The sequence below is a fragment of the Pocillopora damicornis genome, chromosome 13 (genome assembly GCF_964200805.1).
Source record: "Pocillopora damicornis chromosome 13, jaPocDami1.2, whole genome shotgun sequence".
In the NCBI taxonomy this organism is placed as follows: domain Eukaryota; kingdom Metazoa; phylum Cnidaria; class Anthozoa; order Scleractinia; family Pocilloporidae; genus Pocillopora; species Pocillopora damicornis.
Genome location: NC_142682.1, coordinates 19,599,215 through 19,878,904, shown reverse-complemented (window position 1 = coordinate 19,878,904; position 279,690 = coordinate 19,599,215). Strand labels below are relative to the sequence as shown.

Sequence of the window (279,690 nt, the reverse complement as noted above, 5' to 3'; positions counted from 1 at the left end):
GCAAACGAAAGCTATCGAAGCAAACCACTACAGATTTCGGTGCAAACACTTAAGACTACATTCCTTTCAATAATAACACTACGAAGCTAAAAATTTATTGCTAACAAAGCGTTAAATTCAAATTGGCGCTAACCACAATTACGCATACCAGCCACATACCTGTTTCGAACGGATTTCTCTCTCCGAACTCCATGATAAGGCAAAAATTTATCTGTTCAGTCTGTAAAACCGACCATACATTAATGCCAAAAATTGTTTCTAGCCGACCGAAATCGAAAATAACGCCAATAAGAGAGGACAACGTGCAGTACTGGTCGCGTCTAGTCCCGTTACAAACCTTCCTACACGCCTTCCTCCATAGAAATAACTCTCGCGAGGCCTGCAGGGAGATATCAATCATCTTTGGCTCCGCCTATTGGTTTTCAAGACCATGACATCATCGTCATTCCAAATTTGGTAATGTGACCAGATGGCTCTTAGCCGCATTGGCGAACTTCATGCCGTCCCACTCAACACAAATTGCGTCTTGAAACTGTCTAAATTTTCCCTCGCCAAAGAAAGCTTCCCTCTTTTATATTTTATTGTACTTTGTTTATTCTGTGTAACTATTATTTTGACTCCTAACTTATCTCAGTCTAGAAAAAACTGCAAAATAAATGTGACAGCAAACTAAGAATTCTCTTTACACGCATTTTCTGCCGTATTTTGTCTGTCAAAAACCTTTTACGATAAAGTAATTATTTCATGCAACACAATCAGAATAAAACAGAGGACTTGTGCTCTCCATCTGGTTCAAAACGAACGGAAAGATAACATCGGGGAGAAAGAACAGACAGAACTTAAAACTGAAATTTAAGACCTCCATGATTGAGACGAGCTCCCTGGTTTTTCCTCAATCGGTCACAAAATGATCCTGGGAAATTGACGGGACTGAGTAAACTAGAATGAACTTTAAACCTTTATTTTCTTCAGTTGTATTTGAATCTTGTACTATAGCTTTTTTAGTATTTAAACTTTTCCCTCTGTATTTCCTGGGGGTTAAATTTCGGTTTCGTGCTGCTGTGATGCGGCTTTCTGAGACAGTCACGAGTTTGCATTTCGTAAGAGTGCACTGAATGTTTTGTACATATTCAACTCTTTTCCTGAGGTTTTCAAGTTTTGTTTTGCCTAGTTTTGAACATTTAATAGTTACCCAGTCCAATTAAATATTTTAAGGTCCTTAAGGTGAGTTTTCTAAACATCCGCAAAATTAAACGCCCACACCTTTAAGACGAATACATAAGTTCTACTGAGTGTCTACTGGACTGTGTCGCGCCGGAGCCTCTCAGATAAATAAAATCCCATATTTGTGACACGCTTCGCCTAATTTTGGCAAAGTAACCTTAATTGAACAAGCCAGGTGAGGCAGATGCCAAAATATTATGAAGACAAATATAACACGATGGATAAAAAAGGTAAATTTCGCGTTTCAAGAAATTATTTCAAACGGATCAAAAGTTAGTATAGGTGGTTGCATCCTAAAATAAATCTTGTACAGCACTTCTTCCCTGGGTTAGCAATGGTTTGAAGATATACCCTGCGGTGAGAGTGCGAGAGCGAGGAAGCGTATCAGTGGGGTTCATGCTAATTTAGTTACGGAACAATTCGTGGCATCGGACTATAGGTGATCAGGTATCATCTAAAGTTACCGAATAACCTCTGAAATCTGAAAGGGCAAACCTTTTCTTCGCCATGTTAGTCGTTCTAATCGAGACGAGCGCGCGTTTTGTCATATATCTTGGAATATTGCGTTGACAACAGAAGAGGGCTGTTTTGATTGTACTTATAATTTATTCAACCACGCAATGATCGCGGTGTCTGACAGCCATATGTAAATTTCCGCCTTGTTCAGCAACCTGAACCGTCACCATAACACAAAGGATTACGCTCCTCTTCGCGAACTTTCGCCACGCGCTCCTGTTAATTTTCGCTTAGATGTGCTCAAAGTATGATACAAAGGAAAAATAGCACAAACATAGTGCACCAGTACGGTTAGAATTTTAATTTATCGTGTCACTGAACGCCGAAGCGAACAAGTACTCATACCTATATCAGTGAAGGCGACTTCATTGTTCATCGGAGCCAGCGACTCGCTAACGGCCGTCGTCTGTTTCATCTGCGGCCAGATTGTGTCGGTTTCCATGGTCAGACCTCTCGTAAAAAGAGTTTAAAACTTGAATTGAAGTTCCTGAAAACCGGTTGGAAAGTCTAGCGAGGAAAATTTTGCTTCGGAATAAACTAGTTTGACCGGTTTCTGTTTGGCGCCGTACGTAAACCTTCGCTTCTTTTGCTTTGACAATTAGAATTCAGTTTCCCACACCTCTATTGAGGTGTTTATATAGACTTTGCCTGCATGTCGCCGCATGATTGGCTAATATTGACAGCTACGTTCTAAATAAGGAATGGATCTCATTGCGCAGCTGTAAGCCACATTGAGCATGCGTATGGTTTCTATTTTGGGTAATTTAATCTTACATAATGTTTGGAATGTGAAACAGGAAATTGCTTTCTATTATTACCGGTTTAACGTCCAGAAGACCAACCACAAAAACAGGTTTTTGACATGACGTTGATTGGCAGGTCAAGTTTAGTCTGTCTGTGAATGATAAGGATGATGTTGCTTTATTTTGCCTCAAACTTGATAACAATAACATGTGTTTTAACCAAGATCAAAATTAATTTTTATCACGTCTCAAAAAAAGTAGGCCTCTTTGGCTTGTACGTTTTGTTTACTTATTTTAGGTCTTATGATGATACTCGAGAAAACTGTTTCTTCCAAATTTTCAAAGATAAAGCTGGGAATTTTCTTCCACTGTCGACGAAATTATTTCTGAAGACGCTTCTGTTTTGGTTGTAAATAGCACGGCAATCATTTATTTTCAAACTCAGCGTAGTGCTGTCATGTAAAATTTGGCAACTGTAACTGAAACTATTAAAATCTTATGAAAAAAAACCGCAGAAGTGCTATGACGTCCAAATATGCGTCAGAAGACTAAATATTCTTCATTACTGCGCTTGAGTGTAAAAAAAAATGTTATTTTCAATTATTTTGCTATTGTTTTCATCAGTTCTCAAGTTTTCTATTGTTTCCCGTACGTTTTTGCGATTTAATGTTTAGTTGTTAGGGAAGATGAACGAGAAAATTCGTAATTTGCGTGGGATTTATTCGTAAAATCGCTTCGACAGTTTTAAGATTTCTTGAACAAAGCTTGCTGCACGTCGGTTCTCTAAGATTACAGTGACCAGATGAACATTTGCTGTTTTAAAATGTCTCCAAACCGATATAGCAACAATTGGGAAAGTAGTCGAATAGTATACGATGCGTTATGAATTTTTTCCGATGATTGATGGAAAATTCATCTGAAGAGAGAATCATATGTATCCTTTCCGTGGATTTGGACATCACAAATAACTACTTAGCAGTGATCCTGTATCTTTTTCCAAAAAAGTTAAATAGTACTTTAGTGATAGGACTAATTAGAACTCGCTTAAGCGGTAACTATAAAAAGCGCGAAGCGAGGCTTTTCCGTGATACCGCACTTCACTAATTCTGCCTAAAAAATTAAAATACTGGAAATCACAAGATGTTGTTTTTTTACCAACGATGTTTCTATACAAGAGGATTCGGAAATATTAACATAATGTGCGCGGTCAACTGGAAAAGAAGGAGTTGGTTCAATTAAAACTGAACAAACCGTGTGAATACATAGGTTGTTACATTTTGAACCTGTTTTGCATAAGAAGGAAAACAGGCGCAAGGAGCGCGCGTGATTCAGGTAAAACAGAGTAAAACGGGAAAAGAAACCTCCATACCTTCATTCAAACTTTTTTAAAGAAAGAAAGGTATTTGAATCAGTGTGAAACTGTGGATATGAAATCCTTAGAGCATCACGCTAGGAATTCAGCAGGGCTAGCTTTTGTATTAGTAACATATTCTAAAGCTGCTTACCTTGGTGGAGGAAGGTGCTTAAAAAGTGCTCCACAATTTGAACGGCGTTATCAAAATTTTCACCGGGGTATATGAACCTTTGGTGCTCTTCTGGCAAGTTTGTTTCGGCAACTAAAATAGCGAAAGATTAATTTACTCAAGTCTTTGCGATCTCAGCAAAACGTGAACTCACCGAGATATTTCATACCTTCGTCAAGGAAGTTAAGTATGTCAGACAAATCTACATCTGTCGCCGTCGGCTGCGATTTCCCTTGGGACAAAATCGAGTAGGAACTAATCATGTTCCCCTTCTTTTTTGAGGGTGACTTTTTCCAGAATAGAAAACTTGATTTGAATTCTTCCAAACCGGTTTTAAAGGTCTAACTGAAAGAACGTCCCGACAAGCTTACTGGTTTGTCCGGTTTGGTATGAGGTCGAAGTTTATATAACCTTCCGTTTCGTCTTGTCATATCATTGGCTACTGATGACCACAGTAATTTAACATTGGGGTATCCCCTATTGCGCAGCGAAAAATTGTCTTAGAGGAAAAAAAATACCCAACTTGTCTGCACGATAAGACGTGAGCCGGAACAAAAGTGAAGCAGCATATTTGGCGTTAATTCAATTAAAGCAAAGTCGTATTTTTCTTTGGTATTAAGATGGATTTGTAAGTCACAGTTGAATGAGTTTCCAGCTTTCAATTTCCGTTTCGTCTTGTCATATGACTGCCTAATGATGACCGAAGTAATTTAAAGTATGTGTTTTCCCTATTGCGTAGCAAAAAAATTGTTCTGCAGGAGAAATACTCGGTTCATTTGCTCGGAAAGGATTTTCAAATACGATAACAGGGATAAAAGGATCCCATACATGTATGACGTTCATTCAATTGACGCAAATTCTGTTTGCGTTTGTCTTTGGTATTACTAGAAACATTTGAAAGCTATTCGATATAGCAGCTTTCGGTCATTTGCCGATGCAAAAGTTAATTGTTAATTTCAAAGTTATAATGATTGTTTTCTGGCTTATAAAGCATCCAGTTTCGTCGAGCACAGATATTTATCGATCAATGCAAATTTTAGTTACTTTTACCAACAAAATTGCAGACTTTCCCGAAAAGATAGACCAGCTATAATAAGCGGAAGAAACACAAACGTCCTCGCAAACATGTGAGCTCTTAAAAAGAAAAAGAACTTTCAATATTTTATGTAAGCCTCACATCTATATTCTATAACGGTTATAGATTATGAAATGAGTCCGCTCTGGAGATCAAATAACATCAACAATTCATTGCTCCCCTAGTAAAGCTTTTCTTTCTTAATGTGGCGACACTCGCTCAATTTGGTAATTTGCTTATAATAGGAGCTCCTGCCTATCATCGACTTCATTGTAACTAAAATAATTTTGACTTAAGCAGTATTAGATCGCTACTTCCAAAGGTTGTATGCTCAGGAGAGACAAGGTCCAAGCATGAAATAAAGAGAAAGATTTCGAAATTGGAGCAGTTGAATATTGAGGAAATGAACACTGAAAATAGCAGTGTATGGCAGGTAACTTGTTTAAGTCCTGAACCCCCACAACCAAAAAAGGCTATTGCACTGTTGGCCAGTCTGTAGCAGTAGATGATTTTCGTACAAAGAGCATTAGCTTGAAGAGATCGTTAGCGCACTCAGTGCTTGTCGAGAGGCATGCCTAGAGCCCTCTGAAGCTTCGTATGAATTATTTTCACCAAAAGCTGAAAACTATCCGTGATAACTTTCTAAATTTATCGCAAACTCTGTTCGGTATGCTTTATTGATGGATGCGACAAGAGTCAAATCAATGTTTACAGTCAGGACGAGCTTCGGTGGGAGGTCCTTTCCATCTAAATTTTACTACCTAGTGTATTGTTCATTTGGGCGGAGTGGAAAGTTTTTCTTCTCGGTAAAACTACTTTCTAGTATCACCATATGTAAGCCAGATTGGAGCGCGACCCAGCTTGGTTTTATCATAAAAAAAATTTACACATTACGAAAGAGCACAAATTGACCCATGATCTTGAACAGGTAACGGAATGTGTCAAGGTGGAGCTTTTGGAATGATTTGTTCAGACTCGCAGCTTCTAAAATATAACCTTCATATACCAAGTGCTAGATGTTATTCCTTGAACAAAAAAGCCGCCGCACCGCCTATAAAACCTAAGAGAGTAATCTGCGTCTAAATCCGGCACAGATCGCCAAAATGTTTCTCCTCAGCCATTTCCTGACTTGATACTATTTACCAGAGAAGCTTGTGCCGCTTATTGCCTCGATTATAAAATTATCAGAGTTTCGGAGATTGAAAATTTAATATTGAGTAGTATGCCAGTGACAGCTGGCTAGAGTAATGACGTTGTAAAAGGCTGCCAGCAAGTGGATATCTAACTATAACACTGAAACTCACTTGATAACGATTGCCCTAAGTAAGGAACAAAAAGAAATAAAGACTTACCTCCAGGAAGCAAATGCATAAAGTGTTCCACAATTCTAATAGCATAATCAATATTTTCTCCATAAACTGGAAAGTGGGTTCCTATGGGTGCTAGGCGGCTTACAGTTGCAGTTGATGGTCCGTTGAGGGTTGAACTGGGTCTAAAAATGGGCATTCTATTCATCTCGGTTGCTTAGGTCTTGTCTTGAAGCCTGAGCCTTGACTTGTCTTCCTGCTTGGGTCTTGTCTTGAAGCCTGAGCCTTGACTTGTCTTCCTGCTTGGGTCTTGTCTTGAAGCTTGTGCCTTGTCTTGAAGCTTGTGCCTTGACCTGATTCCCTGTTTGAGTCCTTCAAAGTTTGTGTCCTGTCAGTTCCTGATTGGCTTTTGTACTTTTCCTTATCGTTTACACTAGTTACCTTTTCTGACCTCTACCTTAAGGTTAGCTTCGTTGTCTTGATCCGGTTCTAATTTTCGGTCTGAACAATTGCCTTTTGTAATGATGCTTTTTTTCAGATATCTTGGTGGCTTAATGTTGCTTATGGATCCATACTCTCCTTAGCCATGGTCGACTCGTCCTTAAGCTGAGTTGCAAACCTCTCAAGGCTCTTTTCGCTACAGCTGTTGTGTATACCAGATGTACGACTTTCTTAGTAAACTTGTATATACTTTGGTGATCGACAACCCGAGATTTGTTTTGCGGTCTATGAAGATGGTCGTTCGCAAAGTTCTCAGCACTTTGTATGATGAGGTCTAAATCGCTCCTCCCAAATCCTTTTGATCAGAGAGTTCTCCCACTATAAATGAACTCGCCCGAGTTTAGTGGAAATATAGTTGTCACTTGTCACTTGATTCACTTGTTGCTCTTTTCAGTATCGCAATTTCTTCTTTTGCTCAACTTAAGTGAACACTGAACTAATCCAGTCTTGGATCCTCCTTAAACTTAGAGGACGAAAGTGAACTTCATTCGTCAGCGGTTGATGCAGAACGAAACTATTGTATCACAACAATAGTTTGAGGTCACAATGAGTAGGCAGATATCATTTAACAAAAACCTTTAAGTTAATTTCAGCAAGATTTACGTTACTGAACCATCTAAACAATGACAGAGTAAATGAGAGGAATGTTCTTCCTGTAGATATCTGACAATCCTGTTAAAGCTTTGCCTTGACCTTTATGGACACAAAATTCCGCTCATGTCTGCATATAGATCACAAGTTTTCCTTTTGTTTTGACTGTGCAGACTATCAAAAAAGCGGAAAGAAAAGAAATGGCGTCAGTGTAACTGTTAAAAATGGTAGGAAGTTATAGAAAGACCCCTTAGTGCGTTGCGGTCACTGTAAAGTATCGCTAATTCTTAACACTTTTGACCTGTATTTTTAATTTGTTGTTATTTATGAGAAAAGTTTCCAAAGTAACGCGATATCACTTGAGGCCAATATTTATTAATACAGATAATTTGACTGGAACATACGAGCTCTTAGGCTAACAGTTGAAACAGGACAGTAAAACGTTTCTGAAGTGAGCTTAATGTTAGCTCTACTCTTGGAGCTTGCAGAGAAACTGTCAAATATAAATGATATACGTTTCCAATATAATTTATCGGTTGCTTCCTCCACACTTACAGAATGTTATTACTAACCATTACTTTAAATTCATCTATTAACGTCATCATGGATTAGCAAACGATTTATAATATCCTTGTGGTTATATTTTCACGGAAGGAAGATTTGACTGTCGTCTATTAGTCTCTGAAACCTGCAAGTCACTGGCATTCGCTACACGCCTGCGAAACTTAGGACCAGAATGAGTGACTAAATTTGTCATAGTTTTTTTGGCACGATTCTTGGAGTTATCAAATGACGAAGTCAGTTGTGAAGCAGGATGTCGGATATTTTTTTGTTGTCATTCCTTATTTTACGCAAGGACTCGTTCGAGTTGACAGCACAGTGATATAACTTTTGTGGCTATTCTTAGATCTGAGTATCCGTAAAGCATCCGGTAACTTTCTGGAAACCTTTTGAACCTAGAGGCAAAAAACTACATAACTGCATACAATGAAATCATTCAAAGAGTGATCCAGATGATTTCATGTCAATTTTTGCATACTCTGCGTAACAGTTCTTCACATCTGCATGGCTGTAATCAATATGCACAGAGAGTCACGTTCGTTATTGCACGGTGTATTGCCTTTTGGTAGTGATCCAATTCTAAATTCCGCATTTATTTTTCAAGTTTATATCACTACACTTTATTACGCACATTAAGATCATACTGGTGTGTCTTAAAATAGAAAAAAGCTAAAGACATGTCTAAACACGGTTCAGAATTAGGCACCGTTGCTTTCCAGGCTAAACTTGATTCCTCGCCTATAAGCGAAGTCCTAGCTTGGCTATCCTAACACGTTTTCTCTTGTGGAACAAGAAAATATCAAACCAGCCAATAAAAAAAAAATCATGGTTCCAATCAAATTTTCCTGAAACATATTGGTTTTAAATAAGAAGTAATTGTGCTCAGCCAAGTTTTAGCATTGCATCGCGCTTGAATAATAATTCTCTGAGGAACACAATAAATTTTCGTTGAGGACCTCACGTTTCTAATAGCGCTAATAAACGTGATTGACGTGATGTGTCTGAGATTCAAACCTCAGAAGTTCCATTGACGCAAACGCATTTAGCTTTTCTTCCTTAACAATGCAGATGCGTCGAATTTGAGGGCCTCAAAGGAGAATGAACTTTATCGTTGATGTGCAGTTACCCGCCAGAAAAAGGGGTTTTCCCTGGGACACGGAACTTAAGTTTGCAGTGTCAACTTCCCGTGTAGATCACAGGAAGTTTTGCTGCTGGGGGGACTGTTACGAAACCTTCTCATTCAAGCATATTTTTCAGTTAATGGAAAAGAAAAGATATCTTTAATTATAGTTTTTCACTATTTTTTCCTGCCCTATTAGGCAATCTAACATACAGACCAGATGAAGACAGAGATTGAACAAGTTTCATCGAGAGACAATCAGTTTCCATTCTAGTAAATAGTACGACTCAATTAAAATTCTTTAAGTGCTAATTTAGCATTCTAGCTACCTGGTAAATAAGCACGACTTTACAAAGTGAACGCTCAAACAAAGAGTCAACGCTCGCAACATCAGCTTTAGAAAATCTTTGCTGTGGCCAATTTTCTTTACAGTTGATAACATCAAATTATCTTGAACGAGAAAAAGAACGAGATGTAAAGTGGTACACAGCTCTTATTATATACATCAGAAAATAGAAATGATGAAACATTTATGCAAATGTAATACCTGTAATTTCCGTTTTTGTGTAAACGGTAACATAATCAATAGAAAGTTACGATAAACGAAATATGATTAGTTTTTCTTTTCGTGACCAATTTTCACTTTTGATAAGCCTCTAATAAGTTATGCGTAAAATTGTCTTGATCTTTATCAGTGATTTCGGGTTTTTTTGTTTTGTTTTGTTTTTTTTGGGGGGGGGGGCGGGCTTTAATCATGGTAAATATTATTCACAAACAGGAGCCCATTTAACTGTCTTCTGTCAGAAGAAATGTTAAAACTTTAAACCAGGGGTTAAATACTTTCTACTATTCCAGAGAATTTCTGATTTATCTCGCGAAGTTTAGCCCGCACTATTTAAAGTACTTGTTTTTTCTCGGTCTTAGGTCTAGTCCGAGGGTCCATTTCACAAGTCCATCCTACACATGACTTCTTTCTTTCCCCGAGCGTCCTCGGGGAAGTCTGGTGTTGACCAATTGCATCCCACAATGCTATGCTGCCTCCATCAAGGCGATCTCTTCAAAGTCGTCCTTGAAGGTCTGTTACTGTGTATTAAGAACCTTAAGATATCCAATCCATCTGACCCAAAGTCCTGTAAATTCTTGTCATTAAAATATGAAATATTTTATTTTAATCCTTCGTTTTTTTATTTTGTAAGATGGCTAAGAAAACCGACAAGAAAAAGGGGCGCTCTGCCATCAATGAAGTTGTGACTCGTGAATACACGATAAACGTACACAAGAGAATCCATGGCATGTAAGTTCGGTGTTTTTGGTTTTTTTTTAAAGGGAATGACTTTTACCTGGAAGGTGACAGCAATTTATTGGTTTAGCTCTTTATATTAGAATCCGACGATTGGCGGGGAAACAATCTGAAGAAAGGATAAGTCTTGAATTAGCAGCGAATTGGTTCTTGCAATAACGACATTCTGAGCTATAGCTCGCCGAGGGGTAGACAAAACTTTTTGGAAAAGGGAAATGTTTTATTGAGACTTGTTATTACCGTTTGCTTATTTTTCCTATTGCTGCAGCCTCTATCAGGGTCAGACTTGAGGCTGGGGGAATTAAGGGTAATGTAATAGAGCACGAGCTCGTCTTTCTGTTTCAATGTGGAAAACTTCGTTCTCTACTTGGATTAAATGACAGTAGATTTTGAGCATAAAATCTAGTTGTGACTTTGTCTATTCTGTGTAATATTTCTTCAAAAATGATACATATATATATATATTTTTTGGACGACTCACTCAGAATTCAAAGCCTGCTTTATTGTTTTTGTGATACCCTAGCTATTTAGTTTAAAATACTTCGAATTTTGAGATGAGTTATAGGAATCAAGCATTCAAACAAAGGGACACAGGCTGACCGGTTCAGCTTTTTTACCATTTACCACATTACCTCCAGAAATTTAATTGTATCTCTTTTACTGTCTAGTATTTAACAAGTGTAAATAGTGGCTGAATGGTCTCTGACATCTAACAAACCTAAAAGTCTTTTATGTTACAATTTCATGATGATATATCAATTGTAAGTTCTCTTTTCTTCCACAACAGTGGCTTCAAGAGACGAGCACCAAGGGCCATCAAGGAAATCAAAAAGTTTGCTGAGAAAATGATGGGAACACCTGATATTCGTGTTGACACCAACCTTAACAAACATGTGTGGTCCAAGGGAATCAGGTATGCCATTATCATCCACTAGAGTGGAGTTTCTGTTAACCTATTCAGTTCCAAGAGTGATCAAGAAGTAATTCTCCTTGCAATATTAAACAGATAGGTGATGAGCATAGAGAAAACTATAAACTGAGAGAAATTATTTCAAATTAAGCCACACTCTTAAAACTCTCATGGAATAAAAGAGTTAAGCAGACTTTTAGAAGAATTACTTTTGACATCAAGGGAGTGCAAAGGTAAAGATTTGAAGATGAACTGTTTCGGGTACATTTTTGGTGTTTTTTTGCAGTCAATTTTATCATCAATGAATTAAGGGGTAAGTTTCTAAAGAAACTGTGGTGCTGCGTTGGTGGGAGAGTGTAGCAGGTAATTTAGTGTTAACAACTGAGTTGAAAACATAAATTAACCATCGTAAAGGGTAAAAAAGCTGATGTTTCAAGCGTTAGCCCTTCGTCTATTGCTCTGATGAAGGGCCAACACTCGAAACATCAGCTTTTTTACCCTTTACGATGGCTAATTTATGTTTTCAACTTAGTTTTTAACACTAAATTACCCAATTTTATCATCATCTAGTCACATTCTGAACTAATGACAATTGTAACCATTTAAATTTTGTAGAGTAATTAATGAAGTTAGCTACCTGCTACTCCCTTTTATCTTGTGGCTCAGTTTTAACGTGGTTTGAATTTTACTTTCATTTGGTTTGAGTTATTTTCATGCTCAACAATATCTACCAGTAGGGAAAATTAAGATTTGAACTATGGATACAAGTGAACTGTAGTATGATGCACTGCCTGTAGATCTGAGGGTAAAAACACTGTTATTGGTTGTCACCCATGAATTTTCAGAACACAGTCATAAAATTGTTTACTAGCATGGTACACATTTTTATATCTTTACACATAAGGAAAAAAAAACTAACATCCCAGAAGTGATGCAGTGAAAAGTTTTGTAGTCTTTCAGTTAATGGCAAAACAAACATTTAAAGGGGTCTCTTACTTTCATATTGTAATCTAACAACAGAATTTTGTCTCAAATAGAAATGTGCCATTCAGGGTCAGGATTCGTTTAGCACGTAAAAGGAACGAAGATGAAGACTCTGTTCACAAGCTGTACACTCTTGTCACTCATGTCCCTGTGGCTTCATTCAAGGGTCAGTGTTGTGTTGTTGAAACAGAAGAACTCCCTTAAAAATTTATAGCTATGTTTATCATACTCTGTATGAGATGAATCTAGGAAAATCTTAAAAAGTATGCAGAATGGTTTCTCTTGTAATCATTTTTACAGCTCTAAAGCTGTTGTGGAAAATATGTATCTGAAGGGTCTAAAAAAGTGTCCCTGCTACTTTGAGAAATTATATTTAAACATGTCTAGGTGGCCATTACTTTTGAGTTGCTAAACTTGTGTGAGCAATTATCAGGAATAAAAGTTGGTCCAAAAGTTTTTATTACCCTTCCATAGCTGTCATTAGTTACTATTTCTCGTTAGCCTGACTCTGAAGCTATTCTGAATCAATTGGATTCTGAAATAATATTTAAATAAGAAAGGGGACTGTGGTCTTTAGTAATAATTAAATGTCTGGTATTTAGACATTTTTGATTGCGAGTTGACAATTTTTTTCTTTTTATGTTTCATAGGTCTGCAAACACAGAAGGTGGAAAGTGAGGATTAAGCCTATGTACAGAAATAAACTTGTCAATTTAATAAAGATCTCACAACTTTAATCATTTCTTACTGATTTTGTCCACTCTACACTTCAGCAGAAAGACCATTGACATTTCTGAATTGCTATTGGTATTGAAAACATGTTTGCCTCTTCTTGCTAGTGTGATGGTATCATCCTCCTGAAATCATCATGCAAATTGGTACTTAATTTTAAAAAAATCAAGGTAGATTTTAGCTGGGATTTTATTTTGAATTTTTCACTGTAAACCAATCAAATTTAAGTAGAGTTGTAGTCATTCCTTTTGAGAGAACTGGATTAAGGGAGAAAGTGACATCCTCTTTAAGAGAACTACAACCAACTCTAAGAAGCACTAATTTAATCCATTATACACAATCAGTTCAATTCACAAAACTCACCAAGTACTGAAGAACATGATGTCCGTTTCCTTCTGAACATGAAGTAATGACGGTGGATAGTAAAAGTGAGGAATGAAAAAAGATCACAAGTGAACAATGATACTTTTTCATCAAAGCTACCTTCTTATCATTCCCAGAGGATTTTGAATTACACCTTGGGAAAGAGAGCTGCTTGTGACCAGATGGCCATCTGTTCTTGCCACATCTTAAACTTGTGCCACATAACAGCTAAAACAAGCCAACACAAAACTGCATTTGACCCACCATTAAGAAAGCGGCAATTTCATATGAATAGCCCTTCAACCAGCTGGCACACACTCAAGTTCAGTACAACTTTAATTCATCAACAGCAACTCTACATATATTTCATAACTTCTTTTCTATTATTCAGAGCACTGATTAACACAACTTCTACTTTACCCTCACTTTTGAGTTAGATGGGAGAAGATGATGATTCCATACTGAGATACTTCAGGCGATACAATTTTTTTTTCTTCCCTACCAGTGGGAAATGAAATATTTCATTCTATACTTTGTGGAATTTAGCACACAGCTCTTATTTTGTAGGAAAACCATGTGCTAAAAGATTTCAAAAAATGAAACAAAAGGACATGCCTTAGCTTTTAATTGTTCAGTGTATAAAGAAACATGCAGTTACTTTCATTTTTCCTGCCAACACAGAATTTTTTCGTTACTAAATTGTACTTGTGATGACTTCTGCTGAATTTGTGGTAACATTAGTAATCACTACCTAGGAGAGGTTATCTCAGGGCTATACTAGTCTCACACAAAACATACAAAAAATTTAATTTAGTTGGGTTTAAAAAAAATCTACCCATAAGCAAAAGATTGCAAACAAAGCCACCAGGAAACTGAGAGTGTTTCCTCTGTAAACAATAATGACTGAAGCCTCTTAACTTTTGTTTCTGACTCAAAAAAAAAACAAAAAAAAATTAAAGAACAATTTTTATCTGTTCTGACTGACCATGCAGTAATTATTTCTCTTTTAAATAATATTGCCATTGATAAAAATTCACATGATTTCATACATGTATGTAAAATAGTATTATGATAATGTTTGTTTCATTAATGAATGTCAAGGCTACAACTTTCAGAGTTAAGGAATAAAGCTTGGTGTAAAAAAACCAAACTTATTCTCACTCTGCCCTTATTCACAAGACAAAAATAATCATAGATATCCCTGAGGGATAAAATAGTATTTTTTCCAGTTCAAAACAAAACAAAAAAAAAATCACAGTATTCATTAAGACTATGTGGTACTCATTGATATTCCCGAGTAAAGGGAGGTACTGGGCATGACACAATGCTTTCACATTGTCTCCCTCCATCTACTAGTAAGAGAGCCAAGGAGCTGTCAAGGGAAGCTAACAAAATGCTGAAGGGTGGGTGGGGGAGGGGGGTGTGTAATGGTAGTGGCCCACAATCAACTAACATCTTATCCAATAGGAATAACAATACTCAGTAGATTGATGCAACAGAAATGGAGATTGGCTCTGGCAGAGAGAGCCACTCTGTCTCTGCTCTGAATTTCACCAAACAGTAGGACAAAAGTTTAAACAGACATTTTCTGATAATGGACAGTGCATGTGTTTTGAAGTCATATTTGAATAAAACATTCAGTTGCAGGATAGGCTAAGATATGCATTCCCTTAGCTTCCCTTACAAATCTGCCCTAAACTGGATTAAAAGTGAAATTAATGTACAAATGTTACAATAATAACAACAATTAATAATGGTAATAGGACTGAGTGGAGTCCAATTTGGTCTGTACTCATGCGAGTGATTAACAAAATCGGACGACCGAAAAGCAGGAGTCCGATTTGTTTATCACGAGTATGATTACAGACAGTATTCAACGACAAGAAGTCCTGTTACCAATTAATCATATAACCATTTCAATTTCTGAAAAAACAAATACACCTAGAACAAATATCCTCCATTTTGGAAATTGCCTTTTTTCCCTTTGGATAAGTGGTTGTTGCTATGGTTATTATGATCAATTCTGTGATTGGTGGATTTAGCTGAGTGGACCTTGTATGATTGGCTGCTTCAACTGTCTGATTACAGGTGTCTAATTACAACCAACCGTCAGATTATACTGTTGGATTATACTGTCGGATTACAACTGCACAGAATGATTACTGAAAAATGAAGCAGCTGATGCACCAATCACATTTGAGGAAATTGTAATGGTTATGATCATGCCAATAATATCAATATCATTATCATTGCTTCAAAAAGCATTGCACTTGAACTTGATCTAACAACAATAACTACAATATCTCTCATATCTATACACTCAGACATGCACTTCCAGTTTTAACCCTTCAACCCCCCAAGAGTTATTGCAAACGAATCTGTCTGAAAAACATTCCTTCACTTTCAAGCAGAAATGTAATTAGAAGGAAGACAAATATCCACAGTGGGATACTGCTAAGTTCTCCAAGCATACTTTAAAAGAAATGTATGCAGACAGTATGGAAAATCTATATTTAGTTCTTGGGAGTAAAAGGGTTCAAGGACAGTGTCACAGCTTTACAGCTGATCACGTTCACAGTATATTGCACACACTGGTACATGAAGGCTCTATTGTTCATTCTTGTATATGGTAGGTATATCTGTTTATTTAGTCAAATTATTCTTGATTTACTCTTCAATAAAAAATGCTGTTAATGCAAATATCAAAAAGACAACTCCACCAATAATTGTAACTGGAAGATAAAAAAATCAAAATTGCATGTCAATATTTTCTTAACACTAACTGTAACATAACTATCTGCTTTTCAGGTCTTTGCACTACAAGACAGTTTGCTTTTTTCAACAAAGAGATAAAAAGGAACGATTTTATTTTACCACAGCAGTGGTGTCTAAGCAAAAAAAAATATGGTTCTAGCCATGAAAAAAATTGAAACTAGAAATGACTTAGTAAACAATGAGAGAAGGATGTCCTAGTTCTTCCAAAATATCATCACCTGCTCCATAGGTCTTGCACTCTTAATTTGTTCTCCACAAATTTAAGCAACAATGTTGATTTTACTTTCAATTCCTTTACTATCTCAGCTCACACAAAAGCACTGTCTCACTGTCTAGTGCCACTTACCACCCTCCAGCCCTACAGCAGAGCTGTCAATCTGTGACACTTGATAGAGGTATTTCCTCCTTCACTACATATTTTCTTAAGTATGAGAATAAGATATGTTTAAAATAGGCACCTGTTCTGACAGATATTCTTTGAGCAATTAGTCTTCCCCCAATCACAGCCAGGCCAGTGCACAGGGCATGTCCTAATGTTCCACCTATCGTCACACCAACTACATTCTGAGGATGAGATATTGTGCAGAAATTCAGTTTAAGTCATCTAAGAAAAGATCACATAAGTAAAGATACATCCTTTTCTCCCATTCATAAGTCCTCTCAATGAAAGGAATTAACTTTTGACCCCTAAGAGCTATTAGAATTTAATTTCTCCTTACATTTTCACCCTTGAATTACACATAAAGGTGACCACAATATAGGTAATGATCACAAACTCAAGAAGCTTTTGATTGTCAAACTAATTTCTCTTATCAGCATGAAATGTATAAACATTGATGTTAGGGTGTAAAGGGTGAATCCATTTATACCTCTCTAGATGCCAGGAGTATAGTAGCCAGTTGTGACCTGTCACCCCACTCAGCAAGGAATGTTAGAGTAAATGCTTGTAGTAATATGGGTGAGCAAAGACCAAAGAACTTTGCAGGCTTCTTTCCTCCTCTTATTATACCAGTTTCTACATCTTGAGTGATGGTGGATGAGTCATCCTTCTCCATCTAAATAAAAATAGACCATAATTTTACTAAAGAACAAGGATAAAATCACTTTTTGTATGCATCATTACATAATGAAATCAGAAACCAAAAAGATGGCCAAAATGAAAAATGAAATTGCTAAAAACTGAAAAAAAGGCAATCACAATTATCTAAATTAAGGTGAAATGTTGAAGTATAAGGACTAGATTTGTAAGCAAGTGAAGAAGACCCAAAAGCCCCGTGTCTTAATTCATAATAATTTAAAACCAACTATTGAAAAAGGAAAACTTGGACACCAAAACAAAACAAGCAAAAATTGTAGACATAAAAATTCCAAAACCCATCTCAAATAAGATCTAAACTGGAAAAAATAAAAACACAAATTCCTCCATATTTGCTCCAAAAAAGGGCTACCACTTGAAATGTCTGCTTTGAAACTCTTTGCAGTGGCCGATTTATGGTATCAACTCAGTTGATAATGCCAAATTACCCTGTACTACAAGATGATTTGGTTTTATCATCTAAGTTGTGAATTGGTCACTGTAAAGAGTTTCTCAAGCTGACTTCCTGAGCATAAACCCTTTGTCATAGTGGAGGTTGGTCAAGCAACACAATTCCTCCATGTGTACGCATGTTATGTGCTGAGCCCTAACAACTATGGTACAAGGAGATTATAGAAAATGGAGTGTTAAGTAATTTTTTTTTTTTTCTGACCAGACCTCAGCTTCCTTCTTTTTAAGTTCTGCTTGTACTTCTTCTAACTCTTCCTGTCCTTCGTTAGGGTCCATATCATAACCTTCTTTTAACATTTTAAGACCGAAAAATACAAACAGTGCTGTTGATATGTACAGTGTGTATTTCCTTGGAATGACAGTTGTTGCATATCCCAGTACCGCTGAGAGAACTGTCATCAAACCAAGGGCAAGCATAGCTCCCGTGAATATAACAAGCCTTGGATGTCTCATTGACATAATGGCAGCAATGAAAAATGTCTTGTCGCCAAGTTCTGAAACAATGATCACAGATAGAGCAGCCACAAAGGCATGAATGAATTCAATACTAGAAACACCCCAGGAACCACCAGAAGCAGATGATTGCTTTGCCAAGGAGCCTTGGAAAATACCATTCTGGAGAAGAAAAGTAGCTCACTGTTACTAGATGATAATGAATTAATCAGCAACACTAACTGAGTCTGAGGTGGATAATTTTGTTTCAGCATAATCATTCAGGTAATCAGGAGAGCAAATGTATCTTCTTTTACTTTCTTTCTATGAAATACCAATAAGTTGTGCAGTGATACTATTATTTGATACAGTGTAATCAAGGTCACATTTCTTCAATATTTATAGCACATGCTGTAATGGATTCAAAATTTTAAAGGACATAATTTTTTGCTTAAATCCATTTCAAATCAATGCAAATGAAGAAAAACTGGATGACAGAGAAATAATAAAAGGTTGTTGTTATATCTCTTTGGTAATTTATCTCTTCTCTTCAGTCTGCTCTATCATTGGCCATAACCCTCCACATGTTCTGTTGAATCAATCTGCCCACCACTCAGGGTTGATAGGGTTTTTATCATGCATTCCAACTTTCTTCTTATGGACATCAACAGGTGGAAAATGGGAAACTGCTTTAGTGATGCTATTGAGAAGGTATCAAGAACGTGGGCTTTCTTTCCATGTTTACATTTAAATAATTGCCAAATTAGTCAATCATGTGACACAAGGAAAACTTAACATCACCCTCCCTAAGTGTTATTGAATTAAATTATAGTTAATTAGAAATTTGTGGCATTTTTGATAAACTAATACATTCAAAACTATGACGAATTGCAATCACGAGTTCAGTTGACCACAAGCTAGATCAATCGCACAGTAGATACTATGTCAACACGCATCACTAGTGTTTCTAAAATAGCCAAGAGGCCATTTTCTTCAGCAAAAAGCCACTTGCGTTCACACTTAAAATACTTTCTTACCACTTCTTCCTCAACAGGCTGCACAAAGGATACAGAATCGGTACCTTTCGGCTTCTCTTTAGGATCATTTGCCTGGACCTCTGATGAAGCCATCAAGACGCGACCGGCAAGACCTTCAAGTTCGTCGGGAACTGCAGCACACGCTACGGTTGCACGACACATTAAAACAATTCCGATGATTAGGAACAAACTTAGACGCCCTTTACAATAAGTCCCCATGTTGAATTAGTCACCAGAATAACACTTTAAACCATTTGCTTTCGTTAACCCGTGTTTATAAAATATGAATTTTTGAGAACTTTCTTCTGTGTTCAGTGCGCTTATTAGAATCAGCGGTTATGCTATGTAACTTATGCGCAAATGTAAGGATTGAGAAAGGGAGGGTGGGGTGGTTGAGTTAACGTGCTCATACCAAATTTTTTCAACCATATATGATCATAACTGCGCTTGCGCGAGCTTTATTGATAGAAAACGACAGGAAACCGACTTACAGACTTAAAATGCTTTATTTTGGTTACATTTATCGAGCTGTTCGATTTGCTACTTCATTACGGAAAATAAACTCGCTACAAGCTATACTATATACTCTTCATCATCGCAGCAATAGTTTTCTATGAATATTTGTCTTTACAGGCCAAGCGAATAATGTGCCCTAGAAACAGACTCCGTCATCTTGTAGCAGCCGCTCATTCCCACACTTCCTCCCGTTACAATGATAACATCTTCACGGAAGTGCGTCATTCCGGCGATATTGCTAAGTAGCGCTAAGGATCCTGATCAGGAAACAGGTGATCCAATTTATAACGGTTGATATTCGCAATTCTTTGCCAGCGTCCTCTTTTCCTTTTCTTTCTCTTTATTTCAACCAAAAATAACAGAAACTAAAGCGTACTGTACAACTATAACCAAGCTGGTAAACTAGCCTTTCTTGTCAGATTTCTACTCATGGGCGAATAGAATAAAGTGACTCTCGACAAAAATTTGCGCACGTCCTCGGCTTCTGCCACATCAACAGGCATTTGTTTATTGCCGTCCAACGCGCGCACATCAGCCTCGCAACGTAACAAATACTTGACGATTTCAAGGTACCCTTCGCTGGCTGCGTAGTGTAAAGGAGTCCATCCTTGTCCATCTTTCTTGTTCACATTCGCTCCAAGTTCTATCAAAGCTTTTACACTCCTGAAATTACCATCAAGAACACACTGTGTAAGCGCAGTCATCCCAGATGCAGTAATGGCGTCCAATTCGACTACTTTTCCAGCTCGACGTAGGAAATCAATAACCTTCTTTCCTTCTGTAAACTCCGAATCTAATGATTCCTTACTGCAAGCGATTTGGAACATTAAATCGAAAGGTTGTGGACACGATCTAACCCTGTGAACTGCTACTTTACCTTTCGGTTTTTGAGCTGTTGAGGTTGTGTCCATGCCTGTTCTGATGTTTTTTTGTATTGACAGGAGGCGTACTCGCTTGACTTACTTTAAACTGCGCTTTCGGTGCCGTTAATCTTCAAGTTAAATGGGTAAACTCGTTTGGGCAATGAAATTAAAGATAAATAGACGTAGTGACCTCTTTATCACTAAGAGTCAAATCCGCATCACGCAATTGAAATCATCCATAATTAATTTAAAACATTCCGCATTTGTTACCACTTATCCTGTATCGGCACAAGTGCGCTGTCAGTGGTTACTGTTGCATTACAAAAATCCTTGACGCTTCATATGTTAAACAGCTGAACAGTTTCGCTCTGAGACATTTGGGTTCAGTAAGAAAACAACTAAAGTTAATGTAGTGTTTATGTTTGTTTATCATAATTGAACGCTATGCCGCTAAAGTAGTCTAAAATGTAAACTTGGCTCTGAGAGTAATTGTTTAAGTTGATCATGAGCTGATCTGAAAACATAAGATAAGGATGGACGATCATTTTCCAAAAAACAAAACTTCCCTTTCAGCTCACGGGAAAGAGGAACTGTCTGCTCGCAAAACATTTTTTTTTTCTATTGATTTTTGATCTTTTTTTAACTTTCATTGCTATATCAGCAAGCTGGTGTAAATATTTAAATCTATGCGAGACAAAACAGTAAAATTGAATACAAGATGAGAACAGAATATGGCCGAGAAAGTACTTTTAAACTAGCGCTGGAAATCTCAGTCACGTTTTTATTACTTAAGTTTGTACTTATACACGTCGAAAAAAAACTGCCTACAAGCATGTACCAGACTAAACAGCTTATCAGACTCCAAAGCTAATCCTATATTTTACTTTCACTGATATCAGGCTTCTTTTATGTCAATTGTTACAGTATCTGCGCACATATAGAAGTAAGTCTTGTTTAAACACAGACGATGTTTTGATAGACATTCATTAGTGCATTGTCATAAAATATTTATGTTGCAAAAAAAAAAGAGCAAACCGCCGGCAACTAAATTCAGAAATTTAGTGAGTGCCTTCAAGCGTCTGAACTGTTCAGAGTAAATTCTTTTAACTGTTAATATTTTTGTGCGGGATAGATTGAATACCAGTATTAGCGGACTAAAAGAGAGCGGTGATCAATTTTGCACTCACTGTGCACCTATTAATTGGGGGCACGAAATTTTTCGGCTGTTGCAATAGCGCAGCCGACTGACCGAATCAATCGAGCAATGCATTCACGTCCCTCGTGGCTTCCCTGTAGCAACGGAAGTTTTAAAAAATTCCGCTAAATATAATCTAACCCCCAGGCAAACCGATCTCAAATCAAAGATTGTCGTTCTAAATGGCTCGTGGATTCCGTGCAAGGCAGCGTCACATTCAAATAGGAAGTATAAAATGATACATGGTCAAATACAAGAAGCATAGCTTTATCGAAAACTTCCAAGTATTGATAAATAATTTTTTACCACTTTCGTTGGCCAGTATCAGAAGTAACGCGTATTGAATTAGATACAAATGAATAAAGGGGTAAGTTTCTAAAGAAACTGTGGTGCTGCGTCGGTGGGAGAGTATAGCAGGTAATTTAGTGTTAACAACTGGGTTGAAAACGTAAATTAGCCACCGTAAAGGGTAAAAAAGCTGACGTTTCGAGCGTTAGCCCTTCGTCAGAGCGATTGGTCTGATCGCTCTGAAGAAGGGCTAACGCTCGAAACGTCAGCTTTTTTACCCTTTACGGTGGCTAATTTACGTTTTCAACCCAGTTGTTAACACTAAATTACTTGAATTAGATACCGCTGCTTTGATAAGTCTTTGTTAACTCGTAGTTAAAAATATTATAAATGGAAGTATCAAATATTGAAATAATGGGCTACTTATTTAGTACAGTATAAGTTTGACTAGGAAAACAGTTTCACTTTCTTACCACGATAAACTTATTTTAAAGTTCCTGTCATTATCGGAAAGGTTATCGTCATTAGGAATCGTTCAAACCTTCTTTGTTATTCGACCGGTCTTCCCTTTTGGTTAGGATAGGATATCTAATCGCTATTTATAACTAGTACACTGGATCACGTGGTGTGGGATTGAAAGCATACCCGTGAAAATTTAGCGATTTTTTCTCGAAACTGCAGTTTTAAAAAATTACAGGCTAGCATAGAATTCTATAACTTCGTCCGAACTGCCACTGGAGGATCAGACCAATATGATGTTTAGGCATACGGCCAGATAAGCGAATTCACTATAAATGCACGACAGAGGAGAGAACAATACTTGAAAACATCTAAGCTAAGAAATGTAGGGAAACAAAGAATTTGCAAATTTTGTAGACCAGCGAAAGAAAAAAATTAAAGGGAGAAGGAATAGTTTACTGTTTTTAACTCCTGTTGTTTTATCGTATAATGGTTACACTGTTTTGATGGAGACTATTCAATACCTTTGTAAAATCTGGCCTCGTTTTCAGCTAATTCATCCTCGTTTCCAGAAGGACCAGGCTAGGATGGACCCTGGGAACGAGATTTGCTGTCCCTCCAAATATGGTGACGTCATTTGGATATGCTTGAGTGACTCCTGGCAAAATGATGTCTGCCTATGGCGGGAATAGTATAGCAAGATGAAAATATAGCTGTTTTTTCCAGGGAAAATGCCTTGGAATTATGTTCAATGTGATTTCAAAACCAATATTGATGTTTAGGTGACACACGTGCAAGATTTGGTATGGATTCGACAGCGAAAAAAGACAGAAAGAGCGCCGACATTGTCGACGGTAAGACCTCGCCTCCATTTGTCGTTTCGACCATTTGTTTTGTAATTTATGCAAGGATGTGGGATCTTTTAGGCTGCCATAAAAGGCGGGATATTGAACGACTTGTTCTTCTCTCTTAGCTGGCTTATAACTGCAGAGATCTAACCTTACATTCGGCAGATTTTTGCCACATTTAGAATTAATCTTATACTAGTACTAGCACACAATTACTCCCCTCTGTTAGCAAGCTTTGGCGCCCTTGAATTCGTGACTAAACCGCTTCCTTGGGAAAATATATTCACCTACCGATATGTCTGTTTCGTTTTTCGTCATTACAAATTAAGTCAAAGGACATCATTTTGAAGAATTCTAAACGTGATGGTTATGAAAATACGCAGTACAAAACGTCGATCGGTGCAATTATACGGTGGGTTGAGCACACCGCACGGTTTTGCATGTTTTGGTATTGTTTGTTATCGGGTTTCAAACCATGTGATTTAACTCGGAAGCGAATGTATTATTTATGAGATTTAGTTTTTGCCCAAAACATTTCCTTTTAGCACAGTAGTGCTTCTAAGAAAACCTGGTGGGTTTATTTTGTGGGAAGATAAACTCAATTTTCTTCTTTTGGTAATGTACATTTGTGACAAAGCTTCACATCTTATTCCGTGTATCGAATTATGTACTTGCGTAATTTTCCGGAGCCAGTAAAATATACGAATTATAACTGATAATGCGGCAATATTTTCAATTGGATGAGTATGTATAGGTTGCATTTAGCCGGTATAACACTCCGTAATGAATTTTTCTATTTTAATACGACTGCAGCCATACTAATCCTGGGGCCTGTTGGTTAAATTAGCATAAAATATTCCAATTTTAACTTCAGTTTCGCTTATTGCGTTGCAGACTGAAATTTTTTTCCCAGCGGTGTTAAAAGGTTTTTGAAGTAAATACTTCTGGAAATTGTGATATTTTCAAATTGATTTGTGTTTGGGGATCATGAAGTTTACCTTTACCAGCTGTGTGATTTGATCAGCAGTGATGATATTGTGCCAAAACATATGCCTGTCTCTGTAAGGTGACCTCATGTAGTTTGGAGGGGGTTCGATACTGTGATCCTGAAACTGCTCTTATCAAGCGATTTCTTCTAACTCATGTGATAGTATCACGAAGAAATGTCACAGCCAATTAGTTTGAGGGGCTGGATTTGAAATATTGATGTATCTCAGGTCCAAATCCTCTATCTGTTCTTTTTCTTGTTTGTGAAAACAAATTCTTCACAGCATAATTTTTAAAAATATGCATGTTATTTTCTCTATTTGTTGTGAATATTTAGCACAGAATTGTTATACGCATCAAGACCAAAACAGAAGCATTTTTGCTTTGTTATGTTTCCTCCATTTTCTAACAGGCACCAGGCACAATAAACTTATTTATAGTATTGTTAAGTAATTTGAGCAATGTTTCAAAGTTTGTGTCTTTTTTGCTCCTAGACATTGATGTGGATATTGAAAAGAACAAAGCAAGCAAGAAAGCCAAGCAAGGAGAAATAAAGGGGTAATTTTTCACAGACAAAAAAACTTGAAACCTCTTTTGGTTTGTTGCATTGTGTTTGAGTAGCCAGTCATCAAGAGAGAAGACCTTAGATGAAAATTTAGTTCAATTATTGGTGCAGTCATCAAACAAAATCAATTTATCATAACTCTTTCCTTTTTATACAGTTTGCTGAGTTCAGTGATTGCTGATGAGATTAAAGGTGAGTTGTACTTGTATGACTAAAACTCACTTCAAAGAGGTAATGTTCCTCAACATGTACCTTAGAGAGCTTGGCCTAAAGTTTTTAAGTTGGTTGAGTACATGAAGAATCAAACCTCTGTTATGTAGTCACCCTCTGGAAAGAACCAGAGATTTGAAATGAATGACTGTTTATTTCTGTCTGTTTGTTATTCTACCCCCATTAAACAATTTGTATTTTAACAGCTGTGTTAGTATGATTTCTTATATGTACTTTTAAACGTACCAATAGGATCCTCTCGTCCTCCTTCTCCTGCCAGCTTTTCACTGGAGGGTCGCAAACCTGCAGAGGTAAGAGGTTAAATGTGTAGTTTTACCTAACTCTGCAAGCACATGTCATTTCCCTGCAAAGTGAGAGTCTACCTTGTCGTTATGATTTGTCAAATTTTAAAGGGAAATTTACTTGGGTGTGACCACACCAAACTGTACTAAATGGTTTAAAAGTGGAGCATGTTCCTTTGAAGACTTATCTTTTTGTAATTTTGCAATGTACTGTTACAGATTTTTCGCACTGATCTGATAAGTGCAATGAAACTGCCAGATCATCAGAATTTAAGTCCAGAGAACTATGTAACCATATCAGATCAATGGAGACAAGAATGGGAGAGGGGTGTACAGGTAATCAAATTATTCAAAATATTTGCTATCTACATGTTGTCGATGTTTTATTTGTATAACCTGGTAGAATGAACTTTTGTATTCTTTTACTTGTGTGTAAAAGATTGTCTCCTATTTCTTTAACTTACTTATTTCTTTGTTTTTGAAAATTGCCAAATGCTTTTTTATTTCTAATCAGGTTCCTGTTTATCCAGAAGGGGTTTTTCAGCCATCATTTAGGTGTGTTTATAATTATTCGTATGGTTTAGTTTGATTGTTGAGATTAATTTGATATCATCCAAGAGATTAAGGAAGTTTGTGTTTCTCTTTTAGGGTAGTTTCTGATTAACCTGTTTTTCTTTAATCCTACAGAATGGTGGAAACTCCTTACAAGAGATCAGGGAACTTCAAGCTGTATGTGATTTTAAATATTTTTAGCTAATTTATTGCTAGAATAAGCAGAGAGAGATAATCACAGTTTAAAGAACCATTTAATTGTTTAAACATGCTGGATACTCTTTCTCTCTCTAAATATTGATAAAAGAAGGATTTATTCAGGTACTAAAGTAATTGATTTTTGTATATATTACACTCAACCTTTCACATCCTAACATCAGTATGTACATTCTCCAAACTGTTTTCTGTGAATTTCTTATATTAAAGACAAGGTGAATATGTGCAACAGTGGGGAGCTTCTTTGGTTGGCAATATTTCCTTTTTCCTTGTGATTTAAATGGTTACTTAAGTGATGTTGCTGTTAGAAGGAACTAGATTCCTGTCACACTTAAGGATTATATGAAAATATTTACTATAATTGAAATTTAACACAGGTGTGTTTTTTCCATTTCTAAAGGCCAGGGAAACTACTTTCAACTCCAAGCAAAACACGAGGTAGACCACCAGGGTCAAGGTGTCCATATGACTTGGGAAGAATGGATGTAGAATGGTTAATAACTTTAAATAGATCTCGGCGGAACAAAGGTTTGATGGAATTAGAGGAGTCAATTATGGAAAAGGCTCTGGCATACATCGAGAACAAGGTAACATCTGGGACTTAAGTCACATCATAAATTGAGAAAATATTAACCAACTGAAATGAAGGGTGAAATGTAGTTTAAACCTTTTTTAACACTCGAAAGTGTCAAACTTGCAACTTCTCCTTACAATATCCATACTTTATCCAGCAAACAGGTAATGAGAATGCTTAATCTTATCTTCTAGAAGTTGTTATCTTCGACCAACGCAAAATTCTCAAAACTAATCTACAAGGAAATGTGTAGCAGCAAGAGGGGAAAATTGACAATCAGATCATGAGAGTTAAAGGGTTAAGATTGTAATTGTTGCTGAAAATTGTGCTGAACTTTATAATATACAGTTATATTACATTTATCAGGCTAGTCAGATAAAATCTAACACTGAATCTTAATTGTAGTGTTATGACAACATGGGACATGCTATAGCCACTCAAGAAGGACTTAGTATTGAGTATGATGAGGATGTCTGCTGTGATATCTGCCAGTCTGTAAGTATCATTCAAGTTTGTACAATATACAACAGATAAAGGTGAAGATGACAGCCAAACTGAAAAGATATTTGTTCAACATGCTTTTCATTTAAATGCTTCATGCATATTAAGTTAGTAAGTGATTATCCTACTCTGACATCTTGAAGGTGAAGTAAAGAGGCCCTTTGCAAAATGCCAAGTTTTTCTTTTAAGTCTCTGGTGTTGTTAGAATCGTTCATTTAAATTCCAGAGGTGATCAAGGATTGACATCTTCATTTCTTAAACAAGTCAACAATTAGGCAATCTTTATAGCTTTAGGGTTTATAGCGGTTAAAAAAAGTAAATTTGAATGAAAGTATATTGCAACAAGAAGGAATAATTTCTATTTTAGTTGTTCAAGGGTTGAGAGTCAAGAATGTTACTAATCAGTGGTATGCTTTTGAAATTACAGCCTGATAGTGAGGAATTAAATGAGATGGTGTTCTGTGATTCTTGTGACATCTGTGTCCATCAGGCGTGTTATGGAATCCAGAACATTCCAGCTGGTAGCTGGCTTTGTTATCCATGCCTTAAGGGTTTCAAGAATTGCCAGTGTATATTCTGCTCTCTCTCTGGTGGTGCTATGAAAAGAACTAAGTAAGCTTATACAGTTCTCAAGTTTATATCTATGTCTCAGAAGCATGATACTATTGACACAAATGTACATTTTTTTTTCTTTCTGCTTGTAGTGGAAAGACAGGCAATGATGTTTCATTATTTAAACATTTTCTTCTCATTTCAATATTTAAAAGAATCCTTTAGCAGATACATTAGGTAAATAGGCATTTATCCATTAGTCAGAGGGTTTGATCTTGATATAACACCAAACTAATTTACAAGTTAATTTATAGCAGGTAGGACATAGAATTACAGATCAGATTTATGGTGTTAAGAGTTTACCTCATTATCTTAACTATCATTTTGCATCAGAAAAAGACCTCTCTCTCTTTGAATAAGAAAGGAAATGAAAGCAATGCAGCAGAGGATAGTGAATTTATTATAGACTAGAGGAAAGTTGAGAATCTTGAGTCTGATGACTACAGGCAGTTTAATTTCTTTTACATTTATTTTGATCACTTGAAAGGAAAAACATGCTATGACTTTGACTTCGTTTACCTTTCTTTCCAGGAATAACAAAGGTTGGGCACATGTTAGTTGTGCCTTATGGATTCCTGAAGTTGGGTTTGGAAATGTTTCCAAAATGGAACCAATCAACAGAATAGAGAACATTCCGGTGAGCTCAGTTCTAATCTATGATTTGTAGTATTTTGTTTCTTCTTTGCATTATTTAAAATAACATTGTTCCATGTATCTAATAATTTCTAGGCCAGCAGATGGAATCTAGTGTGTTCATTGTGCCGTGACAAGGTTGGAGCTTGTATCCAGTGCACAGTAAGTCTGGTTCTCATCATAGCAAACAGTGTAACTTTGTACATGTATGTTTTCAAGTTTCTGTGTAAATGTATGGGCAATGATTGTTAGCTGATCCAATAACAAATTTTCCAAACTAACAACATAAGACAGCAACAAAATTACCACTGCAATCTTGGGAGTGAAAGTAAAGTTATACAGGCCACCCAAAGACAAAAGTTAATCAGCTGTAGCAGCCAAGCCCTACTAGAGCACAGCTACATACAAGTACTGTTTTGTTTCTCAAATTCTATAAGAGATGTAAACTTGTTCAATAGCTAAGCTGTTGGTGTTTTCTTTTCTTTTTGCATTTTTTTGTTAGGTTAAAACTTGTGTGACAGCTTTTCATGTGACATGCGGGTTCAAGCATGGTCTTGAAATGAGGACTGTGTTGGATGACACTGCCACAGATGGTGTCAGACACATTGTGAGTATCCTCTGATTTTGTTTGTCAAGAAATCCAACATGATTGGGAATTTACTGTTTTCATACCTGCTATTTAGTAAAATTATAGTTATCTGATTGTTTGGGATGGCAGCCCACAATTCAAGGGAATTGACAAAATTGATGCCAACCAGATTTCTGCATTTTTGTTGAAAGTTTTCATGTGGTTGATAAAAAAATCTATCCATTGCTTTGCTTTTTCAACCTTTTTTAACCATACTATAATATTAAGGGTGGTAGAATGTTTTGATATTACTTGCCTTTCGTGATATAGGCAATTGTGGGATTCTATGTAACAAGCATTATTTCCACTTAATGACTGAAATCAAATTGTGTTCTGCAGAGTTATTGCACCAAACACAGCCACAAAAGCAAATCACCCAACAAGAAAACTAGGGACGAGGACACAGGAACTCCCTCGACCTCAGAGGATGCAGAGAATTTGAGACAGAAGAGGTAAACCCACTGATTATTTTGTGTGGTTTTATAGAAATGGGGATGAAAAAATGTCCATAGGACAAAAGAGGGTTGTAATAGAAAATTTTGTCGAGAAGAGGATGACTTTTTTTTTTTTTTTTTTTTTTTTTTTTCATTTTGGCATGCACCTTGGGATCACAGTGAATTTAAAACAGAATAACATGGTTACAAAGAATTCTTAGTGTTGTGTGTGATTTGATCACACATTAAAGAGGCCTATGTTTATGTTTTAAGAAGAGTTCCTTGAACTTTGGTTTTCCTACCATGATGGTTGATTCCATAGAGGCAGTATTCAACGAAAAAGATAAACTCATAATAAAAGATATCAGGTAGTGCACTGGTTGAACTGAAAAACCTGTTAAGTCTAGAATAATGTTCACAAATTTTGAATAAAACGAGGAATTTTTATTACTTTTCGTTGTCAACTCCGTTTAGACTAAAGCAGATGGAGGAAGAGTTTTACAAGTTTGTTACCCCTGCCGAGATTGCGAAAGACCTCAACCTTCCCAAAGAATTGGCTACCAAGATACATAAGTACTGGGCGCTCAAGAGAAAGGTATTACTTCTTTCAAAAGTTTATTTTTTTTATTAGGTGTCGTTTAGTGATTATACTCATACAACAAAATTTTGGGGTTTATCAGGCACAAGACGATATTCCTCTTCTGCCACCCACCCTCCAACAACAGGAAAAACTCTCAGGGAAACAGGTGAGAAATAAAGAGATTTACTCAAAATTGTATTAACCCTTCACACGTTAACATCAAGTTAACATCATCATGCAAATTCTTCATGCTGTTCTCCATACATTTCCTAAGTTGCTAACAAAGAGAATTAGTGTAATTTTAGTTATTGATCATTTCCTTTACTCTCGGTACCTTAATGTTTGATTCAGATGCGATATTGTAGGGAGAAATTAGATGCCGGTCACTCTTAGGGTCAAAGGGTTGCTGTGTATCGGAATCTTGTAATAGACTTTTTTTTTTTTTTATGATGTTTAGCCAGCAAGCCGAGAAGCCCCTCATCGGCGCTGAGCACGAGCGTTTTTTGCCCGCGAATAAGTTAAAGACCTGGGCTGGGTTGTTCAAAGCTGGGTTAAGATAACCCAGAGTTAGTGTGAAATCTTATTTTAGATCTGAAAGGTTTCATAGAAAATTCAGTATAATTCTTTTTGTCAACAATTTGATGATTGGATGCTTCATATAGAATGGAGAAAATGATCCCAAAAAGGCTTTCGAACAAAGGAGTAAAGAAACCTAGAATAAAATTTAACCCTGTGTTAGCTCTAATCGGCCTTCGAACAACTGGGCCCTGGAACAGAGCGAGCTCGTGACAAGTCTGCAAGGGATCTGGCACTAATAATCAGTGCCAGACCCACAAAAGTTGAAATCATTGTCATAAATGTCTAATTTGTCCAGCTCGCCTAGTGTCCATTATGTCGATGGAACTTCTAAGTTCTATGTAGAAATGAAGTTCCTTCTTCATTGCTCTTTTTCTCATCAGGGCGCCGTTAATTCCTCCACCAATCTTCAGGCACAGTTAGAGAGGATTCTGAAATTACGGTGCAACCTCGAGAAGGTGAGTAGATTGAATTCATCATCAGCACATGTTGACTTAACTTGAATACTGTAAAATGTTCTCGGTTAAATACCAGCCCCTGCGAATAGCTGTTAGACATCGCCTCGCTTTATGGTTGGTGTGTTTTGGCCTCAGAACTCTCTTACCACTTACCACTTTAAACTTCCTTTTAGAATTCTGACCGCACAGGAAGTTTGACGGTCGGCTGTGCGGGACAACATTCAGTTTACCCTTTGCATACCCTCTTAGGAATATACTGTAGAGCTCTGTTTTCTGGAAACTCCTAAAGACGTATTTGACCTGATATACCAGAGATTTTTTTAGGTGTTAGGAAACAAAGATACACCAGAGAAAAAAATTAAGGAATGCGAGGAAAAGAAAGTCTGGACTGACTACTCAGGGTAGACTGCGACATACTCCTTCCATAATGTCTTCCTGATCTTATCCCTTGCGAAACTCGATAATTTTATTTTGCATCAAAAGTCATTTTAGGCCTTAATCCACGCAACATTTAACGTGTGTCAATTTTGTTCTCTGTGTGTGTGTGTGTGTGTGTGTGTGTGTGTGTGTGTGTGTGTGTGTGTGTGTGTGTGTGTGTGTGTGTGTCAATCTCACACCTTTTCTTTTCCAGTTGCGCAACCTGTGTTACATGGTGACCAAGCGAGAAAAGATGCGGCGCGAGTTGTACCGCGCTCGGGAGGAAGTATTCTGGCAAGAGCATGCGGTGCTGACAGACGACTCCTCTGACCTGGATGACAACGCTGTACAACGGGTGTTAACCATGTGTAAGGATAACTTCAGTGGTGACGGCAGCCTCCCCGCTGCAGTAGAAGGTGGCTGCCCGGCAGAGTCTGCTCTGTCCTTTAGAGTTAGCAGTACGGCGGATTCTTCCAGTACGACCAGCAGCTCGGGAGACTGTTCCAGCACAGAGCATAGGTCCGTGAATGGAGGTGACTCGGGAGGTGAGGCCGCTGATGAAGAAGAAACCGAGGAGAGTGAAACAGAAGAAGATTTGTTCTCGTCACCAGCAAGGAGGACGAGAAGTAACAGTCTTCTTGTCAATCCGTCTTGCTTGTCGATAGATTCTGCAGCTGGCTCCAGTAAAGAACCAGAGAGTATAGCCAGCGGAGTTATCGAAACTCCAACTAGAAAAAGAACTAGAGAAAAGACGCAAACCTCCCCTGAAGCGAGTGCGTCCACGCCAAAGCGTGTTCTTAGGAATACTGTACGAGAATCAGAAGAACCTGCCGTAGAACGCGATAGCGTTGAGTCAGAGACACCACGGAGACGAAAAATTCGACATTTGTCTTTTCCAAATGATGTGACAGACAATATAGAAGCTAGTGATAAAGAGACAATTGAGTCGACCGAGGAAGATGGTGCTGTATCACGGAACTCGCGCGCTAGATTTACTCGAACAGGAAATATATCAGGAAAAACAAAAACAGCTGAGATCAGAAGTGAAGGAGAAATGTCAGAGAAATCGGAAGTGGATGAGGAAAGTCGCAAAGAAAACGATCCGCTTAGACAAGAAAACATGGTTGAATTTGATAGGCCAGTGAGAACAGTGAGGGAAGCGAAACGAAAACGGTCTAAAAGCACAACAGCGATTGACGATGACAGGAGAGGTAAGCAAGCTAGAATAATGGACTTCATGGGGCGAAAATCTCCCAACAGGAAGGATTCGAGTGCTCCAAAATCACCGCGAACACGAGCGAACAGAAGAAAAAGCGATTCTGAAGAAAGCGACCGAGTTGCAACAGACTCTGATGCGGATAATTCCAAACGTGCTCCCTCATCAAGGTCGTTTACTAATGGAAGGAAGACCTCAAGCGCCAACAGTTCATGTCCTCACTGCAAGCTTCAACACGATAAACTTACCAAGTGTAGCTGGCGTTACAAGGAAGGCAGCCACACGGCCGAGTGCGAGGATAACTGGAATAGAAGGGAACTACGGTTAAGAAGCTTCCAGTCGCCCAAATCTCGTGCGCGATGTTCGAGTGTTGTATCACCAAAGCCGCATTGTTGTGGAAGTCTTATGTCAAAGTTTTGTCACGCAACAGTGACATAAAATCGTTATTTCAACTAATTAAGGTCAATATTTGGTTGTGGGTCTTGGAGGAACCTGCGTGTACCATAAATGGTAAAGGTCCGTGAACGGATATCGTGTAACAGGAAGGCCCGATTCAAATGAGCGGTCTTTCGAAAACGCTTTATGAAACCGTCGTCCACGCTCTTCCGCGTTTATGGCGTTCACGCTCATTTTGGCGAGTTAATTAATTTTAGGGGAAGTTGATTGATAAGTTTTCGAAAACATTTCTCACGGAAGGTGTCGTTTTCCAAAGTTTTAATTTTACGCTGTTTCCTTGACCCACACCCAAATAGATAGGGTTTTTTTTTCCTCGTTTAGATCAAGACAATTAATAGAAATACCGGAAGTGATAAGTAAGTGTTATCAGAATTGACTTAGAAGTATTGTAACTTCATTTTTTTTAACTAAAAGCTATAGAAATTGCCAATATTTTTAAAATTTTTCTTGTCAAATACTGTCTGATTGGTGCTGTGGTTTAGAACTTGCGATGTGCCATGTGATCTTAATTAATCACTTAACAAAAAAAATGAGATCTTGGTTTATTATCAAGATGTTGTTCTACAATCTGAAATAGTCCTTTTCGAGAGAACGTTGGAAATCCCAGCTTTTTGGTCATCTCCAGAATTTGCCAAGAGTCTTAACCTATTAAAAGTTTTTTTTTTCCAATTTTTACTTGGAAGTTTCGTCTTGTATCAATCTTTTTTCCCAAGAAGTCAGTTATACCCTGTCTTTTATGAAGCGTTATGCGTGACCCGCGTTACATTCTGGTAGTCAAGATAGGTAGATCACAGGAAACTTTCGTTGCGTTATTATTGGGGTGTTCAAACTTTCGCAACTGGGGTTTGTTCTGTTAGTACGTAATTGTGTGTCAATAAAATTTGCCCTTCGTATTTACTTGGCTCTAACTTGTGGAACTTATTGTTAAATTGTGAAAGAAAAGAGAGAAGTGGATGGGAAAGCCTGCTTTAAAACTGTTCTTGCGTATGTTAGTACACGCATGTTTCTTTCATAAACATGCAGATAAAACGGAGTTAAATTAAATTTACAGATCGGCTAGCTTCAATTTTCAAGACAGAAAAGTTTGGCGCAGGAAATTTCAGGAAATGGAAATTCTACCCCGTGTATGTTTCTAGCAAACCACAGGAATTCCAAACTGTAGCTGTGAGATACGGTCAAATTCTCATTAAAAACACCTTGCCTTACTTCCACAGTACATCGCTCGTTGTCTGGTCGCTTACTATGTTGAAAAGAAGCCATTTTAGCGAGTTCTCCATTTCTGGGTTTACTAATCCTAAGAGAGTTCTTCTCTTAGGAGCACTAGTAAACCTAGAAATGGATAACTGGCTAAAATGGCCTCGTTGCCACAAAGTAAGCGGTCACAAAACAAGCAGTACACTGCGAAAGTAAGGTAAGATATTTTATTGAGAATTTGGCTGCACTCCACGATAAGTTTACTCTTGCAATGTTGCACTATCGAGCTTCCCCGACGAAGAACGCTTGCCACGGTAATTGTCGAGATATTTTAGCTGTATTGTGTGACATTTAGATAAGTGATTAGTGTTAGGTGATCTCTTTTCTTTTGATTTCAATCTAGACAATAGAATCAATCAGCCCATATATCGTCGTTGTCTAGGATTTAGGGTGTGTCGCACGTCAGTGATAAAAAGAATAAATCGGTATGTGATCAAAAAAAAGTGAATAAGAAAAATAAAAACCGTGAAGTTTGCGAAGGACAGCCTGGTGTTTTGGCATTCGCAACACAGGCGGATCGTAGGTTTGACCGACACGAGACATACTCTCCACTGATGGATTGATCATCCTACGCCGACAGTGAAGACCTGTGAGACAAACCAAGAGAATGAATGGTGGTAACGTTTAAAACACAGAAGAACACATTTCAGCTGAAAATATCAATAAGATGAAATGAAATGTCCGTGCACTGCAATTTCTCACTGAAGACCTCGATGTTTTCTTCGTAGGTTTGCCAGGAAACCAGGTAATCAGCGATGAGAGTGTTAATATAAAAACGCTCACTTTAAACGGCCTGGAGAAGCTCAAGTCACCTCTCCATAGTGCACCAGTAATTGGTCGTATTTCAGTTCGCTCTTGAAAGATTTTCAGACTAATGCCCCATTCACACCAAAGCTTAAACATGTTTAAAAGTTGTTTTGTTAAACACAGTTTAATTTTTTTTTTCTTCATAGAAACTATTTAACCGAATATTTTTGACTTGAATGTAGCACATTGGAAATGCAAGTTAGCTAGTACTTGAATCCAATGGAAAATCAAGTTTTTCAGTTCTCTGTTTATAATTTTCATTCAATGAAAACCAGTTTAACAAAACATGTTTTGCTGGTGTGAATGGGGTATAAGACGTGTAAAAAAGTTTTATCGTTATGTGTATTTAATGATTAACGCTTCACATTTCTTCGTTTTTCTCCCCCGATTTTGGTTTCCAGGAAAACCTCTTGTTTCCACCACATGTCAGCGTGTTTTTTAATTACCTAATAATGTTCTTTCTCTTCCTCACTTCATACGTGTGTCTACGCTTGAAATCCAATGCCAATTACAAGGAAAACTGAAAAACGGATGAAAACAAACAACTGACGAAATTTCAGTTTCAATTTCCCACGACAATGGTTAGGATTTTTCCTTCAAAAACAGTCAATGATATCACGGAAAATATCCTTCACTCATATGGACAACGTCGTGTCTAAATCTGATCTTTCTTCCACCAGAAACTTAAGTCAAATGAGACACTTTAACTATACGCAATGGGATTTAATGCGGCTTTTTATTATTGAATTCCTTTACGCTACAAATGTCCGCCAAATTGAACGGAATTGCCAAGGCTTACCGAAAGTGCATATGTATTGTAATAGAACTCAAAACTCCGCTTTCCGTTTTACTATGGAAAATTGTTTGGGAGAATTGATTTCAGATATTAAATGAATGAAAGTTTCATCGATTAATTAAAAAAAACATCTAGTGTTTTAACTTATTGAGTTACTTTTTGTGAATAATAAAATTAATTACAAACGGTTTTTAAGCCGTCAACCCTATTTAATAATGACACATTTATTACCACAAATTCATTTCGAAACCAATTTTTTGCTGGCAACCAAAGTGACATGAAAGAGAGAGAGAGAAAAGGAAGGATTAATAGGTTATTTATCGGCTTGAGGTCGTGACTGACGTCTTTGCTTAAAAATACTGCCCAGCCAGAAAAACGAAAGATATTTATGAAAATATTTTTGATTACTGAAAGCGTTATCGTGCCCGTGGGCAGGGAGAGAAAAATCCGCACCACATTAAGAACCAATCAGATTGCAGAATTTGTACCGCTGATCTCTGAAAAAAAATAACATTCTTTATTTAAACACGTGTTGTCCAGGAGCTATAACTCGTTCAAATTACGAAAAGGAAACCCAACAGAGTTAGAGTTGGTTGGGGTCTAACATCAAGTGAGCACAGGGGACGCAAAACTCGACGTCTCTCTTCACTCTGACCCCAAATAGAATATATTCCTAAATTGAGAGAGGAGGTTTCGTCAACAAGTGATCCTTGCAGAGTGTTTTGTTCAATTTAACATCATGACCTGCAATGTGTATGAAACGGATTCGTGCGGAGAAGGAGGTATTTGCGTTAGCTCTGTGGTAAATGTCAGTTCTTGTTACTGTAGCGAGGGCTATGTTTTCAACGATGGCGGTCTTTGCGAAGTACCAAGAATTCCCATGGCCTATTCTGCAGTGGCTTCTTTTTGCTGGCTGTGTTTTCTGCTCGTTTTGGGAAAGTTCCTTCGTCTCTACGTATGGTTCTTTCAACAGCTTTACCTCCCTGCCTCAGTCATTGGTGGCATCATCGGGCTGGTTGTGCTCCAAGTAGCTCGTCTCGATCAAAGCGTCTCACAATTCATGGCACTGAATTTTACCAGGGGATGGTAAGATATTTATATTTTCTGTTACAGATTAGCAAAGAAGGCTAAAGAATGAATAGCGCGGCTCTCGCTTGTTTACTCGACGAGGCCAAAATGAGAATTAACAAAGATTTGATTTGAGGGCTTTAAAATTGAAACAAAATTCAGTGTTCACCTTTGATATATGAGATATTGGAATTCTGTCCTCTTGAATGAAATAATATTATTTTCTCTTCAAAGGCAAAAGAAACGCTTTACAATCTCAAATTTGAAACAAATATTACAAACAAATCTTGGTATCCCGCAGAGCACTTTTTTCACCCAGTTACCCACCCCGCGCGATAATAAAGGTATGGTCGTGTTGAAAGTATGCGCACTGGGTCCTACTGTTCTCTACTGTCTCTGTCAAGGCGAAAAGGGCGCGCGGTTATAGGACTACAGCTGAAATCACACAAGCTGCATATTGTTCACCCACTGTTGTGTTCTGTTGGGTATGATGCGTGGTAATTACCATTCAACACAAAGGCAATTTTTTTTTTCGATCGTTTCCCGTGAGTGTGAATAAATTTCAGGGCTGTCTCTGTGGGTAACGTTTTTGGAAAAAATAAGAACCAAGGTCACCTTCAATGTGTGTTACTAGGAAAGGTATAGAAATGGCAAATTAAACAGGATAGCTTTATAGGTAATACAGTTTTTCTGATAAAAATCCTTGTAATACATGCAAAATATCGGTGCGTATATTCATAAAAATCTTTAAGAGAAAAGCGACGTAAGAAGTTAATTTCCATCAAAAAAGTAACACAGTAGGAAGCCCCGTACTTGCGGCAACTTAAATTACTGGCATTATTTATTGAAAAAAAAATAATTAAACTGGCTGCTTTTTTCCTGAGTTATGAAAGATTTTGTTAAGAGAAAGGCATTATTCCAGTTTTTCCATTCTTCCGTATTTCAGATGTATTCTTCTGTTTCTACATGCAGACTTTATGCACTACGCAGTCGAAGAGTCGCTATAATAAGCACCTGAAATTTCGCCCTCAGGGTTTCTAGATTGCTCTACTAGTCGAAGACCTGGAGATATATACAAACTCGTAGAATCTACGAATTAGTAAAATATATTCACGCCCAAATAAAACCAACTTTACGGCTTGATTTGAAGTAAGTATTCTACCACTTGGTTGGCGCAATATCGTAGAATCATAGCGATTGTATGTCCTTAACGTCGAGTTTTGAAGGCAGTCGATGTGCATGCGCTAGTCGTGACCAGTGAATAATGATAAGCCTAACAGGGGAGATTGGGCCTGTTTGCCTAACTTTTCTTGCATGGAAACATGGAAAATTATTCATAAAATAAGACGAAAAACTCAACTTGATACAAAAAAAAAAAAAAAAAAAAAAAACGATGAAATTGAAGAGAGAGGTCCTTAAAATTTCTCAGGGTAAGGAAAATTTTTTGGATCCCAGTTAGATATTGACACAGCTACAAGTTTTAGTCTTTTCTTTTCTGTTTTTCAGGTATAATCTGGCAGGATTTCTAATAAACATTGTTTTCTCCTCCTTGTTCCTTGGCACCCAAATCCCTAATGTGAAGGTGATATGGACACAGGCTGGGCCTCAGCTCATGTACGGCATGATTATTGCTTGGGGACAGTGGATTGTGGCACTTGTTGTTACAGGTGCTCTACTGGTGAGGGTGCATGCGGGCAAACCAAAATTGTATGAAGCAAGTTTCTGTCCTCTTTCTTTTCTGTGACTTATGTCTTGTTTTAATCTGTTACCAGGAGAAATTACCTTTGTCTTTTCAATTGATTCTTATTAATTAAATCATTGAGCCATAGTTTAAAAGGTTTCAGCAAAAAGATACTTTGTAAGTGATTGTGTCATTTTCCAAGTTGGAAAACTCTTTCCCAGACCCCTATGGGAACAATGTGTATGTTATTCACTCCCCTCCCCCCACCCCACTACCAGTCTCTATAAATGATCCAAACTCATTCTCAAGGTCTCTCCTTTTGGATGTGATTAGAAAAGAGAGACCCCAAGAAAAAGCAGTCAGTTAAAGGTCCAGCAGTAAAGTTGATGCTCCTTCTGCAGACTGTCAGGGAGTTTAGAGATATAACCATCCAGTACCAACCCTTTATTTTGATCACAAACTTTACTACCTGGCAATAATTATGTTTATTGTCTATTTTAATGCATTGCTGTCAGATGCCTGTTTTTGGTGTCAGTCCATTATTTGCGACCATTCTACCAGTGGGGTTTGCAGGAGGTCATGGGACTGCAGGAGGACTCACACCCACATACAAGACAGTAAGCCATATTCATGCTAATAGCTGCTCTGTATATCACTAAGCACCTGCAATATTTGAAATGATACTTACCTGGCTTTCTTCAAGTTTCGAAATAGGTGCACATTGCTGAAAATCTCCCCAACATTGTTTATCACCAGAAACAAATAACCTAACTCTCTATAGGTTGTATGCTTCTGGTACATGACTTTATCTAGAGTGTCATGACTTGGTGCGATCTTGAATTGTTGCCTGATTGTGGAAGTAGTCAGTAAACACTTACAAAATAAACAGCTTGTCTGCAGCCATTTTGTTTCATACTCTGTCATTCCATTGAGAGCCATGAAATTTCCATACTAAGGATCATTGACTCTGGATTAACCTCACATCACTGCATGGTTCCTTTCCACCTACTGCTACTTTCCTTTGTTTTTATTATTATATTTCTTTCTTAGTTTTTAACAAGTCACTGAAGTCTTGTCTAAATTTTGTATTGGACTGATTGGTGGCTTTAGACTTGGATTGAAAAAAATTAATTTTATGATTATCATTTTCTTTTTATTTTTTAAGCTGGGGTTCCCCAATGGTGGAGATTTTGGTTTAGCCAGTGCTACCCTAGGACTTGTTTTCTCTGTTATCTGTGGTGTTATGTGGGTTAACATTGCTACTCACAGAGGATGGGTCAAGCAGGAAAGAATTGATGCTTCTAAGGAAGTCAAAATATCTATAAGGTTTGTGGATGATATTTTAAATATTTACATAATGTTGTCATTAAAAAACGAAAAGAATTAAATGACCAGACAGACTGATGGATGGCAGGTAATTTAGTGTTAACAACTGGGTTGAAAACGTAAATTAGCCACCATAAAGGGTAAAAAAGCTGACGTTTCGAGCGTTAGCCCTTTGTCAGAGCGATTGACTGATGGATGGTTTGATATGCTGCCTGGCTAACTGAATGTCTGTCTGTCATACCGACTGATGGCTGAATAACTGAATGACCCTACTGAACAACTGACAGACACACTTGATGAGTGATGATTTACCATGTCTGACTGACCAATTGGCAGACAGACAGTTTACTGATACACCATACCAGATAGACATCTGTTTGACTGGTCAACTGAGCAGGTGATTTACCAACTGACCTGATGTTATCTTTGTTTTATAGACCTTTAACCCTTAAACTCCTAAGATATGACTGTCAATTCTTCCCTTTAGCTGCTATCTATATTTTTGTAAATTAGATAGAAGAATTGGGTGTTAGATCAAGATATAAACTTCTAACGGATAAGTTTGATTATTGCCATAACTTGTTTGTCAGATACTGATTGGATATTATAGAGAGAAGTTCAATGTTAATCACTTCTGGAGGTTAAAGGGTTAACACATAAAAAGTGACTGACCTCAGTGAATTGCCTGATCAGTTGACTGACAGACAGAGAATGAATGGATGAATTAATTGCAACAGAGACATCTCCTTTTTTATTCAAATTTTTATAGGGGGGTGTATGCTGTAGAGAGCCGTCCCTCAGCTGGAGTGCAAACTGTGCGAGCAAGCTCCATAGATGTGTTGGCATTCCATCTTGCAGTGCTTGGAATAGCCATGTTGATTGGGTATGGCCTGAAGCAGGTGTTGATTGTTATTGAAAGTACATCACAGAAGCTCAAGGATCTTAACTTTCTCTCTGGTATTCCTCTGTTCCCATTGTGTATGGCTGGGGGAATAATTATCCAGGTTAGGATGGTTAATCTTTGTTCTTAAATGCAATATCTTTGTCCAACAGTCTATAATAGATCTCTTCCCTAGTTACACTTTCAGTAACGCCAAACTGTGAGAGAAGTAAGAAGTAAACTAAACAACTTCTTATAAATCACAATTTATGATTTGGTGTCCAAAAACCAATCAAGGGCATCAAACCATGAAACCTGAACTTAATTATTAATGTGGTTAGGACAAATGTCTTAAGCATAAGAGTTTTGTGGATGGCCCATATATGATAAAGATGAATGGTTTAGTTCCTGAGTAATGATGAATGTCTTTCTCTTTGAAGCTTGTTATTGAGAAAATCCAGAGGATAAATGAATTGATTGATGCATCTCTCATGGAACGCATAGCCTCATCTTCACTGGATTTCCTTGTTACCTCAGCTATTGCTACAGTTGATGTCTCAGCTGTTGCTGTCGACATTGCCCCCTTATTGATCCTGTGCACTTGTGGCTTCATCTGGAACTTTGTTATGCTGGGTTGTGTTTCAAGGTTTCTGTTACCCAACCACTGGTATGTGAAAAATACTAATTAGCTCAAGTTTGATATTTCAGAATTGACAGTCAAAAATAATAGTCAATATAGCAAGGATCTTAGGAAAAATATGCAAAAACAATATCTTTAATCTCCCAGATCTGTACTGAGTAGATTGTTGTTTAATGCTGAGGTTTATCATATCAAAACCATCGATCTTATACCCCATTCACACAAACAAAACATGTTTTGTTAGACTAGGGTTAACTGAATGAAAACCAGAAAGAGAGAGCTGAAAAACTGAACTTTCCATAAATTTTAATTGGTCTCTAATTTGTATGTTCAATTTGCTAAATCTGATGTAGACAAACGTTGGTTTATACAGTTTCTACAAAGAAAACAATTTAAACCATGTTTAAGAAAACAGCTCTAAAATGTGTTTAACCTTTGGTGTGAGGGGAGTATGGAACCGTCAATTATTTGCTTAGTTCCTCTGCCTTTAATTTTAAAAAGATTATCTTAAGATAACTGTCTACGCAAAATCATGTGTTCTCTCCTTCTTCTTTTCTGTTTTCTAATTGGAATTTATGCACTGTGCCAGAAGAAATTTAATTGGATCATTGTACAATTTAACTCTTTAAATGAGCATTATCTAGCTTTACCTTTGAACTTGAGGCAACCAGGCATTATGTTTTAAGGTGTAGCCAACCCCACAGGGACTCCCATGCAGTTGCAGAATGCAAATTCCGCCATATAATACAACAGTATTTACCATATGTGTGCTACATGTGATTATATTACTTCCTCCAACGGGAAAATATAGACAGAAATTATCTGTTGCAAAAAGTGAGGATTAATTTCTTTAAGGAAAGTGGTCTTAAAAGATCTAACTAAAGAATTGGACTCTGTGGTATTTGACAAAAAATTGATACTGGTAAGTTGTTGCTCACAAAGGCTTTACTTTTATTTTTTTGTTTTTGTTTTGTTTCCAGGTTTGAAAGAGCAATTGCAGACTTTGGAATGAATACTGGTGTGATTGCAACAGGGCTAATTCTATTACGAATGGTGGATCCAGAGTGTCGCACTCCAGTTCCTGCTGATTTTGCCTTCAAACAGCTTCTCCACTCTCCATTCATGGGCGGTGGCATCTGGACTTGCTTGGCACTTCCTTTGCTGAGTGTTCTGAAGTAAGAAAAATAGTGCTTGCAAAGACTTGACACTTCAGGTTCAAATTCCCCACCCCTTAAGCACAGGCAATGGTCAAATGTCTGTGGGTTGCTGAATGTTAAAGCTTTGATTTGATCAGCAGGTTTTTGACCACTAAGAGCATGTTCACGTTATCTTTAATGGGTTTTAACATAATCTTTAAATAACACCTCATCACCAGTTAATTTACAAGGAAATGTAAAGCCAGTAGGAGAGCAAATTACCAAATAAACAAGATCTTGGGAGTTTGGATGTCAGATGAAGTCAACTTTGTCTTTTTTTCTTTCCACACAGTATCTGGGTGGTTACAGTCATTGCGGCAGCTGTGTTCAGCTTATGGCTTTTAAGCTTCTTGTGAGTGTTAGATTTGTGTGTATTGGACATGTACTAAAACTTTTGATGATTTTGCTCAATAGAAGAAATTTTGACTTAAATCTTGTTTCAAATGAAAAAATTAAAAAAATAGCTTTCCAAGACTTAAAATAGCTGTATTTGAGATTTGCGGAAACTCTTTAAATCTTTCAGTTTCTACTTTCGCAAGCACTACACTGAAACATGTGGCTGTGGTCTGTGTGCTGAGGAGAAGCCCACATCTTTTTCAAACCAAGTTGGTTATGGTGGTCTACAGGAAGAGAGCAGTCAGGAAATGAATGGCGTATGTGTTGAAGATGAAAATGGCGATAAATAGTCAATCAAAAATGTGAAAAAAGAAGCAAATATTGAGCAGATGCCAGCCCAACTAAACCAGTTTGATTTCTGTTATTTTCTGTAAAACAAAGTTGTTTTAGATGTGAACACCACAAACAAACGTTTCCCTGTAATGTAAGTGCATGTCTTCTTTTGATGTTGTTGTTTAAAAAGAAAATAACAGATGGGGCTGTGAATATTAACATGACATAAAATTGAGTGGCATTGGTATGTTATTTATCTGGAGATTTTATAATGTAAAGGTTGAATGCTTTTTAGCTAATTAACCCTTTCGCACTTTCAAGAGTGGTTTTAAGCAATTATTGGATGAGGTTTAACATAATATCATAAATTATTAATGCCAAGATCTGAGTTATCTGTCGAATCTGAAGGTTAAAGTTTGATAATTCTTGATATCATACCAACAACAGATTCAACCTTAATTTATTATACATTTTTTAAACAATCTGCAAAAGAAATCACCTCTCTTTGAGTTTCCACTACAAAACATGGAGTCTTTGAACCCAAAATGATAACCCAATATCAGTTGCAGATATTAATTGGGTTATCATGTCAACTTCACATGCTATTGTGTTTTGACTGTGTCCTCTACCAGTTAGAGTTTTTAAAAGTAAGTCTAATGTATAATGATACTTATAGTCATTTAATTTTATGTTACATGGATTTATAATGCTTTTAAATACAAGTAGGGAAAAAATTAAAACATTTTTAACTTAAAATGACAGATAATTTGCAAATATTTTTAATTTGCATGCTCAATAATTTTTATAAATAGAAAAATAAGTCAACCGTTCTATATTTTTTGGTAAGTTTGAATAAAGTTTTTCATTTATTGGGCATTTGATATGAAAACATTTTGTAATCTAAGGCATACTTTTTCAAAACATTTCTCATTAAACCTGGAGGTATATTTGAGACTTTCTTGCTTTTGACATATCCTTTCCCACCTGCTCGGTAATAATTTTGTTGTCTGGGGAAAGAAACTTGTTCATTAACATTAAGCTGTTTTAATACGTGAGTAGAATCTGATTCCAGATTCTCCATGGATCCTATGAAGTCATAAGAAACAACACATGGCTGACATAACTCATAAAATGGCATCCAATGTTCATTCATGTCCTCCACATGACTGTCCACAACATATTGTAGAAATTCTGCCACTTTAACATCATTTCCTTTTGAATTTACAGGAGCATTTTTTCGCACATGTCTTATTATCTGTGTTCCATACCTTTTGTGGAAAGCAGTATTGTTTAAAACAAACTTGTCTTTGAATGCTGATAGAAGTCTCGCAAAAGGTTCTCGCACAAACATGAACTTGTAGTACTCCTGAAGTTTGTGTTTAACAACCAGTGGGGGGAAATCTGCCAGCGTTGTGAACGAATGGTGATTTACTCTCTTAATAGCATTAGAGTCAATTGCTTGACCATCAAGTACCATCATTACTCTCTTCCAGTTTGAGCATGCAACTTTTGGTACAGAACAATACAAAAATTTGTGCTCATCATTTACTAAAATATGTTTTCCCAGGATCTGTCTTTCTTCTTTGGACAGAGAATCCCATGACTTTTGCATGTTTCCACACACTTCTTTTACTGATTTCTTTCTTTGCCCATTTGTGACCTGTAGCAAAAATGCATTTGTCAGATGTAAAACACAAGTGGGGATTCACATGTTCATGTAACAGTTTCTCCTGAACAACTTGCGAGGAAATTTATAGGAGTTAGAAGGGGGAACTGTTACCAAGGTCTTGAAGGTGAAAACATTGAAATAGTTATATTACTTCATACAAATTGTGCCAAAAATCAGACATGCTCCCTATGCCCCACCCCCCCAGTTTCATTTTCAATAATAGAGAAGCAACAGTCAGTTGACACTGGGTCAATTTCTCATGAATGAAGTACTATGTTTCACTTAAGAAAAAACACCATGAGCTGAACTTGCAGTCTGATGGTAGTGTGGGTCTGATATGACTGATATACAGTCTACCAACTAAATAAGGGTGTTTGTGTGGGAATGGGATCAAAGAATTCTCCATCTACCCTACAGAACTTCTCGGGCTATTATTCTGAATTATCTGCATAGATTATGACTTACTAAGGCCCAGGTTGCACAAGAGCTTTTTTTTTTTTTGTTTATTTTTTTGATAACTCTGTGAACAAGTAGTGTAAAAAAAACTTGCCAATTTTTTTGCAGATTGCCAAAAATGTTGCCAATCTTCAAAGGAGCTGATTTCCTGCCTTGGAGGCTTCCAAATTTTGGCAAATCAAACAATCTTGTTTTTATTTAACCATTCAGCTGTAACAGTATGCAAGACATGTCTAGATGAAATTTAATATACACCATGGTCCACTAGTGTAGTCTGGTGTGCACAATGGCAAGACAAAATTTTTTCCTGGTCCATCTGACCTTCAGTTTTCATTTGAAGGAAACAAGGAGTCTGAGTGACATTTTAATCATTCAAATGTCTGACTGGTACCCTGAGCCTGGTCACTCGTGGCAATTTGGAGAACAATTGGCTTCAACAAGTACTTCTCCTTTCATTAGAATATTCGAAGCCAGTACGAGTGGTGCAAGCTGCAACCAAAAAGATTGGCAGGAAAAAAAGAAAGCAAAGTATGATACATGGTCCCAATCTTGAACCATGACTCTGCCAGATGCAGAGACCTCAACCAAAGATGGTTTTGTAAACAAGCTCTATTCAAGCAAAGTCTTTGTCTTCTACATAAAAGCTGGTACTAGCTGCATAGAAGACCACTGATAATATATCAACTATATAAAAATTCTATGCAAAATTCTACAAAAACCCAAAAGCTACAAAAATAATCATTCATCGATGATCCATTCTTGCCCAGTAATTCAAGCAAGAATTTTTTCTTTATCTTTTCATAGAGGGAGATGCATTTAGCATTGAAGTATGTGTCAATCAATAAAGTTTTCATCAGAGGATTCTAGTTTGATACAACCGCCGCCAAATTGGAAATTGCAAAATTTCTGCCAATTTTTGGCTCACAAAAAATTGGCAAATATTTGAATTCACTCTTGAGCAACCTGGCCCTAAGCTACTTTCATTCAGATCTAGAGAATATATTATCCTGTAAATTAAAATTTACTTCTTTACTTCTGCCTTGAAGACAGAACAATATCTAAATGTTAAGCTGCAGTGCATCATGCAAAAAGCTTCGCAATCTCACCACTTAGCAGCTGATTAGAAATTACTTTGAAGAGCAAATATAAAAATTTTCCACTTACCACAGAGCTATTCACACTCATTCCTCTAGCATCTACAAAAGAAAACATAAGGTTGACAACAAGTACTGCAAATTATGATTTCCAGATTGTATATTTAACCCTTTAACCCTAGGAGTGACTAGCATCTAATTTCTCCTTACCATATCCTCCCTGAATCAAACATTAAGGTCATGAGAATAAAGGAAATGATCACCAACTAAAGAAGCTTATGCTTGTTAGACAAATTCTCCTTGCCAGCATATTAGGAAAAGTTTGGAGAACAGTATGAAGAATATGCACACTGATGTTCGGGTGTAAGGGTTTAATGGCAACAACAAATGCAAAGATAGATGGTTCAGTTGTTAAAGCAAATGGGAGTTAACTTGTATATACTAGCTAGCATTCTATATAATTGAGTTCATAATGGTAGATAATAAACGAAATGCTTTAGAAAAATTGGGAACAAATCAGTAAAATTTTTTTAGGCAAGTAGCACAAAAAAAAAAAAATTTAGATTTTCAATAGAGTTTAATTTTCAGTAAATTCTGGGGGACTTGATACAATGCTTTGGAAACCATTTTGTCCCAAATCCCTAAAATTACTAAAATTTCCCATTTACAGCTACAAGAACAGAAAAAAAACATTTCCTCTAAAAAAACAATTTAAATTAAAGCTAAATGATGAACTCATGTTAATAACTTTACTTGTTTACCATTACAGCCCAACTGTTTCTTTAGAAACAAACAGTATACTCTGGTATGCATGTATCGAGGTACTCTCTTTCACCTGCATGGAAACACTATTTATGGCACTTTGTAATTAAGGCTTGTGATGGACAGTTTGTTGGTACTAGTATTTTTAACACCACTAGAAATTATGGCTAGCCTTTTGTGGATTGATAAACGTTTAGTCCGATTCCACCACCCCTGTAGTCCAAATCATTTTTTTAAGACATCACACACACCTAATAAATTCACTACATATTTTTTTTTAGGAATAAGGAAAGAAAAAAAATTACACGCTTTACTCTTACCTAATTCACTAGTCCTTGGTGAAAATAATTTCTCACGCAACCATTACGTAATTCTAACATTCTCCACCAAATAAATATCATCGTCACACCAAAAAATACAAAAGAAGGTGAAAAATTCACAAAATCCCGTTCAAAAGGACCGTTTCATCATCCCGGTTTATTTGTTTACAGCACAGCTGTGTCGCTCAAAGTGCACACATCCAAATAATTAATGAAATTTTTCTTTCGATTCTCGTTCATTCAAGTTATGCGTGGTTAGAATGCTAAAAGTTTATGCTAGTGAAACTCTCAAGAATCTATTAAAGGGCTAAAATAGAATGCACAATGTTTAATTTATTAACGGTTTATGTCACAGTAATAAGTTGAACCATGCTATCAATCAAAACATCACGTTAGTCATTAGTTCGACTAATCTTTAGTAACACACGTCATTCAGCCGACTTCTGTGATCAAGCATCACTACATACTTCATTCAAATCCATTGGTGTTCGTTCAGTTGAGGTATAACAACACAAATCAGCCAGACTGTCACAAAAAAAATCTCTTCAAATCAGCACAGGAAACCCGCAGAATTTTAACTTTTCATTCGCGCAAAAAGTTACTGTTATCTGTACGTAATGAAAAACAACATCTGGTAAACATTTCAGTAATGTGATTCACCGGAAATTGTTTTAATCTAAAAAATCTTAAAATATGCTTCAGTTCTGTTACTTACTGAAGTAACATTACACCGCGAAAAGTCGATGTCTTAGGGATATATGAAAAATCCTTTCCCTTTCAAATGAACTTCCATCTGAAGAGCTACACCAACATGTTACCTATTTGTGCGTTAAGAATCAGAAACTGACGGATGAGAGTACTATTTAACCTGAAGAGTAACGAATTCAAGACTTCTCGCAACGTTTACTCACCAGAAATCCTCATTTTGCCATTCCATTTGCCGGATAATAGAGCTGTTAACCGCATTCTCCGTGGGTAAGTTTCTGGGAACAAAATAAAAATCTGTACAACAAAAACCAAGCTACAAATAAACAAAAATGCGGCAAATCGAAATCTTGTACACCTCATTTTCTAACACACTAAGATGAACGATCAACCAGACAAGAGAGTACATTTGTTAAATGGACATCATTAACTGTCACATCTGCACAGTCTGTCTCTCACCAGCAACCAATCATGTTACCGCCCGGCTGTCGCCCAATTACACAGCGTGACAGAGCCTGTCTCAGGTTTTACATACATATTGAAACGTGTATTTAGACAAACACTTATAAAGTCTGTTTCATTAAAGTTTTAATGACTTTAACCCTCACAACAGCATCATTTCTCTTCCCTTTTTTCGTCTGTGTTTGTCAAGCGAGCGAAAGCAAAAAAAAAAATTTCGCACCTTTCAAGCGATTGCTCATGCATCGACCTCTTGCCTCTGCTAGCCAGGAAAACGCCAAAAAATTTAAATGTGAAGGCCAGAACAACTTGCGCATTAATAACAAACTTAACTTTCCGCTCTACCACAACGTCATTCGCACATAAATTTTTTTTCTCAAAAATCATAAATAAAAGTTGAATTATAAGCCTCTTCCTTCATCTGTCGGTTTAAGACTCAGTAAGCTCGTTAGACCCCTCCTTGAAGAAGGGGGGTACTTCCTAACATACTAATGGGGATGTGCCGCTGGATGGACTCGCGTTGACACGTAGGCCCTGTCTCCTGCATCTTTTCGGTACTAGTAACTAGAATGGGGTTGCAAATTTTTGGCTTATGATTGACTGGGATCCTGCAATGCCATTTAGTCCAACAGGAAACAAATATTTATGCGTATAGAGTTTTAATGCTCAAGTACTTCAAATTTAATTGGGCATTTCATATGAAAACATTTCGTAATCTAGAGCGTATTTTTTCCTAACTTCTCTTTTCACATCTAAGGGTACATGTGAGTATTTCTCGGGTTTGACATATCCTTGCCCCCCTGCCCGGTAAAAATTTTGTCGTCTGGGGAAAGAGACTTGTTCATTAACATTAAGCTGTTTTAAAACTTGAGTAGAATCTGATTCCAGATTCTCCATGGATCCTATGAAGTCATAAGAAACAACGCATGGCTGACAATGGCTAAAATGGCATCCAGTGTTCATTCATGTCCTCCGCATGACTGTCCAAGACATGTTGTAGAAATTCTCTTATTTTAACATCATCTCCTGTAGAATTTGCTTGAGCGTTTTTTCGCATGTGTCGTATTATCTGTGTCCCATACCTTTTGTGGAAAACAGTATTGTTTAAGACAAACTTGTCTTTGTATGCTGATAGAAGTCTTCCGAAAGGTTCTCGCACAAACATGAACTTATAGTACTCCCGAAGTTTCTGTTTAGCAACCGATGGCGGAAAATCTTTCAGCCTTGTGAAAGCACTGTGTTGTACTTTCTCTACTGCACTGATGTTGGTTACTCTACCATCAAGCACCATCAATACTCTCTTCCAGTTTGAGCAGGCAGCTTTCGGTATGGAACAATATAAAAATCTATGCTTGTCATCTACTAAAATGTGTCTTCCAAGGATATATTTTTCTTTAGCGGAGAGAGAATCCCACGACTTTGTTGTATTACCGCATACTTGTCTCACTGATTGCAGTCTTTGTTCACTGGTAGCCTGTTAACAAAAGATGACAAAAAGATTAACCAGAAGTTAAACTGAAGTTAAAATGAACCAACAGGATGGGACATGAACGAGTCTCTCTTCAACCTCGTTCCCAGGGTCCTCTCTTTTTCTGCCCCGTCCATCAAAATAAGAGGAATATTTAACTAAGTAAAAATTATCCAACAATCCCAGGGATGTGAGCCTCCTGACGGTTGTTTTGTCTTAAGCAAAACAGAAACAGGCGGCTGACTGTTCCATTCCGAGATGTTATGAAGAAAACACTTTACATAGCTGATCTACATTGTGTCCTGCGAAATAGCTGTAGCTGTAATAACTAAATTTCTCAGTCTAGAAGAAATGTTCACTTACTACAGAATTAATTACATTTGTTCCTCTGATGTCTGCAAGAGAAAAAAAAAAGGTTGATAAGCAATGTGTAGAAATCTTGCAAGGGTTTCGTACCACAAAACCGGAAAAAGTGCAAAATGAATTTCATTCCTTAATTGCCGACAAATTACATCCAGGTTATTTGTGTGTTGATGATAAACGTAATCGTAAAATTATCCATAAAAGCAACCGTTTATCTAAAAAATTGAGAATCCAAACTTTCCACAACGTTCACTCACCAGAAACAGTCATGACGTTTTTCCATTTATGTCGCATCACAGTTGTAAGATGTAACTTCCATCCGTAACTTTCCAAGTACAAAATAACAACCTGCAACACCAAAATCGGCAAAAGTATCGACAAAATTGCGGCAAATCTAACAACTAGACGCGCCATTTTCCTGTTACGATCGTCAAAAAACCTCTTTGGATCGTAAACTGACAGGTTGTAAAAGTTTTCTATAAGAATTTTTACCCCGCGCTGAATTGAAACAGACGCACTGAAAGGATCCGAAGAAGACGCAGATATTGGATGGGGAAAAGTAGAATATCTAATAAGTTGTCATCCTTAAGATTCTTAAAATTTCTTTTGTTTTCCCATGAGGCTTAAGACAGCTTTGTTATCCTCAAACATAATAGCACCACAACGTTGAAAAGAGATGTCCGATTGCATAAAACTGAGCTTTTATCGTTCCTGTCAAAAAAAGATCAAAACTTGTAAAGCATTTCTGATATATCCTTTTGAAGGGAATAACGAATATATATAATTTATGATACCATCGGTGAATTTTGGGAGAGAACAAAGTTGTTGTGAGTCGTTAAGTCCCCAGAGGGATTGACAAAGAAATGAAGCTGAAAAATTGAGTTTAAAAGTCCTAGTTACGTATCATGCAGTATCGATCCGCTTAAAGCCCTTCTCATGGATATAAAGTTCGTTCCCTATTTTTACACCGTGTTCCGTTTCATCCTGTCTTCTCTTGAAAATATGAATGTCTTACAAATGTGGAGCGTCGTTTATCCTTTGTACAAAATCTTTGTTTGGTTCGTCATTATTCAAAACGATAATTATTTTTAGACGCTGAATTGATCATGTGAATTGGTCGCCGAAGAGAGGTCTTAAAGCGTCAGCCTTTCGCCAGAGCGAATAGAAGAGCCAAAGGTCTAAACGTCAGCTTCAGAACCTCTCGACAGCGGCCAATTCACATGATCAACTCAGTTCAAAAACTTGATTATCGTTTTGAATAATGACGAACTAAACTTCATAGAATTCATTATCTTGTAAAAACCCCAACCGACGCAACACTAAAGTTTCTTTAAAAATTTTGCTCCCTTAATTATTTGAAACGTTCATTCCATGATTATTTTTATTTTGCGCGCAGTCATATTACTTCATGAAATGAATTTTTAGCCATTCGGTAAAATGTAGTTATTTATAACATTAACGACTTTTTTCCACATAATTCAAGTAAGCGGTGAAGCGGTTGGATTGCATTTCCTTCAAACCAGAAGCCGCCCAGAGCATGAACTTTTCAAATCGATCGATAACATATTTCAGAAAACATTTCAAAAATTCGTTAGCGATTTCCATGGAATTTCAAAGAAACACAAATTAAAATTCTATGGGTACTGGTTGCCAGAAAGTATACTGATGATAGAAATAAAAAAAAAATAAACATTTACAAATAGATTGCCGTGTTCAAGTCTTATGACTCGCTCGAGGATCTCAAATTGTCACATGACTAAACAGTTATAAGCCGAAATAGTTATAGAGTAGCTAGAGATCAGTCATGGCGGCTACATTCTGGTTTTTGCTTACATGTTTCCTGTTCTTTGGATCAGTTTCGTCTTCAGACTATGAGGTAAAGTAAAGAAGTTGATATGTATTGAACTGGAAGCAAACAGATCGAAGCGGAATGGCTATTTGTTTTGTTTTGTGTGTTCCAGACAATGCAATAAGTGCATATTTTGAAACGCGCGTTTTCTCGCAGTCTAGAGGCAATTCGACTATTTTGATATCTGAAAGATTTTAAAAGACTTGAACTTGTGATGAAATGAACCGTTGAGAATTTTTTAAAATGGAAAGTAACATTAATTTAAGATATTGTTTGTTCAAACCATTGACCCCAGAGCAGGAAAGAGATATGTCGTTAGCTTGGACATTATTGGCAAAGTGCCATGACTCCATAAGAAGCAGTTGAAAATACGAAGTATTTTTAACGACTTTTGGAGTTCTAGTGAATATTTCCTCAGTCAAAACATAACAGGCAAATCAACTGATTGAACGTTTCTTCCGATTGAATAACAGATTTTTATGCAACTCACAGTTTGTTACACAATAATCGGATTAAAAGGAGTTCCGCTGTAGTTTAATGCCTTGAATTTGCTCTAATCCTTGTGTGATTCTAGTTCTCGGATCAACATTGTGTTACTGGAGCCTATCCTCCGTCTGAAAGGTATGGTTTAACCTATTGTCTTTCGCTCTGACGAAGGGCTAACGCTTGAAACTGCAGCTTTAAAACTCTTTATGGTGGCCAATTTACATCAACTCAGTTGATAATACCAAATTACCCTGTTATACTCTCCCACCGATGCAGCAACACAGTTTCTTTAGAAACTTACCCCTTTATTCAATGCCGGATGACTTTCGACTCTCAGTTGAAAATTGCTCTTTAATAATAGATACTAAAGAGAAGTTTACATTTTTTCTTAGTGAGGTTCCTTGGGAAGTTGTGAATCTTGATTTACCACCTGAGCAAAGATACAATGACTTGGTGGGCAAGAAGATAAAAGAGGTAGGAGATATGGAAAGTAATTGCGCAACATGGACTGAAGAGTGTTGCTAGGTACAATAGCAGCAAAGTCTGCGAGTTTCCGTTATGGATGTGGAGAAATCGAGAAAAAATATAAGAGGAAAACCTCAAAAGATTGCGGTGTCGTTTTCTGAATCCGCTCCTATAGTTCCGTTAAAGGTACCAGATCTTTCGCTGGTTCTTTTCACCAGCCAGCCCTCGGCGTCGCCCTCAACGCCACTATAAGCTCACAGTTTAAATAAAGCTAGGAGTCAGTCTTTAAAAATTAACAGTGGAGTCTACAAAGTTTTATGTGATAAAATGAATTGTACATACAATTTGATTGGGCTCTTACTTACCATCCATTGGGGGACAGATAGATAGATGACGTCACCATCGTTCTATCGTTTAAAACTGTGACATATAGATTCCATGTTGACGCGCGTCTTTTTATCCTTAATTTGTCAAAGATGCACTGTTTTGGTCAAAAATAGAGTAGAGAGCGATTCTCATTATCTTGACATTGTTAAGTTTCGTTTCATTTCTCTTTTTCTCTTTCCTTGTTTTTGTTATTTGTATTTCATTTGCTTGGCTTTGTTTTATCTCGCTGTTTATTTTTTTTTACCTTACCATATTTACTAAGATCCAGGACTTGACAAACTTCTTAAGAAACTTTACAAGTTTTATCTTGGATGGAAAACTGTATCGATTTCTCGACAAAGATTTGGTATGTATATTTGCACTTACTTTAAGACATTGATAAAATTCTTCTTACTTAGATGTCTAATTAAGATAAACATTAATCGACATGTTTTAAATTGACCCATTGGGTGAAATTCAAAAAGAATTTCTTTTTTTAAACACTTTTTCCATTTGTCTAAATTTATTTCTATCGAGCGATGGAAATGGTGGAAATTTCTTCTCGTGAAGACAAATTTAAGGATTCGTGAAAAAATAAACATGATGTTAAAGATGTTTATGTTCAGATATGACGTTTAATTCGCGTTTTAATTTGATTTGACAGGCTTACTTGGTTTACACCCTCCCATCTCCTTACCAAGAGGAAATCATTGGGTTGTCTAAGGCTACTGACATTCCTCTTGGTATGGCCGGATCGTAACCTTTTCCAAATTGATTCATTTATTTAGGTCTTTTTGGGAGTTTTGACACGAAAATTGCGCTGGACTTCAGATTAATTGGTCCGGATTCGAGCCTCTCTGTGTAGATTTTAAGTGATTTTATATTAATTTTATTAATATGTTATAAATGGAGGAATTGCGCTGGACTGCAAATCAATTGGTCCGGGTTCGAATACGACTGCCAAGAGTTTTGATGGAAGTTCGCGCGTACTTTCACTGAAATGAGTGTAAAAATCAAAGAGACCCAGAGATGGACTTTCTTGATCCATCAGGATATTCGAGGATCAAGAATGGGTAACAGCTTTCACGCGAATATATAACACGTGTTTAATTTTAATGCAAACGCCATCAGTTTTTCATATCACCATGCTTACATAAATATCAATACAGGGCAAAACAAAAAAATGAAACAAAATCCTAAATTAATTTAGAATGAAGTATATTAAGATGCATTCTTCGATGCCAATTAACAAAGTAAGGAAGCTAGAATTACCCAAGCCGTTTGTATTAATATTTTTGTACAAACTCAACTGATTTGTTTGAGTATAGGCAATCATAGCCATATAAGTTATTGCGAACATTCAGTGAATTCGCTGATGTCCTCTAATATTTCAGGTGAGATTTTATTCTTCAACATCTTTTATGAGATTGTCGCATTTTGCACATCTATTGTTGCTGAGGACGAATCAGGTAAGGAAATCTGAGATATAAAGTGTCTCAGCGTCCAACTGCCTTAAAGAAAGGCGTGGAGCTCAACTGAAAACTCTTACCGAACAACAGTCTGGTTCAGACCGATTTATATGTAAACATGTCTTAAAAAAGAGCCTTGCTCTAGATACGTATTTCTCGTGTGAGAGTATTGTGGTGTCCGGCATAACGTTTAATTCATTTGATAAATTTTTAGAAATGTCCTTGTAATGGGAGATTTAGCAGCCAAATGCTTAGCACAAACTGCATAGGGGACGGAGGCGCGGGCGGCTACCGACATTAGACTGACATCCCATTAGTATATAAACCGAGAAAGGATGAACTCTGGCAGCTTTTTGTGAGTCAGTCTTCTTTGCAGACTTTCCTTACACCGTTGTGATTACTTTTCAGGTAAACTGTTCCACGCACGTAATATGGACTTTGGCCTGTTTATGGGGTGAGTTTCATTGAAACGTACACTACTTTAGAGTTTCTTAGAATCCCTCATTAATTTTGTTCGATTTGATTGGAATTGAAGCGAAACGTTTATTGATTACAGCTGGGATGAGAAGAATAACACGTGGATGCTGAGCGAGATCCTTAGAACACTAGCAATTAATATTGACTTTCGGGTAAGTGTGACATCATAATTTTTGAGAATCTCCCAGATGGGCAGTAATTTTTGAGTTTTTTTTTTTTGTGTGAAAAAAATTAAGCTTCAGAGAGCGTAGAGTTTTCATGTCCGTTTTTAAGAAGATTGAGTGTAATTATGTGACTAACCGTGTGATTGAGATTCCAAGAAGTACTCTCGCCTTTGAGGACTGTCTCCAAATGTGCTAAAATAATTTATAACGGACGACGCCATTTTGAAACGTGCTCAGCAACCTGGTGACTCATTTGTGACATAACAAAGTTGCACTCCTTTTTCTCGAATCTCTTAGCGATCTCTTTTAATCACTAAGAGCTACATAAATGAATATTCTTGTCTTTTGATTTTTCAGAGGAATGGCCAAACAGTGTACAAATCAGTTACCTATGCTGGATTTGTGGGTGCTTTTACAGGAATAAAACCAGTAAGCTATTTGATTTGTACCAATTGATAATGACACAACAACAGGTTTTTGCTTTGCAATAAATGGGACACAATGAACTGCTCTTACTAGAAAATGTTTTTAAACTAATCCTGATCTCATTACTTGTTCGCCTGTATGGTTCGTGAAAATTTGGTTCTTCTCTAAACTGCTTTTTTTGTAGAGTTTAAAATTGATTCAAACGTAAGTTATTATTTACAGACTCTTCATGGAGCAGATTTCAAGTCAGTCATCTTTTTCATCATCATTTCGCTCTTATTGATTTCGTAGGGAGTGCTGACATTAACTGTGAATCAAAGATTCGCTACTGATGGTGGTTACGTAGGTGAGAAGATAAATTCAGCTACAACTGAACTCCTATAACAAATTAATTCAATTACCAAAGTGGCTCGACGATCAAAAATATTAAAAAGCGATCTTGTTAGTTGCATGCTTTATACTCGCCACCTTTGTTGCTAGACCACTTTGCCTTACTGGACAGTCCGTATAATCACCCTTACTCAGACCAATCTCTACACGACGCTAACTGCCTCAACAAAGCTTCCTAAACTGTTGAAAGAACCCCTCTACAATGACTGTGCCTCGAGGTAACGTAATAATCGTCCAAGCCATGAGCTTGACCGTTCTATCACGCAGAAAGCTGCTGCTGCCGAAAAAACACAGTATCCATGTTTCACCCTTGCATCCCCACCATAAAAGCCACGTTTTCATACTGCAAACACGTTCATATTTTTCAGGAATTATTGAGTGGATTCTCGGTAATAGAAAAGTGAAGTGGTCAACTTTTCTCGCTCGAGACGTTTTGGAAACTGCAACCAGGTAAAATCACAGTATTTTTTTTCTTGCCAAATTAAGCAGAGCTGAGATCCTGCTGTTTAATGTTGAAAATTTATGTAGATTTTCCTTATGGCGTTTTTCAGTTTCGAGCAGGCTAAGGACATGTTGGCAAACAACAACTTGACAGCTCCTGTATATTATATTCTGGGTGGAGCAAAATCAGGAGAGGTAGCATTCTTTATTCTTAATAAATACCAGAGAATATTAATCTACTTGAGTTAATTTAAGTATTATACCTGAGCATTACTTTTGACTTGACTTATTCAAATTATTTTTGTCATCGTTTCTATAGCAGAATACTTGAGTCTGACCGGCAGATGGTCACGGTGTTGGGGTCTAGCTATATGCCTCGGGAATGACGGGTGACAAAAAAAACCCCGCTAACATTTGCCTCACCCCTAACATGAGGCTTCGTAGCTCAGTTGGTAGAGGTGCTTCCCCGATATCTAATTGTCTCTCTCACGTTTCTTTAACAATGACAGAGTTCTTAATCTAAATATTCTGCGGGTCACAATTACTTTTCATGATGTCTATAGGCAAGAGAAAACATGCGATTATTTTCTCTTGCTATTGGCTGGAAAGAGTTGTTGCAGAGAGTTTTGGCCATAAATTAAACTGCTCGGTGATAAAATATATTTTGATGATAAACTTGTTACAAATATTCTTTTTCAGGGAGTTGTCATTACGCGTTCTCTGACTAAGTGCTTAGATCAAATGAGGTATTGCTTGGTTACTTGTCAAAGTTCTCTTTTTTTCTTTGGTTTAAACTAGACTTTTGTGAGTCTTACGGAATTGCATGGCATGTTCAAATAACTACATCTAGTATGTTATTGATTTTTGTCTGTATGTTTTCAGCCTAAATCCTGCAAACAATACTTGGTTTGTTCTGCAAACAAATTATGACAACTGGGAACCTCCTCTGGTAATTGATGACAGGAGAACTCCGGTAAATTTATTTATTTTATTTAAGAGTATAGATTTTGGGGTTACTTGGTATTTTTTTGTATAGTGCAGGCTTACGAATGGGGAAGGAGGAGGCTCAAGTGTTATAGTTCTTGGGTTAAAAAGCCTTATATTACCATCTCCTCGTGCGCAAGAAAACTACACATTAGTTCGTTCAATAATCGCAATAGCCGAAGTTTCAAGATTAACAGGCGTGTCCAAGTTTCTGTTTAACAACAAACCTTTCTATTTGTTCATGTTGTTGTTGTTTTTATTCTGTTTCCAGGGCAAGGCATGCATGAATAAAATGGGACGTGAGGTTTGTTTTCTCATGCGTTTAACCGACACAGTTCCTTTGTAAATTAAGCAATCTTATTAATTCTTTTTTTTTTTACTTTTTTTTTTACTTTTGTATTATCAGGCCGTGCCATTCAAAGGCATCTACAATGTCCTCTCCACAATACCTGTATTGAATAAGGTGAGGAATGAAAACAATTATTTTCAACAAAATGGACATATGCGATATCAATCGTGATATACTAACTTTGTTTCAGACACTGGCATCATATAATTTTGGACACTAGTGTCTATCTTTTGACAGCAGTGTCCGATTTTAGACATAAGTGTCCCTCTTTAGACATCAGTGTACGATCCCAGACTCTAACGTCCGATTTTAGACTCAAGGCACACTAGTGTCCGATATTGGGACCATGTAAATTATTGTCCGATATTGGACACTAGTGTTCGATTTTAGACGCTAGTGTCACGTTGATTACGCGACCTGACCCAGGTCTCTCTCGCTATTTCACTCGTGTGCCACTATCGGGCCGTTTACTGTCATACCTAGTTTTACTAAGTACTTCTTGCTGAAGGCCTGGAAGAGACTAGATTTTTCCATGTACACGCTCCTAACAAATGTTGTTTAACTTTCTTTTTATCAAAATATTATTATTTCGCTCACAGTTGACCGTTTACACAACGCTGATGCAAGTGAACAGTGGCAAAGTGGAGACATTCATTAGAAGCTGTCCCGACCAGTGCTTTCCATGGTAGATTGGAAGATTGCATACCATATCTTACCGAAGAATCGGAATGAAGTTGTGATTTCAGAGTAATGAGTCATTAAACAGAAATGTTTTGAAAATCTGTCTGCAATAAATGTACTGAGTGAAGTTGAGAAAAGCAACTTTGATAATGTCGTGTGGTTTGAATCTCTACTTCTTTGATTGAGTTAGTTTCCTATCTGAATGAACCATTAGCTAAGAACACCCAATAAATTGCCTTTGTTTTATTTTTCAAATAAAAGGACAAGTTAAACTGATTCGATTTTGCATATAAAAGTTGCAGTTGAGATTGGAAAAGCTGAGGTTTAAACGTCCTGTCATTTCAGCTGAAACTCCGTGCTTCACGTGCTTCACGTTTGCCAAGCAGAACAACCAGCCACCTTATATTTCATTCGGGTCTTGTAATTGTTATAGCCATAAATTTAAAATTAATTTTTAAAACTAAAATTTTCAAACAGAACGCTCATGTAAAGGTGCTGTAGCGCATCGATTCGCGACAGGAGATTAAACTTATGATCTCTTGTTCGCGATCAGTAATTTACAACGCGCGACAAGAGACCACATCCTCTTGCACGCGAGCATTCCACGCGCGCACAACCTCTTCTCGATCTGAATCTTCTTTGAGACCTTGAAAAAACTTCGAGAGTGGTCAGAAAGCAGTAAAATTGAGGAGTTCGGGGCAATGCATATGAAGTGTACGACGGTAAATATTTGAATCATTTACAATAGCGTTTGCGCCATCTCGGGCAAATCCTTCCCTTAAAAAATTTCCGCCCCCATTACGCCCTCCTCCCCGCCTTATTGTAACTTCCGGTGAGTGGACGTTTAATATAAGGTAGTTTTGTTGTGTCTAAGGGGCAAAAATTGTGTCCTTGGTTCAAGTGGTAAATTTTCAGCAACGAGCTGTCGCTATTTCCTACTAGGCGATAAGAATCACCTGAACTAAAATGTTCAACAATATTGGGTAAAAAAAGGAAAAAGAACTCAAGAAAAAACGAGTTCTCAATCTAATTACGTACCCCTCCCTACCAAGTCCATTTGTAGCCAAGTCATATGACTCACTTGTGGTTCTCCTGTGCTGGATATTTCTATTTATGAAATTTATTGTCACAGTTATTCAGCACAGGACTAAGGCAGACATGGAAGCCTCAGTTTGGGTTGCGTTCGCATGTTTGCTTTCGTTTGGATCAGTTTCGTCTGCAACGGTAAGGAAAAACAACAAAAGAGAAGTCAGACTTGTAAATCAAGTGAGGCCAGGTATGTTACGATAATTAAGATTTCCGAGCTTTCGCCGATCTACGGAAAACTAAATTATCGTAGCATACCTGGCCTCACTTGATTTACACGTCTGACTTTTTAACACTATGCTACTCAAGGACAACATCCAACGCTAAACAAAAGAGAAGTTTTTATCATGTATCTTGTAACTGGATCAGATATTTTTGAACATAGCATTAATTTCAGTGTACTCTCGTGAAGTCTTATAATTAGTTTGATTTACTTGGTTGTTTGGAACGCAACTCAAAACTTTTTCCTTCACTTTCGAAGCTTCGATAACTATGTCGAAATTTTTACTCATCTGTTAGGAGTTATCTGAAATTTAAACAGTACTAGTGGAAGCTAACCCTAACCCTGAGATTGCGAAAGAGTGCATCATCGAGAAATTGTACAAACGTGGACTTTAAATTGTACAAATTTGAGTTCAAAGGTTGAACCCGTAATAAGCGTTTATGCCTCAGTAGTGACGATAATTGTCTTTGCATTTGATTTACTGCTGCATACATGTATACTTATTCACGAATCAAACTTTTTTTCAGGTTAAAAGACATACAGTTTTCGAGCATCTCTCAAAGGTAGGTGGGAACTTTTTCAGATTGTGCAATGTTATGCTTTTTGTTGACGCTTAATGCAAAATCTAAGCTACCAAGCTCGTTCAAACTTTGTAGCAACACCCTACTTTTTGCTAATGCTTTTTGTCGAAGCAACCCATTTTCGTCTCACTTGTAGTTCTCTTGGGTAGACATTACGGTTCTCATGTAGTTAACTTGTCAAAGTAAAAGTAGAAGTTGTGGTAGACACAAACCATATGGTGCAAGGCTTAGGCCTTGGTTTCAAGCTTTAGCAAGGGTTATTAAGTTTATGGTTAAGACACTTCATTCTGATGCTACCTCTCTTCACCAAGCTTGCAGGATTGTGAAATAAATGTGCAATCAGTGATGTGTCTGACCAAAGTTCAGACAACTGGCTGTAATGTACTGATATTCTTTTCAGGAGGAGTAATAGTACTCCCGGTTGGTTCATAATATAGAAAGGGGGATAAGCTTTGTTAGACTATTTTCATTGTGGACTTGACCTCAACATGTATTTCTAGACTTTGTTTGATGCTTGTTGTTTTCAGTTTTCAGACCAAGACTGTGTAACTGATGCTTACCCCCCAAGTGAAAGGTGTGGTTTACCTTTCTTCCTGATGAAAATTATCATGGCTATTAATCAATGAAGGAATGGGACACCCATTGATTAAATTTTTTTGTGGTACATAGCTGAGCTCTCTTGGGCAGGGCTGAAACTTTATATCAAGGAAATATTAAGAGTAAATAGTTCAAAGCATCAATTGCTATCTTGTTTTCGTGAAAAAAGGAATGTGTTTGCTCTTTGCACTGGCTTGCCCTCTGTTTTTAGAGAAAGCAAATTGCTGTAGTTGCTGATTCATTTTCATTCTTTCAGGGAGGTCCCTTGGGAAGTTGTAAATCTTGACCTTCCACCTGAACAAAGATACAATGATCTTGTCAGCAAGAGGATAGATGAGGTAAGAGGCTGAAGGAAACATTCAAGGAAGATATTTTAGTAATTTGAAACTAACTGCTTTGTCCTTTTTTTATTTCACTCTATTTTATAGCTTAAGAACTTGCTCCATTATATCAAGAATTTCACAAGTTTTATCCTGGATGGAAAGCTGTTTGGAGATATTGACACATACTTGGTATGTCAGTTAGTACTACAAAATGCTAAAATTAACCCTGAAACTCCCAAGAATGATTAGCATCTAATTTCTTCCCACAATATAACCCCTGAATCATGTCGTAAGGTCACAAGAATTAAAAAAAAAAAATGATCACTGAATAAAGGAGCTTTTGACTGTTACACAAATTCTCCTTTAAGCATCTGAGGAAATGTACAGATAACAGTATGGAGAATATGCATGCTGATGTTTGGGTGTAAAGGATCAATGTTACGTGTATATGCCTCACCATTTCAGTTGTTTGACATGTTTAGGAGTACAAAGTTAAAGTATTTGCATAGATATTTTTCTTTAAGGACAAATATCAGTGAAAAAGTTATAGGTGATGTTACAATGTTGCCAAGTCATAATTTTACTGTTTAAGTTTCCCAATGCAGTGACATTGAAACATTGTGGCCAATGCTTTATACTTACATGCACAAGATTTGCTTTATTACAAGAGAATTCTTGTTAAGCAACCAACTTTGGTTAAAATTTCTTGTTAACCATTACATTACTTCAAGTATTAATTGTGGAACCCCTTTATTGTGATCACTATTGTAGGGTCCTCTGGCAGAAACTCTTCCAGATCCCTATGGAAAAGAGATTAAAGGATTAGCCACTGCCACCAACATTCCTCTTGGTAAGAAATTAACTCGCAGCATGTGAAGTGGTTAACAATGGAACCATGTATGCTGACCACTATTCTGTTGATACAAGTAACTCATCATTGTCACCTTTTCTTTGTGTTCCATCTCTCCATTGATACAGTGTAGGATTTTACAAGTGGGTACTATGCTGTGAGAGGAACTGATGTTTAATGTTTAGTTGTAATCATTATAAAGCATTTAAATGTAGTTCTTACTGTCAGTTATATTTAACATAGCACCAAACTTCGCAACCAAATCATCCATTTTTTAAAGTTTCACGTCACACTTTTGTATGTCATCTATGAGTGTACAGTATCATTTTTTTTAAATACTTACTTGGAACTTTTTGGTTGGTTTTTAGGTGAGATTGTTTTGTACAATATCTTCTATGAAGTTTTTACAGTTTGCACATCTATAGTTGCTGAGGACAAGTCAGGTTAGGAAATCTTGACACGGCATGGGAATTAATTTGAAAATTTTTTATTTTTGTTGGGAGAAGGTAAACCCAGACTCTGTTATGGGTAAAAACTTTGGATTAAGGTCTTGTTGTGATTGTGGAAGAACAGGAGGTCACTGAAATTTCTGATAAGTATTAGGTTGCAAGGGAATGAGGGGTGAGAAGGGAACAAGGGGAGACTGGAAAAAATGCAAGGGTGGGAGGGGTTAGAAGGGAAGAAGGAGGGACTGGAACAAATGCAAGGGAGGAGGGGTGAGAAGGGAACACAGGGAGACTGGAACAAATGCAAGGGAGGGAGGGGTGAGAAGGGAACAAGGGGAGACTGGAATGAATGAAAGTGAGGGAGGGGTGAGAAGAGAACAAAGGGAGACTGGAATGAATGAAAGTGAGGAAGAGGGAGGAGAAATAGATTAAGGGAAGGGAGGGGAGAGGTGGGAGGATGGATCAAGGGAAGGGGAGAAGAGAATGAGTTTGGAGGGAAGTCTCTTAAACCAAATGTTGTAGAGGAGTATGCAGCCTCTGAAACCTTTGCAGAGCTGGGAACAATCACTAAATAACTTTTCATTTTTATGAAAATCCAAGATGTGTTAGGAAAGGGATTTGTCCTGGTCGCCTTAATTAGACACAAAGAGTGATGTGCTGATAGTGCACAAAACTCAAATATTTGTCAATACCTTTGTTACAACTTTTCAGGAAATCTTTTCCATGCACGTAATCTGGATTTTGGCCTATTTCTGGGGTAAGCATTCTTGTAAATGACAGCTAGAACTTTATGGGAATCAGTCATTGCCTAGAGTCTTTTTAATTTGTTTTGTTTTTAATGTCGATATGTTTATGATGTAAGCTATGTATTGTTTAATTGCAGTTGGGATGTGAAGAATGACACCTGGATGCTGACTGAGATTCTTAGGACCCTTATTGTGAATATTGATTATCAGGTAATTATAATCACAGATTGTAGTTATTGTAGTCAGGAGTGATCTGTAAACATCTCTGCTTCCACGAGTGCAATGTGAACTGCTAGACAGCATTGGAAATTATAACTAGTAATATATATTATTATTTTGTATATGGTCTGGCTTAAATTTATTCATCTTTTGAACTCCTATGAATTACTTTCTCTTAATGTGGTGTTATGGGGTAATGGATGTGTTTGCAAAAGGATTATTAACTGGAGTGATTATATGGGACTACTTATCCTCCACGGATAGATGTTGTAACTCCCTTAACTGACCAAGACAATTTCTTCTTACAAAATCAATAATAACTAATAATAATAAAAATAATAATAACAATTTATTGACTTCTAAGGTGCAAATTCTAGGTATATAATTATATTTTAAAAAAATCAATATGATATTATGCAAATTATTAATTATCCAATACCAAGTTCTCCAAACAAACATCATAAAAATTGTATGGCAGACATAAATATGTCTTACAAATTATCTTATTTGTCAAACTGAGGCTGTGTTTGTGCATTTTTGGATAGGATTGTTCTCTTTTTGTGATTAAAATTTGACTCCTAATTTAATTTGCTTGCAAATTATTTCAGAGAAATGGAAAAACTGTGTACAAGACAGTCAGCTTTGCTGGATATGTTGGTGTCCTTTCAGGAGTAAAACCAGTAAGCTGTTGATCTTTCATAACTAGTTGTTGTACTAAACTACATTGTCAGAAGAGGAGCTTTACCATGTTTGTTTCTTATAGCAAATGACAATAATATATACTCAATATAATTACCAATGTATTCAGGGGAAGATTAATGCGGAGGAATGGTTGAACGAATGAAGGGACAACTTTAACAAATCTGTGAAGTTTATATGAAATAATTCATTTTTGTACTGCGGTTATAGATGAAAGTGAAATGTGATCATCGCAGTAAATTTTCCAATTTAAGCAATTGGAAAGAAGAAGCCTGAAAAAAAAAAAAAAAAAATCAGGGCTTCAACGGGATTCGAACCCGTGACCTCCGCGAATATCGGTGCGATGCTCTACCAACTGAGCTATGAAGCCACACATTGGGAGCGAGGTCAATTTATTAAGTTCATATCTTCCCGTGCAGTGAAATGATGTGAAGTTTATATGAAATAATTCATTTTTGTACTGCGGTTATAGATGAAAGTGAAATGTGATCATCGCAGTAAATTTTCCAATTTAAGCAATTGGAAAGAAGTTGGTAGCTCAGTTGGTAGAGCATCGCACCGGTATTCGCGGAGGTCACGGGTTCGAATCCCGTTGAAGCCCTGATTTTTTTTTTTCAGGCTTCTTCTTTCCAATTGCTTAAATTGGAAAATTTACTGCGATGATCACATTTCACTTTCATCTATAACCGCAGTACAAAAATGAATTATTTCATATAAACTTCACATCATTTCACTGCACGGGAAGATATGAACTCAATAAATTGACCTCGCTCCCAATGTGTGGCTTCATAGCTCAGTTGGTAGAGCATCGCACCGGTATTCGCGGAGGTCACGGGTTCGAATCCCGTTGAAGCCCTGATTTTTTTTTCAGGCTTCTTCTTTCCAATTGCTTAAATTGGAAAATTTACTGCGATGATCACATTTCACTTTCATTTAACAAATCTGCTTTTTCCTTAAAGAATTTTTTTCTCCTCTGCTGGTGGCCAGACTTTTTATTCGCAGCTAGACTTTTAACATGGCCCCCTCCTCTCTTGAGTGGGTTTCTTGACCCCCAGACACCCCTCCCAAGTGAATAATCAAGACTGCTCCCATATCCTATACAAAATTCTGAGAACTGGTAGACCTCCAAAACTAGATCTCCAGCAGAAAAATACTCTCCTAACTCTCCAAATTAACAGCAAAGTATGCTGTTAACCCCTGTAGAACCTTTTTGGCAGTTTCAAGACCATTGGATGGCCCTCTAATTCCTGGTGATAATTGTTTTCAGACCAAAAAGATCCAAGAAAACTGGTCCTCCCAAATAAGAAGTTTTCCAAATGCTCACTCTTTAGCAATTGTGTTCTGTTTACTCACCAATCAATTGCTGCAGCTTGCCTGTGGTTTTAGTGAAGGTCGAAAATCAGTTTGGTTCTATTGTGTTTCCACCTGGATACCAAAGACTATGTCTCCAACTATATTTTTGTCAGTCAATAGATTTTTAATCTTTTTGCTATTGCCAATGTAAACCGAGGGTACAAAAACAAAATGATTTTTATACCAAGGCCTGTTTATTTTTTTTAGGGAATCTTGACACTTACTTTGAATGAAAGATTCAACATTGATGGAGGTTACATTGGTGAGACAATAAATGGATTAATAGAATTGTTTAATTTAGTTGTCATCTTAATGACTGTGAGGCCTTATCTAAGTCAGATGATGACTGAATATATATATCTATTATATAAAGGTCAATTTAAGAAATAAAAAATAAGTTTGAAAAATTCATGAGGTATACTCAAAGGTTATCTGCAACAGCTCATGAAACACTTTGTGATATTCAGGGATTGTGGAGTGGATACTTGGCATGAGGAACAGCAAGTGGTCAAGTTTTTTGACTCGTGACGTGCTTGAAAGTGCAACTAGGTAACAATGTCTTGTAAAATGTATGTCTGCTAACAATAAGGCTTCGTGCTCTGATTTATATGGTACTGAATTTTGTTACTTGATGTCAAACAGATTATTCATTTTGTGATATACTCTAGTTTCGAGGAAGCAAAGGACATGTTGGCAAATGACAAAGTATTAGCTCCAGTTTATTACATTCTTGGGGGAACAAAATCAGGAGAGGTAACATTATATCTTTGGCTGTCATAAATCTTAGTACATATCAAGAGTTTCAACAAAAGCCAATTAGCAGTGGTCTATTGCTGCCTGTTATATCTCTCTCCACTGCCTGTTTAGCTTGGGAGCAGGCTCTTGTGCTTGAGTTCTGCCTTATAGCCCCTTTCCTAGCTACAGCCACTTACTGAAAAAGTCATTAAAACCAGTTGGTATATATCTAAATAAATGAAACTGAGTCAGAGCTTTGTTTCAATGTAGCATCAGGCTTCTGAACCAAGTGAGTCTCTTTCCCTGTTAGTAGACAATTAAGTTATCATACAGTGGTTCTGATTGCAGTGATTCATGATCAAGGTGACTTATAATTATTATTACTCAACAATTTCCACATGAAAAAAGGAGAGCAAGGTTTGTGAATGAACAATTAACTACTTTGGTTCGACTGAGTTGGTAATTTGCAAAACTGGGTAATAGATTGTTACTACCTAGTCATTACTGACTTGAAGTGTTAAGGGCTGACTTGGTGAAGGATAAATTTTGTCTGAATAAGATGGAAAAACTGTACAAAAGTTTTGTTGTTCTATACTACCAGTGCTATTTTTTGAATGAAGTCTAGTAAGTTATATCAAGTGTAAGGACCAAATGAATAGAATTTGGTCATTCTGTGGGCTATCCTGTTGTTATATGTATGTGGTGTACTGATTAGTAAATCTGTGCACTCTTTTTTGTTTTTAGGGAGTTGTCATCACACGCTCGCAAACTGAATGCTTAAATCAAATGAGGTAGATTACATGCATGCAATGCAATTCAGTGGTTACAATAAATTTGCAAGTTGAAGTGATATTTTAATATTTTCAATGCAAAACCTTTAAATATGTTTGTCTTTTCAGTCTTAATCCTGCAAACAACACTTGGTTTGTTCTGGAGACAAATTATGACAACTGGAAACCACCTCTATTGGTTGATGACAGGAGAACTCCGGTAGGTCAATCTTGATTGCAGTGAAAGGAAAAAGGGTCACTGATCCCAATGAAGTATTCAGTTATCTATGAATTGAGGAAACTACTTCAGTCTTTATATATAACTCTTGCAGGCTACATTCAAGTGTGCAGTTTTCAGAAATGCTTTGTAAAGTCACTGATCTTTGGTAGTGATTATTATACCTACTGCTTAATAACATATTCTTTGCTAACTTGAAAATGTGTTCTTTTTTTTTTTTTTTTTTTTTTTCCCAGGGAAAAATATGCATGAACAAAATGGGACAAGAGGTTTGTTTTGAAATAAACTTTGTGAGCACCTCTTTATGTTATAAAGATGAAATCAGCAACAAGGTCAAATATTTCCACTTTATTCTACAGGCTGTGTCGTTTAAAGGCTTGTACAATGTTCTCTCCACCCAACCGGTCTTGAACAAGGTAAGCACAAGTAAAAAAAAAAAAAAAAAGATATCTCTAGGTAGTGTTGTTGGAGGAGATACCCAGGATTTGTTGTCTTCTGGGGCAAATTTCTGGCTCAAGGATTCATTGAGGCCGATGATGTGCTAAGTTTCACACTGAACAATGCTGAACAATATTATTCAAACTCTGTGACTCACAAAACCATATTATCATATTTTATCATGCCACTTTTGTTTAGAGTATGCTTGTGATTTGGCTGTTTTCATTATTGATTTTGTGTTCTCTGAACACTATCAAAAGCGAGGGAGTTCTGTTTTCCTCATTGCAATATAAACAGTGATGTGGTATTTTAATTTCCCCCACAGTTGACAACATACACAACACTGATGCAAGCTAGCACTGGCAAAGTGGAGACATACATCAGATTTTGTGCTGACCCTTGCTTTCCTTGGTAAATCTCATCTCAGGAATACCTAGCTATGAAACATTTCCAAACAATAAATAATGATTAACCCGAAATTATTAAAGATTAAAAATTTAAATATGTAGCAAATTACTTCAAACTTTCTTTCCTTTTTGTTAGAAAGAAATATAATTGTAAATTCAACATGTGCTCAAATTTGAAATTGGTTTATACTTATTCAAATGACTTCTCTACCACTGATATAAATGACCAAAATTTTGTAAGTTTTCCTCAGTGTGATATTTGTACCATGTCAGGTCACACCATGCTAGCTAAACTGTACTTTCATCATGAATGTGCAGAGAAATTTAACTCTAGTAAATTTTGTAAGGTTTTTATCCAAGATAAGTGTCTTTTTGTAAATTCATTATATCAAAATGTATGAATTGAATATAGTCTTAGAATAAATACAATTTACTGCTGTTTTGCAACACATTGCATGATTTTTTAAAATATTGCTTGGGTCTAGCTGCACCATTAAATGCAACATGCAATGCAACATCACCTTGTTGCATTGCATGTAAGTATTTGAGGTGAATTTCGAGTTTGAATAAATTGAAAAAAAAAAATTGAAATAATTTTCCCTTTCCTCATCACCCCAGTTTCCTAATATGATTGATTTCTTCTCGTTTTTGTGTGTGGCTTGTTTCCTATCAATACCATTCCCTCATTTAGAAAAATGTTTCAGTGACAGACCACCCATTAAAGCAGCAATGGCTGTTACTGTGGTTAGAAAAACTGGTACAGTAGGAAGCCAGCTTTGAAATGTTGTCAACTGACAAGGTACAGGAGGGACTTCTTGTGAAGGGGGCTCAAGTTGATGGATCTCCTCTGCACCTATCTTCCCCATGGCAAATAGCACTTCTCTTGCAGCCCTTTCTCCTGCTTGGACTGCACCATCCATGTACCCTGAAAAAGGGAAATACGTTTGACAAGTGAGAGTTAAATCATTTGTCTTGTCAAGATCAAGATGGTTGGACTACTATACTGCAACTCCTTGTCAGTTGAAGACTTTAACCTCTACACTAGACTTAACCAAGGAGAGCAGTTGAACTATGGAAATTTTGAAATCTAAATTGATAGCAAGTGACTCGTAACTGTGGACTGGTAATTGTGAAGAACAGCTCCCCTCACCGACAGTCGGCCGACTGTTGGTTATCTGTCGGCCGACTGTTGGTAATCTGTCAGCTGACTGTTGGCCGACCATCGGCGATCTGTCAGCCGACTGTTGGCCAACTGTTGACCAACACCTTACCAACAGTTGACCGACAGATTTATTTAGTTTTTTCTGAAAAGATAACTTCCTGCGGGACATTTGTTGGCCAACAGTTGACCGACTGTTGGTTGACTGTCGGTGATCTGTCGGTAAGGTGTTGGCAATCTCTTGGTAGAATGTCGGTAACTTCATGCAGATTATTGCCTTGAAAAGTGTATGATTTACAACCCTTGATAATTGCATGGAAAAGATAAAATGAAACTCTCAAATAGTTGCTGGCTTTTTTAGGTTAGTTCAGCACAATTTCTAGGCAATTTCTCTTCCAACACTCACTTCAATTCTCGGTTCGTTCGCCATTTTGGATTTTTAACTTTGTCCCAATCCCCCTCTGAATTTTGCACGGTCTCTATATATGTACGACATACCAATATACCAAAAATTAGGATCGCATTGCATTATAGGGCGATTCTTAACTGCACTTTTCGATGGAGAATATTAACACACTTTCGTTTAATGCACAGGGAATGTTTGTGTGCCTATAAGTTTTAGTAGCATTTTGAAAAATTTTAAGCATTTATAGTAAGTTTTACATCAATTTTTGAGTGCAAAAATGCACCAGTAAAGTTATTTCACCGCCTGTCTCTAATCTGTTGGTTACCTGTTGGTGACCTGTTGGTTTAGTGTCGGCCAACTGTCAGCAGACTGTTGGCCGACTGTCGGTGGAGGGGAGCTGTTCTCCACTATTACCTTGTGGACCAATAGTGGAAAATAAACTGTGTTTCTCACTATAATCACAATGAACAAACACATGCTTCATAACATTGTACAAAAATACCTTGAGAAAAATTATTCATATTGAAATCTGAAGGTCTGAGGTTTGATTCTTCATGGGAACTTGGACAATTTTTTATTTTTTATTTGTACAAAGCTTGTGACAAGATCAAAAAAGAAACATCTTTCTCCAAAAAATACCTTTACCAAAGAACTCTGAGAAACAATAATTTAAAACTTCTATCATTCACTGCAGCATCACTAAACTGTATATTAAGCAGTCTCAAGATTGTCTATAAAAGGAATGGAATGCCTCCCTGCTTTTCTTACCTGACCAAATTGTAGCAGTTTCAGTTCCAGCAAAGTGTACTCTTCCAATTGGCTCACGCAGAGCTTTACCAAACCTTGTTATGACCCCACAGGGCATAATGCTGACATAGCAACCACCAGAATACTTCTCAGCTGGCCAGTTCTTGTCAACATAATGATAAGGATGAAGAGCTTCGTCACTGTCAAACACCTTAGCATACTGTTCACATTGGGCTTTTTTCCTTTCTTCCTGTGTTTTGGAACACCAATAATGTGCTTGACTTCCAATGATAAAACTGGAAAAATTGAAGATACATTTATATATCAATGTTATATACGTTGAGAATCTACTAAGCTGAGTATTCAGTGTTCTTATTATACAACAGATAAAACATGTTTTAAAAACCAGTAGAGCAATGGTTTTACTTGTTGAATTTTCAAGAATTCCCAGTGATCTTAGGTGGTTATAAGAGGTACCACAGGTGCTAAATTTTACCAGTTACCACCTCAGAAAGAGAAAATTAGTATTGAGATTGGATCTTCTAACAAGTGTTTAAGAATCAATTCTATTCTTCACCAACCTCACCTCATTATTGCTGGGTATGAACCATCTGGCTTAGTATCATCAACAGTAACATATGCTGGGCTTGAGTCTGAAATCAGTACCCCATTTAATCCTTTTTCACGCCAGAATGCCTTCTTATAAAATGTGACTGTCTTAATAACAGAGCCCATAGGGATTCTCTGAATCAACTGATTTTTCAAGGGAGGGAGGGGTGGGTCAAATGACACACTGTTCAGAAGAGCTTGGGGCATGGCACTAATCACAAATTTGGCTTGGTATTTCTTGTCATTTTCACAGGTAACAACAACATGATCAGCATCTTGATGCAAGCGACACACTGGGCTGTTAAGTATGACCTAAAAGTATGAGGAATATGGTTTAGTACAGGATGTCACATAACTTGCAGTGCATTTGGGAATTAATAGGATAGAATAATTCTTTTGAAGATGACAAATTGTGTGAGCCCATAGGTTGAGTGAAATTTGAGTGCTTATTCTTTCTAGAATGCATAAGAAGAATCATGTGATTACTTGCTGATTAAAGAAAGGGGGAAAAATGTGAGCTAACTTCTTTCACAACATCTTCATTGTTAGCAGTTCCTCTCCAAACCACACCCCAACAAAAGAAAGGAAACGAAATTACCCTATCTCCAAGCCTGTCTTTAAGTCTGTTACTTATTTGCTGAGATCCTCCGATAAATTTTCTTTCCTGACCGGCATCTTCAATGGCAGCCACCCTGAGCACTCCATCTCCTGACTTGAGATACCACAGATAATACAACAGGGACATATCTTCTGGTTCTGCGGCCATTGCATCGTTGTAGATTTGTATCATACGCTTTTTAGTGTAATTTGTCCAACATTTCTTGTCAAAGAATTCCTTTACAGTCATGCTATCCCATTCTAAAGCTTTGCGTGCCTTCCACGGCTCATCAAGTGGAATTTCCTCACCCATTTTATCCAATGTCCGAATCATGTTGTAGTAGTCTAACATCGCCAAGGGATTCCACGAGGATAGATCCCCTGCAAATAATCGCCTTCGTCCATCCAGAAGCTCCACAACACTGCCTTGACTGTAAACTTTATATGTCTCTATTCCTAATTCTTTCGCCACGCGTAAAATTCTATTCTGGGTTGGTCCGACGTACGCTCCACCCAGGTCGACGTACTTAAATTTTGGGTCTTCCAAAGTGTTGGTTCTTCCTCCAACACGATTTCTTGCTTCTAAAATAACAACACTAACGCCATGTTCAAGAGCTAGCAATTTAGCGGCACAAAGACCGCTTATTCCGCCACCAATAACGATAACATCAATCAGTTCCTCCATGTTGGACAACAACTGTTCACCTTTAGGCTTTAGATACCTGTAGTGTCACGTGACTTTTGATGTAAACAAACCCCGAAAGTTCGGACATATAGTCGAGCTCGCAGCACATGTGTCCAAACTTCGGCTTTGGAACTTATTCTTAAATAACTGTCCACTTTCAAAAAACGTTTCTTCGCTCAAAACTGTCATCTTTCTTTTATCACTTATCTGATCGTTTGTCAAGCAAATTGTCATTTCGCTGCCGTTGAAGCAGATGCGAAGAGCGTTACAGGAAGCCTTGCGGCATTGAATAATCGAACTAGTTCTGCGTACAGTTCTACAGTGATGTATCTGATCAGGTATTTTCAGGGTGTTTAGTACGTAGACAGGAAATTAGTGCCCATGAATCGCTGTAGAACGTGAGGAAGCCTTGATTTCCAAAGATAAAACCGATTTCAACTCTATGAACGTGTACGATTGCAGTTGTTTAGGAAGTGTATACCTAAACATAACGGTTACGACAAAGAGATGTGCTTATGGCACCTGCAGAAACGACTGGGTAAGAAACGCTAACGGCGACCCGGTCAAGTTTTTCCTTTTTCCAGGGACAGTTAGGCAAAAGGAGAGAATGCAAAGGTGGATAAGGTCACGTCATCGAGGTGACTAGTTTGTGTGCACGAAGGACAGCAACGTTTGTAGTCTAAATTTTGTCGGTGAAAATGGGCCAACAGAAGAGGATCCTGATCCCATATCTGTAAGTTAATTCAGTCACTCTTTAAATCGTTTTTTTGTCTTTGGGATAAATATGTATACCATGCCTAGATGTCGCGACTCAATCGTAAAGAGAAGGCATCTTGAGAACGAGAAGCAGACAAAGAGAGGTGCAGCCGGGAAAGTTTGCCTTGAACGATCAGTGGCAAAACCCTTCTGATACTTGATCGTCAAAACTGGTAAATCGAAAGAGGAATATGTAGTAGTCAAAGCCCTTTTAAATCTGAGCGTAGAGCCAGTGATGAGTTCAGGAGAGCAAATCAAATCATCAAAATGTCGTACAATCCAAACGGCAGCTACGCGTTAAAATTGTCAACAGTCTTCAGGAAAAATGGATTGGGTATCAGCATATTATGAATTATTAATTCTTCTAAAGCAGTGGCGTCGCATTTTCGAAATTTAGATCCACTGGCAGAACCATTTTTTCGACCGCGGAGGTGATTTCCACCAACGAGGTTCCAAGTATCCTCTCGCTAAAATCCCCCGTTCTTGTGGATATTTTTTAAGCTTTGCCACACTCATTGCGTTGAGTCGACTTTACTTTGTGATCTGCCATTCTTAAGTTTAACTCTTCTTGAAAGTTGTTCTGAGTTTCGCAGAATTTCCCACTTGAGTTACTTAAGGTTAAAAAAAATCGGTATATTTATCAGCTAAGGAAATCCACACCCAGCTACACAATTTCGTGTGGGAATTAAGGCTTTCTCACGTTCTACAGTGATTGGTGGGCACTAATTTTCAGACAGAAGGATTTTATTTAACAATCTACGCACAAAACACCCCGAAAATACCTGATCAGATACATCACTGTACGCAGAACTAGTTCGATTATTCCATGCCACAATTCTTCCTGTAACATTCTTCGCATCTGTTTCAACGGCAGCGAAATGACAACTTACTTGATAAAAGATCAGAAATGATAAAAGAAAGAGGCCAATTTTGAGCGAAGAACACTTCTTTGAAGTGGGAAGGTATTTAAGAAAAATTTCCAAAGCCGACGTTTGGACACATGTGCTGCACTAGGTCGGATGCGCGCGAGTCTCTTTTCACTGGACCCCGGCGGGGGACGAACGTGATGTGAGGGTGTGGTAGAGTAATAATGTCGACAAACAATCATTTATCTCGGTAGGGGAGGGACTTTTGATATTACTAACCCAATTGATATCATCATGTACTTCAAATAAATCATGGATATTTGAAAACAAACACAAGCCCACATGGAATGTACATATTTTCACAGTTCTCGTTTAAATGCAGATTTTGCCTCCATTCCAAACTATTGAAAAAAAGATCGAAAGTCATACGACAAAGTCGATCTCACCCCTCTCCCCATTACAGCAACGCTCAGAGCAATCGATAGTACAAAGGCACACAAAACTCTGATTCTTTTCTGTGCAAGTTGGACGTGTTCTTTCCTGACGCGAAAATGGCTAACGTTGTAAGTATAACTGCGCGAATTTAGTTAATGATAGAAAGAGAATTATCACCTTCAACTTGAATCGAAACGACACATTTACTTCAACCTAGACGACATTCGCAACGTGAACTTTCTCATCAAGGAGCGGAAGAAGGTTGTTAATCATGATTGCTCCTGATCTCAATATTTTCTAAATTATTTCTTTGTTAGAGTTAGTGTGATTTAAGTTCGATCATGGAAATCTACGGCGACCTAAAGTTACCGTAAAGAATCAATAGTTCTCCCACAAAAAAGAGCCGTGTAGTAGAAATACTTATCAGGTTCAATTTCAGACAAAATAAGAGAGAATCAGTTTGGACAGATCATTTTGATCAAGATATCAATAAATTTGTCTAGACTTGCCTTAATATTAACCTCGACATTCTTAAAAATTAGTCCGAACTAATTAAATTCCAGAAAACTTTAATTCAAGCTGATTGAGAGAAAGGGTAGTTTTTTTTTTGTATTCATACTTGCCATGCGGGTTCGTCAAAATTCTGTACAACTCATAAAATTACTCAGCGATACTACACACAAAAAGGCCTAATAAGATAGAATCATATGATGGACCGCTATGAAATCAACAAGCGGTTGTTCAAAATCTACATCTTTCCCAGAGACTTGCCCCTGTAAGGTAAACATAATTTATAGCTCAATTCAGATAGGGTGCCCTAAGGAAGTACTAAAGGGTACCTCCTTGCCTAGATGTAGAGATAGTCCTGAATCTAACTTGCCCTTCAAGATAATTTGAATTTACTCTTTATTTCTCCAAGCTTTTCCCTATAGATCTCTTTAGCTTGTATGTTTTGTTTACCTATTTCAGGTTTCAAGGGAATTCCTAGCTTTATCTTTTGTAAATTATGCATGCATATGCACCTGAACAAGAGGGGATTTGAAAGTTCTCTAGACTATTATCATGTGACCTGAAATGGGTAAAAGGTAAAAAACACATGAAAAGCTAGAGGTCTATTTGTAAGAGAGAATGAGATAATTTTTGCCTCTTCGGAAAATCTGGTTGCCTGGCAACCACTGAGTGCACATTGGCATATCAAAGGAGTAAACTTAATTTCCTTCTACCCCTGCTTTAGCGTCATGAATTTCAAGTAGAAATGACTTGTGAGGGTTGTTCAGGGGCTGTCACTCGTGTTCTGAACAAGAAAGGTATGGACCTTAGTGAAATTTTCCCAGTTCTCATAAATCTCTACAAGTAGGATGTAATTTCCTCTACCAGGAGTAGATAACTAAGATTGTCTATAGTAGAACAACTTTTCTTTAGCTGTTACCTTTACAAGTCTCCTTACACTGGCCAGTTAGCTTTGGTTTACCTTGCAGCCAAAGGATTTAGGTAAGAAGGCTAAATTTTTTTAGGGTTTGTCATTTTGTGTATTTTAATATCATTGAACTGAAGGATATTTATTTCATGCCAGAGTTGTTCTTATAGTGGTTGGTTTCCTTAGCAGCCACCATTTGATCTCATCAAGCAGTGCAATTTTTTCCTCTTTCCCCCTATAAATAGGTCAGCCATCTTGAATTTTCATGGTAGAGTTAAAATGCTTCACTTAATGAGTTTTAACAGTTACTTCTTTGCCATAGTATTTCCACTTTATTTATATCAGGCTGGTACTTTGCATGTTCCTCTTTATGCCCTCTCATGTTGTACAAATTGCATTCCACTAGGAGAAAAGGATATTGAAATTGACATGGACAAGCAGCGTGTCTATGTGAAATCTACTTTGTCCTCTGATGAGTTGTTGGAGACAATCAAGAAGGCTGGAAAACCCTGCTCTTACATTGGTGTAGCTAGTGCATAGGAGGATGGCTGGTCTGGCAATAACTAATACATAAGTTAAAAAGAAGTCTACTGGTTTCTTTGTTCCAAAATAGTTCACTGTGCTAAATGAATGAATGAATGAGAGATTGTGGAGTTCCCAATAAAATTTGTAGAACATTATGTTAAGGCCATTACTGTAGGGCCTATATAGCAGATTATTGAAAACTGTGAAGTTAATTAAAAGATATCTTTGCAAAATGAAAAAATAACTTTTGTACTTTTGTGCTTTTTATCAAGGCTGGGTGAACACTTTCAGTGTAGAATGAACCAATCACTCTAGTAGTTCAAAATGATGAAATCAGAGAAATGTTCTGACATTTCAATGATCAAAAATTTCAAAGTCCAACTTCCAAGTTCCAATTTGAAGAACTAGGGTGACAAATTACTGTTTGTCCTTGAGAAATATATTACTGGTGAATCCCTTAGGGTGGGAGAGAAAGTTTTACACCTAAAGAACTACACTTTAAAGATGTGGTTTTTCTCCTTTTACAACAAAAAAATATTGAACATTTCAAAAGAAAAATGTAAGGATCAAACAATACACATGTTAATGGCTCATGTCATTATTTTCAAATGCATAAGAAAATAGGAGAAGTGATATGCATCACCAATTTTTTTTAAAACATTTGACAACAATGATAACAAAAGATAATGAAAATCCTCATCTCGAGTTCCCTTTCACATTGCTATTGATAATAAAGAGCCATTCCAAAATGTCCACAGCTTTATTGAAACCAACACACCTTAGAGTACAGACGATTGTGTAATGTTCTCATTTAAAATAAGGCCAAAAACATACACCTCAAGCAACTGAATAACAGAAAAAGCAACATGACAAGTTATGCCTTCTGTTCACCCAAGACCAAACCCCTTCCACCCTACCCCCCTCAATTCATTACTTGATCTTATTTCTTATTGATAAAATAGATTTTGCTAATAAATTAATTGAAGGTCATTATCAAAATTCATCTCACTTCAAAATAATCCTCTTTTTTAACAATTTAATCTAGAATGTGCTGATGGTATTAAAGGGAAATGAAAAAAGTACTTACAACTCTGATTTCCCTGTGTTATGAGTAAAAATACTTGTACAAGCATGCCCAAAATTAACCCTTAAATTCCCATGAGTGACCAAGTCAGAATTTCTCCTTACAATATCAATATAATATTGGGCAGACAAGTGATGAGAATAAAGAAAAATCTTAACTAGGGGGTTAATAGTTGATCCAATACCAAATTCTCCAAACTAACATCACAAGAACTATATGGCAAACAGTGAGGAGAATTACTAATGAGATCTTGGGAGTTAAAGGGTTGAGAGAAAGAATAAACTGGAGAGATACCAATCAAAGTGCTACTCACTTCCATATTTAAGATTGTCACTTGCTGTGATGCCACAACTAGTGTACAATAATTCACAAAACTTATGTTAAACCTCACTAGTAATTAGATATCAACTGAAAGCTATCCAAGAATTAAATGTGGTAAAGGAGCCGAATGGGGTAGAACTAACTGCTGACAAATTTAAAAAATATGCAAACTAATAAAGTTATATGTTCATTATAATGAAATATGGTCTATAAATAAACAGAGTATCCTAAACAGCATGTTTTCCTTAATTTGTCAAGGCCAATTCTACTCTGTAATTTGGTATTAACAACTGGGTTGATAATGTTAATTGGCCACGCTAAAGGGTTTCAAAGCTATTGTTTCAAGCATTAGCCCTTTGTCAAAGAAAATTCGCTCTGATGAAGGGTTTTTGCTTGAAATGTCAGCTTTGAAACTCTAATTTACCAATTATCAACTCAGTCAATAATACTAACTTGCCTTTTAATACTCTTCCACCGATGCATCATTTTCATTTGAATAACCTAAATGTCACAACATCTTATAATGCAAGATCTTTTTGAGAACTATTCACAATGCGAACTTTTCAGGCTACTCGGTCAGAAGTAGAGAGCCAGCACATAGTCAGTGGTAGATTTGACTACCAAAAGATCTAACAAAGACTAACCCCTTCCATGAAAAAATACACTACATGCATCACTTCACCATAAACTATGAAATGACTAAAAGCACCATTATGACGTATTAATTATATTCAACAAACACTGACTCAGCACAATGAGGGGGGCAGGTTATGTCTTTGCATAACAACTACAAAGTAATTTTTTTGGATTAAAAAAAAAAAAGAAGTTTTCAGCCAAAGGGGCCTATGTTGATACTCCGCGATATAGAGATTTCCTAATTCTGGTTCAGAGATAAGAAGAAACAGCACATTTGCTGATTCAGTGGTTGTAATTTCTACCTGCTAATACTATTTCAGTTTATTTACTCATTGCAGATATTCCTTTCACTGCCTCGATGTCAAGGGGAATTTCTGTTAAGTAAGGTAAAAAGAAAAACCTAAAAAAACACGACTTTGAAATGAAATTATGTTCAGAAAACCAAACAATAGTTTGCTTCTTTTAAGATGTGATCAACAATTTAAAAATCAACTGCACTCATTGTTTATGGATTTCAGAAATGAATTAAAAACTATGATCTTCAATTTCTCCAATGTAATAAGTAGAGCAACATCTGAAGGAAATGAAAATGATGGTCTTTCAGTCAGTCCCCTAAAAGCCAACCAGTCAGTCAGTTGACCATTCAGTTCATACATTTGTGAGTCACACAATCAGTGTGTGAGTCAGCCAGTTTATCTGCCTATTGGTTGATCAGTCAGTCAGTCATCAGTGTGATTGTCTGTCTATCAATCTGAATGAAGGGGTAAGTTTCTAAAGAAACTGTGGTGCTGCGTCGGTGGGAGAGTATAGCAGGTAATTTAGTGTTAACAACTGGGTTGAAAACATAATTACGTTTTCAACCCAGTTGTTAACACTAAATTACCTGTCTATCAATCTGCCAAGTTTTCTGTCAGTCAGTCTTACAATGGAACAAAGGAAAAAGTTTTTGATGAGAATCATTTAGCAACTAACTTAAGTGAAAAGCAATTTCCTCTAGAGCAAATTTTCATTCATAGACTCTATCTTTTAATTATCTACTATGGTTAAAAAATTTGATTTGTTTGTGGTTTGATTCTGAACATGAGATACCAAACATCATAAATCATTTTGTTGAAAATTTTATCCAATGAAAAAAACCATATCCAACATGTTGTAACATGTTCAAGATTGTGAACCAGCAAAATATTTAAACCTTGTCCCCAGTTAGCCAGAGTAAAAGTTATTTGACCAAAGGAAATATATGGACCAAAACTATGCAATAAATCTCCTTTTCTTTCAACTAAAATGCCTTTTGGTTCATGTACAAATTTGTACAACACAAAAATCAAATTGACTGCCTGTAATTTGCAGCTATTATCCTTTCTAATAAATTTGATGTCTTATTCTCCAAACATTATTATACAAATGTTATTATAGACACCACACCGATCTAAAAATTTGATTTTTTAACCTTTACACATGCTAGGTATAATAAGCCTCTTCTCTGAAAAGGGAAAAAAAATAATGCCACTGAACTCAAGAAACCAGTTTCTTTCCTCTGCATTTTTTTTTCTTGAATGCTACATCACTTCTATCTCATATTACCACAACCACAATGCCAAAGCTAATAGCTCATACAAAGCTGGAAAGGAGCAGCTGTAACACTCCTGTTCTGTCATGGATGACAGACAAAACACAGTTGTTTCAAATAAACTAAACTGTGTTTGGAACTGATCAGTGCCAAACTAGATAGCTTGCCAGAACATACCAGGTACCTGACCAGATGACGGAGACCTGTCATGTTTCACCCTGATTTTAACTTTTCCACTGACGTAGCCATAGTTGCACTATCATCTGATTTGCTTGTTGGGTTTCTCTGTGACTTGGACTTCCGAACTGCTGATCTCCACAGCCACCTTACTTTTCTCTTTGTTTCGTCATCATTTTCAGCTACTGATGATTCACTTTCAGTAGTGGAGTCTTGCCTCTTTCCAAACCAGCTCAGTCTCTTTTTGGATTTTCCGGTTGGTGAGTCGGGCAAGCCATTCAAAACTGGTTCATCTTGCTCTAATTTCTCACAAGATGCTGACAACTGTTCCAAAGACTTGGCTGAAACTTCTGATTCTGTTACACCATTTATCAAGGCTTGTGCTCCAAGATGAAGACTTGGATGGCTTTTACTTGTATCAAAAGTTGCCTTTTCTCTCATTTGCACAACATCCTTTTCAGCATGCCTTGTTACATCTTTTCTATTACCTCCAGAATCACTTTCTTGGCCAGTCAAGTTGGCTTTATCATAAGAGGATTCTTTCTGCACATCATGCATGCCAACATTAGCTGTCACAGCAGAGTATGTTGGTGGGAGATCTTCTTTGCTAACTCCTGTCTCAGGAACAGACGGTGCTTTCCAAGGACTAGCACTAGAGGAGATCTTTCTACCAGAGCTGACCCCTGCCACATTGGCCACATTAACAAGAGCTTCTGCTATGGCTGAACCTGAGTTGGTTTGACTGCCACTTCCTTTCCCTATACCAAAGGATGTCTGTGACATGATCTGAAATCCACACAGTGATTCTATTTGTGACCATCTGTGCTGCCTCTCCTCAAGCTCATTTGTAACTTCTGCAAGTGCTGATCTAATATATAAATAAATAAATCATACTGATTAAATATTAGTAAATACATATCAAATTGATAAATTAATCAAATGAGTGAGGAAATAAATATTCCAAATGATAATTATGCCAGGCATAAAAAAATTGAAAAAGTCTTGGACATCACAAACAGTAGTAAGTATCTAGCAAAGAAATGATCCTCTCAAGTTGGACTGTAAAATTTGTTAGTAGTACTTTGAACAGTTAAATTCAATTTGCAATTAGGTAAGAAAAACTGTACCCATTGTGTAGGTGGAAGCATCCATTCCACTTTGATCCACCACCCTTCATGACATTTCAGCTTTGCCTCAAACTTACCCTTAAATCATAAATTTGAATTTTGCAATCTCTCCCTTCCCTTGGAGTGACAAAATGTTTTGAGTGCATGTGCATATCATTTCTGAAACTGAAAATTACATATTCTTCACACAATTATGAAAAACAAAACTAACCTAGCACCAAGAATCTTTTGATCAACTTCATCAATGGTTAGGTCATGGGCTAGACGCAGGGATCCCATCAAGCTACTACGTTTCTTCTTTATTCTCTCACACTAGGTTGAACAAAACAAAGACACTTAACTCAATAAAATAATGTTTGTGGTTTTCGCACTTTATTCATGATGATGTCATTGATTTGACAACAATCCAAAACCCAGATGCTCTTAAGGAGCAGAACCAAAGTTATCACATCTAATTAAAAATACCAACTTTACTGAAAGTCAGAATTTTTTGAAAAAAAATTAATAATTGGCTATTCTGTGAGTGTAATAAATCTGAGCACAATTCCCCTTTCACAGACCTCCATAGTAACTCATTCAAGAGTTCAAATCTTACCGCCTCTTTTGCTTCCTTCATTTGTTTAAGAGCAACAGTTCTTTTCTGCTGGAAGTGTTTAGTTTCCTTGTCAAAAGTCATCTGTAGCCATTGTTTCAGAACAGCTGGTGCCTTCCATGACTGATACTCCAGTTCTTTCTCAGCTTTCCTCAAAGCACGGCGAACCTTAATTCAGATAATTGAAAAAAAAGAGATGCATGAATTTAACAACTCATCAAAAATGCAATTAGGATGGAAATTTGTAGAAGATTTTATTTTTTTATTAGTGTGAACTTTGACTACCAGTAATTTACTTCTCCTTTGAATTGTTGTATAGTTACCCACTTCAATAAATCCCATATTCATAAATTATCTCAACAAATGATTCCACTCCCCATTCTATATGGCCTAACAAATAAAAAAAAAATTACTGAAAATAAGAATTGGATAGCAGAGCAAAAAAAACTAGTAACACCAATACTGATCCTCTACCAAGTTGTTCTAACATTTTAAAGTTACTTGTTATTTTACCAGTCTACTACTTTTGAAGGCCTCTAAGGCCTCTTTCAATTCTGATCAGAACATTTTTACCTGCACCAGCTCTTCTTCTGCAAGCTTCAGTTTCTGCATTTGTTCCTCTGTCCCTGTACGAGTTTCAGCCATAAGTTGAGCTTCATTCTGTGCAATAAAAACCACAGTTACTTAACACCATTCCCCTGCCACTAATGGTACTGTAACATTTTCAAATGAAAACCCTCTATGTACAATGAAACATTAGTTTAATACACACCTTTGACATTTCCAGCTCTTCATTTAGCCTTGCCTCTAAATCAAGTTTCTCTGTAATAGCTAAATGATGATCTTCCTCTGCTTTGGCCAATCTATGAAATAAAAAAAAAAAAACAACGTGATTGGATACAAAAGCAACAGAATTATTAACATATCAACATCTAGACCTTCTTAATATGTCAAACAATGCATGCTGCCTATTAAACACATTGCTTATTCAACCTTTTCACCCCTAAGAATGACTACACCTCACTAATTTCTCCCTACACAACATACAACATCCCTGAATCACACATTAAGATCTCAACAAAGGAGGAAATCATCACCAACTAAAGCTGCTCTTGATTGTTCAACAAATTCTCCCTGTCAGCACCATAGGAAATATGGGGAGAACAGTAAGGAGAAGATGAATACTTATGTTAGGTTGTGAGGGGTAAAACAGACATATGAGTGTGTCTACATGGATGAGAACTGAATTACAGATTGCCAAATTACCTAGTTTGTAATTCCTGGAGACCATCCTCAGCTTGCTGGAGTATCTTCATGTCTTTGATCATACGTTCCATTTGTTCTTTTGCTTTGCGTTTCTGTAAAATGGCTATCCAGCAACCAAAAGTTGCAACCAGCACAGAGAATGCTACAACAACATCCTTCAGTAGGTTATGTCCTAAGACTGAAACATTTCAAACATTTATGTTAGCTATTAAAATAATTTATTACCAAGACATTATATTGATTTCAAAATAGGTGTTAGGTTGTAACTTTATTTTGGAGTGGGTCAGACAGAGGTTACCAAATCTACTAAAACAGGATCTTTATGTTATCTGTTTTGAATGACTTTCTTTGTGATCATATCTTTTAAAATTAATTGCAGATCATGACTGCAGTAATTTGAAAGAACCACCACTAAGATTTCAAAGATTGATAATACAGTAAGACTTTAATATTGACTCAATTCCACAACAAAAATGAACAGTAATCCAAATCTTCAACATCCCCAAACTGACAAAAAACTGGAAATTTCACAACCTAAGGTTGAATTAGATCATTTTATCTATAAAAGAAATGAAGGCCAATTTTGGATACAACCCTTTCCTAGGAAAAGTTTAACAAAGCCCCACCCTTACACCGCCTTTGAAGGCTTCTACTAAAATAAGAATAATTTTTTCAAGGATATACATCTGTTAACAGTGAGAAAATTTTGTCAATCCAAAAGGCTTGAACATAATAAACTTACCATAACTCAGTAGATTCTTAGATAGCACATTGCATAGAACAGAGAGTTTATTTTCACTTTCAGGTCATATTTAAGCAATCTTACCAAGTGGAGGTCCAAAAAGAACAATATCCATAGCTCGTAAGCCAATTTTCTTGCGATGTTTTGGATCTTTTATTCCCAGTTCGTTCTGGAGCAGACCATTCTCCTCTGTAGCCAGCCTGCACATCACAAATGCATGTGAGATAGCTCAGGTAATTTATAATAAAACCCAAGCCAAACTTACCCCAAATATGGAACATAGCTACACCTTGTGTACCTTTATCATGCAATAAATGCATATCAATGTGTAGTGAAAAGAATTACTTATCACAAAAGCTTAGTCAAGGGAGCATTCTCTGGAAAGAAAAATGTGATAATTCATTTTATAATGTGCTTAAGGAAACTCAAGCGATTAACAGTGAAAAGAAGTTAGAGGTTTGCAAAATTGAGGATTTTAGTTTAAGGATTCCAAATTAAAGCAGTTACAGTATTGAGAATTACTAATTGCCAAAGATTCATTAAACCACCTGTTGCCAGCTGTTTTCAACATTAGTCTTGCAATCTTTTAACACATTCCTACCAGTAATACTCAGCCAACTCCATTTTTAGATAAACATTGTGCACATTCCAACAGAAGTGCACACGCCAGTTTAAAATTTATCCGATGAAGCCACTAAATTAAGAAAGCTGTAAGAAAAAAACCTTTGAACAATTTCTCTTGGTATTGCTACTCACAGATGACAAACTAATCTTTAAATCATCAACTTTTTTTCAACATTGCATTTTTGTACAAAAATAAGTGAGAGGGTTGAAAACTTCCTCTTTATAATCTAAGCAAATTTCGTAATTTTAACTCCTTGTTATATTACCATTTAATTCATAAAACGTATTTCAATTTAGTACTTTTTGTTGCAAATCATGATCACTTTGTCTCAGAGAAAAATTCTCATCAAAATACAAAGTCCAATAAAAAAATCACTTTTTCTCCCAATCCCTCAAATGTACTCTCTATTATAGTGTCACACCTTCTACAATAACTTAAAGACAATCTTTTGTTTTAGTTTTAAAATAACCGAAATGCTTGAGCAAGCTAGAAGACTCACACAAACAAGGAAAGAGTTTGCAGCGTTAGTAAAGATGGTAATATCTCATCTCCTTGATAACTGATTAAGGATTCTTCAAGTACAATTAAGACAACTAGGGCAAACCTGTCCAATATATACTAAGAAGGAATCTAGCTCCTATTAGATAGCTTCCCTAACAGAGTAAGAAGATGAAGTCTAAAAGAAATATTGAATTACCCATTTATCAGAATGTACTAACTAGGAATTTTTAAAATTTTGTTCCTCTGTAGCAACAATTTGTCACATTTTGTTACATTAGGCAGCTGCCCAAATACAAATTCAAACAACATTCATATTTAATTGGCATCAGATGTAGACATCCATATGCAATCTTTGCTCAATTACATAAAAGTCATGTAGCTGTGAGGTGTACATTGACGGATGCGGGAGAAAGGTAAGTAACAATACATCAACTCAATGTATTGAAAAATCAACAACTACATTAAATTCATTACAAATGCCAAACTAGAAACAATTAATCATGAGACTTTGGAGTGAAGCAATTTTTTTAATTCCAAAAGCTATGGAAAAAAATGTTAAGACTGAGAGGCTCTAGAGAGGCAGCTTGATGAAAGGTAATTTTTTCAAACTTATTTGATTGTCTAACTCTAGGAATAATAAATACACTATGTTCCATGTTTTTCTTTACATTTTTCAATGTTTTGAAATTTCCATGCTGTACACTTAATGTTGAGGCAAGGGAAATACACCAGTGCAATGTGCTGTATAAGGGGCAAGACTAATTTTCTTCCAGGGATAAAAAGGTTTTAATGTAGAGGTAGTCTGCTTACCGTGGTACATCTGATCCATTGATAGCTGCAGTCACAAAGACATCAGCATATTGTGGAAGATGGACAGAGTTTTTGAGCCATTCAATGACTTCTTCGTTAGTCCAGTTGTGAACTACAAAGCCCAACATTGACTATAAGCTAACATTATTTTAATGATGAAGGGGATAATGAACATGAACACATTAATGTCACTTAATAATGTTGCAGAAATCAATGAGTTGGTAACATTACAGAGCCTCACTTGTTTGAGGAAGGACTGCTTTTTTGTGACAATCAAGAATCTATGTGGATATTATCATCAGACTCATGATTCTGACAACAACTTATGCTCACGTTAATGCCATCCATTTTTTCAGCACTACCCTCAACCTCATGATCAGATTAGAAAATAGTCACTGTCACTTGTTACTAATAGGATCAAATCTTTTACTGTTTAACCCTTTAACTCCCAAGATCTGATTGGTAACTCTCCCCACCAGCTGCTACACACATCCTGGTAAATTAGTTACAAGAACTTGGTGTTAGATCAAGACAACAACTTCTACCTGATAAGTTTGAATATTCTCATTAGCTGTTTGCTGGATAATGTAAGGATATTATAAGGAGAAGTTTCATGTTAGTCAATTCCAGGAGTTAAAGGGTAAAAAAACTGAGACTTTCAATAAGTTGTCAGTCCAAGGATTCTGACCTGCGCTTTGCGCCCAACTCTGCCAGAGTTCATCCACAGAGATGAGATCATCATTTCCATGGAAGTGGGAGTGCCGTTCTTCATCAGTCACTTGAAGTTCATCACGCATAAACTAAAAAATTCAATTTAAGAAATGCAAGATAAGTGCATCATTAGTGAAGATCACATGAAAGAATAAGAAACAGTAAACAGCACAGAAAGGTAGCTGCCTCACACCAATATTGTACTCACACACAAAGAGGTTCAGAGGAAAAAAGTTAAGTACTTGACCCAAGCTTCATGTGGGTGGGAGACAGAGCCCTACTCTACAGTTGTTCAATATCATGGACTCCAGATCAAAAGGACAGGGTTTAAATAATGGCTAGGTACTCAATGGTTTTTTGGTTCTTGGGGAAGACACTTCCCTCTCACATTGTCTTTTTGCACCTGGGAGTATTAATGAGTAGCACAAAACATTTAAGAAAATTTGATGAATGTTTGGGGGAAGGGGTGGGGACTACCTAAGATAAATAGGTGGTTGTCACTAGTAGGAGACAGAAGAATTCTTAAAAGCTATTTCACAGAATTCTATGACTACAGAATAGAATTCTCTCCCTAAATTTTTCATGGCACAAGCAATAATGTTGCTTCTTTAGAAACAGTGCTGTAAAATTAATGCAATTTACCCTCCTGAGCTACAAATAGTCACTGGAAGCTCATGATCTTGGGATTAAGTCTGAGAGTAAGGGGACAGAAAAACTGAAAGATTTGACCTTTTTTGGTGGTAAATCAAAACACTCACCTCATTTGATTCACTCAAGTCAACTTTCCCATTCCTGTCATCATCTAGGTGGACATGTATTTTCGTAATTGCTTCACGATTCAACTTTTCATTTTCCGTCAGATGTTCTAAACATAGTATAGATAGGACATTAAAATTCAACATAACTCTTAGTGTAGAACACTCAGTTGATGTAAAATAATAGAGAAAAAAAGACACAAGAACAAGTAGAACAATGAAAACAATAGGGTTCTTAGAAGGTGTTCTATTGTGACATGTCCTGCGTGCCTCTACACCAAGAAGGAGCCCCTTAATATCTCTCAATTCTTATTGAGAATTGAGGCACAGCCTGTCATTCACCTGTGTAGCTTGTGTCATTCACTGAATAACATCATATTTCACCTAAATCATCACACTTAAAATTTACCATCTTAATTGAAGTCATCAATAATATATTGGTCTCCAAGGGAATGGAAGAGATAATAAAGGAAATGTCTGTCATGCCCAGTCAAAATGTTCACTCAGGATTCCATCTTCAAAATTGTGTTTATAATTATAATAAACACAATCTTGGGAGATGGAATCCTTACCTAATGGAAGCTGTACCTAAGTTTTTGTCTTAAGCTAATGAATGTATGGTGATGGTTAACTCTTATTAATTGAAAGTTTTTACAAGACAAAGTTATCAGTAACTGATAACTTTGTCTTGTAAAAACTTTTAAAAAAATGGCTGCATGCATTACAAAGCAATAGAAACATGTTGGGCATGTAATTATATCTGTGTATAATCACAAGTACAACAACTATCCAACTTATAAGCTCGCACTTGCACTAAGACTTTTTGCATGTGAAAGAGTTTGGTTTTAGTATTGCACAGGAACTTGATCAAAGCATTGCATGCTATGGTTCAATAAATACAAAGTGCATAACTGGAGAGCTGAAATGACAATCAATTCAAGCCTAACATTTAAAAGGCACACATTGACTTTTGACAAGTTTGAATAAAACACCCTAAACACTCTACTTAGCTAATTAAAGCAAACATTCCAATGTATCATGTTCTGGTTTTCATGAGTATGCTTCATTTGTTTCTTTCATAAAAAATAGGATGTATTTCCTTTAATTTTGTACTTTGAACCATCTGGTATTATTTTTCTAAAAAAAGCAATAAAAGCATGAATACCCAGTGAGAATACTGATGTTGCCATGGGTACATATAAAATTTTAATGATAAGCTAGATATTAAAAGTTCCCAGAAGTAAAATTTATCACCAATGAAAATAATGTTAAGCTTTACTATTGAGTCATAAACATCTTTGCAGGCTCAGTGTTCTATAATATGAATTATATTTAGTCGGTGCTTTTTATCCTCTAAACTAAAGAAGTCCTCTACAGAGATAAAACAACAATGCATCAACCTATATTTTCGACATTGGCAAAGAAGCTGTGTACATCTTTGTTTGCTAGTTTAGCTTTATTATGTCCTGCCTAGGAGAAATCTAGTCTAAATGTTGCATCAAATTCTTTCCATGTTTATTCAGAATACTAATGAATTTAGAGGAAGAATTTATTATTCTTGCAGATTTAGCCAGAGAGATACAGCTTGTTTCACATGTTTTAGCTCCAGATTAACACAAAAGTTATACTTGTCACCTAATGACTTTTAGAAGTATTCCATGAAAGTTATGAATAATAATTGAGCATGCTGCATAAATTTCATTGAAAGTTTTAAATATTCTGCATAAACAAGGAAATGAGTTCAAGCAGGAAAAAAAAAATGAATGACTTTAGGTGAAATCAACCTGCTAGCGTCTTCTGAAAAGTGCAGTGTTTATGTAATATACATTGGAGTCCATTCTAGAACTCTCTCTGGATATATCATCTTTAATTATTTAACAACATCAGAAAAAACCAAGCTCACAAACAAAACAAACCGTGTTTGAAATACATAATTCTGTGGTTGCCAATGTTACTGATGCCCTGTTATTCATTCTTAAATGCCATATATACCGTGGAAATTCACCAAGTTTGTTTGGAAATATAATTAGGATACGAATTGAACTAAAGTTGCGCTGAAGAGCAACAAAGGTTGTCATCCTTCCCAATTGTTCCTTTTGTCACTATTTGTAAGCATTTCGTGCAAATTCGTGTTCTGTTGACCTTGGAAACAATCGAAATATTTCACCGTAAAAAGGATTCGTGGTTTTAGGCAGTTAATGTCTCTTTTTCATGCTCTGCTACAAATTGGATTTCTGATGCATTTAACTTAAAGCTCCCACGAAAGAAGCTTAGTTTTGTAGCCAAATTAGTTAGTATGTGTAACTGTCCAATTAAAATTCTCCAACTCACACCCCACTCGCACATATAGGTAAACATAGGTTTAACTAAAAAATTATCCCTAAATTCGTGCAATTTTCTCTAAAATGTTATATCTGAAAATAAAAATAAGCCATCATCGGTGGAAGAGTTTGTAGGATGCATTTCTAGCACTCGAAGATGAGGTTGCGTTCATAAATGCAGCAAAATATATATAAGGCGCCGGCAAACACAAATAACTGCTTCATTTATGAAAGGAATTAGCTCTTTACACTGGTTAATAAAAGAGCTCTGTTTGAATTTGATGCGAAATGTACATTTGACAATTACTAAGAATTTTGATCCGAGCAGACATTTTCCACGCCAAAAAAGTCGGCTGTGTAAGAAACAGATCAGCGGCTTACCAGAGTTGAATTGACCGCGACCCTTCGGAAAATATCCTTTCGTCGTCAACGACACCAATAAAACTTTGACAAGCCATGATATTGCCATTTTCTGGAAGTGGATATTAAACCAGCTGATAAATATTTTGAAGGGAAAACGCCACCGGCAGGTTCATTTGTTTCTACCATATTTATGCGGCTGACTCGATTTGGTGAGTCGTGAATCCACCATTCGGATACGAAAATCTTCGTATATAATCGGGAGGGTTCGGAGAAGCTTTATTCTCGGTCTGTGTCAAGAGAAAGAATATTTTTCACAAAGTTACGACTTCCTTAACAAGAAAAATTACTGTAAGTGTCTTCTGAGTGACCGATAGTGAAGTAACTGACTTACTTCCCGGTTCAAAGAAAGATTTTAATGCGTGTGTTCCTCGTAACGCATTTTTGTTTCCGGTTTTTAAACTTCCGGTCTTCTGACGTCATAGGTAGGGACACGTCACGAGTTTACAATCGATTACAGAAGTTGTTCGTTTCTCTCAAAATGCCGGGCGATCCGAGCTCCAGAGGTAAGCTTTATATCTTCTAAGACCCAAAAAAGTGTTTTTATGATACTGATAGTTTATCATAAAATACGATAGTCGAAAATAATCGTTTAGAGACGTAAAATTTCCGAGTTTGATCCAAGTTTTCGTACAAGTGACTTCAAATGCACTCAATATGGCGCTTTCCGTCAGAAGATTTTTGATTCCCTCTAGATCTATCTTGCTTATTGTCGAATCGTTCGATCATGTAGAGATACTTTACCTATTTAGTTACTTACGTGTAAAATGAAGTGAAAGACTAGGCTAGTTTCTAGATTCATTTGATTCACATGGTTTTTCTGGTATGACTTTAGTTCAATAGAACTACAACGCGCACAATCAGATTCGATGTCTACTCTTTATTGAACGGCTGTTCATTCCAATTTTAGTCACGTAAACTCCTTCATTTTAAGGTAACAAATGGGGAAAAGAGTCTCTTATTCCCGGAAAAATTCTCATTAGTCACTAGCGTACTCCCACAGGAGCACCCATGGAAAACTCTAGGGCAACCTCGAAAATATTTATACCCTGATCTGAATATTCATAACGTCATAACATTAGAAGTTAATCCTGGCCTTCGTTTAAACCACAACTTTCTCGTACATAGTATGACAAACATGGTTTTCTGTTCCAATTTAGCCTCTGGTGGTATCATAGCTTATAATGGCGATTCTGCTCGAGGTTGGAATGACCCTCCAACTTTTGCGTTCTCTAATAACTCGACGGGCAACAGACCGAAGTTAGATCTAAGGAAGAGAGTATCACATCAGCAAGCTTTACATGGAATACAAACACCGTCGCCAAGTTTACAACCAGCCGTTGTTAACAACGAAGAAATTACAAACGGTACGTCGAGATTTTCCAGTGTTTCCGAGTTGAAATCTTGTTGAGATTGTCTAATATTAAGGATTGCACAATTCAGCGATGTCATGATGACAAAAACTCTGAAAATTATTTATAAACTTTGCACCCTGCCGTGATGTTACATGTCTGTAATACATTTGAGTCGTAAAATTTTGGTTCAGTAATAATAAATACTATATAACTTCTGCGATGGAAACACAAGGAATCTTCCTCTTTTTTTATCGTTATTTATTAGGTATAAATCGATTATCAGTGATCGTGGAAGATCAGATCAGGAAATTTGCCGCGGGCAAAAATAAAAGCCTTCGGGATTTCAGCATTCGTATTAATAAGTACCACAAACATCAATAGTTATGGAATTTCAAAACCCAGAAAGTGTCTGAGTTTTAGAATGGTGACAGTGATAACTTAAACAGACTATAAAGAAACGAAATATACACTATTTATAATCATGCTAAACCAATCACAGCATTTGAAAGTACTTATTAATTTCCTTTTTCTAGGTACATCTGTCTGAATTATTATCATTTTTAATTTTGGAATAATAAAAAAACATGTCTCCTTCAACTTGATCTTCAATTCTCTCACAGCTGTACTTAATTGGAAAATGCAGAATAAAACTTCAAGCAGTCTTAACTTACATGTAATTATTGTTTTTCTCAAACATGATTCACCATTTTCACAGGTGTTGGTGCTCTTAAACTCAATGGCGTCGCCCAGCCACTTTATACACAACCTCCAGTGACAACAAATGCACCTCTTGGAAGTAATAACCTGGATGGCATTGCCCAGCCTCTTTTCACACCACCAGTGACAACAACTCCTCCTCTTGTTAGCCATAATCTTAATGGCATCACCCAGCCACTTTTCACTCCAGCACCAGTGACAACAACTTCACCTCTTGTAAATACTAATCTCATGGCTCCCTCGATACCAACCATGTTTACAAGGAGTGTATCCACACCATCTTTCACTGATGCAGGAACAGCAAATTCAACTGATGTATCTGTTAACTCAACGCAAAGTATCAACCCTCCAGGGACATATGCACATGCTAAATCAACAGAGAATCTCTCAGGGAATCTTGGACAACCATTATTTGCTCTCAAAGATCATAGTTTTGAACCAATAAGAACTGCACCTCTACACAGTATCCGCTCAACGGCAGAAATCAGTGATCATTTTGATGATCACCACAGCTCCCCACAGATATTCCATCCAATAACTCCTCCTGTAACAAAAGCTTCTGCCATGCCAAGTTATCAAGATAACCCACTTATAACCCAGCCATCCATCCCACCAACATTACCAAGCCAACCTCCAGTTGGTCACACAACACCTCCCTTGTATGCAGTACACAGGCAGAGCCCTGTTCCACCAACAATGCTCCCACAGGGGAATGGAATAGCTAAGCATCCTCACATGGGACACAGTATGACTCCACCACCACTCCCAGGGAATCAAATCTCATCTTCAGCTTCATTAAGTGCAGGGAATACTCCTCGCAGTACCTCTCCCTCTGGTGAGGAGAAAAATGGAGCTGTCTCTAATGCAGTGGATAACCAAGAAGGGCTCAAGATCACAATGGATGCCTTACAGGATGTTATTAACAAGCTTCAAGACAACCTAGAGGTTAGTGTTCTAGTGTAATTTGTTCAGCACATCATGGCCTGTGATATCCCTTCTCAGTCTTGTTATCCACAGTGCTGTGCAAAGGCAAGGATCACTCTCCTTTAATCATCTCATCTCATCACTCTGACTGTGACTTCAATTATGTCACTTCACAAGAACTTTGTTGCAGCTGAAATAGTAAAATATCTCACATGACTTATTTCAGTCACTGCATCAGCTTGGGAAGTCATTTGTACATGCATTAGTCAACAAAACATTCTCTTTCTATCACAGAAAAGAGTTGCTGATGATATTGCAAGAAGACTTCAAGTGATGAGTCAGAATTGGACAAATGGGAAACTTAGTCAAGGTGTCAAGAGCAGAATGATAAAGCTTGCACAAGGTAATGAAAAATAGATATCTCTTCAAGCTCCTAGTTTTCTGTTATTAACTAAAGGGGATTTGAAAGTTAGTTTTACAAAATTGTGTAAGACAAGTTGATATTCTTGACTGGTATGTTTGGCAAGAAGGTTTTACTACTAGTATTCAGCAAAGACAAAGTAATATTTTATACTGCATGAATATCTTGAATATGATATTAACTTAGATGTCGGCTGGTGCAATTCGGAGTGCCATTACAACTACTTGTCTGTAAATATGCCTCTCTATCTCAAAATGTCATTTGGATTGTAACAAATTGAACTCTAATCATGAGAAAAAGTTGCTAGACACTTTAATTTGCAAAAGTAAGCAAAAATAACATCCCATCTTCTTTACACAAGAAGTTCCAACTACAGACTTTTTTTGTGTATTTTCAAAGGTATCCCAAAAACATTTGGCCAGGATTGTAGTTCTGTGAAATTCTTCAGTGACTTAGTAAATCTTTTTTTTAATGTAACTGTGTTCATGGTCTTTCATTAGCTCTAGATGGTGGAAATGTTGAGGAAGCACATCAGATTCATATTTCACTAATGGTGGATTTTGTTAGTGAGGTAAGCTCTTCTGCCACACTAAGCCAAGAGCTGCTGTTGTAAGGGTTCAGTAATTAGGTTAAAATCTTAAACTTAATTGTTGCTGGAAGATATTTTCCTTCACATAAAGTTGTTTTTAAATGCAAAGGAAAACATCAATTTTATTAGGGCCAAGGCAATTACTTTTTAGTGTGTGACATTGTAGACTAGTAGCCTGTACAGAATTAACAATTTGATTTTAACTAATTCCCTGTCTTTTTTTCAGGTAAACCAGTGGATGGTTGCCGTGAAGAAGTTAATCAATTTAGTCCGTACATCAAGTGCTTTCCCAGCTCATTCATGATACTCAAGAAATTTGAAATATTAGACTGTCTATTAGTAATTTAATTGAATATTACAGCAAGTGAAGTGAAAAAGACTTAGGAAATCTCAGGGATCTATGGAGTAGTTGTGATCTGTGACTGTTCCAAATGGTCTGGAGAAATCAAGAATTTCAAATCAAGTTAGAGTTTGTGAATTAAAGACTTTGTTTATCATCTGTTATGGTGTTTTAACACAGTTATTGTACTCTGTCAAGAGGTGGCAGTGACAAATAATTATATGAAATTTTATTTTGAAAAAAGAAAAAAACACCTTTAGAGTTAGTTTTAATATTTAGTAAAGAGGATTTGGTGGAGAGGGCACACAAATGTTGTAATTAATGTGAAATTGCGAGAGCTGTGTAATCTTGCACACAGAAGTGAGTTACTATGTTGGTTGGTATGGTCTTTTAGAAAGTTCCCCTATTTTATACACAAATGATTTGCCCTCTGTGTGGGCTTATTCACAAATTCCAATCTCTTTCCAAAGATCTTCAATTTGTGAGTAAATATCTGTATTTATTATACTATTAAGAGAACAGGAACAACGATTGAGAGAGCTTTAATTAGTAGAATGTGTCCCAAGGTCATTGTATTTAAACTTGAGAGTTTAGGAATGTAAACTTTAATACTTTAAACTTTAGAAATTTAAACTTCGAGAGGGGCTGGATTGCAATTTTCAACTTACTATTACAGATGAATTATTAACTGAAAAGGAATTACAGCTCAATATTTCATTGTAATATCTTAGCAATAGCTGAAATTTATGATGTAGACAATTAATAGTAAGATGGATTAATTTAATTTTTTTTTTCCATTGGTTAGTTTTGAAAAATGAAGAAAAGTGCAATCAAGCCCTCAGACTCAAGGTTTTAATTCAACTGGCTAAGAAACATAGTGCTCAGTTACTGTGCTTGACACAATGTTTTAGTAGAAAAGACTGTAAATAACATTGAGAAGTGTACAAAAGTATCTAAGTTAGTTTAAGTGCAGGAACGGTCATGTCTTAGTGTTTGAAGGTAATCATTAAATCCTACAAGAAATGATGGAGGTGTTTTGTCCACATAAATGGTCCTTTTCAACCCCTTTGACTCCAGTGATTGACTGCGACAATTTATCCTTGCAATACAAATACTATATCAGGTAGACAAGGGATGAGAATAGAGAAAAATATCAATTAAGAGATTATTAGTTGATCTAATACCAAATTCTTCAGAGTAACATCAGTTTGTTTCTATGGCAGACAGTAAGAAGAATTACCAAATAATTGAGGTCTTGGAAGTGAAAGAATGAACTGCCTTTAATGAAAATACTTGCATCAAGTACAGTACAAATGATTAAATTTCCCATGTAGGTTTTAGTTTTTTTTTTCCATGCTAAGGATGTAAAAATATACATTCAATGTCTCCCAACCTCTCTCAATGTCCCTTCAATACTTTTCTCTTTTCTTTGAAATAATTTAACAACTTAAAATTCTGAGTGTCCAGGAAGAACCTATGGATTTTGCCTAGAAGATCTATGTGATCTCTCTTTGCCACCAATCAACAGGCATTTCCATATGCAACAAATTGCAACTTCCACAAGTTGCGTTACAAAGAATTGTCGATGAAAGATTATTCCATGTATAGATATGCTGTCAATTTTCTTTTTCACACATCATCAAACACTCTCTTATCATATATTTGTGTTACAACTTGGAGAAATAAGATTGTGTTGCATGAACTTTGTTCAACCAATCCACCATGATTCTGTTCAATTCCAACGGACTGAAAAGAATACAAAAATTAACAGTGAGAAGAAATGTGACTTAAATATTTACTAGTAGTTAATAATAGAAGAAAGCAAGAACCATCTTTTGCAAATTGTCTGATTAAGCACCAAATTCTCATTTACAACTAAAGTGATAAGAAATATCTGGCAGATGGGGGGAGATTTTATATTGAGATCTTAGAGCAACAGGGTTAACCTGTATGTTTGGGAAAATTCTCTTATTAATACAGATAAATAATTTCATTATAAATATCTAATGTTTAGGTTGACATTTTCCATACCATTCAAGTGTTATCCAATGTGATGCCTCCTCTATGTGTGCTCTGTCTAGTCTAGGAATCTTAAGAAAAATTATCACAATCTTAAGAATAGAATACATAATTTGAACCTGGGGTAACATGTGTTAGTGTAGTCTGGTCATTCAGGTAAGTGTAGTCCTGACAAGGACTGTTGTCATTAGTGAAAACTGATGATTCAACAACCTGAGCATAAGTCATCATCAGGGTCAAGTGTATTGTTGTCGTCAGTCACAGTAGTCCTTGTCAGGACCACCCTCACCAACAATATCAGAATACACTATCAAACTTTAAGAACATCATTATACTCAGCATACTGTTACCCTGATAGTACAATTTATTTTCCACAAAAAAATAATTGGGCCCTTAAGACCTGTTAAATGCTAAATGTCAGCCGAGGTTCTATTTTTGCTCTCTCAGGATTCATAGTTACTCAGAAGGTGATACAAAGTCCCAAAAGTCCTAATGTACATGTAACCCTATCTGCACTCATTCCTCAAACCAGTTGGATTGTTATGCAGTTAAAGTAAGAGAAGTCAGTAACTGGGAAAAAATGTCACAAAGACATGACTCCTTAAATTTCCAAAATTCTCAGCAATAATTCACAGCTAACAGCTAAAAGAGAAGCATATAAAAATTTTATGGGGAAAGAAGTGTGAAAGCAAGGAAAGACACATTAAATGATTTCAAGTAATGTCACTGCATGTCAGTGCTAAGTTTCAGTTTTAGTTACCAAATGAAATGAATCATTAAAAAACTTTTTGTAACAACTGACAACAGACTGTTTTGCTTACCCATTGATCCATTTTGACACAGAACTGAGGTTTTATGAGGACATCCCTTCCTACTGTGATCATTAAACTTGGTTGTTGCACCTATACAGAAGGAAGTAAAACCTTTAAAAAGAAAAGGTCCACTGACACCTCCTCCCAATAACAGTGGCGGCAAACACACAAAAAAAATCATGTTACATTTCAATGGGGAAGAAGAAAAATCAGTTCAACAGATACTAGATGTTGTGAGGAGAACTGAGATGTGTAAAAAGATCTTTAAAGAGCCTCAACAGGAATTCAAAGTAAAAAGGAAATTTCAGATTTACCTTACGGCCAGATACCTTACAATTCCATTTCCAGTCTTTTTCCATTGTTCTGTACCAATTCAATGGCCCCCTATAAGCATCACATGTTACAGTGATATTAGTCTGCTGCCAATTTTGGTTTGATTCTCAATAACAATAAAACTATCAAATTAACAGAGCAAATTGGGCACAGGAGCACTGGTACTTCTGAAATAACACTCTTAAAATAAAAATAATATTATTATTGGTGAATATTCAAGTTAACCTTATCTTGAGTTGTTTCTAACCTAAACCCTGTCTTTTTGTACATTTCCACCAAATACTTCAAGACATCATTAGTTAGAATCCAGCTTTTCTCCACTTTTTCTGGCAGCCCAGTAAAAAGTCCACCTAAATACGTATAGGAGAGAATATCATGCTCTTAGCTTGGAATGGACCTTGCGTTGGGAAGTTGTAAGTTGGTGTTGTACATTAGCACAGTAAATAAACATACCTCTTTCAAGCACATCATAGGTACCCCATTTCAGTTTCTAAATAAATAAATAAATAAATAAATAAATTTAAGTCTAGAAAAGTTTTACAATGATAAAAGTAGCTACCCAGCTTAGTATATAACCAAGAAAAATTTTATATGCCTACCGTAGCATATTTAAACAAATTAAGTTGCCCTGTCTCCGGCTAATGCTTCAGTCTGTTTTTATTTGGCCATTTGGACATTTTAAAAAACTCTCCATGACATTTCAAGTGATCTACACCATCACAGCCCAGCTTAAGGCTTCTATATCATCAAAGAACTAGGAGTACTTCCTTACCTGATGATCATTAGCACCTCTCATTAGCATGACAAATGTTCTTTCAAAGTCTCTCTCAAGTTCTTTCTCTGGAACACCCTAGTGAACATTTAGTTAATATTTATTCAGTGGCAAAGTTACTTGGTGTAATGTGTGAGGGTTTTTTTTAGAAATAATGCTTGTGAGTGAGTTATTACAGATTACTTGCTGTAGCACTAACCTCCTTGTGAAAGTAAAGTTGATACTGATACACTCCTGGGTTGGCTTGCAGTCTTTCCAGTGGGTTCATGGTTGAAAAAGAGGGAATGAATGGTGTCATGTTTATCACAGCCCTGAAAGAAAATACCTCCATTGATCAGGAATTAAACCTTTCAGTAAACAAGTATATGCTTATTATTAGATTAGAAGAAATAAGGGAATTATCAACTACGATATACTGTACATGGATATATGTTTAAGATAGGTATGATTACAGGAAACAATTTCAGACTAGTTCAAAATGTATTTCGATTAATGTAAATATGGTAACGTTCAATTATGGTGATATACCTAGCACAAAGAAGATAAGAAATCAAACAACTTGAAACCTTTTTTGCCTGATATTCAATTTTTACTACTGACAACATATAGGCCCCAACCAACTTCTCAGGCATAGCAAACAGTGATATGAAATCAATTTGATATACATCCGTCAACAAAGTTGGTTATTAAATTTAGTGAGTGTGCTTTCAGTTAAAAATAATAAACACCTGGAAGAACATCTGAGTTACTTACAGGATCCTCTCAGGGTAATGAAGGCTAAGGTCCCAGGCAATAAAACCGCCAAGATCACGACCCACTACTGTGGCTTGTTGAATGTACTGGTTGAGGAAATGATTATCAAAACAACATGTTTACCATTTGGCACAAAGCATTGAGAAAAATAAACTTTAATTTGCTCTCATCAGGTCAATTCTGTCATAACTAAAAATTTTGAGGGCATTATAACATTATCAATGGTGACAATAGATTGGAAACAGTGCCGATGATTCTGAGTTCAAAAAGAATATAAAATACAAATTACTGGTAAATATAATTAACTTGATGGTACAATTATTGTTGAATCACTGTTCATTACACTTCATGGTGCATTCAAACTTAATCAACTTTATCATGTTAATTTAAAACTTTCCTTGTATATGCATATATTGTTCTGTCACAATGGTTTGTTTTGTCCAATCAGCATTTTGTTACACACTTTAAATTCAACTTTGTAATTTGTATTATTCAGAACTGAAGATGACAGAAGAACTATTGAAACATGTTTTTAAAAAGTGTAGTTCATTTTCTTAACCTTAATCACCTTTTCACAAAACATTTCAGTTTTGAAATATTTAATTTCTGAACAAACATCAGCCCCTCATAAAAGAAATATACCATGTCTAAAACTATACAGTTACAGTAAACATGGAGCAGATACTTACCAATGAATTCATCAAAGCAACAATGTCCTGTGGAAAAAAGAATAAAATATTGAATATTCACTCTTTCATTAGCACACTGTTGGTTTCTGTAGTGGTCTCATGCTTCCAGAGGTCTTATTACTAGCACAAAGAAGACATAATCATGTAAAACTTACAGCACACACATGTTCCCTTCCATAGGCCTCAAGCTCTGAAAACATAATTTAAAATATTTCAAAACTTTCAGCTGAAATCAAGTTATAATTACGAAATGACGTGCAACTTAAAAATGAAGATAAACTTTTCATGTCTGAAAAAGACAGCTGAAGTTAATATATCAAATATTACCTCAACCCAAAAAAATTTAGAAAATAGACTGTGAAATATAGTTTTTGTAGCTTTAATGTATCTCTAAAAGCTTTCTATTAGAATTAATAAGCCTTGAAGTTAGCAAATAGCATTGGTTATGAAATGACCAAAATTCTTACAAATATCATTTATTTGATAGCTGTGACAATAAAACTGTTTCATCATTTAACAACTATTACCATATGGACTTGATGTTTGCCCCATCCCTCGAAGATCTGGGGCAATGACTCTGTATCCAGCAAGGGCCAGAGCTGTGATCTAAAATACACAAAATAACACCTTAAAACAGGCCACAACCCTGGACAAGTTATTGTAGAAACATCCCACTCAGTCTCTCTAACTATTCAGTCTTTTTCAGGTGGTGTGATTTTTCCATTAATACAATAGACAAGGGGGAAGAGCAAATTTTTTCTAGACAATCGCAACAAGGAGAGTACATTGTAAAGTCTTGAAGATTGAAGATTGAAGATTTTAGCCATGGTCAAGAGTATAATAAAAGTATTGGACTGTACAGATATCACGAATAAATCATAAATTAAAACTAATAATTAATAAATATTAGGTAAGTAAAAGTTGCTGTTCCAATTTCTGGTAAGGCTTACCTGATATTTCCAAATATACCACAATTCAGGGAAACCATGAAGCAAAATAACAACAGGTCCATGTCCCATTTCCACATAATGCATCCTGATACCTGTCTACAAATACTGAAATCTTTATTAGTGACTCTGGTTATGGCTTTAATGCTTCTTCTAAGTTGGTTCAGAAGATTCCTGAAAATGCACTAAACAGTCTTTATGTAAGCTGTGTTTAGACAATCAGGTGGCACCTCCTGAAAAATTTGGGCTGGGCTAGACAAGAAAAGAAACAAGTATTATTACTAATGTCTATGGTAACTGTTTTTTTTCTAGTTTCCTACAGTTGTTTTAAAGTTTTATAACATTATCTGCATAAAATATACCCCATGCATCCAATAAAAAAGTCTACAAACAGTGATTTAGTAATTTGGGTCCTGAAGAAATCAAGTGTTACTCTTCAATTTAAAGAGTAATTGTAAAGAGTAGCTCAACCTTAAGATTGATGTAGCAGTGAACAGCATCATGAGGAGCACAAGGTTCCACTGCATACTGCTGAAAAACCTGCAGTGCACAGAGACAACAACATAAAGGTCAGTATAGTAATCTTGATTGAAAAGAGTCAGAGTCACTGATAAGTCTGTCCACCAATTGTACTGACTGTATCAGTTCTCATGCTTTGCACCAAGTTAAATCTGATCTTTCCTAACACATCAAACTTACATCAATTCCTGTTATCTTTTTAAGATCACTGAGAGCTGTAACAGGATTTTTCACAAGAATGGTTAACATTCCCATTCCTTTTGCTGGTTTGAGATTTTGAGGGGAATCATCCAGAAATATCACCTAGGACAGAAATAACAAATTAACATCATTTCACCCACTACACTCTAGCATCAGAGTGTATATTCTCCAGACCATTCTCTATACATTTCCTAAATTGCTGATGAGGAGAATTTAGTCAACAATCATGAGCTTCTTTAGTTGGTGATCATAATTTTCTTTATTCTCATGACCTTTATATGTGATTCAGTGATGATATTGTGGGGAGAAATTAGATGCTTGTCACTCTTAGGGTCAAAAGGTCGACACTCAGCGGTGAAAGGTAATATTGTCAACCCTCTCTGGCAAGAAGTCTTGAAAAAATATAATTCCACATTCTTCCTCAAAACAGTCCAGTAAAAGGCTTAAAACTTGTTTGAGTTCAAGTCAAATCCTGCTATGCAGCAAGCTAACATGATAATGTTTGTCTTTGATAGCCAGAGCTGATACCTAAATGGCTTCTATTGGCAATTTTCATTACTAAAAGTTGATTGAACAACATCAGACTTCATGGAATACCATGGAATACCATTAGATGGAATACCACAAATATATGGCAGTTATATTGTAATATCTACAGGTATCATTAACTTTTACACTTTGTAAGAATCCCTTATATTCTCAACAGTAAATAAATATACACCTCTGAAGGTTGCACTCCCATCTTTGAGCAGACATGTGTATAAATATCTGGGTCAGGTTTACTGAGACCAATTTTACATGATTCAAACACCTCATCAAAGTAGTGAAGCAATTGTGGAAAAGGCAATGATCTGAAGTTCTTCACTAAGTCGTTGGTCCAATTATTTGTCAGGATACAAGTTTTGATACCTGAAAATATGAGCACCATAATTAGTCAGATAAAAGTTCCTGTAATTTAATCAAAATTATATGAATTCCTTTGTATATTAAAAGGCAACTTGAACCCTATGTCTTTATAGGCCTTACCTCTGCCAAGTTCCATAAGCCTAAATTCTCCTCATGAATGACAACAGATTTCTTTTTTAGCTGGTCCAGGGAATTTAATTCAACATTATTTGTTAATATCAATTGATTAGTTATTTATTTCAATCCTCACTACCCGTCTGATTGAGAGTGTGTTAAAATGTGAGAGGAATGTGCGTTATCTAACAAATCACCGCTATGAGTCAGCTGTGCTAGGGAGTATAACAATCCAGATCCAAAAAGAATTATCTTAATAGTTCAAGTAGGCCATTGCCACCTTTCTAAAAATCATTTTTACTGACCGTGCTTCCTCAGAGCTGTTGCAGCATTAAGCATTTCTGGAATTACTTTTGCTGATGAGGAGTACTCATCTATAATGTCTTGGAAGCTTATAGATTTGTAGAGATCACTCCCTTGTTTTGAAGCATACTCTGCATACATTGCATCCATTTCAGAGCAGAACTTTAAAAAAAAATAATAATAAAAAAAATAAAAAAAAAGCAAAACAAAAATTTTGAACGGTAAATTATATATTCATATCCTATGAAGGAAGACTAGTTTCAGTGTTTAAGGAGAGGCAGAGGGGAGGGTGTATGTACAAAAAGTATTTTCTTTCCCATTCCATTCCCTCTCATTCCTCTTGTCTATCAGTTATCCCTTGGTAGACACTTATTTCTCACTTTGGCCTTCCTTTGCAGAAAACTCATGATGGCTGCAAAACTTTTCATACACTGAGGTCTACAGATAGAAATGATTATACACACCTGAGAAAGGGAAACTTGACCTGTTTCAAGTCTTTTTGCATTGTCAATGAAGCTTTTTATTATCACCTCCCTGAAATTAAATAAGAAAGTTCGTCAGAGAATATTAACTTTAAGAAACAGTCAAGTCCAGGACTTTCGAGGCAATATTGTGAAAGAGAAACGACTATGCGGAAATTTGCTTTGATACTTTGTCTGTTTTTGTTTGTTTGTTTGTTTGTTGGTTTGTTTAAGACAACTTTCAAATCTAGAATGTACACAAAATTCCTAGTTACCTCTCAATTCCTTTTTCCCACGCATATTTCTGAAATGCAAAGATAGGACTTGTAATGATGACACCCCCCAGATCAAACATAACAAGCTTCACCATTTTTCAGCTGAGAGAATCCCCGTGACGTAATTTGCAAAACCTTACACTGTTCCTCACATTCATCTCAGCTGATGAGCCCAGCTGAAAGCTTTCATGAACCTAATTCATTTGTAGAGAATATTAGCTGACTGCGGAATCAGGCCTCCTCAGGACCATAAATCTAAACTTCAATTTGATTGGATAAAAGAAATATAACCAATCAGCTACCCTTTGATATGTGTCATTGATAATACCCAAAATGGCGGAGGATAACCTTCCTGATGATTTCGATGTGATTGTACTTGGAACGGGTAGGATCTGTAGTAAAATAATGGTGTAGATAAATTTTGACGGAAAAACAGTCTGAAAAGCTTTTGTTGTGTGTTACTGCAGTCATGGGGCCACTAAGGCGAAATTTCGATGAATTTTCTCGGAGATGGGGAAAGGGTGTGCTTATCAACTTTGACCTCGAATTCCACATTGTAGTGTTAGTGCATCAGAAAGCGTATTTCGTAGCCAGTCTTATTTTTTTTTACAAGGTTTCCCGGAGTCTGTGGTGGCAGCTTCTCTGTCAAGAGTGGGTCTGAAGGTTCTTCATTTAGACAGGTCAGTGACAGATACATAAACATGTTTTCTCGATCCTAATACAGAGTAAAATTTAGTGCTCAGTTGATGATCCACACGCGTCGGTAATTAAACGTAGGGTGAAATTTCCGCACAGCCCCATACTTCATTATGCATTCAGTTCTTGGATAGAGAAAACAATGACAAAAATAATACATTACCATTGGGAAAACAGATTTGTTTTACAATAGAATGAGGCTGTGCGGAAATTTTACAAAACGTAGTTTTGGTTCCTATGGTTTAGCTGAAGAACATGAAGTACCAAAGAACTTATATCTTTGGGTTAATTGTATAATTATAAATCAAGAAATTGTTCAGAGCCAGATCCTGAAGCGTAGTCTTGGGGTTCATAATTTACTACTTGAATCATACTTTTCTGGGTTTCAGTAGTATGAACCAACAAGCTTAATTGCTTTTCCTCATGGATATGATGCTAATTTTTCACAGATTAACTTCCTCTTGGGGTTTTCCCTAAGTTTCTTGTCCACTTTGCTGCCTACTCTGTCATAGAGGGAGGTACTCTGAGAATAAAGTTTTCATGAACACAAAACAATTTCCTCATCAGGGTCTAAACAAGGACATGGGAACCAGGATTACACCAAATGTACATCATGCCACAGAATCTTCCATGTTACTAATAGCATGGATAGAGGTTGCATACAATTAAAGTAAAGGTAAAATTTGCTCATTATTTGATCTAGGAAATTGTTTTTTTCCAGGAATGATTATTATTCTGGACAGTGGGCCACATTTACCTTTGACAGTTTGTTAAAGTGGATTGAACTCAACCAGGTAATTAAAAAGATTCTAAAATATATATTCCTTTATGCAGTATGCCTAATTGATTTGGAAAGTGTTTGATATAGCGATGATGATGATGTAAATTAATTTGCAAAAAAATGTTTTTGATTGTAGGGTGAAACTCATGGAGGTGCATCAGATGAATCTGGTGCCCACAACAAGGAACCACCAAGCTTGGAGTCTGGTACCTTCTCAGTCCCAGTTCCCAGCCACTCTAACACAGTGAGCAATATAGTGGTTAGATCTTATTTTAGGTGAGTAAGGTATGTATTTGTTCTTTAGTGAGATATTTTATTAATTAATAAATTAAAATTATGGAGAAAATATGAGTTCACAACTTAATGTAGTGCCATGACTTAGCTTAAACTTTATCACATGAATATGGGGAAGGATCACCCAAAAAGAAGGATGTCACTTTTCAAACAGCTGTTTCACTCCTTGTTCCCTGGAAAAGAGAAATCTTCAGTTCAAGTTTGGCTCAAACACTATATTTGCCATGACATTTGATGATGATATTTTCTTATTGCCTTGCTTACACTGAACTCTTTATCAATCAAAAATGATCAAAATTACTACTTACAATGTTGATACACTACTCAGCAAACAGGTAATAAATCTGAAGAAGACAAACATATCATCCAATGGCTGTTATTTTACTTAATTATTAAATTTTAAAATTAATGGTAGCCAGAAGGAAGAATTACTTAATAAATCTGATAATGGCAATCAGAAGGTTAAAGTAGCCTTTTTTGAGACTATTAACTGTGACTTTCTATTAATTTTGTGCTTTGTTGCTTAAGTGAGAAAAAACAAGAGCAAGAGTTTGGTCTCTCTGGATCAAAGGAGGACTCAACACTTGAAACAGCAGCAAGCTTCAGTGAAACTTGGAAATCTGTCGGGACCAAAGAGGTTAAACCAGTTCCATGTGGTGAAAATGACCCCTCAAAAGTAATTACAGGTGCAGAAGGATCAGGAAATGAAGCTGAAGGTTCTGTAGATAGGCCATCAGATGATAGCCATGAGAAGTTGGATACATCGGACTTAAACAGTACTAGCAGTCCTACTCAGTTAGAAGAGAGCAATGAAACTCCACTCAGTGAAGAAAAAGTTTCTGATAAAGATTTTAAGGAGAATCATGATGAAGAGCTACCAACAGTAACAGATTCCAGAGATGGTCAAGAACTTTCCTCTTTGTCACAACCAAGGCATAGAAGTGAAAAGAAGCCTGCTATATGTCCTGACATGACATATGATGATCTGAAGCCATACTGGAGAAGATTCAACATTGACATATCTCCTAAACTTCTGTTCTCCAGAGGACCCTTAGTGGAGGCACTGATCTCGGCAAATATTAGTCATTATGCAGAGTTCAAAACTGTAACCAGAATATTGACATACATGGATGGACAAGTAGAAGAGGTACCATGTTCAAGAGCTGATGTATTCAGCAGCAATGCAATATCTGTGGTGGAGAAACGAATGCTCATGAAATTTCTGACTTTCTGCCTTGATTTCGAACAACAGCAAGAGCAGTATGAAGGACATGAAAACAAACCATATGTTGAATTCCTCCAGTCGCGCAGACTGACACCCAATTTGCAGCATTTCATAATTCATGCCATAGCCATGGTCAAGCCTGAAACTGCAACAGTCATTGGACTTAAGGCTACGCAAAGCTTTTTACAATCACTTGGACGCTATGGAAACACCCCTTTTATTTGGCCCCTCTATGGTGCTGGTGAGTTACCGCAGGCATTTTGCAGAATGTGTGCGGTGTTTGGTGGTTTATATTGCCTTCGAAGAAGTGCATCAGAAATAACAATCAGCAAGGAAAATGGCAAGTGTACAGGAGTAATTTCTGAGAATCAGCTCCTGAAGTGTAAATGGCTGATAATGGAGCATTCATATGTCCCAAACATTTACAAAAAGGAGTGCTGTCAGTTTGTTTCCAGAGGAGTTTTCATAACATCTAGTTCCTTGAAGATTTCAAAGGAGGAGTGCGTATCAGTTCTGTCTGTTCCACCATCATTAGAAGGAGAAGAACCAGTGAGAGTCATTCAATTAGGGTCAGCCTCTATGGCCAGCCCTAATGGCCTCTATGTGGTCCATTTAGTCAGTAAAGGTGTGACGTCAGCTAAGGATGATTTGGAAGCAACAGCAAACAAGTTGTTTCATTTTCCTTCTGAAGGTCAGTTTTATCATTTCTGTTGAGCAGTGACATATGAATTCAGACCTGAAAGGAAAATGTAGCCTCAGTCTTTCAAGTCCTCGTTTGCAATTAGTAGTAATTTTTATTATCCTTGTATCTTATTTCTTTGACCTCTAAGAGTGACTAGCATCTAATTCCTCCTTAAAATATCACCCCTGAATGACACACTAAGGTCACAACAATAAAGGAAATGATCACCGACAAAGGAAGCTCCTGATTGATACACAAATTCTTCTTGTCACCGCCTTAGCAAATGTATAGAGAACAGTATGGAGAATATGCATAATGATGTTAGGGTGTAAAGGGCTGAAGGCTTAATCTCACCTCTTCATTGTTGGTTGACAGTACAGAACCCTTGTAAATTTCCTTTTTATTTAAGGCAGTTACCTGTGATACGTTAAAATACACTAGATGAGATTCATTATTTTATTGAATTATTGTTCTTTGCCATTTGTCTCAAAGCAGGAAACCTTCACAGCGACAAGCCAACAGTTCTGTGGTCTTTGTATTTCAACCAATTTATTCCTGATTCCTCATGTGTTGTTGACTTGCCATCAAATGTACATGCTCTCTCGCTGCCTGGATTGAGCTTAGGATTTGGAGAGGCATTGCAGCAGGTACTAATAGCTTTCGGCTAAAGATATTGTCACTGCATTGTCTAAGGGATAGGTGAAACAATGTACAGAGAACGATCAACTGGGAAACTCTGAATTGGACAAAAATTTGTGAGAGGGAACATAGAGCTGAAAATATTTAGGTAGGAGTTACTGGAACTATATCGAGGACATTTAAAAAGTTAGGATGTTTTTCTTTTTACAGGCTAAGGAAGTGTTCGAAAAAATCTGCCCTGATGAAGAATTCTTGCAGCCTGTTCCTAACCCAGAAGATATTATATTGGATGACTTTCTACAGGATCCAAATCACAACACCCCACAAACAGACTTGGCAAATCCTCAGAACGATGATATCATAGACGGTGGAGAGGGGAGAGTTTTGCATGAGCAAGCTGAGGGTGGGGATGGTGGGGATTGTGTGGACAGCCAATCAGTAGAAGAGAAAAATGAGAGCGGAACTGGAGTGACTTCTTCTGAACCGCAAGAACATTTGGCAAACGAATGAAAGTAAATACATATGTTTTTGCAAAGGCTAAAAGAGACAGTGACATTCATGAGGCCACATGGGGCTAGCTATCGGCGTTCCACTCTCCTCCACTGACCCGAGCTGGCGTTTTCAAAATGGAAGCTCTCTCGAAAGTCTCTTTAGGAAAATTTTGTTTTCGGTGACCGAATGACCAAAATAAGTTGGACGATGAGGCAAACCGATAAAACTAGGCCCCAGATTTATCCGAATGGTTGTGGACAGTGCTCAAACAAAAGCGTAAAAGGAAACCTTAGAAATCTGGAGAGTAGGATCTTTTCGAAATCGACTAGCTCTGGAAACGAGGATGATATTTTCTTATAATTATTTCATCAATGTGCCAACGTTCATATCTCTCTTCTTGTTTGGGAATCAAGCCATGAAATGGACTCAAGCAAGGAACATTTGACTTCAGTGCGAGACATTTCCTACAAGATTGTAATTTTTGTCGTTCTAATGAAATAAAAACAGTTAAAATAACAACTAGTGAATAACCAGAAATTTGCAAAATCTATAGGGTAATTTTTATCGCATACCCTCTTTACTGGACTCTTTCTAAGATTAATGAATCCACTTTGCGGAATGTTTCAAAGTTTTGTTTTACGTTTCCGGTGTGTGCACGTGTCGGGGGAAGTGACCGAGACTGTCGGCGAAGTCACTATTATGTCGGCGCGTTGACCATAAGTATCGGCGAAGTGACCGGGTACTTGTAAATCTATTGGGAGTTATTATGCGGGCTAAAAAGAATACGAAACTGTTGGAACCTTTACACAGTTTCTTCATTAAATCTGTTATCTCGAGTTAATTGTAAGTTTCCTTTGTTTGAAAATGAGACGTTTACTTTACTACAGCACAAAATTTACATCCACTCGAATGACTATGGTTCCATAGTTTCACTGTCCTTGGCTTTTTTCATGCTTTTTGTGTTCATTTTAGTAAATGAGGAAACTCTGTAACTTAACCTCCCCGAGATTCCTAACTAAATAGGCCATAAAGCAAGTCGAAAACAAGTATGTTTTATTTTGGTCTGTTGCCCACATCACATGGTATCCACGTGAATTTCACGAGCCATCATAGGAAATCAGGGTTTTACTAGGAAAACAGCTCAAAATAGATAAACTTATTATAAATGGTAAAGGCGGTTCAACGAATAACCGATCCTCAGGCAATGTCTTTTGTTTTCTTTCCTTCGAAAATAAGATCACGTATTAAAGTGGATGATGAAACCTTTTGCGTGGTTGGTTGCGACTGTAAACTCACTCTTTCATTCCTACGCATTTTGCCCGATATCACGCACAGGTGATCGTATGATGTATAGAAGCATGTGACTTGAGGTCAGCTGGCGTGCAAATGGAATGCAATACGTGTATTACATAACAAAAAGTTTTTGTAAACTTGGATCCAAAACAATTTTATGGGATAGCATCGTAGTAGAAAAAAACATGTCAGAATTAACAAACGTCAAACTTATCTGAGATTTTGATGAACAATGAATTTTTCATAAAAGTTGATTTAATTTTAGTTGTTCGTTGTTTATTTTGATTGGTAAAGAATTTTTACAAACTCATATTTGTGGCATAAACATTCGTAGTGAGCCAAGTGTTCCACAAGTTGCGAAGAAGAAGAGCTTACACAACCAATCCTTATTTGGTAAGGATGGGGGTGTTGTCCTTACGTCATTCACAGAACAACTTAAACGACGTACAATATTTTCTATCTTTCAAACTTTTTCAGCTGGTGATGCCGGTTACAAATTACTCTCCCTCCAATTGTAAAATCACCGCCGTTATCTTCCAGCTCTGTTTCTTAGTCATTTTATTTCAATCATGAGTCAAACAAAGAAACAGCACTCTGCCATGGTACATTTCGTCGCTGGTGGTTTAGGCGGCTCGTTCGGTGCCTTCGTAACATGTCCTCTCGAGGTGATTCAGACGAGACTTCAATCTTCTGCGTTTCGGCTTCAACGAACAGCAAATCCACGCGTTTCTCGCAATATTTCGTCCAGTGGCCAAGCCGCAAATTTAAGTACAGCTAGTGTGGCTAACTCGAAGCTTAATGTTGCGGCGAATCGCTTCAAAGGAGTATTTTCCTATGGAAGGTACATGGTTCAGCACGAAGGGTTCTTTTCGTTGTACAAAGGATTGGGGCCCACATTACTCGGTGTCACCCCATCAAGAGCAATTTATTTTGCCCTCTATTCCACAACAAAGGAGATACTGAACAAATCTGGTAAGCTAGTTGCCGATTCCTCAATTGTTTATATGACATCCGCGGCTATAGCTTCGTTTGTAAATCACACGGTTACAAATCCTTTGTGGTTCGTCAAAACGCGACTACAGTTGGACAACAGGGAAGCGCGGAGAGTAAATGCTTTCCATATAGTAAGAGATGCTTACAAGAGCGAAGGAATCAGAGCTTTTTACCGAGGACTTTCAGCTTCCTACGTAGGAATCTCAGAAACAGTAGTGCATTTTACGATCTACGAGAAAGTGAAAGCGAGATTGCTAAAGTTTCAACAGAAGACGCAAAGAGACCTGAATGTGATCGAGTGCATGCTGTCAGCCGGCGTTTCCAAATCCATCGCTGCAAGTCTTTGCTATCCTCATGAAGTTGCACGAACTCGGCTACGTCAACAAGAAAGTGATTTCCTCGGAAAACAAAAATACAATTCGTTTCTTCAAACGTTGAAAACAGTTGTGAAAGAGGAAGGATGGAGAGGTCTCTATGGAGGTTTAGGAACCCACTTAATTCGACAAGTTCCAAATACAGTGATAATGTTTTTCACTTACGAAGGAGTCGTGTACCTTTTGGAGTAGTTAATGCGTTCGCTTTAAATTGATCAGTAGTTCTTTATCAACAACAATCGTTGTTAAAACCAAATTGGTGCACCCAATTTGTGTAAGCTGATGTAGTATGATACTAGCGCGTAAGTAGATTAAATTTTTGTCAATTATCATCATTTAAAATTTCAAGTTCAAGGAAATTTCCTGGGGGGCAGCGTTTTTTTTTTTTTTTTTTTTTCTGAACGACCTTGGTGAGTCCATTTGTAATGGAAATAGTGTCTTTATCCTCTCTTCAAACGCTTTAAACCTAGGAAGAGCTCTCGCAGGCAAGGTGATAAATATTTAAATAAATTAGATTGTTCTTTTAGTTCAGGAGTTGCTATGGGTTGCAACTGAAGTCTTGGGAATGATATTGATCAAAAGTAACCATTTGTTTATTCAAGATTACATAGCTCAGGACAGTAAATGCCAAGAATGATATATCAAATAGGTAGATGTGTTCTAAATCTTAATTCTTGAAAAAAGACTCACTCAAAAAAATTAACTTGGTGAGAGTGTTCTTTCACAAAGAGCATATGAAATAATTTTGTTTTCTCCTCTCAGGAAAGGTATCAGCAAAGCATTAATCATTTCGGTTTGCCCTTTTTTTTCATTCTTTTATTTTTCTTTTAAAAAAATGTGAAGTGAATGGTTTATTTGGAAAGATGCATGAATTAGCTTCTCACTTAATTACTGCGTAATCATGTATGTTTTCTTAGAAAACCCTATTCATCTGATTTTTCTCTTGACCTTTGCTAAGTGCAATTGATTCTTCCCAGATGTACGCAAATGGTTCAGTGTAAATATTTATATTTCGTGTTGTGGTCTACATGAAATTATGTTTCATGTAAATATAAGGTCAAGGTAATGAGGTGTTTGGAAGAAGTTGCATTTTGATATTTTCTAAATAAATATCAATAAAATATTTTCTCAATAAATATTTTGTAGACAGGGTGGGTAGGTAATGTTGAGTACTGGTCAGGGGAGTGGGAAGGGTGAAAGAGTTGAACTGAACTATTATTGGCAGAAGAAGCTATTTATACTGTTGCGGGTGAGAGTAGCCCTGGAAAGAGTTTTGCTTATTAATTACTGCTAAGAATTTATATTTCATGAGGACTTTTGTTATTAAAGTGAATAAATACCTTTCACAACTGCTTAGTTGATGAATATATTTCTAATGTATGGATTGGTTACAGACAAAAATATTTGGAAACCTCACAAAAGTGTTTTCTGAATCATGACTGTTATTACTGATTCCAGCAAGCTATGAAATAGCCAAAAACCATTTGTCCCTTCCTCAGCTTGAAGTTCTTCCCAAGTTGTTTTCAAGTAAAGAATTCCTCTTATTATTTTTTCACAATCACTTATTACTGGCAAAGGGAATTATTTCTAGTCTTGCCTTCTATGGCTCTGATTACATTCACATTCTCAAATGTAAACCAGTATTAATGATTTTTTCTTTATAGCTTTTTCCTTTCCTCATGTTCACTGCTCATCTGAGAACTGCAACTTAGTTTAAGGGAATCACAGTGTGCATGTCTACATTACAACCTGTTATTATAGTATACTAAGTGACAGCTGGGTGACACAGTCAACCTCGTATCCAGGTCCTTTTTCCGTTCGCCCCAAACGAAGGGGCTAGGGACGAGTTTGTGACACGGTTTGATCCTCCTCCCCTTGAAAAATCCAAGCCACACCCCTGATTTTTGTGTTCATAGGCCTTAGTTATGATGTTACAGAGGACATAAAATCCCAAAAAGGCTTGGTGACTTCTCTTTATTGATATCGGGGGTGCAAAATCAACCTCGTTCTCAAGGTCCCCTTTCCTTCTTCCTCGCGGAAGGAGGAGGAGGGGGAGGAGAGAGGACGATGTTGGGATGTGAAAACCCACTTGCAGACAATAACCGCTCAAACACCGTCGCATGATCTGTCCGAGGAAATTGAAACAAGGCAGCTAAGACCTTTTGTCTGAAAAAATGTCGTTAGAAAACTTTCTTTAGAATGGAGGGGGTAAGTTTCTAGAGGAAATGTGGTGCTGCGTCAGGGGTAATCTGGTATTATCAACTGAAATGATAACTGAATTGGCCACCGTAGTTTCAAAGCCCTTCCTCAGAGCGAATAGCCCTTAGCGTTAGCCCTTCGTGCATTCGCTCTGACGAAGGGCTAACGCTTGAAACGTCAGCTTTAAAACCGTCTTTACGGTGGCCAACTTACGTTATCAACTGAGTTGACAATGCTAAATTACCCAGTCTTTAGGATGAGTTTTGAGTTGCCGACGTTTCTGGTAATTGTGGGGTATATGTTGATCTTCATTCATTTCATACGTAAATAAATTATTCAAAACAGAGCCTATAATCCATCGTATCGTATTCTTAGTTTTACAGCTAAGTATCCTCTATGATTGTGCTTTTGAATTGTAGCGTTACGTGTATTATAGGCAATCTTTTATGAAGATATCGCCTCTCCTTAAGTCTCCTTCATAGGCGTTATTAGGGATGTCACTCAACCTACCCACAGAGTAAAAGAGCTTTCGCTCAATCAGCATCATAGGGGTCTTAAGGGTCAAACAAGCCTATGGCGTGTCTCCCTTTCCCCAGTCCTGCAGAGAGAAAAAATTCCTTGAGATGAGGAGACAAACTTCACTAAGAGGAGGGATTCCCACCCAAAGAAAAAAATGGAGAAAGGTAAAGAACGAGCAGATATATAAATATACATATTTATATACATACATATAGATTTTCTCAATCGTATCATCCTCCCCATTCCCGCTTACACGGTTCGCGAGAGAAATGGGGGGGGGAGGAGGGTGAACTGAATTTTGTAAAATCAAAATTAACTCTCACTGTAAGAAAGTATTATCAGACAACTTTCAAGATGTAATCGGCTTCAGTTGTGGCCCAAATCTTTGTTGTAAACGACAAATAGGTCACTGAGCCGTAGGTGCGGTGAATTGGAGGCCGCCAATTACAAACTATGCATTTTTATACCCCTAGACCCCCCTAGAAAGCTCACGCCTACGGCGCTCGTGGTGCTCCCCCCCCCCCCACCCTCCCTTTAAAAATCCGCCCCTTAAGAGCACTGTCATCAGTTTGGGAAACCCCCTTTTTTTGGAAAATAGTGAAGAAAATACCTATGAATTTATTCCCTTTTACTCGTTCTAATCGGAATAACCACACGGTACCATGCAAAAATCCGCCCCTTAAGAGCACTGTCATCAGTTTGGGAAACCCCCTTTTTTTGGAAAATAGTGAAGAAAATACCTATGAATTTATTCCCTTTTACTCGTTCTAATCGGAATAACCACACGGTACCATGCATATGAATCATACCAGAAGCTCAGTCAATGTTCCTATATGAATTACGCGGTGCAGAATTTTGTCTGCGATAGAGAAAGGGGGCTTGAGTCGGGTCGCATAACGAAAGTTTCAATCTAGAACCCAATTTCATTTTGGCTCCTTGTTAACGGTATGGTCGCTAAATAATGAATGTCTGTTTGGCCAAGGTAGGTCATGTATGGGGAACTGTTATGGACATTACTTACGCTATTTGGCGACCATACCGCTGACAAGGAGCCAAAATGACCCTGGGCTCGAGATTGCGAAAGTTATTCCATTCGACCCAAGCCTCTCTCCAATCCATTTGTGTTTTGTTTTTGTCAACGTTTGTTGTATTTATTTCCCTTTCTTTTTGAGTGTGCCCTTGTCTAAACACCGAGATTACTACCACGTCTTTAATAGTTCAGTTAAATCACCTACACCCTGATGAGCCGAAAAGGGTTCTGAAAACTTACCCACGAACAACAAGGAAAGTCACTTGAACGGCTGAAGCTTCCAGAAAATAGCCCAGGAAACCCTATTTCGAAAAGTCGGATGTATCAGCCTCAGAGAGTAAATGTTGAGTAAGAATATGATAACGCAGAAGGATTCTACGACTTCTACTGTGTCTAAATCAGGTCTTACTATGGCCTTAGTCGATGCCAGCACACCAAGATTTTCTGACGTAGAAAGTTTCTTCACTCCTCTTTCAAACCGAACTTAACCTAAACGGCACAGATATGATCATGAGTTTGTGGGTAAAATCTGAGTTGCATATGTTATCTGCTGACAGAGGGGGTCGGTGTAATGGAAATCTTCGAGTCCAAACTCAGCCTCTAGGCTTTTATTTTACGACAGACTTGATTGTTTCTTCCCATTCTCAAACTCTCTTGAAATTGGTGACATTTTCCCCAAACACCGCCCTGGGAATATAGTTACCTTCGACATACCACATATCTCAAAAAGGAAGCCTTTTCTAACAGGATATTTTTTCCTACTCTTGAATAGTAGTATCTGTTTTGAAATAAGTTTTTGTTTTTTGCTCTATAGCGTAATGTATGTAGTTCGTTGCAAAAAACGTGACGCTTTACCTCAGCCGCGGGCAGAGATTAGGCAATTCCGAACTGAGCTTACAACTAAACAGATTGCTACAACAATGTTATTCTGCGGGGTCCCTTCATCTAAGTGGTTCGGAAATCCGTAGAACTCTAAAACAAAATTTATCTTTTAAATCGGAACTTTTAATCCCCAAGGTATCAACGGACGCCATTCATTTAACTTATTTATCGTTGTGTTTTCACGTTACCATGTTCCTACCAATGCCTTAGCTCTATTTCTTTGTACTTAAATCTCGCTGTGACGAAGGGCCAACGCTCGAAACGTCAAAAATGTTAACAACTCTTTTCGGTGGTCATTTGACATTATAAAATCCACTGATAAAACCGAATTAGATTAAAGGTTTCGTTACTGTGTGCCTACTTATGAAAAAAGTATTTTAATATTCTTGGTTACTTTGAGCCCGGAAAATAACGAAGGAAATTTGTTGCATGTCTTGCATGGCGTATACGTGTGTTGTTAAACCCGGGATATTGCGTGTATAAGTGAGTTAACGCATTTTAAATGCGTCATTGGTACAGTAGAACACATTCTTTATTGTCTTCGATTATTCAACGATACTGTACGTGACCCGAATATGGTACTCCCAACCCCTCCCCTCAGGAAAACCTGGAACAAATACTGCATGTTGTTTTAACCCAATCCCACCCTTCCTCCTCCCCAGCCCCACCTCTTTACACACCTCTTTACATGCGCCAGCTTGCTTTCCGCGCGTCTTATTTTTGTTCTCATTTCATGATTCTGCCGCTCATCTGGCTCTTTACTCCTGAAGTTTAGCCTTCTATATCCACTCGTAGAAGCTGAATCATTTCCAAAATCGTAATTATTTGTCGCAAAAAGGGGAAAAAAAGTGTTCATGTCTATTACACGTGTGGTAATTCACGAGTCAGCTCAGTCGCACACTTAAAGCCCTCCCCCTAGGGGAAAAATTGTCACATGTTCACGTGAGAAGTGGACCTTGATGTAAGTTTGTGAATGAAGACCACGTGAAAGTGATTGAGTGACCAATCAAATTAAGTCAAGCAACCGTCTACAGCCATGGCCATGTGATTCCTGCGGAGTTTGTAGTAAACAGAGTACAAGGTTCGTTATGTCATACTATTCAGGATTAGTTACCTAAATACTCGGGGTGAGACGAAAACGAACCTTTTTCACTGCGAGATCCATCCAGAAATGAGTAAAGGAAGATCCCCGTACGTCCATTTAGTGGCTGGAGGGTATGTTAGTTTGAAAAGAGATGTGTTTTCCTTTATTTGATCGTTTAAAATACACATGCTATATCCCGCCAACCGTTGTTTTGCTTGAACGAATCCGCAATTTTCTGCGAGTGAATTCGTGCCTCACAGAGTGTGCGATTTTCCATCTCTCCGTGAAAGTAAGCCATGTGTTATCGAGAAATGTAGTACTGTGAAGTAAGAGTCTTAGATTCCTTACGAAAATATGAGATATTGGGAAACGTCTGCCTATGATTACACAAGCGCTTTTAAAGTATTGTGTCTGATACAATGGAGCTTTTTTTTTAACGCATCCGTTAATGTTATATGTTTGATGTTAGTAGAAATCCACCTTAAATAACGCTTCCCCTTGATAAGTCCCCGTCACTTCATCGATCATGGGTGAATTTCCGAATGTAAACTCTATTTTAACCTGCGATGCTGTTGTTGAAGGGTGCGTTCCTACTAGTGGATACTACTAGTATACTACTTCTGAAAGTGCAAGAAAAAACAAGCTTAACTAATTTTGCTTTTTACTCTTTTCAGTATTGGAGGCACCGTCGGTGCTACATTGACGTGTCCTCTGGAGGTCGTAAAGACGAGATTGCAGGTACGATTATCCAAAACTATCAAAAACTCCTCTAAGACATAAAATATATGTCAAAGCTTTTTTAACCAAGAGTCACATTCGCCTGTTTGCAATATTTATTTTGCAATTTGTTTATGAATTTTCATGGCCTGCTTTCCATGCTATCTTCAATTCTTGCGAAAGCGCGTTATTGCGAATGGGACGAAATCGAGCTCACTTTACCATTTGAAGTAATAACTTGTCTGGATATGATTGAAACTCTTTTGCAATCAAAGTTGTTAAGTTTGTTCTCAAGCAGACCTTCTCAAAGTAAAATTACTGGCTACCTTATTTACTTTGTGGGATTGCATTACTATCATGGGTGCGAGTCTAACTCGGATGACAGGCACGTTTTTTGGGACTGACCTGGTTTACGCATTTTAAGAATGAGTCGTGACTTGTTAAGAATCCTGTCCTATGTAGAGTCCTTTTCACTGGGCTGGTTTGGTTTTCAGAATGTTACCTTGCCACTTTTCCCTCTTTCAGAATTTCAATTTGTTACTGTGAGAAAAAAAGGCAAGTAGGCCATTAGGCTGCAGTAGGTCACGTTTTTAACACCCAAGGTTGGTGTCAAAGCCCTGTCTGTGTGTTAGTTGGGGTAGCCAAGCTTTAACTTCCATACATGAATTAATTTGGTTGACCTGAATATCAGCTCTGTGACTGTTCCGATGTAAAGTATACACAAAATATAATATCTCAAGTAGGCAACATTGATTTCTGGTCTGTTTATGCAATAGGTCATGTTTTTAACACCCAAGGCTGGTGTCAAAGCCCTGTCTGTGTGTTAGTTGGGGTAGCCAAGCTTTAACTTCCATACATGAATAAATTTGGTTGACCTGAATATCAGCTCTGTGACTGTTCCGATGTAAAGTATACACAAAATATAATATCTCAAGTAGGCAACATTGATTTCTGGTCTGTTTATGCAATAGGTCATGTTTTTAACACCCAAGGCTGGTGTCAAAGCCCTGTCTGTGTGTTAGTTGGGGTAGCCAAGCTTTAACTTCCATACATGAATAAATTTGGTTGACCTGAATATCAGCTCTGTGACTGTTCCGATGTAAAGTATACACAAAATATAATATCTCAAGTAGGCAACATTGATTTCTGGTCTGTTTATGCAATAGGTCATGTTTTTAACACCCAAGGCTGGTGTCAAAGCCCTGTCTGTGTGTTAGTTGGGGTAGCCAAGCTTTAACTTCCATACATGAATAAATTTGGTTGACCTGAATATCAGCTCTGTGACTGTTCCGATGTAAATTATACACAAAATATAATATTCCGAGTAGACAGCCTTGATTTCTGGTCTGTTTAGAAGAGGCCTTGAGATTGCAGCTATAAAACTTAACAGAAACTTTTAATGACAAACTGTGTGCTACAAATGATGTGCTGTTACTAGTCTCATCATTGAGAACAGTCTTTCTTGTTCAGTCCTCAGTTCCAACTTTTAGACATGTTCTGTACCCATCGGCAACCGGTCCTGGTGGTATTTGGAGTATTCCAGTGGAGATCAGTTACTCAAGACCTGTTGGTATTCTGTCCTGTTTAAAACATATCACCCAAACAGAAGGTTTGGCAGCCCTGTTTAAGGGCCTTGGGCCTACATTAGTGGGAGTAGCTCCTTCTAGGGCATTATACTTCACAGTGTATGCTAAAGCTAAACAAGTGCTCAACAGAAGCGGCTTTGTGTTTCCTGAAAGCAAACTTGTACATATTGGATCCGCTTGTTCGGCAGGTATGTTCTAACAAAATTTCGTAAAGTAGTATCTTGTTAGGCTTGGGCCTTTCCTCTCACGGCATGGAAAACTTTGTGAACTGAAGTATAAGGCTTCACAGTTGATAAATGCATTATCCATTGTGCAGCATTTGATTTTATCAAAAGTTTTATTCTATTTCTTTTTTGAAAATGCTGTTTGTACTTGCATTACACTAAGTGACTTAATCCTTTCTTTCTATACAGGGATTGTGACCTCAACTTTAACAAGTCCAATCTGGGTCATCAAGACAAGACTGCAATTAGATAATAGGTAAAAAACTGAATTATATTCTCAAACGGGTCCCACTCATTGTAAAGGGAAATAAGGAGCATGTAAGCTGTAAGCAGTGATTTTGAAAATTATAATTCTCCCCTAGAATCTTACTAATAAAATAAAGAGCTGGAGCAGGTTGTTAAAAGCTGGTTTATGATAACCCAGGGTTGGTGTGGAATTTGATTTCAGATCTAAAAGAAAATTCATTAAAAGTCTGTTTGAGTACAATTTGATGATTGAATGCTCTAAAATGAATTAAGAAAAGTATCCCAAAACAGCTTTTAAACAGAGAAAAATAGAAACCTGGATTAAAATAAAACCCTGGGCCAGGTTGTTTGAAGCTGGGTTAAGATAACCCAGGGGTTAGTGTAAAATCTGATTTCAGGTCTGAAAGCTTAAAAAAAATTCAGTTGAATTTCTTTTTGTTTAGAATATGACTATTTGATGCCCTAAAAAGAACACAGAAAATTAATCCAAAAGGACTTTTGAATAAAGGAATAAAGAAGCCCAGGTTACAATTTAACCTTGGGTTAGTGCTAATCAGACTTCGATCAACTGAGTCCTGGGCTTTATTGTAATTTGTTTGTTTCTATTTCAGGGCATCCAAGGGTCAAGTATTGAAACTTATCCAGAATATATGGAAGGCTGATGGAATAAAAGGTTTCTATAGAGGACTCACTGCAACTTATGTTGGTGTTACAGAAACTGTTATTCACTTTGTAATTTATGAACACATTAAAGCTGAAGTACAAAGACATCGTTTTAAATTGAGAGGCACTCACGACAAGAACATAGTAGACTTTTTGCAATTTATGATGGCTGCTGCAATGTCAAAATGCATTGCATCTGTTGTAGCATATCCACATGAAGTTATCAGAACTCGACTTCGACAGAAAGAAATAGATGGAAAAAGAAGATATCACTCATTCTTCCAGGCTTTCAGGAAAATACTGCGAGAGGAAGGAAGAGTAGGACTTTATGGTGGACTAGGAACTCACCTTCTTCGTCAAGTTCCAAACACTGCATTAATGTTTCTGACTTATGAGGCTGTCGTAAATTTTTTCTCTAAAGAAGATTCTTTATAAATGGTTATTTATCATTTGATATTCTGGTTAAGTTAGGTTAATTTATTAATTCTAAGAGCACTCAGTAAAGAGGAGCAAAAAAATCAAGGAAAGTGTGGTTTGAAATTTTCTTGTAAACTGGGTAGCCGACAGTTAATGCCTATTCTTACTGTTGTTCTAAAACCTATGTAGTTATTGTACATGTAGTTATTGTACAGAATACAGGTGGAATAATGAATCTGTACAATCTTGAGTGACTTGTTTACTATAATTTCGGCAAATGAATTTGATTGCACAAGTATTTTATGAGTTTCAAAGCAATCCATTTAACAAGTAGACTAAAAGTTTACTTTAAAAAATTGTAAATACTGATTTTATACATTTGTAAAGAAGAGACTACCTGAATATGTTTGTTTTACTGAAAATAATTTTATCTTTTCAAAGTCATATTTAAAATTGTAACTGTTGACAAATAAGAGCAAACAAACCTATGAACTAACTTAAATAAAGGTCAACCAACTTCAATGGAATCTCTCTTTTATTGCTTGTCGTAAGATAGTGACATGAATCTCTAGGTTAATCTCAAGCCATCCAATTTGTTTGGTGTTCAAGTGCCTGGCAAATGTCTTAATATCTTCTTTTTCTCACCAAACTTTTTACTCCAAATGGGGATTCTAAGCATAACTGTTTTTGAGATGTAAATGGCAAGGGCAAGTTTAAAGTTCTCCATTCTTGGTGCTTATTGCACTGGTTTTAGAACGTGAAAATGATGACCTCACATTAGATTTAATGTCAATAGTGTCAAAGTGTACCAGGAGAAGTGTCCTAAGTCCTTTTATGACTGCAAAGGATACCAACTGTACCCCTGAATTCATTTGTGAAGTAATGGAGGTATTTCCCCATGGGAATTGAAAATAAAATTAGAATATTCCTAAACACAAGGTCCACCACACAAAGGCATGAAGACCAATTTGATACCAGAACTAGAAACTTATAGCTAAATGAAATGGTTATGTGGTCATGGTTAGTGTGATCAATGGGATATCACAGTTATCTGGGCAATGGGTCTATTTTACTCCTACACAGTCTACTTGTCTGATATCTTACTTGGACAAAGAGGCACAGCGTTAAGGTGAAAGAAGTTTACTACGTGCACAAGCCAATTACATTGAGACACTGCATATGAGGAAACATGGGGCTCCCTCAGGCTTGTAAAAGGATGCTGGAATGATGTCACTTATCAGGCTTAATCCACACCATTTAAGATAATTCTGACACTTCTTGAAAAGTTCAAGTCAAACCCCAACATTATACAGCAGAGTTAAACCATGAACTTGTATCAATAGGGTCTGAATGACAAACATTGAAAACATACAATATAAGTAAAACTTTATTTAACAAACATGCCAAAAGCCTTCTGTTGCAGTTCTAGAAAAATTTGGAAGACAACATCTGCAACTATCTTGAATGACCCAAGTAAGACCTATCCCTAAATTTACAACAGCCAACACCAAGAATATAGAATTGTGAACAAGCTTGTCATTTTTTTTGACAAAGTCATCTACTGTCTATCCACTTTGAGGCAAGCCCACACTAGGTTTCAACTCCCACGATAGGTTGAGTAAGAGAATGGACTGAGTAGAAGAGGAACATGATAATGCTGGCATGGGTCACTGACAAGAAACACAATCTGAAAAAGAATAGTAACAAATTGACAATATTACACCACCATAGGACAAACTTGAGCAGATCATTTATTTGCTGAGGTTATTGATGCCTGTGATTTGAAATTAAACTTTTACTAAATACTTGCTTTATTTTTAAAACACCCATAACAGACCAAACTGCACTCCACTCAGTTCAACTACCATAATGATTATGAAGCTGAATGCAAGTCATTGTCTCACAAGACACTGACATTCCTTGATATTTCAGGTAATTTTTCTGCATCAACTTAGGGAAGCAATTTGTCATGTTTGGTGGAAGAGCTTGCATACAACTAATAAGCAGAAATCTCTCTGCAGCACAACCAACTGAAACAGTATTTACTTCAGCAGACTCTCATTTTTTGGCAGTCATTTGCAGGTCATGTGGTGGGTTCTTGGCTAATGAATGGGGAGGAAAAATTACATCCAATAATAATAAGTATTTTTTAAATATGCAAACTTCCCCCCAAAAATCTTCCATTGGATTTTCCTCTACAATCAGCTCTCCCACATCTTGCAAAACACCCTTGCAGTCTGACTTGGAATCAAGTTAAGCCTTTAAACTTGAAGTATGCTAGACCTTGCAACCTATCTCAGGTTGCTTTATGGGTTGTAACTATAGTACCTCTAGATAAAGGGAATAAGTATAGGTTGTGCAATGCCTTGAATCAGCGTTGATGTTAAATTTTTTAAATGACTATATTTGAAACTTTCATTACCTCTACATATGGATAGAAAAATGAAGAAACCCCAATGTCCTTGAAGTATGCCTCTGTCTCAAATCTGATCATGTATTTGCCAGGTATAAACTGTTCTTGATTTAGTAAGTTGGCTACTCTACCATCAGCATTAGTTACCCTAAAAGAAATGGACGAAATAAAATAAAACATCCCAAGTTAGTTTACTTGCAAAATGGAAGTTCAAAAGAAAACAAAAAATGGTTCATAACTATTTCACTCACTTTAGGTATGTACAGCTATATCTTGATGGGTCTAATCTTTGGTTGATGTCTAAGAGTGCATTTTAATTGATTGTTGTAAAACCCAATCTAATTTAATACTAATTACAAGGTTAACCAGAACAAAAGAAAATATTAAAAAGTGCAATTGAAAACTCAAAGCAAAAACAAGCAAGTGTGCAAAAAACAAGTAACCAAGTGCTGATTAGACTTTGAGTTGTGCATCTGATGGCTGTGAGGGCAATGCAAGTTTCTAAAACAAAATCAATTTAATATTAGTTTCAGCTCTAAATTGGACAACTGAACTAAGTCTGTCTTACCCTGAGGCAATATGTTTCCACATTCTACTGTCAGGACGCATTTCTTCAAAGTACAACTGAATCGGCAAGTTCTTAGCTGGTGAGCCTCTGGCTGTGTCCAGCACGTGAGTGGTCAGAGGACTTCCAGTCATTGGACTACTATCACTGGTGGGATGCTGTCAGACACAGAAACAACCAGTCATCTACATATCACTTTCAAAATAGGTTGCAAGGAATTCAAGTAAAAAGTATGTGTAGCTAAGTCAAGGCCAGATTAAAAAAAAAAAAAAAAAAGCAACTTTGGGAAGCTAACTAATTTGGTCTTACCAACATGTTTAAAAAGTACCCACCTTTTAAATGCTAATATTCACTTTAAATTGCAATATGATTTTGGGAGAAAGATGTTTTTTGTCTTGTCATGAGTATGTGACAAAGAAAAAATTTTGAGTCCCCATGAGGAATTCAACCTCAGACCTTTGGATTTCATGCTTTGATGCTCTACCACTGAGCCACAGAGACCCTATGGTGAGCGAGGTCTTTTGTGAAGTTCATGACATGCATCCTACATGCTGCTAGAATCATTAATGTCAATAGCATCATTTTATTTGCATTTGTATGTTTGTGATTCTTACTTATGCTGTTAACATAAAAGTATATGTTTTAAAGTTCAGAATACAACTCAGAGACCCCCCTTTGTAAGGCTGTGGCTTAAGATATTACCCATTTGTAACCTTCCATACACTGGAGTAAGAGCCCAGTAATGGTTCGTATTACTGACAGAGGAAGAGTGTCTTTTGTAGCCACTTACCCCCGTGACTGACAATGTTGATGATGAGGCCATTGCTGGCACTGTTTGACAATAAACAACTCTTGAATTTGCAAGCCCTGAGTGGTTACTTCCAGCACGGGTTACTGATCCCTGAGATAAACTTAGAGAAGTCTTAAGTGATGGCTGGTGAGGATTGCGCAGGTTATTTTGGGAAGCTGCATGAAGCTGAGAAAATCTGTAAGCAACAAAAGGACTATGGAGACTTCTGTGACTGGATTGGTATGGAAGGCCAAGAACAGGTTCTGTTGGACTGGTTGGACTTCTATCTCTTTGCTTTTCACTGTGATCAATCCCATTACTCTCCTGAGGAGAACTTCTGGTCTTGCCAGTGTGGTGTTGAGGATGAGAGTGATTGCCTGGAACCATAATCTTTGTGAGTTGAGCCTGTTCTCTGTTGGACTCTGCATTAAATGGTGGGGTTCCTACAGTGGTTCTTGGGGATGTTGTCCCCTCTGAACTTGAGATATACTTTCCAGTAACAGGCACCATGGTTGGGCGTTCATCACAAGGATCTCTTGGGAGAATATGTTGAAATCTCTGGGAGCTGGGTATGGATACTAAAGTAGTGATGAGAGGGTAGTCTTCAACTAAGCTGTCGAGAATTGCCACATAAGTACCTCTGATACAATTATTAGTGTAAATCCTGGATAACCGTGCAAGCTTGGACATATTTGTCATCATCTCTCCCAAGGAATTATGCCCAACTGCAGCATTTTCATACCAGATGGGGTCATCTTCACAAGCATGATGTTTGAAGGATGCTTTGGGCCTTTGCCACAGGTACAAGTTCATCGGGTTCAGCTTCGACAGGTACTTCAGAAATGACGCCACCGGACATCTCGGATTTCCTGAAGAAGGGTGTAGTAAAAGCAATATTTCTGTTTCCTTCATTTTAAACTCAATATATCAACATACAAGAAGTATTCTCCTAACAAGCATCTCCAAGAGTTTTGCATAATATCAGAGACAATACATATATTTTAGGTCTCATAAGCTTATGCTTCATTGTGTAAAATTATCAGTTGCATGAAAATCAGATGAAAAAGCACTCTACACTGTGAAGGCCCAAAACCTTGATCACCAACTCGTGATTATGGATGACAGATTAAATAACTCCAATTACCAGACACAAATCATGCTCCCTCACATCACAGTGTACCACTATTGAACAGCTTTCAAGGGATCTTTTTTAGAGGGGGGGGAGGGTGGAGGGAAAAATCCACAGTACTTCGGTCACCGTTTACAAAACAACAAGGCTTTCTCTCTAATTCACCTAAACCCTTTTGCAAATTTGGTTTCTTCAAGCTTGTTTTGTATTTTATATTGTTACTACGTGTGTAGTGAATTTGAGTTTGAAGTGTTTTGAACTAGACTCAAAATCCTTTGAAAATATCAGACCATTCTTTTTGTCAGAACAAAACTTTCCTTATGCAACCTGACATAAATAGCTACAATTCCTTCCCTTTTTGCCTTTCACCAAATGGTGAAAAGCGTTTGGAGTCACAAAACTTTGACTAGTCAGGTATACCATTTTGGAGGTTAACTTTGTGCCACTTTCTCAGACGCAACCCAGTAAAATATAAAAGCTTACACAAACTTCACTTGGAGAGGCAAACGTCAATTAACGTGGAAAATTTCAATATAGATGTGTTTAAGAGAACTTGTTCTATCGGCAAGAAAAAACTTGTTTCAACGCCGAACTGCATTTAAACACTATTCGCATTAGAGATATTTGCTGGTGAAACTTCGCTTTTAAACAACAACCTTGTATGCTATTAGGAAATTGTTGGCCGTGCAAGGCCGTGCACTTTCTCTTCAAAATTTTTTTTACTGATATCGTTTTCAAGGTCCCACAACAAGATTTGCTTCGACCGACGAAAAGCTTTTATGAGGTTTTGAATACTCTCGCTTGTTTTCTGACAAAAAGCTTACCTGGTTTTTCATTCATTCGAGGACATTTTCCATCGGTAAAAACGTTTTCACAATGCGCCGGATTAGGATAAATATACTTCAAGCCAGTAGAAGAATCATAGCCCACGAGAAACGTGTCTCGGGTTTGTTCCCTGACGTTACTGCGATTCCGTTTTCCAGGCAAATACATCAGCAGGTCAAAGAACACTTTCCTTTGCAAGCCATCGGCGCTGAATGGCGACAAGACATCACTTAGATAAAGTTTCTTTAAGTCATCTGGGCCAATGTCGGAACGATTTACCTCGCCTTTACCTTGCTTTTTAAGCTTCTCCACCTGCGCTTTAAAAATTTTGTTTGATTCGGTAAATTCGGGGTCGTTTTTGATGTCTATATTGCTCTGTTGTGACTGTAAGTACCGCAGGATACCAAACCGTATACTTCCCAGAGCAGAGGACTTGTAGTAATCGCCGTTCTTTTTGCGGGCTTCAACGTAAAATTTACGCAAAAGATCATTCAACGCTGCCTTATCCAAGTTCTCGAAGTTCACATCCATACTTTTTTCCTCCATGTAGTCGCGGAGAATTTTCACAGCATTTTTTGTAGACCTCCATGTATTTTCACTGCAAGAGCGATGCTCCAACAACCTCTGAATGTCTTCCTCTGAACTTTCACCAAAACGCGGGAGCGAGTTTTCGTCTGTTGGACTTCCAACCGAGCTTTCTTCACTGTCACCGTTGTTTTCGGCGTTTTCCATAGGTTCTACTTTCACTTCGGGAAGGAGAACAACTGAGCTTGTTTCTTCGTCCATTATCGCGCGGAGATTGAAGTTGTCGCGTATTCGCGCTGGTAAGACTTCAACACGATTTGATGCCGGGCAATATATAGTGATGTCACACACTCACCAGAAAGCGTAGACACTTATGATGGTTATTTATAACGCACAAACCCCTATCCACCGCTATAACATGATTATCCACCAGAGAAAAAGATGCGGATGACTAAGGCAAACCTGAAACTGTTTTCCACCTTCATAACGGCAAAAACATTTTCCGATTCTTTGGCATGGTTTACTGTAAAGGTTTGGTAACAACTGGTCCAATATAACTTAATCTTCATTCTTCATTTGAAGAGACTTATTTCTGTGGTGCCGAAAAGCTTGCATCATATACCTGCTCTTTTTTAAAGGTCGAGTGCAAAGTCATCGATATTAGGCCCTTTCCGGAGAATATCTCCAGTATGGTTGACTTGTGATATCATCACTTGATGACCTCGAATAAAATTCGGTGTTAGTTCAAACGAAGACACGGGTCTAAAAAAACCTTTTCCCTGGCAGCCATCTTAACAGCTCTCTCTCACACCAGACCATTATAACCAACGTTTTTAAAGACAATTGCGAGGTAATTTTCCAAAAGATAACACTCAGTTAATATTGATTACTTTTCGTCATATCTATTATGACTCCAAGTTATATTACCACACAGAGAACTGTCGTATCATATCTTTATGTAATTAATCGAAAAATAGACAAGCGGCTATGAATACAGTATGTTGACATGTATAACAATTAACAATATGGTTGAACTTTTTGTAAGAAAAGATATTGGCTACGCAAAAAGTCAACGTCAGTTTTCACAATTTGGACAATATATTAAACGAGACGCTCGAACAAAAACTAAAATTAAATAAAAATATAGTTTTCAATAGCCCCCTTAAATGCCAGGCATACGTAAACAGTTGATTTCACGTCAAAACACGAAAGCTGTCAATCCTTAATATCTTTAAAGTTCAGTTTCCGCTTGATACGACATGACACTTTTGCCAGCCATTCGACAAATACGGCTTTTTAACGTTCGGACAAGGGGAGGTCAAATAATACTATTGTCCAAAAAGCAATTACGGGCTAATACAGCGACGATGCGTTTCAGAGAAATATTACTTTCCAGGTGCACAGGTCAAGATATTGCCTTTAGAAAATGCTGCTATTTATAATAAAAATACAACTATAAGAAAAAAGCTTGAAGCGTAACCGCATCAATAACGATTCCTCTTTCGATTCAACCGTACCAGTAGAATCAGTTCTGTATGTTTTAAATTTGCAAAGCACCGTGACAATGTAGATTAATATATGGGCAGTTGTTTCGAAACATTTACTGATCGCTCCGAGTGGTTTGTGCACGCCCTCGAAAAACGTTTTAAAATGATGCCATAATGTAGGCGCCTACTTATTACAAACTAAATCCGATAAAAGCCAATACTGGAACAACGTTTTTAAATATCATTGCTTCATGCATAGAGTAAATTATTCACGCATTTACCATATCACTCGTATATTTTTACTCCCGGCTAAAAACAGAGCTCCACAATATTTCCACAGAGACTGAAGATCTAGACATTGTGAACTCAATCGAGTGGAAATTATCAGTATTAGTTAAAAAAATGCTTTTTGTGGTATCATGTAAGATTACGTGTAAACCTTTTGAAATACCGTCATCCTAAAGTTTGACGAGTATATCATGAGTTTAAATCGTACCTGATGACTCTCAACAAAGAGTGGAGAAAGTTTTTTTTTCTTTTACTTTACGGCAGGAGAAAAAAGTGTGGGTGTTTTAATTTCTCTCTTTTTTTCTGTCACCGATTATTTTGATGTTCTTGTTTTGCAAATACTATAAATAGAATTTTACTAAATTAGATTGATTGATGTGGGCGATTTCATTTTCGTGGTTTTTAAGTAAAGCTTTCTAATGGGATCGCATTGCACTCATAGTTACCTGGAATTGCAACAACCGGGAACAACTCTTCAGTTTGAAAGATAACCCTTAAAAAAGTGAGGTTCTTGAAAAGTTTCTGTCGTGTCACTTCTAATATCATGTTCTAGTGAAATGTTTTACCAAAACTGCAGTGTAATGCAATTCCTCGAGTTAACTTAATTATCCTCGAGTCCAGTTTACTTTCTAAAAACATAGATACTCTAGCAGTAATCTATGTTATCCCAACCGCAAGTATTTACGTCCCTCTAAATTGAACTAATCTATCGACATAAAAAAAAGATAACATCACCGCTTTTTACCAACAAGAGCCCAATATAGAAAAATGAAGAAATTATTCGGATGCTTACCAAATCTCCTTACGTTTTTGTTCCGCTATATATAGTTATTTCCTATTTCGCAGACTTGACTTTCGGAAACAAGCTTCTTCAACATTGAGTGACCTCAAACGCCCAATAAACAGGAAAATTTCTCGCATATTTTTACTACACATGGACACAAATTGGTGAGAGCGCTGGGAGAGAAAAGTGTGTCTTGACGATTCAAATAATTCATAAAATAAAAGCATACTTGAAAAAAACAATTCACGGCTGGTACGACAAAGCAATTCGTCTCGGCTACAACTTTGAGCATTTTAAAGCGCACTTTTTGTGCATTCCGTTCGGAAAATCAAACTGTGGCAATCTACTTTCACAGACAGATTTCCAACCACGCTTTCATAGGCTAAATTTATCAGAATTTTAGGTTCCACTTGGAAGCACTACTCATATCTGCTTCTACAACACCAGTTGTGTTGCATAATCCGTCTAATGGAATATTCGAGATGGTTACGAAAGTCACGAACAACTTCTTCTTCTGACCTGATTGGAAGTTCTTTCCTCTACTTTTTGTACTTTCCTCAAAGATAGTAAAAAAGAATTTGGTGTTATACCAAAATGAAACCCTCTAACTGATAGTTTTGTCAATTCTAGTCATGTTTTTGCTGGATGTGTTGGTATTTAATGGAGAAGCTGCAAGTTTATCACCTTTTGCCTTTACTGTCTAAAGGAGAAAATTATAGCATCTTGAGCATTTCATTTAAGCTCTATAAATCAGAATAATGTGCCGAGGAAAATCTGAGCAATTCGTGCTAAAAGAAAGCTGCAGTTTAGTTCAATATAAGGTTAGTTTCATTAGTAGCACTGCAGCACGAGGGGCCTGAAAGGGTCTAGCACTAGTGCCAGACCCCTTGCAGACCTCTTACCGCACACCTTGTTTCCAAAAGTGAGTGCCTTCTCACAGTCTAATAGGCCATTTCCAAATTACCTTTGGCCCTTTTTTTTTTCAAAACGAGGCCTAGTGCTCAACCATTTTTTTGAAAATGAGATTGATTTACATGTGAATGAAAACTTGTTATCCCATGGAAGGATGAGCACCAGGCATCACTTTGAAAGAGGCCATAGGTAATTTAGAAAAGAGCTATTCTTGACTATTCTTTATTTACATAAATTTCAGCTTTCTTTAAGCTGAAAATGCCTAAAGTTTCCTCTGGACATTTCATCCTGAAACAATCACTTTAGATCATTTAACTCAACTCACATCAACCCTCTCTGGGTGAACTGAGCAATAAACATTTACTTCATTTATTTGATATTCGTACACAAGGGCATAGGCACTTTCAGGTTTAGATCCAAACTGTGGATGACTAAAACTACATTAAAATGCCTTTCACTGTATTCACTGGAAAAGCAGTTGCAAATCCTAGCTCCCTCAGCAGATAATTTGAATAGTTGGCCACATAATCTGAATGTGTGAGTGAGGAGAGTCAGGGGAAGATATTGACATACTCAAGCAACTTCACTCAAGTGACTTGACTCTGATAATGACATCACATGACTCATTCCTGTTGTCAGAGTATCAGTAACTGTTTCCCATTACAATCCTACTCAGAGCTACTCTCACTTGCTTGATCAGACAACACAGCTTACTACTACTGCTGACCTCGAACCATTAACTGTATGAAAAGAAATTACTCATTTTGGGGTAATTATATTTTCCTTCTAATAAAAACTTTTTCTTGCTTAGTTGCAAGTCTACCAGAGAACTATAGTGACTCTTTTGCAACCACACTGTACTTTACAGAGAAACTGGATGATATCTAATTCAAATCCTACATTCATCTCAATGATGATCTAGTTGTGGTTAAGAAGGGAGCATATTTAGATTTGTTGCCCCTCAGAAAGGCATACCATACCTGTGATCTGGCTCACGGAAAAAAGAAACAGGGTTAACCCATTAACCCAATTGACATCATGGCATTATATCACTCAGTTATAGCATAAGATTAACTTACATTAACTTTAGCTCCAATCAATACTTAATCCTTTAACCCCTGAGACTGACAAGTATCTAATTTCTCCCAACAGTATCCCCCCTGAATCTTAAATAAAGGAAATGATTGTGAGGTCAAGATACTCTGGATCATTAAGCAAATTCTCCTTGTGAGTAAATTTGTATAATAGGAAATGTACAGAGAGAAGTGTGGAGAACTTGGAAACTGATGTTAGGGTGCAAAGTGTTAACAGACAGATTTACCTAAATATCTGAATGAAGTTGTGTGTGTCTCAAAAGGGTAGTGAAAATTGCCCATGATGTAAGCTGGTGTTCAAGACAGAGAGATTGGCATGAAAATATAAAAGAAATGTATTTGTCCAGAATGCATAATGCAAACTTCCCATTAAACAGGCTTATATTCAAGACACTTGGGTTCTAATTTACAGCCATAAAATCATTTCCCTCTGTCTCTCAACCTTAAGTTTGAACGAGAGACAAGATTACTCTTTGTAGATAAGGCACAATGCAGTGAAGTTATGGTAGATTTACCACTCTCTACGAGATATGGTACTACAGCACAACTGAAATTTTCATATAATTTTTAAATTGGAGGGACACGAACATTCCCCTCGGCATACCTTGAGTGTTTTACTAATCCCTCAGAAGATAGGAATAAGATTTAAATGACAGTTTTTGAAGTGGGAACGAAGGGGTAGGTGACTCGAATACATCACCTTTCAGATTTCAAATAAAACAAAGGCTACATTTGAAGATATAATGGACAGCTGAACACTTTGTGTGGATTATCATGATTGAGCCTTTTTTTCGCTACTTCCACGAAACATCTGCGTAACAATGAGGAAAGTAAGAAGGAGACATTTTTAAATAGTCTGGACGTATGATGCAGAGGAGGGGAGGGGGAGCGGGGGCTTCCCTTGCACGGGCGAGTACGATCGCATGCATGGGACGACCCTGTTACAAAAGACCTCACCCAGCCGCTGATATTTTCCCCACAAAATCGTTTTCTCTTGCATTTTATTTTCACAAACCCCGTGTTAGGAATAGATCATTGAAGCGTTTTCTACAATTGTGAGATATGTTGCTCATCTGATGCGTAAACTAACTGGTCTCTAGCGCATTAGTAACTTATGGCATACAGCGTAGCTGCATTTTAAAAGCCAAGTAGGAATAGTATGTAGTGCGCAGATCAACTAACCTTTTCTGGGCTTATGTGGTTCCGTATGCTATATAATCTTGCGTTACACTGCATAAGTGTCAATTGTCCGCCACCAAACCACAAGATATCCGATCAATTATCCAGGAAACAAAAAGTTGTTTACGTGTCCCGCATACAAGCCGAGACCGAACTCCAAGCTCAGAGAGCCAGCGACTATTTGGGTCTGAGGTTTTCTCGCTAAATTTAAAATCCAAGATGGCGACATCGAATGCAATGAAATCGTGCGCTACAAAATTGACTAAAGCAGAAAAAAAGGCCCTAAGAAAGCAAACGAGACTAATTAATAGTCTTCGCAGAAATAATGCCGATCTTGCAACAGTTTCAGAATCGCCCACTCGTCATCTGATGGTTGGAAATGGAGGGTTCATGTGTGGCATAGACCGAAGGCAAATTTTCAGTTTGTTCCAGAAGTTTGGAAACATAGAACGGCTTCTAATGTTCCCTGGTAGATCCTTCTCGTTTATCACCTTTGAGCATGTCAGTGAATCAGTTAAGGCAATGAAAAAAGTGCACGGGCGAGTTTTAGACTGTCCTTCGGAGTTTCCGAGACCCGACGTTAGATTTTACCTGTCTTTTCTCACGAACCTACCCGATAATGTTTCCTTTGAAAAACAGGCCACACCTTCAGGTCTTGTGTTAGTGGATGATTTTGTGACGGAGGTAGAAGAGGCGCAGTTAATTCAAGCGTTAGGATGGAGAAGTGGAGGGAGGGAGAACGAGATTCAAGGCACAGGTAGTTATGGTTTGATCAAGTTCACCAGAACCCTTTTATATTTCTGGGTGGAAGGGAGTGCAGTGAGAATTTTTTTCGAAAGAAATTACTCTGACCCCGATTAGGGCTCAAGTCCTTACCTTGTAATGAATAGTCCAGTCCATCAGACTACAGCTTACCAACCCTCACTGATGGGGAAGGATAAAAACATACATCATAAAAAATATTCCTACATATGTGTAGCTTACCATCTCCACCTGTCCCTTTCTGTGCACCAAATTGGATGATAGCATCATAAGTTATGAAGAACTATCCCAGATTAGAAGCAAACTGTTTGTAATAAGATGCGATTGTTTAGTGCTTTTTCCATAGACATCTTTTGATGTTGATATGATTTACTTGTTCCCTTTTTGCTATTAGTGCTGTTTGTGAAGAGACTGGCTTTATTTGTTTAAGTAGAAGTTTATAATTCTGCATTCTGAATGAGTTATACTAACTGCACATTTTTTTTTTGTGGGGACCAAATCAGTTGCAGATAGGATTGCCCTTATAGTCATAACCTTTCTTCTTCCTTCACAGCAAACCAACAACTTCGTCACAGAAGAGTCAAACATTTTGGGTATGAGTTCCTGTATGGATCAAGTAATGTCAACAAATCAAATCCTTTACCTGATGGAATTCCTAGTGTTTGTGATGAACTGTTGGATCGTGTTCAGGAGAAAGTTATGTGGAAACCAGATCAAATGACAGTTAATGAATACAAGCCTGGCCATGGTATTCCACCTCACATTGACACTCACTCAGCTTTTGAGGATGGAATAGTTTCACTCAGCCTAGGATCACAGGTATTTGTTTGATAGCAGGTTTTCAATAAGGTGGTTTGCAATAAGAGGCATGGCTCCTAATAGTTAATCTCTATGTTAATCATTTCTTTTTTCCAACCTTGTTTCCAGGCTGTCTCTTCTTCTTTGCCCCCAACCCCTCTCCCCTTAGGAATGAGGTTGTTGGTGGAGAAAGGATAGTGCAATAGTGTGAGTGCATGTCCTCTGACATTGTGGCCTGGGTTCTATTTCTAGGCCAAAGATCACATGGGGGTAGTTTATTGTTTTTTCCTATTCTTGCTGCAAGGATACTTGACATACTAATTCGACCTGGTCAGCACTTGATGAAGGGTTACCCTATTAGAGCTCCATGGCTAAATCCATTTGTTTGTTACATTTCATATTTGAATTTCTAAAATTTTGTGTACTCAAAATCCTGATTTGACTTGGAAGCATTGAATACAAAGCCACCCCATGAAAGTTTTTGGGCAAAAGTTTGGGGTATTTTATTTCAAATAATTTTTTTCAGGTCACAATGGAATTTCGTCATCCGGATGGTAGACACGTATCAGTTGTTTTGCCGAGGAGGAGTTTACTTATAATGACTGGTGAAAGCAGATATCTTTGGAGTCATGGGTAAGATTTGGATGGATTACTTTTTAATCAGGGAAAGGAAAGAACCAGAAGTAATACAAAGTCGATTGCAACTGAGTTCGTGATTTCGCTATGTCTAATTCGCGTCAATCTTCGGTATTCTTAGCCGTCCGCTGTCTTTTTGGCTAACTCTTGCCATTTCTATATTCTCTCTCTTACCAGACCAATACTTAGTGGTTTCCCTCACGCTGGCGCTAATTTTTCTCGCGTCGGCACACGACTCAAAGATGTAGCGTAGTTCTGTTACAGAAGGGGAAAATCAAGGAAGAACGTGCATATCTTTCATCTGAACTTGGAGTACACCTAGATGAAATTGCCTTCAATATTTTAAAAACTTTGTGAAATAAAATAAAATTCTAATCTTAACCCGTTTTTCTTTTACTTCTCATCATATGTTCGTATCTTTTGCGAACTATATTTTCTTATCTTCAAATTGCAGTATAACGCCACGAAAATACGATATCATACATGATGTTAAAAGCACGTCAAACGAGGGGACTGGTTACGAAGAAAACTCCAAGAAACCTGAAACAAATAGCGCACAGGGCACCTCCAATATAACAGCCCAAGAGGGAATGACTCTGTTTGAAAGAGAAAAAAGGATTTCGCTGACACTCCGCAAAGTCCGTCAAACTCCATGTAACTGCGCCTTCCCAGCTCAGTGTGATTCGCAAACTGGAAACAAGACTTCAGCTGCAATCCCGCCTTCGTCCGATGTTCCAACAACGATTGGAGAAGCGCAAAAGCTGGAAAAGCTGCACGTGCATGAAGTGTACGAGAAGATTGCGCCACATTTCAGTGGAACACGGCACAGCCCTTGGCCAAAAGTGGCTGAGTTTCTGCGAAATCAACCAGTCGGGAGTCTGGTAGCTGATGTAGGATGTGGAAACGGCAAATATCTCGGGATCAATGATAATCTATTCAAAACAGGTTCTGATAGAAGTTTCAACCTGGCTTCCATCTGCCGGGAGCGGGGATATTCTGTGATTGTGTGTGATATCTTGTCATTGCCATACAGGTAAAGAGAGTAGCCAAAGTATAATCATTAATATTATTAAAGGAATTTTAATGTATTGCCACACATGTAACCTGGGACTGCACTGGTTGTGAATCTGCGCGCCTTGTAATTGGCTTTCAAGAAACTTGCGTCACCAATCAAAAATGCAGAACCAAAACCTATCCTATAATAGTCACATGTGTTTTCGCGCGCTTTAGTTCTCATCACTTCTTGTGTTCTACAGTGATCTGATTGGCCAGTGTGTTTACTTTGAATTTGGTAATACTAAGTATTCAAATGGTTGGAAAGGTGTTCACGTAGTGTTTGTCTCGTTACTTTTTGTTGTTGACAGAGATAAACTTGTCGTTAGCGAGGGAACAGGCCAAGGGATTTAAAAGTCGTGAAACTGAATTTCGTCGTTTTTGCTTTCGTCTTTCAGGTCTGATGTGTTTGATGTAACTCTCTGCATCGCAGTTCTTCACCACCTCGCTACGGCCGAGCGACGTCTGGAAGGTCTGAAGGAACTGGTGCGAATAACACGTCCAGGGGGACTGGTGCTCGTTTACGTATGGGCTTTAGAACAGGAAGTGAAAAAGGTTAAAAAGAAACAGCTAAAGGAAGTGAAATTCAGAGAACGTAATGATCACCACATCGGACAGGAAGACGTAAGCAACAAAAACGAGACTTCGGAAAAGAGCAAAGCGGTCGGAAACTTCTCCGCAAATAACGAACCATTCCCAAATAAATCCAAACCTTTAGATGATAATTGTTCCACAAGATTGATGGTTAATGCTAGTCGGGAATCTTTTGAGCAACAAGATTTGTTTGTGCCGTGGAAATACAGCGGCTCTGGAAAACAACACGAGAAACAGGAAAAAGACACTGAAGAGTCAGGGGAAGGCACAGATGGTCACGTGTACCACAGGTATTATCACGTGTTTCAAGATGGCGAGCTCCGAGAACTTTGTAGCCGCCTCAGTAACGTGAGAGTGGAGGAGCATTATTACGACAGAGGGAATTGGTGCGTGGTACTCAGGAAAAAGAAATAATGCCGGCGTGGTAGTGGGTGGAGAGAATCTTTGCAACTGATTAACTTGATTATGTTACAATTTACCATACGCGAATAAACGACGTAAGTGAAAGAATGGCTCTATTCTGTAAATTAAATTTTCCTCTTGCAGTTCTGATGCTCATTCCGTACACACTGCACTCTTTCGTTCCCTCAGTGCCTTTAAACCATCAAATGGGCCCGTGAGAAAATTTAATAAAGAAAGATGGAATTCACGTCCTTGGAAGCTCAAAAGCAGCCATTGGGAAAGAAAAAGTTCTGATTTGAAGACTTTCCCTTTGTTTCCTCTTGTTTTGAATTGTTCTCACACTCACGATCGGCCCCCTGATGTACGAGTATGCGGAATCGTCATACATCTAGCCCACAGACACAACAGAGGAAATGTCTTATTTATTATATTTTATTATACTTGTTTTATTTTACATATAACATGTCAAATGTAAATTTACATACCATGCGCTTTGGCTGGCCTTCTCGTACAGTTACCTTTGATTTACTATGTTGTTCTTTGTTGGTTATGAACAGCCAGCGAAATTGTCCTTCTTTGTGTCCGATTAAAATGACGCCCCTCTCAGGGAATCCAGTTGAAATAGAAACAGCCCATGTCAAATGACATCAACACTAGAGAGCACGATTATTGATAACTGGCAAACTATAAACAACACGGGAATCCCTCATTCAGAGATTTTTTTACCATGCAACTGCACGTGACGTTTGAAGCCAGGCTGACGTCATAGCGTCGATAGCAGGGAAAACAAACCCGATTCACAGGTCAACGAAAAACACGAACGAAGTTCTTTGAACTAACTGAATTGAACCTCAAAGATCTTCCGTTAATTCTTCCTTTATTGCTTCATTACTCTCATCTCCTCCGGGAGAAAAGCTTATCTGTTCTTCCTCTTCAATATCTTCCTCGTCCTCGTCATCTCCGTCACCGAACGGGAAATCATCCTCTTCGCTTTCGCTCTCACTGTGTTGAAGATCTAGTAGGATGCTTTCAAACTGCGACATTTCCTGCGAATCTTGCTCGCTTCCGAGCAGTTGTTGCGATCCGAAGCTCTCCTTCTTTGTGTAGCTTTGTGAGGTGCTTTCATCGTCGTCGTATCCCTCAATATCGACGTCTTCTTCTTCATCGAAATCAGCGTCAATTCGAGTTGCTAATGATAAAAAGAAGACCACAGATGGGTGATCAGTGGTTCCTGACCAAAGCTTTCTGCTTAGTAATTTAGGGGAATCGTTACAGTTATCGCGTTATTTTTGTTGATTTTGAAAGTGTTAGCGTTTCATTTAGCTTAGATTTCTTAACCAAGTAGGAGCAAATATTCGATAATTTTTAAGGATTTCCATCGAATATAACCTTCCAAATTGTGATGGGAAGGGAAGTGTGTACTTTTGAACAAAGAAAACACTTACAATTGGAAGGTGACGGAGGAAACTTAAATTTTGAAGAAAATAATGATATCGCTATCTCCCTTATTTTCTACTCCCTGCTTTATCCAACCCCATGTCCCCTTTTTAATCAAGGCACCCTCTTTAGAGCTCTCCCTGGAATGAAAACGGAAATCAGTATCTCTCCATACCACTGAATAAAGGGGGTAAGTTTCTTAAGAAACTGTGGTGCTGCGTTGGTGGGAGAGTACAACAGGGTAATTCAATATTATCAACTAAGTTGATAACGTAAATTGGCCTCCGTAAAGATTTTCAAAGGTGACGTTTCGAGCGTTAGCCCTTCGTCAGAGCGAATTGACGGTGGCTAATTTACGTTATCAACTCAGTAGATCATGCTAAGTTACCCTCTCCATACCACTGTTGTGTCCAAACAAATAAACAGAAATTTAACTAACATTGGTCTAGTGATGAAACAGGAGTACAAAGTTGTGCTCTGAAGTCGTTAAACTCCTCGCCAGTAGTGTCCAGTTCCTCTGATTCTATCATGTCCATCATGCTATCCTCTTCCTTTACTAAGCCTTCTGGGAAATCCTCCATGCTGTTCTCCGCTGACCACTCGGGTCCCGCTACCGAGGGCGGTTGGCTAGCGGCATATGATGAGGTGTCGTCGCCTGGAGTGAGTAAGATGTCATTCTCCCACTTGGACAATTGATCGTCATTCTGTGAGATAGCAAGGAACAGGAGTGAAAATGAAGAAAGGTGTCAAATTCATTTTTAAAAGATAAGGAAGAGAAAAAATAAAGATAGCACAGTGTAATCGACCGGGTGAGGGTAATCTCGGAGAGTAATGGAACTGATATTTGGACCATTGGGCAAAGTCCTCGACGACGTCACGTGAAGAGTTGTCCGCCAATGGAGGACTTCAAGACCTAACTCAAGACAGATTTTACGTAACACGTCGAGTCTATAGAAACTTAAGACAAATTAAACGAAAATTAACCACACATTTGTTCGCAAATAATTTTTCTGGCTAAATCAAACAATTCACGTAAGAAGGGCTCAGATTTTTTTGCGCCAAGCCTTAGAATCTCTCTAGGGTAAAATAAATGGAAAAAGAACTAATAATTTCTCGGCATAATATAACTGACTTGCTTACCTCTTTAAGGGCTTCATCACAAAACTGGACCAGTCTTTCGGCCATCTTTGAAAAGTCATGATGCTCTCCTGTCATAAAATTGCCAAATTTCAGTTGAAGTTACGCGTAGAGATGATCTCAATTACTTTTTATCACTTCCTATCTAGGACTATTCTCTCCCAAACTCTACACCGAAACAAGTTCTCGTGAGTGGCTATACGACCTACCGTTATAAACGACACTGTTCCTGTGCATCATTCGCATGTGTTCCATAAACTCTTCTCTGTTTTGATAGGCGTGTATCTGCACTTGCTGTCAATCAAGAGAGCTGGTTAGTCGTGCGAAGTTTTGCGAATCCTCATCAGCACTATGCCGCTGACTCAGTGTTAGAGCTAATCGCACCCAAGGTGACAATGTAAGTGGTGAGAGATAAAGATTGTTGTTGTTGTTGTTTGTGGCTTAACTGGTTAACCCTTTACATCCTAACATCAGTGTGCATATTCTCCTTACTGTTCACTATACATTTACTAAGGTGCTGACAAGGAGAATTTGTTTAACAATCAAGAGCTTCTTTTGTTATAAATTAGATCCTTTAGTTCTAAATTAGATCCTTTAGTTATAAATTAGATTCTCATGACCTCAATGTTTGAGGGGTCGATGGATTAACAAAGGCAACTAACTGATCTGCAGTATAGGCTAAGGAACAAACGGAAGGCGAGGAATATTATCAATAACGACGGAAAATTATGTGTTACCTGTTTAATTGTGAGAAGATCGATCGGTGTTTTTACCACGTCGTAGTAATCTGGCACCTGCTTAGCGCTGACAGGCTTTTGAAAAGGCAAACTCTGAGGAAAAAATATGTGAAAGAGGTAAAGTCTTCCATTAGGCCTGGAGACTCAAAGCTAGTTTTAATTAATGGAAAATCTCATCGAGTCAGACCTCATGAAGATCTAGCTCTCCTATATTTATAAAATATAACTTACATCTGGTAATGTTTTCAACTGCACAAGGAGATTTTCCAGAATGAACGAAAAGGCAATCTGAGAAGTTGAATAAATACAAAGTTACGATGGACATCAGAAAGAAGTAAAACCAGATATTTCCAAGCGTACTTAATTACATCTGCTTCTTTTGAATTGTTACCTGCGGATCGTCACTAAGCATGGGATTTATTTCTTTCTCCAACTGAAGAATTTCCTCCTCTTTCTGAGAAAAAAAGTAATTAACACAAATATGTTGTTATCAATCCACATGCAACACAGAAATGCAGGAGTTCATAAACTTAATTAATTAATCACATCTTAAAATAATTCAATTTTCAGCAGAGCACCAAATCACCGCAACCCTGCACAGATGTCGTGGGTGTTACACTTACATCCACCAAAGACTTTCTACAAACTTCCAACATCCTCTCAGCTGCAGCAGTAAAATCGTGAGTAGGTCCTGATAGGGCAAGAAAAAAATTATTTAAATTCTGGAGCAAACAAACGGGCGAGTAGAGAATTACAGTCGAACCTGTAAACGATTATAACTCTCGTTTAAAATAATGACATTATTTTTCGACTCACCATTATATAACACACTGTTTGCTTTGATTAAGGACACGTGCTCGAGAAAATCCTCCCTAGACAGATATTTACTCTTTCGGAGATTCTGACAATAAAAAATAAATAAGATATGACCAAAGGAAAAAGCTATAGAAGGAGGCTGGCAGTTTTCGGATGACAATCAAAGTTCTCGAAAAGATTTTTCAAAATCACGCACCTCTCGCATGGTTTGTAGATCCATGGGATTTTTAACAACTTTGTGATAATCAGGAACAGTTTTTGCTGAAACAGGCTGATGAAAAGGCCACGTCTATGAGGTAAAAGAAGACAAGTTATAAGACCTTATAGAAGCATTCAAATTGACTTTTAAATAACGAAAAGTGTTCCGGCATGCTCTCAGTTTAGCGAAGACACATTGAGTGACAAAAGTAGTAATAATGTAATTCATCTCTAATAAGTTACTTGGAAGTTCCCCTTTTCCCCAAAATAATACTGCCTGAGATTGGAGAACACTTTGTTAACACTAGACAACGTTAAAATAGCGGAGAGGCAGAGGTAAATAAAGGTTATAGAAAAAATTTAAAAAGGGAGTATAGAGTGCCAAGATTTTAGCCACTCTTTGTAGGTTTCCTTTGCTTAGAAGTACTTCTTGCCTGCCTGTACTTTGATCAGGTTTGCCTTTTTTTACAACATCAATTGTTGGTGCAAATGCTTTGGTTGAACTCACCGAAGGACAAATGAAACCGCGACTATTGATAATAACAACAATAATAATAATAATATTATTATTATTATTATTATTATTAATAAGAATAAGGACAAATAAGAATTGCAATAATAATCCAAATCCTGCATACACATCCCTGCCAAAAAAGGTCTTTCTGACATAATATACATGAAAAAATCATCATCATCGTTGTTTCTCTTGAGAAATCTTGAATGTAAAAAAGTGAACCGATAAAATGCTGAAAAACAAGTGACTTTTTTACAAACAAATCAAAAGTATTAAAACAACAATAATAACAGTTAATAAATAACCAGAAAAAATATACTCACATCCTCCATTTCCTTCATTTTACTGATAATTAAGTCAAAGAGAGCTTGCAGAGCCACCTAACATTGACGAGCACAAGAGTAAGTCAGAAGTTACAAAGGGAAGACAAGTAACAAATTGCCTCGTTAATCCAAATTTCAAGACCAATCATTGACCGATGATTAGCATGACCAGCGCATCGCGGAATAAGTTCGATTCTCAATCGAACCTGAAATTGCTGAAGGAATGAATAAGTAATTACCTCAGGATTAGCCCTTCGACGGTTAATTGATTTGCGTGGTTTCTAAAACAAAACAAAAAACAAACAAAATATTCAATTTTAGCAGGCGAAGATAAGAACAATTCTTCCGATGGTTAATTGAAATACTTCACTAAACAATCGTACCTTAAGATAATCACAATGCATGACTCCTGAACGTCTTTTTTTGCGCACTAAAAATAATTAAAACAAATCAAAACAAATATATATATATATGTGTGTGTGTGTGTGTGTGTGTATATATATATAGAAATAAAGAAACTGGAATTTGATAATACTCATTGCATAGTTATCGCATACGATAGATCGATTAACATTCTCTCACCAGATTCTTTCGGGAAGCGTAAAACAAGTGCTTTCCTTTTCAATTCGTTCGTTCTGGAGGAAAACAGCACATGACAATGAACAAATTTTGTCAAAAGTGAGGTTCGATCGGTCTTACTCCTTAATTACTTCGAGTGACTGGCTGACCACCCGTCGGCGAAAACTATCAGACGCAGAACCTGAACCCAGTCGACATGCTTCAAGTACTGATGCGAGTTTCATCTGCTCAGTACTCTTTCAAATGAAACTTAAAAGAAAAGGACTCAATTCTTTGAATGTCTCACTAAACTTAAAGTCCTTTAAAATAACTTTATAACTATGGTAAAAAGATCTTTTGCACAGCATGCAAGGCCGTGTATCTACCAGCAGACGATCGTGCTTAGAATTGTTTGATACACTTACTGATCAAGAAAAGCTTTTCCCAAAGTAATTTTCGTTCCTTCAACTTTCACCAAATCATCCTGTGGCATGTTGAGTTCCTCTTCAGCCACCTGTTCATCAGTCATGGCCACCACTACAGAAGCTGGATTCGCTTCTTGGTAGTTCGGACAATTCTTGTTCGTGCGCATGTGTCCTATTGCTCCACAAGCGCCACATTTCAACTGATGAAAATAGAAAGGAAAATAACTTTTGAAAAAATGAGTTGCAATTTAAGGTTCTTGTTAATCCCTTCTCGATTTTCATGTTCAATGGTCGTCACTGTTTTGAGAGTTTTGTTTCCTCAAAAATTTTCGTCTGTTATCAATGTTAGAGTCATATTTGTGAGTGCTTTCTGATTACGAATGTGATCTCTGTTTTTCAAACCTTCTGTCCTTTAGTTTTTTGTCACGGTGTTTTATTGAAAGCTATCTCAGATAGAGTACAAGTGTCAAGTGTTTCGATAACTTTTCCCATAAGCAGCTGTTGAAGATGTAATAGGCGGCAGTGCTCGGAAAGGGGCCGTAAGGCAAAACCCAAACAAGACAGACACAAGGTAAACAGATGGCGGTAAGAGGTTTCATACTTCGAGCAGCGGTAGATCGCTGGTATCCGGCTTTCAGGGAAACATTATGAGTGCGGCGTCAACTTCCAAAGTTAGAAACATCATTGTGACCAACAAGCGGGAATAGTTATTAGAAAATGAAGCAGCAAATAAAGCGGTGACAAATTAAAGGAGAAGATTTTGGGATTCAAGAATCTTGGTCCTTCCGCTCAGCGAGGTTGTTCCACTGTTATCCCTCAAACTTTACAACAATAAGTGTACTTACGTTATTTGGAGGTTTTTCTTTCTTCTTTTTGACCGGCTGTAATTTTTCTTTTTCTTGGTTTCGCTTTATCCTTCGCAACTGTTCTTGAATTCTGGAATTTCATATAAAACTTGTGTTATCTTTATTCCTTTGATTACTAAAAAACCAAAGGCAATGAGAGATATTCAACTGTTGGAAGAGTCATCCAACTTATCTCAAGAAACGTAAAGTTACCTTCTCTTTTCCCGTCGGATTTCCTCCTTATGTACCTCATCAACACTCGCAAACTGAGCTCTGCAAGAGGTCAACAAAATCAAAGAAGGTTGAGTGATGAAGTAAAATGTTTCTACAACATCATAACCTTGTTTGAACAAATTAAAACCACAGAAACAATCAACAACTGAAGTACTTGACACTCTTGTCCTTGTTCAGCTTCAAGTACGCATCAATAACGGCCTGGTTTTTGACGACTTCAATGCGAACAAATTCCTTTCCGTCCGGCGTTTTAAACGTTCGTCTGATACGAAGGCGACGACCAACCTAGAAGAAATTATAAAAAGAAAAATTGATAAAAACAACAAACGTCTCATTAAAAAAAGGAGAAGGAAGGAAGAACTTTTATATCAGTTAGAATTTAACTAGATTTATACAAATGTTAACATAATACAAATTACAATTTTCAGTTGAGCGTTTGGGATTTCTTACGTTGCTCTGTGATTGGTCCAGAAAACTCGCTCCTCTGTCTCAACCAATCAGATGCAAAACTAACACCAATCACGACTTGGTTGCCTGCGTTTTCCCGCGCTTTCGGCGGTTTACTTGTTTTTCTTTGAGTTCTCACTGGCTCTTCAGGATATCCTCCTTTCTTATTTATACATTCCAGTATTGACAGTCATTGCAATCTACTCACCATCGATGATTCGTAACTCGTAACTGAAGCTGTTTCATCCTCGTCTCCTTTACTATCTTTCTTGGCGCCTTCCTTTCCGCCCTTTTCGCCTGCGAGTTTATTTTCAAACAGCAAATTAGCCGAGCTCTCTTTTTGGAGTCGCGAGGGAACTTTATTTCGCGTAAATAAATTCAATTCAGTTTTCCTGCTAATAAGCGACATTCCCTTCAGAAAATATAATTAATCTCGCAAGAGGGAACCGTATATGAGAGATTGGTAAGGAAGTTAATCTCTTCACTCCGGCACAGGTTGTTTTGAGTTTCACGAAACTACTGTCAACTCATAAACCCCTGAGAGCGACTAGCATGTTATTTCTCCGTACAATATCACCCCTGAAGGTTAAAAGAATAAAGGAATTATCTCCAACTAAAGAAGCTCAAGATTGCTGAAAAAATTCTCCTTGTCAGCACATTTGGAAATGTATAGAGACCAGTATGGAGAATATGCATACCGCTATTTGGGTGTAGAGGGTAAAGAGATTAAGATACGATCGATGGAAACAAAAGTACATTCAAATGTAGGCAAATAAAATGGAAGCCTTACCTGCAGACTTGCCGTTCTGTTTACATGGGAAAAAAGAGGAGAGAATGTTAGAAATTAATGTTATGCTTCTAATAAGCATCAAAGGTAACACAGGAAAGGGATAACTACAATGTATTGCTAATGCTTTGCTTTCGCGTTATACGTTGTAACAGCATCTCGGTCTTTTCTTTTAAAAAAGAACCAGTAAGTTTCTAATAGGGTGAATCGTATCAACAATGCAATAAATAAAACGAAGAGAAAATATGGACATGATAATAGAGATGTTGACGAATGTTTCTTACAGATTCTTTGCTGGGTTTATCATCGCTCAGTAGCTTCTGAAGTTCTCTTCTCTCGGCCTCTTCTTCTTCGTGAGTGAGCTGAGGCAAAAAAAAAAACAATCACGTTAAATTTTTCACAGACTCATGAGAAAATTTCACAAGTTCCTTCAATCATAGGAGAACGATTGACTTCAGATCACAGTACGTTCTGTTTAGGCAATGAAGGTCTTTGTTAGATGAATATTATCTTCCAACATGACAATTAGTCTCCATTTTGAAGGTACATTCCTGCATATGGAACAAACTAAATTAAAGGACCAACTGTAGAAATAGTTTTAAACACACCTGCATACTGGTTTTCTTGTTGGCCAACATACTTTCCAGATTTTTCCCAAGCTCATCGATATCGCTTCCCTCATCACTGCTACTCTCCTCGTCTGTAGACAGGACCTCAGTTGATGATAAAACTCTACACGTAAAAAAGGGATTAAAAACATACTTATTTTATCCAGACCAGTTCTTACTAGGCTGGTGCTTCATTCTGCAAGAGTTTATCCTTGTTTCTGTAACATAAGACCACTACAATTATCGTTACTCCCCTCGGATGTAATTTAAGTCCATCGCAGGCAAACCGCTGACAGTTCACCACGCTCAGAACTAACTTTCAAGGTTTACAGGAATTTAGTAGCCAAAGGTCTTGTTGCTAACCTGTTTTGTAGATCAAATATCCGCTGACATTCTTCTTTGTAGCGTTCCTGATGTTCAGCAATTGTGAATCTTGATCCTCTGGCGAACTTGCTCATACCTGTACACAAAAGATATAAAAATCATCCAAACGTACATGACCTTTATGTTACTTACCATTTCATATAGCGTGACCTCACTGATTGACAGTAACGTGACACTAGCGTGACCTACCTCCTTCTCCAGACTTAGCCGCCTCTGTAGACATTGTGCGCACGACATGAATAACTTCCCATCTGGACAATTTTCGAATCTACACAAAGAAACAAAGAAGCTATCTGCTAAATAAGACATTGGGAGAGTGCGTCTCGAGCAGCTTCCCACAGAGGTCAGTGAGGCAACGGTGTGGTTTAGTTACGTGTTACAACCCTTATGGTCGTCTATTACCGGAGCATATCTGGCTTCGTGTAGCATAAAGTAACTGAAAATACTTCTACACCTCCTGGAAGGAATGCCAGTCCATCACAGGAAACCCAGTCCCAATCTATTAAGAGAGTAGTGTCTTGCCCGGGAACACCATACGATGACCCAGCCAGGTCTTGCACCAGGACTTTTCGATCCAGAGTCTAACGAGCTAACCACTAAAATACCATAAAATGAGAAGCATCACCGGGACACAAACTGGTAATATAATGGTACAAGATTAAGTGAGTTACCTCTTCATCTGATACTCCGAAGTTTCTGAGTACTTGTCGCGCTTGTTTCAAAGACAATCTTCTTAGATCAGCATCAGTCCCCGTAACTGTCTTTTGTTTTCGTATCTGAGGAGAGTTGGTGCTGGAATCATCCTGATCAAACCAGAAAGAAAGACAACAGTGTGTTTAGCACTTTTGCTAAATCTTCGAAAACCATAGTGACGTTGGCAAGTTTGACTAGTCGTTTAAAAAACAGAGCTCGAATACTAAGTAAATTAGCAATTCAGGTTGGCACAGAAGTGCCATGTTACATTTCAAAAACCTTGCGAAGTGTTTCTAGAGAGAAATAATAAAAAATAGAACCACGAATTTCTTCTCCTACTACTCTCGTCCTTCCCGCCATACAACAGATCAAAAAACAGTTCAATGGTCATTACACTACCTTATTTGCCATAGGCTTGTTAGGTACTCTAACGTATGAAAATCCCTCCCCACACCCAGTGGGGTCCGCAGATCCTGTCACAGCCAGCTGACACTTTCCTCTCATGGCTGAGATAAATGCTCTTGTGGTATTCCATGGGGCTGTGCGAACCTAGGAAAAAAGGCGAGTCGCACGTTTAGACTGACTCATAAATAAGATATTCCACATTTGAAGTGAATTTTCCATCTCATTAAAACCTACCTCGTCATCAATATTTTTGCTCTCTGGATCATCGTTATCGTCGTCGCAGGAGAACAGAGATTTCTCGCCATAACCAGCATCCTTTGAAAAGTTAAAAAAAAACATGAATGGGAAACTAATTCAGTAATGCTCAAGAAGTAAATTATCAGGATTTCTCCTAACATAGACAAACAAAAATAAATGACAAAAATTATCTGTAATGCACAATTTGTACGAGTAAGACCTATTTCAGCTGTACAGGGAGCAAGAAAATTGACTAGAGCCTTCTTTTTCTTCAGTCGCACATGGCTGTCTGATGAACAAAGGATTGAAACTCACCTTGAGTCTCTGTTCTGCAGCCAACATGCTGTAATATGCACAACACTGCTCGGGTGACACTAGGGCACGCATCTCCTCCTCCGTTGGCAAACGGAAATCATTCTTCAGTACCCACCAATTACAGTCAGTACCTAAGGTTACATCAGGATGAATCAGTCAGCTTCCACACCAAGCATGCGCTAGCTTTTCAATCAGCTAAATTTTTACCTTCTTTCAGTAAAGCTTTCATAACCATAACGCTATGCTATACTGTGTAATGTAATAATCTTCTTCAATACTTAACGCTATGCTGCTTTATCTAACACTGTTTTTCTTCACTTCATTCATAAAAAATAAAATAAACAGTTATATAAACTGCACACAGTGTATCACGCCATGGTATGCTTTATTACTATATGCTCAGCATAACTAACATAGGCTAAACTACTCTACTCATGACTGCCCTATACTCACTGTCAAAGGTAAAATTTCTGAACTCCATTTCCTGTGAATCTAAAATAATTGATCTCGTTAAGGTAATTTGTTCAACTTGCTAATGGCTGTTGTTTAACTTGGTTTCACAGACCTAATTCAACATCTACACTACACTGAACTATAGTGCAGTTGTAACGCATCACTAACTCGCGCCAGTAACACTGATACCCACGTAAGACTGAGTCAAACACGTGCGACTCACAAATTTACGCATCGCTCACTCACGCAAGTAATATTCACTCTCCCTTAAGACTAAGTCACGTTCATTCACCCACGTACTCACTGGATATAAAAGAAGTATCTTTGCTACAAACGCGAACGGAAAAAAAGGTTCCTCTGGTTTTGCTCGTTTTTTTTTTTTTTCAAACCAAAACAGATTTAGCAAAAATACAAGAAAATTTCTTCTTATCAAAATGAATGTAAAAAAGTATCTCCCAGTGAATGTCCAAACGGCTCAATGGTAGTCAGCAAATGTTTGACCCTTGCATTTGCCGTTAGTCTCCAACAAGATTCTTAATCGCCAAAGCTTGCGAAATCGCACCTGCTCAAGTATGCACCCTCTCACGAACGCGCCTACACACTGGTGGATAATTTCAACTACATAAATCGGCCAACCTGTTCTCTTAAAGTCGGCACAAAGTTTGAGTCGTTTTCTAATGCTGCTCTCGGAGTGCATTGGAAATGCTCGCTTGATGTCGTCCATCTTGATTCTCCTTGGTGTGTCTGGACTTTTCCAAAACAATCGATAGATGAAAATCTGTGAAAATATAAAAGAACCCACCATGCTATTTCCTACACTTCACAAATGACCTTCACAACAAGTCAGTCCGCCATCATGAGTTCGCCTCCTGGGAGGTCAGGCCTGCGGGTTAGGTTCTCCCAATCCTACAGCATTACGCAACGAGAGGTAATGCAACTCCAGTCCATCGCAGGGGGCCTTAAGGATCATATGATAAGGCACTTTAATGTATCTTGCTTAATTTCATATGACAATGGATGTCAATTCAACTTACTTGGAGGAAATCTCTGGCGTGAATGTTGGCTTTTTTAGAGTTTGGTCCTGGTACCTCAAACTTTGGGCATTCCTGGCCCACAGTGAAAATTGTCTTCACATCACGAATATGATACCTACGTAACACAAACAAAATAACTTATTTAATTGGAAGAAAACACCACATCAGAGGAATCTTTCTATGATGTTGTAAAATAATTTGTGACCATATCAAAAAGGGGCCCTTGTCCACATCACCCATAAGCTTGGAGCTGCAGCTATCATAATGAAGTATTTGATATGAAGAGATATTCTTTCGTCTTGCCATTAGCGTTGGACAAAGATAAAAAATTCCCATAAGGGATCGAGATCCTCACAACTTCGAAATTAGCATTCTGATGCTCTACCACTGAGCCGCAGAGAACTAAGTGATGAGGCAGGTCATTACTAGGAACAAACAAGTGAAGTGAAGATACATGTACAGTACTCACCCAGACGAATTTCTGATGATCAGGAAATCTGTCTCAGGTAATTCGTGTTGGAAAATCGGAGCTCTGAACAAGTTGCTCTCAATAGCCTACAAAAAGAGACAACAGTTCGACCTTTACAGCATAGAAATTACTAAAATCGAGTTCTATTTCTGTCTAAGAGAAGACAGTTCTAAAAAAGAACTGTTATCAGTCCTCAGGTTGTCGTAAATAACAGACACTGACACAGAAAATAGTGTTTTTCAGGGCCACCCTCATTCGGATGGACAAGCAACATAACCATTTACTGTAGAAATCATGTGTCGTGAATAATATATCATGTCGTGACCGACCTGTAAAGACTCTCCTGGTGCCAACTGGCCAAGAAATGGTGATGTCTGATGTACTGGAACTGGTTCTCCATATTCATAAGCTGGCATACTCTCATCCTTGCCTGGTTTCTAAAGGTAATACATCGTAAAAAGTACTGGTACGTGAGAATGAGCTAGAGGTAATAATCATTAAACCTTCACGATAAAATAAACCCTCTAGCACACACGATACGTGAAATTAAATGAGCTAAGTATAGTCTTCTTTCCTTGAGTGAGAAGAGCATGGCTTTTTAGGAGCATGCGCGAGAGAGTCTCCCTACCGGTCTGACTTCCTTTCCACGTACACCCCACCCCCGCCCACTCCCCCATGCGCTGCCATACTACGCAGGATATAAATGATCATGCTATGCCACTTGCAGCCATTAATTCTAGCTGATAAAGTTGTTTCCCTTACCCGTTTATAATAATTTCTGATCTTTGCATTCATGCCAACAGCCATGATGAGTGGTGGATATTCCTCACAGTACTCAAAAAACACCAAACTGCCGTCCATTCCCGTCAAATCAGCTGGTGTTCTCATGAAGAACATCTCTCCTCCTCCAGATGCCAGGCGCTCCTTTTCACGTTCCTGAAACAAGAATTCATTAAAAACAAAATCATGTTAGACCGCCTGTGGAGTAAGAGCTAACAAGGCTAAGGATTATCTTGGTTTCCAATGAATGATGCAACTTTGAGAATAGCTTCTCTCCCTTGATGAGAAGCTTGTCCATCACTAGCAAACACCTACACGTCACCGTACCGTCCCTTCTTGTCTCGCAGCTCGTTCATTTTCCTGAATAGAGAGATGCCTTGTGACAGCAAAGAGTTTGAAATTGTATTTTAGATTGTCCCAAGATTTGCTTCACAACTCTCCTTGATTGGTTTAGAAATCTCATTCCCCCCTTGGTAATCCTAGAGGATTCCAACGAGTCTGGCTATTTTAAAACCAAATTCGCTTGTAGTTTAATAGATTGCGCTAGTGGTTTGAGGAAAAAAAAAAAAAAGGAAAGTACTTTGATTAATAGCTCCTTGCCGGTTACCTCACCCTCCCAACCCCCCAACCCCACCCCACACCACCCCACCTCACCCCCACTTTTTGACAGGTTTCCCTGATGTTTCCCCAGTTCTCATTTATATTCCTGAGACGGGAGAGACAAATAAGAGTAAAGTGTTTTGCTCATGAACAAAACACAATGACGCTTCTAAGGTTAAACCAGAACCTTTAAATCTCTACACATAAGTATCCTGCATCTCTTATGAGTGAAAATCAAACTAGTTCACTGACCCTGGCTTTCTTCTTGATATGCTTCAGTAGCCCATATACATTATGTCTTCCAGGTTTGGACAAGGGTCCATGACCAAAACCCTTTAGAGGAACACGATGGAAATGACGCAAATCCAACGCAACCATGTAAGTGGGAAAGTATGGTCGCTGAAGTTCTATGGCAGGCAGTGAATGCTGATGAAAATGAAGGAAGAAAATATTCAGACATCTGACTCACACTGACAAGTATCTTTAAATAGAACTAAAGCCCTAGTTTATTTTCTTGGAATTCCTGTGGAAAATTCTTTCAAATTCTATAAATTGAATGCAATTTTACTTCAAATGTATTTATGCTTTACACCTTCTATTAGCGGTTTATATCAAATCCAGGGTCAAAATGATTTCAAACTATTTTTCTATAAGACAGAGTTTTTTGCTACTCTGGTTTCGACACTCCTGTCTAGTGCCTTCACCAAGGTGATCTGATCACTGCAACAAGAGGTCCTTTTAGATCACTCCTAATGAGGGCACTAGACAGGATTATCAAAATGTTGGGTCTATGAATTGTAAGTTATCCATCACATTTATTAAACCTTTAAACCAGAGTAGCATCAAACCATGTCTGATTGTCCTCCTGGTTCTCTTGTGAACTTTAATAAATCTTACTGTACTATAATTTGATGTCTTCTTCATGCAAAATAAAAAGTCCTTGGACAAGGGGGAACACTTCTCAAATTAATTTGGAATAATTTTGACTCAATCAATTAAAATTACAACATGGATTCTAAAAATGTACATACACATTTTTTCTGGATGTGGACTATTTCAGAATGGTTTTTAGTAGGAAATTAAAACAATTTACAAATGTTGACTTCGTTCATCCTTGAGTAAACAATACAGAGCATTGATCAAAATATTTTAGAGGGATCTGCACCTGTACAAACTTAAAAGGAAATAAAATTCTGACCTGGACAAGATTTGAACCTCCACTTGTATCCAAAGATGTTTCAGCAGCTGTAAACAAACAAGAAATTTATCACACACAGAGGCAACTTACTTTCTCCTAACAGTTTTCATATCTAATGAAGCCACCAAAGTATGAGAATTGACAAACTGACCAATCTCTTAACAAATTTAAAAACAGAAAACAGAGGGAAGAATTACTTTTCACATCTAAGGAGTTGTTTAGCTGACACGTGAATGAAAGGTAGCACCTGGAGCCCCAAAAGTGAATCAAAAACAAATTATCCTTCCCAAATCAAAGCAAATATAGATTGAAATTATTATCAACTTAATTTGGTTTGATACTACACCAAATTCTCAGCACTAAAAAAAGGCAAGACATGTCTAATTGAGGGAGGAGAATTTGTACTCAGATCTTGGAAATAAAAGATTTGAAAATGAGGGTTGCATAAACACTCACTGTTCTTTGCACTGTAATATTCATCATTTGATAAATTAAACTTGTTCTTCAGCTGTTCCTCTGATTTTCTCTCCACATTTTCATCCTCTTTAGAGTTGTTCTTTCCCAAAAGTAGTTTAGATTTCTTAGCCTCCTGGTAAAAAGAAATTTCATAAATAAAAGTGTTTGGTTGAATAAGAAAAGTCAACCAGGATGTTATATTAAGCATCAAAGAAGTAATCTTGTCACTGTTTTTGCCTGCTTTCAGCCAAGTGTAGTCTGCTGGATCTTTCTAAAACACGAAGTCATTATTGATGACATCCAATAATCTAGTATTTAAGAAGTGATTTACTTTCCTATAATTTGGCATATCAGCTGATCGAAACCATTTTTACTTGTAGCTAACTCATGGTCTTTTAAGCCTATGAGGACTAACTGACATGCTGATTAGAGCAAGCTTACCAAATGTGAAAAGAAAACCACAACAACAAATTAGCCAAAAGCAAATGCCAGGTTTAACAGGTGATCTTAAGTCTACCTTTTTAGGAGTAAGTGTTGCTGTATTCTCCTTTACTAGTGGACCAGAGTCCTCTGGGATACTCAGAATTATATTTTCATCATTTGGATCCAGTCGCATGATAGTAGGAGAGGGAATTGATGGCATGTTCTAGAACACAATTAAAAGCATATGATTACATTGCATATATGTATGTATCCTTCTGTTACATGTGGTAAGAAGTTATTACATCATTTCAGTGGATTTCTAGGAACTGAATTGAGATATGAAGCTCATGAATATCATTTGAGAAATTGGAATAAAAAATAAATACCTGTGAATCCCAAATGATCTTATCTTCCCAATCGCCATAAACAAGTTCTGAATTTTCCACTGGGAAGATAGAGTACCATTTTGAAGATTTCTGATTATTATTTTCCTCTCCAGCACCTCCTGGTTTGTTGGGTGGATTCAGGAAAGTTGTATTAGCTTTGATTGCTGAGGTTGTGTTCTTCAAAAATGTTTCAAGTCCAGGATGCCGTACCCCTGTGTAAAAAAAAAAATGGAAGTTACACATCTCAACTGCACATTAGAAGTGCATTTGACACATTGTGCTTAAGAAATAATTTGAGCTTCAAATCAAAATAATTTTGTTATCCATTAAGAAATTAATATCTTCCTTCCCTAAAAATTTATTTCAAATATAAGGAGTAAAATCTTGTAGCACCAACATACCAATTACACTTCACTTTTTAGTACATAGCTAACATGATCTTCTATTTTAATTTGGAATGTTTGAAAAACGATTTTTCACCATCAGTCATTATCACGGCTAGCATCTTAAGGCAGAAACAAGCAAACTTAGAAAATCAACCCATGTTACAAGTCAATTTTTTAATGTAAAAAAGTTATTTATGCATAACTGGCATAATATTCTGTTTAAATTTGGACTCTTTGAAAAAATCACTTTGTATCAACAGTTGTTATCAAAATTAGCCTCCAAAATAGACACTGGCAAAGAAGATTAAAATCCACCCATATTAACCCATTCACTCTCAAGATGTCATTAGTAATTCTCCTCACTGTCTGCCATACAATCCTTGTCATGTTAGTTCAGAGAATTTGGTATTGGATTGACAAATAATTCCCTAATTGATATTTTTCTTTGTTCTCATCACTTGTCTGCAAAATATTGTTTTGTTATTATAAGGGGAAACTCTGTCCTGATCACTGATGGGAGTTAATTGCAGCATGAAACTCTTTTATATAATACAAATGAAAATTTATGGTTTCCATGTTACTAAAAAGTGCTATAAGAAAATAAGAAAAACAAAAACTAAATCTAGCTTTACTAAAATATTTCATTTGTACCAAGTTGTTGTAGTAACTGCTCCTGCTGAGCTGCATAAGCTTGAGCTGTGCGCGTTGTAGCTGTTGGTATCCACCCTGCCCTGGCTTGAGCTTGGAGGTTAGGTTTTACATCATCAAGAGTCCAAATGATGTCATCCTCCCAGTTGACTTGGGCCACCATTTCAAAACATTCATCAGGTGGGAGGGAGTGTGGTGATTTGGGGGATACTGATGAATCTACATCATTCTCTGCTTGCTGTGAGAAGGAGCAAAACAAAACATATGAAGTCCATTGCAATTTCCATTCAGTTGTCCTCAACATACAACAGACTTCTTTTATGGTTTAACCCTTAAAGTCCCAGAAGTGATTAACATGTAGGTTCATCCTACAGCATCCATACATTAACTTTAAGTCTAGCAAACAGGTGTGAGAATACTCAAACTTATTAGGTAGAAGTTGTCATCTTGATCAAATACTAAATTCTTTTAACCAATTTACTAAAAAACTGTGTAGCAGCTAGAGGATAGAACTAACAATCTAATCTTGAGAGTTAAAGGGTTTAAAGAGAAACTCAGACAATCAGGTCTTCTCTTAGCTATGAGATTGCCCCAGTCAACACAGCCAGCAAACAACCTCAGAGTGCAATGTGCCTCAACTTTCCCCAGTCAGTAACCCCTATGCCCTCTATCACTCTCCCCTTCCAAAAAAAGGAGATATACAACTTTGACAGTGTTAAAGTCTCATAAGGAACTATCCTAAAACATCAACATTTCAAAAGCTAACCATAAACTTTGACTTCACCTCTTTTAGCTTCAAACCATAATCTAAATTTGTTCCATCCTCATTCACTCCAAGCATTTCATACCAAAGAGCTGCTGGGCCATTGCGCCACTCACATGCACTTTTCATTGTAGCATCCTGGGATCCAGCAGAGTTCCAATCACCAATAGAATCCCTCAGTTCATCAAGGGTTGGCTCCCATGGTGCCATTAATTTGTCCTACAAGAAGATTTCAAAGGTGTTTTGTCACAATATTTGTAAAATCCCTTTAGAATGGATAGAAAACTTAATAACCATTTCACTCCCAAGATCTAAACTATAATTCTTGACACTGTTTTCCATACAATTCTTGCAATTTAAGCTCTGGGAATTTGGTGTCCCAGGTCAATCAATCAATATTCTAGCTTGATATTTTTATCTTAACATCACCTTTATGCTTGAAAATGAGTAGTTACTGTAAGGAGAATTTCCTGTCTGGTTGATTATAGGAGTGAAAGGGTTAAAATAATTGTTTACTTTAATAGATAAACACCAGAGGCAACAACACACCAAAAAGAAACAAGGATGGTTTAGGATTGAGAAGATGAAATGTTTTCATATATCTTTTTAAATATGAACCGACCCTGATGAAGCTCTGTTCAATGTCCACAAAAGTATCATCTGGATTTATCATACTCTAGGGTTTGTTCCAGTGCCAGTTGTATGCATAAAAACTACAAGCAAGGCTTCCCCTTAATTTTATTTCTACCTGCTCCACCCTGTTTCCAATTTTCCTCTCGGGAGTGAATAGACAGGGGAATGAAACCCATGCTTAGTTTGCATCAGTTTTTGTCAAAATTTGGCTAAACAGGATAACATGCACTTCACATTTGTGCCTATAAGAAGGGTGATCTTTCAGAGGGAGGGCTTTTACTAAATGAAGCCATTAATTCAAGGATTTAGCATCTATGTTTGGTAATCTAAAGGACTTCTAACTGTAAACAAAACCTATGTTTTTTCAGTTTGTTTACCTCATCATCAGACATGCAATCTTCAGGTGGAGGACTGGGTGGAGTTTTCGGAGGCTCAATCCCAGTCTTTTCATCATCTTGTTTTTTCTTTTTCTTTTTCCTTTTCTTAGCATTACGCCATTGCTGAGGCATTGATGAAGCTTTTGCTGGGCCAAAGAGACGGGAAAACCTTAAAACCTGTCCAGGACGGAACTCTGGAAACAGATCTGTAACTGTTTTTCCATCATGAGTGGTGAGTTTGCCATCTTTGTTTAATAGGTCTTAAAGGTAAAAATACAATAACATTTTAAAAAAATAGCAATTTGTTTGAGAACACATTTGAGTCTTATATTACATGTTTTGGTACATGTTTTGTTTAAGACCAAGACAGCAATACATATTGTACAAAAGTTTCAGCACAGCACAAAAGTTCCTTTCCAAAGAAATTTCCTGTGAAAGGCAGACAAACAGTTCAAAGAATTGATACTTCATCTACCTGATCCAATTGTTCCAGCAAGAGGGGTGGCAAATGAGTCTTTATTGGTGCTGTCAATCATTCTGGCACCCTCCCCTGATTGGGCCACAGACACCTGTGGGGTGGGTGGTGGAGGCATGGCCAATCTGTCCTGTTCATGTTTAGAAAGTGTGGAAGCCGCAGGGACAATAGTAGGTAACAGCAAGTGACCTAGTTGGTAAGAATAGTTATCATAGAAATTTCAAGCAGGCTGTATACTAAACAAATTTTAATATATCAATAGACTAAAATGATCTTTCCATTATAATCAAAATAATAACATTATTATATCAGTCAAGTATTCACATCAAAAGTGTCACAGTCACTCTCTACTGTATTTCATTGATGATACAATGCAATCAAGCAAACAAACCTTTATCATTCTGTGTATTATCCACATTGTCAATGCCAGTATCATCATAGTCATCATCATCTAAAATTTAATCAAAACAAATTATAACATAACTAGTAAATTTGTGTAATCAAATTCAATTGCGCGAGCGTACTTCATATTCTTATTGTACACACTCATGACGTCAGCAAACAAATCCCTCAAGAAAAAAATGTTTGATTGGGTTGAAAATGTTATAAAACAATTGGTTCATATGTCAGCTGTGCGTTCAGCAAGATATGAAGCACTTGGGAAGTTTGGAGAGCACTCAAGAAGCTAGAGTTGCTCTCGGCTACGCCTCGAGAAACTCTTACGCATCTTTTGTGCTCTCCAAACTTCCCGTGTGCTTCATATCTCGATGAACGCACGCTGATGTATGAACCAATCGTCAATTATATTGACTCATCTCCCTAACAGTTCATTACCACATTAAATTATTGTAACTTTGATAATTTAATCCCCTTCGATAAGCCAAGGTACTTTTAAGGAATGCAACAAAAAATATGTTTAAACAAAAATGCAATGAAAAGACAAACAAAAACCCAATGAAGGAGAATGATGTTTTGATGAGAACTCTACAATTGATCAGTGTAACTTACCAGCAGTGCTGGTGTTCTGCTTTTGAGAGAATATGGACACAGCATGTTTGTAATACTTTTCCTCCTCTTCCTCTGCTAGTTCGGAGATATCACTGTAGTCTGTAGCACTTGAATCCTTCTGAATCCAGCCTTCTGAAAGGGATTTACCTGTTGAATTTTCAAAAAATTCCAAGTAATTTTAGGCATAATAAAAGTTACTACAGCCACTTAATTTTTTTAGATGCTGCCAGAAAAGGAAAACACTAAGCTTACCATGTTTTTATGAAACATTTAGCTTAGGATCATTGAATAGGATACTAGTCCATCACAGATTACTTTCAAACCTGCCCAGCATCTCAGCAAGTTTACAATAACACAATAATTATTCTAACTGGTTTAGCATGAACCTGTCAAGAAATATAGCGACATCCATTTTAAGAGGATGCTACACTAGGTATGGAAGTGTGAAAGCCTAGCTGAGCGGTTCTTTAGCAACATGACTCAGATTATCCAGATTCTAAAGAGCAAATCATTACACCTTCTGCCTAAAACGCCATGCAATTGGAGCGAGACCCTTCTATCACCTACTCACTATACCGATCAGATATTAAACCAAAAGACACCAAAATATATCTTACTGCTGCTTCCCTCGCCCAGTGGCCCGGAATCATGATTTGGTGAATTGCCTTCCTCTGCGATGTCTTGAACAAGACTCCCAAGGCCACTCAGAGAGCTCAACTGAGAAAGATGGCGCCGTGATTCCTTGAAAGAAATTTAAACAAAAATTTTAATTCAATTTAAAACAAAACAATCCAAACCCAATGTTAAAAATGAAACTGACTATCCATGCCAAACTAAGGTCACACTGGCTCAGGGACAAAACGTGTGCATTGCATTTGTCAGCTACATGTATTTATTTTATTGCATTTACATTTATATAGCACCATATGCATTACTCTATAACACTTCATAATCTTGAAAAAGAAAATCAAAGAAATGCACAAATAAAAAATAGGTATTTACAGAGATAAAAATGTAAAATGTACAGGAAAGAGGAATAAACAAGTAAATGAATAAAAAAAAAAAACAAAAATGCACATTATGTATATAACTACTGCAAGTAGGCCTCTTTAAATAAAAATTTATTTAGCAATTTCTTAAAAGTGTTGATGTTCGTGCATGTCTTCAGTTCTTTCGGTAAGGTATTCCATAGTTTAAGTCCCCCATAGCCCACTGATCTTCACCTCATTTTCTACTTAAAGAAATGAAATACAATTCATTTTTCTTCTTCCGATTTCTATCAAAATCTCCTACAGCTACATGCAACATTGAACCTTTCACTCCCTTCGTCATACAACAGAACATTAGCAGTTAAATCGCACTTCCATCGGCTTATCAGTTGTTGATAATAACCTTGGATACATGTAAATCTTTCAGTCCTTATAGAAAAAGCTTAAATGCTGGGAAAGGGAGAAAAAAAATCAACTTGCTAAGGCAACAGAAGAGTTTTCCCATATAATGGACAAAATATACCTTTTGTCAAAGAAGAAAAAAAAGAGAAATAGCGATCAAAACAAATCGTGTTGAAATGTATCCTTGTGGGTTTCAATTTGTTGAGTAGAAGTCTTGAGGCCATCAAGTAGGTTAAAAAGAAATATATCTACGATCGACTCATCAGAAGTGTAAATTACCTCATCTAATATCTCTGTGTCTTCAAGCTCGCCTTTCTCGTTGATATTTCCAAATAAAAACCCTGTTAGATTGAGAGAGCCATCTTCGTCCTCCGAGTCCGCCATGTTGGCGACGGAGCGCTAAGATATGTGGGAAAAACATTTAGTTTCCAGCCTCTCTGTGACTCCCTTAGTTGTCTACTAATATTATTCCGGCACGCTTGACCAATGCAAATGAAAACTGTCGCCAGGGCGTCAAATTGACGTAGAGCACATATTTCTTTTCAATATATTAAATTATTTTTTAAAATAAAATCTTTGTAAAACTCCACGCTCGCAGACACTAATATTCACTCGCACGCCAACATAACTGGTCTGACGGTAAATCAATATATTAGGGGTGCTGTTCGAAGAAAAAAAATGACAGTTTATTCCGGTTGTATAAGTAAAAATCCGAAGAGGCTCGTCTTTTTTCGCCTAGTGCAATTCACATATAGTGCAGAGACGGACAAGTCAACATCTAAAGGCGCGACTGTAACCACAAACTTATTTAGTTTCTGGGTGGAGAGAAAGGATGTGTGGGCGGAGATGCATTAATAAGAAAATTTAGCTTTCAGAGCGAAGAGGGGCTTTTAGTTTATTTTCTAAAATTGGCAAATTAATCAGTCCTTTTGGTTCAGTGTCAGGGTTGGATTCATATTGGTGCAATTCTATCAAGGGAACCTTTCGAAAAAGAAACATCCGTATAAGAGGTACTTTCATTACAAAAGTTTGGTTATTTTGGGCACGGTCGGTAGTTGTCTGTTTTTATGTTTATCTGAGATTTATAAAGTCGCAATCACTCTAAAAATAAAATTGCCTTAATTAGTCCATTGTTTCAGAATATTTGTCGGATCAGAGCGTTTGTGAGCTGCGTGGCGTTAAAGGAATTTGTTACCTTCTAAGATCTCTTGGGTGATCTGGATCGTGATACCTCTGATTTCCTTTTTAGGTATAAGTACTCTTTTATCCGTTTAAACCATGTTTAACAGCTTAGATTATCATTTCCTGGCGCCACTGGACTTTATGAGTCTCATGATTGTTGTCAGTGATAATTACACCCCTCTCTAATAAGACTATGTATTTAACCCCTTAGATTGCTATTTTAACAAAAATATTATTTTTGGAGGTCTCAATATTTTGGACAACAGCTGTTCATTGACCTATTTTCTTCGTAGATCAAGTTTGGACCCGATCCCTTCTATTACGGTCTCTACCTCTCTCTTCAATTTGCATACCACACCTTAATTGCAAGTCCTGCGATGAAAGGGCCGAAATAACATGAAGGGCGAATTTCTGGAGGCGCGCGTGCAAGCAGGAATTGTTTTTCCTGAAGTGGTCTAAAAAAAGTTGCGCTTTATTTACATGAGAGCGAACATGTAAGTTAACCTGTTCAAAAATTGCGAGGCCTGTTCAATTGTCTAACGAAAATGGTAAACCAGATAAATATCTCTTTACTGAAATCTCGGTCAGTGGAGACGAGTGTAAGCTGGTGCATGAATGACTCATTTACGAAAGAGTATAATGTACCAAGCCGTTAACACTGAGGCTCATTAGATCGAAAGTTTAAAGCACACTAGAACTTGAATGAGGGACATGCGTTGCTCGATCTAGTGCTTTGGCGGTACGCAGCGTAATAGTTTATCAGCTGTGCTCTTTTGGGGTTAGCGAGGTCCGCAGATGATTCGGAGCCACTCAAATTTTTATCGGTGCTGCAGTTAAAGAGGTGACGCGACCCTCAGCTCCAGCGGAACACAAAAAAAAGGATCGCAGTTGCTGTGTGCCTTGTATTGGCTGATACTCGACCAGAGTGGCTTCATTTCTCCAATGCATTAGATCGAAGTGCCGCTGTTGGCCTTTATACCAGCTCACAGTAAAATAAAAAAAGAGAACAACAGCGAAGAAAAAAAGGGAATGAAACCAGGAAGAGTGCGCCTCTAACATTACGATCTATTCGAATAGAACTTCTGTAAACCTGTACGTATATAAACCTGTATTCATATCTGAAGGTACACACTAGGTCGATTCCCGCACGTATCAGCATGTTTTCTTAATGTGACAAACACCTGGCTTATAGATTTGAATTCACCGATTAACAGATTAAGAAAAACATGTTTGCTGAAAGTCTTAGCCAGTGCACTGATTGGTTAATCCGTAAACAACAGCTAAACAGATTTCCATTTTTAGAGGCTGTTGACTGTGTCAGTTTGAAGAGCATAAGGAAATTCCACGCTAAAAATATTTTCGGAGAAATCAGGACCAACAGATGCGGATCTTAGGAAAGTACCGCCCCCTTTCCAGTTCCAACATTCCTTTTTTTTCCCTTTTTTTTTCTTTCCTTGTTTGATCAAGTATTGTTTAGTTATTAAAAAGGCGCCTTAAAATCGACGAAAACCTCAAAATCTGTTACAGCGATCAGAATATGAATGTTGACCCCTATGGCGCTCACTGAGTTTTCTCAACTTCCTTTTTCGTTCGTGTTCCTCTCAAAAAAATATATTCATATAATGACTCAACAAATAGTTGATGGGAAGAGGGTGGTATTCGCTATGATTTCATTCATAAACTTACTCCGTCAGGACCAGGTAGTCCACGCAAACACTTGTATATTATCCCACAATTTTTAAAAAAAAAACAAAACAAAACAAAACAAAACAAACAAACAAATAACTTTACCCAATGAAATGAGAATAAAAACGGAACATATAAGTTAGGCAATGCTTTGATAACTTCGGTTGTTTCAAGATTTTTAAATCCATGGTCTTAAATTAACAAGTACGGGAATATATAAACATTTGTGAGAATTAAAGTTGTTGAAATATAGGAGGCATTCCGTGCTCGGTATTTTTATATTTGTTCATTTTATACAGGATGTTTACCCAAGACATAATGTTCTGTTGGCGGCAACTGTTAGCCGCAAAACAACTTGTCACATCCGGAAAATACAAGTTATGGCTCGCTTGCGGCGCGAATCCTGGAGAGCTTTTTTAATTGTATATTAACATGTATTATTAGTTCCGGAAATGAAGTTTCAACTACTGACGATCTTTTTACGATAAAGGAGGAACCCTCAACGCGTTTTTTTTTATTTGCGAGGCAAGCATTATCTGAATTTATAGCTTGGAAATACTTCATCACGTAGAGCAGGTTAGTATTTGATTATCATTGGAGTTGTCGCTTCACTAAAGGCAAGCGGCGTGTGTATTTACACCTCCTCACGACAGATTGAATTTGAAATTTTGTGACACGTTTTGAATCTTGAAAGATTTCAGCTAAACATCTTGGGTCTGTTTCATAACAATCCGTGTATGTCGTCTGTATTCTTATTCACCTTAGGTTGGTTAGTGCCACTCTCAACTGTTTTTCTATTCTGCCTAACTGATCATGATTTTGTTTTTCTTGTTTACTTAAACTTCCTATAAGTTGAGAGCAGTACTATAAATCGCTCAACTCTGTAAATCGTAATTTAGAAGCTCAGGTATTTGGGTAATTTGCCAACCCAGAGTCTGACCCAATGACTCATTTTTTTTATTATCATTATTTTTTTCCGTGTCGTTGTTAGGTTTAAGAGATCCACTTACAGAGACTGCAATATTCAAGACGTTTTGTCTTTTGCACTGCTCAGTTAGAAAACAGTTGCTTAGTTTCGGCATAAGCTATGTAGAGACGTAGAAGCCCGAATTTCTTGCCGAATCTCTTTGTGAACTACTGAGTGAGGAGCCAAAGGATTTATTTTAGACTTTACAACATAACATGATACGAACGATTTTGAAATGCTAAGGAAGGAAGGACGCCCTCGATCCTGCTTGAAAGATTGAAATAACTGACCTTTTCTCAAAGTTATTATTTTTTTTGTATCAAAACAAATCAAATTTAGTGACTAATATTGAAAGCTCACAGTTACTGAGTTGTTACAAGAACTTTTGATGACAAATTTTTTATCGCAACAAACTCAGCAAGGATTTTCTTAACTGACCTAGCTTTCGAAATGAAGCGTATGATAGCAGTCTAATAAGCTATTTGAATTGATTACGAAGGATTCAGAAAACATGTAAAACAATCTATAGTAATCGTTAATCGATTTTTTACCTGTAACAAAACAATTTAATTCAAATCGAGCCATTTTCAGTTCATCTTACCGCCAGATTCCTTCAATAACGAGGCTATGATCTAAATCTTAATAGACAATTTCCATTTTGCTCTAAATGTGCGTTCATCAATCATGTCAAATTTAGGTATTAAGAGATTAAAAATTCGGTTTTTAAGCGCAACCCCGCAAAGCTAATCCCAAAAGTAAGCAACAATTACTGCTCACAACCTCAATTGGAATGACATCCTTTTGTCAAATTTGATTTTAAAATGTGGTACTTGCACTTAAACAAAGCATCGCCATTAAAAACTCATAAAAAAAAGAATCTGTACGCGGCGCCAAACTTCCTAACAACTTGATGTCGATTTGAACGCCTTCACTCGTGTACCCTCTATTCACTTTGAATTTGTAAAACAATAGCTAATGAGCTCTCTAACCCGCTACTACTAAAGTGGTGAAAAGCATAGAGGCTTTGATAAGCTTTCGTTCGTTCAAACCGCGGTTGTCAGATCCTTTGGAATTTGCGCTTGATAGCGACAAGAGCCAACCGACTGGCTTCAACTTATCACATTGGTATCGCTACCAGATTGATGACTATCTCAACCTTGTAAGTTTTTCCCGCTGTATTTTTAAGCTTAATCCTTAACTAGATATCTATGTTCTCTGAGGTCTGGTTTGGATTATTTGCTCGTTTGTAGAGCGTACGACCCCAAACAGTCCTTCTCAAAGACAAACATGTGGAGAACACATTTGTCTTACTGGCTTCACATATCAACCGACTCGAATGCTATTTTAATCTCAATAGCGAGTTAAACTTCGATCTATTTGTCATTATCTCGCAAGTTTCGATCGTTTCCAAACCCATAGGAGATGTTATTTTAATTGTTGTTATTTCTGACGATTATTTAGTAATCACTTCCTCTACAAATAAACACAAAACATTCCAGTGCAATTTTCACAGTTTCCATTTCCACCGTTTACCTCGACGTTTGTCATTCAAACATATTACTATAATTTGCGCTTGTTCCTCACGTAAAGACTTCAGGGAACATCGTTTAGCTTACCTCTACAAGCACAAAATACTTTCCAGTTTTATTACTCGATTCATTTGTCAAGATAACTCATAGAAACAGCGTGAGGTGTATAAAAAAACAAAAATTGGCGAAATAATTCTTTCTCTCCATCAGGTGGTGTTTCGCAACTTGTGACATCATTGCATCTTCGCGCTGTCTTCGTCCCAATTGAGTATCGTGTGTCTATATACGATACCGATATTTTTGACGTTATCAGTAGAGGTCGGAGCCTGTATCAGCCATCAGAGGTGAAACAGTCGCAATTTCATTTGACATCGAAACAAAGCTGTTTATTCACTGATACTTCGAAGTTGCATGGAGAGGAGGGATGTAGTATGTCCGTGTGACCACGAGGTAAGTTCTTTGACAATTCTCGATAAATTCGCGGGAATTAGAACCAGCTACCTAGGTTCAGCCGACGACATGATATCGCATGTTAAAAGGAAAGTAACGGGGAGAAATTTCTCAAAACGACAGATTGGAGACGGTTCTTCTCTAATTCATTATTGGATATTTTGCCCACATCAAGTTGCTCACCACGATGTAGGCCTTCATCCGTTTTTCTTTAGTGCAGATTTACTGTGATTAATGAATTTTTCGACCCATGTTCCTAACTCAGACAAACAAAGAACCTCAGGACATTCTATTGACTTCCGAGTTCCGGCCTAAGGCTTATTTTTTAATACAGACAACAGCACAGCACGTCAAGAATTTCTCAGAAAAGCGCAATCAAAGTTTAATAAACTGAGCAATACAAAGAAACACGGGTCTAACTTAGCTTATGTAAAGCAGGTTCATGATTTGAACCGATTCAGATTGTGGAAAAAAGCCGCTTAAAAATCCATCTATTTAAGTATGGCGTGAACAAGATTATCGGTACATGCGCCATTTTGCTTATTCTTGAAGGAGCACACCGACCGCCTTGGTGCTGCCGGAAGCGGCTAGTTTCTAGAGATGTTTCTTCAAATTTGTAAGAAAGAGCAAAATTCAATTTCATTTATCTTTTGCTTGAACGATTTTCTTTAGTGTTCATTCAGTCCTAGTATGTACAATGATGTGAAACTCGAAAAAGCTCAAAATGGAAAAATTTAAAAATGCAGGATATATACTTTTTTTCGGACGCATTCTATCTGCTCTCTCGGCTCGCCGTTGTTGATGCAAATTCGCGTGAGTTCTTGATTTGTCAACACTCTCATTCAAACTGTTGTCAACTGGAATTCTGCGGGATGTTTAAAACAATACGCAAAGTACATTCACGGTGAGATCTCTAGAAGTAATCTCTGTTTTTGCAATTATGGTTCAAACACTTTTACACAAATATGAACTTGTATAACATTACGCCCCAAATTGGAATTCCTTGTGTGCCATTTTCACCACTAAACCCGTGTGATTTTCAGCTTAAAGATCTATTCCCAGCAGAATAAAACGTTGAATGTTTTCATTTTTTAGTAAAGCGGCTATTCTAGTTTTAAAAATAGCTTAGTTTTGCCTTCTGATCTGATTGTGGCTGTGATGAAATTCAAACAACACACGGAGTGCCGGAAACAGTAAAGTACTGAACTTTAGCCTTGCTAAATCAAACCAAATGATTACTGTGGACGAAAATAAATATTTTCAATCCTTTGCCATCAATTATTTTTCCATCATGTCAGTTTCATACTGTTTCAGTTACGAAGACCTCACGGAAAGCCACTTTGACTTAAGAGATTGAAAGAGGAATTTGGAATTGTTTGACCTTCCTTTGCAGCGAGCGTGGTTTGAGCGCAGTGATTTTGCAAGAAGAATGCAATAAAATACCGGTAACTTCAGTTCAACTGATTGACAAACTTTTGTTTTTTCTATACACAATTTTTTTAATTGAGAGTAATCTACAGTTAAGAACGTTTGCTTTACTACTCATTATCAAAACAAGGCTTTAGATTCTTACGAATGTGTTATTAAATAAAAAAGGCGTAGGCATTGCATTTACTATTATTGGGAAATTCTTGATACAAGGTTTCTATTCTAAATTACCCTGTTCAGAAATTACAATTGTAGTAGTCAACCCGTTTCGGGAATATCAAACTTTGCGACTGGACTCAAGTAATTTCCTGTCTAGGCAGCCCAAATTCAAAATTCTGCTATGCACTTGTGATTCATCACAATAGTGAACTGAAAGCTTAGAAAACATAGTAATATCGAAGCAAGGTTGGCCTGCTTGTTGGTTGTTTTTCATGTGGCTCCCATTGCCGTGCAGATATTTTTCCCCATTATTACCGGTCGTCCTCCCCCGCACTCAAAGCCATGATAGTCTGAAAGTGAACTCACTTCCTATTGGACTTTGTTATCAAAGTGCGCACGTCTGGAAAGAAGCATGAAGAAACGACTGAAGAGGCGAGTTGTTCGCTCGCTTCCTTGTACAAACATCCGGTGCAGCTCAGTCTACTTTTCAAAAAAGCCTCATCCCTTGAGCTGCAGATGAATCAATGTTTTCGAAAACCTCACAATTAATGAGTAATGTTGACGTGCAATGTATATATTGTATCAATTTTGGAAATGAAAAAATGATAACCAATATTTACAGATTCCGTAGAGGAATGTTGATAGACTTATCATTTTTTATCTTTCCGTGTTTTAACACCAAAATGGATTGAATAAAAATTGATCAAGTACACGTGATGAAACCCTTTAGACTGGAAAACCATTGATGTAAAATGTGTGGAAGTGTTCTTTATCTTTCCTGGTAAGCTTTGGTTAAAAAAAAAAGAAAGAAAGAAAAAAGTCTATGTGCCCGAATCATACGCTCGCACGTTTTATTTGTGGGCCCACATAGAGTTTGATATTTGGCCCGTTGGATAAAAATAAAATCACTTCACAAGCACAAATTTTTGTAGCAAAAATTTTGAGAAGTTTATCATTCCTTGAATATGCGATATGTTGGGTTTTGAATTGTTCCAAAACGATTAATGTCCATAGTTGCGTAACAGAGGGAATGTATTAGCGAGAAGCTAGATTTTAAATCATTTTCTAAATGATTAACGAACTCCTGGTCATTAGTAAATCCGTTTTCAGTTTGTTTATGATAAAGAGAAGGAATGCGTGTTGAAAAGAAGCTTCGCCAGGATATGCAATATGGTGTAAAGGTCACTTCCAAGAGTCTCTTCAAACCTACTGATACAGAATTTTTCGTTGGTATCAGTCATAACAGTAAAATATCATTTGAATTCTTATACATGCCCAAGTAAGAAACATTGTTTAAATAACAAAAGTGTATTTAGTTTGAAAGCTGAAGAGTCACTTCACAGCACGCGGTGCTGAATCAAAAATTTCCATCTCCTTTTGAACAATAAAGTATTGCAGTTAGTTCAGACATTTTAAAGAATAACTTATTTTTATTTTAAAGAAATATGTGACAAGGTTTCAATATCATGGTCTAATTGGCTCCGGGATATTTAATGATTTTTGCGTGTTGAAATTTACTTAAATAGTAGCGCTTTTTCATCCACGAGATATCATGATATTCTTACAAACGTCCAATTTGAACGTTTTAAAAGTCGAATATTAAAAATCTAATTTTGGAACTTTTTTTTAAACGAGTACTTGTCTCAACCGTCACGTCATACCCTTTCCAAACATACTTGTTATTAGTAACACAATGCCAGCAAGGATTAGTAAATTTCCTTAGATAGAGATTTAAATACCACCACGATTTCAACTGTTTCTTAATTTTCCCGCCTCGGGCTTAAGGAATAGTTTCGACGTGTCAGTAATCACGACTACGACGAAGACAAATTACGAAACCAAATTTGCTCAGTGTACCTGGCTACTTCGACCTAATTTTTTCTTAATTCAAGCTTGGAAGAGAGTCGAAGATGTTAGAACTTTTTAGGGTAAGTAATTTGAAAGCTAATCGAAGTTATTATCCACAAGACATGTTTGGACAATTTTTCATATCTTCAGTAGAACATTTTCATTACGGTAGTATTTGAGTTATCAAGGACGGTGCGATCATGCTATAAACTGTCCTTAAATGGTAACAAGCAACCAGTTTTAATGAGGGAACTCTATAACATCATTTTACAGAAGGTCAGAATTTAAGTATAGTTCAATGCTCCCAGCTGCTACCCTTTTGGTCGTCATGGCGAGTAAGAAACATCGGATGACTAAATTTGCAGCGGAAGTCCTGTAGTCGGCGGACGTAAAGGATGCTGTGGCGCTTTCATTATTTCTTGTGTTATGTCCAAAGTTAACATGAGATAAATATTGTCATTAACCAAGATTAAGGTTCCGTCGTTGTCTCACACAATTTTTTTCCTCCTTCGATTCCCCTGCGAGATCTCCTTGAACCTCGTGAACAAAACCTGGCTTTAAGCAGTATGCGTACCAAGGCCGTAGCCAGACTACAGAGCAAGACGAGGCAAGTTTCGAGCGCCGAAGGTGCGAGCCGCTAAGGGGGTATGGGGGCATGCCCCCCCAGAATATTTTGAAATCTAGAGGCTCAGAAATACTCTTTTAAGCATTTTCCGTGGCCTTTTTTTCTTCAGAAGGTCAATCTTGGGCCAAAATCGCCTCGTCTTGCCTCATGCCAGCTACGGCCCTGGATACGTCATGTAATACGCGCTATTGCCCAGTTCTTTCTTTTTCTTGGCCTTAGCAGTTATTCGTCTTGCGACAATCTTACAGTTTTTCGTCGTCTAATGGGGACTCAGTGTCAAAGCGGTTGAACTTACAGCCTTGTACGTACAAGAAAATTCGTAGAACTGAAGATTACAATGGAAAGACCAAACATGTTCTTTTCCTGAACCGAATGTTTTCTCTTCTTTTCTTTGGCTCGCATGTCGGTTGAGTCTGCTACGGTTGCTGTTTTTAATTGTTATTATTATTATTAACAAAAAGTTCGGTTAAAAATTTCCTGAGTGGTAAAGCGGGGTGAGTTAGTGGCCATCTTGAAATACGAGCTGAAAGACTACGGAAACGAGGCTGTCGAGGAGTAAGCCGATTTAGGTAAACCCTGGGAACGAGAGGGGAAAAAAAGACCTTGAAGTACATTGTCCAAGTAAGTTTGCCGGTCGGCGATTTCTACGAAGCGTAGCTGTCTTCGCTTACAAGGTATTTTACTATTTTCACTTATCATTTCACAAAAACGCTGTGCCACTGAGGTTTGGAAATTCTAGTCCACCCTGTTTTAGAATTTGACTTTTAAAGCTTCTAATTTCCGGTAGCTTCTTCGTCTCCGTTCGGTGTGCATCTCTTAACAGTAACCTTCTATTCAGTTGAATCTTCTACCTCGGGTTTTTTGGACAGAAGTTGATTTTCAAGGATCTCGTTAATCAAGGTTAGCCGCAAAAACCTTGCAAACAGATGATTAGGAAACTAAAATAGATACATCACAGTTATCGCATGTCCGATCAGCAACTAACCACGATAAATTGAAACGAGACCGTGTTTTTTCTTTTTTTGGCTCCTGAAAGACTGTAACTGAAGCGAGAGCTTGCGGATCTCATTCCGAGGGCATTTCCCATTGAAATGTATGCGAGATAAGAAGAAAATCTTTTTTATGCCTCTATTTTTACGTTGCTAAGAAGCGTGCTGGGATATTGTATTCAACAACCATATACAGACAAAGATTTCAGCGCAAAAAATTTATCGTGGATTCCAAATGTGACCTTTGTTTGTCTTCTGGAAGACGAATTGTTCACATACCTCTTGCTGAGGTCTCCCGATGACAGGACAAACGAGAGTGAAAAGTGGTGCCTTGAAAGATCCACATCCTATGCAGCAAACTGTTAGTTGTTCTGACTTATCATTGAGATACTAACAGATTTCGGAAATGAACGAGAAGCAGTGAAGTATCTCAAGGCAAATATACTGGCGACAGACCGTTAATATTACATAACAGCTTACTATATTGGATGTATACAACTGTCTATCTTATTTAAACTGTAGACACCATGATTACTTTATAAATAAATAGTCAAGAGGATTCGTTTCCGTAAACTTCTTTGTGACAATAAATGCTCGACGCCTCAAACTCGGTCGAGGTATGATTTTCGTATGAATAACTTTAACTTATTAAAAAAATAATTTTGACACAGAAAAGAAAAACCTCTGAACTAAATATCCTGTCTTCCCAGTTATAGCCTCCTGGCTATAATCAATATACAAGTATTACATAAAAAAATAAAAAAATAACATTGTTATTGACAATCCTAACCGCCAAAAAAAAAAGATCTGTCTGGTGAAACGGAATATTCGAGCTTCTATCAGAATGTCTCCGTGATTAAATTTTCAGGTTAATTTTTCTTATTATCAATAGCTGTTCAGATTACAGAAGTACATATTTTTAATTGTCAGTAAGATTGATCAGTTTTGTAATTATGTCCAATCGCGTGGTCGAACTCCGATCTGTAACCAAATTGTCTGAGAATTCGAGGCATGTTATCATCAGCGAAAGCAACATTCGCCCAACCGTCGTGAACTCATTCACCGCAGAACCAACATGAAGCAACTGATTAACGAAGCAATATGTCCTCATGTCATGCAAGCTTACTCAGTCGACATTCTCTGTTACAAGATCTAGGCTACCTTTACATGGCAAACGCGACAGCCGTGTAAACTCCCGGACACCGTTTTATTCTTGAGAATTCACAATTGCGTGATTACATATTCGTTCTATGTGAATCACAGAGAGTTTACTAGACGACTTGTTGATGTATTTTGCGTCATTTTCGGTTTTTTCGCTATAAATCAGGTTTTGGGACATTTTAAGGAAAATACAAGGTCACTGCAGCTTGTTTGTGCTCAGCTCAGGTATGTTTAAGTGTTTGACATCAATTTTGCCGCTGACTCTACAGTAAAATCATCATCGATCCAGTTTTGTTTTCGTGAACTTTCAAAACCAAAAACTTCCTCAGGCACTCAGCGCACGTGATAAAAAAAGGTATCGTAATATTATATTACATGTTACTGGATAATAATCACGCATTATTAAGAAATAATCTGTCTCTTGAAGGTAAGCAAAATATTTCCTCAGTTTTGTTAGTTATGGTCGTCGAAAGTTTTCAGTTTCTCACAGAAAAATCTGTCGTTCATTTAGTTTGAAATATTTCAGCTGACTTCGCGGTACTTAGCTCTAAATAAGTCTCAAAGTGGGAAAAATAGCGACGAAGGAAAGTCTTACTTAGCGCATTCCGAGATCTTTCGCCGCCCACTACGCGTGCGCAGCCAAACTTTTCACATTTTCACTGAGAGAAGTATGATTTACGACGGAAAGCTCAACCAAAGTGGGATCGAAGCTAGTGAAGTTTTCATTTAAAAAAAGTAGTTAATAACTCATGCGTGTCCCTTGTTGATGCTTTTTTAAAATATCTTGACACATAGTTGAGGAGGTCACGTTTATTTTGTGGTAATCCGGGATTGCTTCTTAAAGGTATCGTCTTACGATAAAAAGATGGGATTTGGACAAAATGCATTTGGTTCTCACGTGGACAGCACGTGGCTCCAATGCGAACGCTTCAATAGTTTAACATCGACTTTGGAGAGGAGGAGGATTTTTTCAGTATTCTTCTCCCCTCTGGCTTTCAGACCATTTAAGATGCGGGCTTTAGGATCGGAAATCCAAGGAAACAAAGTAATTCTCAGTTTGCAACGTTTTTCTCTTTCGTTTTATCGTTCCTAAAAGTAAGCAGAATAGACGCATACATACTTGATAGTTTTAACCATCAACGTTTAAGAGTCGATGTAAGCCGTCAATACAAGCAAACACTGTCATTGAACAATCAAAGCTCTTGAGCAAACAAAATAACTGAATTACTGTAACGTGAACGAAACCATCTATATTCGTTCACAGTTTATGTTTGAACAGCAATTATTAAGCTAGAAATAGACGCTTTGCTTATTTCTATTGCATGGTCAAATCTGTCTTAAAGCCAATGATAAAATTTGGAATTCACAGGTAAACATTTGACGCCAATAAGAAATAGACGTTTTATGATTTCTATCTCATACCTAAATCTGCCTTAAAGCCAGTGATCAAATTTGAAATTCATAAGTAAACATTTGACGCCAACAAGAAATAGACGTTTTACAAATTTCTATCACATATTCAAAACTGCCTCAAAACCAGTGATAAAATTTGGAATTCACAATTAAAAAAATTTGACGCTAACAGGAAAGAATTTTCAATCTCTCAACATTCCTTTTAAATGGCAATTGTCCTGCTTATTTTCCAGCCTAAAAAGGGCAACTCCAAAGTCCAACTGTAGAAAACAGTATTTAACTGATTGCGCAAGGTATCTTTCAAAAAACCACTAATACGATTTGTATCTTATTCTGACGTCAGATGAACTCTTGCCACTCAAACATGATTCTTATAGCAATATAACAATACATAAAGTTATATAGTTACTTGTGGTATGCGTGTATTACCTTTAGTGTTGAATAAAAATGTCCAAGGACTCATTCAGCAGAGTTTTTCGAAAAAATCCCCTTGTTGTGGGTCAATTGTTTAAAAGGTATAGGTCGAGCGTAACTTGAGTATGTCAGTTTTGTCTCAAGTTGAAGAAAAAACAAGATTATGCCGATAATATGAGCGAAAGTTTCGCATTTATCAAATTTCCAAGTTTATTCTAACTAGATTAGTTTTCGAGACGAGCCTTTAAGATGGCCACGGAGATTGAACAGTAGTTTTCCAGGCTCTGATCACGCTAACGTGTGATATTTTATCAAGAATCATTTAATTTCTATTCGTGACTTTCGTGAGCAGTCCTTCAGTAAAGCAGTTTCCGTCAGTTAATTGGCCCCAAGCGAGCAGATTGATTGAGCATTTTCATGAGTACACGGCACATTATCCGCTGCGAGGTTAAAACCGCTGGAAGGAAGAAAATCAGTAATTAATCTGATTTACCAGCTAGACGTGTATTTCTAGCCAATTAGATTGCTTATTTTTCCTTCTTTGAAAATAATTGTTTTTATTAACAGTGATAAGTTCTAAACCCTCCGAATACTTGCTTCAGAGCTTGATTTATTAAGTGCTTTAGAACAGAAATATTTGCCTGTCCGCAGAGCTGGCGCATGCAGAGCACAGATCGCCTCGAGGTCACTGGTAATATCTACTACATGGTCGGTGGTCTATGTAGACCTAAACATCGTGCGTTAAATATCTCGTTCGAAGTAAATGTTTTTATTTCTTCGCTGGCCTCAAGAGGGTAGAGGTCATGGCGCACAATACGTCTTACATTACGCCGGGAATCCAATCTTTCAATTTTTGTGACAATAGAGTTGTTTGCGCCTACTGTTTTTCATTCGCGAGACATAAATTGATAGGCACTCAGGTTCTCACCCGCCCCCTGGGACAAAACACAACCGATTTATGCACAGATAATGCCTACTATTTAGTTCCGGAAAAGCGCGCTCACGAGCAATTACGTGCAGGGAAATTCGCTGACAAGCAAATTTATTTGTTGAATTTCAATAAAAATGTTAACAAGGCTTGAATTCCACATTTTCCTCCTTAGAAATAAGTTTATTTACTTGTGACAAGTAAGGAATTTAGATAATTTATCTATTGGTCACGTGCCTTAGCATGCGCCCTCCCACTTGTGTTGTTCGGTTGTTACGCGTCAGTAATGATTGACAGCTTCTTATTCATCGGTGACTTTGCTACTCTCATAAATTTTGTCTAAGGTTGAAGTGGAAATAAGTCGTGCCACTAATATATTTGGTTAAATCGCAAGTTTTATCATTCTTTGAGTCGAAAGGAAGTGCCAAAGATATCGTTGTTTGAATCTATGCCGTGAAATCGCTGGAAATAGCCGATACTTTGTTAAAGCGTTCAGACTAGAATGCCGAACAACTGTGGCAAAGCTTTTGTATTTCGTGAAATGTAACGCAGTGCAAGTCCGCTAACGGTTTCTGTATAATCATTCTACTGTAGTGACTCCAGACTTTGAGGCGATGGGAGCTCTCACCTTTGGCTCTCTTCTTCGAGTTTCATTATCATGACAAGTAAAAGGCTCACGGAATTGTCTTATACAGCAAATTATGGTTAAAGAAACCGTCGGGAAACCGAAAGTCAGAATTCGAACGCTACTATGGACATTTGTGTGTTGTTGTCTAGTAATCAACTCTGCTTCAGCTCAACAATACGTATTTCAAGTTCAAGAAGAATTAGCACCTGGAGCTCCTGTTGGGACCATTAAGACTTCACCAGGAGTAACATATTCATTTGAAGGAAATCCATCGCGGTTTACGCTTAATTCTCAAACTGGTGCCATAAGTACAGCATCTCGGATCGATCGAGAGACATTGAGCAAAAATCCGATTACTTTGCAAGTTCGTTCGTCGTCCTCGGCAACACTTATCGACGTGCTTGTACATGTTGGCGATATCAATGACAATTCGCCAGAGTTTTCTGCTTCAGTTTATCCGGTTAATTTTTGGGAAAATGTTGCGGTTGGAACCAAGTCTTCGTTAGTATCAGCGACTGACAAGGACGCTGGACAAAATGCCATCATAGACTATGCCATTGTGTCCGGCAACGAAGCTGGGAAATTCAGACTCGGTAGGAATTATACCGAATGCAATGACTCCCTGTTGTGTATAATCACACAAGGAAAACTTGATCGTGAGGATGTAGCTTTTTACGAGTTGAACATCTCTGCAAGCGATCGAGGAAGACCTTCGCTGCATGCTTATTGTTTGTTGAATATTACAATTTTGGATTTAAATGACAACAAACCTGTGTTTACAAGTAACTTGTACAATGCTACCTTGGATGAAAACACTCCAGCTGGCGTAGAGATTTTATCTGTGACTGCAACAGACTTGGATCAGGGCTTAAACGGTGAAATAATGTATTATTTCGTGAACGATGTAGACAATCTGAACAATGATGCAAGCATGTTTAAATTAAACGCCACCTCTGGAGTCATTAGGACACTCCACCATCTCGACTACGAACTTAAAAAGTCATATATCTTCGAAGTTTTCGCCAGAGACAAACCTGAAGAAGGACAGGCGAATGTAAACAAGACAACAGTACATATCTTTATACAGGATGTCAACGAAAACGAACCAACAATACAAATATATTATGTGAATGCTCAAGTTTCTGAGGCGTCTGAAAACGGCACAGAAATTGCAACTGTCGTTGTGCGAGATCTTGATAATCCTCACCCTTCAAATGACCAATTTGAGATGTCTCTTTCAAACACAAATGGTAGTTTTGCTTTGAGCTTTGTCTTTTCTGCAAACCGCATAGGCTCCGTGTACAAACTACAGACCAAGGGTTCTTTAGATCGTGAAAAGTTTGCAACTTACAATATCACAGTGACTGCGAAAGACAAAGGAAAACCTGTCCTTTCTGCATCTGCTCATGTGCTGGTGTCTGTTGTTGATGTGAATGATGGAGTACCAACATTTCCCAAGTTGAATTACCAAGCATCAATTAGTGAAATTGCACAGAATGGAAGTACAGTTTACTCCGTTCAAGCCTCAGATTCTGATGGAGGCTCTAATGGTCAGATTTCTTACTCGATTCTAAGCGGTAATTCTTTGAATTGGTTTCAAATTGACTCACTCTCAGGTCTTATCAGCACTGCTGCGCCTCTGGATAGAGAAGTTTCCAAGCAGATTTCCCTGACTGTGCTCGCCAAGGACAGTGGATCACCACCTCTTAATAGCAGCACAGTGGTAACTGTAACAATTAAGGATGTGAATGATAACAAGCCAACTTTTTCTAGGAGTGCTTACTTTGAAAAACTAGCTGAGAATTTAAGGCCAGGAACTGTTATTATGACATTGAATGCAACAGATGATGACAGTGGTGATAATGGGAATGTGACATACAAAATTGATTCTGCTTCTCAACAAGTACTGAATACCTTCAGCCTTAATCCTCTCACTGGTGTTCTTACTACCAAAGTTAGACTTGATCGGGAGATGAAAAGCTCCTATACTATTCCGGTGAAGGCTTCTGATCATGGAAATCCTCCACTGTCATCATCAACTTTAATACATTTGAATGTTGATGATGATAATGATAATCATCCAGTATTTTATCCTGTTACTTATGTGGAAACTGTGCTGTCTAATGCACAGTCCACAGTTATCACTCAGGTGATGGCAACAGATGCTGATGATGGAACAAATGCACAGATTATCTATGCCATTGCAGCTGGGAATAATGGTAATTTCTCCATAAATAGCTCCACAGGGGAGATTATATCATCACCACCTCTCACCAAAGGTTTTTACAAGCTGAACATCACTGCTCAAGACTTGGGCGGTCTTTATGCAAAAACTTCAGCCACTGTTGAGATCACTGTGCAGGTACAATCTGATGACCCTCTTAAATTTGAGCACAGCATCTACAATTTTTCAGTGCATGAGAATGTCCCTTCTGGGACGTATGTTGGAAAAGTTATTGCTACGACAAAAAACAACAACAACAGCAGCATCCAGTACGAAATCATTTCTGGTGATCCACAACACCATTTCACTGTGGATGGTTCTGGTGGAGTTATTATGGTCAATGGACTTTTGGACAGAGAAAAGAAAGCAAACTATGTCTTAAGTGTGATTGCAAAAGCCTATCTCTTGTCAGCAACCACATCTGTGGAGATAGACATTCTGGACAGAAACGACAACCAGCCAGTATTCAAATCTCCTAGTGCTCAAGTGACCATTGATGCTAACTGGTCAGTGAACAAACAAATTTATGTGGCATCTGCTACTGATGAAGATGCTGGTCTGAATGGATTGGTTCGTTATCAGTTGACTGCTGATGGTAATGGACTCTTCAAGGTTAATGCAACATCAGGGGTGATCTCCCTGTCTAAGAAGATAACCAACATTGATGATTCTGATTATGTTGTGCAAGGGTTTGCATCTGATGCAGGAGCTCCTCCACTTCGCTCTCCCTTCATGTTAACTGTGAAGATTATCACTTATCATCCCCCACAATTTTTGTTGTCATCCCTTGTGGCAGATATCCCCAGGGATTTGCCTGTGGGAAAACATTTTCTTCCTGTTATTGCGGTTGATCCAGATCCTGGTGTCAATGGAGCATTAACTTATGCAATTGATTCAACAGGCAATGAAGAAAAACTGTTTGGAATTTCTTCTCATGGTGCACTCTTCGTAAATAAGGAGCTCAGCAGAGCAAATGGCACATCTACCATATCTGTTTCTGCAACTGACATGGGAACTCCACCTCTCAAAGCTTCCATTACAGTGACTATCAATGTGAAGAGCTCAATACAGTATCAAGCCATATTTGCTAATAACACTTTTGAATTTTTTATTCTTGAAAACAAACTTCCCGGAACTACTGTTGGCCACCTACTTCTTCATGAAGATGGTTCTTTGAAAACCAAGAAAATAACTTTTTCTCTTGTTGAGGCTCATGATGATTTTGTGGTGGACTCCGATACAGGACGAATCTTCACAAGAGGAATGTTTGATCGTGAAGAGCTAGTTGCTCAAAGTGGAAGGAATGTGTTGACTTTCCTGGTAAAGGCAGAATACAGTGACACATCACTCAAGCAAGATTCTGCAGTAGTGGTTGTGACTGTTAAGGACCAGAATGATAGTCCTCCAGAGTTTCGCCGTTCAGTGGCTTATATCACAGTCCAAGAGTTTTCTGGATTAGGAGTTGTTTACAGAGTGATAGCTTCTGACCCTGATGAAGGAGATAATGCTAAGTTTAATTTCTCTATTGTGGATGAACCCAAATCCGAAGTGTTTTGGATCGACCCACTTAGTGGGAATCTATTCCTTAACAGCTCACTTGACAGAGAAAAGATGGATCATTACAGTCTAACTGTGCAGGCCACAGATATTGCAGATGCCTCCTTGTTCTCTCAAAAGTATCTTGAAGTTATTGTTGGTGATGCTAATGACAACAAGCCCAACTTCACGGAGGAGTTTGCCACAGTGAATGTTTCTGAGAGTTTGCCCGTATCTTCTCAAATAGCCGTTGTTCAGGCAACAGATAGAGATATAGGGGTCAACTCTGAGATTGCCTACGCCATTGCTTCTGGGAATTTAGAGGCTGTCTTTGATATCAACCACTTGACAGGGGAGTTGTTTCTTACTAAGTCTCTGAACTTTGAAAGAACCAGGAGTTACACCCTGAACATTACGGCAGTTGATCGTGGGAATCCACCCCAGTCTGCAATGTCAAAAATTTCAGTGAATGTCCTTGATGACAATGAAGCTCCTGTGTTTGTTGATAAAATAAATACTATCAGAGTTCAAGAAAATGTCAATGCTGGGGAGCAGATTGGACAGTGCTCAGCAACTGATGAGGACAGTGGGGAACGTGGCCGCATAACATTCAGCATTGATAGCCAAACACCTACAGAAGAAATGGCATTTGAGATAGACCCGTACACTTGTGTGATTACCACAAAACGAGAACTTGACCGTGAACACACCAGCCTCTACAAACTTGTAATCAGGGCAATAGATAATGCAAGTGCTCCGATGCAGCTTTCTGCAACGAAAGAGGTCACTGTTGTTGTAGAGGATGTGAATGACAATAATCCCAGGTTTGTGACTGCACCAGCTGTTGTAGTGAAGGGTGATGAAGCTCCCAATGATGTGATAGCAACTCTGTCAGCCTATGATAAGGATTCTGGAACAAATGGTTTGGTGACCTACAAAATCACGCAAGATGTCGACAATATTTTCCAAGTGAATATCACCACAGGAAAGTTATCCATGAGATCTAGGTTACCTTCAAAGAATGTGTTCCACTTTACAGTAACAGCAACAGATGGTGGATCACCATCTCGTAGCACAGATGCTGTAGTAACAGTGTTCAAGGAAGGAGGACCAAACAGTAACCTTGCCTTCAGCCAGGCAGTCTATAGCACCTCTGTGTTAGAAAATGCCAGCAATGGGACATCTGTGACTAAAGTCAAAGCAGTTGCTCCTGGATCACAGATCAAGTACTACATCACCTCTGACTCCAGCAATGGTTCATTTCTCTTAAATCCTGACAATGGCGAAATCACAACTGTCTTCGAGCTTGATCGTGAGAGTTTTTCTACCTCGCTTTTTTCGCTGACTGTATATGTAGTTGATTTGACGGGACAAAACCCTAAGACTGGAAATGTCACAGTTGACATTTATCTGAATGATACTAATGACAACAGCCCTGTATTTGTGTCAAATGTTTACAGATCAAGTGTAAAGGCATACACATCACCGGGTGTCAGTGTTACTACTGTTTTTGCTCTCGACGAAGATGTTGGCTCAAATGCGAAGGTTACGTATTCCATCGTTAGTGGTAATGATGGTAATGTATTTCAGATAAATGGCTTAACTGGTGTTCTAACCGCCGTTAGACTACTTAACCAGAGTTCCAAAGCTGTGTACAGGTTAGCTGTGAATGCAACAGATGGTGGATCACCTAAACGGTTCTCAAGCTGCAGTGTTGTAGTGACAGTCCTTCCTGCTAACAACTATGCACCACAGTTTTCCCGTCCTTTCTATTCATTTAATGTTCAGGAAGGGACGGCGGTTGGCATAATCTTTGGGACAGTCAGCGCCTCAGACCGTGACAGTGGATCAAATGGGAGAATCAGATACAGCTTAACAGGTAACCACAAGGATGTGTTTTCAGTGGAGCCAATCAGTGGCAATTTAAAGGTTGCAAAATGGCTTGACAGAGAAGAAGTTGAAATCTATATCCTGAATATTTCAGCTAGTGATCAGGGTGACCCATCTTTGTTTGCTTACACTGAAGTTTATGTGAATATCCTGGACAAAAATGACAATGCTCCACAATTTAATCCAAGTTCGTATTCTGTGAGTGTCTCAGAAGCTACTGGAATCCACTGCAATATTTTGACTGTTACAGCTACTGATAAAGATTTTGGCTCCAATGCACTTCTTACATACACAATTCTGTCAGGAGATGATGACCGCACCTTTTCTATTCATCCCAATGGCACTATCTACAACCTTAAAGAATTCGACCGTGAAAAGAAGAGCTCTTACTTTCTCACCATCCTGGCCAGAGACAAAGCAGTTCCAATTTCGGCACAACTTTCCAGCACAGCTACCGTGACGGTGGATATTGGTGATATCAACGACAACATCCCTTACTTTATATCCGGTAATATCAGTCATGTGTCTGAGCATGCTTCAACGGGTGATGTTGTCACAACTGTTCTCGTAGTCGATCTGGACGCTGGAAGTAATAGCGAGGTTAGCTTCAGTCTCGCCAATAATGGTCTGGTTCCCTTTACTATAGGTTCGAGTGATGGTGTGCTGCGAGTCGCTGGAATGTTGGATCGCGAAATTCAAGAGGAATACGTAATAAAATTGGTTGCAACTGACATGGGTGTTCCAGCAAAGCGCGCAGAATTTGAGATGACTGTGATAGTTGATGACTACAATGATCATGCACCGGTCTTTAAGCCTAGTCCACCTGAAGTGCATGTTTATGAGAACATTTCAATAGGAAGTGAAGTTGCCCGCTTTTCAGCCACAGATGACGACGAAGGAAGCAATGCAGAAGTGACGTTCAGTGTCGTGGCAGGACGTGGAGATGGAAGCTTTGAGATAAATCCCAGAAATGGGATCCTCCGCACCATTCGGTCCCTGGATAGAGAGACCACACCCAATTACACAGTTGTTGTGCGAGCGTCTGATCGAGGAGTGCCGTCCATGTTTGCAGACCGAGATTTGACGATCTTCTTGCGCGACGTCAATGACAACACGCCCACCTTCTCTGAACCTTCTTACACGAGACATGTTACTGAAAACCAGCTACAAAGCAATGTAATCATTTTAAGGGCAGTGGACAATGACGAAGGCAGAGACGGCAGTGTAACTTACAGTATCGTCCAAGGTAACGAACGTGGTGTCTTTACTGTCAACAGCAACACTGGCCAAATAGGACTCAGGGTCTCTTTGGATAGAGAGGAACAGGAAGAGTATAAACTGAGGGTCCAGGCTAAAGATGGAGGGTCTCCTTCCCGGGTAGGAGAGACTGAACTCATCGTAAAAGTGGATGACGAAAATGACAATTCTCCCGTGTTTAGTCCCGACAAACTGAGAGCTTCAGTGAAAGAAAATGCTCCCGCAGGTACAAGTGTGTTCCAAGTGACTGCAACGGATGCTGATACGGGTATCAACGGAAAAATTACATACTCTCTGTCCAAGAGTTTTGGGTGGTTTGAGATTGACCGTGATACTGGGGAAATAACAACCAAACCCACCGCTCGCCTCAATCGTGAACTTAACCCAGAGTTTGAGCTCGAAGTGCTCGCCACTGATGGAGGGATTGCAAGTCGAGAAGGGAAAGCGTGGTTACATCTTACCGTTGAAGATGAGAACGACAATGATCCAATATTTGATTCCAATCTGTACACCGCTACAGTAGCACCAGCAGCCCCTCCAGGTACTTTCATCATGATGGTGTCTGCTACGGATCAAGATATAGGCCCTAACGCGGAAACAGAGTACACGATAACGAGTGGTTTTTCTCAGGTCTTCAATCTCGCACCCAAGACAGGTATTGTCTCTGTGGCTCAAAACGTTCCCCAAAGTCCTTCTTCATATACCTTTGGTATAAAAGCTACTAATGTCAACGCTCCCCAACGCTCTGCGTCTACTAAAGTCCAAATTGATGTGGCGACAGGAACAATACCAGTATTTCAACACCTGGACCAGACGATAACAGTCTCTGAGCATGCACCAGTGGGCACTAAATTGGTAACTGTAAATGCCACCGGTCACATCATGTATTTTATCGCCGCAGGGAACATTGGAGATGCTTTTGAAGTTGGCAAACTTGGTGGAGACGTAACCATCAAGTCACCTTTGGATTACGAGGAACGGACAAACTACACTTTGATCGTCGGTGCAAAGGCATCTGGCAGCCAACCACTTTCAGGTTTTGTGAAAATTCACGTAAATGTCGCAGACGAAAATGACAACCTCCCAGTGTTCAGCAAGAACATTTATCGAGCGGACATTCGCGAGGAACTTCCAATAAATACAACAGTGCTGTGGGTATCGGCCTCTGATGCAGATTCCTTGGCTTTTGCCAAGGTGGAATATAAATTGGTCCCGGGTAGCATGCAGGCTAGTTCAGCTTTTAAAATTTCAGCCAAGAACGGGCGTGTCTCCACTAAAATCCAACTCGATCGTGAAAATATCTCTTCATACACTTTTATGGTTCGCGCTGAAGACGTGGCAAACAAATCCTTGGCAAGCGAAGCCGCTGTGATAATTAACGTACAAGATATTAATGACAACATCCCTCTTTTTGAAGATCCTCTGACTGCATCTGTTTACGAGAATACCACTGTAGGAAGCTTGGTGGCATTGCTTAAGGCTCACGATGCCGACACCACTCAGGTCAGCACTCGTTTGCAGTTTAGATTCACTGCCGGTGGAAATCCAGGCAATACTTTTGGTCTTGATACATACAGCGGTAGATTGACTCTGGGCAAGAATTTAGATCGGGAGAAACAATCCCACTACACTCTACAAGTCAGAGTGAGTGACTCACAACACATAACCATGTCCAACTTCACTGTGACTGTTTTAGATGTAAATGACAATCCTCCAAGATTCATCTCAGATCCTGTGACACACCAAATCCCCGAAAAGTTTGCAGTTGGAGCACCGGCTTTGAATGTGAGTGCAACTGATGACGACTTAGGCACCAACGCTGAGATTTTGTACTCGATTCTTCCGTCACCTGCAAGCGATGCATTCACAATTGACCGCCAGACGGGTGTTCTTCGCCTTTACAGAGAACTAATATACCACAAGCCAAGTGCTTCTGGAAATAATAACTTCTATAATTTGACAGTGAAAGCATGGAATCCGTATACGCCATTCCACGAGAAAACAGTTAATGTTGTGATCGAGGTGACCGATATCAATGACCATGCTCCGGTGTTCGAGTCTTCATCGTATGTGTTATTCGCCGTTGTTCGTTCAACGGCCGGCGAGACGGTTGGTCAGGTGCAAGCGGTCGATAATCGGGATGACGGTGCCAATGCGCGTGTACGTTACGAGGCAGTCAGTGGAAACGGTACATCATTATTCAACATAGATGCAGATAGTGGGAATGTTACCGTGGGTGGAACGTTAAATGTCCTAGGTTTATACCACGTAAGGGTTAGAGCTCAAGACTTAGGAAAGCCAGTTCAGGAAAGTTTTACCAACGTCTACGTGGAAGTTGTCGAAGTCAATGCCTTCGCTCCAAAATTTTCACCTGGCCAGACTGTTCTTTCCATATCGGAAACAAAGGCTGTTGGGGATGAAGTTGTCAAAGTTGAAGCCAAAGACCAGGATACCGGAACGAATGGTCAAGTATCCTATCACATCGATAGCAGTAATCCGCCGGGATTCTTTGGAATTGGTCGTAAGAACGGGTCAATCTATGTGATTAAGACGCTGGATTATGAAGTTCACAAAACATTTTTACTTTCGGTTGTGGCTTCTGACGGAGGGAAAATTGCCCGCACAGACAAGCACACTGTTCAAATAACAATCTTAGACGCAAATGATAACCGACCAGTCTTCGCACCTGAGGAATACCACGGATATATACCCGAGAATACAGCTCCTGGAAAGCTGATAATTACTGTTACGGCACGAGATCCTGACACTGGTGACAGCGGACAGGTCGAGTACAGCATCTCCAACACCGCATTACTGGGCTCGTTTGAAATAAATTCAGGAAGCGGGGAAATAAAGAGCAAGGTTATCTTCGACTATGAAGTGCAACGGCTGTACGAGTTGACCATCATGGCCAAAGATCGGGGTACACCATCATTAATCTCACAACCAATGGCCAAAGTTTTCATTCACGTCACTAGTGTTAATGAATTCACACCCAAGTTTAACAAGTCATTGTTTACGGCTTCTGTGGCCGAGAACGCACCGGTTGGGCAGTCTGTGACACAGATATACGCCACTGACCTGGACAAAGGACCCGATGGTGAAATTGTGTTTCTACTGGTCGGTGAAAGTAAAGACCAGGGATTCAAGCTCGACAGATCAACCGGGGTTTTAAGTGTCTCAGGAGGCTTGGACAATGAGAAAGCTGGTGTCGTCACCCTTCGTATTCTCGTCAAGAACGCGTTACAAACGAATGTGACACCTAATACCAGCGATCTGTCAACTGTAATCGTAACTGTCACGGACGCTAATGATGCTCCCCGGTTTCTGCAAATTGTATATAACGCCCGAGTGAGGGAAGAACAAACTGCCGGTCAACTTGTTACCAATGTCACTGCTGTAGACGATGATATAACCAAGCAGCCGAAAGGGATAACATATGGAATTGTGGCTGGTAATACTGGAAATGCTTTTGAAATCGATAAAACCACTGGTGCGATAACAACAGCAAGGAAGTTAGACAGAGAAACTATTTCTCACTACCGTTTGACTGTAAGTGCTACAGACCAAGGGCGGCCGCCCATGTCAGGCAACGCTACTGTCAATGTCAAGGTTGATGACATCAACGATAATGCGCCACGCTTATTTTCAAACTGCACGGGTATGATCAAGGAAAACCAACCCGCTGGTACCACAGTGGTGACACTGCAGGCTCACGATCGAGATATTGCTCCAAATCGAGGACCATACGCTTTTGCTATCAATGGTGCTGACTATGGAAAGTTCCAGGTGAGCAGTAGTAGTGGTGAGATCACAACCACAGCTGAGCTGGACCGCGAAAAGATTTCTTCCTACAATTTGTCGATCAGGATCACGGAAAGTGGCTCTCCGAGGCTCCAGGCTGTGTCACACTGTCAGATGCTTGTCCAGGATGTGAATGACAATCCACCCCAAGCAACCTCACGTGTGGTGCATGTGAATAGCTTTAACAGCTTTGCATCGGGGCTAGTAGCTAACGTCCCACCTAATGACCCGGATGTTGACGACAAACTGACCTGCAAGATCATCCGGGATAGCGAAGGATTGTTTAGATTCACTCCGGGAAGCTGTATATTGAGTACAAACAAGAGATACGACGGAAGTGCTGAACTGGACATAATGGTGAACGGATCTGATGGAAGATCTGCTGTTGAATACAATGTTAAAGTGCGTTTTGTCGCCTACAACTCGTTAACCATCAACAACAGTGTAACGGTGCGAGTGATGAATTCATCTCCAGAAACTTTCCTTGCACAATCCTATCAGAAGTTCATTGATGCCATCAACCGCATTCTTCCAGCAGGCCATGTCTCTCAGCTATTCAGTGTGAAGTCAATTGCAGGCGATTTTGTCGATTTGTCGATTGCTGTGAAAAAAGCACATGGCGGTCTGTACATGGTACGAGAGACTCTCTCTGACCTGCTAAGCCAAAACAAACCTGATATAGAGAGAAATGGTAAAGTACAAATCAAACAGGTCGACTACACTCCCTGCACTGCTCACAGTCCATGCCAAAATGGCGGCGAGTGCACAAGTTACATTCGAATTCGAGGAACAACGAGCACATTGACCTCAGTGCCTGTGGTGTTCTTGTCTGTGGATTATGACTGGCGCTTTACCTGCGTGTGCAAACCGGGTTACGAAGGAGAGAGGTGTGAGATCAGCGTGAAAGGCTGCAGCTCCAAACCATGCAAGAATGGAGCTACCTGCTTGGATAGGGACCACTCGTTCGAATGTTTGTGTCCAGCTGGATTTAATGGACCCACTTGCGCCAGTGACATCAATGAGTGTGCCAATAAGCCGTGCAAGAACAACGGACACTGCGAAAACCTGGCTGGAAGTTACCAGTGCCATTGTAAGCCTGGTTACTTGGGAAAGAACTGTTCGTCTGGGTACGATTTCTGTCGAGTGTCCTCGCCTTCAAGTTGGTCCCCGCCTAAGTGCACGTGCGCCTCTGGGAAGGCTTGTTGGTGCCCCTGTATTGGCTTTCAATCTGTGTCGTATTTAAAACTGCCAACCCTTAGCAGCCAACAGCAAGGAAAGTTTAATAACATCACTATTGAGTTTTCTACCTCCAAGAGCGAAGGGCTGTTACTCTACAACTCGGACGGAAAGTACCGCTTGGATTCCGATTTCATAGCCATACAGATTCTCCGTGGTAAGATACAGATGTCGTTTAATCTCGGGTATTCCAGGAGCGCAGTTGTGGTGGAAGCTGGTCAGTCTGTGGACGACGGACAATGGCACACAGTCACAATTATAAGAAACAGGAAGGTATGTGGCGGTTGCTTGAGTGCTCAAAATATACTTTCTCCTCACTATACCAGTACATTGAACCGAAGACATGTGCTGAGAATAACCCAAATAATCAACTAAGACCCCAAGACGTATGGCTGATGAGATGACAAAGTCTCAGCACTAATTTATTGTCAATATGTGGCGATCAGTCAAGAGAAATTATGTTTTAGTGTTGGACCTGCGAACTACCACAGTTTGCCTTTTTCATTTCCAACATTGTGTGCGAAACGAATTTCACCATTCAGAGAAAAATCTATACGCAGATCACCTGATGGTGTCAGTATGATAATTATAAAAGAACTCTTTTTAAGAAGCGCGAAAAATTCGTGATTCTACAGGAGACAAAGAAACACTCCTCGCGCGCTCATTCTTCTTGTGTGTTTGCGTTGTAGTTAACATTTTTAAACCGACATTTGTTTAAACCCATCTAGGAAGGTAAAGTCACTGTTGATTCGTCCCGCACAGTGTCCGTGGTTTCCGATGGACAACTAGAGTAAGTATTTCTAAAGGAAAAATTTCTTAGAAAGAGATTGTACGAACATGCGGTGCTTATTGAAGATTTAAGTTAATCTCTGAGAATATATTTGGCCACAAGCTTAGCGAATGCTCGTCATAAACGCAATGGCCTGTCGGTCAGCGGTATGGACTCCGAGTCGAGAGTTCAAGGTTCAAGATCTGGCTTGGTCATGGTGTTTTGTTATTTGGGAAAACAGTTAACTATTACAGTGCCTCCCTCCGCGCAGGAGTGTAACTGGGTACCAGCAAAATGTTAGAGCAGCCTGACAAAATACAGGGGGAGGGGTGGGGGTAACCTGCGGTGGAGTGGCATCCAGGGGGGAGCATTAATATTCTTAGTTGCTCCTTGTTACAGAAACCAGGATAAACTGCGGTTGGAAGGTCATTTGGCTTAATTGCAGACATTTTTATCGGATTTTAACTAGTGATCTTTTTGCCTCGAAGGAAACTAGACTTGAACAACTCGCCGTTGTTTCTTGGTGGTATAAAGGACTTCGATCAGTCCCTGGATCACCCGGGCAAACACATTCAGACTGATGATTTTCTTGGCTGTATGCGGAATGTGTTCATCAACGGCAAGAAACTGGAGCCAAGTGCTGCCACGGAGTCCGATGGCATCATTGACAGCTGTCCGCGGTTAGACCAGTGTGCTGCAAACCCATGCGAGAATGGGGGGACGTGTGTTGATTATTGGTTTGAGTACGTGTGTGAATGTCCGAAAGGATTTAGTGGAAGGAACTGCGAAAAAGGTTGGTGTGATTGTTCTGGCAAAGAATCTCTTATTACGCAAGTAACGAAAACACAAAAAAATGTGAATTTTTGAGTGGTTAGTATTTTCTTAGTTTTCGTCTCCTACGCTACCATTTTCAGTGCCTCTCTAGGGCTAAGCCTCATTGTATGGTAGGGGCTTTCTTTACATTTATTGGAAACCCAGTTCATCCTGGCGATTATTCGTGAACTACAATCCGACACAATTGTGGAAATATTTTCGCAAGGCAGTGAGAGAAAGGAAAAGTTATTGTTAGTTCATTGTTTATCGATTTCAATTGTTCGTTTTTCTTCTTTATTACAGTGGTACAACCAGTGAAATTTAGCTCGGATAGCTTCCTAGTGCTGCAGTTTAAGGACAGTTACCGTCGCGAGCAGCAGCGAAAAGAAAAAGAAGGAATCTCCTCACGGAGAAGAAGAACAGTGTCCTCCAACCAGGAACAGTTTTCATTCAGATTCCGCACTCGGAACATGAACAGCCTTCTCCTTCTCGCCAGTGATTCAACCACGACTGTGTCCTCTGGCTACACTGTGTTGGAGGTAAGCTAATTTTCTATCGGCAATGACTTTGATTGAACATTTTTTTTATTTTTCCCCATTGAATGAGAACTTTCTGACAAGGTACCTAACTCCAATTAGCGTAAAAGCCGCCTACACCTATGCCATACACTGTTATGCGCTTGTTGCCGTTTAAATTTCTTTGTCCGTAGTTCGCAATAAAGTTCTTTCGTACCTCTGTAGAGTTACTAATCAGTTTTTTAACTAATAATAAGTTTCCTTTTTAACCCCTAGGGGACTGAGGGGGTGGGGGCTTTTTGACTCAATTTGTGACATGACATTACTAATTAGCTCGTTTGAAATCACTTTTCCGGTATCCTCCCATGCTGGCAATTGACTGCGTTCCCACTGTTTCGCATAGCTTCTGGTTGTGTTTTTACATGGAAGGCAGCAGTTTGAAGATCGTGAGTTATAGGTTTGCGAGTTCTTCCACGGTACTACGTTTTTTTTTATAAATGGCGGCGTCCCTGCAGTAATTTTTTTTAGCAAAGTACAGCATTGCTTTGTTTACTTCTTGCTTGAAAACACTCAGCCCTTATTAACGCCGATGTTTTTTGTTACTTTCTTGAAGATTAAATCTGGAAATCTCAAGTACAGCTTCGGAAACGGGGGTAACATCGCAAGCTTTGAAGTCAAATCTTCCACTGTTTCTGATGGCGAATGGCATAATGTTACTGTCCTTCATGTTGATAAGAGCGTGACGGTCACGCTAGACGGTAATATTCATCCAAAGTCATTCGAAAGTTCAGCACACGATTTTCTTGGTAAGAACATAAGGATCTGGTTCCTTGGTGGTTACGATTCGTCTATGTCGGGCTTGAACTTGGCAAATTTCTCCGGTTGCATGGAAGATTTAAACATCGACGGTTTACACGTGTCGTTCTCGGGACCCAACAAGTTCGCTGCAATTTCTTCTCAAGGCGGTTCAGTCGGCGAGGGGTGTGATGGCGGCGGTTTCTGCTCCTCTGTCATCTGCACAGACCCCAGTAAACCTTACTGCTTCGAAGAATGGGAACTAGCAACCTGTATCAGCGACAAGCAGTGTAAACCGAATCCGTGCGTGGGGAATGGGACCTGCCAGCCGCAGAAGGACGGTAACTACACTTGTATGTGCAACGGAGAGATCGGAGCTTGCACTGCAACCCCAGGTGAAAGAGGCAGAGATGGTGATGACAAGTCGCTAAGCACTGGAGTTATCGCAGCTATAGCTTTTTTTGCAGTGTTGGTAATACTTATCATTGTAGCAGTGATTTTAGCTCGTCGGTATCGACGGCGACAAAAGGCTAACGACAAGACGGTAGCAGAGGGTTTTGACGCGGCTGTCACCGGGGCTGAAGTGGCTGCAGATGTGCAGGATGCTTCCCAGAGAACATCTCCCTCGCACAGCAGCGATGACAGCGGTGTAGTCATTCGTAATCCGAGTCAGAAGTCGTTGACTGATTTGCGACCGGCTACCCTTCAGAATGGCAAGGACATTGTGATACACAACGTCGGAGCCCCTGAGGATTATCAGATCAAACTTACGAGATCCCAGGAGAAAATCGACCCAGGATTTTCTGAATCCGACGGGGAATTTATCATGCGCAATGACGTGGCCTTGAAGGAGGTGCCTGCTGATCTAGGAGATATCTCAAGGCTGTCACGAACCCCTAATCATCGAAGTACGCCATTGGAAAAGGAGCTCTTACGGTCGGCACCGACAAATATTCGATCAAGGAATCGCGAGCGGAAAATTCCGAACCCTCACTTTAGGCATGGCACGGACAAGCGGCAACCGCTATCCAGAAGTATCCTGGATCCGAGATTGCGCGTGCCAACTACACAGCCAACGAAATCTTCGAGACGCTTTCGGAAAGGTTCGCTGGGTTCTTCGAGCAGCGACGAACCTGCGGACCTCTCCGATGCCGGTCACAGGTCGGACGATAACAACTCTGAAAGACTTGAACACTACGATATTGAAGTAGCGAGCCTCGGCTATAGTGAAGTGTCTTACCAATATGATCCTAATACTTTCAAAGACCATTCGTTGAACCGCCAAGAGCCACGGGGATTATCAGCAGTAGAGATCGAGAGACTTCGAAAGCAAGCACCATCGGGAAGCTTACTTGATGCAGTGTCCTCAGTTAGTGACGAAGACGCCCCGACAATCGGTAAGTTGTCGAGCGTTCTCGAAGTTCCCGACACTTCAAGTGAGAGTTCCGATGATACTTTTACGTGTAGCGAGTTTGAATACGACAACGATGAACCTAGCCGAGATGAGAATGAACGAGGTAGTATGATATTCTCTAAGCTGGTCAATGGAGATGCGAAGGAGAACGAGAGTACTCCGAGGAGAAAGCCGAACGAGGGACGAGCGTCAAACCGAGGATCGTTAAGTACTTTAAATCTGAGTGATGATGAAATTTTACCAAACGCTTTAAATAATAAACCAACGAATAGCAAGAAAGACTTATTCAACTGGGACGATGTGTTGAACTGGGGATTGAGGTATCACAATCTTCGAGGAGTGTATAAAGACATTGCACAACTGAAAGATTCTACGAATGTTGGAAAGAACAAGGACGAAGAGTACGTTTGATAGAGAGAGAGAGAAGACGTTATTTTTTAGGGAACATTTTATTTATTTATTGAAATAAGGCTTGAAATTATCAATCCAAGTGTGAGTGGAAGGTGTATATAGCAGTAGCGTGTTTTTAGTTGATTGTTTGAGAGAAAGAGGTTTGACTCAGAAAGACATGTTACATGCAGAAGATGCTTTTAGACGAGTTCAGAGTTTTTTTTAATAACTTTATTGAGTTTTCTGTGAAGACGAAATAAGGACAGTATTTATCTATTGAAAACTTCAATAATGATTTTCAAGGGTTTTAAAGCTCTTTTCCCATACGTTTTCATTATTACGTTATATCTCTCTCGTGTTACTAATTCTCAACGTTTTCATTGGTCATAGTCCTTTAGTATCTGTAATTGTTCTTTATTTTTGTTTTTTTTAATCGACGGAGGACATTAACCTGGGGACCAACCTGGGTTCGTTTTTATACGATCTTAATCTGGTATTATTAAGATGACTTCCACTCGCAAAATACAACAACAAAGTTATATTAGTAGAAAATGAGCGCCACCGTTAACGAAGGCTGATTAAAGTATGTTTTGTACGGAATGTGTTTAACGAGCCTTGATTATTCTCACTGATATTATTTTCGAGGCTTTGACGAGAACTATTCGTGCAGTGCTTTTGTTTTTTTCTTATGATGAAATTATGAACCAATTTTTGGTGCATAAAACCTTTGTCTTTTTGTAAGCCCGTTTCGGTTCGCCTCCTGAACAGGGGCCGTGTTTTTGCGTTTTTCAGGCGAGATGGGGCCAGTTAGAGATGTGTGCGGGAAGCGAGACACTCGGCTCGCACTCGCTTCCACTTGCCTGAAAAAAAAAAAAACCGCAAAAAAATGGCACATGTTCTGCAAGCTACACTCAACGGGATACCCCTTTTAAGATTATCCCTTTTGTTCATCCCTAAATTATTCATCCACTGGCGTACAAATATTTCAATGCGCTGCTTCCTTTTACTTTTCCTCATTGTAACCTAAGAGCATGTGGTGGCTCAGCTTTAATCCTCATTAAGCCCTATTTTATTATGTCTCTATGGATGACGCACTTTTTCGATATAACAACTTCCTGAATAGAAGATTGCTCCTCTGACAGGTACATCTGATAGTCCTCCATTCATTGGCTTGGTTTTGTTCACCAATTTTGGCTATTTTTTAAGCCCACATTTAGACTGATGAAATATCTCAATTCTGATAATCCTGTTTTTTCTGTAGAACTGAAAAATAAATTGGAAGTTGTTAATCTTCTACACCTTAACTTCAGTATCTAAATTCTCCATACTCCTCTCTTAAATTTCCTTTAATTGCAAAGAATAATTCATGTTGCAATCCAAGCTTCTTAGGTTGCAGATCATTTCCTTTATTCTCATGATCAAAATTAACAATTTGGCAGTGTCACTGTAAGGAGAAAGTAGATGCTGGTTACTCTTAAGATTTGAAGGGTTAATTCACTTCCCTGATCTATGGAGTTGTGTCTGCAAATGACTGGTTGCCTACTTGTAAAAATGAGCTCTAAAAAGAGGTGGTGGATGCTCGATGGCTCTGGTTTCAGAAATCTAGATTGTCTGCAAAAAGATTTCCATTCTATTCAAAAAAACTTTTATTCTGCAAAAACACTTTAATCCCACAAACAGACTTTCATAAGAGAGTGGTAAACCAAGTCAACCTACTTGCTTATGATATAATCATTTGTTTTCATTACTGTTCTGTTGCATGAGTTTCATGAAAATGAAGACAGCAGAACCAAAAAAATAAAAAGCAGATTTGCCTCTTGTAGCTCATCTACTGATGACTCCTACTTAAACTCTAAAGGCAACAGCACAACCTTCCAACATCTTACCACTGCAGTAATTGTCTTTTTTTCATATGTCATCTCACCTTACAGCAAATACATGAGGAAAGCAATTGTCTAGTGAAAACTTTTCTTTGATTTTGTAGACTTCTTCAATCACTGCCTGGTGTCTTGGCTTGGGAAACTTGTCCATTTTTGTCAAAATCACCTAAACAATGATGTTACAAGAGCTATGAAAATTTAAAAATTAAAAATATGACAGACTATATAAAACAAACTACCATTTCCCACAACTGTAAATACCATTGGCCATACCCTTATTCTTTAAATGTTTGGCTGTCAATCAAAATAATCCTTGGTCCATTGTTGAATCTACTACATAAACAGCAGTGAGCTAACTTACTTGAAAAGGACCACCAAACTCTCCCATCATTTCAAATGCTATGAGATCACTTTTTTTCACCCCAACTTTCCCATCAATCAGAAGACAAACACTTCTTAACCTGAAAATAAAATTGCAAGTTACCAGAGGGCTGGATTTATTTCACCTATATCTTAAAGTTTAACCCTTTAGCTCCCAAGATCTGATTGTTAATTTTCCCCTCTAGCTGCAACACATTCCCCAATAAATTAGTTATTACAATATGGTTTTGGATCAACATAACTTTCATCTGATAAGTTTGAATATTCTCATTACCTGTGTGCTTGATAATCTATGGATATTATAGGGAGAAGTAAAATGTCAATCACTTATGGGACTTAAAGGGGTAAGTTGTTCTGTGTATCTATGCATTGACTGCAAAATCATTCAGGAAGCCAGAAGATCAAATCCCTACAAGAAAACCTGTTTTTCCTGTCAGTAACAGATGTTTAAAATCATTGTTATACTCAAAATTAAACTTTTTTCCTATTCTATCTCTGCACAGGACAATTTTAACCTGGACATTTGCACAATTAGAAAGCAATGACCAAGCTCAACAGAGAGTCCACCTTAGAAGATAGACTAATATCTATCTTTGAAATTGAAACAAATCATTGTTTGAATTATCTCAACCCTTTACACCCTAACATCAGTATGCATATTCTCCATACTGTTCTCTCTACATTTCCTAAGGTGTTGTCAAGGAGAATTTGTTCAACAATCAAGAGCTCCTATAGTTGATGATCATTTTCTTTATTCTCATGATCTTAAATGAATGATTCAGTAGTACTATTGTAGGGAGAAACTAGATGCTGGTCACTCTAAGGGTTTAAATGGTTAATAAAATCTGAATGTTCCTTTTTCACCCACTTGTGATGAGTTGTTAAGCACACATTGCTCTTACAAAGTTTACACAGGTCAAGAGCAGTAAACCCCAAGAACCATTGATTCTCAACAATTGATATTATATGCCAATTATCTCATTTAACTTACTCTTTTCCAGCTCGTTCTCTCAGGTAAGTCTCTGCAACTTTGACAAAGTGTTCAGTTCCTCGCTTGCTTCCCAGACCCTCCACATATCCATAGCCAGGAAGATCCACTAGGTACATTTTTGAATTGATGTTGAAAAAGTTAACAAGTCTTGTGTGTCCCTGAAAATAGAGGGATTTAAAGTTTAAAACAGAAGTAATAGCAAAAAAAAGATGTCTTCAAAGTGTAACAGCCACTTGAAATTAGTTGGCTCAAAACAATGAACAGCTGTTCAAATAATTTGTTTTGAGTCTGTATTTTTCCTCTAGATATAGTTGGAAGATCTATGAATGACAGGAATGAGGTAAAAACACAAGCAGAACAATGGGTTCCTTGTCGCATTCTACATTGATGACTTATTGAAGCACACTATGGCATCGATTCTCCTTCCAGATTGGTAGGGAAACAGAAGCGGAGGTAGGCATTGCACAAGAAGCCACCAAGGCCTACAGTATTTAGACCTCTTTAATTAGCAGCTAGCAATACCTACTAAAGGTAGGGTGTGGAATTGTTCCTTTACTTTTGTAGATGCTGAATCAATACTCATGCTAACACCCTCAGAAAACAGACAGTGAATATATAAATAGGTTTAAAAAAACATACTGGCTTCTTTGATGTCTTCACAAACTTTTTCCTGTTCAATATTGCATTTATGAGAGATGATTTACCAACACTTGTTCTTCCAATAAAAGCAACCTGTTGGCACATGAAATAAAACAAGAGTTATTTATATACTAGTTGTAATGGTTCCACTATTTCCTGCTAAGATTTGGAATGGACTGGCAATCATCAATTTCATCTTCTTCCCCTGCCCCCCCCCCCCCCACCCTTCCAACCCTAGCCACAAAGAAGACTCAATTCCCCGCTTTCCAAAATTACAGACTAAGGGATTTACTTATAATTTTTTCTTTAATAAACAGCTGTTGCAAGGTGTTAGTTGCAATATGATTGATTTGTGGCCTAAATAAATAAGAAGATCTGATCGAGTGTACATGGAACGTTACGCGGGACATCACCTCAGGTAATTTAAGTCTTGGAGCATCTTCCAATTTGAGGGCCGACCCATGGAAAGAGGCTTTGGGTCCGATCAGTTCAAATTCATTGTCTGCTCTATCTAAAGCTCTTCTGGTTGGATTGAAGCTCGTGTTGTATCCTTGAATACCAGATGCGATATGCTTGCAGTAAGATCTCCATATTAAAAAACTAAAGAATTTCTTATGGCAAGTTGAGGACTGCATAAACTCTCTTGCTCCAGGCATACATGTAGGAAGCAATTAGTTGAAGTGTGCTGATTCATACTGAGCCGGCAATCATACTGCGGTTGTAAGCATCCGGGATACTTACGCCATGTGGAGGAAAAATGGCGGCTATCGTCGTCCCATCCAATTTAGTAAAGAATTGGGAAAAATCGGGGAAAGATGAAGTGTAAGTCTGTTCATTCCCTTTGAAATGCCATTTTATATTCAGTCTGTTTGAATCGTTGATATTTTTTTGCAGGTTTCGTTTGTGCAAGAACTGCGTGCGAGGCAAAGATGGAGAGCTTCTGGAACTAAACTTTCAATGCGGAGAGAATGGTACGTAGGTGAACTTGTCAGTTATATTTAAATTCTTGTGATGATTTCTAAATTGGTTGTCATTTTTACTTTAGATCTTAAACGCGTGATCTATGAAGTATTTAACCATGTTATTCAAGGGGATCTAAGACAGGAAGATGCTATACCGCTCCTGTCAGATGTCACGGTGAGGATCACATTTATTCTTTGATTATTCGTTCGATTTGTTACTTCCAATCCAATTCTGAGTTGAATTTATGCTCAAGCGTATTTCGATTTAACGTCCAGCTTTGGTTCATAAGACTTTTGGAGGTCCACAACTTGTGTTTTCATAATTTTCCGATCGCGCTTTTCTAATTAAGTTCTGATTGTGTTAGTTGCGTTCAAAACAAAATATCAGCGCATCTTTGTATCTCTTTAGATTGATTAGTTTCCCAGGAAACTGTACTTTTTGGTTTTGTGTCAGGGGCAAGTGAAAAACTTTGTTTATGACAGAGATATTTACCCTTTTCGCCTCAACTTCAGAGTGAATATTCTCCGTAAATTTCCTATGGCATCGACAGGGAGAATTTAGTTAAAAGCCAAGAGTTCCTTCAGTTGGCAATTGTTTCTTTCATTCTTGCGACCTTAATGTTTGATTAAGCAGTTAGTCCATTTGGACAGATTAGATGCCAGTCGCTCACTGGGGTTGATGGATTAAGTGGTGTCTGAGAATTTTGAAAGCAGACATTTTTCATGCATTAGCCCTTCACTAGAGCACAAAGGAACCTGGTAATACTTTGATTTACGTTTAACTCTCTAACTCCAAGAACTGATTAACATGTAATTTCTCCCTAAACTATCAATACTTTATCCAGCAAACAGTTATTAAGAATACCCAACCTTATTAAATAGAAGTTGTTACTTGATCAAACATCAATTTCTCTGAACTAATCTACAAGGACATGCACAGCAGCAATAGGGGAGAATTAATGATCAGATCATGAGGTTAATGCTTTAAATAACAGCTCTGGCATAATCAAGGTTTTGCCTTGGCTATTGTTTTTATTTATATTTTGTTTTTATTTTTCAGGAAGTCCATTCAGGATGTTCATCACTGCTAGCTGACCTGATATGTATCTTGGGTACTCAAGCTCTATCCAATTAATTGCTGTTGCTTTACGTTAAAATTTGTTTAATTATTCTGTCCAATGTCATGTGCTGACTGCAGTGTTGTCAGGAGCACAGGTTTTCATGATTGTATGTATCCTATGGTTCCTGGTGTATTCACAATCCTATAGATGTGGAGAGTCAGTGCACAGAGGACAAGCCCAGCAGGGAGAGGTTCTTGTCTCTGGTCGGAGCTTGCGTGGTATGTTAAGAAGCCAAAAGGCAGTGATGTTGCTCAAAGAAATTATTTTCGTTTTTCAAGAAATTCTTTGCTCTAGTAACAGGAGTGTCAGTTAGAGCCAGCAAGTAGAGAAATTCTTGGTCTATGTCCAGCAAAATTGCTGCTTATATATAAGGCCATCCAAGGGGAAAAATTTGGGGGCTTCCCTCAGTACATCAAGAAATTGAGATTGCACTAGCACAGTGATTTCAAGTAAAGACTTAAATACAATTTAATTTTTTAAATAAAGGGGGTAAGGTTCTAAAGGAACTGACATTGGTGCATCATTGGTGGGGTAGTAGAACACAATTATTGATAATCATTATTGATAATGTAAATTAGCTATTTTAAAGAGTTTCAAAGCTGAAGCCTCGAGCATTAGCCTTTAGTCAGCTCTGATGAGGGCTAACACTTGAAACATAGGCTTTAGAAACTCTTAATGGTGGCTAATCTATATTGTCAACTCAGTTGATAAAACCAAATCATCTGATTTTTTTGTTGTGATAAATTACTACATTGTACATTGTTACAAAGAAACCAAGAAACTCTGAAATAGTGGAAGACCTCTTTTTCCTTGGGAGAAATTCAAAATATTATTGATCATTCCAATGACACTGAAGAATTAAAAAATATATAGTTACAGTAAATGTCATTTGAACACATCTAGATGTTTTTTTTTTTTTTTATCTACATCACTGTCTGTAGGGATTGGTTCCAGAAGTTCTGCTCAAGGAGAGGCTTGAAGTGGAGACATTGGACTCACTAGGAATCATACAGTCAACAAAGGCTTTTAATCAGAAATATGTTAGGACCAAGACTAAACTATTGTAAGTATATGCTGAACGTCAACTTCTCATCCTTATAAAATGTTTGATTTTCATGGTTAAGCAGTTCGTTTTTAAGATAACATACCGGTAGTTTTCAATTGACAAGCATAATCCAATAAACTTAAGTATCCATAAGCTTTACTTTTTATTTGTCTTAATGAATGATATTTGAAACATGGCTGTGCTCTCCCTTTACTCGATTTATGTCTCAGCAATCACTCACTGTTAAGCAGCTTTCTAAACTTGCATCTGTCAGACAGGCTGATAAAAGCCAACGGTAGTGTGAGCCATGTGGTGTGTGTGCATTACAGGTTTCACCGAGTAGCAAAATGTTATGTTTACTTTGTAAATTGCCAATTGCCAGAGAACAACCCTGCTGAGTGTTTTCAAGTTGACCATTATTGGTTGTTTTTAAGAATATGTTGTATCTGAACTGAGGCTGGCAATTAAGTGGATATTTGGTAGACGCTCACTGATTCTTTTTAGGCCTAAAAGGTGTCAGTGTACTCTGGTGGTTTGGTATTTTTCATGCAGATTTCTTTACTTCTGTTGTTGTTATTTTCATTTCCTTAGCTATAAGCAGCAGAAATTTAATCTTGTGAGGGAGGAGAGTGAGGGCTATGCCAAACTGGTGACAGAACTGGGACAAGAAATCAGTGGACATGTCACCAGTGAGAGAGTTCTGGAGAACATCAAGTCTCTAATAGGTCAGGATAGCTGTTAGATATTAAACAAGTGCAGAGCTGTCATTAAGAGCTGGAAGATGTCTGAAATGGATGGCTAGTCTGCCATCTTTCACTAGATACTCTCACCTAACTTTATCTTAATTGCTAATGAAAACTTGTGTATTTCATGACGATGTTCATCATTGTTAACATATATTGTAGTCTTGTTTGTAAAATTTGAATTGAAACCATGACATCAATTAATATTATGATTTTTTTTTTCAGGGCGGTTCAATCTTGATCCAAACAAAACTCTTGATGTGTTACTGGACTCGTTTGAATGCCGCGTTGATATAGAGGACTTCTTTCTTCCCCTTTTGAAATCATACATGGAGAAATGTGAATTCACTGCCCTCTGTCACATCATAGGCTTTAAATTCCAGTTTTATAAGGTATGGATTTTTGAGAGAAAAGGAGTTTTAAGATTGACTCTTAGGATGAAATGGGAATTTTTCTCTAATATTGTTTTTGTGACGTTCTTTTGTTTTAGGAGCAGCCTGACTTGCCCACCCCTCCGTCACTTTTCCATTTGACAGCTCTGCTTATAAAGCATGGTCTACTCAACTTGGATGACCTCTATCTTTATGTAAGTAAAAACAAAACCCAACAACATACAAGAGAAAAGTATGACTTAATTTTAAGTGTCTTTTTACCTTTTTTTTTTTTTTTTTTTTTTTAAACACTATTTCATCTACAAAAGGGAAAGTGAGGTGTGCTCACTTTTCCCCAATTGTGGCCAAATTTGACTGGCCTGTTAAATAGCTGCAAAGATGGTACTCATGTTAGTGTTTGCAAACTTAATGTGGTCAATCACTGAACCATGTATGGCACATGACTACAGGTGCAAAGTTGGACAAAATAGATTAGACATGACCAATGCAATAATACTCTGGGAAGGAGGGAGGTGCCGGTTTAAGGAGGGGTAGGGGGAGCTCTTGTTTTAAAGTTTTGGCAGATATAAGGTCTGCTTATTCAGTTAAAGTATTGAATGGGTGCTCATTGAAGGGTGTTGCTTATGGAAGTCAAGGGGCTAGCTCAAGGATGTCCCATGCTTTTTTTAATTTGACAGCTACCAGACATGGTTCATAGGGGATCACTTTAGCTTTACTTCGCATTTCCAGGGAGTAGTTATGTAGAGCTCTTGCAAGTAAATAGATGTTAGAAGTTCATTTTTCTTTTTTCAGCTCAGTCCCTCAGATGCAGACATTGTCACCAGCAACACAACAAGAATGGATGAAGCCAAACAGGAAGCAAGGAAGATGAACATGGCTGTCTTAGCAGTAAGTCTTTCTCAATTTTGAATTTCCAGTGTGCCTGTGTATGGAATGCTGTACTAGATGATAGATGGAGTACAATGGGTTGTTTGCAGACATGGGACCTGTTCTTATGTTGTACACTTAGAGCCTATATCCTTACATGTAAACTTCGAGAAGCTATTGATATGTATTTTCTCCCCACAATTTCATAATAATATCCAGGAAGAAGGTAAAGAGAGAACAGAGATGTATCATGTGAATGGTTTTGTCTGGTCAAAACACCAAACTCTCATAACTACAGCTGTAGTTATGAAGGGAATTTATGGAAGCTTTATGGGAGAATTTATCTTTCATAGATGTGTCTTTCCAAATATGTTAATTAGGTTTTTTATCTGCAATACTCACATGTACATTTGATGCTATGTATTTTTTATTGCAGGAAATTGCTGCAGCAAATAATGAAGAAGGCAACAAGGAAAATAAAGAAAATGATAAACCTACAATTGTATGTTTTTTTACTCTTGTTAAGGAAGATAAAAGAATAATATTTTATATTGTATTGGGTTATTGTCATTTATCCAGATCTTTAAATTCACCAGGTTCCAGATAATCAGAAGTTTGGTTTGTGTGAAGCACTGTTGATGGTAGGTGCGTGGAATAATGCTTGTTCAATTCTGGACAGATTACCTCAGTTTGCTGCTGTGTCCCATCCCCCCATAGCCAAGGGATTATGCAAGCTTATTCATACAACCATTGAACCTCTGTATCGAAGGTGAGTTAAAAGCTATTTAGAGTATGGTTCCTCTCTTGTGTGTTTGATTGTCTATCACATGCAGGGCAAAGTTACTGAATGCTTATTAGCTGAGACAGAGGGCATTTTTTTCTTAATCATGAGAGCACTTTGCCTTCATCCCTTTGCGACATGGGCATGTTTGGGAAAACTTTGAAAATATGCATGAAAGTAATCCTTAATTGCCTGAGGGCCCATGTGATTATATATAAAAATCAAACAATCAAGTTTCCCTGCAACTTTTCTTAAGGATTTGAATCTTTAAACGCTTCTTAATTTTGCTGGTTTTTAAGAGTTGTTGACAGAGACTTGATCTTTCTTCAGACATGCTTCCAAGGCAGCTAGAGGACGACCTTATGCACCTGTTCCAGGAGGGCCTCCACAGTGCAAAGTGTTCACTGATCTTCCAGACTATGTGTTTTCCATGTTGCTTCATCTGGGCCCTCATTTGTCCACTGATCCAATCCTAATGGCAAAAATCCTAAGGATCAGTAAAGGGTTCATGAAAGATGTAAGTAAAGGATTTTTAAATGTATTGACACTCAAGATCTTGAGTGATTCTTTTAGCTTCTATTCATTTCTTTTAAATAAGTTGAAGCAAGATCTCAGATTGCAAGTTTGAAGTATCCAGGAAAAGTTAGTTGTACATGAGAAACAGACACAGGTCTTCTCTTGGAAATTCTACCTTAAATTTGAATTAATGGGAAGGTTGAGGTACAATACCACATCTGATTTTTATTTTAATTATCTAGCCTTTATGGATTTCTTTGTAGATCCTATTTTAAGGAATTTGACTTTATATCAGAAAAATACTTACCAACTGTTAAGTTTCTCTGCTCTCATCACCTGTTTTCTTTTTGATTTGTCAATATTGTTTGTAAAAGCCATTGTGTATTGTTTGTGTTTGTCGGTTACTTTTGTTCTGTAAATTCCAAATTATGTAAGACAAATGCTCAGGCTGATTTTATGGTTACTCTGACAAAAGTATTGAAAATCAAAGACAATTTACATTGTGTTTCCTCAATGATGGTTAATCAAAATCATTGAGTATAATCATGATAACAAAACATGGCTGATGAGGAAACAACAGAGAAGATATTTCTGTGTGGGACACAGAAGAAATATTTTAAATCAGAAAATTTGACTGGAAATGTTTCCTTTTATGTTGAAAGCATCCAAATGTGTTTGAGGAAAAGGAGCAGAATTCAGCTCAGGTTTGTTTGTGTTTATTATTAGTAGTCTTAATAGTGATTAACTGGAGAGTTCTGAAAATTTCAATCATAAATAGTTCTCAATATTCAATTTTGGTAGTGTTCATAGGAATAATTATTAGCAATAGTAGTTTCATTTCCACAGCCTTTTGCCCCTTGAGAGTGACTGGCATCTAATTTCTCCCTACAATGTAACCCTAAGACACACATTAAGTTCATGAGATGAAAAAGGAAATTATCACCAACCAAAGATGTCTTGCTTGTTAAACAAATTCTCCTTGTCATCACCTTAAGAAATGTATAGAGAGCAGTATGGAGAATATGCATACTGATGTGAGGTTGTATTGGGTTAATCAAAGCTCTTCTCTTTTCTGTGTCAATTAATCCTTCCATCTCCTCTAGAAGTTGGTTTCCAGTTTATGTAGTTTGTTGCTGTGCTTTCTTGCACTGATTCATGGCCTAAATTCCTCAGATCTGTCACATACTGATCTTGTGAAGAATTTTTGTCACCTCCAGGAGTTAAATTGTTCAGATTGTGCTGATGTATTTACTTGACTTGATCTGCAGGTTGAGAAAGTCTGGTGTGGATTTTTGACCCTAATGGATGAAGTCCTGTTGCCATCAATTTCATTATTGGAATGCAACTCCAGTTTGGCTGAAGAACTTTGGGCCATGTTGTGTCGTTTTCCGTATGAGCTCAGGTATATCATGTGTGTCTTACCCAGGATTTAGGACCCACAGATCTAATAGAGTGCAAAATTAAAGTCTAACCCTGCTGTCATTATCCTATAAAGATTGTTCTTGGTAATGTTAAGCACGATAGATCATGGTTTTTCTTTAGCAGAATGCAGATAATACAGGAGACTAACTTTGGTCTTTGAGTGACTTGTATCACTTCCCCATATGTGGAAGCTTATCAGCACTAGGTACCTCAAATTTCTGACACCCCAGCCTTCAGGAACATTGTGGTTCTTGTTGGTGCACAGTTTTGTCTATGGATTCCACTCAAGAGAATTCTCAAGGTTATTTAATTCTGTTAGGGAAGTGTAGCTCAATTACATGAGAGTTATTGATGTCCTCTTCTCATAGAGGAACTCACATTAACTTTCAATACTGCAAACTTCCAAGAGAAACTGTGGATTTTCTGATGCTGTGGCTGGAGAAATTGCCTCTTCATTCGTTCCTCCACAAACAGTCATCTTATTAAAATGACTTGTAATTTAACACGTTGAAAATAAAATAGCTATTATTTCATGCTCGTTTTTTTCTAAACAAAATTCCATTATGTCTCTTGTGTCAGGTATCGCCTCTATGGCCAGTGGAAAAATGAATCTTACAGCAACCATCCTAAAATGGTTGTAGCAAAAGCAGCCACAATAAAGAGAGCAAAATACATCACTAAGTAAGTTACTGTCAGTGTAGTTTCTGAACGTGATGGAAGGAGTTGCCAGAGGCTAGACTTTTAAATAATTTTTATTTTGTCATTGCTGTCCTCAGGAGGTTAACTAAAGAAAATGTCAAGCCCTCTGGAAGGCAGATTGGTAAATTGAGTCACAGTAATCCAGGCATATTGTTTGAATATGTAAGTTTGCAGCAATTTAGATATAATGTGCTGTACAAGTATGCAGAAATGAAATGAAGATGTTTCTATGTTTGTGTTTCATCACTGATGCAGTGTTTTCATTAGAGCTGCAAAATGTCTGTACAGTTGCAAATGAGTAAAGGGGGAAAGTTTCTTCAGAAACTGAGAAACTGTGGTGCTGTGTCGGTGGGAGAGTATAACAGGGTAATTTAGTGTTATCAACTGAGTTATAACTTGGAATTCACTCTCATGAAGGGCTAATGCTCAAAATCTTAATGGTGGCCAATTTATGTTATCAGCTCTGACTGCCACGCCTCCTACATTGGTGAGACTGGCAGAAACCTCACAAGTAGACTGACTGAACACAAATGAGCGGCAAGGAAAGGCGATGTCAACAATCACATTACTGAACATCACCGACTTACGAACCACACTATTGACTGGGACTGTGCGCAATGCCTAACCTACAGCACCAACTACTTTCAATGACTGACCCTGGAAAACTGGTTTACTAACTTGGAACAGACTCCCCTCAACAGGTGTCAACCATAACCGGCACCATACAAACAACTCATCCACAACATTAACATTACAAACGAACCGAACAGAACAACCTAACTTCACTAACGGATCCAAACCGACCAATCACCACTGACCTATGCCACTAGAGTCTTACAGCCAATAACATCACAGCAAAACTGACCAATCAGTGTACACAAACCGGACTAAGTACATTCGACTGACAACAGCCTTTCACTTGACTCTGATGATGACTTCCGTTCAGGTTGTCAAAACATCAGTCACCACTACTGACAACAGTCCTTCTCAGGACTACACTCACCCGGACGATCAAACTACACTATTACATTATCAACTCAGTTGATATACTAAATTACTCAGCAAATGAGTAACCCTAGATTTGCCTGTCTTTTTTGTTTTGCTGTCAGTTTTTAGTTCTGTTTACAGGTGTGAGGTTTGGTGACTGTGTGGCAAGCACCTTGCCCACTCTTTCCCTTCTGAGAACAATTGTTGTGATCTCATGACCTCATTATTTATCCACAGCTCTTGTCACAAATTCAGAAGTATGATAACTTTATTGGGCCTGTGGTGGATTCACTTAAGTACCTCACTCCTTTGGCGTATGATGTTTTAGCTTGTATCCTAACTGAAAAGAGGAATTTTGTTGTCAGTATTCTCCCTCTCTCTCCTTCTTGCATAAGGTCATAAAAATTCTCTTCACTTAAATGCCTTGTCAGGGCATAGCTGTACATGCTACGGAAACAACAGAATTTCTACATGTATGTCATCTATATTGTAGTTAAAATGGCAGACCAGCATATATGGTAGCTTTAATGGAACAGTAGGTTAAATGTTGGCAAGTTTGCAGTTGCTATTGCTCTTTTCCTTAACAAGATGACAGATTGTATCATTGAGGCTTTGGCAAATCCTGAAAGAGAAAGGCTAAAACATGAAGACACTAACATCTCTGAGTGGCTCAAAAGTAAGGTCCATCTTATTGTAACTTTCAACACCATTATTTTTCACATGGTTTGTGATATTTACAACGTCGAGTTCAGTGGCCTGAGGATCTAACTTCCCATATCGTAAGTGGAAAGGAAGAGGGAAGTGCAATTTGTAGTTTCGACAGACATTATGAATGAAAATGCAAGCAGGTAGCTGAGTAGAAATCCTCAATTAATCAGCTGGGAAATACTTTCTTGATGTTGGCCTGCGAATCAGCTTTCCTGGGGTAGGGGCAGCTGGGTTGGAGAGAGCTTCCACACAGGCTAAACTGATGTACAACTGAATTCTTCATTGTTTTGTTTCAGGTCTAGCTGTATTTTGCGGTACTGTATTCCGCAAGTATTCCATCGAGCTTACTGGTCTTCTGCAGTATGTGGCCAATCAGCTCAAAGCTGGAAAAAGTTTTGATTTGCTTGTGTTGAAGGAAGTTGTTCAGAAAATGTCTGGAATAGAAATATCAGAGGAGGTGACAGCAGCGCAACTTGAAGCTTTGTCCGGTGGCGAACTTCTGAGGGCTGAGGTAAATATGTTTTTTATTGTCTGCTCTGTGAGGTAACAGAAGCCAGTAGTTAGTGTATTGGACTCCAGATTGGAGATTGTGGCTCAACTCCTGGTTGAGTCTTTGTGTTGTGCTCCAGAAGAAGACAGTTTTCTCTCACAGTGCCTCTTTCTAATTAGAAGTACAAATGACAACTAACAAACAATGTTGTGGTGAAGACTGCATGTACATTTAGCAAGCCTTTCAGGGGGAGTGATAATACCCCTTGCTGCCACATGCCATGAAGACTAAGATAAGGGCAGTAACCAGTAACCCTTTACACCCAAGCATCAGTATGCATATTCTCCATACTGTTCTCAATATATTTTCCAAGATGCTAATGAGGAGAATTTGTTAAAAAATGAAGAGCCTGTTTAGTTGTTGATCATTTCCTCTATTCTCATAACCTCAATGTTTGATTCAGAGCTGATATTGTAGGGAGAAATAAGATGCTAATCACTCTTAGAGGTTTAAGGAATTAAGGATAATGATGCTTTTTAACATCAATTGTAGGCAAGTTTCTACCAACTTTTTCTTCACTTTATTCATGTATGTAGACAAGGTTTACGGTAACATAGCCAACAGTTTTGTCAATGTTTTTTTCTCTAGGGTGGATACTTTGGCCAGATTAGAAACACCAAGAAATCTTCCCAGAGGTTGAGAGACACTCTCATCGAGGGAAAGTTAGATTTGCCGCTCTGCTTGCTCATGGCTCAACAGAGGAATGGCATTGTTTTTTTTGAAGATCCTGATAGACATCTGAAGCTTGTTGGAAAGCTCTATGACCAGGTATGATTGGAAGTTTCCATTGCACCGATAGTTGTAAATCCAACAAACATAAATTTCCGTGAATGTCTCTGCCCTAGTGGAACTATTCAGTTTGAAACGGTGCAGGTGTTCTTTGTAGTTCTCGTGAACCTTCAAGCAAATTTTGAACGTGGAATCTACTCGCACCTCTAAACCTGGTACTGGTAAAATTTGCATTTAATTCCAGTCTTTATAGGAAACGAATACTGTACAAATATCTTCGGTGGTAATTAAATAATCTTACGGTTTTTTTTGTCGGTACTTTTTTGCGTGAAATAAGCTGAAAGTAGCTAGCTAAGGATGACAGACCAACCAGAAGTTTTGGCCGCCTAACGACTCCTATGGACAACTCTGTACGAGTGCTGTGTTTTCAATATCTTTTACTTGAACTGTAGAAATTCTTTTGTTTTCTAGTGCCAAGACACCTTAGTACAGTTCGGTGGCTTTCTCGCCTCGCAGTTAACTGCTGAAGAGTACGAATCACATGTACCGTCCTTGGATGTTTTAGGCCAAAGTTATCATCTAACACCTGACGTGGCATTCTTTCTGTCCAGACCTATGTTTGTTCATCAGATAGATGTGAGTATTGAAAAAAAAGATGTCTTTTTTTCTGAAAAATGATATTGAAGTTAAGATCTCAATTCTAAGATATTGAACAAAGGCACACTTTTTTATTATTTTTTTCTGTACTCACCTCCTAGATTAAGTACGAGGAAGCAAAGAAAGCAATAGCTGCCAAAGGAAAACAGCTTCAACAAAAAGTGAGTCGGTAAACCATAGCAAAGTAAAGCTTTGTTGAGATGTTATATGACTGACTCCGCGAACCGATAAGAAAGCGTTACTCCTGCGCAGCGATTGGCTATCCAATCCAACTGTGCTTATGCGGATATTGGTCAGTCTTTTCCAGAAAAAGCCGGATTTCAGTCAGGCGCGCAATAAACCCCTTAATGATCAGGTTTGTTGAACGTTGGCCTCGTTCTGCGTGCAGTTATGGACGGTAAAACCTTGGGCTCTGATGCACATGCATATGACAGTGGAGATTTTTATCGCCATTATGGTAGTTAAGAGAAGTGACGGGGAAATCGAAATTGAAAGGAGCAGTTCTGCGGTTTATGTTGGCTGGGCGTGGTTAGGGTTTTTTTGTTGTTGTTGTTGTTGTTCACACACCGACTGATTATATAGAAGGCTTGTTTCGAGTAGTCAGTCAGTTCAACGTAACTGCAAGGATATTGAACGTTCTGCACGCAAACAAAGAAATCTGTCTGGTTTTATAACAACTGTAACTTATTTTAATGCTTAAAAGTGTGCTTTTCACAGATATTTCAATGAATTCACCTGACCTGCATTCCCACAACAGATAACATTTAATTTTTTTCTGTACAGCAAATTCTGCAGTGCTACATTGAAGCCGTGAATTCTGCGATGGAGCCTGTGTTCCAGAGTGCACGGCTCTTGCAGGCACCAAGAGTCTGGAACAGTATCAGGTGGGTTGATCAGTGTGTATCTTCTCCATTTCATTCCAATACATTGTCACGCAAACAGGTGGCGAGAATGACCAAATAATCAAGAAAGGAATAATGTCTTGGCAAAAGATTGATTCGAAATTTCTTTACGAAAGCATAATAGCATGTATGGCAATCAGAGAAGAGAATTTATCGTTAATTTAGATCGAGAAAAGGTTGAATGTTGCCGTGAAAGTTACAACAAAGATTTACTCAAACTTTTGGAATATCAGATTTTCAAGAAAAAAAATTAAACTGAAAACAAACAAACAAACAAACAAACAAAGAAGAAGGACATAAAGTACATTCATCATCTGCTTTGGATGAAAAATAAAAATTATATGGTTGGTTCACATTTCAGTCCTCAGTTGTATGTGACTTTCTGGGCGCTGTCCATGTTTGATCTGTATGTACCATCCGAGAGATATGAACAGGAACTGAATAAATTGAAACAACAACAAGCGCAGCTGGATGATAACAAGGATATGGTAAGTTTTATTATCAAACCGAAGGTCTTGAAAAGTTGAATCAAATTTTGATTTTCTGTTCCAATCACATCTGATAGATTTTGTGATGTCTTTTTGTCTCAACGGGCTACCCGTGCTCGGCAAAGATTGCAGCAGAAATGCTTCACCTTTTGCTAGTTGAGAGCAATTTCTTGAATCAGTGTGGGCGTGAGAAATGTTTTTTCTCCCGGGGCCCCCTATTGATACTGGCCTAGTGTTGAAAGGGCCACCCTGCCTAAATAAAGATGACTTGACTTGAGTGTTTTGTGAAGAGGTCCGTGATCGAGCAAGGACTAAGTTACGTGTTGTGTTCTAGGGTCAGAAACTTTGCCCAACAGTGGTTCCTCTCTAAATCAAAGAGATTATGGGCCTGATTTATGTAATTCTGTGCCATTCTGTTATTGTTAGATCGCAAAGCTCCCAAAACTTGACCGTTTAAGACTCCTTAATTAATGAGAATTGTCTATGTTGAGCCTCAGTTGAGTGTATTTAGTTAAAGTATGTCATGGTTTTCACAGCCGGTCAGCAAAAAGAAGAAGGAAAAAGAGAGGTGTTCTCTTTTAGTGGAAAAATTGAAAGAAGAGTTTAAACAACAGGAAGAACATAACCAAAGAGTGATGGCATCGCTGAAACACGAGAGAGACTCATGGCTGCCAGCAAGTAAGTTCAAAGTGAGGACGTCTCGGTGTATTCCTGTGGAAAACTGAAATTTATGCGGGATTTTTCAAGTTCGTTGTCTGTAATCCGTTTTTGTTGTTTTTATTCTTAGCTATCCTTCTTGTTTCTTGGTTTGTTACTTCTTGTGTTATGTTTCTGCATCTCTAGCTCATTATGTTGTGAACTTTTTGTGGCGCTTTGTTATAGAAACTCTTGTTACGCATCTGAGTTATAATTTCTCTTTTAGAAGCGACAAAGAGTGAGACCATTACACAGTTTCTTCAGCTCTGTATGTTCCCGAGATGTGTGTTTACTGCGAGCGATGCTGTGTACTGCGCCAAGTTTGTCCACATGCTGCATAATCTCAAAACGCCAAACTTCTCAACACTGCTCTGCTTTGATAGAGTAAGTGGCATTTCAGCTCATTTATTAGATATGTATTCTTTTTAAAGAGAGAAACTTTACGTTACATTAATTTTTTTAATTTAAGGTATTTTCAGATATTTCCTACACAGTGGCCAGCTGTACAGAAAATGAAGCTAGTAGATATGGTAAGTTACATGAACGAATATTATGAACCAGTATTACAAATGGAGCAATTTTCCAATTGGAAGGCTAAAGTGGTTCGGGATTGCGTTGTTGTTACTTGACCGCGATCTGTGATTGGTTTGAAAAAATAGCAGCGCCATTTTCTCAACCAATCAGATGAAAAGCTGAAACAAATCTCAACTAGGTCACCCGCGTTTTCCCGCGCTCTACGCTTGTTTCATATGTTTGCTTTGAGTTCTTGAATTTACTTTTTTTTTTCGTTTGGCCGATGACGGGGTAAAAAATATCTCATCGGCTAGGAGGCAGTGCCTTGATAAAATCAGAAGGAGAAGTAGGTGCGTGTCTTTGTGTAGAGTACCATATTTGAGTGCTAACCTTGGATTTTTTCCCGTGATAGGTCGGTTTTTATGTTCAATGCTTGAAATAGTTATGAGATGGCACGGTGACAAGAAAACATACGATAAGGTATTCTTATTTTGTTGTTGTATCTGCTTATCTTGTCATGTGATACATTTAAAATTTAGTAATTTTTTATTTGGTATCATCTCTCCTTTCAAAGTCTTTTAGTTTCCCAGACATGGCCCTTTGTTTGTACTAGGTCACTGAAATACGTTCATAAACAAACCCTTATTGGAAAAGCTTTTTTCCTTGAATGTATAGTAATTCTACACATCGTTTAGCTATTTAGTGAACGCTCAGGCTGTATAGTGGTCAGAATACAATTAAATACCAGATGGCTTTTGTCACGACCAAGAAAGACTAAAAGTTGGTTAACATGTTGTATATGAGTGCTCTTTTTCGTCTTTCATTAGGAATGTGGAACTTATCCGGGATTTGTGACAGTTTTAAGAGCTACCAACAACGATAAAGCTGATCATCTAGACTACGAAAATTACAGACACGTTTGCCACAAGTGGCAGTACAAACTCACAAAGGTACTTATAGTATATTTCCCAATTTACTGAAACAATGCCTACTGCAGGAATATTGTATGGGTCAAAGCGCAGAAAATATAGTGCGAATCTCGAGCTTTGAAAGAAGTTGCTTAGAAAGTGGCACATCCACGGGTCGAAATGCTTAACGTAACAGCTTCCATACGCGAGTAATTCCTAATACTAATTGTTTTATTCGTTCATAAATGTTCTAAAACCATTTATAATAAAGTTCGGATATAACGCGCGCTCTCATTGGTTGAAAGAGCGTGCTCTATGAGAGTATAGAGCATAGAACTGAGCTAAAGCTGTCACGCCATCTGCCAAATTGTACCATGTTTGACCTTTTCCGGGACTTCTTTTTAGCTTTTTTCCGATAATTGAAAGTGAAATTTCGGTACAAGCGAGCTGGCAAGTAGTAACAGAAGAACCAAAGAAAGGTTTGTAAACATACCAGGCGCCGTTATTTACGTTATTAAAACGTGGGCAGATACGAAAATCCTCAAAGGAAAAATCAAAATAGACATTCCGAGTTTTAAAGATTTTCACGCTCAGTTAGATTGCAAGCTTACGTACGGTAATGAAAATCAAACACAGCCAACACTCGTATAGTCTATAGAGTTCAGAGTTAAAAAAAAAAAACAGAACAAAACAGAAATGATGAAAAATATAACCAAACTGGCATAATTGTTAAAATTCATACTAATCATGACGGTGTCTGAGCAAATATGATCATGCTGAAGTCCATCGCGGCTCACTTATCATGCCGATCTCCGGTCATCACAGTAAAACAAGCCTCAGAAACTACATCGGCCGCCCTTCGAGTGAAAAAATAAGAGCTCGCTCTGATATCCTTTCCAATGTGTTGAGTGGAAAGTCACTTCAGTCACTGCAGCCGAGTTTTGCGGCGCTGTCATCCCGAGCGATCTTCATGTTCCGGTGAATTCGGCTGTCGTTCATTTTAAAAAACACTCGCCTTGAACAGGTTGTTTTCTACCTTGTCATGTGAAAAAACCCGCGTGTTTTTATGAGCCATAATTCGGCTGAAGTTCACTGAACCTTTTTACTTCAAGATTCTGATTTAAAAACTTCACGCAAAAGCGTTAAATTCGACCTGCCGAATTATTTTAGTTTGTAAACTATCGAAGAGTGTGAACTTTGATGGTTTTTGAACTTTGATGGTTTGACACTTTTGACAGGTTTTGTCTTGTACAGCCAATCAGATTATTTGAACCATTCTAACAGGGATTCTGATTGGCTTATTGTAGCGTGCTCTATGAGAGTATAGAGCATGCTGACGACACTGTTCTTCGCTTTGGAAATAAAGTTTGTTTTGAAAATTGAAAGTAATACATGGGGAATTTAACGGATTCTTTATTATAAAACAAATAGAGAAGCCTTGACTGTGCTCTGTTCTGTTATAAAGCACTTAGGAAGCGGCTAGAGCACTCAAGAAGTGGAAAGAAACACTCGACTACGTCTCGTGTTTCTCCCTACACTTCTTTCGTGCTCTAGCCGCTTCCTGCGTGCTTTATAACAGAACAGAGCACAGTCAAGGCTTCTCTATTTGTTAATTAAGTGCAGAATCAATACTTAAAGGTCAACTGGCCCGGCTCGCGTAATTTTTCCCGCGCCTGACGCAGGTTACGAGGGTCACGTGCTCTGTTTCGATTGGTTGTCCGAAGTTTAACTTCTCGCAAGATTCTGCAGGAGAGCTGTGTTTTTAATTTAATTAAATTTTTTTTCGGTTTCAAGTAAGCTATAGTCGCCGAAAAACCCGATTGCCAAATTGTTAAGTCGTATCTCGTCATCGTCTTGTTTTTCTGTTCCTCAGGCTCTTGTGGTGTGCTTAGAATCTAAGGATTATACTCAGATAAGGAACACGATTATGGTGTTAACCAAGGTAGGTTTCTAGCCCTGTCAAAAGTCATCGGGCAGAATGCCTGTTATTCTCGCGACATTTACGTGCAGCAGCTGTCTGTAATATCAACAGCTAAGCTTACACTGATTGGTTTTTATCGCTCGAGATTTTGGGCCATTTCCTTCACAGGGAATATTTTCGTAACTCATTACCTTGATATCTTTGCAGAGATCGTGGTAAGTGTTCGTCTTGTTTTTAATTTTACCCAATTCTTTGGACAGATTTTGCCCTATTACCCTAAAGTTTTAAATCTTGGTCAAGCGCTGGAAAGAAGAATTGATAAGATCTGTGAGGAGGAGAAAGAGAAACGACAGGATATTTACACGTTAGCTGTAGGGTAGGAGAATTGGATTTCTTTGTTGTTGAATGTTTAGTGGCTTATGACGGCGATGTATGAAGTTTCTCTTCGTATTTCTTTTCCAAATTTAGCAGCGGTATTCCCATTATAATTATTATTTTAATGTTTGATTTCATGTCTTTTCAGGTATGCAGGTCGTTTGAAAGTTAAGAAAAGAGATATGGTGATAGAGAGCGAATTCCATCACAAGGAAAAGGTAAATTTAACTGCAGAAATTTGTCAAACTTAATGTTTTGAAATCTATCTTTTCAGGTTGGCTGAACGCAGTTGCTTGTATAGTTTGTTAATTTGGTCCAAGAAGTAGTGGAACCTCTTTGCAATGAACACCATTAATGCTGTAGAAAGTGTCCCTCGAATAAAAACGATCCTTGGTAACACGTGCAAAGACTTAGAGTCGTATTTGCTACACTTGGGACACAAATGATGTCCCTGAAATAGAGGTTTTTCAAACGAGAGGTTCATTGTTGTGGTCTTGTTTTTCGTAGCAAGCTGTACAACAGGTAAACTTTGTATTTTGGAGAACACAAGATTTAATGTCTGCCCTCCTCAAACAACTGCCGAAAAAAAACATTTGTCATTCTACCTTGTAATTTGCACCTTCATATGTGGAAGTTACGAGAGTAATGGAAAATGTCACGCTGGTTTCATTTTTCTATTTTTTGTAACCTTCTATACGCGGTCTATCTTTTTTCAGCCTCTTGCAACCACTGCTCCGTCGTCAACTCAGAGTGAACCTGTTGCTGTCAAACAGGAAAAAACCGTGAGTTGTAGTACAAATGTTACAAGCCAGCTTTAGGTATTGGGTTTCAAGAGGTAAACTCGAATGATTCAGCGCGCTTCAATCTTTCGTGCATTTTTGGTTGTCAGTTTTCTCCATTGAGCGAATAAAGTGAGATCTGTGGACGTTTTCTTGTGGCCCTAACACTCTGTTCATTTCTTTAGGAAGCTCAACCAACTTCCACGGCGACCTCGGACTCATCAAGTAAGTTTTCCCAGCACTGCAGCGGTTTAATTCAGTTGCAATCATCATGTGATTTAAATTTTTGTTCTTTATCACAGAATCTGCAAAAAACGATACAGATGTGAAGCCGAAGCTCTCAGGTTGGAAGTTAACCGTGTCCTAGATGTTATATAGGTTACACAGTGAAGAGAGAAAAACTACTGAAAGAAGTGTGGATAGTTAACGGAGGAGAAGATCTTGGAATACAAGATGAAGAAAGCATTAAACATTTTACAACAAGCTTTATTCGTCTTTAGATTTGTTAACAGTTTGTTTCTTTGTGTTTTTTTTTCTTAGTGAACACCAAAAAAGAGCCGGAGAACTCAAAATCGTCGAGGTTTGTCTCTTTTTCCTTTAAAGCTACCTATGTCGAAATTGAACAAACTCTCATCAGTGAGAAATTGTAGAAGTTTTTCAATAATGAATAGTGTACAATGCTTTGTGACTTTGCTTCAATCTAATTGGCTCTTTTTCTTACCCAGTCCCAACTCGACCAAAACCGACAACACGCCCACATCTCAAGAAAAATCAGCTGGCAAATCAAGTGCAGGCTCATCCAGCGCGAAATCATCTGGCACCAGTACCCCAAGTGGTCAAACTGACTCGCCTGGAAAAAATACGCCTAGTAACAAGTAAGATACTGAATTGAGTCGCTGTATAACTAAGTGTGTGCTTATAGCGTTATTTTCTCTTTAAGTTAAAAAAAATAGTCACGTGTTTCCGTCGCAAACTTTTTTGGAAGATGCCCTCTTTTTTTTCATTATTTATTCTGTCAATCAGAGAAGTGTCCCGGAAATTATCGGAGAAATAGTCCTTGAGGTTAAACGACAAACACTTTTCAGAATGTCACGAAACTCTCCCCTTTTTGGGTGAACGTGACTTGACATCTTCAAGAACGGCTGCGAAAAGGAAAGACCGGAAGCTGTGAATTCGGCGAAAATTTTTTCACTGTCTGAGCCGCGTTAGTCCAGTTCTGGTTTACCGCAGTTGACACGAGATTTATATCTTTTTTGTTGATCTTAGATCCAGCTCTACTGGTGGTAACTCAAATCAGCCAGGATCCAAAACTGTTGCGTCAAATTCAACCTCAAAAGGAACAAAAACACCCACCAGCGCTAAAAACTCAGAAGGAAATACGAACGGAAGTGACGTGTCTACTGGCAAAAAGACCGAGTCCAGGTGAGTATCAAATGTAGCGAAAAGTTTTCTTTGGTTTTTTGTCACTGGAATCATTTCCTATTGATCTTTTGGTTTTGTCAGTCAAGCTAAGAACTAGAAAATGCACTGGTTTTCACGAGGACGCAATTACAAACCAAAAGATAACGATTTTAATGTTATTTTCAGTAAACAAAAGCTCAAGGACAAAGAAAAAGAAAAAGCTACGGAAAAAGAACAAAATGACAAACCCAAAGAAAAGTTGAAGGGAGAAAAAGCAGAGAAGGTAAAGGAACAGAAAACGAAGGACAAAGAGAAAGAGCGAAGTAAGAGTCTTGAAAAGGAAGGAAAAGACAAAGTGAAAGAACGACTGAAAGATAAGGAAAAAGAACGGTCGGGAAGTAAAAGTAAACATTCCTCCCCAGCTGTGCCTGAGTCGCCGCGTGATGGAGAGTACGAAAAAGGTACAATCAATTACAGAACACATTTAGTTCGTGTGGTATTACAATATGAGAAAGAGAGAGATACCGATATAGAACCAAGGTAATGCTAACGCCGGGCAAACTGTCAGAAGCGAACTTATGCTGTTTCTCTTTCGGCTGATCTTATAGCGTCTGGAGTAATTGTCAATAGATAATATTCTCAGGTGGATTTAGAACTGGAAGAAAAACAAGCGAAATGAGACGGCCTGTGTACTTTAACGTTCGAGCTAGCAGTAAACGTGGCTTAGAACGTAGTGCTCAGTGCGCTTGACTCTAGAAACTAACCGAACGTGATTATACCTGGACAGCGGCCAAATTGTCTGGGAATCGTCGAGGATTTACCTACGTTGGCAAGCCTTCCCCTTTGAATAAAAAGAAATTTCATGGTCGCTTTGTGATAGCGATGTGTGCCTCAATCCTAAATTTTGAAACGATTACTGAAAGCAATCTTCTGATCAATGGAGTTTTTTGGGGTCACTTTCTTAGATTCGCTGACAGATTTATTTCTTTGTAATACCTACCCCGTAAGTTTCCATAAGTGGAATCAGAGCTCAGATAAAAATAACAAGCAACCCATCACTGACCTAGTTATTTACTTGTTTTCTTTCAGAAGCGAAGCGTCGCCGACTTGAAGGCATCTCTTCGCCATCTTCACAGGTTTGGGTTGTCAATTTTTCCTTTTTTTGTTTTTACTGATCTGTTTGATTGTGTTGATAATTCTTAAAGTTTAATTCTGTTCCACCTTTCCTTAAAATTAAAATGATCGCAGAGATATGTTGTGCGATATTTCAATTTTGCTTTCCAGGAGAACTCTCCGTCGCAGGTTGCTGGTGATTCTGAGTCATTTAAGGTAAATTTTTCCCAATACTTCGTAGAGAAATCATGTAAATTGGTTACAGGGTAACTACATCAAGTGTATACACAGAATACCCCCCCCCCCCCCACTCATTCCAGTGCAGTGTTGACTTTTTGCCTCAAACCTTACGTTTACTGAGAAAAAATGGTTTTTAGATACATACAAAGTTGTTTTTAACTCTTGTTTGCCTTTTCTCTTAAGAGTCCTGAAAATCAGGAACGGAAATCAAAACTAATGGATCACGAAAAGGAAAAGACCTTAAAATCGGACAGGAAACGGGTGGGTTTTGTAGCTGTTTACCATGAAGTTGTTTAGTCGCCATTCCTTTGGGGAACAGTTATTGAAAGAGCACAATCGTCGTCTGAAATGGAAGCAAAGTATTAGGAACTTCGCTTAGCAACCTTTCATCTTGACGTAAACCGCTGGCTCTGTTAAAGTCAGCGTGATTTGCCACCAAATGCAAAACTGTTTCATGTTAGAGATCATGTAAAGTCGCGGTCTTGGAAAGAGCTTTTGTGTTCATCCGAAGCAAGGGCCTAATTTGTATAATCCTTAATCGGCCCATGGTCATTACGGAAGCGTAATGCCCTGCTTTGATCTCGCTCTGAGCCAACCAGAGCGTGCGTTATATCGGCCACAAGCCAAAGCCATTTGTTAAACAGAGCACGTATTATTATTATCTTCTGCTTTTCTGACGATTTGTCTCTGATTAATTTCCATCGTTTCTTCCTTGATATAGACTTCGTTAGAACAAGGTGAAGGAAAAGAAGCCAAAAGGAGGAAAGAAGACGGAGAAAATACAGTTACTGTATCCAAGACAACCAATTCTCACGGATCGGACACAAAAGTCAAAGTGAAAGGCGAGGTAAGAAGTGTTTTATCATCAGGCGCAACAGGCGCAACATTTAGGGTGAATATTGGTCACGCAATGTCGTGTGACAGTAATTAAACTGAATGAACAGCAAAAATTTTCATGAAGCTTTCCAACAGCTTTCACTTGTCCTGTTAACAAAGTTTCTACAGTTGAAAGATTTTCAATCCTTTCGTTCGGGATTTAGGAGAAATCAAAAATGGTGAAACTTGCCAGGAAACCACCAGCAGACGGTTCACCTCCTGGAAAAAAGGAGAAGGAAAAAGCCAAAGATAAAGAAAAAGATAAAGACCGGGAAAAGGAGAAGGAAGCTAAACCAACTGCGAGTAAAAAGGTATGGATATGGATATCGATTCTCTTTACGTTGGTGAAAAATAGTTGGAAAGAAATTTTACGTACGCCATTACCTCTCTCTCTTTAACAGATCGCCTTCCTGGGGTGGAATATTGGATCAAAATTGTGGTCAAACCATCCATTCCTTATATTGAACGTACATGCAATTTACTATGGTGGTTTGTTTACTTTGCAGAAAGAGTCTCGTCACCTTGAAGTCAAAGACTCTGAACCCAAGGAAGAACAGGAACGGCCAAGGAAACAATATCCTTTGTTAACAGTGACTTTATAATAAAACAACTCATCTCTCCTGCGGGGGCTTTGTAGCGTCAAAATACACAATTTATCTTTTAAATCCTCTTAGAATCTCCGCTTTTTTCTCTCAGAGTCCCTCCCTCCACACGGGAGCATAAATGAAATCTGACAAGATGCATAATATATATGGGTTTCGTGCCCCGTGGAGGGAGGTACTTCCAGGTAATAGGTTGATGGGCATGTGCTGCTAGATGGGGTGGCATTTTCAATAGAGTTGTTTGAATGGGGTCGCACATTTTCCGGATTTTGGAAGTAAGGAAACTACGAGAAGTAGGGATTTAAAACTTGGTAGATTCGCGGTTAAAAAGTTGTTGCTGCGTTATCAAAAGTTACGAAGATGGCAGGGGTCTATAATTCACCATAGAGTAGAGAATAATCAATAGGAGTTCTGAGAAGCAAACGGCACATACCCAGCAAAATCTCAAGTACTCCCCCCTTCCCCATCCCAGAGGGGTTTCTGTAAGAAACTAGCTCCTAATTCAGAGGGAATAACAATACTCCAATTCACTGCATGTTACAGAAACCGGGGATTAGCACTGTCACTGAGTTAGGGCCACTAGGCCTTATGATTTGAAATCTAATCTAAATCAATTTCTGATTTAGGGAGGAAAGCCTCTTTCACTGAGCTTTATTCATGAACTGAATTTTTCTCTAAACACCCTCGTCAACTATCTTTTCCTTGACTCCTTTTACTCATTCCAAGTCAGGATCGAGAAATCGCAGAACATGAGTATGGAAGATCTGTGAAGTGATTATTTCTCTTTCATTGTTCCTTTCGCGGCACCCAGAAGTAAATTTTTTTTACAGAAATAGTTTGAAAATGTACACGTCTCTTCAGAAAGCTGGGCGCTCCTACAGTGCAGATTTACACCAATTTTTTTTTTAAGCGTTCAACATCTTGATGTTGTAGGGTTTTCCTAGATTTTCCCTCCGCTGTTTATTCACAGTCAGGGTAGCGGAAGTGACATTGTGTAGTTGTGAATATGTCAGTTTTCAAGTGTTTTAATTTCTGAAACGTTATGTTAGAAATTAGTGTGGAATAACCAGTTTGTCTGTAGGAGAGACTATTTTGAATCCAAGCAACAGAACTGAATAAAATTCATCTTTGTACAGAACTGGAGGTTTCCTCTGTTGACTGTTGTAAAATATCTGCGGTTCTTTTGTATGTAATCACGTTCGTACCAATCAATGAATCAGCCATATTCTGACACTTTGACGTTTAGCGACCGACGTTCGGGTTCAATATCAGGTTAAATTTGAGCCAGGGGAAGGCGAACACAGTTCGAGACAACGGGGAGTTCGCGATAGCTGATAGTAAATGACTGAAAAGGGCACTTGCTTTGGCATAATAACAAATGTGATATCCATGCAAATTAAGGTTTTGAAATATTATGGCTGTTTATTCTGCTTCCGACTGCTACCATTTGCTCACTGCTAACATCATGATCGAGAGCTTCATTACAAGGAACAGATCCGTGTTTGCTACTAAACCATGAGCTACAGATGGAAGTCGCTCTAACACGGCCAATTTGGTTTCTGTATGATTAACTGAGAGACCTGCAAGTTTAACACTTCACTGATTTACTACCAATCAAAGCGGACAAATTGCTTGACTACGACAGCGCAATGAGAGCTTCCGCCTAAAATTGCTGCCGTGGTGAAATCTCCGCACGACCTCAATTATCAATCTCGGTAGGGAAGCAATGCTTTGAAATTTTCTTTTATAGGGAAGAACATTGGGAGGAATACATTACCCGGATTACTTCACGGGTGTCTTGTTTTTTGTTTGAACTTGATGTAAGCTTAAATCTTATGCAAACTTTCCAACCAGCTTGGTGAGCGAACAACATAGCGAAGAGAGATCAAGTTCCTGCTTCAGTTGCTACAAGTCAAAGACTCGTTTTCTCAGAGTTTCGAAGGTAAGCATTTGGAGATCATTGGTGCTAAGAATAACCACAACTTGATTGTTTAAATGATGCCTTAGGTCGAAACAATCGTTTTATTGTTGAGGAAACTTATGCCTCGTAGCTTCAGTAATCGGAGCTTAAAAACATTCACCGCATATTCAAGTTGCCCTCTACCAATCCAAAACTTTCAAAACATTTTCGTGAGCTGATTTGGTTCGGCACGCGTGTGATCAGACACTCAAGCTACTGCAGTAACTCTTCGATACGAGCCAGAAATTACAGTAATAAAACGTGATTTTTAAGTCCTGCGGCGCTTGCTGTCTTTTCATGAAATGATTTTGCAGTCAACTTACTTTTAAAATTTGTTTACAATACAAGAGACTGGAATTTCGCGACTGGTAAAGATTTTTTCTCCTTTTTTTAAGTACGCAATCCGATCATCGGTTGAAAATGACCTTCGTTCAGTGAGTAATATTACAAAACCATTTTGTTTTGAAACGATTGCTTTGCATTATCTTCATAAAACACAAATGATCACGAATTGAAATTTAGAGCTACAGAATAAACAGGTTAAACATCACCCTTAAAGGAAGGTATTTACGGCTTTGCTTTCCTCTGTTCTGTAAATCTTAAACGTTAATAATTCTTTAGCCGCCTAATTGATTACTCAAACGGTCAGCGAGCGTTGTATGACAAACAAAATTCAACTGGCTAATAAATATTTGAAGCATCATCCATAAACTAGTTCTCTAACAAAGAAATTTTGCTGCCTTTTCTAGTTGAAGATGCTGATGCCCAAATCGATCTTATCTCATCGAACGCGTCGTAAAGAGTCACAAGAAGATGGTAAGAGTAACATGGGAAGGTGAGAGATTGTCGGCATTACCTTAATGACCGATGCAAAGATATACTAATATGAATTGTTCAATAAACATGCACAATATACACAAAACTGTTTTTTTAGGTATGACCTCCCTTCAAAATAAACAAAAACGTGTCTGCAACACAAAATTAGTATAACATCTTGATGATCGAACTACTTGAAGCTGTTAACAGGGTAATTTGGTATTATCAACTAAGAAGCTGACGTTTTGAGCGTTAGCCCTTCGTCAGAGCTAACGCTCGAAACGTCAGCTTTTAAACTCTTGACGGTCGCCAATTTGTTATCAACTCAGTTGATTATACTCTCCCACCGACGCAGCACCACAGTTTCTTTAGTAACTTACCCACTCTACTCAGCTGTTAGTTTTGACAGTGAAAGCTTCATAAAATCAATATTGATAAAATTTAAAACTTACGCTTCCGTTATGCTTTTCCGCGGCCTCGCTGTCATACCTCCAGTGCGAGAACACAAGATTATAATAAAGTATTGTCATTGAATGACCCTTGAGGGCCTCTTTACGCAATTTATCTTATCGTTAACCGTAAACGTTGACTGAGGTGAGTTGAATAACTACAACTCAGGGAAATTGCTCCTTTCATCTCTGTTCAGAAGGCGCAAACTTTACTGCATAAACGGACAATATTTGGAGATCACTGACGAAGGACGAGTGAAGGGAACGAGAAACTACCACAGTCCACATGGTAAGAGATTGCAGGCTCTCTTGTTCTCCTAGTTGCCCTCATTTGCACAACTCTGTTGCGAATGAAGTACTCGGGCCATGAATCCGAGCGGAAAAAATGAGGTTCCGTAACTTTCACAACGAATCTATAAAACGTGTTCTGTTAGATATATATTATATCTGTGGGTTCAAATTTCGATTCAAAGAAAATTTTGAATTTAGCGGGCCGTACAATGAAATACGACCCGTTACATTGACCAATCACCGCCCGCGTACTAAAGGAGACATCTGATAGTTCTGTTTCTTTCAATTAGTTGTACAAGCAGGTTTTATGATCGGAACAATATATGGTATTTCTTCTTTTTTTTAATCTTTCAGTCGTGCTAGAGCTAGTTCCAGTGGCAAGAGACCTTATACATATTAGAGGAGTCCATACGGGGTTTTATCTCGCAGTGAACAAATGCGGAGAGGTGTACACTACGGTAAGTCATGGCAGGTTCTCTGCTCTTGTCGTTACTTAGATTCTATGGCATCAGTATTAATGAACAATCAGGCTGCGAAATATGCGAGGCGAAGATGAGCTTCATTTATTGATAATTGTGCGATTTTACACTTGCGGACGACGCGCTTTAAATCATGCAGCCACTCAATCCTCGTATCCATGCTCACCCGTCCACCTGATATGCTTTCACTATTCTCACTCTCGGCGAAATAACCTTTCGAAAACTGTAAAATTTCCAAAAAAAGGATCGCTTTTATAACTTGTTAGTTAGACTCGTACATCTCATGCGCTTATTTGAATTATCAGGCCAAGAATGTTTAGGGAAAACTTGTCGAACGCTTTCCAAAAGTATCAGTTTACATTTGTCCTCAGACTTAATCTATTCACCAAAGCTCATTGTTTTTCTCGAACTATGCTCTCGTAATAAATTCTCATTTCTCCGAACTGGTAATATGTCCATGGACAAACTTTGGAGCCTATTTTTCCGCGGCAGCCCATCTAATAATAATTTTTCATTTACTTTTAAGAATATCATAAGGATGAGGACAACGCGTTTTAATTCGTTGCAATTTTCCTCCGTTAGTTTCCAGCAATAGTTGTAGTTAACTGTGTGTACAGTTCCCTTTCATGTTCTCATTGTGAATTAAGTTATTTAACAATTATTCGCAACAATTGTTTTTTAATACGATTGCTCATGTGCTGTCGAATTCTGTTGTAAACATCTGCGAGTAAAGGAAGCAGAGTGCATAGTTTGTTACAATTGTGTTGATTACTCGTATCAAGACTAGCAAGCAGTATAAACAGGTTCATTTCATTCCATCAGCAAAAGTTCCCTATCTCTTTTTTTGAAAAGTTTTCCGCCAAACCCAGAAGCATCTTTTGCGCTCTTCGCAACTGAATTTTCTCCTGTCGCGTTTATCAATTCCTCAGAAACATTGACCAAACGCGAGGCACTCATTTGAAATTTAGTCCTCGACCAATCAGATCGAAGCGCGGGCATCTCTTAATTTTACTAAAAGCTGGATACTATGACCATTAATGTCTCTTATCTGTGATGTTCTTAAAAACGAATTACTTTCCCTTTTTCACTGACATAGACGATGAAAAACGAAGAATGCATCTTCAGAGAAAAACTAACAAGAAACTTCTACGACAGTTACTGTTCCCACAAATACAGCCGTGATAACTTAGTGCTGGGACTCATGAAAATTGGGGCAGCAGTTACCACCACAAGAAGCGAGCGCTTTCGAAAAGAACATGAGAGACAATTCATAACAATGATTACTTTCTAATGTGTATGATCCAAGAATCAAACAGATATCAAAGATTGGAAAATAAACTCTGATTGTTTTGTTTTGGAAAAGTGAATCAACTCAGCCGATGTGGTCGACGATCCGTGGTAACAAATCTAAGTACGGGAAGGAATAAGTGGTCGCTGCTGAAAACTTCATATTTATGCTGATAATTCCCAAACTCAAACGACTCTCGTTAAATTTCATAATTAAATGATGTAAATCTTTCTTAGACCGGTAGACTGTAGAGAAATGACGAAACAATCCCTAGAGGTGAACTGTGTTGCATAGCTGTCAAGGTGTGGCATACTTCTCCCCATGGACGCCTGACATTTTAAGTTCTGGCGGTATCGCTTGTCACTTTGAGCCTAGTAATATATTACCTAGACATTGAGTTCTCTGTTGCTCTGTGTTAGGGCAGTGGAGTGCGAAATCCGAAGGTCTGGGGTAATCTCGTACTCAGATCCTACCTTTTAACTGTAAATGAAATATACTTACAACCGCTCGACCCTGGAAGGTCTGGGTACGAGATTAGGTCTGGGGTTCAATTCCTTGAGGGCATTCAGATTTTTTCTTTGTCCCACAATTGTGATGAAACCAAGGAACCATTTCTTTTTCAACTACCGAGCCCAAACTTACCATTTTACTTATTTAAGCGGGAAGATTTATGACGTTATAACTGAACTGTGCGAAACTCTGTGAATCCTCATAACGTATAAAATCTGTTTTATTTCAGACATTCGGCTTCCTTTGAAACCAGTTGTAACAGGCTATACGATATCTCAATAAATTAAAGTACATTGAAGTAATGCGTAAATTCAAAGCGTACTTATGAAGGCTTGGTATTATATTACTACAAGACGGCTATGTTTTTTCTTTATACGATGAAATTCAATCTCCTCAAGGAAAAAGAAGTCGCGTTGACCTCAAATGGTTCAATAAAATGATCATTTTTAATTTTCAATAGGCTCGAGCGTCACTAACCAATCCTACACGTTTCTTTACAAACTTACGAAAAAAGGAATGAGGTAAATTCCATTTCCAATCACTTTGCTATGAATTTTTGTCTTTGGCCAAGAACTTTGTTGCTGATAATAATCTCTAGTTTTTTTTTTGGTTATTTTATTTTTGATTAAGTCTTAACATATCAATATATTCATGAAGATCAGGCTTACTACATTTATCAAGGACTTTTCAGAAAAGGGTCCCTTGGTCAAACGATGACTTAACACGATTTGTCACAATGCATTTTCCCACCGAGGCATAAACAGAATTGGCAACTATCGGAATACTGCTCCAATGTCTGTTGGCAATAGATAAAAAAGAATGTTTTAGTAAAAAAAAGTAATAATACTAATACCAATAATGATAAGAACAAGATGAAGAAGTTGTAATCATGCCATCTATGATGTGAAAAGACTCATAGAAAAGCCAGCTCATAATTTGCATTTCCTCAGCTTAACTTTTTCTTCCTTGGAACAAAGTCACAGTGAGCAGTGATAGTTGACTCATGGAGCAATTTTCGGTCGGGTGTGAAATGCAATCAGGGAACATGTTAGATTTGTTTAAGATGTTTTCCTACGCTCTGATTGGCTACATACAGCGCGCTCTAAAACCAATACTCTCCATTTGCAGTCGAACGATTCTCACACATGAGTGAACCAAAATATTAAAATAGGATGCTTAACACGTCAATTACCCTTGATGTGTTTATGTTATAGAAAACTCTCAAATGAAGAACTGTTGAGGTTCATTGATCGTCAAAACCACAACCCAAATTGGATCTCTTTAATAGCCGACTCATGGAGTTTGAAATTTTTGGCAAGCACCGTGCGAGTTGTACATGCCAGGCTCTCGACAGGAGTGAACTCCTCTTATTTAACATAACCTCCCTACCTTGTATCTCTTTCCTTGGTGCAAACAACCACAGCGAGCAGTTGCCATACATTTTCCCTGTCCATTCAGTACTCTTCCTTCAGGGCAGAAACAACCCTCAGTACATGATTGGCATTTGAGGCCATCATAATTTGAACAGGTGGCGTCACAGCCACACTTAAAAACTTTTCCAGTACCGCGACACTGATCCTCTGAGGAAATGAAAATGATAAGAAAAGTAGAACGAAGCGTTTATTATGGATTAAACTCAAGGATCAGATTTCAACGAATTGAGCAAGCGGTTAGGTGAAGCCTATCTATATTCTTGTCTTATTTAGATCTACTCCTCTAAGAAGGACCCGTTACACCATCTAATGTAAAGCTCGATCGACGTTATTAATTTTGCCTTGAAATATGATATACGAGATGTTGTCTTCGGCTTCACAACTTTTGGGAAAGACGATAAGACGCAGATTGGCTCGATGAGTGCACTAAAGTTGAATTTTTGTGATGTGATACTTGAATCTTTAATGAAAACTCACCTTTACAAATTGGACAGCACTGTCCCTTGAGAGTCACAACGTCCCCTGACTTTCCACTACAGTCAGGCTTCGGGCAGACCGGCGGTGAACATGTGACCTTACCACCCTGTAGAAAGACCACATCATTAAGTAAATGATGCATTTTCCATTACACTAATAGCCTTTCTTTTCCCATCCTTTCTCACAGAAGAGAAGTTCCGCTTACCTCACATTTGCAGGTCTGACAACTATCGTTACTTGATTTCCATGTCTCGCCCTCCATGTAAGTCTGATCGTTATCCTTGCAGACTTGGCATGTGTATGTGCAGATCACCTGGCCCCACTGGATAAAAGAGAGGTAAAAAATGAACGCATTGAATGACAAAACGACGGTTCAAGCAACTACGAACAGATTTGTAAGCATAATCGTGGTCGACGCGAGGAGAACGCATAGTATTCGTGTCGCGTCTTTCTGGATGCTGTGCTATTTCAGGTTTGGGCGCCATCTTGGATTGTCTGACCACTCGCCTCAATTTCATGCGAGAGTTTTGAGTCCTGCTGGCTAAGTGAAGTCCCGCGGGTTGATTTGCTCATAGTGAAGTATTGTTGAACACAGAATAACTGTTGGCGCAATTTTGTCCTTCTACTCGTTTTGCCGATGCCATTTTACCAAGATTTTAAATTATTAAACCTTATCTTCTGCCTGCTTAAAAAGCATCTCGCAAGTCAACTTTCCCTAATATTTCTGGGAAGTCAGTACAATAAACAAAAATATTATTTTACTCGAGATCGAAAGTAGTTTACTAATCCATGATTATCACTAATTTCAGATCTTAATTATTTTTAGTTATTAATTTTTTTTACGAGCTCATGGCAGATAAAACAATCAAGTCTCCCATGAGAATTCCAACTGACTAGGGACCATCAAATTTCGCGGTTGTATCAAAGACCTACCGGATGAGCCACAAACAACTCTTTTGTGAGTTTTTCTCTATTCTGAATACCAACTTAAATATTCCTAAAATCAGTTCTTTTATTCGTGGGGACAAATTCAACATCACAAACCCTGGCTTAAGTCCAAAACGTCACTTTATCAAAAGTTGTAGCCACATTTTTTTCGTTACGTAGAATTTAATTTGAAATACGAATTTCCTCATGTAATCTCTCGCGCTCCTACCGGTTTTAGTGCGCATGCTCACCTCGCAGTGACAAATGTTACACTTATCCCTTGTCCAGCGGTTTCCGTCCGCGTATTTCAATCCATCAACTACACAGTCCTTTTTGCCAACGACATCAGTGCACTGACACTGAGAAGAAAAAATTAGAACAGTGTTTTCATTAATCAGAACATTATTATATGCAAGCCATGTTACAAGAAACATTTCAAACTCTCTAGATTGGATGTTAGTCCATCGCAAACCAACATGACGTCTTTGGGACATTTCGCCTGCATTTGCTAACAGAAAGTCAACAGCCTTAAGCTGTACCATGTACATATGACGACTGCTAAAATTAGAGTTCGCATCTGAGAGTTAAATTACATTTTAAATCACATCTGATAAGATAATAACTTTCAGAACTTTTTTAACCATTTCACTCCCAAGATCTCATGATTAATTCTCCTTTCTGTCTGCCATTGAGTTCTTAGGATGTCAGTTCCGAGAATTTGATATTGGATCAACTGATAATCCCCTAATCGATATTTATTTGTTTATTCTCATCTTTCGTCTGCTTAATTTTGTGCCGATATCGTAGGTAAAATTCTGTCTTGGTCGCTCATGGGAGATGAATGAATCTTCACAAAAATATTTCGTTGAAGTCGTCATTGCACCGAGGTTGAATTTTGACAATCACATACCTTTGCGATCTTGGAGCAGTCGCCAAGGGGTGACCCTCTGACAAATTTGACATCTTGTAGATCCCCCTACAAAAAAAAAAATGTTACGACAGCTGAAATTTTAAAAACCAAGACACTGGAAAAAAATATAAACAGCTCAGAGCAATAGAATACAACTTTCTTTTGCACATGGTTATTTTTTTCAGGTGAACCCAAAAATCCCTCTTAGAAAAATATCAAGGCTAAAAAACCACCTTACTTTTCAGACAGGTTCTACATGTTACACCTGGACTATCCTTCGCCCACTTTTTTGTAGCTTAAATGGACGTCAGTGGAAACACGAGTTAAAAAGAATTTGAATCTTGCAAGGTCTGCTTGCAGAACAGCTTACCCTAAATCGTGAGGTTATTTCACCAGTGTTTTCTAAGTACACCTCGAAAACCTGTCCGAGACGCAGCTGTGCATCTTTAGGGTATGGCTGAGGGGTGTATCTAAAGGAAAACACGTTGATCATGCTGTCATCCACGTACACTCTCATCAGGGATTCGGATTCCTGGATTCGAACCGCTATCTTGTGCCATGTTGTGTAGTCCAAGGATCTGCTACTCGAAGCTTCAAATCTTTTGGGAGATCCTCCCTTCGTCTGCACTGTAACAACTATTTCAAGTCCTGATCCTCGTGCATTCCCTCTGAGCCACGGTGAAAAAATAATTAAATAAATGAACACGTGATAAAATAAAATAAAATAAAAACGGCATTAGGAAAAGTGTTTACATGACTTATCCTTAGCTTGCGAGATGGGTGGGTGGACAATGGGCCACGCGGGGAAAGGGACTTACACGCGCGTCAAAGAAGAGAAGCGCGCGCACTTACCGGTGGAAATCACTGCTGCTCGAGTTCAGTGAAAATTATTGTCTTTTGGGTCAATTGACACTTCAAACCCCAAGAGTAACTGGCATCTAATTTCTCCTCACAGTATCATTTATAAATCAAACGCTACGGTAGTAAGAATGTAGGATATGATTGCCCGCTAACTCTTTGTAAGTACCATGGAAAATGTAAAGTGAACCGCGAAGAAAGTGGACAAACGTATTTCAGGGTGTAAAGGGTTAAACGAATTTAAAAAATCATACTATGGGAAATGGAAAATCGTTTTTAACGGCTCTGGCTGCTATTTTGAATTCATGGAGATACTGTAGAGTACTATACTCATGCATATATTAACTCATTCTCGCTGCCAGGTAGAGGCAAAATCCAACTTGCCGGCTGGTATTTTGAAAGCCATAGAGTCGCAAAATGAGCGACGAAACCACGACAAGAGTGTGGAGTAGAAATCTAATTTCCGTTGCTCATTTCGGCGTCTCCACAACCTTCTTTTTCAACGAGTCTCAAAAAACAGAAAAAAAAAAAACGGCCAGCTTTGGACGCCACGCAAGATCGAAGGTTTTTTTTTCCTTAGGGACTCAAAATAAAGTTCGCTGCGTGATAATAGTCGACAGTCAGCAATTTCGTGGCTGTCTTCTTTAAGAACGTATAACGACTCTATTTTACTGCTGAAGAGCTACATAAACAAAAATAAGCTCTGGCCCAGAGAGGACCGTCAGTTCAAAAACTAATATTGACTTTTCTGTTAGCGTGAAAAGGAGTGATACATTTCGCAACGGAAGTGTTAATTCGCCATATAATTAACAGGAAAAGAGCTTTACTAAAGATAAACGCAATACTCACGAGATCTGCAATAGGAAGTATAATTGATTGCCGTCCTTTGAATTAATGGAAACGATAGGGTTTTTGTAGATCTCCTTGGCCCCGAGCTTAGCGTAAGCAGAGACAATAAAATCACTGCTGTTGTGGATGAGTTTGTCAACCTCTTCAAATGCGTTTTGACTTGCAATCATGTGATCAGTTTTTTGTGTGAAGTGATATGCCGGACTCTTGTTGTTTTGTCCAGCTGTTGACGAAACTCCTGGGAAAACCTTACTGCCAAGACCCACTGCATCGAAAACATTAATTTCTTTGGGAAGATCTGTCAAGAGATATAAAGCATACGAGATTATGAAAGCTGTTCAGAGTAAGAACGTATTACATTTCAGCTTATGTCTGTGTAGGATTATCTTCCTCTGAGCGAGGTTCACGTAATCTTGTTAGCAAACGTATCAAGCGATAGAACAAACGGTCATAGATTTGGGTGAGAGAAAACAATTTATCGGTAAATAACGATGAACAAGGCATTAGACCGACAAACATAATCTGTATATAAAACGCTCGATACAGTGACGACAACTGAACTTAGGTTTACTAAAGATAAACGAATACCCTAAATCTGCTTCGAAGAATTTCAGTTGTTGTTGGTGGAATTCAATAACAAGAATTTCAAGCTATAAAAGCACAACAACACCAGTGAGACTTTAAACTGGGGCTTCTGAGTTTTCAAAAACTTCCATCCTCCCAGTCGACATCAACGCTGACTGAAGCGGACGGAACTTGCGCAACGTAGCTAAGGGGTATCATTTAGTGATATTACAGGGTAATGAAAATTTCTCAGCATGTATTTCAGTAACTCAAGATATGATCATGATATGTTGCTCATTCTTTTGTTTCTACTGTTTGTTGAAATTATGTGAGATAACCTCTCATGACTCGGCCGGTGAAGCTGCGCAGTGTTGTCATATGAGAAGCTTTCTACTCTCTTCGCCGCTTGCAGCGGTGACACCACAACGGAACGAACGTAAAGAAAAGGCAAAAGATGGTACTCTGTATATCAGCCTTCGGTAATTGTCTTGAATATAACGACAACATGTAATAATTCGGTGACCCGACCGGGAACATGTGTTTATCTTGTCTTCAAAGGTATGAAAATGAAATACATAAAATAACCAAACACTCATAGACTTACTACTATTTGATGATATTCTCGGTGTGAGGAAAAACAAAAAGATTCCTGTAAAAACCACGTCACGAAGTCCTGCCATCGCGTGTTTTGGTTTAAGTAATTCTTTTAACTGAATAAACTGCTCCAAGTTTAATTTGCGTCTTGCTGACCCTCCTTATCTGTCTGGCGAGTTAATAACTGGTTGAATTTATTTCAGGAGTAATCTGAGAAATAATCAGGGAGGGGCGCTATCCGTCATCATTGTGACGCAAATCGGTTAAATCAGCTAAGTACAGGAAACCTTCAATCAAATACGTAACTATCAATTTTGGAAGCACTTCCACAATTCGAGCGCGGATGACGACTGAACAACCACTAATAAGTTAAGTAAACAAGGAAAATGAACGAACGGGAAGGGTGTTTATGCTTGCAGTCTGTCCTGTGGAACGTGTTTCAGGCCTATGTTACCGATACTTTCAGAACAGGAAATAGCGAACGTTCTAGAACAGACTAGTATTCCCTGGAGACACTCGAAACAGCTATTATTCTGTACTCGCTCTATCTCAGTTGGGATTTATTAGATGATATTGTCTATTACGTGATAAACAATGGGTTAGTAGGTAGGTAAACAAGCCGCCCTCTGTCCTCTCTGCAGTTTGTTCCTCTTTTCCGAGAGACGTGACGATTTTGAAACCGGAAGTGGAGGACACAATAGGTCACGATTCAATGTTTTTTTCCCTTATTTGGTCAGCTCCGTCAATCGATGCAACATGCTGAGATTGTGATAAAACATGGGAAAATTTTCGTTTAACTACTTGATGGCAATCGTCACAGTTCCGTTGAAGTAGAGAGATATCAAAAGTGATAACTGAGTATTTTTTGAAATTATAAGCGAAAACTTGACCTTTCATCTAAAATTATTGAGGGCTTCCAGTTACAATACAACGCGACTATATCAGCTACTAATACCACAACAGACATTCCTCTGGAGGGGTGTGAAAAGGGGATGAGTCAAGTGGAGTGAATCAGAAGACAGTGCTGTAAGATAAATGATTAATAAATAATATAATTCTGATAACAATGGGCAAGACCAGACAATTTATCACTACACTTGATAGAAACAACTTGCGTGTCTTTATTTGTATTTCTTTTTTTTTAGATTTCATAAATTTTTTCACGGAATTGGAGTATGCACTGCGATCATTTGTCGAGTTTTTGAACTTTCAGTCAATGATAACTGTCCTTCCGTTTTAATCAATATTGACAATTTCGAGTGGAGAATCAGATCAAAACAATCCACAGTCGGAGAGGCTTGTAAAAAATTTCAATAAACGGTACACTGCGATCGTCGATTGTCTTTTATTTTGCAATGGAAAATTTCCTAATCAATTCAAACGGAAAGACAGTTATTGCTCAAAATAAATATTAAACGTCGCCATACTCGTATAGTTATGAGTATAGCGACCATCAAAATGTTCTCAAAATGTAATCATAATATTCTCAGACTTCGATGAACAAACAGTTTGACTCTCGTCACGTAAAACGGTAATGTAAGTGATACATGTGCTCCTAAAAAAGTTCTGATTAGCTTTCAAAGTGAAATCAGCTTTTTCTTGGGGGACCATGCAACCTTTGAAAAGGAAATAGGAGGTGCTCCCACAAGGGAAAAGGTAACATAAAATGTCAAAAAAATGCATGAATTCGCTAATCATAGATGACGATGAGCTCGAGATTTTTACCGCGTGATAGTTGATGAGGGCGAAGCCCAGAAACCAACATCAACTATCACGCTAAAGAAATAGAGGACGAATAATCTAATTGTTTTCATATCAATCAGGAACCCATTACCAATGGGCTCCTGAATCAATCTATTTTTCGTTTAAACTCAACAACAAGACAGGCTCATGTTTTGTTGTTGTTGTTTTTTTCACAATCGCATGAAGTCAGGAAAGAGAATACAATAAGTTTATAGTCCTAAATTGTTAAGCTTCTCACTTTATTGATTGTCTATCACTGAAGCTACATAGCGAGTAGCGTCGCCAGTCAGATTGCAGCATCTGTGAAAAGAACATCAGTTGATTTATAATTCATTGTATAATAGCGCTCTTTGCGGGCGCTGATTCGCCGGCTCGGAGGAGATTACCACAGCGTATTTATTACTATTAGTACAAATACCAAAGTACTAAGCGACTAGAGAGCTACAAAATGAATTCCCATTTCGCTACGGCTCACTTAAGAGGAAATCACTTCAAAAAACGAGTCGGCCGTGGAAAAAAAAATTATATGGATAGCGGCAAAGTCCAGTAGGATGGCCTTACACTGTTATTGCATTAAAAGAAAGGTTTCGTAGGCTGTTGAACTCTAGAAAAGGAAAAGCACCTAAAACATGTGATGTTTTGCAGCATTGTAGTCTCAGTTGGAAAAAAATGGAAGAACCAATACCTGGGAAGGTAAACAATGCATCCTAAAGAAATCCAAGCTTCCAGTCGCCTAAAGGACTTTTAGAAAGTAAACACAAAATAATTTTGAACGAAGTGGAGGGTATTTGAGAGAGTGGTTGTTATTAAGAATTGACTGTATTCAGGGCCCCGATACATACATACATACATACATGCATGCATACACCCATGCATACATACAATACATACATACATACATACATATATATATATTTTTTTCATTCTGCTTGCTTTGTCCGAGAAGTGCACCATTCAATCGTTTACATATTTTAATTTAACAATTTCAAGAGAGTATCAATGTTCAATAAGTAATGCTTTCTTTCTAAGATTGATGTTTGCTTTCAACAATATACATTTATATTCAACCTTACACCTGGTTAATTTTTGAAACAAAAATAATTACTTTCAACTTCAATCTTCATCATCTAATGCAGATGTATATATATATATATATATTTTTTTTTTTTTTTGATTCTGCAGATGTATACATATTTTTTTCATTCTACAGATGTATGTATATTTTTTCCATTCTGCTTTAATTCTGAGAAGCTGTTGTCTCCAAAATCTTGTTGCAATGGTTGCATTTAGCTGAAGTCGCGCCATGATCTGAAAAAAGTATCCGAAGACTCGCAAATTAGCTTATTATATACATACATACAAATACATACATACTTTATTAACGTGGCTGACACTTAGCTATATAAAGCTAGTTTACAGGTCAGTCACGCTTATTTAAAATTATTACTTACTGGCGTGAATTTTGCTGTACAGGTCCTGCTCAATTTGATTTTTTGCTTTTGATCTCTATCACGTGACAGCCTATTCCAGCTTTGAACGAGCCAACGATCACGCGATAGAAATCTTACGCTCACTATTTTTTAAATTTGTGATGAGCATCGCACAGAAAAGCAAAATTTTGAAACAACTTTGTTTCATGTAGAAAATTTCTAGACCGGTAGGCAGCCTGAATAATCCACGTGGCCAATGTTCTTAAGTGGAAAGTGAGAAGAGCTTGGCGTGACCTTCAAAGTTTCATCTTGGTAAGCAGTGGAAAGTGTTACAAACCGTAGTCAACACACCTATATCACGTGACCCTTAGTTATGCCGTGATGCACTCCAATTTACTCTCTCCATGGCGGGGCGGAAGTATTGGATTTAAATTTTTCACTAATTATGGACATCAAGCCCTTGAGAGTTGAAAAATATCATCCATTACTACAAGGGTGTTTGATTTCGGTGTATTTTAGAACTTACAATTTGAAGGACACTATAAACCCACAGTAAATCCAGGAACCAGCACATTCACACCGCTAAGGTCAGTTTACTCATTCAAACTACCAAATTGGTTGCTACCTTACTTCTTAAAGATCTCAGTTTTAATGATGAAAGGAATGGAGGATATAAGAGATTGTGATAAGCTTGACAACAATTTAATCAGAGCTCTGCTTTGACCTGCTTTAGTTAAATGTCAGGAGTAATTTCACCTGTAGGTGTAAATCCTGTTTAACTCGCGATCGATAATCATTTCAGTCGACAAAGTTACCCAGCATTTAAAATTTTTGGTGGAGTTATTTAGAGGAAAAGAAGACCACCGAAAGCTGGCAAGGAGACTATAATTCCGAAACTCATATCCATATGCAAATTTATAGTCTAAAGTTTTTGTATAAACATTCTGCGGGTGCATTAAATGAGCTTCCAGGCTCAAAAAAGTACCTGCAGAATGTTTATACAAAAACTTTAGACTATAAATTTGCATATGGATATTTGTTATTTAGATGCATTGAGTTTCGGAATTTGATTTTTTCTTTGTCTCAATCATTATGGAGTGTAATTAGAGAATTCAAAAACGCTTCTTCCTTACAATGTTATTTGCTTCGTTCCATGTCAAAACTGACAACCTTTATTCATTACGAAATCATTATAATTTAAACAAAGTGCGGTGCTCGTGCTTATGCTAATTGTATAGTTGTGCGTGCTCTGCGAGTGTGAAGGTGATAATTACATGGTGGAACAACAAGATCGAAGGAGTTTTCGGTCGCGTTACGTAGATCAATCATACCTCGGTGATACTAGCGAAAATGAGCTGCCTTGTCCTGTCTTGTTTTTCTATTATGAAATAAGTACCTGTCCGTTCATTGCTTCCTTAATCTGTCTGCCTTGTTATAGAAGTCAGATGAGTGCACCATTCTATCATTTATATATTCTGAATTAACAATTTCAAGAGAGTATCAATGTCAATGCTTTCTTTTGAAGGTTAATGTTTGCTTTCAATAATATACATTTATATTTAACCTTACAGCTAATTCATTTTTGAAAAAAAAAATATTTACATTCAACTCCAATCTTCATCATCTAATGCAGCAAAAATATATGTTCAAATTTAAACTTATTCAGTTTGATTTATAACAAAGTTCGGATATAACGTGCGCTGCCATTGGTTGAAAGAGCGTCTTCTATCAGAGTACAAATCAAGGAGCGGGACTATAAGTTGTCACGCCATCTGCCAAATTGTACAATGTCCGACCATTTCCCGGACTTCTCTTTAGCTTATTTTCGTTAATTGAAAGTCAAATTTTTGAACAGTCGGGCCGGCAAGTAGCAACAGAAGAACCAAACAAAGGTCTGAAAACATGTTAAGTGCCGTAATTGACGAAATTATAACGTGAGCAAAGACCAATATCACTAAAGAGAAAACTAAATGGACTTTCTGAGTTTTGAAGGTCTTTACGCTAAGATTGTCTTTTCATTACATGCACACAGCAAACACTCGTCTAGTATATGTAGTTTCGTGTCCAAAAACAAAACAGAAAAAAAAAAACAGAAATGATGAAAAAAAGGGAAAAAAAAAACCAAACTGGCCTAACTGTTAAGAATTTATACAAATCACGGTGTAAGAGGAACTGTGATCCTAGCTCATCGTGGCAATCTTTGGTCATCGTACTGATGGAAAGGATAACTCTGCCATACTTTCTGATTTGCTGAGTGGAAGGGCACAACAGACGGGTTTTAGGGACGCTTCCACCCGAGCAGTCTTTATAGTCCTGTGAATTCGGCTGTCGATCATTCATGAAACACACCTCTTGAGCAGTTTGTTTTCCAAGTATCACGTTAAAAAACTTGCGTGTTTTCACGAGCCACAACTTGGTCGAATTTCACTGAACATTGCAGACTCTGTATTTAGACTTACAAACTACGAGCCAAAAAGTTAAATTCGAGTTGCCGAATTATTTGCGCTTGTAAACCACTGCAGATTGTGAATGATTTGACATTTTTGACAGCTTTAGTCTTATTCAACCAATCAGGAGTATTTGCACTTCTGAATAACCTATTTTAGCGAGTTTTATGAGAGTATGAAACATGCTATATTTATAGTATATGTATGAAAGTGTCTCTTTTTGACGAGAAAAAAAAAAGATACATATAATTTATGTATATTTCCAACCTGCGACGTTTTTGAAAACGGGTGTATATATATGTTAAAGCACTATAAACTCTCGCAGCTAATTTAATGGTTATCAATTTGTTTAAGGTTTTCCTACATTTTTCAACTTGCTTGTCATATTCATTTCCGATTTTAGGACCAGTATTTATGACATGGCGGAAGAAGCCTTAGCATCAACAGGTCCTAAAGCAAATTTTCATCGCCTGACGCGATTACTGATGCGTGGAGGTGTGAATCTTTTCCGGGAGACATTTGACTCCATTCACTCACCAGCTGATCTCCCTTTGAGACTCGCTGATCCTGCCATACAGGTACAGCTGAGAGGTGCAAGACTTACCCAGCCAGAGAGGGCTTTTCTGTACCCATCCCTAGGGATGTATGGAAAGTCCAACGATTTTGACATTACATTAATCTTCAAGTTACTCAGGACAATATGCAACCTGACCCCTCCCCCTGGACCGAGAGGATGGGATGATTTACCGAACGGCTCCGACCACACTTTGGTGGCAGATTTAGTGCGAATAAAATACTATCGAAATGAGATTCATGGTCACCGTCACAGCATGGAAATATCTGACACTGAGTTTCTTCGTCTCTGGAAGGAAATTAGTGAAGCTCTGTTACGAATTGCGGCAAATATTAGTCCTGCAAAGAGAGATGAATGGAAGAAGTGCATTGACGATCTTCTTGGTAAACCTTTGACGCCAGATGAAGAAATACGTATTAAAGAGCTAGAGACCTGGTATATGCAAGATCTGGAAACTAAAAATGAAGTGATACAGCTGAAAGAGAAAGTGGAATTTCTAACAACTCTGGTTTTGGGTCAGTAAAAGAGTAAATTTAAGTCCCCATCAGACAAAAATAAGGAAACCTTTTCCTCAGTTCCCTTAAATGTTAATCTAATGTTGCCATTTTTCACGGGGATCCTTATTTAATTACTTTTATCTCGCACGTTTGCTTTAAAAATAAATTTACAAACACCAATAATGCTCTTTTTTTTAGTTCAAATGCGGGTTCATATTTTGCTGTTTTCCTATCAGATATACAGACAAGCCTACTTGAACGTGATCAAGCCGCTGGATCCGAACCATTTTTACCAGAGCCGGGACAAGCAGTGGGAGCTGATGACCCTGTACCAAATAATCCATTTGTACCTAAGCCGGAACAAGCAGCGGGAGCTGATAACCCTGAACCAAATAATCCACCAGACATAGATGCTTGGACCGTAATTTTATCATTTAAAGAATCAGTTGCTTTATTCTTCCAATACTTAAGGGTTACACTTAATCTTCTAGTGCGTAAAGATGAGGTAGGGAGCTGGCATATAACAGTTGCATGAAGTTCATTGCAAGTCCATGAAGGATTGTGGGAAGATTATCGCAGTGGTCATCTTAATTCAGTCGCCCAGGAAATGCTAATAACACAACAGGTTTTGGAGAAACTTGGTCTTACTGAGCTGAAGCTGAGGACCTTTATTTCTGAGGATCAGTACGAGAGAGGGAAAAAACTGTTAGAGGCGAGCTCAGGTGATTACTGCGAGTTTACTATCATTGAAGTCTAAGCATTTTTACAGTTTTTTATTGATTCATCACAATAAGGCACACTTCACCGAAAAGGAAATATGGACAGCGAATTGCAAATAATTAAGCTCAGTTAAGTATTTTTCACTATCTAGAGCCAGCCAAGGGTCTTGATGGTCTTTGATCAGATGCAGCAATTAGCGAGTGAGTGAAGTTTGGGTGAAATAAGAAAATAAAGGGAGGTGAAGAATTAGACCCGAAATTGAATCCAACCAAAAAAAATGGTTTTGACTACTTTTCCATTTGATTTGTTTTTCTGTTTCTGTAATTTTAATTATTAAAAGGAGCAGTAGACGAGAGCGACATTCAAAGCGTCCTTCAAGCTACAATCACAAAGCCTATTTCCGAAGGATCTATCGAGCCAGGTAACACTGATAACGATATTTAACATGATCCCTTGTATCCAGCCGCCTCAAAGATAGGTAAATTTTTACGAGGCAGTTAGTTGGTGGATTTGTATAGCGCCGATGCTCAGGCCTCAAGAGAGAGCAGCTAGAACCCTTTATTGTACATTATTACATTGTTTAGATACTCTCCGCATTATGTTATAATTCATGTATAGTCTTGAAGATATCGGTGTTAATTTACGGTGATCAGATTAATCTTTATGAAGTGTTAATCACTGTTCATAGTATAATCCTATGTTGAAATTTTACCCAAAAGTCTTTTTATTTTTTTGCTCTTTACTTTTCCTATGTGAAACGAACAGATCTCCTGGCGAGGATATCAACGTTAGAGCGCGAAAACGTTGAATTGAAGGAAAAAGTGAAAGCTATTGAAGAACATTTTCAAAGTGAGAGAGGTAAAGGAAACTTTAGGAAGAATAATTGAGCATTTTAATGACTGCGATTATTTTGCTCATGTTACTTTTTAGATCAAACCTTTCGAAAGCTTATATTCTCAGAGAAAAATTTACTACATTTATAACTATTGGTCAAGGCGGACGGGTTCTATGGCCATATAACCGTTAAGATTCCGCGGGAATTTTAAAATGCATTTATCCAGTTGGCAAATTGCCATAAGAGGCATCCTTTTCTCTCTGCATATGGCTTTCTCATAACTTCAGGCAGGACAACGTCTCGCTATTTATCATCTCGTCAATGGAAACAATCACAAAGGCTGCAAAACCTTAAGAAACGCATTTTTTATTGTCTGAGCATCCAATGAAACTTCCGTGTTTCCCGCCATTTTTTAAAGGAAGAAACGTGATGCCCTCGCATCATCTACAATAGACATAGCTTGCAAAAGTGAGAGCCAGGTTACAGTGGTTCTCTGAGGAGAATTCCAACCCCACAGAAATTGTTGTCGAACAAAAGGCTGTCTGTCGAACAGCTTTCTTTCCTAAAGACAAATGGAGATTTGATAAGACTGATCACCACTGTCACCACTGTTCTGTTGCTCTGTCATATCTTTGTTGATTTGGTGAAAATTTCGACTGTTTTGAAGGGTGACCGCTTAATATGATGCCGCCTGATACAGGCTCGACTGTATTTCATTTCAAATTCCCTATTTCCCATAGGACAAACCAGAGAACATTTATATGTAATGTTCGATACTAAATATCGACTCCACTAACAAAGGTTTTTTTTCTAAGCTTCTTTAGAGAGGATTTCAAAAATTGAACAGGAAAACATTGAGTTAAGGAGATTGGTAGAGGCTAATCAAGAGTCCAGACGTCTCAAAGGTAATGTTAGTTGAAGGTCTCTCGAGAAGTTCTGACATTTCAGTGTATACAGTGAAATTCCTTATTTAATTTTCCATACCCACTAACGTGATAGAAATGATGAAAATGCGCCTCGAAGACTTCGTACACCAGCGAATGGAGAATATCCTAGATATTTAATGATGGGCAGTGAGTAAAGATTATTGTTTCTGGTTCGAAATTCGTACCGTGTACTATGCCTAGTACACAGTGCCTTTTCCTTCTCAATCTGCATTATAATTGTTCCAAAATTTTTGAGGCGTAGTTCGCAGAATTAATTGGACGCACAAATATGCTTTTTCGAGGGAAAAAGGCTAAAATCCACCGATAATTCAGACGGATCCTTTGTGTTTGTATTTAGGCTGACATTTCAAGCGATAGCCCCTCGCAAGAAGTAAACGGTTCACTTCGAGAAGAAAAAATGTTTTAATTGTTCCTGTTTCCAGGAGACACCATTAACCACTGCTGAAGTTAGATTTAATTAGTACCCAATTGTCATCACCGCATTCAATGCACGATCGAAAACCCATGCAAACTTATAAGCTGAATGTGACCTATACACTTCTTGTTAGTTTTTAAAATAAAATAATAATTTAAAAAAACAATAGAAAGCGCATTAACAATATTGTTACAACACCTTGCTTCAGAAATGAAATAACTTTTTTCTTGTTTTATGATTAGGCGTGCACCATTCACATAAATGTGAGTACGTAAGACATCATCCCGCGCTAGACAAATGTACGCAATTCGGACCTACTTTTAATCGACGGTCTTAGAGTAATATATGCTAAACCTTTGTCATTTTAGAGAAAGATTATGACGAAAGAATGCTGAGCCTCCAAATGAGGAGCCTTGATACAGAGGCCAGTTTCGGCCAGGTTCTGTTTGTGTTAAGTGAGAAGTATGGACTATTACCTTCGTTACGGCGACGTTGGTCTTTAGGTCGAAGACCAACCTTAACTCTTAGTGCATTTGGTACGTAGTTCAATTCTTCATCCATCTTTGCATATTTGAGATCCCTTAAGGTAGCGCACCCACAGATCTTTGGGCCAGGATTACAGCTTTCGCGTTCAGTAGTGAACAAAGAAAGACTTTTTTACCTAAACTGGATAAACTTCCGAATTTTTCCAAGAAACCCTTAAAATAAGGCTACCATTGAAATCAAGAGGTTTTTAATCTCTTGACTGAAATTCATTAAAATGAAGTGACACAAATTACTACATTTTTGATAGCTGCTATGTAACAATACAAAGAATGGAAAACAACAGTTTTTTCATTTACTTCTCATAAAAATGGACATTTTTGACATTGTAATTTCCTCGAAATGGACTCAAGTCACCAGTTTAGTATAATTGCTTATTTCGTCTCTCTATAAATACTTGAAGAGAATTAGGTCTTTGCTGTAGTTATGAACCTCATTTCCCTTGGGTTATGAGAGATGGCACTCAGTAGAACATTGAAAAGTTGATTTCGTGTGATTCTTTCCCATCAATTATCACTGAAGCAAGAGCACTGAAGTTACTAGTAGTTTTTCCTTTTTTAGAATACTTAACAGGATGGCGCTTTCTATCAGGAAATGGTCTTTGTCAGATCATCATTAACAGGACGACCCAGGAAGAACTTGTCGGCGAAATGGATGAAACTGCTCATGTTTTCAAAATGCTCGATTATCATGTTGACAAAGCAACATGTAGACCAAGTGATGGCATCGAAAAGGTGGTAGAGTCCATAGCTGCGAGGGATTACCAAATTGAATATACAAAAATTTTTGTTTGCTTTATACTGTCAAACCTTACTGAGAATATGGAAATGGAAAGTGTTAAAGGGGGTGAATTTAACGTTAAAGATCTCATGGGTATGTTTAGCCCTCTGCATTGTCCGCAGCTGTCGGGGAGACCGAAGGTTTTTATATTTTTGGTTCACCAAAAAGCTGGAATCAAAGCATCAGAATCAAAATATTCTGTTTCCAAGACATTAACCGCACATTTACCTTTCCATGGGTTATGCTTGTTTGTTCCTTACAGTCAAGGATATCTTTCTGCCCTACTTACTGAAATTAGATTAAAGGGTTCAGACCTTGATCTGTTGACCATTTTGGAAGAGGCAAAGAAATCGTTTTACAAAGAAACTAATATCACTATACCTGATCCGGTTCATAACTTTAACGAAAGAGTGTTTCTTGCGTAAGCAATATGAAAAGGTTAAGAAATTATTGCTTTCAGTTAGGATTAATTAAGTTGATTTAAGTTTGCATTTCAGTGTAACTGTAATGAATGAAGTAGTCTAGGGAAAATTTTTATTGAAGTGTACTTCAACTGAGCAGCATAGCCAGTTTAGCGGCGAGTTTTGAAAAGCCTCAGATTGTTTTTTTCGTCAGCTCTTCGAGATTTACTGAGGCGCTCAATTTTTCTCTTTTTTTCAACGAACCTTCGGCGATTCGTCGAAAATTTGAACGGTAAATCAGAGATATTTGTTCGAAATATTACACTTACACATTTATATATTACACAAAGTACAACAATAGACTAGTTGACACTCAAGCTGGTCAGCGTTCTTTTCGCACAAATCACACCGGTTGAGAATTTGTAAGGTGTTTCACTTGCCTGCATTGAATATGTTTTGCGAAGTTTTTTTGAGAAACTAGTTACTTTGATGTGAGGTAGTACTTATATCCTCATGAAAAGCTTAGTTGTCAGCTTTTAGAAACGAGGTGACCTGTGAACAGAATTTTCCTGAATTAACTGTAAAACTTATACAGAGAATTTTCAGTTTCTTCGCATTTTTATGAATCCCAGTTAGTCACGGTGTCGGGAAAGAAATAGGTGACGCTTAACTTGATTATTTTGTGATTAAATATTAATTAGAAATTGACATTTGTAGCGCAAATAAGTAAGATTTCGTGACATTAGATTTCACAATAATGTAGACAAAGTCCGAGTATATTTACGACATGAAATGATGTAACTGCAAGCATTTTCTTAGGCTAAATAAGGTGAAAGAACGTGCGATTTTGTAATAGTCACTTAATTTAGATACATTACAATGGGAACTTTTACTGTACATGTCATTAATGTAAAAATACTGCCTCACGCAAGGATAGTAGAAAAAAACCTCTGTATACCTAGAATGTGTTAGTTGATCGTTGGTCGTTGATCGTTGATAGTTGTGTTACGACCGTTGAATACGTGAGAATTGTATATTAAATCGTTTTACATCGAAAGATACAGTGCTCTTGATTTGTTTGAACCAGCGAGCGGGGCTATAAGAATTCCACAAAACACGGTTCAGCTACATACAATCTATAACGGTAAGATACAAGAGCATGTCTAGATTCTGAGTCAATAAAAATAATATTAATGACAATAGCACCAACAAGAACAACAACAGCAACAACAAAAATAAAAGAGTTTGTCGTCATGGATCCTGAGAAGTAATTTATTTTCATAATTAGTTCTTGTTTGAATGTGTTGACTGTATGTAATCTTAAACATCAAGAATTTTTAAGGGGGTAGTTACGATACTTTGCATTGGAAAAGGGATTTTTTAAATCATTGTTGCTTTAAAAAATTGGCTGGCGCCAGAGAGAAAAGCGTATTAATTTTGCAAATTGTGTAGATCCCTTGTCCAGTACTACCCCTCCCACGATAGGGCATCAACTTATTATTCAAAGCTCAAATTACCCAAGTTGCTTGACTCACGCTCGAGTCTCTGTAATTCTTCGAGTGCTGATTACGCTTCCTTACGATAACCGTGGTGTGCCTACCACCAGGCCTAAGTCTGTCAGAGTTGACGTTATAATTCTGAACGCGAGCTACGCGGTGAGCTGGCTAAGGAAATCATTTGGATAGAGAAAGAACGCGGAGATGAGAGAAAGGTTAGTGACCTAACTCGGCGGCGGAAACTACATAGTCGCTAAGGTGCGGAAACAGGAGAATCAGGCTAAAAGAAATGCTCAAAGGCCAATTATTAATGTAATTGATCTCTCGAAAAGCTGACGAAAGTTTCTAAAGTCATTACGAAACAGGAAAGCGCAAAAGTACAATTTGAATTTCTATCTTGGATAGAGCTATCGAGTTCAATGTTGTTCATCCGCAACTACTTTTTAAATCTTAATCTACTCACCGCTCTGAGATCAAAACCATTCGTTTGGTCATTAATTCCACTTTAAGGCAGTCCAATTTCTTTCATTTCAACCAAGACATTTAAACGTTCTTCTCAGAGTCCTTTAAATGATTGCGTGACACCGGAATTAACTTGTCACAGTATGTAAACATCGAAATTTTTCAGGGATGGGTTGTTTCAAAGTTGCCTCCATTGAGAAAAGCGCGAAAGCTGAACTGATGGTAACGTCTAAAATGTATGCAAATTTTGTAGAATTGAATCCAAGTGAAAAATCGCTGCACGAACAGGACCAAGCAGTCTCTATAAGTATAAGATGGACGGAGTAATCGCCAACGCAGCTGTGGAAACAGCGACAAGGGCCGCAATGGATTTGTCTCTGTCAGGAGCAGGATTTTCTATTTCACTCAAGATTGACAACCCCTGGTTAGCGGGAGCTGTAAGTCTTGGTGCATTATCGTTAGGTGCTTTCTACCTCGTCTGTAAGGGGCCCGCGGAGGGTGCCATAAAAAGAGCCTTAGAAAGGACTCTATTCGGCGATGTGGATCCTGAAGTTACCAATATCACAGATGGACATTCCATCTTGGTGGAATTGCAATGTCACTCAGAGATGAGTCTGTTGTTATTTCTGGAAGACTATGAGTCGAAAACAATCAAGTTTAGATTGGAAAAGGAGTTCAAAAAAATTGGATTTAATAATCAATTAGAAGTCGTTATTCAGAATGAAGGATTGGTGAACAAGGAAGCAACAGAGATAAGGTAAGGATTTAACACTTTGACTTCCTATAGTGATCAGAAAGTACTTTCTCTTTGCAATGTGAACACACTTTAAAGCAAACAGGTGGTGGGAATAAAGAAACATCAACCGAGGAATATTATTCGATTTCACACCAAATTCTTAGAACTAACTCTGTACGAAATGTGTGGCAGATTGTAAGGAGAATTTCTGTCAAGATCAAAGAAATGAAAGAGTTAATTGGGGGGCGCTATGCGGTTTAAGTTCAGGGAAAAATTGTTTAGTTGTGAAGTTGGATCCTCATTTCCGCTTGCAAAATGACCAAAATTAAACAAAGATTCAATTTAAAAAATGTTTACATTGAGGTTACGTAACCGTGCGGATGGTTTTCGTCAGAGATTAGCTTTCATAATTGATTTCTGGCGCAAGAAACTAACGAACAAATAAAGAATTAACAAACAAGTGAATGATGAATTAATGGATAGATTAATACATGCAGGCATGAATGATTGATAACTGAATATGTTTACTGCAGAGAGAGACATGCCACCCAGAGAAAAACGCTCTCATTAGAAAACTGGCATGAAAGGTATGAAGAACTCGCAGACATGATCAACAAACTCTTTGAAATGCAAGTGCATGCTCCCCAACAAACTGGAAGGCCCAAGAATCCGAGAACTAGAGAACCTTTACATCAGTTACAACAGCTGGAGAAGGTCTTGAAGGAATCAACACTAGCGAACGACTTACAAGAAAGTGACAGTGATGGATTCCAGAAATCAAACGTTATATTGGAGGAGCTGAGCAGTGTTAAGGAAACATTAAAACGAGAAATGACAATCTCCAAGGGCTTGCGAAGAACCATTGAAAAGCTTCAAGAAGAAAACAGACAACTGGGAAAAAGTTCAGAGCCCGCAAATGTTCATGGAACAAATGATGGGAAAGATGAAAGTCTCCAGTTAAAGAGTTTGACCAGGGAAAAGACCGATGAGATTAAAGCATTAGAGAGTTATGTCCTGGAGCTGCGTGAAAAAGTTCATGAGCTGGATAAAGAAAACGAATCGTTGCAACAAAAGTTGAAGAAAAACGAGAAGGAACTTGAGCGATTTCAAGGAGACGTGACAGGTTGATGATGAAAAGATTAATGATAATTAATTTTTAGTTTTAAGAAAATCATTCCTTGAAGGGTATGAGCTAAATATGAGTAGCAAAACTTCTCAAACACTAGCCAATTATTCCTTGTACTTTCCCTTTGGGCAGAGCCTTAGACAAATCCTTGGGGTATTCACAGAGCCGCGCAAGCAAGAGGAGGTTGTGGCCTCTCCTTTAGGACATAAATTTCATGCATAAAAGTCTGGTAACTCTCTTACAGAAAGAGAAATTAAACCGTTAAAGCGACAATATTTAGTTTTGGTTCATATATTGTAGACTTCTATTAACTAAAGGTTATCAATCATCAAGCAGAAAAAAAATCAAACGTTACGTTACGAAAAAAGTTTAATCGTTTCTTTTCGTTAGATGCTCTCGTTTCCTTTCAGAAACAAAAACCACTGCACTGAAATGAATAGAGTTATTGATGAATATATTCACTGTTTTGCCTTGCTTCTTCATTCAGATGACGTCGAACCTCCATCTCGACCCAGGACCTCTTCGGGTACATCTTTGGGAGCGAGCTCTGGTTACCAGTCTGAGGAAGAGCCTGACGAATCAAGTAAGTCCTGGATTTTCGGTGTTAGTTAGCAACGTGCACGATTCTTGTGAAAATTATGATAGCAATACAATAAATGTTATATTTTAGTAAATATCAGTGTAAATATTCTGAGTAAATCTTCCTGTAATAACTGTTATAATTTCCCCCATAGAGATTTTTTCTTTTTAGTGAAACGCTGAATCCTTTCACCTTGGCACTGAGGTTAATGATTGTATTTTGAACTAGCTTTATCAGCAAGAAAAAGTTTCGTATACATCATCTGCTTTAAAAACACTTTCAATCTCAGTCAGACGACACTTAAATATATCTATGTATTGTTTTGGAATATCAAGCATCTATTTTTAAAATGCATTGCACTGATCAGTGAGTCAGTGAGGTAACTTTCTGCTGATTTTTTTTCTATTGATCCAGGTTTAGAGATTATTCAAATGCCTCAATCTCAAGCCGTGCAGGAAGGGAAAACATTAGTGCTGAGTTGTCGAACCCGGGGTCTACCAGATATTCGTTACCGTTGGGTTAAGGACGACATTGAAATCCCTGGGGCCAATCGTTCGGACCTGGTGCTGAGCTCAGTTAGGATGGAGGACTTTGGACGTTACTTTTGTCGTGTGTGGGATAAGAGTGGATCTGTTACTTCAGATATCGCTGAAGTCGATGTATTCCCTGCTCCTGGAATGAGTAAGTACTTTTTCCTGTTGTTTTTTCGTTGAAACAGAAAACAGAAAAAGGGAAAAAGGAGTTAGAGAACATTTACAAGATAAATCCTCTGAAAAGGGCAGAGACTAAGGAAGGCTTGCATTTGCTACACGAATGTTACTCGTGAATGTTCAGTTGGGCACTGTTTGTGACTGAGGGTCAGAATGCTGACGCCTTCAACTTTGCGAAAGGGACTTTGAGCGGACGAAACGCCTCGTCATACCAGCAACAAACCATTTTCATACTGAAGCATTTGTCAATTTTTTATTTTGTGCAAACATAATTTTTCAGGCTTTTTAGTGACAACCAAACAGGAATTCGAACCGACTTCATGTAAACAAGGCAATCAAAATGGCATTCGAAAGACGATTCAAATTATCCCTAATGCTGTGTGTTAATTCATGAATAACCGAATGGATGAAGAAGTAATCCCAAAATAAATGAATAAATTTGCATTATATAAGACATTAAATCTCCCCACATAAACTCACCTCTAACCACTCATTTTATTTTGATCTTTACATAGGATTTAGAGGTTTACATGAGACAAACATGGAGACAAAACAAGCCATCATTGACCTGCTTAACAAGAAGCGCCTTCCTGGCCTGGCGTCATGGAAGCAAGTGGCACGAAGGTATGGAATGAGAGAAAAGGAAATCTCCTTTTTAGAAAGCGCAAAAAACCCAGCAGGAGCTATGTTGGAGAGTCTGGCCTCCCTTTCGCCTAATATCACTGTTTATTTCATCTGTAAGACCTTTAAGGAGTCTGGACTCAGACGGATGGATGTTGTTAACGTCTTGTCGAGGCATGTTGTGACGCCCATGAAGTCAACTCGATAGAGCCAACCCTAATTTTCCTCAACCTAGTCAAAACAACTGATTAAGGTTGTCTTTTGTCTTTCACCTTGCATTATATCATTCCACGCTCGCTCAAAGTATTATTCGTTGAATGTGGAGCTCCTCCAGTTTAATGTTTTCCTAATTTAATTGTAAAGGCAGACACACGATACAGAAAAATAGCAGCAATTTTATTGCCTGATTTGGTTAAACAAAGAGTATGTGTTGAGTAAATAGTACGATAATCCTACGACAAATTAGAATAAATATAACAAAAAGATTCGCCTATCAATAGTGATACTGAAGCTCAAAAGGCACTGGGAACGATCATGGATAGTACCATTAGCGGCCTCTGTCCCAAACCCCTTGCTGTCATGCGAACTGAAGGTCATGAAGGTGAATCTCCATGCATTCGAATGATTGCAGTTTATATTCGATAAATAATTGTAATAAAGAAAAAATCTACATCAGCTTCAAAAGTTTTTGACAATAATTCTGTACGTTCACTTCTTAAATAATTGCTATTTCAAAAAGTAGATCATGTGTGCCTATTTGTCAATTTATGTCAAAGTTTCTAACATTATTAAATAAATCCGGATAACACTATGTAAGTTTATGGCTGAACTTGACGCAACAACGTCACACAACGTCACACGTTAATGACCACTCAGTTGCAAGGGTAATCTACAGAAATTCCGAAATTCCGCAGTTGGATCTTAAAAATTGCCCGCAATATTACTACCACAACCAGCTTATGTAAAATGCAACTTACATCAAAATTCAGGAACATTTTTATGATAGCTGAAGACAACATGTACGCGTGCTTTCATAGCAAGCTTATACAAATGTGCTTGGATACAAAAATCAGTCGTAATTTTGCATGTATAATACTTTCATCTGTTCATCTATGAATCTGAAATACACGTTATCAAGTATGGATGGAAATCTTTTATAAGAAAGTTTTCCTGAATATGGTTTACTCAGTAAACAATGACTAAATCGCTAAAACTTGAAAACTCTATAAATACAAAAAATATAGAAAAAAATTGAGACAGTAATCCATATTTTCCCTATCAGTGCAGTCCGTTGACTCTAACACACTTGTTATGTAACCGTTTCCAAATTATCTACTCGTCTATAAAGGACTATAAGAATTTTAGTCAACATCTTTTCCAGTTGACAAGTTCCAATAAAAATAAACTACTCAAGGGAACATTTAAAATTATACAACCTCCCTTGATACTTAATTATTGCTTATGGATCAAGATCTATAAGTCACACAGACCCTGAAATTGTCGATGTGATGCACTGCATCATTGCATTCAAAAGCGTCACTAACTCTCCAAGAGACCATAATTGATCGCGACCTAAGAACTTCTATCAACAACTGACCCTTTTTTTAAACATTACATTTAAAACAATATCACGTAAAAAAAACTCTATAGACGTACGTCACCGCCTGAAATTGGAGCCGAAAGATGAGCTAGCAATACTTCAACAATGTCCAAACGCCGTATGTCTTTTTCTTTAAGTTCCTTGCAAACCTCATACACTGTAAGTTTCGGGTATGACTTTGCTAGGAACTCGATTACTTCTCTTCCGGCTGTCTCTTGACTGTTTTCAAGAGAAACTATAAGATGATCCTCCATTGCATACTTGACAGCGAGTTGTTTCCAGGTCCGAGTTCCCGGTTTTTTCTTGGTCAGAAGGTTTCCAACCTTCTCTTGAATATTGGAATCTACATTTGTGAGACATTTGAGCTCTAAAAGTAAAGAAAAATAAGGAGAATGGCAATGTTTACTCAAATAACTTAAATTGCATGGCGACGCTTATTGTGAAGAAATAAGGCAGAATCTCAATTAGTTGACAAATATAACAAACTCCTGAGTGCTCCTCCTCAAATAAAGGAAATGGGTCAATAAGCCGATGGCAGTTACGTAATTAAAATACACTATTGGACCAAACATTGTTGACTAATGTTCTAGAATACCCCAGAATATTCCAGAATGTTCAGTTATTTACTTTGTAATGCACTTTTCAATTGAAGCCCCCTCAACCAACCTCCCGGGCAGGGCGGAGAAATAACCGCGTCACGCCAAGGTTTCACTCAAAAATTAGTAGAGAAATAAAGCAGATGCGTTTTTTGAGGAATAAAACTAATTCTGGCACACTTTGACGCCAATGCATCGACCGTGAGGTCGTCGTTTCAGTAGTGAACTTCCAGCTGTCGTCGGCCTCTCCAAAACGTTTGTGCTTAGGCTCCCAAATTAACAACGTGATTTCACGGGGAAACGGGGAATTAAACTGCGAGGCATTTCCCCAGGAAGTAAGCGTTAATGGAGAGAGCTGGGGAATGATTGGTTCTCCATCTTGGAAAATACGCTGAAATCAGTGGGTCGTTATTGTTTCCTGCTTTTTATTTGGCAGCGACGGCAGAGAGTAAGATGAGAAATGTTGAGCATTTTTATATAAACGAAGCTCGTAAACGGTAATTACTTGTTGAGCTGTCAATGAAGTTGTGTCGCTGAATAGAAGTGTTTACCTTAACTTCAGTCACGAGTGAACATATTTGTCCTCTATAGCTCAGTTATTTATTATTATGGAAGGTGAGTAGCATTGAGCTCCCAAATGCATAAATGATTTGAAAATCACACATTCACAGCCACCTCACTGCTTCCTGTGGGGTGCAAATTGTCTCCTTCTGGGGGCCTAAGTAAGAAATTGTGTGTGGCTTATAATATTAACAGTACATGTAGGTACCCAAAATAAATGGTAATTAGCAAATAATTGACACTCACTCATTCCATCACTGGGGATGACGTCTAATTCTGCAGGGAGAGATGTCACACGCTTCTCACTGTCACCATCATCATATTTTACTTCACACTTGTAATTGCCAAAGTCTTCCACCTTAACTGGATCCAAAACAAGGGAAGAGTTTCTTTGACCTTGAATCTTGGAGTCATCCTTGAACCACTGATAACGTGCTTCTGTCTCTCCAGAGATGTTGCATTTAAATTCCGCTCGTGAACCTTCTTTCTGTTCTTGATGTCTGGGTTGCACCTCAACTTTGAAAGGTTTTGCTGCAACTTAAAAAAAAAGTAATTTATTCATTATCTAATAACCCTAAATTAACTCCCATGAGTGACCAAGACAGAATTTTTCCTTATGATATAAATACAATATCAACCAGATAAGGGATGAGAATAAAGATAATATCAATTTGGGGATAATAAGTTGATCCAATACTAAATTCTCTGAACTAACATTACAAGAATTGTATGGTTGACAGTAAGGAGAATTACAAATATGATCTGGAAGTTAAAGGGTTAAATGCAAAGCATTGAAAGGTCTCCCAGCAACTTAGTTCTGGGGGGGAGGGTAGGCAAGAGACCTTTAAAAGGTTATGATACAAATAATTTAAAAAATACCAGAATTCAAAAGTTTCTTACTTTTAGTATCATCTTCCTCTTTTGGATCCTAAAAAAATTCAATCACAATCAATGTGAAAAAAGTTGATTTCCATTTATACCGGATATAACAGTTTGATATTGCAGGAAGAAGTATGCACTACTGATTTAAGATGCACTCATTAAAGAGAGCTCTTGGCTCTCTAAACTTTATAAAAGACCATTGGTGGAAAATAAGAGTATACTGGAAAAATAAAATTGTAAGCTTGTGATTGTAATGTGGCCAAAATGGAAGTCATTGACAAACCTTTATCAAAGATGTACAACTATGATATTTTTACAACATACCTCATACAAAGAAGAATATAAATGAATAAAGGAGGTAAGTTTCTAAAGAAAGTATGATGCTGCATTGGTGGAAGAGTATAACAGGGTAATTAAGTATTATCAACTGAGTTGATAATGTAAATTGGCCACTGTTGAGTTCATAGCTGATGTTTTGAGTATCAGCCCTCCGCTCTGACAAAAGGCTAATGCTTGAAACATCAGCCTTTAAACTCTTTAGGTGGCCAATTTACAGTGTAGAATACAACAAGATATTCTTTGTCATGTGATTAAGTCCAACTAATATATGGACTGGGTGTGACATGATTAAGGAGATTATGTACTTATCAAATAACCATACAATGTACTAGACAAAATAATTTGGTTTTATCAACTGAGTTCATAAAGTAAAGTAGCCACCATAAAGAGTTTCTAAAGCTGACTTTTGTCTGAACAATTAATTGATTGATTCATGAGTCATCAGCAATATTAATTATGAATAAGAACTAATAAATGATTTATTGACTTATCACTGTAAAGTAGATCAACAAATTTACTCATCTACCTGAAAATTACACACTGTAATGAACAGTGTTACCATGGATACTGTTCATGCTAAGCATGTATAACCAACCTTAATTTTAAAAATCTGTTTACCCCTCAAGTCATCTTTTATACTATTCAAAAGGTAATTATTATATGTTAGTTATCATAGCATTAAAAACTAAAAATTTTATCTATTATTTCACCCACCTGAAAGTCTTCCTTGTTAGGGGTGCCAGCACCTGATGATTTCCTTTTTGATGCCTTGAATCTTATGGAAGGCACGCTGGACCCTCTTACTCCCTCTTGGACAATCTCTGTTCAAATAAAAGCATGCAATTGAGATTTTGACTGCAGAGTAACTTTCAATCCTCATAATACACAAGGCTACCTGCTGTGCAGACTTTAACTGAGCTGTTTATGAAATAAATCTAAAATAAACAAATCTTACCAAAGGCACAACTTAAATTATTTGAGGCAGACTTCTATGTCTCATGACTATCTGATTCCTTTAATTTAATAAACTTGTAAAGTACATCATATCAATAATTCTCTTTCTTTACTACAACCTCCCACTTTTCTAGTGATCCTGTTTTTTTTTTCTATTGCTTTATCAAGGAAATACAAAGTCCAGCCATCAAATTTGTCTTTTCTTATGAGCTATTTCAAATTTTCTAGGTACCATCTTGAACTATAAAATGAAACTGCATGGAAAAGTTATATTCCACATTTTTTAAATGAGACTGTTCTCATTCTTTGCCCTTAATTGTGTTTGCTTATATTTTATCAACAAAAATTATTTAATCCCACATACTGCCAACCAAAATTAATTATGCAGGAACATAAAATACCAACCATCTTGCTCATCTGAATCCTGAAAGAGATAAAACATATATGATATATCATGAAAGCTCATATTAAATATATGTGTATACTCACAGCATTTACAAAATGAATACCAATAATTTGAACACTGGATCTCAGAATGAGTAGTGCATCAGATTTCTCCTTAGAGTAATACTGCTATTAATCATTCATCAATATCATGAAAATAACAGAAATGTTTGACACCCAAAGAAAATTTTGATTGTTTAAACAAATTCTCCTTGTCAGCACCAATTGATTTGTATGGAGATGAGTGTAGAGAATATGGATACTGAGGTTAGGATGTAAAGAGTTAATTTGATTGGTTCTCTTTTTCACACTTAAAGTGATTATCTGATCTATTTACTGCTAGGAAATTTAGTGTTTTGTTTTGGAATGAAATTGCATCAAGTGTTCAGAAAAAGCAGTGTTATTACTGACATTAGATGAATGATAAAAAAATACTTGTATTGATGTAAGTAAAGTCTTAAGGTTATTAATTTATAGGTCACATGAAACTTAATGCAAATTGCAGAAAGTGATCTTATAGAAGTGGATGTACATCAAGCAAAGTTTGTCATAAATACCTCTCCTAATAATGGCTGATAATGACCTTTGGACAGTTTCCTTACAAGACTTGATTTCCTAGGCACTGCTACACCAACATCTTAAATTTTTAGGGCAGTTAAAATAATTAATGATTTCACATTGTTTATAATAGTATAATGATGTAATGCAAAATACAGTTTTGACTGAAGTAAACCTATTATAGGTGGTAATTTAGTGTTAACAACTGGGTTGAAAACGCAAATTAGCCACCATAAAGGGTAAAAAAAAAAAAAAAAAAAAAAAAAAAAGAAAAAAAAAAAGGCTGACGTTTCGAGCGTTAGCCCTTCGTCAGAGCGATAGTATTAACCTATTATAGGTGAGTTATTAACAAACCCTCCAAAAGCATGAAAAGAAAGGTAAGAGCTATGATTTTTCATAACTACACTGTTTTCAGTGTGAATAATTCCAAATTATATAATTTTATCCTGAAATCTAAGCACTACTTAATAATACCGTTTTTGTCTTGCCCTTTATTTTCATCACTGTCTTTCTCTATGGATCCTAAAACACTGGCACTGTCCTTTGATGCTGAAACAGTTTTCAAGAAAGATAAATTTCAAATTTTAATTGCCAAATGTTTCTATCTAAAACTATGCATGATTGACACATTTATTTGAGTTGACTTGTGCATGTAAACATCAAGTACCCTTCTTTAGTTGCAATTAAAATTACAAACCCTGCATGTATTTAAGTAAGGAGAGTTTAGATTTGAATCAACAAAGAACTTCATAGCTGATAAATTTATATTTTCTCTTAACCTGGTTGCATTGGTGATCACTGATTAATATTAGATGGTCAAGTAGTGTAAGAAAGACATTGTCAGGAAAGTTATTTTTCAATCTTTGCAGAAATCAAAAGAGAAAATGAAGTAATAATGGTGAGTGATTGACAAAATCAGATGACTGCAAAGCAAGAATCCGATTTGTTAATCAGGAGTATGACTACAGACAGATTTGGATGACACAATTTATTATAACTGTTACAATCTCTGGAAGAAACAGAAAATAAGAACAAACATCTCCAGTAGAGACAAAGTCTGATTACAGCCAACTGTCTGATTGCACTGTCCCATTACAACTGTACAGAATGATTAGTGAAAAATAAAGCACTTAATACACTGACAAAATTGTAATGGTTATGATTAAATGTAAAATTACTTTAATGAGTGCATGAAACTTATTTGAAAGTGTGCCCCTAGCTTATATGCAATGTGAAAGAAATCAAATGAGAAACTTTAATTACTGGATGCATAAAGTTGATATCACTCTTTACACAATCTGCTGAATTTATAGTTTTTCGAAACATTTTATGCCCCCCTCATCGCATTATTGGATAATGATGCTCACATCACTACTAAAACTTCTATCAACTTCTTTCAAACTTTTGAAATACAATTAAAAATCAATAGAAAGATATATACATCTGTATCTTTATACACTTGTTTTAAAAATGTTGCAAATTTGAAATTACATTTTGAATATAGACATGATCTCTTTCTTCACCAAAAAGGCTCTTTTTCCATTTATTTGGAAATGTACAAATATATCTACACATGCCCATTTTCAAAAAATCTTTGCAATTTGAAATAATGAAATATATAAACTTTTTTTATCATCAAAAAGGTGATGCATGATGTATGATGCATGCAAATTTGCATCAAAGGAACAATAGTTTTTTCTGATGGCAGTTATTGACAGTAATTTCCTTTTGAAAATTGTCCCCATAATTTACGTCAACTTTTTAATGAAAAAAAAGGTTTTCTATATATGTATTTCATATATAGTTTCAAACTGCGATGTCTTTTAAAATGGGTATATTTTACATTAGATTTTACATATATCATATACATATGATAAATAATAAATATATATTACCTCCTGCTTCTTTACTAATTTGTCGTTTTAAAATACGCTTCTTTCGTAATTCATCCTTTGGGTTACGCAGGTCATCTACTTCATCATCTTCTGAAGAGGATGGAGCATAACCTGAGTTGATCTGTAATGCTTTTACTATAGGGGATGGTAATGGCACCACAGTACTGGAATTTGACAGTGTGGGTCCTTCGCTAGCATAGCTGGTGTCTTTCAGTGCTGACAAATTGAAAATATCAAATTATTTAAAAATTAAAACAAAGCCGTCATATACAAGATTGTTTGTCAACCAATGCAGTTAGTAAAAAAATGCCATGTGTTTATAAATTAACATAATTTATTTAAATTCAAAGAAAAAAAAAACAGGTTTCAAAGCTGATTGATATATTGACCAAGCTCTCCTGTATTTCCTGTACAAGGCAAAAATGAAGAGCTGACAAATAGCCAGAAAATTGCTGAAAAGCAAGTTTAATCAGCTGATTTTCATGGTAACATCAGCAATTCTGTACACTGGTGAATGCATGTAACACATCCTCATATCACATAACTTTGTGTTTCTGCTTTTTGCCTTCAGGGTGAATCATACATTTATTAATATGCATTAAATATATTTGAAATTAGAGATGCAATCTGCAAACTAATCTCCAATTTAAAAGGTGTGCATTTGAGCCCTTACTGCAGGGTAATTATAATGTAGTAATCTTATGTAAAATGGTACTGTATGTTTTTCTTACAATGATTTTCTGACTCCCTAAACAGTCACTGGGTATTGTAAAACTTGAAAGAAACAGGTGGTGGACTGGTATCAATCCAGCACTGAGAAGTGATAGCCTTCCCTAATTGCCATTTACTATTAATAACAAAACTGGTCTTTAAAACTAGGATTAGCTTCAGCAGCAAGGCTTCTTGATAAAACCTTAAACCTAACATTTTTAACTTTACTCTTGCTAGAAGGACTGGAAAACAACTCACCTTCGCTGTTATTACCATAATCAATCCCCCTCTTTCCCCTTTGTTTCTTCCTCCTAATTATCCAACATAAGAATCCAACAATTAGTGCAGCGGCAAATATAGAAGCCAGCACACCAAGTACTATTGTGGCAGTATTCTGAGTGCTGCTCTTAGTAGTATCACCAGGTACTTTTCCGCTGGTAGCAGGAGGGGCTGATTTGTCATGGTACTGCGTCATACGTGTCACAATTGCTGGCAAGGTTGTCCTAGTAGTTGGATGCACTGGAGTGCAAGTCTTATCCAATCGAATGCTACAGTATTGACCAGTAGCATTGAACCCATGTTTGATACATTCTGGCTGTGGTTCGTCTTTTTTGTCAAAACAACAATATGAACATTGTTGACAGCTGTGAGAGACCTCAACAAAGAAGTATCCCTTATCACATGTTTTATTGCAACTTGTGTCCGATACCCTGGTGCAACTGGCAGATGCTATCTCATGAGGGGCGCACTGTTGACAGTTTTTACAAGGGGAGGAGTCTAGCTCGGCAGAAAATGTGCCTGAAGGGCATACTTTGCAAGATATTTCAGACATTCTTTCATTTGTAAGTTGTGTTCCACATAGAGGATACAATCCCCAACCAGGATGACATGTGTCACAAGGAAAGCACTTCACAAAGGTCCCGTTTGAGCTGATAATGGTATACTTGTCATCAGGACAGATTTTACAAAAGACGTGATGTACTTCCTAGCAAGAAGAAAAAGGAGAAAAATGTGTTTAGTAGCCATGGTTTGCTTTATGCCAAGTCTCACCAGGTTGCTAAATAAGTGGTTTTAATCAATAGGTCCCTTAAAGATTCATTCATTATTCATCAAGCATTCTACTGAATAATTGTTTGCCATTTATGTAGGCCAGTCACCCCAATAAAATTTTTTGTTTCCCATAGCCAACCATTTTGTGTAAGTCTTTTGGTAACTCAGGTAAAAAGGAAAAAGAACTAAAAAAAAAACAGACTGAAAGAAAAGAGAAGTCAGAGAGCCTGATGTATGACTTTACAAAAGTCTGGATGACTGTGTCAGTAATGCTCATCATTTTCTTCACCAAATTGTTTCACACAAAATATACAGGCAAGGAAATTTGGTATAAATGTGGGTTTTTATGCAAGATAAAGTCTTTATCACCTGCTTTCAAAATAATATTGTGAGACTGAATTAAGATTTCAATTGATATTTTGCAGGTATTTAAGTCAGCTGTTTAACTTGAATTTTTCTTGGTTTACTTTTTCTTAAAGAAAAGGGTTGTAAAGGTGATAGGAAGTGTGCAATTTCATCCGTTTGACTAAGGAAGCACAGAACACATTAGTAGAGAAATTATTCATATGTCAATTTGCAGACTTTCAATGTCAACAGCACTTGCAAGGAAAACTTCAAAAGCTTCCTTAACTCTCATTAACCTCTTGTCAATTCCAAAACAAGTATCCTCGTCAAAGTCTGCAGACTTCATTTTCGTTATTTTTTTCCATCCACACACTTTCAGGGAAAAGTTAATTCTCAAAGAGAAAAATTGCCAAGGGCAACAGATTAAGAAAGGAATAAATGTGGCTCGAGAGATCTTTTTAAATAAAATGATGTATTACATGTGTGTGGTACAAGACTAGATTTATATTTCTGTATCTCGATCAAACAAAGTAAATCAATAGATAAATTTGATTTGACGCGTTTCAAATTAGATCATGATGAAAACTTAAAGATCACGCAGCTTGTGTTCTCCACTTGCTCAAAAGGTTTCAAAGGCGTAAATAATTAATAGATTTTGGTGACAGATTCTTCTCCATTTAAAACCCATCGCATTTAAGTGATAGAAGCTGATGTGCTCATCAAATCTCTAGATGAAAGAAGAAGATTGAGCTTTCTTGAACAAATTCACTCATTTCCACACTAATTATGGATGTTTTAATGTAACTAAGTTTCTTAACAAATATGCCAAAGAAATTAAAACTTATATCACTTACCAAACAGAAGCAGGAAAAGACTAAAAACACAAATACTGACTGCATAATGATCCAGTGTCAAATACGAGCTTGTCTCATTTGTCTGTAGAGACAAAACAACGTAGCAACAAAAGCTTCGCTTCACGTTTGGTTAACAACCCTAGACTCTGCAAAATGTTGGTTGAGTTAACACTCTTGTAATTACACCGTAAAATAGATTATAAGTGAGTTGTGTTGAAGATGAGAGTCGTTAAAAGTCAAATTGGCAGAAAGTAACATGAAGCAACGACGAAATCCAAGAAATCTTCCAAAGAATCCCTAAAACTGAGTTAGAGTACTTCGGCCCGTGAGCAAAACGCACGCTGTTCGCAGGTGTATAACGCATGAGCAACCCACTCAATGCACGTTCACAGAGGTAACTCGAGAATCATCTTTCATACTGCATACGATTACAAACGATTACCTGATCTGTAATTAAATTAGAAAAGAGCCGTCATCTTCCTTACGAAGTTAATTTCAGATGTCTGTCGCGAATTCAGTTGAGCTTGCAAGACAGTACAACGAAGGCGGAGTCACGAGACTTGCTCACTCAGCCCCATGCCCGCCGCATCTTTATGTCACGCAAGCAATGCGGAAGTATGTGCGGAATTTCATTGGTTTTTAATACTGATGTCTAAAATGAATGGATATCAACTGACAGAGAGAGAGAGAGAGAGAGAGAGAGAGAGAGAGATCAGAAGAGTAGTTCGTGTCGTTTTTCGAGGTACTTCGTGATTTGGTATGAAAACCGTAAGCCTAAGATCGTCACACAACGCTTACCTCGAAGGAGCATGAAGAACAAACAGACCAGAGGTCGTAAATTCTACAATGGAAACGAACAAGGCAAGCAACCTACGTCGAATGCCGCTAAACGTTCTGTTAATCAACTTATTCGGCGATGGCGTAAACTTGGCGCTAAGGTGATATATTTCCGTATCACCAAAGTTATGTCTGACTCGACTTTCGAAAGCTTGGCACAAGGGAAAAGGTAAGATAAAATGTCAAAAAAATGCATGAATTCGCTAATCATAGATGATGATGAGCTCGAGATTTTTACCGCTTGAGGGCGAAGCCCAGTGGCCAACATCAACTATCACGCTAAAGAAATTGAGGACGAATAATCCTATTGTTTTCATATTAATCAGGAGCTCATTACCAATGGGCCCCTGAATCAATCTATTTGTCGTTTAAACTCAACAAAAAGACGGGCTCATGTTTTGTTGTTGTTGTTGTTTTTTTCACAATCGCTTGAAGTCAAGAAAGAGATTACAATAAGTTTATAATCCTAAATTGTTAGGCTTCTCACTTTATTGATTGTCTATCACTGAAGCTACTTAGCGAGTAGCGTCGCCAGTCAGATTGCAGCATCTGTGAAAAGAACATCAGTTGATTTATAATTCATTGTATAATAGCGCTCTTTGCGGGCGCTGATTCGCTAGCTTGGAGGAGATTACCACAGCATATTTATTACTATTAGTACAAATACCAAAGTACTAAGCGACTAGAGAGCTACAAAATGGATTCCCATTTCGCTACGGCTCACTTAAGAGAAAAGCATTTAAAAAAACGAGTCAGCCGTGACAAAAAAAATTATATGGATAGCGGCAAAGTCCAGTAGGATGGTTTTACACTGTTATTGCATTAAAAGAAAAGTTTCGTAGGTTGTTGAACTCTAGAAAAGGAAAAGTATCTAAAACATGTGATGTTTTGCGGCATTGTAGTCTCAGTTGGAAAAAAATGGAAGAACCAATACCTGGGCAGGTATACAATGAATCCTAAAGAAATCTAAGCTTCCAGTCGCCTAAAGGACTTTTAGGAAGTAAACACAAAATGATTTTGAACGAAGTGGAGGGTATTTGAAAGAGTGGTTGTTATTAAGAATCGGACTGTATTCAGGGCTCCGATACATACATACATACATGCATGCATGCATGCATACATGCATACATACATACCTACATACATACATGCATGCATGCATACATACATGCATGTTTCATTTTAGTCATTTTGAACTGTATTTCGCTCTACATTCCTACAGCATTTGCTACAATTACCCACAATTATATATATATATATTTTTTTTTTCATTCTGCTTGCTTTGTCCGAGAAGTGCACCATTCAATAATTTACATATCCTGATTTAACAATTTCAAGAGAGTATCAATGTTCAACAAGAAATGCTTTCTTCATCATCTAATGCAGATGTATATACATTTTTTTCATTCTGCAGATGTATACATATTTTTTTCATTCTACAGATGTATATATATTTCTTCCATTCTGCTTTAACTCTGGGAAGCTGTTGTCTACAAAATCTAGTTGCAATGGCTGCATTTAGCTGAAGTCGTGTCATGATCTGAAAAAAGTATCCGAAGACTCGAAAATTAGCTTATTACATACATACATACACATACATACATACATACTTTATTAACGTGGCTGACACTTAGCTATATAAAGCTAATTTACAGGTCAGTCACGCTTATTTAAAATTATTACTTATTGGCGTGAATTTTGCTGTATAGGCCTTGCTCAATTTGATTTTTCGCTTTAGATCTCTATCACGTGACAGCCTATTCCAGCTTTGAACGAGCCAACGATCACGCGATAGAAATCTTACGCTCGCTATTATTTTTAATTTGTGGTGAGCATAGCACAGAAAAGCAAAATTTTGAAACAACTTTGTTTCATGTAGAAAATTCTAGACCGTTCGGCAGCGTGAATAATCCGCGTGGTCAATGTTCTTGAGTAGAAATTGAGAAGAGCTTGGCGTGACCTTCACAGTTTCATCTTGGTAACCAGTGGAAAGTGTTACAAACCGTAGTCAACACACCTATATCACGTGACCCTTACTTATGCCGTGATGCACTCCAATTTACTCTCTGTATGGCGGGGCGGAAGTGTTGGATTTAAATTTTTCACTAATTATGGACATCAATCCCTTGAAAGTTGAAAAATATCACCCATAACTACAAGGGTGTTTGATTTCAGTGTATTTTAGAACTTAGTAAGATTTGAAGGATACTGCAGACCCACAGTAAAGCCAGGAACCAGCACATTCACGCCGCTAAGGTCAGTTTACTCATTCAAGCTACCAAATTGGTTGCTACCTTACTTCTTAGAGATCTCAGTTTTAACGATGAAAGGAATGGAGTATATAAGAGATTGTGATAAGCTTGATAACAATTTAACCAAAATTCTGCTTTGACTTGCTTTAGTTAAATGTCAGGAGTAATTTCACCTGTAGGTGTAAATCCTGTTTAACTCGCGATCGATAACCATTTTAGTCGACAAAGTTAACCAACATTTAAACTTTTGGTGGAGTTATTTAGAGAAAGAGAAGACCACCGAAAGCTGGCAAAAAGACTATAAGTGTTAGGAACATTTTGAGCCTAGAAGCCCATTTAGAGCACCCACGGAATATTTATACAAAAACTTTATACTATAAATTTGCATATGGATATTTGTTATTTAGATGCATTGAGTTTCAGAATTTGATTTTTTCACTGTCTCAATCATTATGGAGTGTAATTAGAGAATTCGAAAGCGCTTCTTCCTCACAAAGTTATTTGCTCAGTTCCATGTTAAAACTGACAACCTTTGTTCGTTACGAAATCATTATAATTTAAGCAAAGTGCGGTGCTCGTACTTATGCTAATTGTATAGTTGTGCGTGCTCTGCGAGTGTGAAGGTGATAATTACATGGTGGAACAACAAGATCGAAGGAGTTTTCGGTCGCGTTACGTAGATCAATCATACCTCGGTGATGCCAGCAAAAATGAGCTGCCTCCTTACAGTCTGGCGGTTCAAAAGCATTACAATCATGATTCAAACTATCATCGATTATCTGGTGTTTCAGTGGCTGCCCCAGATAATTGTTTTGGGATAGCAACTCGATTAGAACAGTCCCTAATGTTAGCCAGACTCGACTGAATACGAGCACTTTTGTGTCTTGTTTTTCTATTATGAAATAAGTACCTGTCCGTTAATTGCTTCCTTAATCTGTCTGCCTTGTTATAGAAGTCAGATGAGTGCACCACTCTATCATTTATATATTCTGAATTAACAATTTCAAGAGAGTATCAATGTCAATGCTTTCTTTTGAAGATTAATGTTTGCTTTCAATAATATACATTTATATTTAACCTTACAGCTAATTCATTTTTGAAAAAAAAATATTTACATTTAACTCCAATCTTCATCATCTAATGCAGCAAAAATATATGTTCAAATTTAAACTTATTCAGTTTGATTTATAACAAAGTTCGAATATAACGTGCGCTGCCATTGGTTGAAAGAGCGTCTTCTATCAGAGTACAAATCAAGGAGCGGAACTATAAGTTGTCACGCCATCTGCCATTTCCCGGACTTCTCTTTAGCTTATTTTCGTTAATTGAAAGTCAAATTTTTGAACAGTCGGGCCGGCAAGTAGCAACAGAAGAACCAAACAAAGGTCTAAAAACATGCTAAGTGCCATAATTGCCGAAATTATAACGTGAGCAAAGACCAATATCACCAAAGAGAAAACTAAATGGACTTTCCGAGTTTTGAAGGTTCTTACGCTTAGATTGTCTTTTCACTACCTGCACACAGCAAACACTCGTATAGTATATGTAGTTTCGTTTCCAAAAACAAAACAGAAGAAAAACAGGAATGATGAAAATTTAAAAAAAAAAAAACCAAATTGGCCTAACTGTTTAGAATTTATACAAATCACGGTGTAAGAGAAACTGTGATCCTAGCTCATCATGGCAATCTTTGGTCATCGCACTGATGGAAAGGATAGCTCTGCCATACTTTCTGATTTGTTGAGAGAAAGGCCACAACAGACGGGTTTTAGGGACGCTTCCACCCCGAGCAGTCTTCATATTCCTGTGAATTGGGCTGTCGATCATTCATGAAACAGACCTCTTGAGCAGTTTGTTTTCCAAGTATTACGTTAAAAAACTTGCGTGTTTTCACGAGCCACAACTTGGCCGAATTTCACTGAACATTGCAGATTCTGTATTTAGACTTACAAACTACGAGCCAAAAAGTTCAATTCGAGTTGCCGAATTATTTGCGCTTGTAAACCACTGCAGATTGTGAATGATTTGACATTTTTGACAGCTTTGTTCTTATTCAACCAATTAGGAGTATTTGCACTTCTGAATAACCTATTTTAGCGAGTTTCATGAGAGTATGAAACATGCTATATTTATAGTATATATATGAAAGTGTCTCTTTTTGACGAGAAAAAAAAGGTACATATAATTCATGTATATTTCCAAACTGCGACGTTTTTGAAAACGGGTGTATATATATATTAAAGCACTATAAACTCTCGCAGCTGATTTAATGGTTATCAATTTGTTTAAGGTTTTTTTCCACATTTGTCAACTTGCTTGTCATATTCATTTCCGATTTTAGGACTAGTATTTATGACATGGCAGAAGAAGCCCTACGATCAACAAATCTTAAAGCAAATTTTCATCGCCTGACACGATTACTGATGCGTGGAGGTGTGAATCTTTTGCGGGAGACATTTGACACCATTCACTCACCAGCTGATCTCCCTTTGAGACTCGCTGATCCTGCCATACAGGTACAGCTGAGAGGTGCAAGACTTACCCAGCCAGAGAGGGCTTTTCTGTACCCATCCCCAGGGATGTACGGAAAGTCCAACGATTTTGACATCACATTAATCTTCAAGTTACTCAGGACAATATGCAACCTGACCCCTCCCCCTGGACCGAGAGGATGGGATGATTTACCGAACGGCTCCGACCACACTTTGGTGGCAGATTTAGTGCGAATAAAATACTATCGAAATGAGATTTATGGTCACTGTCACAGCATGGAAATATCTGACACTGAGTTTCTTCGTCTCTGGAAGGAAATTAGTGAAGCTCTGTTACGAATTGCGGCAAATATTAGTCCTGCAAAGAGAGATGAATGGAAGAAGTGCATTGACGATCTTCTTGGTAAACCTTTGACGCCAGATGAAGAAATATGCATTGAAGAGCTAGAGACCTGGTATATGCAGGATCTGGAAACTAAAAATGAAGTGGTACAGCTGACAAAGAAAGTGGAACATCTAACAACTCTGGTTTTGGGTCAGTAAAAGAGTAAATTTAAGTCCCCATCAGACAAAAATAAGGAAACCTTTTCCTCAGTTCCCTTAAATGTTAATCTAATGTTGCCATTTTTCACGGGGATCCTTATTTAATTACTTTTATCTCGCACGTTTGCTTTAAAAATAGATTTACAAACACCAATAGTGCTCTTTTTTTTAGTTCAAATGTAGGTTCATATTTTGCTGTTTTTTTTATCAGATATGCAGACAAGCCTACTTGAACGTAATCAAGCCGCTGGATCCGAACCATTTTTACCAGAGCCGGGACAAGCAGAGGGAGCTGATAACCCTGAACCAAATAATCCACGAGACATAAATGCTTGGACCGTAATTTTATCATTTAAAGAATCAGTTGATTTATTCTTCCAATACTTAAGGGTTAAACTTAATCTTCTAGTGTGTAAAGATGAGGTAGGGAGCTGGCATATAACAGTTGCATGCAGTTCATTGAAAGTCCATGAAGGATTGTGGGAAGATTATCGCAGCGGTCATCTTAATTCAGTCGCCCAAGAAATGCTAATAACACCACAGGTTTTGGAGAAACTTGGTCGTACTGAGCTGAAGCTGAGGATCTTTATTTGCGAGGATCAGTATGAGAAAGGGAAAAAGCTGTTAGAGGCGAGCTCAGGAATTTTTCAAATTGTGATAGGTAAGGGAAACTTTAGAAAGAATAATTGAGCATTCTAATAACTACGATTACTTTGCTCATGTTGCTTTTTAGATCAAACCTTTCGAAAGCTTATATTTCTCGGAGGATAGTTTATTAAATTGTTTAGATACTCTCCGTATTATGTTATAATTCATGTATAGTCTTGGAGATATCGATATCAATTTGCAGTAAGCAGATTAAACTTTATGATGTGTTAATCACTGTTCATAGTATAATCCTATGTTGAACTTTTACCCAGGGTTTTCTTTTTTTGCTCTTTACTTTTCCTATGTGAAACAAACAGAGCTCTCGGCGAGGATATCAACATCAGAGCGCGAAAACGTTGAATTGGAGGAAAAAGTGAAAGCTATTGAGGGAATTTTTGACAGTGAGAGAGGTAAAGGAAACTTTAGGAAGAACAATGGTGCATTTTAATGACTGCGATTATTTTGCTCATGTTACTTTTTAGATCAAGCCTTTCTAAAGCTTATATTCTCAGAGAATAAGTTTTAAATTTATAAATATTGGCCAAAGCGGACGGGTTCTATGGCCATATAACCGTTAAGATCCCGCGGGAATTTTAAAATGCATTTATCTAGTCAGCAAATTGCCATAAGCGGCATCCTTTTATCTTTGCATATGGCTCTCTCATAACATCAGGCAGGAGAAAGTCTCGCTATTTATCATCTTGCAATGGAAACAATTACAAAGGCTGCAAACCCCAAGAAACGCATTTTTGTTTTCCGAGCTTCCAATTAAACTTCCGCGTTTCCCGTCATTTTTCAAACGAAGAAACGTGATGCCCTTGTATTATCTTTAATGGACATAGCTCTGCAAGGAGAGCCAGGTTGTGGTTTTCTGAGGAGAACTCCGACCCCACAGAAATTGTTGTCGACGCTCTGGATCGAAAACGCTCCTCTCCGGGGAATGAGAAACAAACGGCTGTCTGGTTTGCCTCGTGCGCGAGCTAATTTTGTGTCGCACAATATTTCAACTGCGGCCAAGAAAGCTGTAGCATACACCAAAAGATGACTAGCTATAATTGGATCGGGTGACAGTTTTTCACAATACACGCAGACAACTCTCTCGTAAGCGGACAACCTTAGGAATTGGAAAAAGTGTCCGTTGGTCGAAATGTCCGCCTACGAGAATTATTCCCACAAGCGGACACCAAAGAAAAAGAAGGTGGATGTCTGCTAATGGGAGAGTGTTAAGTCGGACTATTGTTTATGTTAAACGAACGAACAGCTTGCTTTCCTAACAAAAAATGGAGATTTAACAAAACTGATCCCCACTGTGCTGTTTGCTCTGTCCTATCTTTTGATGATTTGGTGAAAATTTCGACCGTTTTGAAGGGTGACCGCTTAATGTGATGCCGCCTAATACAGGCTCCACTGTAATTGTGTTTTTAATTTCAAATTCCTTATTTCCCCAAAGAAAAAAAACAGAAAACAAATATATAGAATGTTCTATATTAAATGTCGACTCCACTAACAAAGGTTTTTTTCTTAGTTTCAAAAGTGGAAAGGGAAGCCATGGATTTGTTAATGGAACGGGAAAACATTGAATCAGGGAGATCGAAAGGAGCTAAAGAGGAGTCCAGACGTCCCAAAGGTAATGTCTGTTGAAGGTCTTTCGAGTAGTTGGAACATTTCAGTGTATACCGCGAAATTCCTTATTTAGTTTTCCATACCTAATAAATCGGCCTTATATCGCCACTAGCCTGCGTAACCGGCAATTAGATAAACATTTTGAGTGAAAGGAAAGAGATAGGAATGATAAATTGAAAACGCGCCTAAAGACTTTGTACACCAGCGAATGGAGAACATCCTAATAGACATATTCTCGTGTGTTTGATGATGAGCACATAGTGAAGATTATTGTTTCTGGCTCGGAATTCGCACTATGTACTCTGCCTAGTACACAGTGCCTTTTCCTTGTCGATCTGCATGATAACTGTTCCAAAATTAAAGAAGGAAAAGGAAACTTTAGGAAGAACAATCGTGCATTTTAATGACTGCGAATATTTTTCTCATGTTGCTTTTTAAATCAAACCTTTCGAAAGCTTATACTTCCAGAAGGATAATTTATTACACTGATTAGATACTCTCCGTATCATGTTATAATTAATGTTAAGTCTCGGAGATATCGATGTTAATTTACAGAAATCAGATTAAACTTTATGATGTGTTAATCCCTGTTCATAGTATAATCCTATGTTGAACTTTTACCCAGAAGTGCTCTTTTTTTTGCTCTTTACTTTTACTATTTTTACTCTTTACTTTTCCTATGTAAAACAAACAGTTCTCATGGCGGTGAAGAGAATGTTTCAAAGGAATAGAGGTAAAGGAAACTTTAGGAAGAATAATTGTGCATTTTAATGACTGCGATTATTTTGCTCATGTTGCTTTTTAGATTAAACCTTTCGAAAGCTTATATTTCTCAGAGAATAAGTTATTTAAATTTATAAATATTGGTCAAAGCAGACGGGTTCTATGGCCATATAGCCGTTAAGATCCCGCGGGAATTTTAAAATGCATTTATCCAGTCGGCAAATTACCATAAGCGGCATCCTTTTATCTTTGCATATGGCTTTCTTATAACATCAGGGAGGACAAAGTCTCGCTATTTATCATCTTGCAATGGAAACGATTACAAAGGCTGCAAACCTTAAGAAACGCATTTTTATTGTCCGAGCTTCCGATAAAACTTCCACGTTTCCCGCCATTTTTCAACGAAGACACTTGATGCCCTCGCATCATACATACATACATACATACATACATACATGCATACACTTTATTTCAACGCGTCGAATTATCAGAGTAGCTCTGTTAAGCTGATATCTTCGAGAAAGAAAAATATTTAAATCAATTAGATTATTAAAATACATTTATTAAAACTACCACAAAAAGCTCATTTTCTTTTTCTTTATGGCTGTCTTAAAATCTTTAAATGATGTCATTGTTCTAATACTGTCTGAGAGAGAATTCCACATTTTTGCTGCTTGATATCGGATGCACTCAAGTCCGTAATTTGTTGTTCTCGGTATAGGTAAGGGCAGAACATTCTTTCCTCATAATGAATAACTGGGGTTACAAAGAACGAATAGTTCTTTCAGATATCCAGAATACGTAGAAACAAATTAACTCTTGGAAACTACCGTAAGAATTTTGTGAAGTCTTCCAGTGAATAGGGATGCTATCTTTGCTGTTTTTAATAGTTCATCATAACTAGTGTTAGAAGTAAATACTCTAACACTCGTTGTCTTTTTGTCTCGTTCTTTATTCTCTCTTACTACACAAGTTATTACAACGGGGACTAGCACTGATCTATCGAGGAAAGTGTTGGTCACCGCTTAGAAAGGTGACACTTACTGAGCTGTCAATCTCTAACCTTCGTCATCTTTTTACACTTAAATATTGCCATTGCCTGGTGCTTGTGCGGATTTACAATCATTCCACTTCGCTCATACCAACTGTCAACAATTTCAAGCTCGTGTTCCAGTCGTGTGTTTAGTGTTTCTAGGTCCTTTTCAGACGAGTACAACTGTTGATCATCGGCGTAGGCATTCAGGTTTGCCTGCTTAATATGGTAAAATAAATCATTGATGTGAACATTGAAAAATATGGGACCAAGAACACTTCCCTGGGGGACTCCTCTTCTTACCAGTTCCCATTCAGAAAACGTGTCTCCAATTTTTACGCGTTGTATTCTTGCGGAAAGGTAGCTCCTTTCAAGGGTTCAATGCTTGTTTCGCTTAGACCATAGGCCTTGAGTTTGGCCAACCAGAGAGCGTGACGGATGCTATCGAAAGCCTTTGATAAGTCTATGGAAACAATTGCTACAGTTTCTTTACTATCACCGGACTTCTTCTCTAGTCTTCTGTCAGTCTTAATAAAGATGTTCCGCAGCTGTAATTTGGTCTGTATGCAGAGATGAAACCTGATAAGACATCTTGATAAAAAGGCTCGAGTTGTTTTGTTAGGATTCGTTCAAAAATGTTATTGAGGGCCGGAAGAACAGTTACAGGTGTGTGGTTCTTTTTACAGAATTCATCATCCTTTTTAAATGAAGGGGTCACTTGTCCCATTTTGCAGCGTGAAGGATAATGACCTAGACTGATTGAACAGTTCATTTTTTTTTGCAAGAGGCTCCGATATTACAAATGCAGACTCTTTCAGTAATCGTGGAGGATTTAAGTCATGGCCACAGGATTTACGCGTATTCATTTCCAACAAAAACTTCTCCACTTGCTTTAAGTTAGCATGTTCAAAATCGAAATTTAGTGTTATTTTCTAAGAATGGTTAGTTAGTATTGACTGAATGCTTGGATGAGTATTGAAATCAGTTCCAAAGTCCTACTCATTTATCTCTGCTGCTGCATCAGCGACATGAATAAAATAGCTGTTGAAAATATTTGCTATCCCATTTTTGTCTTTGATAAATACCTTGTTTTCTTCCAATGAGATGTCGTTTGCTTGCCTTGATCTCTGACTGAAGAAAGGGACGATAAGTGTTCCAAAATTTGTTCATATTTTCTGTTTCGGATTTATTAAGAGAATATGCCTTGATCGCTTTCCGTGTTAAAGAAGTGCCCTTATTCCTTTGTTTTTGGTGGAGAGCATAATTTGCATCTGTGCGATCATGTGTGCACTTTTTCCACAGCTTATTTCTGTGTCGGATGGATTTGCGCCATTGTTCTGTCATGAAAGACACTTGACACTTATAGCTCTACAAAAGTGAGAGCCAGTTTATGGTTTTCTGAGGAGAATTGCGACCCCACAGAAATTGTTGTCGACGCTTTGGATCGAAAACGCTCTTCCCCAGGAATGAGAAACAAAAGGCTATCTCGTTGTCTGCCTCGTAAGCGTGCTAATTTTGTGTCACACAATATTACAACTGCGGCCAAGAAAGTTGTTGCATACACAGATAGGTATTTAGTGTTAACAACTAGGTTGAAAACGTAAATTAGCCACCATAAAAGGTAAAAAAGCTGACGTTTCGAGAGTTAGCCCTTCGTCAGAGCAATAATCAATTGCTCTAACGAAGGGCTAACGCACGAAACGTCAGCTTTTTTACCCTTTACGGTGGCTAAGTTACGTTTTCAACTTAATTGTTAACACTAAATTACCTGTTATACTCCCCCACCGACGTAGCACCACAGTTTCTTTAGAAACTTACCCCCTTTACGCATACACAAATAGATGACTAGCTATAATTGAATCGGGTGACAATTTTTCACAATTCACGCAGCCAACTCTCTCGTAAGCAGACAACCTTAGGAATTGGAAAAAGTGTCCTTTGGTAGAAATGTTCGCCTACGAGAATTATTCCCACAAGCGGACACCAAAGAAAAATAATGTATACCGCGAAATTCCTTATTTAATTTTCCATACCCAATAAATCGGCTTAATATCGCCACTAGCCTGCGTAATCGGCAATTAGATAAACATTTTGAGTGAAAGGATCGAGATAGGAACTATGTCATGGAAATGTTTTAGTTAATGTAGTAGTATGTTGTTTTGTTCCTGTAGCTTTGTTTGCGTAAGGGTGTTATGACTGAATTTGATTAAAATCTAAAAACTTTTTGTACAGACAGCGAGTAACAATATACTAATATGCACTCATTAGACAGTAGATAATCAGTACTGACTAAATTATTCAACTTAATAGCATTCCAGAATGTAGACACTCTGGTTACTTCCAGTCAAGATCAAGAAATTAGAAGGGCTCCTTCTGTGCCTGAGCCTGGTGTCTCAGAAGTTGCAACTATAACACCCAGTAATGTGCAACATGAAACAAGTGCTGACTCAGTTTCTGGTACTGAAGTTAGACGTCCTAAAAGTGGCAGTGGTCGAAAGCCTTCTTTAATTCGTTCGCTTAGTAGGGATTCTCAGGAAAGTGGTAATTATTCAATGTATTGTGGTGATGTCAGAGGAGAAAATGATAATTTCAGAGCGTTTGACACAATGGCTTTCATAATCAAAAATGTTTTTGCTACATGTGCATGATGTAGTTTGATATAATAAGAAAGGAATTTTGATAAAAATAATGCCTTACCCTTGCGAAATGGCTTTTGGAATTCCTAGGAATTCCTAGGATTTCCCTAGGAATTCCTAGGAATTCCTAGGAATAAAGGTGTGAATTTTCATGGTAAATTCGGACTGGGAATTCCTAGGAATTCCTAGGAATTCCCAACCATAACAACTCTGGTTCTAAAAACCTAGAAATTCCTAGAAATTCCCAGAAATTCCCAGAAATTCCAAGTTTATAGCCAACAGGACTTGGAATTCCTAGGAATTCCTAGGAATTCCTAGGAATTCCAACTCAGAGAACCAATGACTTTCCCTGAAAAGCTGTAAATCTAAAAAATTTCTAGGAATTTCTGGGAATTTCTGGGAATTTCTGGGAATTTTTGGGAATTTTTGGGAATGTTTAAGAATTACTGGGAATTTTAAGCAAAAATTTGAGGCTAATGATATAAAATAAATACTTTAAATTAAAAAAAAACCCAGCTAAAATTCAAGTATTCAATGAAATTTATTTAGAAGCTTAATTAAGGCTTACATGTAAAATATTTTTGATTAAATAACATCAATGTGTGGTAATATTAGGATGGGATTTGATTTATTTTTCTTTTCTTGAAAACTTCATACGGATTAATCCTCAATTACAGCTATTCATATAAAATAGTTCTAATCAATCATTAAATTTGGTTTGACACATAAAATACAATATCTTAAGTTATATTTGAAAACCAAGCACTCTTGGGAGTAAAGGGGCTAATTACAGACCAATACAATTGATTTTTTGATTTAAATCTTGTTGTAACTGTAACAATATATTAGAATAAAGTTATCCTAAACTGCAAACTTAGCTGCTGTTTGTACTGTTTGTATTTTTTTTCCTGGGCTCACAATGAGTTGGCCTTGAATGAGGTTGTCAACAAGAACCTTGACCATTTTGTATCTGGATTCCTTGACATCTGAATTTGAAAAAAAATAATATATTAAAATATGTATATTTAAAGCTCAGACCAGGCTTTTAAGATGGCTATGAGGAAAAGGGCATTCATTGGATTCTCAAATTGAGAAATCTCTGTTATATTGAGTGACTTTTATATTGGAGTTAGTACATCTCTCTCATGGATTTTACTAAAAAAGGGCTGAATACATTATTTTGTTTTTACCAAGGTGGGCTTCTTTATGTACTAAGGTTTGTTTAATAACAGTTCCTATTATGAATCTTGAATGTTCCCAAACGTGACTAGAGGAATCTTGAAACCTTACTGATAGGTTTATTTCATTGTAAAGCATAAGCTTAAGAAACTGCGGCATGCAAGTGACCGATTCGATTCTCAGAATTATTCTAGTTTCAGTTGCGCCGAGCGTTACGTAAGCTTAATTCAACCCGCTACATCTATTCTTTTATAAGATTTTGATCACGTAACGAATATCGCAATTTTTACTCACCACAAACTTTCAAAATCGTAGCTTTACAGATGGCCACTCGACCCTTGTTTGTACCAGTCAATATGTCAACTGTTGTCCCTTCTTTTAACTCCACGGCGCCAACGACTTTCTTTTCTTTTACAACACTCACGCTATTCTCGTTTTCCCATTGAACCACAATAAAAGCTATCTTTAGAAATGTTATATTAAGCAAAACAGTTGAGAAAAGCGATCAACCGATGAAAAGTACATTCAAAGATGAGCGCCAAATGGAGTCTTCTTTGTTTCCGATCACGGGCATGATCACGTGGATCTTTTAGGACTTGTCATTGGCTAGCAAAGTGAATCCGCTGGCTTGCCGATTGCAGTGTTAAGAGAAGCGCCTAACTTTATTCTGACTTCTTCGACCGGTTCTCTGCTTCTAGAAGATGGATAGCTTGGTGATACAAATAAAGATGTGAGCTCACTCTATGTAGAAATAATCGAAAAGAATCGATCGTATTACAAATGCACGATTTGTGGCCGAAAGTTGTCGAGGGAACAAAGACTCGAAACTCACTTGAGTTGTGTTAATGGCCAAGGTGAGAAATAACACAAGCCAATCACAGTTTTGAATGCGACTACAAATCGTCTTTTACCCTCATACTTATAAAAGAAGGATACCACATTCGGAAGTATAAGAGATACATAGATGATCCCAGTGTACCAGTACCTAAATCTACAAAGCTTGACCGTAGCAAGCGTTCAGCAACACGTTCCAACACCGCCATCTCGATTCCTCAGTCAGTCGTTTCCAATGAACTTAAAGCAGTATTGACAACAGAGTAGAGTGCGTCTTACAAAGGAGAAACATTTGTACAAGAGACAGGAGTAGCTATATGCAATTACAGAGGTGCGTTGGAACTCTGGTCCACAAATAGTTATGCACTGCCCGAAGTATAAAACAATCTTGTTGATAGCTGACAGACAGAGAAGAACAACAAGTAAACTTAAGAGATGTTATTATTGAAGTGTGACTATCACTTTTCATTTTTATATAAAGAAGGACTTGTAATTTGCACCAAAAATAAAAAGATGTAATATTTTTTTGGGAGATCCAGTGATTGGGACATTTAAGAAATTAAGTTATGAAAGGAAACTTGGTTGGTACTTCTCACTACTAACAAGTCTTGTTGACAAATATTTTCAGATCAGAGTTTCAAATAAAGTAAATTGAACATTGACTACCTTTGTCTTGTCTGCATGCCAAATGTTTGCAAAGTGTGTGGATGATCCACAAGTATTGGAACATATACAAAACATTTTTGTAAGAGTTCCAATACTTGTGGATCATCCACACACTTTGCAAACATTTGGCATGCAGACAGGACAGAGGTAGTCAATGTTCCCCTTTTCTTACAAAAATGTTTTGTAAGAATAAAAACAGCAAAACAAATTACAGCAATTAGTCATGAAAATAGAGCAAAAAACTGAAAAAAAAAGCAGCAACAACAATCATGAAAAAAGAAAGATTAATTAGGTGTTGAATTTGTTTGTCTAAGGCATGAAATTTCTACTAAAAGTATTGTCAACAAAAAGTCTCTGACAGCGTTTGAGGCAACTGAGCTTGACTGTTCCAAGGTTTTCTAACAAAGGCAACCAGTAATGTAGGTTAGGGAAGTAAGATAACAATGTAATTATTGTGGAAGTTGGCAATTTCCATTTAACATAACTGACAGCTGGTTCATGAGAAAATCCATATTAATGTCAAGATTTACTAAAAGTTAGTTTGAGTAATAAATTTCATGATCTTTAAGTTATAAACATGTACATGTATGTATATCTCTTGGTAAGTTTTGTATAGCATACCTTTTATTGAGCCAAAGTTTTAAGCCTCTGAAATTACTCTTTTTCTTAAAACCTTCACATTCAAGGTATTGAGAATTTCTTAGAATTTATGTGGACCTCAGGGTATTAAAATTGCCTCAATAAAGCTGAGAATTCCTAGTAATTCCTAGGGATTCCAAGTCCTCACAAAACTGGAGTCTTCCTTTCCCAGAAATTCCCAGTAATTCCAAGCTTTTTAAATCAGAGTTAATTTGCATAGTTGGGAATTTTTGAGAATTCCTAGGAATTCCTAGGAATTCCTAGGAATTTTTAGGAATTCCTAGGAATTCCCAGAAATTCCCAGAAAACTGGGAATTCGGTTTGCAAGGGTCATTTGCATAATTGGGAATTTTTGAGAATTCCTAGGAATTCCTAGGAATTCCTAGGAATTCCCAGAAAACTGGGAATTCAGTTCGCAAGGGTAGTGAACCTTGCAATCATAATTGATCATTATGAAACGTAAATGCAATGTCACATAGAAAGATTTATTTATCCCTGCCTGTGAACATGATTTGTAATTTTGTGCTGCACAAGTGAGCCCTTTTCCACTAGGATTGTAAGGTAATTTCCCCAAATGGATGGCAATACATTTCTTTGTTTTTTAGTGTTCCTGAGAAGTTGCAGTCATATAAAGACAGTATCCCCAACATGGTTATTTCTTTGTTCTCAATTTCCCTACATTCCTGCTGTATAACATATTAAAAGTGTTAGAATGGGCCATTTTACAGTTGTGTACTTAGTTGCCAAGCTTTTGATTTGGAGTGAGGCTGAAGGTGACCTTGTTGTGATGGAGACCAGTATCTAATTAGCATAATAACAAGGCAATTTACATTTGAAAAGCATCAAGGTTTGTATCACCCCTAGCCTCACTCTTAAAAAGCTTGGCAACCAAGCGCGCAACTGTAAAATGGACTATGAAGTATGTATCACTTGCATTGATTACTTGTAGGAATGAAATTATGACAGGTTAAGATGAACAATAATGAAAACTATTTTTTCTGAAGCACGTCAGTGGGCTGGAATCTTCTTAAATTATCAAATCTGATTGGCTCATTGCTCTCTTAGAGCCATTCCTGCTTTTCCTAGAGTACCATTCATAGCAAAGGGGAAAAAAGCAAACCAGCAGAAAACTGAATGAGTTAATTATTGGTCAAGGCATACGTTCATATGGAGAAAAACCTTGGTCTTGAGTACAGCTAAAGACCCCCCAGCAAATTTTTCTCCATAAGAACCTTCCACTGGGTAAATAACTTATATTTATTCCCTAAATTTTCATCTTGAATTAACTATAGAATTAAAAAAATTCTGATTTAAGCATAATGTACTACAAATCTTCATTTCTTATTAGACGATGCATATAGAGGTGGCAGCAGAAGTGGAAAGTCATCATTATCAAGCCTCTCTTTAAGTAAAGCATTAAAACAACTAAATCCAGAAGAGACGGATATATTAGACTGGATGATTAACAAAGATGAGGTGCAGTTACAAATTGCAGTTTCTTTATCACATACTAATTGTGGAATCATGTTATTCATTATCTTGGTTCACTTGACCAATTACAGCTATTGAAAGATTAATAATCAAATGAAAGTATGCTAAATTTACTTTTTTAATATCTCTTTTAGCCTGTGGATGATTTAGAACAAGGTAAGATGCTGTTTGACAAGGCAATTTGAATATCTAGAACTCTCTAATTATTTATGACATACTTTGTGGGATCTTAGGAGGCTGTGATTTAATGCAACATCAATCACTTGTGAATTTAGCTTTTTTTAATTTGAACAACTTAAGTTACTTTGCCTTCCACTCCCTTCACAAAGGATCCTGGATCAAAAGTTTCTTGAACCCTTATTCCAAGATTGAATCTCTGACTGTTGGATTTTTATTGATTTTTTAAAATATTTATTAATATTTATTTCTCATTAAAGTATGAATTCCATCTTTGTGATTAGATAAGTTATGCACAGTTTGAATTTATTCTGGTTTAGGAGCTAATTGGCCAATAACAATCATACAGCAACCAGAATCTCAGAAGGTAAAAACAGGCACAAACATAGAGTTTGAATTTAAATGCAAAGCAAACAACAGACTGACCTATAAGTGGTTCAAAGATGGAACACAGCTTCGTTCACCAGAAAGGAATAATGAAGCCATATTGCAACTAAAATCTGTTAAAATGTGTGACTTTGGTTGTTACAAATGTCGTGTGAGTTGCCAGGATAATCCCATTGCTGTTGTGGAGTCAGATGCAGTATACCTTGATGTGACTCCAGGTAAAGGAACAAGTAAGTACATGAGTTACCTATTTCAGCAGCTCTGCTTAGTTTCATAGGTGTCAGCAAGTTTTGTTTCTATGGTAAAGGGAGGGGAAGGACTAGTTAGGTATATTAGTAATAATTGAGGTTTTTAATAAGTGCACTGTAAAAACCCTAAATTAAGAGATGGCACAAGTAAGTATTTGGGTTTAGCAATCTCAAGAGTTTTAAAGTTGAGAGTGTATTAGCGTAATATATGTTTTGTCTTTTTGGGATCATTAGAAAGTGCTCAGTTGATGAACTACAATCAGTTATGTACATAGAGTGTAAACCACAATAGAATCATTAATGAAACAAAAATGCTATAAATATCATGGTAATTGCACAGCTTCCATGTATTGGTGTGAAAGTTCTCTTGTTTATGCTTACAACTTGAGTTTCAAATATACATTTTACTATACTGTTGTTGGGCCAGCTTTTGTTTTTGTTGTTGTTTTCTTTTCTTGAGCATGTAGCATGTTCAGTTTAATTCAGTCTGACAAGAGAAAAAGTAATATCAACTTTACTCACATCTATGTAAAACTGATGAGTATAATTTAAGCCATTTTAATTGTAAGAATAACAGCAATAATTTTGGTATATTTTTTCTAATGAATATACTTATCTTTGTTAGAATACAAATCTCTGACAGATGTACAGCGACAAGACTTTCAAACCTATGAGAGAGTTGGGTGCCTATTGAGTCAAAAGAAGTATGGCCTAGGTGGATGGAGGGAGGTGGCACATAAGTATGAAATGTATCAATTTTGTATTGATGCCTTAAGGAATGACCCCGAAGCAGGGAGTAAAACTTTAGGTTTTCTTGAGTCAGCAGTGCCAGAACTGACAGTGTACGACTTTTGTAAGACACTTAAAGAGCACCACATTAGGCGCCTTGATATAGTACAAGAATTAGAGAACCACTTCTCAGCTTCAGCAACAACCTTTGTGTAATTCAATGTAATGATTAATTTGTATAGATATTTTAGGTGAAAACAAAGCAGTTTGTGGCTTTGTTTATAGAATGTGAGACTCAGTAGGCAGGACTTACGGTCAAGACAAAGGAAACTGACCAGCGCTCTTATACCAGGCTTAAGGAAATACTTATTTGTTGATTAATCAAATTTATCCGATAACTGTGTGATAAAATGTCAGACCATCCAATGCTTTGGGGAGTACAGTCTTAAGAACCGCTGTCCATAAAAATCAAACATATCGCGGTAAGGGTGGAAACTTCGATTTCCTTGCCATTTTAATATGAAATAGACAAAGGTTAACACTATATACTTTTTAGGCAAGATATCGTGAATATTAATCTTTATTAATATGAATCTAGACATCGATAACTGAGAGGCCTGGACTGGGTACAGGCAGGGTGCAAATAAATATTTTCCCTTTTCTGTAAGATTGAGCAATTTTTCAGCGTATAGGTCATAAGACTTGGTTAGAGCCAATCGCTATTCACCACGCTAACGCGTTTTAGTTGCGAAATTACCGTAGTATTACCGCTTAGGTATATATGCATGTGTTGTTAGTAATCTAGCAAGCAAGCAAGCAACAAGTTTATTTCTAGCTTTAAGAAAGTTTTAGTTTCCCTTCCAACCACACCACGGACAGTTTTGATTGTATCTTAACCTCATTCGTGTTTGTAATTTATTCTTGATTACTGGACTGTTGGTTTAGTGTATTCGTCCAATATCTTTGTTATGTAATAGTCTAGTGTATTATTTACGTAGGATAT

At 37.7% G+C, this 279,690-nt stretch overlaps 29 protein-coding genes, 1 long non-coding RNA gene, 1 other non-coding gene and 2 pseudogenes across 45 annotated transcripts in view; 18 read left to right on the top strand and 15 right to left on the bottom strand.

The window, feature by feature from the left end:
* Positions 1-7,322, bottom strand: part of LOC113664349 (uncharacterized) — a 19,159-nt gene extending 11,837 nt beyond the window's left edge. The window contains exon 1 of one of the 4 annotated variants that reach the window (XM_027179956.2): positions 6,434-7,322. In XM_027179956.2, coding sequence (XP_027035757.2) covers positions 6,434-6,596 — 163 coding nt within the window. In that variant the 5' untranslated portion in view covers positions 6,597-7,322. Of the gene's footprint in view, positions 1-159; positions 390-2,085; positions 2,391-6,433 lie in introns of those variants that run through there. The other 3 variants (XM_027179969.2, XM_027179976.2, XM_027179948.2) reach the window with 3 other exon arrangements.
* Positions 7,323-10,188: 2,866 nt separating this feature from the next.
* LOC113664602 (large ribosomal subunit protein eL31) lies at positions 10,189-13,092 on the top strand. The gene is made up of 5 exons (XM_027180229.2): positions 10,189-10,236; positions 10,358-10,455; positions 11,249-11,374; positions 12,409-12,521; positions 13,006-13,092. The coding sequence occupies exons 2-5, from the start codon at positions 10,358-10,360 to the stop codon at positions 13,038-13,040; spliced, it is 372 nt and encodes a 123-aa protein (XP_027036030.1). The 5' UTR covers positions 10,189-10,236; the 3' UTR covers positions 13,041-13,092.
* A 676-nt stretch (positions 13,093-13,768) lies between these two features.
* LOC113687030 (putative divalent cation/proton antiporter TMEM165) lies at positions 13,769-19,586 on the bottom strand. Its single transcript, XM_027204731.2, has 5 exons — positions 19,241-19,586; positions 17,979-18,386; positions 17,095-17,280; positions 16,684-16,789; positions 13,769-16,182 (listed from the first exon to the last, which is right to left on the bottom strand). The coding sequence occupies exons 1-5, from the start codon at positions 19,457-19,459 to the stop codon at positions 16,118-16,120; spliced, it is 984 nt and encodes a 327-aa protein (XP_027060532.2). The 5' UTR covers positions 19,460-19,586; the 3' UTR covers positions 13,769-16,117.
* Positions 19,587-19,727: 141 nt separating this feature from the next.
* On the bottom strand, positions 19,728-23,859 carry LOC113687046 (uncharacterized). Its single transcript, XM_027204751.2, has 2 exons — positions 23,701-23,859; positions 19,728-23,238 (listed from the first exon to the last, which is right to left on the bottom strand). The coding sequence occupies exon 2, from the start codon at positions 20,665-20,667 to the stop codon at positions 20,140-20,142; it is 528 nt and encodes a 175-aa protein (XP_027060552.1). The 5' UTR covers positions 20,668-23,238; positions 23,701-23,859; the 3' UTR covers positions 19,728-20,139.
* Positions 23,198-34,223, top strand: LOC113687018 (uncharacterized). Its single transcript, XM_027204721.2, has 18 exons — positions 23,198-23,415; positions 24,891-24,954; positions 25,119-25,153; positions 25,424-25,482; positions 25,693-25,809; positions 25,988-26,028; positions 26,161-26,202; positions 26,642-26,828; positions 27,221-27,310; positions 27,744-27,928; positions 28,460-28,565; positions 28,658-28,723; positions 29,064-29,168; positions 29,529-29,641; positions 30,098-30,218; positions 30,304-30,369; positions 31,163-31,237; positions 31,869-34,223. Exons 1-18 carry the CDS (start codon positions 23,367-23,369, stop codon positions 33,306-33,308), a joined length of 2,961 nt encoding a protein of 986 aa, XP_027060522.2. The 5' UTR covers positions 23,198-23,366; the 3' UTR covers positions 33,309-34,223.
* A 2,512-nt stretch (positions 34,224-36,735) lies between these two features.
* Positions 36,736-44,590, top strand: LOC113664167 (uncharacterized). Its single transcript, XM_089191539.1, has 9 exons — positions 36,736-37,269; positions 38,758-38,929; positions 39,448-39,549; positions 40,098-40,258; positions 41,028-41,262; positions 41,579-41,805; positions 42,759-42,953; positions 43,267-43,326; positions 43,498-44,590. The coding sequence occupies exons 1-9, from the start codon at positions 36,923-36,925 to the stop codon at positions 43,658-43,660; spliced, it is 1,662 nt and encodes a 553-aa protein (XP_089047665.1). The 5' UTR covers positions 36,736-36,922; the 3' UTR covers positions 43,661-44,590.
* On the bottom strand, positions 44,479-49,114 carry LOC113665176 (carbohydrate sulfotransferase 14). Of its 2 annotated transcripts, none has more exons than XM_027180841.2 (3): positions 48,856-49,114; positions 46,933-46,964; positions 44,479-45,303 (listed from the first exon to the last, which is right to left on the bottom strand). In XM_027180841.2, the coding sequence occupies exons 1-3, from the start codon at positions 49,010-49,012 to the stop codon at positions 44,506-44,508; spliced, it is 987 nt and encodes a 328-aa protein (XP_027036642.2). In that variant the 5' UTR covers positions 49,013-49,114; the 3' UTR covers positions 44,479-44,505. The 2 variants fall into 2 exon arrangements, with proteins under 2 accessions (XP_027036642.2, XP_027036648.2); XM_027180847.2 differs by lacking the exon at positions 48,856-49,114 and adding an exon at positions 47,945-48,035.
* Positions 49,115-49,761: 647 nt separating this feature from the next.
* LOC113664665 (carbohydrate sulfotransferase 14) lies at positions 49,762-51,753 on the bottom strand. The gene is given in 4 exon segments (XM_027180300.2): positions 49,762-50,050; positions 50,052-50,582; positions 50,940-50,971; positions 51,197-51,753. Coding segments are annotated over 4 exon segments (981 nt in total). The 5' UTR covers positions 51,354-51,753; the 3' UTR covers positions 49,762-49,789.
* An 894-nt stretch (positions 51,754-52,647) lies between these two features.
* LOC113686964 (acid ceramidase) lies at positions 52,648-59,585 on the top strand. Its single transcript, XM_027204654.2, has 17 exons — positions 52,648-52,815; positions 53,363-53,409; positions 53,667-53,748; positions 54,389-54,472; positions 54,770-54,848; positions 55,500-55,574; positions 55,983-56,028; positions 56,131-56,203; positions 56,573-56,644; positions 56,933-56,987; positions 57,400-57,481; positions 57,583-57,667; positions 58,172-58,218; positions 58,355-58,445; positions 58,728-58,760; positions 58,863-58,919; positions 59,405-59,585. Exons 1-17 carry the CDS (start codon positions 52,744-52,746, stop codon positions 59,492-59,494), a joined length of 1,170 nt encoding a protein of 389 aa, XP_027060455.2. The 5' UTR covers positions 52,648-52,743; the 3' UTR covers positions 59,495-59,585.
* A 774-nt stretch (positions 59,586-60,359) lies between these two features.
* LOC113686953 (acid ceramidase) lies at positions 60,360-69,635 on the top strand. Its single transcript, XM_027204644.2, has 18 exons — positions 60,360-60,710; positions 61,323-61,358; positions 61,904-61,950; positions 62,230-62,311; positions 62,402-62,485; positions 63,068-63,146; positions 63,515-63,589; positions 64,304-64,349; positions 64,476-64,548; positions 65,166-65,237; positions 66,817-66,871; positions 67,077-67,158; positions 67,278-67,362; positions 68,089-68,135; positions 68,244-68,334; positions 68,589-68,621; positions 68,712-68,768; positions 69,116-69,635. Exons 1-18 carry the CDS (start codon positions 60,600-60,602, stop codon positions 69,203-69,205), a joined length of 1,245 nt encoding a protein of 414 aa, XP_027060445.2. The 5' UTR covers positions 60,360-60,599; the 3' UTR covers positions 69,206-69,635.
* Trnai-gau (transfer RNA isoleucine (anticodon GAU)) lies at positions 65,553-65,626 on the bottom strand. The gene has a single exon. It is a non-coding gene; the product is annotated as a tRNA-Ile (tRNA).
* Positions 68,686-74,769, bottom strand: LOC113686932 (amine oxidase [flavin-containing] B). 2 transcript variants are annotated; one of them, XM_089191537.1, is made up of 5 exons: positions 72,717-74,769; positions 72,096-72,430; positions 71,531-71,805; positions 71,088-71,214; positions 68,686-70,122 (listed from the first exon to the last, which is right to left on the bottom strand). In XM_089191537.1, the coding sequence occupies exons 1-5, from the start codon at positions 73,398-73,400 to the stop codon at positions 70,026-70,028; spliced, it is 1,518 nt and encodes a 505-aa protein (XP_089047663.1). In that variant the 5' UTR covers positions 73,401-74,769; the 3' UTR covers positions 68,686-70,025. The 2 variants fall into 2 exon arrangements, with proteins under 2 accessions (XP_089047663.1, XP_027060418.2); XM_027204617.2 differs by lacking the exon at positions 71,088-71,214.
* Positions 74,770-75,313: 544 nt separating this feature from the next.
* Positions 75,314-77,640, top strand: LOC113687009 (copper transport protein ATOX1). Of its 2 annotated transcripts, none has more exons than XM_027204710.2 (3): positions 75,314-75,585; positions 76,692-76,764; positions 77,281-77,640. In XM_027204710.2, the coding sequence occupies exons 1-3, from the start codon at positions 75,574-75,576 to the stop codon at positions 77,412-77,414; spliced, it is 219 nt and encodes a 72-aa protein (XP_027060511.2). In that variant the 5' UTR covers positions 75,314-75,573; the 3' UTR covers positions 77,415-77,640. The 2 variants fall into 2 exon arrangements, with proteins under 2 accessions (XP_027060511.2, XP_089047664.1); XM_089191538.1 differs by having other exon boundaries at positions 75,494-75,718.
* Positions 77,641-78,145: 505 nt separating this feature from the next.
* On the bottom strand, positions 78,146-91,384 carry LOC113686973 (stromal interaction molecule 1). Its single transcript, XM_089191536.1, has 12 exons — positions 91,019-91,384; positions 88,320-88,426; positions 87,539-87,650; positions 86,851-86,962; positions 84,999-85,114; positions 84,173-84,350; positions 83,679-83,769; positions 83,480-83,566; positions 82,910-83,074; positions 82,526-82,626; positions 80,324-82,055; positions 78,146-80,179 (listed from the first exon to the last, which is right to left on the bottom strand). The coding sequence occupies exons 1-11, from the start codon at positions 91,104-91,106 to the stop codon at positions 81,224-81,226; spliced, it is 1,989 nt and encodes a 662-aa protein (XP_089047662.1). The 5' UTR covers positions 91,107-91,384; the 3' UTR covers positions 78,146-80,179; positions 80,324-81,223.
* Positions 91,385-91,405: 21 nt separating this feature from the next.
* Positions 91,406-96,429, top strand: LOC113687000 (uncharacterized). Its single transcript, XM_027204698.2, has 6 exons — positions 91,406-91,563; positions 92,218-92,424; positions 93,128-94,074; positions 94,348-94,456; positions 94,975-95,045; positions 95,290-96,429. The coding sequence occupies exons 1-6, from the start codon at positions 91,416-91,418 to the stop codon at positions 95,365-95,367; spliced, it is 1,560 nt and encodes a 519-aa protein (XP_027060499.2). The 5' UTR covers positions 91,406-91,415; the 3' UTR covers positions 95,368-96,429.
* A 236-nt stretch (positions 96,430-96,665) lies between these two features.
* On the bottom strand, positions 96,666-104,764 carry LOC113686980 (bifunctional epoxide hydrolase 2). The gene is made up of 19 exons (XM_027204677.2): positions 104,508-104,764; positions 104,236-104,305; positions 103,774-103,933; positions 103,170-103,357; positions 102,428-102,550; positions 102,200-102,268; positions 101,732-101,827; positions 101,309-101,387; positions 100,937-100,971; positions 100,782-100,808; positions 100,093-100,178; positions 99,539-99,650; positions 99,340-99,417; positions 99,021-99,057; positions 98,815-98,917; positions 98,549-98,618; positions 98,244-98,324; positions 97,435-97,493; positions 96,666-97,149 (listed from the first exon to the last, which is right to left on the bottom strand). Exons 1-19 carry the CDS (start codon positions 104,600-104,602, stop codon positions 97,071-97,073), a joined length of 1,647 nt encoding a protein of 548 aa, XP_027060478.2. The 5' UTR covers positions 104,603-104,764; the 3' UTR covers positions 96,666-97,070.
* On the top strand, positions 104,658-109,835 carry LOC113664721 (rab proteins geranylgeranyltransferase component A 1). Of its 2 annotated transcripts, none has more exons than XM_027180357.2 (7): positions 104,658-104,892; positions 105,121-105,187; positions 105,925-105,997; positions 106,121-106,260; positions 106,807-108,194; positions 108,681-108,832; positions 109,035-109,835. In XM_027180357.2, exons 1-7 carry the CDS (start codon positions 104,841-104,843, stop codon positions 109,332-109,334), a joined length of 2,172 nt encoding a protein of 723 aa, XP_027036158.2. In that variant the 5' UTR covers positions 104,658-104,840; the 3' UTR covers positions 109,335-109,835. The 2 variants fall into 2 exon arrangements, with proteins under 2 accessions (XP_027036158.2, XP_089047660.1); XM_089191534.1 differs by having other exon boundaries at positions 104,812-104,892; positions 108,678-108,832.
* Positions 109,836-111,122: 1,287 nt separating this feature from the next.
* LOC113664750 (solute carrier family 25 member 36-A pseudogene) lies at positions 111,123-113,328 on the top strand (annotated as a pseudogene). The gene has a single exon (XR_016182260.1). The product of XR_016182260.1 is annotated as a solute carrier family 25 member 36-A pseudogene (transcript).
* A 1,304-nt stretch (positions 113,329-114,632) lies between these two features.
* Positions 114,633-117,415, bottom strand: LOC149035853 (uncharacterized). 2 transcript variants are annotated; one of them, XR_016182262.1, is made up of 3 exons: positions 117,287-117,415; positions 115,965-116,026; positions 114,633-114,773 (listed from the first exon to the last, which is right to left on the bottom strand). It is a non-coding gene; the product is annotated as an uncharacterized LOC149035853 (long non-coding RNA). The 2 variants fall into 2 exon arrangements; XR_016182261.1 differs by lacking the exon at positions 117,287-117,415 and adding an exon at positions 116,580-116,674.
* Positions 117,416-117,699: 284 nt separating this feature from the next.
* LOC113664760 (solute carrier family 25 member 36-A) lies at positions 117,700-122,065 on the top strand. The gene is made up of 5 exons (XM_027180390.2): positions 117,700-117,821; positions 118,365-118,428; positions 119,878-120,181; positions 120,407-120,473; positions 121,075-122,065. Exons 1-5 carry the CDS (start codon positions 117,778-117,780, stop codon positions 121,559-121,561), a joined length of 966 nt encoding a protein of 321 aa, XP_027036191.2. The 5' UTR covers positions 117,700-117,777; the 3' UTR covers positions 121,562-122,065.
* Positions 122,066-122,912: 847 nt separating this feature from the next.
* Positions 122,913-130,161, bottom strand: LOC113664739 (uncharacterized). Its single transcript, XM_027180367.2, has 5 exons — positions 127,265-130,161; positions 125,312-126,180; positions 124,525-124,679; positions 123,966-124,104; positions 122,913-123,230 (listed from the first exon to the last, which is right to left on the bottom strand). Exons 1-5 carry the CDS (start codon positions 128,049-128,051, stop codon positions 123,141-123,143), a joined length of 2,040 nt encoding a protein of 679 aa, XP_027036168.2. The 5' UTR covers positions 128,052-130,161; the 3' UTR covers positions 122,913-123,140.
* Positions 130,162-133,738: 3,577 nt separating this feature from the next.
* Positions 133,739-137,879, top strand: LOC113686830 (tRNA (carboxymethyluridine(34)-5-O)-methyltransferase alkbh8). The gene is made up of 5 exons (XM_027204508.2): positions 133,739-134,291; positions 134,850-135,115; positions 135,621-135,727; positions 136,185-136,763; positions 137,182-137,879. Exons 1-5 carry the CDS (start codon positions 133,754-133,756, stop codon positions 137,789-137,791), a joined length of 2,100 nt encoding a protein of 699 aa, XP_027060309.2. The 5' UTR covers positions 133,739-133,753; the 3' UTR covers positions 137,792-137,879.
* Positions 137,880-138,195: 316 nt separating this feature from the next.
* On the bottom strand, positions 138,196-160,778 carry LOC113686841 (transcription initiation factor TFIID subunit 1). The gene is made up of 46 exons (XM_027204517.2): positions 160,639-160,778; positions 159,586-159,709; positions 158,969-159,115; positions 158,352-158,411; positions 157,961-158,149; positions 157,486-157,745; positions 156,497-156,694; positions 155,716-155,950; positions 154,679-154,890; positions 154,387-154,515; positions 153,870-154,002; positions 153,414-153,460; positions 152,468-152,641; positions 151,598-151,771; positions 151,165-151,272; positions 150,836-150,921; positions 150,367-150,481; positions 149,969-150,110; positions 148,880-149,010; positions 148,562-148,642; positions 148,322-148,471; positions 147,901-148,032; positions 147,419-147,497; positions 147,209-147,305; positions 146,846-146,969; positions 146,522-146,599; positions 146,241-146,256; positions 145,659-145,747; positions 145,158-145,288; positions 144,983-145,042; positions 144,770-144,860; positions 143,925-144,124; positions 143,524-143,576; positions 143,325-143,371; positions 143,181-143,222; positions 142,942-142,998; positions 142,103-142,195; positions 141,907-141,991; positions 141,714-141,781; positions 141,482-141,544; positions 141,322-141,378; positions 141,091-141,183; positions 140,563-140,647; positions 140,357-140,424; positions 139,656-139,920; positions 138,196-138,968 (listed from the first exon to the last, which is right to left on the bottom strand). The coding sequence occupies exons 1-46, from the start codon at positions 160,741-160,743 to the stop codon at positions 138,631-138,633; spliced, it is 5,511 nt and encodes a 1,836-aa protein (XP_027060318.2). The 5' UTR covers positions 160,744-160,778; the 3' UTR covers positions 138,196-138,630.
* An 11,572-nt stretch (positions 160,779-172,350) lies between these two features.
* LOC113686719 (protocadherin Fat 4) lies at positions 172,351-193,009 on the top strand. Its single transcript, XM_027204377.2, has 6 exons — positions 172,351-172,608; positions 175,733-187,986; positions 188,442-188,503; positions 188,971-189,275; positions 189,599-189,834; positions 190,424-193,009. Exons 2-6 carry the CDS (start codon positions 175,840-175,842, stop codon positions 192,428-192,430), a joined length of 14,757 nt encoding a protein of 4,918 aa, XP_027060178.2. The 5' UTR covers positions 172,351-172,608; positions 175,733-175,839; the 3' UTR covers positions 192,431-193,009.
* A 446-nt stretch (positions 193,010-193,455) lies between these two features.
* Positions 193,456-196,998, bottom strand: LOC113686735 (uncharacterized). 2 transcript variants are annotated; one of them, XM_027204400.2, is made up of 6 exons: positions 196,714-196,998; positions 196,301-196,393; positions 195,662-195,819; positions 194,651-194,750; positions 194,334-194,455; positions 193,456-193,672 (listed from the first exon to the last, which is right to left on the bottom strand). In XM_027204400.2, exons 1-6 carry the CDS (start codon positions 196,954-196,956, stop codon positions 193,591-193,593), a joined length of 798 nt encoding a protein of 265 aa, XP_027060201.2. In that variant the 5' UTR covers positions 196,957-196,998; the 3' UTR covers positions 193,456-193,590. The 2 variants fall into 2 exon arrangements, with proteins under 2 accessions (XP_027060201.2, XP_089047653.1); XM_089191527.1 differs by having other exon boundaries at positions 196,690-196,981.
* Positions 196,999-197,001: 3 nt separating this feature from the next.
* LOC113686726 (THO complex subunit 2) lies at positions 197,002-220,431 on the top strand. The gene is made up of 47 exons (XM_027204388.2): positions 197,002-197,122; positions 197,195-197,271; positions 197,346-197,437; positions 198,323-198,374; positions 198,531-198,601; positions 199,325-199,446; positions 200,020-200,153; positions 200,397-200,563; positions 200,662-200,757; positions 201,356-201,451; positions 201,867-201,932; positions 202,027-202,199; positions 202,542-202,728; positions 203,390-203,431; positions 203,996-204,129; positions 204,729-204,830; positions 204,926-205,010; positions 206,073-206,166; positions 206,431-206,511; positions 206,840-207,054; positions 207,682-207,861; positions 208,294-208,458; positions 208,581-208,640; positions 209,263-209,363; positions 209,743-209,869; positions 210,406-210,547; positions 210,792-210,949; positions 211,035-211,095; positions 211,491-211,558; positions 211,906-212,028; positions 213,860-213,928; positions 214,168-214,283; positions 214,431-214,500; positions 214,999-215,064; positions 215,247-215,286; positions 215,364-215,405; positions 215,602-215,641; positions 215,787-215,936; positions 216,328-216,483; positions 216,649-216,923; positions 217,552-217,598; positions 217,747-217,791; positions 217,999-218,076; positions 218,537-218,662; positions 218,856-219,002; positions 219,198-219,265; positions 220,010-220,431. Exons 1-47 carry the CDS (start codon positions 197,058-197,060, stop codon positions 220,044-220,046), a joined length of 4,908 nt encoding a protein of 1,635 aa, XP_027060189.2. The 5' UTR covers positions 197,002-197,057; the 3' UTR covers positions 220,047-220,431.
* Positions 220,432-220,568: 137 nt separating this feature from the next.
* Positions 220,569-225,384, top strand: LOC113664338 (fibroblast growth factor 9). Of its 2 annotated transcripts, XM_089191528.1 has the most exons (6): positions 220,569-221,008; positions 221,148-221,235; positions 222,003-222,088; positions 222,716-222,807; positions 223,164-223,267; positions 224,385-225,384. In XM_089191528.1, the coding sequence occupies exons 3-6, from the start codon at positions 222,009-222,011 to the stop codon at positions 224,577-224,579; spliced, it is 471 nt and encodes a 156-aa protein (XP_089047654.1). In that variant the 5' UTR covers positions 220,569-221,008; positions 221,148-221,235; positions 222,003-222,008; the 3' UTR covers positions 224,580-225,384. The 2 variants fall into 2 exon arrangements, with proteins under 2 accessions (XP_089047654.1, XP_027035738.2); XM_027179937.2 differs by lacking the exons at positions 220,569-221,008; positions 221,148-221,235 and adding an exon at positions 221,732-221,816.
* On the bottom strand, positions 225,289-231,865 carry LOC113664327 (protein kinase C-binding protein NELL1). Its single transcript, XM_027179926.2, has 9 exons — positions 231,709-231,865; positions 230,541-230,838; positions 229,204-229,501; positions 228,834-228,899; positions 228,175-228,282; positions 227,202-227,318; positions 226,997-227,102; positions 226,476-226,666; positions 225,289-225,882 (listed from the first exon to the last, which is right to left on the bottom strand). The coding sequence occupies exons 1-9, from the start codon at positions 231,782-231,784 to the stop codon at positions 225,805-225,807; spliced, it is 1,338 nt and encodes a 445-aa protein (XP_027035727.2). The 5' UTR covers positions 231,785-231,865; the 3' UTR covers positions 225,289-225,804.
* A 5,739-nt stretch (positions 231,866-237,604) lies between these two features.
* On the top strand, positions 237,605-243,206 carry LOC149035852 (uncharacterized; annotated as a pseudogene). The gene is made up of 7 exons (XR_016182253.1): positions 237,605-238,407; positions 238,626-239,111; positions 239,450-239,530; positions 239,875-239,967; positions 240,760-240,849; positions 241,675-241,842; positions 242,411-243,206. The product of XR_016182253.1 is annotated as an uncharacterized LOC149035852 (transcript).
* A 1,334-nt stretch (positions 243,207-244,540) lies between these two features.
* On the top strand, positions 244,541-249,246 carry LOC113687075 (uncharacterized). Its single transcript, XM_089191514.1, has 6 exons — positions 244,541-244,741; positions 245,242-245,745; positions 246,258-246,847; positions 247,338-247,433; positions 247,845-248,111; positions 248,656-249,246. The coding sequence occupies exons 2-6, from the start codon at positions 245,303-245,305 to the stop codon at positions 248,967-248,969; spliced, it is 1,710 nt and encodes a 569-aa protein (XP_089047640.1). The 5' UTR covers positions 244,541-244,741; positions 245,242-245,302; the 3' UTR covers positions 248,970-249,246.
* LOC113687094 (uncharacterized) lies at positions 249,137-260,129 on the bottom strand. Of its 3 annotated transcripts, none has more exons than XM_089191511.1 (11): positions 259,993-260,129; positions 259,551-259,632; positions 257,560-258,286; positions 256,591-256,806; positions 255,170-255,244; positions 254,695-254,774; positions 254,099-254,117; positions 253,454-253,560; positions 252,419-252,446; positions 251,765-252,055; positions 249,137-250,728 (listed from the first exon to the last, which is right to left on the bottom strand). In XM_089191511.1, the coding sequence occupies exons 2-11, from the start codon at positions 259,593-259,595 to the stop codon at positions 250,406-250,408; spliced, it is 1,911 nt and encodes a 636-aa protein (XP_089047637.1). In that variant the 5' UTR covers positions 259,596-259,632; positions 259,993-260,129; the 3' UTR covers positions 249,137-250,405. The 3 variants fall into 3 exon arrangements, with proteins under 3 accessions (XP_089047637.1, XP_089047639.1, XP_089047638.1); XM_089191513.1 differs by having other exon boundaries at positions 251,765-252,049; XM_089191512.1 differs by lacking the exon at positions 259,993-260,129 and having other exon boundaries at positions 259,551-259,706.
* A 2,375-nt stretch (positions 260,130-262,504) lies between these two features.
* On the top strand, positions 262,505-266,770 carry LOC149035851 (uncharacterized). Its single transcript, XM_089191345.1, has 4 exons — positions 262,505-262,643; positions 264,981-265,666; positions 265,886-266,335; positions 266,595-266,770. Exons 2-4 carry the CDS (start codon positions 264,997-264,999, stop codon positions 266,768-266,770), a joined length of 1,296 nt encoding a protein of 431 aa, XP_089047471.1. The 5' UTR covers positions 262,505-262,643; positions 264,981-264,996.
* A 1,100-nt stretch (positions 266,771-267,870) lies between these two features.
* Positions 267,871-279,034, top strand: LOC149035850 (uncharacterized). The gene is made up of 6 exons (XM_089191344.1): positions 267,871-267,949; positions 271,985-272,263; positions 277,004-277,131; positions 277,281-277,302; positions 277,644-277,940; positions 278,584-279,034. The coding sequence occupies exons 1-6, from the start codon at positions 267,871-267,873 to the stop codon at positions 278,901-278,903; spliced, it is 1,125 nt and encodes a 374-aa protein (XP_089047470.1). The 3' UTR covers positions 278,904-279,034.
* Positions 279,035-279,690: the final 656 nt, after the last annotated feature.

Coding starts and splice junctions, on each gene's coding strand:
- LOC113664338 (XM_089191528.1), top strand. CDS start 222,009: ATGCTGATGCCCAAATCGATCTTATCTCATCGAACGCGTCGTAAAGAG. Junction 222,808..223,163: donor AAACTACCACAGTCCACATG/GTAAGAGATTGC, acceptor TTAATCTTTCAG/TCGTGCTAGAGCTAGTTCCA. Junction 223,268..224,384: donor GCGGAGAGGTGTACACTACG/GTAAGTCATGGC, acceptor TCACTGACATAG/ACGATGAAAAACGAAGAATG.
- LOC113687009 (XM_027204710.2), top strand. Junction 76,765..77,280: donor TCGTGTTCTGAACAAGAAAG/GTATGGACCTTA, acceptor GCATTCCACTAG/GAGAAAAGGATATTGAAATT.
- LOC113687000 (XM_027204698.2), top strand. CDS start 91,416: ATGCGTGTGTTCCTCGTAACGCATTTTTGTTTCCGGTTTTTAAACTTC. Junction 91,564..92,217: donor GGGCGATCCGAGCTCCAGAG/GTAAGCTTTATA, acceptor GTTCCAATTTAG/CCTCTGGTGGTATCATAGCT. Junction 94,457..94,974: donor AATGATAAAGCTTGCACAAG/GTAATGAAAAAT, acceptor GTCTTTCATTAG/CTCTAGATGGTGGAAATGTT.
- LOC113686964 (XM_027204654.2), top strand. CDS start 52,744: ATGGCGGCTACATTCTGGTTTTTGCTTACATGTTTCCTGTTCTTTGGA. Junction 56,029..56,130: donor GACTTTGGCCTGTTTATGGG/GTGAGTTTCATT, acceptor TATTGATTACAG/CTGGGATGAGAAGAATAACA. Junction 56,988..57,399: donor TACTGATGGTGGTTACGTAG/GTGAGAAGATAA, acceptor CATATTTTTCAG/GAATTATTGAGTGGATTCTC.
- LOC149035850 (XM_089191344.1), top strand. CDS start 267,871: ATGGATTTGTTAATGGAACGGGAAAACATTGAATCAGGGAGATCGAAA. Junction 267,950..271,984: donor GGAGTCCAGACGTCCCAAAG/GTAATGTCTGTT, acceptor GTAGATAATCAG/TACTGACTAAATTATTCAAC. Junction 277,941..278,583: donor GACTCCAGGTAAAGGAACAA/GTAAGTACATGA, acceptor TATCTTTGTTAG/AATACAAATCTCTGACAGAT.
- LOC113687075 (XM_089191514.1), top strand. CDS start 245,303: ATGGACGGAGTAATCGCCAACGCAGCTGTGGAAACAGCGACAAGGGCC. Junction 245,746..246,257: donor AAGGAAGCAACAGAGATAAG/GTAAGGATTTAA, acceptor TGTTTACTGCAG/AGAGAGACATGCCACCCAGA. Junction 248,112..248,655: donor ATTCCCTGCTCCTGGAATGA/GTAAGTACTTTT, acceptor ATCTTTACATAG/GATTTAGAGGTTTACATGAG.
- LOC113664167 (XM_089191539.1), top strand. CDS start 36,923: ATGACCTGCAATGTGTATGAAACGGATTCGTGCGGAGAAGGAGGTATT. Junction 38,930..39,447: donor TTGTTACAGGTGCTCTACTG/GTGAGGGTGCAT, acceptor CATTGCTGTCAG/ATGCCTGTTTTTGGTGTCAG. Junction 43,327..43,497: donor TTATGGCTTTTAAGCTTCTT/GTGAGTGTTAGA, acceptor TAAATCTTTCAG/TTTCTACTTTCGCAAGCACT.
- LOC113686932 (XM_027204617.2), bottom strand. CDS start 73,400: ATGGAGGAACTGATTGATGTTATCGTTATTGGTGGCGGAATAAGCGGT. Junction 72,431..72,716: donor AAGACAGGCTTGGAGATAGG/GTAATTTCGTTT, acceptor TCATACTTTTAG/GTCATACTTAACAGCCCAGT. Junction 71,806..72,095: donor TCATACCCAGCAATAATGAG/GTGAGGTTGGTG, acceptor CAATTTTTCCAG/TTTTATCATTGGAAGTCAAG.
- LOC113686980 (XM_027204677.2), bottom strand. CDS start 104,602: ATGGTGAAGCTTGTTATGTTTGATCTGGGGGGTGTCATCATTACAAGT. Junction 100,972..101,308: donor GCAAACATCAAGTCCATATG/GTAATAGTTGTT, acceptor TTATGTTTTCAG/AGCTTGAGGCCTATGGAAGG. Junction 99,418..99,538: donor AACTTTACTTTCACAAGGAG/GTTAGTGCTACA, acceptor AATGTTCACTAG/GGTGTTCCAGAGAAAGAACT.
- LOC113686719 (XM_027204377.2), top strand. CDS start 175,840: ATGGTTAAAGAAACCGTCGGGAAACCGAAAGTCAGAATTCGAACGCTA. Junction 189,276..189,598: donor TGGAAGGAACTGCGAAAAAG/GTTGGTGTGATT, acceptor TCTTTATTACAG/TGGTACAACCAGTGAAATTT. Junction 189,835..190,423: donor CTGGCTACACTGTGTTGGAG/GTAAGCTAATTT, acceptor ACTTTCTTGAAG/ATTAAATCTGGAAATCTCAA.
- LOC113687046 (XM_027204751.2), bottom strand. CDS start 20,667: ATGGACACAACCTCAACAGCTCAAAAACCGAAAGGTAAAGTAGCAGTT.
- LOC113686726 (XM_027204388.2), top strand. CDS start 197,058: ATGGCGGCTATCGTCGTCCCATCCAATTTAGTAAAGAATTGGGAAAAA. Junction 197,272..197,345: donor CTTTCAATGCGGAGAGAATG/GTACGTAGGTGA, acceptor TTTTTACTTTAG/ATCTTAAACGCGTGATCTAT. Junction 210,548..210,791: donor AGACTCATGGCTGCCAGCAA/GTAAGTTCAAAG, acceptor TTTCTCTTTTAG/AAGCGACAAAGAGTGAGACC.
- LOC113686953 (XM_027204644.2), top strand. CDS start 60,600: ATGAAATTTATTGTCACAGTTATTCAGCACAGGACTAAGGCAGACATG. Junction 62,312..62,401: donor TCAGCAAGAGGATAGATGAG/GTAAGAGGCTGA, acceptor TCTATTTTATAG/CTTAAGAACTTGCTCCATTA. Junction 68,622..68,711: donor TGAACAAAATGGGACAAGAG/GTTTGTTTTGAA, acceptor TTTATTCTACAG/GCTGTGTCGTTTAAAGGCTT.
- LOC113664760 (XM_027180390.2), top strand. CDS start 117,778: ATGAGTAAAGGAAGATCCCCGTACGTCCATTTAGTGGCTGGAGG. Junction 118,429..119,877: donor TCGTAAAGACGAGATTGCAG/GTACGATTATCC, acceptor TTTCTTGTTCAG/TCCTCAGTTCCAACTTTTAG. Junction 120,182..120,406: donor TGGATCCGCTTGTTCGGCAG/GTATGTTCTAAC, acceptor CTTTCTATACAG/GGATTGTGACCTCAACTTTA.
- LOC113686735 (XM_089191527.1), bottom strand. CDS start 196,956: ATGCCTGGAGCAAGAGAGTTTATGCAGTCCTCAACTTGCCATAAGAAA. Junction 196,394..196,689: donor TGTCCCGCGTAACGTTCCAT/GTACACTCGATC, acceptor ATGTGCCAACAG/GTTGCTTTTATTGGAAGAAC. Junction 194,751..195,661: donor AGAGAACGAGCTGGAAAAGA/GTAAGTTAAATG, acceptor TTTTATTTTCAG/GTTAAGAAGTGTTTGTCTTC.
- LOC113687018 (XM_027204721.2), top strand. CDS start 23,367: ATGGATTCGACAGCGAAAAAAGACAGAAAGAGCGCCGACATTGTCGAC. Junction 25,810..25,987: donor AATGGGAGAGGGGTGTACAG/GTAATCAAATTA, acceptor ATTTCTAATCAG/GTTCCTGTTTATCCAGAAGG. Junction 27,929..28,459: donor GGTGCTATGAAAAGAACTAA/GTAAGCTTATAC, acceptor CTTTCTTTCCAG/GAATAACAAAGGTTGGGCAC.
- LOC149035851 (XM_089191345.1), top strand. CDS start 264,997: ATGGCAGAAGAAGCCCTACGATCAACAAATCTTAAAGCAAATTTTCAT. Junction 265,667..265,885: donor TCTAACAACTCTGGTTTTGG/GTCAGTAAAAGA, acceptor TTTTTTTATCAG/ATATGCAGACAAGCCTACTT. Junction 266,336..266,594: donor AATTTTTCAAATTGTGATAG/GTAAGGGAAACT, acceptor ACTTTTACCCAG/GGTTTTCTTTTTTTGCTCTT.
- LOC113686830 (XM_027204508.2), top strand. CDS start 133,754: ATGGCGACATCGAATGCAATGAAATCGTGCGCTACAAAATTGACTAAA. Junction 134,292..134,849: donor GAACGAGATTCAAGGCACAG/GTAGTTATGGTT, acceptor CTTCCTTCACAG/CAAACCAACAACTTCGTCAC. Junction 135,728..136,184: donor AGATATCTTTGGAGTCATGG/GTAAGATTTGGA, acceptor TTCAAATTGCAG/TATAACGCCACGAAAATACG.
- LOC113664602 (XM_027180229.2), top strand. CDS start 10,358: ATGGCTAAGAAAACCGACAAGAAAAAGGGGCGCTCTGCCATCAATGAA. Junction 11,375..12,408: donor GTGTGGTCCAAGGGAATCAG/GTATGCCATTAT, acceptor TGTCTCAAATAG/AAATGTGCCATTCAGGGTCA. Junction 12,522..13,005: donor CCCTGTGGCTTCATTCAAGG/GTCAGTGTTGTG, acceptor TATGTTTCATAG/GTCTGCAAACACAGAAGGTG.
- LOC113665176 (XM_027180841.2), bottom strand. CDS start 49,012: ATGAGGTGTACAAGATTTCGATTTGCCGCATTTTTGTTTATTTGTAGC. Junction 46,965..48,855: donor TGGCAAAATGAGGATTTCTG/GTGAGTAAACGT, acceptor TTTCTTTTGTAG/ATGCTAGAGGAATGAGTGTG. Junction 45,304..46,932: donor TGAGTGTGAATAGCTCTGTG/GTAAGTGGAAAA, acceptor TTTTTGCTACAG/GTCACAAATGGGCAAAGAAA.
- LOC113664327 (XM_027179926.2), bottom strand. CDS start 231,784: ATGGCAGGACTTCGTGACGTGGTTTTTACAGGAATCTTTTTGTTTTTC. Junction 230,839..231,708: donor GAGAATATCATCAAATAGTA/GTAAGTCTATGA, acceptor ATCTCTTGACAG/ATCTTCCCAAAGAAATTAAT. Junction 225,883..226,475: donor ACCAAGGAAAGAGATACAAG/GTAGGGAGGTTA, acceptor TATTGCCAACAG/ACATTGGAGCAGTATTCCGA.
- LOC113686841 (XM_027204517.2), bottom strand. CDS start 160,743: ATGGCGGACTCGGAGGACGAAGATGGCTCTCTCAATCTAACAGGGTTT. Junction 150,922..151,164: donor CACCAGGAGAGTCTTTACAG/GTCGGTCACGAC, acceptor CTCTTTTTGTAG/GCTATTGAGAGCAACTTGTT. Junction 143,577..143,924: donor GGAAAAGCTTTTCTTGATCA/GTAAGTGTATCA, acceptor GTTTTCCTCCAG/AACGAACGAATTGAAAAGGA.
- LOC113687094 (XM_089191511.1), bottom strand. CDS start 259,595: ATGCAGTCAGTATTTGTGTTTTTAGTCTTTTCCTGCTTCTGTTTG. Junction 256,807..257,559: donor TTATGGTAATAACAGCGAAG/GTGAGTTGTTTT, acceptor TCAATTTGTCAG/CACTGAAAGACACCAGCTAT. Junction 252,447..253,453: donor CTAACAAGGAAGACTTTCAG/GTGGGTGAAATA, acceptor GAATTTTTTTAG/GATCCAAAAGAGGAAGATGA.
- LOC113687030 (XM_027204731.2), bottom strand. CDS start 19,459: ATGGGGACTTATTGTAAAGGGCGTCTAAGTTTGTTCCTAATCATCGGA. Junction 16,790..17,094: donor TACTCCTGGCATCTAGAGAG/GTATAAATGGAT, acceptor TCTCATCCTCAG/AATGTAGTTGGTGTGACGAT. Junction 16,183..16,683: donor AAGAATATCTGTCAGAACAG/GTGCCTATTTTA, acceptor TTTATCTTCCAG/TTACAATTATTGGTGGAGTT.
- LOC113664739 (XM_027180367.2), bottom strand. CDS start 128,051: ATGGACGAAGAAACAAGCTCAGTTGTTCTCCTTCCCGAAGTGAAAGTA. Junction 126,181..127,264: donor TCGAATGAATGAAAAACCAG/GTAAGCTTTTTG, acceptor ACCCTTCTTCAG/GAAATCCGAGATGTCCGGTG. Junction 124,680..125,311: donor CAACATTGTCAGTCACGGGG/GTAAGTGGCTAC, acceptor TGTGTCTGACAG/CATCCCACCAGTGATAGTAG.
- LOC113664721 (XM_089191534.1), top strand. CDS start 104,841: ATGGCGGAGGATAACCTTCCTGATGATTTCGATGTGATTGTACTTGGA. Junction 105,188..105,924: donor AAGGTTCTTCATTTAGACAG/GTCAGTGACAGA, acceptor GTTTTTTTCCAG/GAATGATTATTATTCTGGAC. Junction 108,195..108,677: donor GTTTCATTTTCCTTCTGAAG/GTCAGTTTTATC, acceptor TTTGTCTCAAAG/CAGGAAACCTTCACAGCGAC.
- LOC113686973 (XM_089191536.1), bottom strand. CDS start 91,106: ATGGCAATATCATGGCTTGTCAAAGTTTTATTGGTGTCGTTGACGACG. Junction 84,351..84,998: donor TCTTTTTGGACCTCCACTTG/GTAAGATTGCTT, acceptor GAAATGTTTCAG/TCTTAGGACATAACCTACTG. Junction 83,770..84,172: donor CTCCAGGAATTACAAACTAG/GTAATTTGGCAA, acceptor TTTATTTCATAG/ATTGGCCAAAGCAGAGGAAG.